This window comes from Delphinus delphis, chromosome 3 (genome assembly GCF_949987515.2).
Source record: "Delphinus delphis chromosome 3, mDelDel1.2, whole genome shotgun sequence".
NCBI classification, from domain to species: Eukaryota; Metazoa; Chordata; class Mammalia; order Artiodactyla; family Delphinidae; genus Delphinus; species Delphinus delphis.
In genome coordinates this window covers 148518265-148806622 of record NC_082685.1, presented here as the reverse complement: position 1 = coordinate 148806622, position 288358 = coordinate 148518265, and positions in this window count along the sequence as shown.

The following is a 288358-nucleotide window of genomic DNA, read 5'->3' as shown; positions in this document are numbered from 1 at the left end:
TTTTGAAAAACAGGGTAACCACAAATCAAAAACATGCAATAGGTTCACAGAAACCAAAAAAGAACACAAACATAATACAAAAGGAAGGCATGAAAGTACAAAAGAAAAAACAAAAAGAAACAAAGAAATACAAAATCAACTGGAAAGCAAGGTTTAAAATGGCAATAAATACATATCTATCAATAACTACCTAAGATGTCAATGGACTAAACACTCCAAAAGACATAGAGTAACAGATTGCATTAAAACAAATAAGAGCCTACAATAGTCTCCCTACAAGAGATCCACTTTAGGTCAAAGATCACACATAGATTGAAAATGAGGGGATGGAAAAAGATACTTCATGCAAATGGAAAGGATAAATTGAGGGTTGCAATACTTATATGATACAAAATAAACTTCAAAACAAAGGCCATTAAGAAAGAAAAAGAAGGACACTATATAATGATAAAAGGATCAGTACAAGAAGAGGATATTACACTTGTCAACATATATATATGCACCCAATATAGGAGCACCCAGATACATAAAACAAATACTAACTGATATAAAGGGAGAAATTGATGGGAATACAATAATAGTAGGAGACTTTACACCCCACTCACATCAGTGACAGAACTTCTAGACAGAAAATCAATATGGCAACAGAGATCCTAAATGATGCAATAGAACAATTAGACTTAATTGATATTTTTGGAACATTACATCCAGAAAAAAGCAGAATACACATTGTTTTCAAGTGCACATGGAACATTTTCTAGGACTGATCACATACTAGGGCACAGAAAAATTTAAGAGTATAGAAATTATTTCAAGCATTTTTTTTTTACCACAGTGGCATGAAACTAGAAATCAACCACAGAAAAGTAAATGAGAAAACAAAACAAAATGATTATGTGGAAACTAAACAACATGCTACTAAAAGACCAAAGGGCCAACGATGAAACCAAAGAATAAATTTAATAATACCTTGAGATAAATGACAGTGAATACACAACCATACAAAAATTTATGGAATGCAGCAAATGCAGTTCTTAGATGGATGTTCATAATGATACAGGTCTTCCTCAGAAAACAAGCAAAATCTTAAATAAACAACCTAACCTACTTCCTAAAATAATTAGAAAAAGAAGAACAAACAAAACCTAAATTTAGCAGAAAGAAGGAAATAATAAAAATCAGAGGAAATAAAAGATATTTAAAAAACAATAGAAAAAGAAATCAATAAAACCAATAGCTGTTTCTTTGAAAGGGTAAACAAAATTGACCAACTTCTGGGCAGGCTTACCAAGAAGAAAAGATAAGTAACCCAAATAAACAAAATAAAACATGAAAAAAGAGAAACAATAACCAATACCACAGAACTGCATAAACCATAAGAGAATACTATGAACAATTGTATGCCAACAATTGGAGAGCTTTGAAGAAATGGACAAGATTCTAAACATTTACAGTTCACCAAAACTGAATCAGGAAGAAATAGATTATTTGAACAGACTGATCACTAGAAGCGAAATAGAATCTGTAATTAAAAAAATTTAAAAACTCCCTACAAACAAAAGTCCAGGTCCAGATGGCTTCACAGGTGAATTTTACCAAACATACAAAGGAGAACTTATACCAAGCCTTCTCAAACTCTTCCAAAAGACTGAAGAGGAGGCAGCACTCCCAAAGACATTCTATGAAGCCACCATCGCCCTGATACCAAAGAAAATACAAAAAATAAAATTACAGGCCAATATCTTTGATGACTATAGATGCAAAAATTCTCAACAAATGTTAGCAAACTGACATACACCACCATCAAGTTTGATTGATCCCAGGGTAACAAGGACAGTTCAACCTACGTGAATCAATCAATGTGATACACTATGTCAACAAAAGACAAAAACCACATGATCATTTCAATAGATGCAGAAATAGCATTTGATAAAATTCAACATCCATTCACAATAAAAATTCTTATCCAAGTGAGTATAGAGAGAACATATCTCAACGTAATGAAATCTATTTGACAAACCCACAGCCAACATAATATTCAGCAGTGTAAAGCTGAACGCATTCCTGCTATAATCTGAAACAAGACGGGGATGCCCATTCTCACCACTTCTATTCAACACAGTTTTGGAAGTCCTAGCCCCAGCCATCGGACAAGAAAAAGAAAATGTATTGACATGGGAAGGGAAGAGGTAAAACTGTCATTATATGCAGATGACATGATACTCTATATAGAAAACCCTAAGGACTCCACACAAAAACTACTAGAATAAACAAATTCAGCAAGGTAGCAGGATACAAGATTAACATACAGAAATCAGTTGCATTTCTTTACAGTAACAATGAAACATTGGAAAGGGAAAGTTAAAAAAAAAAATCTCTTCTAAAGTTGCACCAAAAAAGGAATAAATCTGATCAAGGAGGTGAAAAACTTATGTGCTGAGAACTATAAAACAATAAAGAAACTGAAGATGATTCAAAGAAATGGAAAGATACCCCATGCTACTGGATTGGAAGAATTATTATTGTTAAAGTGGCCACAGTACCCAAAGCAATCTACAGATTTAATATGATCCCTATCAAATTACCCATGACATTTTTCACAGAACTAGAACAAATCCTAAAATTTATATGGAACCATAAAAGACCCAGAATTACCAAAGAAAGTCTGAGGAAAAATAACAAAGCAGGAGGCATAAGCCTCCCAGATTTCAGACAATACTACAAAAGCTACAGTAATCAAAACAACATGGTATTGGTACAAAACAGACTTACAGATCAAGGGAACAGAATAGAGAGCCCAAAAATAAACCCAAACACCTATGGTCAATTGATCTTCAACAAAGGAGGAAAGAATATACAGTGGGGAAAAGACAGTCTCTTCAGCAAGTGTGTTGGGAAAGCTGGACAGCTACATGTAAATCAATGAAGTTAGAACACACCCTCACACCATACACAAAAACAAAATTAAAATGACTTACAGACTTAAATGTAAGACATGACACCATAAAACTCCCAGAAGACAATATATGCAAAACATTCTCTGACATAAATCAGAGCAATTTTTTCTTAGGCCAGTCTCCTAAGGCAATAGAAATAAAAGCAAAACTAAACAAATGGGACCTAATCAAACTTACAAGCTTTTGTACAGCAAAGGAAATCATAAATAATACAAAAAGACAACCTATCATACAATACAAAAAGACTGGGAGAAAATATTTGCAAATGATGCAACCAACAAGGGCTTAATTTCCAAAATATACAAAGAGCTCATACAGCTAAATAACAAGAAAAACAAACCACTCAATTGAAAAATGGGCATAAACCTAAATAGACATTTCTCCAAATGAGATCACCAAGAGTCACATGGAAACATGCTCCACATCACTAATTATTAGAGAAATGTAAATCAAAACTATACCTCACACTAGTCAGAATGATCATCATTTGCACTGGTGGAAATGCAAATTGGTGCACCCACTATGGAAAACAGTATGGAGGTTCCTCAAAAAACTAAAAATAGAGTTGCCATATGATCCATCAATCCTACTCCTGGGCATATATCCTGACAAAACTATAATTCAAAATGTTACATGCACCCCTATATTCACAGCATCAGTATTCACAATAGCCAAGGCATGGAAACAATCTAAAGGTCCACTGACAGATCAATGGATGAAGAAGATGTGGTACATATATGCTATGGCATACTATTCAGCCATAAAATAAAAAATAATGCCATTTGCAGCAACATGGATGGACCTAGAAATTATCATAATTAGTGAAGTAAGTCAGAAAAAGTACCATATGATATCACTAATATGTGGAGTATAAAATATGACACAAATGAACTTATCTATGAAACAGAAACAGACTCACAGACATAGAAAACAGATTTGTGGTTTCCAAGCGGGGGGTGAGGTATGAATTGGGATTAGCAGATCAAACTATTATATATAGACTGGATAAGCAACAAGGTCCTACTGTATAGCACACAGAACTATATTCAATAGCCTGTGATAAACCATAATGGAAAAAAAATATGAAAAAGAATGTATATATACATATATAACTGAATCACTTTGCTGTACAGCAGAAATTAACACGTTGTAAATCAACTATACTTCAACAAAATAAATTTAAAAACAAACAACTCGATTTATAAAACAGGCAGAAGGCCTGAATAGACATTTTTTGAAAGAAGGTACACAGATAGCCAACAGGCACATGAAAATGTGATCAACATAGCTAATCATCAGAGAAATTCAAATCAAAACCACAATGATAAGTGACTTCACATCTGTCAAATGGCTATCATCAGAAAGTCTACAAATAACAAATGTTAAGAATGAGGAGAAAAGTGAACACTCCTACACTGTTGGTAGGAATGTAACCTGGTGCAGCCACAATGGAAAACACAGAGGTTCCTCAAAAAACTTAAAATAGAACTAACATATTATCCAGCAATTATTATCCTGGGTATATATCTGAAGAAAATGAAGACACTAATTTGAAAAGATACATGCAACCCAGTGTTCATAGCAGAATTATTTACTATAGCCAAGATATGGAAGCAACCTAAGTGTCCATCAACAGAAAATGAATAAACAAGATGGAATATTACTCAGCCATATAAAAGAATGAAATTCTGCCATTTGCAGTAATGTGGTTGGACATAGTGGGTATTATGCTTAGTGAAATATGTCAGAGAAAGACAAATACTCCATGTTATCACTTATATGTGGAATCTAAAAAATAAAGGAATGTATATAACCAAACAGAAACAGATATAGAGGATAAACTAGTGGTTACCAATGGGGATGGGCATGATAGGGATAGGGGATTGAGATACAAACTACTTAGTATAAAATAAATAAGAGACCAGGATATATTGTACAGCACAGGGAAATATAGTCATTATTTCTTTAAATGGAATATATTCTATAAAAATATTGAATCACTATGTTGTATACCCGAAACTAATATAATATGGTAAATCAACTATACTTCATTAAAATTAATTAAAAAATAAAATTTAAAATTATTGAAATAGACAAATCTTTAAGACCTCCAATATTTTTATAAGCATTTTTCCTTAATTTAGTTCATTTAATCCCATTCTTTTCAAAAACTATAGAAAGTTCTTGGTTTTTGACCTATGTTTAACTATGAGTTATCTAACTTATTTATCACTTTTGTTTTTGTCCTTCTAGGCATTGATAGAGGACAAGGACATGTGATGTCCCTTGTTAGGCAATTCCAAGTACTGTGCATTCAATGTCTTCCAGTGGCTCCTTTAATCAGAATTTTCTCCCTGGTTTCCTAAAGTCAATTTCTCAATGAGCATCACTCCCTGTTCACTTTCCTCTTTTCAGTTTATACAGCTATGAACAATTCCCTTTGACAAGTAACATGGTGTCAGTTCTTTGGACTGTAATATCAACTATAAGAGGCTGATTCTGAATATGTTTTTTGAAGTTTATCATTTTTCCATCTTTATGCTGTTGACACTTCATGAAGCTCAAAGCATAGTTTTCCAGTCTTATAAAGCAAATTTAATGATTCCTAAGTACATACTGATAGAATTTTACCAATGATGAAGGTATGGAAATATCTACAAATGTGGGCACCAACATATGGATACAGAAAAACAGCAGACAGTATAAAAGGAAAACAAAGCTCGTTGCTCTGATCCCAATAGCACCTGCCTCATTCATCCTTTTAGATGTTGCCATAAAGTAGCTCTTTCTGACAACGTGGTTAATCACTTTTCCATATTAAGTTGATGGGCTTCTATCTACTTGCAAAATACCAAAGGGTCTTTTTACTAAATGTATTCTATGCTATTGTTCTTTCCCCCTCCTGTTTTCTGTTTAAATGTGATTTTTTTTATAACTTACATTTTAAATGATACTGTACTATCTATTCAACATCAACACACTTCTACTCTGCTAAAATGAGAGTACTGAAGCTTAACATTATTCAATTTTCTTTATAAGTTTGTCACCCCTAGCATATGACAGAGTTCAACACGTTATAAGCAAGCATTTCTAACTGTCCAACACTGAGAAGATTAAATATAATTTCTTAAATAAATCTGCAGATTTCAATGTATGAGAGAAAAGATTCATGACCAGTCAACTACTTAATAAAAAAGTAAATAATTGAACAGAATAATTACTTGTTTAGAGGATTAAAACATTTTCAGTTACAAAATATGTATTCAAGCTATAAAGGCCTCCAAAACCAAAAACTAATAAACACAATTACTTTTTTTTCAAATGGCAAAGAGCAGTTATGGCATGTACCTATTACAGTGTTGGTCTAAGAGTCTTTGTAACACTCATTTGTGAACTCTGTACTTCATGCTTTAATTTGTAAATATCTATCTGGTTATTCTGATAGGAGGAAAACCCAAAACTTGCAATGTTTTGTTTCCTACTTTGAAAGGCATGCAATAAATTATGTAATATAAATTCTCCAATATGTTTCATAATTTTAGAGAGAAAGTATCTGAATTTTAGATTTGAGGACAGTATATAGATTATCTCCTATCCAATACTGGTGTTTATATTAAATTTCTTTCATTTATTAGTAATCCTCTATGCATAATGGAATACATTCTATTTTTTAAATACTTATATTAGCAAAATGCTTTTCATTAAAATGGAAATACTATGTGTGAAATACCTCTCTTGGCTCCTGGAATATAGTTGAAGCCAGCACAATTTTAAGATTAAATAAATTATGTTTAAAAAAGATAGTAAGAATTCCCAATAATAAGGTGAGGCATGAAAATCTAATGTAGTGGGCATTGTCAGTATCCCACCCAGATACCTTGGATTCTTTTTGTTACCTGTGGGCTCACATCCCAGCTCTGTATGCATTTCCTTCTAATGCCCTGTGCCTAATACTGTCTTTGGAGGACTGTCCTTGGCTACTGGACCTGCTTTACTTCTAAATGCAGAGATCTTGTAGCTCCTGGTAGTTTATGGTCTCCAACCCTCAATGGTGAGCCTTAGTCAATGCGGGAATATAAAAGCCTAAATTATTTTTCTGAATTTGGAACTAACCCTGAAGCTTAACTCATACTAGAGCTCTCCTGCCAGGCTCAGGCTAATGCTTTGCATGAAATCACCACCTACTTGGCTTCTACCCTTCCCAATCCTGCTTACTATGTTATTTGCCAGCTTCTCCTGAAACATATTGTTCATAAATCACTTGCACATGTGTTGGCATCTCAGGGTCTGCTTCTAGAGAACCCCATCTAAGACATCTTACTATTAGCTGGCCAGAAATTCAGAATAATATGGATAGAGAGAAAGCAGATGGAAATATATTAATGAAAAATGAATAGAAGACTTACAGAAGAAAACTCCAATAAAGTTAAGAGCATTTTCAGAGATCTTCCAAGTCTGGAAGGCCACATTACAGATTCATATGTGAGAGATGTATTTGAGTCAATAGTTGGAATAATTATCATAAGTACTATTTCAATAAATAAATACAGAAAAACTGGGCCTGACTTATCAAATCCTTTATCTCATAAATACTGAACGACTAAGTCACTTGGTTTAGCAATCAGATATGGATAGAGTGTGGGCCTGCACCAAAGACCCAGGGCAATATCGTGTTTAACATACTATCTGCAAGGAATCTGCGTACAACACCTCACAGCAGGTGTACTCCTCCCCAACTCCCCAAATAACTATAGCATAGCATTCCATTCATTATAGAAATAAAATAAGTACAATTTTAGTCAAGCTATGCCTCAAAAAGTTATTCTCAAAAGCCTAGGAATAGAAGGAAACTTCTGCAAAAACCTACATCTAACATCATTCTTGATGAAGGACTGCTTTTCCTCTATAATAATTATTTGTCTATAATAATTCTTCTCTAAAAATAATAATTATTATAAATCATTAAAATAGTCTCCATTGTTAAAGAAAAGCAAAACTTTCTTTACTCTCAGAAGACATGATGCTATTTGCAAATGTTATAAGAAATACACAAAGAAACACATTAATACTAGTGCTAAAAGCTAAAACTATGAGTCCAAGAAAAAATAAAATATTTGTAACATTGACATGGTCAAAAAGATCTCAGATATGACACCAAATGTATTAACTGGAAATTTTTAAAAATGATAAATTAGAATTAATTTTTAAAAAGACATTAAAGACATGAAAACACAAGCCCCACATTGGGAGGAAATATTTGCAAATTACATACTTGACAAGGGACTTGTATACAGAATATATTACTTACAACTCAATAATAAGAAACTCAATTGAAAATGGACAAAATGCCAAATGTACTTTTCACCAAGGAAGACATATACATGGCTAATAAACCCAAGAGAAGGTGAACAATCTCATTACTTGTTAAGGGATGCAAATTAAGCCCACAATGACAAACTCACTTTTATGGCTACAATGAAGACAGGCAATACCAAGTGCTGGTGGATGTGAGAAGAAACTGGATTCCTTAAAAGTTGCTGATGGAAATGTAAAATGCTAGAGACATTTTTGGTAAACAGTCTAACAATTTCTTTACAACTTAAACATAAACTTACCCAGTAATTCCAGTCTTAGGAATCTACCCATGAGAAATGAAAACATACATCCAAAGCAAGACTTAAATTCAGATTTCATAGCAGCATTATTCATAATAGCCCAAACTGTAAAAAAGTGCCCGTCAGGTTGTGAATGCACAAATATAATGTGATGTATCCATAAAATAGAATACTATATTGAAATAAAAAAATACTGATACATGCTACAACATGGATATATCTCAAAATACTCTTGCTAAAATAGTATTATTTAGACTAAGCCAGTTGCAAAAGAATGTATACTCTATGATTCCATTTTTGTGAACTTTTCACTGTTCAGAAAAAGGCAAATTTAAAGACAGAAGGCAGACTTGTGTTTTACTAGGGCTGTAGTAAAGAGTATAGATTGTTCGTAAACAGGCTCCATGGAAATACGGGGATGATGAAAAAGGTTTAAAACTGAATTGTTGTGATAATTGATTATTGAGCAACTTTATGCATTTATTACAAATCATTGAGTTGTTAAGAAATATCTAATGCAATCTCAAGAGAAGAAGCCAAGCCTAACACACAAAACCTCTTTATGATATCAGGACACAGTTAGCATGGCTGATAAACTATCTACATGTGGTGAACATTAAAAAAAAAATGGAGTTAGTGTTTCTAGCCCACTTCACAATAGACTATCACAAACCCTGAGCAAAATGGCACTACTTCCACTATGTAGTTAGTGGGCTCAGTGCACAAAATGCTGCTGGGACTACTTAAAACACTGTAAAGAAACTTTCTTGAACCATTGACTGTGGGGGTAATAGGGAATAGGAACTGGGTTATTCATGCCAGTTTTTGTTATTTTTAATGACTCAATGAAGCCTGGGTAGAACCAGGTTACACAGTATAGTGCATTAATATTTTATAGGTGAAGAACTTGAGTAAATGAAGTAATTCATCCACGAACATATATATGGTAAGTGACAGAACTAAAACTTGAACTCATGTAATTTTAACCTCAAATCTTAGGGCTCATTTTATTATGCTTACTTTTATAGTATTAAAACAGGAAAAGAAAAAGGCATGGCTTTTTAAAGTTCAGTTTAGAGCTCCACATATGATGGTGTGGGAAAGAAATCTCCAGTGGGTTTGACATCCATGTAAGCCTGGCCACTTGCCTTATGGAGCATACATTCCAGTAGAAGACAGAAACAAACAAGAGACAACCTGCACTTTAATATATATTTACAACCTTTCACAAGTGCTATGAAGTCAGATAAAATTACGTACTATAAAAGGAGGAAGTGACTCTCTAAAGAGGTGGCATTTTAGTGAACATCTGAATGATGAGAAGGAGCTGAAACTTTGAGTAGTGAGACTGACAGAGGAGCAGTGAGTCTTTCAATCAGAAGGAAGAGCATGTGCAAAAGCCCTGCATCCAGAAACATCACTAAAGGATGCTAACAAGGCTGGGCCAAGGGAAAGTGCAGCATGAGAGGAGGCTGCAGAAGTAGACAAGAGTCAGTTTGGCAGAGCTGCATGGAATATGGAAAAGAGTTTATAGTATAATATATGTAAAATAGTATGGAAAACATCTGAAAGTTTTATGCAGAGAAGACCCATAGTCTGATCTACATTAAAATATTCTATTAGGGCTTCCCTGCTGGCGCAGTGGTTGGGAGTCCACTTGCCGATGCAGGGGACATGGGTTCGTGCCCCGGTCTGGGAAGATCCCACATGCCGCGGAGCGGTTGGGCCCATGAGCCATGGCCGCTGAGCCTGCGCGTCTGGAGCCTGTGCTCCGCAACGGGAGAGGTCACAACAGTGAGAGGCCCGCGTACCGCAAAAAAAAAAAAAAAATTCTATTAAAGCTGAGTATATGCATATCCTATGACCCAGCATTCCCACACTCTACAAATATGCCAAAAAAAAACCTCTCCACACATGCACACACAAAAGGATATGCATTAAAATGTTTAGAGCGTTCTTATCTGTGATAGCCAAAAATTGAACCCCACCCAACTGTCCATCAACACTAAAGAACATGAATATACCATGTCATATTCATACAATGGAATACCATACAGCAATAAAAATGAAAAAACACAACACAAAAAACAATGGATAAATCTCACAAACAATACATTGAGTAAAAGAAGCTAGACACAGAAAAGTATATACTAAAGATAGTGACATAGGAAGATCCTGAACTCACTTCCTTCCATGGACACACTGAGTCTACAGCTACATATGGAACAATTTACTCCTACGAAAACCTAAAGCCTGGCTGAGTGACAACTACAAACTGGGCAAAAAAGAAGAAAACCACATCAAAGTGGGTAGAGGAGGCTGGGGCACAATCTCACCATAAACACCACTCCTGATACTGTGACCCACAATCAGGAAAAACCCCAAAACCCAGAGCTTCTCTCTGGGACATGAAGAGTTTGAGCCCCACATCAGGAACCTCTGTTTTTAAGACCTGCACTTGAGAGACAAGCCCCCAAAACATCTACCTTTGAAAACCAATGGGGCTCATGTCCTGAGATCCACAAGATTGTAGCAATCTGAGAAATGACTCTGAGGCAGCTGGTCTTACCCTGACTTAAAATGAAGGAAACTCACCTGCTTATATTATTGTCCTAGAGGAAGGCATATAATTTAACACACACATTAGGAGTCTGCCGGAATATTCTCTGGGGATGTAGAATGGCAGGCACCATGTTCATGATTTCCCTTTGCTATGTTCCAGATCAACAGTATCTCTGCCCCAATTATTGTGGCTTCTGTCAGGGGCACCTCTACATCACATCACATGGCTTTGGTGGCCAGTGGCTGTGGGTCCCCAGGATTGTAACCAACAGAAAAAAGTTCTTAAACAGCAACTACCTCCAGGGCACAGCAAGAAGCAACAGACCCAGGAGCTCTTTCTATAAAGGAGACCTATGAACTCATCATCATAGCTGTGGCCTGAGGGGCAGGCTCGTAACAAACATGCCTCTAGGGTCTGACTGCAATCCTTTCTAGAGACCTCAGGGTGTGGGTGCTATCTTTGCACTCTCCCTCTGTTTTGCCCCTGATCACTGATATTGCACAGAAAAGAGCTTATACACTTGTGTGGAGCTCCAATTTTTGTGACTGCCACCCAGGGTACACCACCAGATTGCCTAGCTCTGGAGACCATCAGGGCTTATACTTACAGTCCCACAGGACTGTCTCTATTTGCATGCTTTAATAAGCTGCTATGTGAGGGTCTGGCTTCCAATCAGCCTGAAGCTAGGTGCTAAGATCCTCCCCTTAAGGACGCTGACAGGTCTTGGCACATCCTCAACTACAGGGAGCTATTAAAAATAAAATAGACTGCTGAGACAAGCACAAAGGTTTGAGAGACAACAAAGAGCTGGGGCAGGATTGAACAAAGAGCTGGGGTAGGGCCTCATGTAGGTTCATCTCCTACCTAAGGCCACACCTCCAAGACTGGGAGAAGTGGTTGTTTCATCTACTGTATAGAAACCAACACAGAGAGTCAAGCAAAATAAACAAACAGGAGTATATTGCAAATGAAAAAACAAGATAGAACCTCAGGGAAAAAATGTTAATGAAACGGAGCTAGGTTATTTACCTCATAAAGAGTTCAAAATAATGGTCATAAAGATGCTCACCTAACTGGGGACAAGAATGGATGAAAACAGCGAGAACTTCAACAAAGAGTTGGAAAATATAAGAAAGTACCAAACAAAAGTCACAGAGCTGAAGAATACAATAACTGAACTAAAAAAACACTAGAGGGGTTCAATAGCAGACTTGATGAAGCATAAGAAAATGAGGGAGCTAGAGGGCCAGAAAGCAAGAAAGTAAAATGAGCTTGATATCTGTGCACAGAAAGAAATTTTAGGTGGCAGAAACCACCAGTTTAATGGTGGACCAGCAGTTAAGTTTTTCCAGATTTATCAAAGAAACCATTAGTTCACCCAGAAAAGACTAAATTTTCAAGAATTTTATAGGTTTTGGCCCCAACCTTCTTTTAGGAGGTGGTCTCCATTCCCCAGTTCAGATATGGCCAAGGAGAGTAATGAACAAGGAGTTCTCAGAGGTCAGAACAAGAGTTCACAAGGAACGTGGACAACAGGTTCCTTCCAGTGAGCAGAAGCAGAGTTTAATCAAGGTAATTCCTTCAGCCCCAGTGTGTGTATCTGGGAGCTTTATTACACTCTCTTCCTTACGGGATTTACATTGTTGATTATACTCTCTTCCTTATGGGATTTACATTGTTGATTTCCAGTTGATGTTGTATGCCTCCAGTTCTTTGCATTTCCAAATGGGAGTGATTGTTTTGTGTATCCTGTGCCTGCTCCATCATTACATTTTGGGTGTTTTTGCTGGAGAGAGGAAGATAATTTGCCTTTTAAATTTATAAGTCTGCAGACTAAAAGGAGTGATATCTAGATCTGGTGCCACCTGGAGGAATGAACTCTAAACAATAATCAGTGACCAGTTAGGACTTTACATTTTCTCTCTCAGGAAGGAGTGAGAATGTTCTGTGTGAAAGTAGAATAAAATGATCTGGTAACCAGAATGCTCTATAAAAGATAATAAGATGTATCCAAACCACTATCTCCTTGGGTATACAGAAGTCTGACCCTCCAAATCTTTCTTGTAGTTAGGTTGGGGGCCATATAATTGAATTCTGAGTAGGAAAATATAGGCATATGAGATATAAAACACTTCCTGATTCTGTCTAAAAGTGTTAGCCCACTGTGCAATATTTTCCTGCATCTTTTTGCCCTTCAATGGGAAGCAGAAGAAAGGATTAGGCAACCAAAAAGCAAGGAAGTAGAACTCACCCAACCAGCACAGTAAAAAGAAAAAAGAATAAAAACAAGTGAAGAGAGCTTAAAGGAATTATGGGACAAGTTTAGACAGACTACCATTTGCATTTTAGGGTTCCAGAATGAGAAGAGAGAAAGTTACAGAAATTTTATTTAAAGAAATAACGGCTGAAAAATTCCCTAATCTAGGGAAGGAAACAGACATCCAGATCCAGAAAACCCAGAGAGTTCCAAAAAGATGAATCCCAAAAGATCTATACCAAAATACATAATTGAAAAGTAAAAAGTTAAAGACAGGAGTATTAAAAGCAGCAAGAGAAAAACAACTTGTTATGTTGAAGAGAATCCCCATAAGATTATCAGCAGATTTTTTTAGCAAAACTTTGCAGGTCAGAAAGGAGTGGCACAACATGTTCAAAGGGCTGACAGAAAAATAAACCTCCAACCAAGAATACCCAGCAAAGTTAAATTTCAGAATTGAAGGAGAGATAAGAGTTTTCTGGACAAGCAAAAGCTAAAGAAGTTCATCACCACTCAACTAACCTTATAAGAAATGTGAAAGGGACTTCATTGGGCTGGAAATAAGGGGTATTAATTGGTAACAAGAAAACATATGAAAGAATAAATCTCAATTGTAGGTAAATATATACTAAAGGTAGTGGGTTACTCACTACAGTAATTAGTTAAGGGGCACACAAGACACTCATTTGAGATGTAAGAACATGGAAGACTGAAAGTGAAGGGACAGAAAAAGATATTCCATGTAAATGGATGGAGTTGCTGTACTTGTATCAGACAAAATAGACTTTAAGACTGTAATAAAAGAAAAAGATGGGCATTACATAATAATAAAGTGGTCAATCTAACAACAGGATATAACATTTCTAAATATATAGGCACTCAACATAGGCACCTAAATATATAATGCAGATGTTAGCAGACCTAAAGTGAGAAACAGAAATACAAAACTAGTATGACTTTAATACCCCACTTACATCAATGGATAGATCATCCAGACAGAAAAATCAAAAGGAAACATTGGGGCTCCCAGGAAGATGGCAGAAGAGTAAGATGCGGAGATCACCTTCCTCCCCACAGATACACCAGAAATACATCTACACGTGGAACAACTCCTACAGAACACCTACTGGACACTGGCAGAAGACCTCAGACCTCCCAAAAGGCAAGAAACCCCCCACGTACAAGGGTAGGGCAAAAGAAAAAAGAATAAACAGAGACAAAAGAATAGGGATGGGACCTGCAACAGTGGGAGGGAGCTGTGAAGGAGGAAAGGTTTCCACACACTAGGAAGCCCCTTCGCGGGCGGAGACTGAGGGTGGCGGAGGGGGGGAAGCTTTGGAACCCCAGAGGAGAGCGCAGCCACAGGGGTATGGAGGGCAAAGCGGAGAGATTCCCTCAGAGGATGAGGGCCAACCAGCACTCACCAGCCCAAGAGGCTTGTCTGCTCACCCACCAGGGTGGGCGGGCCTGGGAGCTGAGGCTCGGGCTTCAGTCGGAGAGCTGAGAGAGGACTGGGGTTGGCTGCGTGAACACATCCTAAAGGGGTTAGTGCGCCACGGCTAGCCGGGAGGGAGTCCGGGGAGAAGTCTGGAGCTGCCGAAGAAGCAAGAGACTTTCTTCCCTCTTTGTTTCCTGGTGCACGAGGAGAGGGGATTAAGAGCGCTGCTTAAAGGAGCTCCAGAGATGGGCACGAGCTGCGGATAACAGCACAGACCCCAGAGACGGGCATGAGATGCTAAGGCTGCTACTGCCACCACTAAGAAGCCTGTGTGCGAGCACAGGTCACTATCCACACACCCCTTCTGGGGAGCCTGTGCAGCCCGCCACTGCCAGGGTCCCAGGATCCAGGGACAACTTCCCTGGGAGAATGCACAGCCCACCTCAGGCTGGTGCAACGTCACGCCGGCCTCTGCCGCCACAGGCTCGCCTCGCACTCCGTGCCCCTGCCACCCCCCAGCCTGAGTGAGCCAGAGCCCCCGAATCAGCGGCTCCTTTAACCCCGTCCTGTCTGAACACAGAACAGATGCCCTCCAGCGACCTACATGCAGAGGTGGGGCCAAATCCAAAGCTGAGCCCCTGGGAGCTGTAAGAACAAAGAAGAGAAAGGGAAATCTCTCCCAGCAGCCTCAGAAGCAGCGGATTAAAGCTCCACAATCAACTTGATGTACACTGCATCTGTGGGATACCTGAATAGACAACGAATCATCCCAAATTGAGGAGGTGGACTTTGAGAGCAAGATTTATAATTTTTTCCCCTTTTTCCTCTTTTTGTGAGTGTGTATGTGTATGCTTCCATGAGAGATTTTGTCTGTATAGCTTTGCTTCCACCATTTGTCCTAGGGTTCTATCTGTCCGTTTTTTTTTGTTTGTTTTTTTTAATTTTTTATTTTTTTATTTGAATAACTTTATTATATCTTATCTTACTTTATTTTATTTTACTTTATCTCCTTTTTTTCCTTCCTTCCCTCCTTCATTCCTCCCTCCCTCCCTCCCTCCCTCCTTCCTTCCTTCCTTTCTTTCTTTCTTCTTCTACTAATTCTTTCTTTCTACTTTTACTCCCTTTTATTCTGAGCCGTGTGGATGAAAGGCTCTTGGTGCTCCAGCCAGGAGTCAATGCTGTGCCTCTGAGGAGGGAAAGCCAAGTTCAGGACACTGGTCCACAAGAGACCTCCCAGCTCCACATAATATCAAATGGCGAAAATCTCCCAGAGATCTCCATCTCAACACCAGTACCCAGCTTCACTAAACGACCAGCAGGCTACAGTGCTGGACATCCTATGCCAAACAACTAGCAAGACAGGAATACAACCCCACCCATTAGCAGAGATGCTGCCTAAAATCATAATAAGTCCACAGATACCCCAAAATACACCACCAGACGTGGAACTGCCCACCAGAAAGACAAGATCCAGCCTCATCCACCAGAACACAGGCACTAGTCACCTCCACAAGGAAGCCTACACAACCCACTGAACCAAACTTAGCCACTGGGGACAGACACCAAAAACAACGGGAACTACGAACCTGCAGCCTGCAAAAAGGAGACATCAAACACAGTAAGATAAGCAAAATGAGAAGACAGAAAAACACACAGCAGATGAAGAAGCATGATAAAAACGCACCAGACCTAACAAATGAAGAGGAAATACTCAGTCTACCTGAAAAAGAATTCAGAATAATGATAGTAAAGATGATCCAAAATCTTGGAAAGAGAATAGACAAAATGCAAGAAACCTTTAACAAAGACCTAGAAGAACTAAAGATGAAACAAACAATGATGAACAACACAATAAATGAAATTAAAAATACTCTAGATGGGATCAATAGCAAAATAACTGAGGCAGAAAAACGGATAAGTGACCTAGAAGATAAAATAGTGGAAATAACTACTGCAGAGCAGAATAAAGAAAAAAGAATTAAAGGAACTGAGGACACTCTCAGAGACCTCTGGGACAACATCAAATGCACCAACATTCGAATTATAGGGGTTCCAGAAGAAAAAGAGAAAAAGAAAGGGACTGAGAAAATATTTGAAGAGATTATAGTTGAAAACTTCCCTAATATGGGAAAGGAAATAGTCAATCAAGTCCAGGAAGCACAGAGAGTCCCATACAGGATAAATCCAAAGAGAAATACACCAAGACACATATTAATCAAACTGTCAAAAATTAAATATAAAGAAAACATATTAAAAGCAGCAAGGGGTCTTCCCTGGTGGCGCAGTGGTTGAGAGAGCGCCTGCCGATGCAGGGGACGTGGGTTCATGCCCCGGTCCGGGAAGATCCCCCATACCATGGAGCAACTAGGCCCATGAGCCATGGCCGCTGAGCCTGCGTGTCCGGAGCCTGTGCTCCGCAACGGGAGAGGCCACAACAGTGAGAGGCCTGTGTACCACCAAAAAAAAAAAAAAAGCAGCAAGGGAAAAACAACAAATAACACACAAGGAAATCCCCATAAGGTGAACAGCTGATCTTTCAGCAGAAACTCTGCAAGCCAGAAGGGACTGGCAGCACATATTTAAAGTGATGAAGGAGAAAAACCTGCAACCAAGATTACTCTACCCAGCAAGGATTTCATTCAAATTTGATAGAGAAATTAAAACCTTTACAGACAAGCAAAAGCTGAGAGAGTTCAGCACCACCAAATCAGCTTTACAATAACTGCTAAAGGAACTTTTCTAGGCAAGAAACACAAGACAAGGAAAAGAACTATAATAACAAACCCAAAACAATTAAGAAAATGGGAATAGGAACATACATATCGATAATTAACTTAAATGTAAACGGACTAAATGCTCCCAATGAAAGACCCAGATTGCCTGAATGGATACAAAAACAAGACCCATATATTTGCTGTCTACAAGAGACCCACTCCAGACCTAGAGACACATACAGACTGAAAGTGAGGGGATAGAAAAAGATATTTCATGCAAATGGAAACCAAAAGAAAGCTGGGGTAGCAATTCTCATATCAGACAAAATAGACTTTAAAATAAAGACTATTACAAGAGAAAAAGAAACACACTACATAACGATCAAGGGATCGATCCAAGAAGAAGATATAACAATTGTAAATACTTATGCACCCAACATAGGAGCACCTCAATACATAAGGCAAATGCTAACAGCCATAAAAGGGGAAATTGACAGTAACACATTCATAGTAGGGGACTTTAACACCCCACTTTCACCAATGGACAGATCATACAAAATGAAAATAAATAAGGAAACACAAGCTTTAAATGATACCTTAAACAAGATGGACTTAATTGATATTTATAAGACATTCCATCCAAAAACAACAGAATACACATATTTCTCAAGTGCTCATGGAACATTCTCCAGGACAGGTCATATCTCAGGTCACAAATCAAGCCTTGGTAAATTTAAGAAAATTGAAGTTGTATCAAGTATCTTTTCTGACCACAATGCTATGAGACTAGATATCAATTACAGGAAAATATCTGTAAAAAATACAAACACATGGAGGCTAAACAATACACTACTTAATAACGAAGTGATCACTGAAGAAATCAAAGAGGAAATAAAAAAATACCTAGAAACAAATGGCAATGGAGACACGATGACCCAAAACCTATGGGAAGCAGCAGAAGCAGTTCTAAGAGGGAAGTTTACAGCAATACAATCCTACCTTAAGAAACAGGAAACATCTTGAATAAACAACCTAACCTTGCATCTAAAGCAATCAGAGAAAGAAGAACAAAAAAACCCCGAAGGTTAGCAGAAGGAAAGAAATCATAAAAATCAGATCAGAAATAAATGAAAAAGAAATGAAGGAAACAATACCAAAGATCAATAAAACTAAAAGCTGGTTCTTGGAGAAGATACACAAAGTTGATAAACCATTAGCCAGACTTATCAAGAAAAAAAGAGAGAAGACTCAAATCAATAGAATTAAAAAGGAAAAAGGAGAAGTAACAACTGTCACTGCAGAAATACAAAAGTTCATGAGAGATTACTACAAGCAACTCTATGCCAATAAAATGGACAACCTGGAAGAAATGGACAAATTCTTAGAAATGCACAACCTGTCAAGACTGAATCAGGAAGAAATAGAAAATATGAACAGACCAATCACAAGCAATAAAATTGAAACTGTGATTAAAATCTTCCAACAAACAAAAGCCCAGGACCAGATGGCTTCAGGCGAATTCTATCAAACATTTAGAGAAGAGCTAACAACTATCCTTCTCAAACGCTTTCAAAATATAGCAGAGGGAAGAACACTCCCGAACTCATTTTACGAGGCCACCATCACCTTGATCCCAAAGCCAGAGAAGGATGTCACAAAGAAAGAAAACTACAGGCCAATATCACTGATGAACATAGATGCAAAAATCCTCAACAGAATACTAGCAAACAGAATCCAACAGCACATTAAATGGATCATACACCATGATCGCGTGGGGTTTATTCCAGGAATGCAAGGATTCTTCAATATATGCAAATCAATCAACGTGATACACCATATTAACAAATTGAAGGAGAAAAACCATATGATCATCTCAATAGATGCAGAAAAAGCTTTTGACAAACTTCAACACCCATTTATGATAAAAACCCTGCAGAAAGTAGGCATAGAGGGAACTTTCATCAACATAATAAAGGCCATATATGACAAACCCACAGCCAACATCATCCTCAATTGTGAAAACCTGAAAGCATTTCCACTAAGATCAGGAACAAGACAAGGTTGCCCACTCTCACCACTCTGATTCAACATAGTTTTGGAAGTTTTAGCCACAGCAATCAGAGAAGAAAAGGAAATAAAAGGAACCCAAATCAGAAAAGAAGAAGTAAAGCTGTCACTGTTTGCAGATGACATGATACTATACATAGAGAATCCTAAAGATGCTACCAGAAAACTCCTAGAGCTAATCAATGAATTTGGTAAAGTAGCAGGATACAAAATTAATGCACAGAAATCTCTGGCATTCCTATACACTAATGATGAAAAATCTGAAAGTGAAATCAAGAAAACACTCCCATTTACCATTGCAACAAAAGGAATAAAATATCTAGGAATAAACCTACCTAAGGAGACAAAAGACCTGAATGCAGAAAATTATAAGACACTGATGAAAGAAATTAAAGATGATACAAATAGATGGAGAGAGATACCATGTTCTTGGATTGGAAGAATCAACATTGTGAAAATGACTCTACTACTGAAAGCAATCTACAGATTCAATGCAATCCCTATCAAACTACCACTACCATTTTTCACAGAACTAGAAAAAAGACTTTCACAATTTGTATGGAAACACAAAAGACCCCGAATAGCCAAAGCAATCTTGAGAACGAAAAATGGAGCTGGCGGAATCAGGCTCCCTGACTTCAGACTATACTACAAGGCTACAGTAATCAAGACAGTATGGTACTGGCACAAAAACAGAAAGATAGATCAATGGAACAGGATAGAAAGCCCAGAGATAAACCCACACACATATGGTCACCTTATCTTTAATAAATGAGGCAGGAATATACAGTGGAGAAAGGACAACCTCTTCAATAAGTGGTGCTGGGAAAACTGGACAGGTACATGTAAAAGTATAAGATTAGATCACTCCCTAACACCATACACAAAAATAAGCTCAAAATGGATTAAAGACCTAAATGTAAGGCCAGACACTATCAAACTCTTAGAGGAAAACATAGGCAGAACACTCTATGACATAAATCACAGCAAGATCCTTTTTGACCCACCTCCTAGAGAAATGGAAATAAAAACAAAAGTAAACAAATGGGACCTAATGAAACTCAAAGTTTTTGCACATTAAAGGAAACCATAAACAAGACCAAAAGACAACCCTCAGAATGGGAGAAAATATTTGCAAATGAAGCAACTGACAAAGGATTAATCTCCAAAATTTATAAGCAGCTCATGCAGCTCAATAACAAAACACCAAACAACACAATCCAAAAATGGGCAGAAGACCTAAATGGACATTTCTCCAATGAAGATATACAGACTTCCAACAAACACATGAAAGAATGCTCAACATTATTAATCATTAGAGAAATGCAAATCAAAACTACAATGAGATATCATCTCATACCAGTCAGAATGGCCATCATCAAAAAATCTAGAAACAATAAATGCTGGAAAGGGTGTGGAGAAAAGGGAACACTCTTGCACTGTTGGTGGGAATGTAAATTGATATAGCCAATGTGGAGAACAGTATGGAGCTTCCTTTAAAAACTACAAATAGAACTACCACATGACCCAGCAATCCCACTACTGGGCATATACCCTGAGAAAACCAAAATTCAAAAAGAGACATGTACCAAAATGTTCATTGCAGCTCTATTTACAATAGCCCAGAGATGGATACAACCTAAGTGCCCATCATCGGATGAATGGATAAAGAAGATGTGGCACATATATACAATGGAATATTACTCAGCCATAAAAAGAAATGAAATTGAGCTATTTGTAATGAGGTGGATGGACCTAGAGTCTGTCATGCAGAGTGAAGTAAGTCAGAAAGAGAAAGCCATATACCGTATGCTAACACATAGATATGGAATTTAAGAAAAAAAAAATGTCATGAAGAACCTAGGGGTAAGACAGGAATAAAGACACAGACCTCTTAGAGAATGGACTTTAAGATATGGGGAGAGGGAAGGGTAAGCTGTGACAAAGTGAGAGAGAGGCATGGACATATATACACTACCAAACGTAAGGTAGATAGCTAGTGGGAAGCAGCCGCATAGCACAGGGAGATCAGCTCGGTACTTTGTGACTGCCTGGAGGGGTGGGATAGGGAGGGTGGGAGGGAGGGAGACACAAGAGGGAAGAGATATGGAAACATATGTATATGTATAACTGATTCACTTTGTTATAAAGCAGAAACTAACACACCATTGTAAAGCAATTATACTCCAATAAAGATGTAAAAAAAAAAAAAAAAGGAAACATTGTCCTTAAACAACATATTAGACCAGACAGATTTAACAAATACATACAGAACTTTCCATCCAGAAGCAACAGAATATACATTCCTCTCAAGTGCTCATGGAATGTTTTCTGAGATACCTTATATTTTAGGCCACAAAACAAATCTTAATAAATTTAAGAGAACTGAAATCATATCAGTCACCTTTTCTGACCATAATAATACAAAATTAGAAATTATTTACATAAGGAAAACTGGAAAATTCACGAATATGTGGAGATTGTTTAACAACATGCTACTGAACAAAAAATGTGTCAAAGAAGAAATCAAAAGAAAAACGCTTAAATACTTTGAGACCAAAAATAAATGGACATATATCAAAATTTGTGGGATGCAGCAAAAGGATTTCTAAGAGGGAAGTTCATAATTGTAAATGTCTACCTCAAAAAACAAGAAATGTTTCATATAAACAGCCTAACTTTACACGTTAAAGAGCTAGAAAAAGTATGAAGCCCAAAGTTAGTGAAAGGAAGGAATAACATAGATTAGAGAAGGAGTAAATGAAATAGAGTAAAAAGACAATAGAGAAGATCAATGAATCCAAGAGCTGTTCCTTTGAAAAGCTAAACAAAATTGACAAGCCTTTAGCTAGACTCACCAAGAAAAAAGAGAGGTCTCAAATAAATAAAGTCAGAAATGAAACAGGAGAGATTACAAATAATATCCCAGAAATACAATTAATCATAAGAGATTGCTATTAACAATTATATATCAACAAATTGGGCAATCTAAAATAGATGGATAAATTCCTAGAAATATACAACCTATGAAGATTGAATTATGATGGGCTAGAAAATATGAATAGATTGATTACTCATTAAGGAGACTGAATCACCAGGGAAGAAGCTCCTTACAAAGAAAAATCCAGGTCAAGACAGCTTCACTGGTGAATTCTACCAAAAATTCAACTAAGAATTAATACAATCAAACCCTTCCAAAACATAGAAGAGGGAACTCTTCCAAATTCATTTTATAAGGCCACCATTACCCTGATAACAAAACCAGACAAGGATGCCATAGAAAAATAAAATTACAAGTCAATATCCCTAATGAACAAACAGAGGTGTAAAAATCCTCAAACAAAATATTAGCAAACCAAATCCAAAAATACAGTAAAAAGATCATACAACATGATTAAGTAGGATTTATTCCAGAGACGTATGATGTTCAACATCCACAAATCAGTCAGTGTAATACACCACATTAACAAAATGAAGGATAAAATTCATATGATCACCTCAATATTTCCAGAGAAAACATTTGATAAAATTCAACATCCATTTATGGTAAAAAACTCTCAACACAGCATATACCTCAAAACAATAAAGGCCGAATATTCCAAGCCCATAGCTAACATCATACTCAACAGTAAAAAGCTGAAAGCTTTTCCTCTAAGATCAGAAACAGAATAAGAATGTCGACTGTTGTCACTTCTCTTCAACATAGTATTGGAAGGCCTTACCAGAGCAATTAGGCAAGAAAAATAAATAAAATACATCTAAATTGGAAAGGAATAAATAAAACTGTCACTATTTACAGATGACATATTATATATAGAAAAATCCTAAAGACTCCTTAAAAAATATTTAGAGCTAATAAGTGAATTCAGTAAAGTTACAGGATATAAAATCAATACACAAATATCTGTTGCATTTCTATACACTAATAATAAACTATCAGAAAGAAAAATGAAGAAAACAATCCATTTACAATTGCATCAAAAAAGTAGAATACCTGTGAATAAATTTAACCAAGGAGGTAAAAGACCTGTATATTGAAAAGTATGACATTAATGATACAAATTGAAGAAGATACAAATAAATGGAAAGATATTCCATGGTCATGGATTGGAAGAATCAATACTGTTAAAATGTCCACACTACCCAAAGCAATCTACAGATTCAATGCAATCCCTATCAAATTTCCAATGGCATTTTTCTCACAGAAATACAACAGGTAATCCTAAAATTTTTTATGGAAACACAAAAGACCCCAAGTAACCAACACAATACTGAAAAAGAACAACAAAGCTGGCAACATCATGTGCTCTGATTTCAAATTATATTACAAAGCTATGGTAATTAAAACAGTATGGTATTGGCATAAAAACAGACACATAGATCAATGGAACAGAATACAGAGCCCAGAATAAACCCATGCATATGTGGTGAATTAATTTATGACAAAGGAGGAAGAATATACAATAGGTAAAGGACAATCTCTTCAATAAATGATGTTGGAAAACTTGACAGCCACATGCAAAAGAATAAAACTTGACCACTATCTCATACTATACACAGAAATTAACTCAAATGAATTAAAAACTTGAACATAAGACCTGAAACCTTAAAGCTTCTAGAAGAAAACATGGGTAGTAAGCTCTTTGGCCTAGGTCTTGGCAAGGATTTTTGGATTTGACACCAAAAAAAAATGACAACAAAAGCAAAACTAAACAAGTGAGACTATGTCATACTAAAAAGCTTCTACACAGCAAAGGAAACCATTAACAAAATGAAAAGGCAACCCACTGAATGGGAGAAAATATTTGCAAATCATGTATCTGATAAGAGGCTAATATCCAAAATATATAAAGAACTCATACAATTCAATATCAAAAAAAAACACAAACAATTTGGCTGAAAAAATGGGCAGAAGATCTGAATAGATATTTTTACAAAGAAGATATAAGGATGGTCAGGAGGTATATGAAAAGATGCTCAACATCACTAATGACCAGGGAAATGCAAGTCAAAATGACAATGAGATATCACTTCATACTTGTTAGATGGCTCTTATTAGAAAGGCAAGAAATAACAAGTGTTGGTGAGATGTGCACAGATGGATGAGTGGATAAAGAAGACATGGCGTGTGTGTGTGTGTGTGTGTATGTATGCACACACACACGTATATGTATATAGTGGAATATTATTTAGCCATAAAAAGAATGAAGTCTTGCCATTTGCGAGCACACAGATGGACCTCAAGGCCATTATGCAAGGTGAAATAAATCAGAGAAAGACAAATACCATATTACCTCTCTTATATGAGGGATCTTTAAAAAAAATAATAAAAGCCCATAGATACAGAGAACAGATTGGCAGTTACCAGAGGCAGGGGGTAAGAGTGGATAAGATGGTATAAAGATAAGAAAAAGAGTATATACCATTATTGTTCCAGGCATATAACAATGAAAACAGGTAAAACTAGCCTATGTCATTAACGTCAGATTACTGTTTAATGACATAGGAGACTTCCAGGATGCTGTACTATTCAGTTTCTTGATCTAGGGGCTGTATATATGAGTGTATTAACTGAATATACCTCAAGCTCTATGATTATGGTATGTTAACTGAAACATATATTTCAATAAAAATGGGATAATTGTGAAAAATGAAAGCTTAAGACATTTTAAGTGGTGAATTATAGATAAATTTAAAAGAAATACTGAAACCACTAAAAAAAAGTATGAACAAGAGGGAATTATCTATAAATGAATAGTTAAATACATCTGTATGTAAATGATAGATGGACTCATAGCAAAATGGATAGATAGATAAATAGAGGCAAAGATTGATGTATAGAGAGACAGAAAGATACATATACACTGGATCATGAGTTAAGATGTATTTCTTAGTGTGAGTATGTGGGGTTTAGCCAAAAAAAATTCCATATAATCTTCATTTAAATTATTCCTCTTTAACCTTTATTATTTTCCTCCTCTTACTTGCTCTGGGTTTAGTTTGCACTTGTTTTTCTTACAATTTATTAAGGTGGTATGTTAGATTATTGATATATTTTATTTGTTCTTAACATAGGCATTTATGGCTATAAATTTTACACTGAGCAAAGGCTTTATCATCACCATGTAAATTTTTGTACATTTAAGCTGCAATGTTTACCACTATGTTACAAAGTGACATAGAAAGTGAATGAAAAGAATATGCATTAACTAAAATATTAATCATATTTAAATTATTGAATCATTATTATAAAAAAAAAGAAAAAAAAGCACACCATATGATAACAAACAAGAAAGATAAAGGAATAAATAAAAAAGATATACCAGTCAGATATTATTCATGAGGTTTCTGGATATATAAAAAGAGAGGAACAACAAAAGTGAATTCACACACACAAATACACACACACATAATCAATATCACACCAGTTCTAACATTTTTAAAAAGAGTATATATAGCTTGGCTAAACGAGTTAAGTCTTGACATATGACCAAAAAATACTATATCTCTGTATTTTACCTAAAAGAAACAATCTGATATAGTTTATTCTGACTTTAAAACTTTTAAAATGTGCCCAATCTTCTGAGATTTTAGAGTAAATCAAACGAATTCTCAGGACATTAGTTCTGTGATTGAAATTCTTATATCTCCACAGGCAGTGGATTTTCCCACTAAAAGTTCAAGAGGTAAATAATTTTTAATAACTGGTGGCTTAGTGTTTTTGACCCTTGATGTTTCTAATAGTTTTTCATTCTCCCTGAAGGAAGCATCATATTGTTGCTTTTTTTCCCTCAAAATACAGTACTGCTTTCTCTTTTCAATATTATATAAGTGTCTAGAGAGGTTTATGAGCTATTTTAGAAACAAATGAGTACATATTTGCTTCCATAATTTCTTGTATCAATAATGGATATATAATTATAATATACTTCAGAATGTGTTATTTCAAGCCACAGGTTGAAAACAAGATTATTATTCATTCAATAAAGTGAATTAAGCACATAACTATCGAAGAGATAGGAAAACACTTTTCCTCTGGCTTTTTGGGGCTCTCAATCCTCCTTTACTCAGTTCATCTTGGTTGAAGAAGAGTTTTCTCTTTAGTAAATTTGAGGTTAGGAACTTTGAACTTCTCTCTCCCTCCCTTTTGAATAAGTCAAGATGCAGAGAATAAGATGCAGTGCATCTGATCTCTCCTAAGCTTGATGGTAAAGGCAATTGCTTTCTCCAGTGAGTGAAGCAGGAAGTGTTCCAGTGTGGCCTACCAATGAGGGGTGTGTCTAATACAGGAGTTCCACATTAGACACCTCATTCTTGTCCTGCACCTAAGCCATAGTCTCTTCCACCTCTTCTGTGATAAAACTGATATTTTGGCTCCCATTGACTGACTCTTTTGGCTATACTCCAATTGATGTAGAACTGGGTTGAGAAAGAGAACTATAATTTGCTGAGAATATTTTCACAGCATCATCTGCTAAATTGACTGGGAATCTTGAGAAACAGGCAGTAAACTGAAGATGCAAATATAATTAACAGAACAAGTCTCTGGCACAACCAAGGTAGGTGTCTTTATTATTTTTTTTTTTTTTGAGCAGAATAAGAGGCTACTTTTTAAAAACTTGTGTTTTTTTGTTTTGTTTTGTTTTGTTTTGTTTGCAGTACGCAGGCCTCTCACTGTTGTGGCCTCTCCCGTTGCAGAGCACAGGCTCCGGACGCGCAGGCTCAGCTGCCATGGCTCACGGGCCCAGCCACTCTGCCGCAGGTGGGATCTTCCCAGACCGGGGCACGAACCCGTGTACCCTGCATTGGCAGGTGGACTCAACCACTGCGCCACCAGGGAAGCCCAAAAAACTTGTTTTTTTAATTGAAATATAGTTGATGTATAATATTATAAAATTACAAGTGTACAAAACAGTGATTCACATTTTATAAAGTTTATACTCCATTTATAGTTATAAAATATTTGCTATGTGATTTTAAATTTTAGTGCTGTTGTACTAAATCCAGCAGATTTGTTAGTTTATTGGTTTTAGTTTTGTTTCTTTTTACCTCCACAGTTTACAATGACTGAAACCATATATATCATTATGTGCCAAGTAGCACTACTTTGTACAGTTGTTGTCAGATTTTTAGATAATGTATATAAAGCACTTCATGTTTTCAAGCCCACAGACAGTTATTTACTTGTTTTATTCTTTTTTTATTAATTAATTTTTTTAACATCTTTATTGGAGTATAATTGCTTTACAATGGTGTGTTAGTTTCTGCTGTATAACAAAGTGAAACAGCTGTACATATACATATATCCCCTTACCTCCTCCCTCTTGCGTCTCCCTCCCACCCTCCCTATCCCACCCCTCTAGGTGGACACAAAGCACTGAGCTGATCTCCCTGTGCTATGTGGCTGCTTCCCACTAGCTATCTATTTTACATTTGGTAGTGTATACATGTCAATGCCACTGTCTCACTTCGTTCCAGCTTACCCTTCCCCCCCTCCCCGTGTCCTCAAGTCCATTCTCTACATTTTCGTCTTTGTTCCTGTCCTGCCCCTACGTTCTTCAGAACCAATTTTTTTTTTGATTCCATATATATGTGTTAGCATACGGTATTTGTTTTTTGCTTTCTGACTTACTTCACTCTGTATGACAGTCTCTTGGTCCATCCACCTCATCACAAATAACAATTTGATTTCTTTTTATGGCTGAGTAATATTCCATTGTATATATGTGCCACATTTTCTTTAGCCATTGATCTGTTGATGGACACTTAGATTGCTTCCATGTCCTTGTTATTGTAAATAGAGCTGCAATGAAGATTTTGGTACATGAATCTTTGAATTATGGTTTTCTCAGGGTATATGTCCAGGAGTGGGATGCCGGGTTGTATGGTAGTTCTATCTTTAGGTTTTTAAGGAACCTCCATACTGTTCTCCATAGTGGCTGTATCAATTTACATTCCCACCGAAGGTGCAAGAGGGTTTCCATTTCTACACACCCTCTCCAGCATTTATTTTTTGTAGGTCTTTTGATGATGGCCATTCTGACCGGTGTGAGGTGATACCTCAATGTAGCTTTGACTTGCATTTCTCTAATGATTAGTGATGTTGAGCATGCTTTCATGTGTTTGTTGGCAATCTATATCTTCTTTGAAGAAATGTCTATTTAGGTCTTCTGCACATTTATGGATTGGGTTTGTTTTTTTTGATACTGAGCTGCATGAGCTGCTTGTAAATTTTGGAGATTAATCCTTTGTCAGTTACTTCATTTGCAAATATTTTCTCCCATTCTGAGGGTTGTCTTTTCGTCTTCTTTATGGTTTCCTTTGCTCTGCAAAAGTTTTTAAGTTTCATTAGGTCCCATTGGTTTATTTTTGCTTTTATTTCCATTTCTCTAGGAGGTGGGTCAAAAAGGATCTTGCTGTGACTTATGTCATAGAGTGTTCTGCCTATGTTTTTTTCTAAGAGTTTTATAGTGTTTGGCCTTTATTTTTGTGTATGGTGTTAGGGAGTTTTCTAATTTCATTTTTTTACATGTAGCTGTCCAGTTTTACCAGCATCACTTATAGAAGATGCTGTCTTTTCTCCATTGTATATTCTTGCCTCCTTTATCAAAGATAAGGTGACCATCTGTGTGCGGGTTTACCTCTGGGCTTTCTATCCTGTTCCATTGATCTGTATTCGTTTTTGTACCAGTACCATACTGTCTTGATTACTGTAGCTTTGTAGTATAGTCTGAAGTCAGAGATTCTGAATCCTACAGCTCCCTTTTTGTTTCTCAAGATTGCATTGGCTATTTGGGGTCTTTTGTGTTTCCATACAAACTGTGCAATTTTTTTTCTAGTTCTGTGAAAAATACCTTTGGTAGTTTGATAGGGACTGCAATGAATCTGTAGATTTCTTTGGGTAGTATAGTCATTTTCATAACGTTGATTCTTCCAATCCAAGAACATGGTATATCTCTCCATCTGTTTGTATCATATTTAATTTCTTTCCTCAGTGTCTTATAGTTTTCTGCATTCTTATCATTACTTTCTCATTGCCTTTGAAAGAAGCAAATACATAACAAAAACTACACATAAATGAATGAACAAAAAATGAACTTGGGCTCTTTGACACTGAACTCCCATGTGAGTTTATAAAATCTTTACGAAAGAAGCACAAAAGATATTCACTGCGGAGAAGGGGGCAACAACATGGAGATATGACTATTATCTAATGTGACACTGTACACATGAAAGGAAATGAAAGAAACAAAAATATCTCACTTTCTCTTATAGATTTGGCCCATAAATTTAGCATCAATTTATTTCTGACAATTTAAGTATTTAATTTCTTTCTTTTCTTCTATTTTCTATTCAAAATGTACTGTCAGCATAACAGACATAAAATGAATAAAGGAGAGTGCTGTGGCAGAAAGAGTTAATTTTGTACATCTAATTTTACATGCTGGCTCTTTCATTTCTTGCATATATCAGGAGTCCCCAACCCCCAGGCTGTGGAGAGGTACCGCTCCATGGCCTGTTAGGAACTGGGCCACACAGCAGAAGGTGAGCGGCGGGAAAGCGAAGCTTCATCTGCTGCTCCCCAGCCCTCACATTACCACCTGAACCATCCCCCCATCACTCACCTTACTGCCTGAACCTTCTCCCCTGCCCCCCACCATCCATGGAAAAACCATCTTCCACAAAACCGGTCCCTGGTGTGAAAAAGTTGGGGACTGCTGGCCTATATGACATAGCAAGCCATATCAAATCTCATATATATTATATACTCTGAATGTATCTCTCTATTTGAGTATACAATATATGTATATTATTTATATTCTGAATTAATACTCTAATGGCTACTGTGTCTTTCACAAAAGAAAAAAGATAAAGAAGATGTGTGTGTGTGTGTGTGTGTGTGTGTGTGTGTGTGTGTGTGTTTCTGGCTAAGAGTGTTAATCACTTTTGGGCCAGTAATCCTTTTTAATGTATCAAGTTAGTTTTTCTAGAGCTATATGATTAGTACTCATATTTATTATATAATTACTACTCATGTAATTTATGCAATATTGTATTGATCAGAATTTAAAATTTTTTGTTTGTTTATAGTATTGCACTCCCCAATATTTTGATATATATTCATTATTATTATACAGTTGAAATTTCGTTTTAAGGCCTGTATAGGGTCCAATATTGGGTTATGTGTAGAAGGACATTCCAGGCAGAAGTACACCAAGGACCAATGAAGATTATGAAATAGGGACAAGAATTGGAAAATATGGGTTAGAAAAGCTAGACTGGGGCTAAAATCATGTAAATTTTATAGACAAGTTTTATCTTATTCTAGATCTAGCAGGAAGTCTTGAAAATAGTGCAAAATGGACTTTAAGGAAACAAAAAGGGAAGAAATGGCCATTTTGGAAGCTGTTAAGAGGTAAAGGCAAAAGGTAGAACTGGAAGTGGGTTGAAAAATATTCAAAACTATGGCCAAGGTTTTAGCAACTGGGAGGATGGTACTAACATTGAAAATCTAAGCCAAACCTATTTCAAAAATAAAGAGGTGAATTTTATTGGAATTGTCCTCCTGTGGAAAACACCTTCAAGGACTAAGAATATTAAATAATAATTTCCCATACTTTGGACAACAGGCAACACAAGATTGTGACCAGTGAGAGAAGAAAAAAAGTGAGGAGAGCACAGGAATTATCTCCAGTGCACTGCCTGAAGGCAGTTTCCAGACCACAGTACAGAGAGACCAAAACAGAGACTCATTGAGTTAAGGAAAGAGGCTGGAGTTCAGACTGGTGAAGGCACTTCCAGAAAAGAAAATGTTGCACATGAGTAGGACAAAGTGTCCTAAGATTTACTGCTGAGGAACTAACTACCTGAAAGCAGTAGACAAACAATGATCAGAATTCACAGAAGGCTTTGTATAGTTGTGTTGCACAATGGACCAAGTGAAGAGATGTTATATCTAATTAGAGTCTTCAGAATGGCTTAAGACAAAGAGAAATTAAATAAAAACTGTTTGGAACCTGCCAAAACAAAGCTTAATTCAAGCCACAAAGGTGTGAAAATTAACTTCCAGGCATAAAAAAATAATAATACAAATGGTTGGCAGAGTAGAAGGACATGCTCTCACTCCCTCTTCCGAGAGCACCAGAATCACAGCTAAGTACTCAACAATCATCGACAGGAAGACACTGGAACTCACCAAATAATATACCCCACATCCAAAGACAAAGGAGAAGCCACAATGAGATGGTAGGAGGGGGACAATCACAATAAAATCAAAGCCCGTAAGTGCTGGGTGGGTGACTCACAAACTGGAAAACACTTACACCACATAAGTCCACTCACTGGAGTGAAGGTTCTGAGCCCCAGGTCAGGTTTCTCAAACTGGGGGTCTGGCAACGGGAGGAGGAATTCCTAGAGAATCAGGCTTTGAAGGCTAGGAAAATTTATTTGCAGGACTTTGACAGGACTGGGGGAAACACAGACTCCACTCTTGGAGGACACACACAAAGTAGTGTGTGCTTCAGGACCCAGGAGAAGGAGCAATGACCCATAGGAGACTGAACCAGACCTACCTGCTACTGTTGGAGGGTCTCCTGCAGAGATGGGGGTTGGCTGTGGATCACCATGAGGATGAGGACAATGGCAGCAGAAGTTCTGGAAAATACTCCTTGGTGTGAGCCCTCCTGGAGTCCGCCATTAGCCCCACCAAAGAGCCTGGTAGACTCCAGTGTTGGGTCACCTCAGGACAACCAAACAACAGGGAGGGAACCCGGCCCCACCCATCAGCAGACAAGCAGATTAAAGTTTTACTGAGCTCTGCCAACAAGAGCAACACCCAGCTCAACCCACCACCAGTTCCTCCCATCAGGATACTGGGCACAAGCCTCTTAGATAGCCTCATCCACCAGAGGGCAGACAGCAAAAGCAAGCAGAACTACAATCCTGCAGCCTGTGGAACAAAAGCCACATTCACAGAAAGATAGACAAGATGAAAAGGCAGAGGGCTATGTACCAGATGAAGGAACAAGATAAAACCCCAGAAAAACAACTAAATGTAGTGGAGATAGGAAACCTTCCAGAAAAAGAATTCAGAATAATGATAGTGAAGATGATCCAGGATCTCGGAAAAAGAATGGAGGCAAAGAACAAGAAGATGCAAGAAATGTTTAACAAAGACCTAGAAGAATGAAAGAACAAAAACCTAGAAGAATTAAAGAACAAGTAAACAGAGATAAACAATACAATAAATGAAATGAAAAATACAGTAGAAGGAAACGATACCAGAATAACTGAGTCAGAAGAACAGATAAGTGACCTGGAAGACAGAATGGGGGAATTCACTGCCACAGAAGAATAAAGAAAAAAGAATGAAAAGAAATGAAGACAGCCTAAGAGACCTCTGGGACAACATTAAATACAACAACATTCATGTAATAGGGGTAACAGAAGGAGAAGAGAGAAAGGACCTGAGGAAATGTTTGAAGAGATTATAGTTGAAAACTTCCCTAACATGGGAAAGGAAATAGCCACCCAATTCCAGGAAGCACAGAGAGTCCCAGGCAGGATAAACACAAGGAGAAACATGCTGAGACACATAGCAATCAAATTGACAAAAATTAAAGACAAAGAAAGATTACTGAAAGCAACAAGGGAAAAATGAAAAATAACATGCAAGGGAACTGCCATAAGGTTAACAGCTGATTTCTCAGCAGAAATTCTACAAGGCAGAAGGGAGTGGCGTGATATATTAAAGTGATGAAAGGGAAGAAACTACAGCCAAGATTACTCTACTTGGCAAGGATCTGATTCAGATTTGATGGAGAAATCAAAACCTTTACAGACAAGCAAAAGCTAAGAGAACTCAGCACCATCAAACCAGCTCTACAACAAATGCTAAAGGAATTTCTCTAAGTGGGAAACACAAGAGAAGAAAAGGACCTATAAAAACATACACATAGCAATTAAGAATATGGTAATAGGAACATACATATTGATAATTACCTTAAATGTGAATGAATTAAATGCTCCAACAAAAAGACACAGGCTCAATGAATGGATACCAAAACAAGACCCATATATATGCTGACTACAAGAGATCCACTTCAGACCTAGGGACACATACAGGCTGAAAGTAAGAGGATGGAAAAAGATATTCCATGCAAATGGGAATCAGAAGAAAGCTGAAGTAACAAGATAAAATAGATTTTAAAATAAAGACTATTACAAGAGACAAAAAAGGACAATACATAATGATCAAGGGATCAATCCAAGAAGATATAACAACTGTAAATATTTATACATCTGACATAGGAGCACCTCAATACATAAGGCACCTGCTAACAGATATAAAAGAGGAAATTGACAGTAACAATAATAGTGGGGGACTTTAACACCTCACTTACACCAATGGACAGACCATCCAAACAGAAAAGTAATAAGGAAAGAGAAGCTTTAAATGACACAATAGAACAGATAGATTTAATTGATATTCATAGGACATTCCATCGAAAAACAGCAGATTACCCTTTCTTCTCAAGTGCACACAGAACATTCTCCAAGTTAGATCACATCTTGGGTCACAAATCAAGCCTCAGTAAATTTAAGGAAACTGAAATCATATCAAGCATCTTTTCTGTCCACAATGCTATGAGATTAGAAATCAATTAAAGGGGAAAAAATGTAAAAAACACAAACACATGGAGGCTAAACAATACACTGCTAAATAACCAAGAGATCACTGAAGAAATCAAAGAGGAAATCAAAAAATACCTGGAGACAAATGACAATGAAAACACGATGATCCAAAACCTATGGGATGCAGCAAAAGCAGTTCTAAGAGGGAAGTTTATAGCTATACAAGCCTACCTCAAGAAACAAGAAAAATCACAAAAAAACAATCTAACCTTACACCTAAAGGAACTAGAGAAAGAAGAACAAACAAAATCGAAAGTTAGTAGAAGGAAAGAAATCATAAAGATCAGAGCAGAAATAAATGAAACAGAAACAAAGAAAACAATAGCAAAGATCAATAAAACTAAAAGCTGGTTCTTTGAGAAGATAAACAAAATTGATAAACCATTAGCCAGACTCATCAAGAAAAAGAGGGAGAGGACTCAATAAAATTCAAATGAAAAAGGAGAAGTTACAACAGACACCGTAGAAATACAAAGCATCCTAAGAGACTATTATAAGCAATTCTATGCCAATAAAATTGACAGGCTGGAAGAAATGGACAAACTCTTAGAAAGGTATAACCTTCCAAGACTGAACCATGAAGAAATAGAAAATGTGAACAGACCAATTACAAGTAATGAAATTGAAACTGTGATTAAAATCTTCCAATAAACAAAAGTCCAGAACCAGACAGCTTCACAGGTAAATTCTATCAAACATTTAAATAAGAGCTAACACCCATCCTACTCAAACTCTTCCAAAAAACTGCAGAGGAAGGAACACTCCCAAACTCATCCTATGAGGCTACCATCACCCTGATACCAAAACCAGAAAAAGATACTACAAAAAAAGAGAGAAAATTACAGACCAATATCACTGATGAATATACATGCAAAAATCCTCAACAAAATCCTAGCGAACAGAATCAAACAACAGAATAAAAGGATCATACACCATGATCAAGTGGGATTTATCCCAGGGGTGCAAGGATTCTTCAATACACACAAATCAATCAATGGGATACACCATATTAATAAACTGAAGAATAAAAACCATATGATAATCTCAATAGATGTAGAAAAAGCTTTTGACAAAATTCAATACCAGTTTATTTTAAAAACTCTCCAGAAAGTGGGCACAGAAGGAACCTACCTCAACATAATAAAGGCCATATACAACAAACCCACAGCAAACACTATTCTCAATGGTGAAAAACTGAAAGCATTTCAGCAAAGATCAGGAACAAGACAAGAATGTCCACTCTTGCCACTATTATTCAACATAGTTTTGGAAGTCCTAGCCAGAGCAATCAGAGAAGAAAAAGAAATAAAAGGAATACAAATTGGAAAAGAAGAAGTAAAACTGTCACTGTTTGCAGATGACATGATAGTATCCATAGAGAATACTAAAATGCCACCAGAAAACTACTAGAGCTCATCAATGAATCTAGTCAAGTTGCAGGATACAAAATTAATGCACAGAGGTCTCTTGCATTCCCATACACTAACAATGAAATATCAGAAAGAGAAATTAAGAAAAGTCCCATTTACCTTTGCAACATAAAGAATAAAATACCTAGGAATAAACCTACCTAAGGAGACAAAGGACTTACATGCAGAAAACTATAAGACACTGATGAAAGAATTTAAATATGATACAAACAGATGGAGAGATATACCGTGTTCTTGGGTTGGAAGAATCAATACTGTGAGAATGACTATACAACCCAAAGCAATCTACAGATTCAATGCCATCCCTATCAAATTACCAGTGGCATTTTTTACAGAACTAGAACAAAAAATCTTAAAATTTGTGTGGAGACAAAAAACCCTGAACAGCCAAAGTAGTCTTGAGGGCAAAAAACGGAGCTGGAGGAATCAGACTCTCTGACTTCAGACTATACTACAAAGCTACAGTCATCAAGACAATATGGTACTGGCACAAAAACAGAAATATAGATCAACAGAACAGGATAGAAAGCCCGGGATAAACCCACACACCTATGGTCAACCAATCTATGACAAAGGAGGCAAGGATATACAATGGAGAAAAGACAGTATCTTCAATAAGTGGTGCTGGGAAAACTGGACAACTGCATGTAAAAGAATGAAATTAGAACACTCCCTAACACCATACACAAAAATAAACTCAAAGTGGATTAGACACCTAAATGTAAGACTGGGCACTATAAAACTCTTAGAGGAAAACATGGGAAGAACACTGTTTGACATAAATCACAACAAGATCTTTTTTGATCTGCCTCCTAGAGTAATGGAAATAAAACAAAAATAAACAAATGGGACCTAATGAAACTTAAAAGCTTTTGCACAGCAAAGGAAACCACAAACAAGAAGAAAAGACAACCTCAGTATGGGAGAAAATATTTGCCAACGAATCAGTGGACAAAGGATTAATCTCCAAAATATATAAATAACTCAAGTAGCTCTATGTTAAAAAAACAACCAATCCAATCCCAAAATGGGCAGAAGACCTAAATAGACATTTCTCCAAAGAAGACATACAGATGGCCAAGAAGCCCATGAAAAGCTGATCAACATCACTAATTATTAGAGAGATGCAAATCAAAACTACAATGAGGTATCACCTCACACTGCTCAGAATAGCCATCATCAAAAAATCTACAAAGAGGGCTTCCCTGGTGGCGCAGTTGTTGAGAGTCCGCCTGCTGATGCAGGGGACACGGGTTCGTGCCCCAGTCCGGGAAGATCCTACATGCCGCGGAGCGGCTGGGCCCATGAGCCATGGCTGCTTAGCCTGCGCATCCGGAGCCCGTGCTCCACAACGGGAGAAGCCACAACAGTGAGAGGCCCGCGTACCACAAAAAAAAAAAAAAAAAAAAAACTACAAAGAAAAAATGCTGGAGAAGGTGTGGGGAAAAGGGAACCCTCTTGCACTCTTGGTGGGAATGTAAGTTGATACAGCCACTATGGAGAACAGTATGGAGGTTCCTTAAAAAATCTAAAAATAGAACTACCATATGACCCAGCAGTCCCACTACTGGGCATATACCCAGAGAAAACCATAATTCAAAACGACACATGCAGCTCAACGTTCATTGCAGCACTATTTACAATATCCAGGTCATGGAAGCAACCTAAATGTCCATTAACAGATGAATGGATAAAGAAGTTGTGGTACATATATACAATGGAATATTACTCAGCCATAAAAAGGAATGAAATTGGGTCATTTGTAGAGACTTGGATGGATCTAGAGACTGTCATACAGAGTAAAGTAAGTCAGAAAGTGAAAAACAAAAAACATATATTAATACATATATGTGGAACCTAGAAAAATGGTACAGATGAACCAGTTTGCAGGGTAGAAATACAGACACAGATGTAGAGAAAAAATGTATGGACACCAAGGGGTGAAAGTGGTGGGGGGGCGTGGTGGTGTGATGAATTGGGAGATTGGGATTGATATATATACACTAATATGTATAAAATGGATAACTAATAAGAACTTGCTGTATAAAAAATAAAATAAAATTCAAAAAATATACATAATACAATTTGAAGAAATAAAGCAAAATCAAACATTAAGAATGTAAAACTTAGAATTTCTAGTGTCCAGTCAAAATTTATTCAGCATGTAAAAAAGCAGGAAAATGGGATTAGTAAGCAAGAAAATTAAGATAATGGAAAGAGAGAGAAATAAGAATCATTATGGAACTAGAACAGAAAGGAACCTTAAAACAATGATCTTTTAAATATGTTCTAAGATGCAGAGGAAATGATACACATAATGAGAAAAAATAGAAGATATATAAACTAAATATAAATTCTAGAGATTAAAAATACAATATCTGAAATTTTGAAATGTAGATAAATCTGATCAGATAAAAGAAGATTAGATACTGTGGAAAAAATGAATGAAAAATAGAAAAATAATGAAAATAATAAAAAAAATCCTTAGAGCACCCTTGGACAAAAGAGGGAGGTGGGCAGAAAAGTATCTAAAGAAATCTTGGCAGAAATTTTTTCAAATTAAATAAAATTTATACAGGCACAGATTCAAGAAACTTGATGAATCCCAAATGAAAGAAACATAAGGAAAATAGCATTATCCAATTACTGATATCCAGTCATAAACATAAAATTCATAAAGGCAGCCAGAGCAAAAATGATATACAGGGAGCATAGATAGTCATAACATATTTCTCATAAAAATCAAACTGATGAGAAAAAAATGAAATACCATCTTAAATTAATGAAAGAAAAAAAATTGTTAACCCAGAACACAATACTTACCAAAAATATTATTGAAAAATAAAGTTGAAGTAAGACCATTTGAGAGTAACAAAATCTGGGATAATTAATCATTACAGACATGCATTAAGAGAAGTTAAAGCAAATTCTTTAAAAAAGGAGACAAAATATCCCATATAAAATTTGTATTTCAATAAGTGAGAGCATAAAATATGTAAACAGGTAGGTGTATGTGGGCAAATATAAAAAATTTTTTCTCATTTTTAATCTCTTTAAAATATGATTGTTTAAAGGCAAACAATTATCATGTGTTTTTGAACTTATGACATACATAGTATTATCATCTTTTACTGTGATAAGTAAACCCTAGAGTAATAAAAATTAAAACAAGGAATAATAGCAAATAATGGAATAGAAAAAAAAAACAAATGGAGAAATAGACAATAGCAAGCAAGAATCTAGATTTAGGCTAATATCTAATATTTATATTAAATATAAATTGTCTAAAGACTCTAGTTAAAAATGTTTGTGAGACTGAATGAAAAAGTCAGATACAACTATATGCTATTTATATAAACGCATTTTAAATAAGGAAGACATTCTATTAAAAGTAATAGGATATAATAAGATAATCATAGATACAATCCAAGGAATGATGGAGAAGCTAAACTAACATCAGGCAAATAAAATTTCAGGACAGTAAATATTACCAGAAATACAGAGTGATATATCATAATGACAAAGGGTTTAGTTCAGCCAGAACAGGCAAAATCTTAAAATATACATGCACCTAAAATTTCAAAGTAAATGAAAAAAAAAAGTGGACTGAAAAGAGAAATAAAGCCATAATTATAATTAGAGACATTTAATACTCCTCTCACAATAATTGATAAAAACAAGTAGACAAAAAGATTTAAGGGCAAATGATGATTTGATCAATACCAACTAACTTTAATGGCATTTATACAACACTCCAGCAAACAACAGCTGATTACACATTTCTTTTATGTGTACATAGATCACAAAATAGACCATATTCTGAGCCATAACTATATTTCAGTAAATAAGAATGCATGAAAAAGAATATTCTTTTTACCACAGTGAAAATAAACCAGTAATCAACAAAAGATATTGAAAAATCCCCAAAGTTTTGGATATTAAATAGCATGCTTCTAAATAACAAATTGATGAATGATAGGATATTGGAATGCATTTTTAATAAAATCGAAAATGAAAACATAACATCAAAATGTGTGGGAAGAAGTTAATGTTCTATTTAGAAGAAAACATATAGCATTAAATACTTACTACTATATATAAAATAGATAACCAATTACTGTATAGCACAGAGAACTATACTCAATATTTTGTAATAAGTCATAAGGGAAAAGAATCTGAAAAAGAATATATATATACACACACACACACACACACATATATATATATATATATACACACACATATCTCCTATCCAAGAACATGGTATATCTTTCCATCTGTTTGTCTCATCTTCAATTTCTTTCATCAGTGTCAGACTATACTACATTAAGGCAATCTACAGATTCATTGCAATTTCCATCAAATTACCGATGGCATTTTTTGCAGATCTAGAACAAAAAAAATCTTAAAATTTGCATGAAAACACTAAAGACCCTGAATAGCCAAAGCAATCATGAGAAGCAAAAATGGAGCTGGAGGACTCAGGCTCCCTGACTTCAGACAATACTATAAATCTACAGTAATCAAAAGAGTAATGTACTGGCACAAAGACAGACTTATATATCAATGGAATAGGATAGAAATCCCAGAAATAAACCCACACACCTAAGGTCAATTAATTTACAACAAAGGAGGCAAGAATATACAGTGGAGAAAAGACAGTCTCTTCAATAAGTGATGCTGGGAAAACTCGAGAGCCACAAGTAAAAGATGAAATTATAACATTCTGTAACACCATACACAAAAATGAACTTAAAATGTATTAAAGACCTAAATAAGTTTGGATATTATAAAACTCTTAGAGGAAAATATACACAGAACACTGTTTGACATAAATTGCAGCAATATCTTTTTGGATCCACCTCCTAGAGTAATGAAAATAAAAACGAAAATAAGCAAATGGGACCTAGTTAAATTTTAAAGCTTTTGCACAGCAAAGGAAACCATGAACAAAGCAAAAAGACCACCCACAGAATGGGAGAAAACACTTGCAAATGAAACAACAAACAAGGGATTAATCTCCAAAATGTAAAAAAGCTCATGTGACTCAATATCAAAAAAAAAAAAAAAAACCCAATCAAAAAATGGGCAGAAGATCTAAATAGACATTTCTCCAAAGACACATACAGATGGACAAAAAGCACATGAAAAGATGCTCAACATCACTAATTATAAGAGAAATGCAAATCAAATCTACAATGAGGTATCACTTCACACCAGTCAGAATAGCCATCATCAAAAAATCTGCAAATAATAAATGATGGAGAGGGTGTAGAGGAAAAGGTTCTACACTGTTGATGGGAATGTAAATTGGTATAACCACTCTGGAGAACACTATGGAGGTTCCTTAAAAACTAAAAGTAGAGCCACCATATGATCAAGCAATCCCACTCCTGCGCATGTATCTGGAGAAAACCATACTTTGAAAAGATACATGCACCCCCATGTTCACAGCAGCACTATTTACAATAGCCAAGACATGGAAGCAACCTAAATGCACATCAATAGATGAATGGATAAAGAAGTTGTGGTACATATATAAAATGGAATATTACTCAACCATAAAAAGAATGAAATAATGACATTTGCAGCAACATGGATGGACCTAGAGAGTCTCATACTAAGTGAAGTAGGTCAGACTAAGTGAAGTAGGTCAGACAGACAAAGACAAATATTATATGATATCATGTATATGTGGAATCTAAAAAAATGATACAAATGAACTTATTTACAGAACAGAAATAGACCCACAGGCTCAGAAAACAAACTTATGGTTACCAAAGAGGAAAGGTGGGGGGGGAGGGATAAATTAGGAGGTTAGGATTAACATATGCACAACACTATACATAAAATAGATAATCAACAAGGACCTACTGTATACCACAGGGAACTCTACTCAATACTCTGTAAGAACCTATATGGGAAAAGAATCTGAAAAATAATAGATATATGTATAACTGAATCACTTTGCTGTACACCTGAAACTAACACAACATTGTAAATCAACTATACTTCAATTAAATAAGGAAAAGATAGGGCTTACCTGGTGGCGCAGTGGCTGAGAGTCCGCCTGCCAATGCAGGGGACACGGGTTCATGCCCCATTCTGGGAGGATCCCACATGCCGTGGAGCAGCTGGGCCTGTAACCCATGGCCACTGAGCCTGTGCATCCAGAGCCTGTGCTCTGCAACAGGAGAGGCCACAACAGTGAGAGGCCTGCATACCACAAAAAAAAAAAAAAAAGGGAAAAGATATATAAGATCAGTGTCTTAATCATCTACTTCAAGACACTAAAATATAATAATCTAAACAAAAATGTAGGAAAATAAAATGAAAACCAAAATATCAATGAAAGGTAAATAGAGAAAAGCTTGTGACAACAAATTAATACCCATTTGTGATAAAAATATTCAGCAAGGTAAGAATAAAAGGGAATATCCTCAACTTGGTTTACCTATAGTTAAAACCGTTTCTATTGGTGAAAGGTGAACTATCTCTCCACTAATATCAGTAACAAGCAAAGGATGTTTTTTTAACATTTATATTTAATATTGTATATCATTTTCTAACCAGTGCAATAAGAGAAGAAAAAGAAATAAAAAGTTTATAGCTGGAAGAAAGAAATTAAACTCTCTTTATTTGCAGAGGGTGTTATCTTTTATGGAGAATGACATCAAGAATCCTCAAAAATGTTATCTAAACTAATAAATAAATGCTGCAAGGTAGAAGTTTACTAAGGCAACAAAAAATACATTTTTATATACCCATAACAAAATATGTGAAATTGAAAAAAATACCATTTGTAATTGCATCAAAAACATGAAATACTCAGAGATAAATTTAAAATGTGGCAAAGTTTTGTATATAAAAATTATATAACATTGTTGAGGATGTTAAAGAGAACCTGAATGTGAAAATATATAATACATATCAGAAGATCCAATATTATTAAAATAACAATTATCAACAAATAATTCTATAGCTTCATTATAATTTCAATCAAAATTTCAGGAAATTCTTTTGTAAGGATTAGTAAGCTGATTCTACAATGTATATGGGTTATGCAAAGAACTTATTATAGCCAAACTCTTTTGAAAATAAAGATCAAATTTAGAGGTCTAATATCTAATTTCAAGACTTATAAAACTATAAAGATATAATTATACATCAAAATTGACAGAGTAGAGAGTTCAGAAACAGGCATACACATATGTGTTTAACTGGTTTTTTAACAAAACATATAATGTGGTTGAATCATGAAACATTTATTTTTTGCTTTGGAACTGTTGGATACCCATGTGGAAAAATGAACCTGAGCCAATCCTTTCTTCATATAACTACAAAGTTTATCCTTAAAAGGATCATAGAATCAATAAAATTTAAACTTCTAAAATATAGGAAATTATTTTTTAATTCAATGGTTTGGCAGAATTTTCTTAGGATACATAAAACTTTAACCATGAAAAGACAAAGTTTAAAGAGTTTTACTCTTCAGAAGATACTGGTAAGAAAATGAAAAGAGAAGCCAGAGGCTGGAGAAAATATTCATAAAACATAAATCTGATGAAGGACTTGTAAATATTTTAAACATATTTTTAGAAAAATGAATACCACTCTGATGCTTTTGTCTTCTCTATCAAAAAAAATTTTGTTTTCATTTCAATTGTAGAAATATCAGGATTTACATGCAAACTACTTCTCTCGTATTTCCAAGCATACACAGACATGTACCTACATGAAATATAGTTTAGAAACTTGTATTTCTGTGGCATTTCTTCATAAAGTGATTTGAACTCTAACCTTGTAAACAATGGCTATTGTGGTTTGGTTATAAATAAGTATAAATAATAGTTACTCCAATTAAAGTTTCCGGATATATGAATGCCAATGACACTTCAATAGAAATCTCCCTTTATTCTGAGGAATGCATTCAGAAGACTAGCAACACTTTTACTTGTACACATTACATAACATTTTATTGTGTTTGTCTTGCATATTTTCAGTTTTAAAATTCTTACTGGTGTGGTTTTATTTGGCAATTATCTATGTCTTCTAACTAACATAGTAATTCAACTATCAATACCTTTCCATGTATGTAATGGTGTAATGGGTACTGAAATCCTTCCATTTAAAGAACAAGAATGTGAATATTACATTGTCACTCATCAATATCAGAAGAATGACTTAAAAAAAAAGATTTTAGACAATTATGCAACATTTCCTTTGCTTGACAACAAATGAAATTTAAAAGTTATACTATATATACAAATATATATGTAGGAATTGATACATTTCAACTCTCAAGAAAGAAACATTTTGACAAGAGATAAAGGTATGCCTATAAAACTGTAGTAAGATCAGAATGTAATAAGAAGTATAAAATGTTTAAATGCTATGAGATACAAAAGAAACAAATTAACTTCTGATTAAAAAGAAAATTTCTTTTCCAGGAAAAGAACAATGAGAGGTATTTTCTGCCAGAGTTAATAAGCATGGACAAAAGCAGAGAACGGGATGAATAAAAAAATAAAGATGTTGACTTGGCTGAATAACACAATTTACATGAAGACACAATAAGAGCAAAAGGTGGAGAGGAAAGTTCAGTTAGATTTTAGAGAATCTTGAATTCCATGGCTACTTGCTGTTAATATATTCTATACACCAAGAGAAAAATTTCAGGTTTCTTATTACAGAGGAGTGCTTTTAGAAACGAATTTTATGAAAATATATTTGCCAGCATTCAATGAAGGAGATTGAAAGTTAGAAACAATGATTTAAAAAAAAATGCACTAGAACAGATGGAATGAGTAAAGACAAAACTAGAGCAATGCATTGGATATAGAAATGAGAAGCCAATAGTAAACTGATGATAAATTTTGACTATGCGTATGTGGAAGAAAGAGAGTGAATGTATAAGATTCTTTAAGATTTGCAACATGAGTGATCAACAATAGAAGATGAATTTACACAATTATAGAAACCAGTTTGACAATTTTATTTGGGATTTAGAAAGATTATGAATGAATTTTCAATGTGTTTAGCTTGTGAAAATAGAGTAAAAGTTATTTTAGCCAATTAAGTATAAGAGTATAAGATCTCTCAGCACTCCCTTTTGCGAGAGCACTGGAATCAAAACTAACTGCTGAACAATCATCAACAGGAAAACACTGGAACTCACCAAAAAAGATACCCCACATCCAAAGACAAAGGAGAAGCTGCAATGAGACAGTAGGAAGGGGGCAATCACAATCAAATCAAATCCCATAACTGCTGCGTGGGTGACTCACAAACTGGAGAACAATGATATCACAGAAGCCCACCCACTGGAGTGAAGGTTCTGAGCCCCACAACAGCTTCCCCAACCTGGGGGTCCAGCAATGGGAGGAGGAATTCCCAGAGAATCAGATTTTGCAGGCTAGCGAGATTTGACCACAGGACTTCGACATGACTGGGGGAAAGAGACTCCACTCTTGGAGGGCACACGCAAAGCAGTGTGTGCATCAGGACCCAAGGAGAAGGAGCAGTGACCACATAGGAGATTGAGCCAGACTTATCTGCTCATGTTGGAGGGTCTCCTGCAGAGGCAGGAGGAAGCTGAGGCTCACTGTGGGGACAAGGACACTGGCAGAAGAAGTTCTGAGAAGAAGTCCTTGGCATGAGCCCTCCTGGAGTCTGCCATTAGCCCCACCAAGAGCTTGTAGCCTCCAGTGCTGGGTCACTTCAGGCCAAAAAGCCAACAGGCTGAGGGAACTCAGCCCCACCGATTAGCAGACAAGCATATTAAAGGTTTACTAAGCTCTGCCAACAAGAGCAAAACCCAGCGCTACCCACCACCAGTCCGTACCATCAGGAAGCTTACACAAGCCTCTTAGATATCCTCATCCACCAGAGGGCAGACAGCAGAAGCAAAAAGAACTACAGTCCTGCAGCCTGTGGAATGAAAACCACATTGACAGAAAAATGAAAAGCAGAGGGCTATAAACCAGATGAAGGAACAAGAAAAAACCCCAGAAAGACAATTAAATGAAAAAGAATTCAGAATAATGATAGTGAAGATGACCCAGGACCTCAGAAAATAAATGAAGGCAAAGATCAAGAAGATGCAAGAAATGTTTAACAAAGACCTAGAAGAATTAAAGAACAAATAACTAGAAGAATTAAAAAACAAACAAACAGAGATGAACAATTCAATAACTGAAATGAAAAATACAATAGAAGGAATCATTAGCAGAATAACTGAGGCAGAAGAACAGATAAGTGATCTGGAAGACAGAATGTTTTAATTCACTGCCACAGAAGAAAAAAGAAAAATGAATGAAAAGAAATGAAGACAACCTAAGAGACCTCTGGGACAACATGAAACGCACCAACATTTGCATTATAGGGATCCCAGAAGGAGGACAGAGAGAGAGAGAGAGGATGCAAGAAAATATTTGAGGAGATTATAGTCAAAAACTTCCCTAATATGGGAAAGGATATAGCCATCCAGGTCCAGGAATTGCGGAGAATCCCAGGCAGGATAAATCCAAGGAGAAACACACAAAGCCATATATTAATCAAATTGACAAAAATTAAGGACAAAGAAAAATTATTAAAAGCAACAAGGGAAAAATGAAAAATAACATACAAGGGAGCTCCCATAAGGTTAACAGATGATTTCTCAGCAGAAACTCTACAAGCCAGGAGGAAGTGGCATGATATATTTAAAGCGATGAAAGGGAAGAACCTACAACCAAGATTGCTCTACCCGGCTAGGATACCATTCAGATTAGATGGAGAAGTTAAAAGCTTTACAGACAAGCAAAAGCCCAGAGAATTCAGCACCACCATACCAGCTCTACAACAAATGCTAAAGGAACTTTGCTAAGTGGGAAACACAAGAGAAGAAAAGGACCTACAAAAACAAACCCAAAACAATTAAGAAAATGGTAATAGGAACATGCATATCGATAATTACCTTAAATGTGAATGGATTAAATGCTCCAACCAAAAGACACAGGCCCGTTGAATGGATAGAAGAACAAGACCTATATATATATATATATATATACTGTCTGCAAGAGACCTACTTCAGACCTAGGGATATATACAGACTGAAAGTGAGGGGGGGATGGAAAAAGATATTCCATGCAAATGGAAATCAAAGGAAAGCTGGAGTAGCAATACTCATATCACATAAAATAGACTTTAAAATAAAGAATGTTACAAGAGACAAGGAAGGACACTACATAATGACCAAGGGATCAATCCAAGAAGAAGATAAACAATTATAAATATATATGCACCCAACATAGGAGCACCTCAGTATATTAGGCAAATGCTAACAGCTAAAAAAGAGGAAATTGACAGTAGCACAGTAATAGTGGGGAACTTTGAAACCTCACTTACACCAATGGACAGATCATCCAAACAGAAAATTAATAAGGAAACACAAGCTTTAAATGATACATTAGACCAGACAGATTGAATTGATATTTATAGGACATTGCATCTGAAAAAAGCAGATTACACTTTCTTCTCAAGTGCACGCAGAACATTCTCCAGGATAGATCACATCTTGGGTCACAAATCAAGCCTCAGTATATTTAAGAAAACTGAAATCATATCAAGCATTTTTTCTGACCACAATGCTGAGATTAGAAATAAATTACAGGGAAAAATATGTAAAAAACACAAACACATGGAGGCTAAACAATACACTACTAAATAACCAAGAGATCACTGATGAAATCAAAGAGGAAATCAAAAAATACCTAGAGACAAATGACAACCAAAACACGATGATCCAAAACGTATGGGATGCAGCAAAAGCAGTTCTAAGAGGGAAGTTTATAGCAACACAATCCTACCTCAAGAAACAAGAAATATCTCAAATAAACAATCTAACCTTACACCTAAAGCAATTAGAAAAGAACAAACAAAACCCAAAGTTAGTAGAAGGAAAGAAATCATAAAGATCAGAGCAGAAATAAATGAAATTAAACAAAGAAAACAATAGCAAAGATCAATAAAACTAAAAGCTGGTTCTTTGAGAAGATAAACAAAATTGATAAAACTTTAGCCAGACTCATCAAGATAAAGGAGGGAGAGGACTCAAATCAATAAAATTAGCAATGAAAAAGGAGAAGTTACAATAGACACTGCAGAAATACAAAGCATCCTAAGAGACTACTACAGTCAACTCTATGCCAATAAAATGGACAACCTGGAAGAAATGGACAAATTCTTAGAAAGGTATAACCTACCCACACTGAATCAGACAGAAATAGAAAATATGAGTGGACCAATCACAAGTAATGAAATTGAAACTGTGATTAAAAATCTTCTAACAAACAAAAGTCCAGGAACACCTGGCTTCACAGGTGAATTCTATCAAACATTTAGAGAAGCACTAACAGCCATCCTTCTCAAACTCTTCCAAAGTACAGCAGAGTAAGGAACACTTGTAACCTCATTCTTCAAGGTGACCATCACTCTGATACCAAAACCAAACAAAGATACTACAAAAAAAAAATAATCACAGACCACTATCATTGATGAATATAGATGCAAAAATCCTTAACAAAATACTAGCTAACAGAACACAACAACACATTAAAAGGATCATACACCATGATCAATTGGGATTTATCCCAGGGCTGCAAGGATCCTTCAATATATGTAAATCAATCAATGGGATACACCATATTAAAAAACTGAAGAATAAAAACCATATGATCATCTCAATAGATGAAGAAAAAGGTTTTGACAAAATCCAACACTAATTTTTGGTAAAAACTCTCCAGACACTGGGCATAGAAGGAACCTACCTCAACATAATAAAGGCCATATATGACAAACCCACAGTGAACATCATTCTCAATGGTGAAAACCTGAAAGCATTTCCTCTAAGATCAGGAACAAGACAAGGATGTCCACTCTTGCCACTATTATTCAACATAGTTTTGGAAGTCCTAGCTATGGCAATCAGAGAAGAAAAAGAAATCAAAGGAATAAAAATTGGAAAAGAAGAAGTAAAACTGTCACTGTTTGCAGATGACATGATACTAGATATATAGAGAATCCTAAAGATGCCACCAGAAAACTACTAGAGCTCATCAATGAATTTGGTAAAGTTGCAGGATACAAAATTAATGCACAGAAATCTCTTGCATTCCTATACACTAACAACGAAAGATCAGAAAGAGAAATTAAGGAAACAATCCCATTCACCTTTGTAACAAAAAGAATAAAATACCTAGGAACAAAACTGCCTAAGGAGTTAAAAGACCTGTACTCAGAAAACTATAAGACATGGATGAAAGAAATAAAAGATGACACAAACAGATGGAGAGATATATCATGTTCTTGGATTGGAAGATTCAATATTATCCAAATGACTCCACTACCCAAAGCAATCTACAGATTCAATGCAATCCCTATCAAATTACCAGTGGCATTTTTTACAGAACTAGAACAAAAAATCTTAAAATTTGTATGGAGACACAAAAGACCCTGAATAGCCAAAGCAATCTTGAGGGAAAAAAAACAGAGCTGGAGGAATCAAACTCCCTGATGTCAGACTATAGTACAAAGCTACAGTTATCAAGACAATATGGTACTGGCACAAAAACAGAAATATAGATCAATGGAACAGGATAGAAATCCCACAGATAAAATCACACACACGGTCACCTAATCTATGACAGAGGAGGCAAGGATATACAATGGAGAAGATACAGTCTCTTCAATAAGTGGTGCTGGGAAAACTGGACAGCTACATGTAAAAGAACGAAATTAGAACACTCCCTAACACCATACACAAAAATATACTCAGAATGGATTAAAGACCTAAATGTAAGACCAGACACTATAAAACCCTTAGAGGAAAACAAAGGAACAACACTCTTTGACAAAAATCACAGCAAGAGCTTTTTGACCCACCTCCTAGAGTAATGGAAATAAAACAAAAATAAACAAATGGGACCTAATGAAACTTAAAAGCTTTTGCACAGCAAAGGAAACTATAAACAAGGAGATATACAGTTTTAGAAATTGACTGAGTCCCATGACAGTTGGCCAAAGCCTAGTGAAATTATTCATTAACACTGTGGCACCACATAGGTCTTTATCACCTGGAACTATTTCATCAATGATAACCTAAGTATCCTTATATCTGAAAACAGCATCTCAACTAAGGAATCTAGTTTTTGCATTTGTGGGGAAATCTAAATCTCAGTCCCCTCCTATATTCTCAGACATCATTCAGATTCTAATTTCATGCCTTCCTCTAAGGAGTCAGGATTGTATGAATGTTCCTTTCTTTCTTTTTTTCACTTTCATTGAAGCATAATTGACATACAACACTGTATAAGTTTAACATTTACAGCATAATGACTTGAATACACATATTGCAAAGTGATTACCACAATAAGTTGATATCTATCACTTTATATATTCACAAATGTTTTTTTTCCTTGTGATGAGAACTTTTAGGTATACTCTCTTAACTTTCAAATATACCATACAGCAGTGTTAATTATAGCCATCATGTTGTGCATTATATCTCCAGTACTTCTTTATCTTATAACTGGAAGTTCGTACCTTTTGACAACTTTCACCCAATTCTTCCACCCCATGCCCCATCTCTGGCAACCACAAATCTGATCTCTTTTTCTGTAAGTTTAGTTATTTATAGATTTCATATACAAATGAGATCCTACAGTACTTGTCTTGCTCTGTCTGACTTATTTCACTTAGCCTAATGCCCTCAAGTTCCATCGATGTTGTTGCAAATGTCAGGATTTCCTTGCTTTTTTATGACTAAATAATATTTCATTCTCTGTGTGTATATGTATATATCTCACATTTACTTCATCCATTTATCTCTCAATGAACACTTAGGTTGTTTATGTGTTTTGGATATTGTAAATAATGGAACATGGGAGTGCAGGTATCTCCTTGACATAGTGATATTGTTTCTATCAGATATATACCCAGAAGTGGAATTGGTGAGTTATATGGTAGTTCTATTTTTAGTTTTTTGAGAAACCACCATACTGTTTTCTATAGTGGCTGCACCAATTTACATTCCTACCAACAGTGCACAAGGGCTCCTTTTTCTCCACATTCTTGCCAGCATTTGCTGTCTCGTCTATTTGGTGATAGCAGGAGCTAAGAATACTCAATGAAGAAAAGACAGTATATTCAATAAATGATGCTGGGAAAATCAGGAACTCACATGTAAAAGAATAAAACTAGACCTCTGTCTTACATACTCACAAAAATTAACTCTAATGGATTAAAGACTTAAATGTAAAACCTGACACCTTAAAAATCCTAGAAGAAAACACTGGGAAAAATCTCCTTGACAGGGTCTTGACAATGATTTTTTGTTTTATATGACATGTAAAGCACAATCAATGAAATAAAAAAGAAACCAGTGTAGGGGCTTCCCTGGTGGCACAGTGGTTGAGAGTCCGCCTGCCGATGCAGGGGACACGGGTTCATGCCCCAGTCTGGGAAGATCCCACATGCCACAGAGCGGCTAGGCCTGTGAGCCATGGCCACTGAGCTGCATGTCCAGAGCCTGTGCTCCACAACGGGAGAGGCCACAACAGTGACAGGCCCACGTACTGCAAAAAAATAAATAAATAAAAATAAACCAGTGTAATACATCAGACTAAAAAGCTTCCGCATAGCAAAGGAAATGATCAACAAAATGAAAAGGCAAAGCACAGGATGGGAGAAAATACTTGCAAATGATGTATCTGATAAGGGGTGAGTATCCAAAATATATAAATAACTCATACAACCTCAATAGCAAAATAATCCAATTTAAAAATTGTTGTTATTTTCAATGCTAATAGCACAACAGAATCACAAGCTCTCTGGAGAACCCCAGCAAAGCCAGTAAAAAAAGAAATACACCTGATTATGTGTCATCCATTCTGTTTGCTTTCAACATTCATGCTTTTAGGCTGTAGATTTTTTTTTGGCCACACTGCATGGCCTGTGGGATCTTAGTTCCCCAACCAGGGATCAAACCCATGCAGAGTCTTAAACACTGGACTGCCAGTGAAGTCCCTGCAGAACATTTTCTGAGAAACTAGTTTAAGTAAATCAAATACTTCATCTTTTCTTGTTTCACTGGTATCTTCCTCTTTCCTTTAATTTATATCTTGTAAAAATTGCATTGCATTTCACAGGAGTCCTTAATCCTCACTCTTGTTCATTCTCAATCAATGACCTAATCTAATCTTTCTTAAAGGCTGAAGCCGTTTTTTTGTTTTTTTTTTTTTAGCGGTACATGGGCCTCTCACTGATGTGGCCTCTCCCATTGCGGAGCACAGGCTCCGGATGCACTGAGCCGTGGCTCAGTGGCCACGGCTCACGGGCCCAGCCTCTGCGGCACACGGGATCCTCCCGGACTGGGGCACGAACCCGCGTCCCCTGCATCGGCAGGTGGACTCTCAACCACTGCACCACCAGGGAAGCCCAAGGCTGAAGCTTTGATCATTATATTTTCTGAGCTTTTCATGTCAAATGCTTTGAAGATACACTATCTTTTTGAAAACATCAATATATCCTCAGAATTAACATTAAATGTATTGGTTCTCAAAATTAAAGAAAAAATAGACGCACCTGGAAGGGCTTGTAAAAACACAGATTTCCAGGTACCCACCCCTCCACTTCTAGAGGTAAGTAGGAAAGCAGCCTTCTCTTAACCAGGTAAAAGGCTTACACCAAGAACTTGGTCATGCTAGCACCCTGATCTTGAACTTGTAGCCTCCAAAACTGTAAGAAAAAATATTTTTGGTCTAAGCCCTCTAGTCTATGGAAATTTGTTATTGCAAACCAAGCTAAGACAGAGCCTTAAGTGTTTGCATTTCAAACAAGTCCCCAGGTGACAGCTGCTGAGCAAGTGGTCATAGGTGAGAACCTCTGAGTTAGTGCCTTTCTGCCTCATAGAAAGCAACATCCCATACCCTTTCCAAAGATAGGCACCTTCGAGGTCCTTGATCTACAAATTATTCCCTTTCTCTTTTACATGTATTATTGTCTTTTTCTCCACCTCCTTGATACTTATTACTAAATATAATACAAATTTTATTACAATATTTTCTCCACTTTATTACTCTGTTTTGAGACACCTTATTCACTTTTTGTTCCTTGACTCTATATTCAACATTTCATTTCCTCACTGTCCACTGACATTTATCTCAATGACAGCAGAAATAATATGTTCTTACACAGAAGCCTTCTTCTAATCAAGTAACATTTTTTTCACCGTCTTTGAGTTTTTCATTACAAAATAGCTGAAATGTCTATACTCTTCCTTCCAATTAGATGAATTTAACCATTTTCACAACTTCTTCAACCTCTGCCTTGAAGTCTTCTTATAACATCCCAGTCTTCCTCTAACTGCAATGCATGTACTGGTGAAACTCTAATTCCTTGAGATTAAAAAAATGTGAGGAGGGAAACAGTGATTCTATAACAATTTGAATTGGAGGTATGGTGAATATTATATTAACTTCTAAGTGACATACATTTATGAGTTTGCATACTAAATGCTCTGAAAATTCCTGCAAGAGTTTTAAATGTGTTTAATTCAGTGTTTCCCAAATTTACTTAGATGTAGAATGCCTCTTTAAGGATATGTTGATAGCCTTAATGAATATTATCTTGGTGCAATGTGAAAATACCTTCTATGTAATTGGTTTGTTTTTAGCAAAAAGATAACTTTTATTTTTAATTTTCTGCAGAGTGCCCAGTACCTTCATTTTTTTGCCACATCTATTATGGGTATAGTCATTCTCTGTTTATCTAATGACAGTAAAAAGAATCAGTATAGATGCGCAGTGAATTTGTGCTGATGGAAATCACCTTCATTGACAGATGCATATCTAAATCATTTTGGATACACAATCATTATGTCATCTGGCAATGTTTACTGCAGGGAACTAAGTTATATTACACAGGGATTATAATAACATAGCTAGAATATGAGTTTGAATCTGTACACTAATCCTTGTATGATTTAAAGCAAATTATAAAAGTTGCAAGTCTCCTGAAAAGCATCAAAACACCAATTGTATGCTAACCCTTAGCACAGAGCATGGTAGATAATACATTCTCAACATATCACAGTTTAGCAATCAATTTTGTAATAGCTTCCAAAAGCATAAATAAGAAAAAAAAAGCTATTGTAACAATTATGAAGCCCATCCATTAATCTACAATCTACTTCTGTTAAAAAAAATAACCATCAGAATGCAGCGAAGATATTGCCATTAACTTCTATTTAGAAGTGTTATAAGAAACTGTTTGGAATCCTTCCATCTGTTTGCATAAAAATACCATTTAGTTCATGATTAACTACATTATACCATTTTATTTTTAGAATTTGCAAAAACTTTAAGTACAAGGACTTTTTGTGTTTAAGTAATTGTTCTGTTTTTCATGCTATATTTTTGTGACTCTCATACATTGTAATATAACCCTTTTGAAATACCTATTAGCAAGGAACATATGACCCAGCAATCCTACTACTGGGCATATATCCTGAGAAAACTATAATTCAAAAAGAGTCATGTACCACAATGTTCATTGCAGCACTATTTACAATAGCCAGGACATGGAAGCAATCTAAGTGTCCATTGACAGATGAATGGATAAAGAAGATGTGGCACATATATACAATGGAATAAAAATAAATAAAAATAAATGAAACTCAGCCATAAAAATAAATGAAATTGAGTTATTTGTAGTGAGGTGGATGGACCTAGAGTCTGTCATACAGAGTGAAGTCAGAAAGAGAAAAACAAATACCATATGCTAACACATATATATGGAATCTAAAAAAAAGGTTCTCATGAACCTAGGGGCAGGATAGGAATAAAGATGCAGATGTAGAGAATGGACTTGAGGACAAGGGGAGGGGGAAGGGTAAGCTGGGCCGAAATGAGACAGTAGCATTGACATATATGCACTACCAAATGTAAAATAGACAGCTAGTGGGAAGCAGCTGCATCACACAGGGAGATCAGCTCAGTGCTTTGTGACCACCTAGAGGGTTGGGATATGTAAGGTGGGAGGGAGATATAATTGGGAGGGGATATGGGGATATATGTATACATATAGCTCATTCACTTTGTTGTACAGCAGAAAGTAGCACAACATTGTAAAGCAATTATACTCCAATAAAGATGTTAAAAAATGTTAATATATTAAATGAACAAGTGATATTTTGTTGCTGATAAAATTTATTAACTTTAAAATATCAATATTCTCAGTATTGAATGGATATGGATACCTTAAAACAAAAGTAGTTTATAATCTTTAAAAAGTTTCAGCAAAAATCTTTATTAAAAACAAAAATCTCTGTTGCTACAGGCAAAATTTAACCTTCATCAATCACAAACACCTATTTTTGCTTACTTTATGAAAAGATTTCTGTGAATGGTGCTGTAGGAAGTCAGTTAGTTTTATGTCGGTTTTTGAAAGGAAAGGAACTTTTAAAGCAGGTAAATGAAAAAAGATACTAATCTAGAACAAAGATTCTAATCTATTCAAAGATTCAGGGGTAGGTTCTTTGTTCTGCTTCTATCTAGATATATTATGTATATTATATATATATATATAATATATATATATTATATATTATTCATTCCAGGAGTTATTTTAAAATACGCTCCAAAAAGACATTTAAGAAAAACTTAATCTGCTTCTATACTTACTTTTCCCTTTTTTAGCCTCATTTAAGTTTTTTTAAAAAACTATCATCCTTGAAAAGTGTTTGAGCTGATAATCTGACAACGTAAATACCACTGTTTTGTCTGGTTAAATTCTCCTGCAGTATAGTACAAATAGCAGTATCCAAAAATGAGACAATCAATTCACTCACACACAATGCATCTTAGAATAATATTTTCTTGTTAAAAGTCCAAATTCTGTAAAGGGTCTTAGTCCCAACATAAATTTTAGAGCAAAATCTGTGATGTAATAACTTCAAAGTAGAACAATGGGGCTCGAAGGAATCTTTGTTTCAATTCCTCTAAATTTCTTTAAGCTGTCAAGGAATGAGGCCTGTAGAAATTGCAATGTGTGTGATCTTTGACATCTAAAATAATCATTGTCTCTCATTTTCAGTTAAGATGAATTTATCCTTCCTGACTCTCTGAAAAGGCCCTATTTAAATCAAACTTGTTTTTATGCTGATTGTATTATCATTGTTACTCAGTACAGCAATAATTATGTATCAGTTTTTAAAGGGGAATTTTTCTTCCCTGTTATTGATATTTTTATATTGTGAACAGAGATACGTTAGTAACCCTAAGCCTCTTACTTTTTCCTCGCTCCACTACTGAGGAGGTATATCTTCTTGTCTGATTCCTAAATTTGGACAGAATGACTAGGTTTGTGTGTGTGTGAGGGGGGAGGTGGGTTATTATCCTGTTTTCTACTCTCTCCCTGTATTGGAATTATATGTTCACACTTTGCCATGTGAGGTTTTAATGCTCCACATGCTTTATTTTATGTACTTTTCAGTCCCACTGATTTGTCTGTATTCACATGACTTGCTTTGGGCAAGAAAATATGGGCAGACTTACAGGCCAGTTTTGAGCCAGGGCTTTAAGAAGCATTGTTTGTTTCCAGTCTGTGCTTTAATGATCTGTCATGAAAAAAGCATGCTTAGCTAGCTGCTGGTACAAAGAGAATGTAGAGACCCAGGAACAGACCTGAAACCTACTGCAGCCCAAAGCCAAACCAAGTTGGCCAGTACTCTGAAGCAGAGCCACTCTACTAATACATAGACCTGTAATAGAGAAAAACGTGTTATTTGAGACTACTGAGCTTGGGAGTGTTTGTTACAAAGCATTGCTGGAGCATTGGTGAAGCAATTGAAGCAATACAACATGATTGTCTAAGCTTTACCCTGGAATGATAAATAACAATGTTCCAGTTACAGGCATATTCACCTGGTAAGTAAACTGTGATCTCTGCATTAAGATATATCTTGCCTGGATTCAGAAAGCATATTTTTGTTGACTTTCATTTCTTACTTTTCTATTTTCTGATTTGAATAATAGAGCACCTAGTAAACAAATGGAGCTGGCCTGACATCAAGCTTAAATGTTAGGTACAGTTTACACCCAAACATATTTTGAAAATATTTTTACATTTATGCACTGCATTATTGAAGTACATATTATAATATGTAGTAAATCATTCTATTTTAATATTCATATTTAATAAACCATTGCATTCAACCCATTTATTTGATTTTTAAAGATTTTTTATTTTACACTGGAATATAGTTGACTAACAATGTTGTGTTAGTTTCACGTGTACAGCAAAGTGATTCAGGTATACATATATCATGTTTCAAATTCTTTCCCCATTTAGCTTATTATAAAATACTGAGTATAGTTCCCTTTGCTATATACAGTCAGTCCTTTTTATTTTGTATATAGTAGTGTGTATATGTTAATCACAAACTCCTAATTTATCCTTCCCCCACCTTTTCCATTTGGTAACCATAAGTTTGTTTTCTATGTCTGTGAGTCTGTTTCTGTTTTGTAAACAAATTCATTTGTATCATTTTTGTAAGATTCTACATACAAGTGATATCATATGATATTTGTCTTTCTCTGACTTACTTCATTTAGTATGATAATCTTTAGGTCCATCCATGTTGCTGCAAATGGCATTACTTCATTCTTTTTTATGGCTGAGTAGTATTCCATTGTGTATATGTATCACATCTTTTTTTTTTTGATGCTTACAAAATATTTTTTTAATTTTTTAATGAACTATAGTTGACTTTGTAGATTAATCCCCTGTCAGTTGTATCATTTGCAAATATTTTCTCCTGTTCTGTGGGTTGTATTTTTGTTTTGTTGATGGTTTCCTTTGCTGTGTAAAAGCTTTTAAGTTTAATTAGGTCCCATTTGTTTGTTTTTATTCTCCTACTCTAGAAAGTGGATCCAAAAAGATATTACTGTGATTTATGTCAAAGAGTGTTCTGCCTATGTTCTCTTCTAAAAGTTTTATAGTCTCTAGTCTTACCTTTAGGTCTTTGATACATTTTGAGTTTATTTTTGTATATGGTGTTAGAGAATGTTCTAATTTCATTCTTTCACATGTAGGTGTCCAGTTTCCCAGTACCACTTGTTGAAGAGACTGTCTTTTCTCCATTTTATATCCTTGCCTCCTTTGTCATAGATTAACTAACCATAGGTGCCTGGGTTTATCTCTGGGCTTTCTATCCTGTTCCATTGATCTATATTTCTGTTTTTGTGCCAGAACCTTACTGTCTTGATTACTGTAGCTTTGTAGTATAGTCTGAAGTCAGGGAGCCTGATTCTTCCAGCTCCATTTTTCTTTCTCAAGATTGCTTTGGCTATTCAGGGTCTTTAACTTATTTCAATCTTCTATAACATTAAACACAATTTATAGCAATTATATGATCATAAACATATGCCTCTCTTTAGAAGAAATTAAAAACTGATTGACATGAATTTTAAAACACATTGAGAATGACCATTATAGCTAAACAAGTATATATTACACATTATAGAATTAATATTAAGAAAATTATTCAAAGTGGCTCATAACTCTAAAATAGTATAAAATTAAGGTGCTATGTGTTGTATGTGATGAATAATGTAAAATATGATTCACTGAAAAATAAACTGTGGGCTTGATAATTTAACAAAGTTTAGGTAAACTTTCATTGACAATACAGTTTATTGCAATTTAACTAAAAAGGAAAAGTTTCTGTTCTACTGTCTAAAACTAAATTCCATGTTTCATTTTTTTAAACGTCATTCTTATGAAGTGTGCTTGAATCATGACGTAGGTAAATTAGGTAAATTTTGTATTTTTAAAACCCTAATGAGGAGACATAGTGATCTCATTCTGAACTTCTAGAATTTACCCAGGGAAAAACACTTCGTATAAAATTTGTTGGGTTCTGACATATTCATGTAGTACTTAGTTTCATAACACAATTGTGAGAAAATTCCTCATTAAAAATGGCGTTTATCAGGGCTTCCCTGGTGGCGCAGTGGTTGAGAGTCCACCTGCCGATGCAGGGGACGCGGGTTCAAGCCCCGGTCCAGGAAGATCCCACATGCCGCGGAGCGGCTGGGCCCGTGAGCCACGGCCACTGAGCCTATGTGTCTGGAGCCTATGCTCCACAATGGGAGACGCCACAACAGTGAGAGGCCCACGTACCGCAAAAAAAAAAAAAAAAATTGGTGTTTATCTTCCTAAACTTGTTTACAATACCAGTAAGTATTTAAGTTGGTTGCATAAAACTATGTTTCCATAATTTATTATAATAAAATATATCTCATTTTATGTGATATTTTTCTTTTTTCCATGAATTAACATAAAACATTGTATCAAATGACAGATGTTTCTAGAACTGGGAGCAAATTATATTAGAAGCCTTGAATGATGTTTGCAAAACTATTGATTTGCCTATAAATCTCTTCTAAATACTTGAAAATGTTTTAAAACAATTAAAAAATTGGAAAAAAACTAGGGAATGTAAAATGAGTAACAATTTTAGTAACTTACAAAATCTATCAAACTGACATACCATAAGACTGCTTAATCATACTGCTGTATGAGTGAATAATTCCAAGTCACAGCCTGAATTGAGTATCATGTCATGATACCTACTATGAGGTAGCTCAGGAAGAATTCAAATAAATTAGATGAATATATTCATAATCTGTATGAAGTAAATATGTGTACACACACACAAATATTGTGTCTTATACTTGTGTTATGTGTGTCTATGTGTGTGTGCTTTCATAATCACCCTTCAACCAGTCATGTACATACAGCTTGCAGCCACACACAGTGGGAAACATGAATTGGGTTTACAGTGAGGGTGAGGTGAGGTACATGCGAATAAAAGGAAGATATTGCAAAAACAATATTTTGATGGCTATAATTTATTTAAACAGTAGTTGATATTGACTTGTTTTCTTTACTAGTCCCTGTACTAAGCCCTTTGCATGAATTAAATCATTAAAACCTCAAAACAATCCTTGGGAAATGAAATAAATAATATTTCCTTTTTAAATATAAACACACAAATTTATAGTGCAATTAGCCCATAAGAAATTAGTAAGTGGTAGAGCTGAGCTTTAGACCCCCGTTCACCCCAAATCTTGTGCTAGTCAATCCTCTTTTCTAGATGTGTTTTCGTACCATGAACTTTTATGTGTGACTTCATGTATGCTAACTCTTTTAGTCTTCACAGTAATTCTATGAAAGATGGCCATTTATTATCATCATAGCTCCTATAATATAAATAAAAATACACAGATTTAGAAACTTAAGACATCTGCTTCAGTTCACATGGAGAATAAGTGGCAAAGCAAAAATTTAATCAGACATTTTGACTTGGAAACCTGTATCTTTAACCACTGGACCATACAAATGTCCATGTTGTAGATAATACTTGCATAGTCATAAATATAAAATTTGCTACATTAGGGAAATCAGTCAGAAAATGTGACCTCAAATTAAGTGTAATTTTTGATGTGGCTCACAGATGGATGACAGTAAGAATGAAAGACATCTGAGAGTTTTCTATTTTCACCAATTATTCTAAGCTCTTTTTAATTTCAAAACTGTGAAGTATGTTTTAAAAACCCCCACAATTTTAATTGCAGAATTTAGGATTAGTTGAGGTCAGTTAAATTTCAATGTCTTGGGGTCAATCCTAAGCTTTCTGTCATAAAATATACTAAGCTTTTTTTTGGTTTTATATTTGTTTGGTTTTGATTTGGTTTTATGATCATTATACATTACAGATTCCATCCAGGTTTGCTTCTGCTTCACACAATTTTTTAAAATTTATATTTTCTTGTCAAATCATCTACTTGATATTTTAGAATGTGCTTATATCAAATTAAATATACTATTTTATAATGTTTACATCTGCATTCATTTCTCCTTTATTATTTAATTTTATTTATATTTTTGGCTGCACTGCGTGGCATGCGGGAACTTAGTCCCCCAACCAGGGATCGAACCTGTGATTCCTGCAGTGGAAGCGTGGAGACTTAACCACTGGACGGCCAGGGAAGTCCATCCCCTTTATTACTCTAAGTGAATATGTTATTTTCTAATTCATTTTCATTATTTTTTCTGTTATCATGGTGATATTTTCAAAGATGCTATTCTTTGGTGTAAGGATCAATGTAATTTTTACTTTCAAATCCATGAATTTATGCTTTCATTTATATTAATTTAACCTATTAGTAATCCAATATTTTAGTACTTGAATATGTTTGTAGTGTTTATTTAATCACAATATATTTGAAGGGAAAAAAATGCAAGATAAAAGAAAATGAGTATATTACATTTCTTAGTGGCCCCTGAGTTTTGACCAAAAAAATTTTTTATTGCAGAATACGTTTACTACTTCTTTACAAAAAATGAATTAAATTGGTAACTGAGGAAAATATTTTCAGTTATATTTCATATTTATTTCATATTTCAGAAAATATGTATTCTCTTATATACCATTTACTATTTTCTTTGGAAAATTTAGTATTCCATTGTATTATAATAACCTTCGTGCAATTTAAATGTAGCTATATCATCATATTCTATTATTATATTAAAACACTATGCTCTCTCTCTATATATAACATAGATGTATATACACACATGTATATTCTATTCTACAAGAAAATTTTTGAAATGAAAACCAAGAGGACTGCCTATAACTGAATGACAAAAAATAAACGACCTGATTCAAAAATGGGCAAAACATTTCAATAAATTTCTATAAAGAAGATATACAAATGGCTAACAAACACATGGGAAGATGCTCAATATCATTAATCATTAGGGAATGCAAATAAAAACCACAATGAAATATTACCTCAAACCCTATAAAACAAAACAAAACAGCAAATAAGTACTGGTGAGGATGTGGAGAAACTGGAATCCTGTATAATATTGATGGGAATGTTAAATAGTGTAGCTGCTGTGGGAAATCGTATGGCACTTCCATAAAAACTTAAAAATAGAATTGCCATATGATTAAGCAATATCACCTCTGGGTATATACATCAAAAAATTGAAAGCAGGGTCTCAGAGATATCTGTACACCCATGGTCATAGCAGCATTATTCCCAGTATCCAAGAGGTAGAAGCAAGCCAAGTGTTCATCAACAGAGATGTGTATAAAGAAAATATGGTGTACAAATACAATGGAATATTATTCACTTTTAAAAAGGAAGAAAATTCCAACACACAGTTACTACATGAATGAACCTTGAGAACATTAAGCTAAATGAAATAAGCCACTCCCATAAAGACAAATACTACGTGGTTCAACTTATATGAGGTACCTTGAGTAGTTAAATTCAGTCAGAAAGTTGAGTGGTGGTTTTCAGGGGCAGGGGTAAGGGGAGAATGGGCAGGTATTTAGTATTTAATGGATACAGAGCTTGAGTTTTGCAAAACAAAAGAGTTTGGAGATGGTTGGTAGTAATGGTTACAGAAAAAAGTGAGTATAGTTAATACCCCTGAATTGTACAATTAAAACGGTTAAAGATGGTAAATTTTGTTATATTTCACCAAAATTTTAAAAAATTGTTAAGAAAAAGGACCTGTCAATCACTTATAACTATAGACATAAAATACTTTATGTAATAGATAAGCTGTCCACAAATTTAGTATAGATAAATCAGTAATGATCTCTATGTATTTGAAAATTCTGACTTTTTTTTTCTGAAGTAGTAATTCGTTATATAAATAAAACTCTAAACATCTCCCCATAGGAAACCCACAATGTTGAGCCTTAGAAAAAAGAAAAAAAGAAACAGAAATGCAGAATTAGATACATGACACAATGACAAAGAACTTGGTCACTACATTGCTTAGCTAAGTAAGTATTAACTTTAAACAAATAAATAATATCAATATGTATATCTATATTTATCTATGTACCTGGCAAATATTTCCAACTCTCAAAAAAGTTTGTATATCACTATCAACTGCAGCACAACATAACTGAGATAAAAATAAGTGAGAGTAAGAGTGAATATTTAACTAATGATTAAATGAATAAAATCCATAAAGATTTAATCACAAATTTTGTATGCACCAAATATACCTTAAATTGAAATACAAAAAGGAAATTCTGAGACAATTCAGTAGAGATGTGAAAAATTCACAAAACTATAAGTTTTAAAATTCCTTGCTTTGAAACAGTAAGAAAATGTATAATATGTTTGAAGAGCACAATTAAAAGCTTGCACACAAATAAATGTAGACAGAACATTATTTTCAAAAAACATTTACAAACCTAAATCACCTAAGTAGTCCTACCTCCTCAAATGTATTTGTCTGAAATTTAAAATAAAATGTCTAAATTTTATTGAATCAAAGAAAAAAATGAAATGGAAACACTACATCTAGTAAAAATAATATTCTAGGGAGGAGGGGTAGGGAGAGGACAAAGGACAATAAGGACCAAAGGGTATATTAACATGTTAGAGATTAAAAATACTCTGTATTCCTCCACCTCTTTAATATTTTAGTTTAACTCCTAAGTCCTTATTAAATATAATAAGGTTTAAAAAATAAGGCAGAAAGAGGAGGATAAGGAGAAGAATGGGGGAGAGAGGATGAGAGGACAACTAAAAAGCATGGAGAGTAGAAAGTAAAGACTAAAAAGTTGCAGTGATTTACAGATGATAAAGTTTTCAGCACAGTAAATTCAAGAGACTCCAACGACAGAATATTTGATTTAATAAGTAAGTTTATCAGTTGTGGCAGAAGTCAGACAAACATAAAAAAATCCATAACATTTCTACTTGCCAGCAATTAAAATCAGAAAATTTAATTTAAAAGGGATTATGTTAATGAAAGCACCAAAATAAATGATGCTTAGGAATATATCTAACAAAATATAAGATATTAACACACAGCGCAAATAAGAGCAAGATAAAAAATTTGTGTGAGATTGAAAGGTACAAGTTGTTTAGATGTCAATTTCTATCAAACTCATTTATAAACTTAACACAATTTTAATAAAATTTAACAAAAATGTATTTAATTAGGAATTTTAAATTTCATAAGGAATTATTATGTTGCATGACTACTCAAAATAACTCTAAAAGAACAAATTAACACATAGACATGCCCTATCTAATATCAAGACATATAAAGTGTGGTAATTTAGAAGAATGTATAATTAATAAAAATAGACACTGTCACCAGAAAAGAGTAAAAATCTTCACAGACTTAAACATATGCAATCTGTTCATATTTATACTAGGGAAATTAGATATTAATCTTTACATTTTATGTATTGGCTTTTATTGTGAAAAGCACAAAATACATACAAGACACATTAAAAGCCTAAAAGTGAAAAAAATAATCAGAAATAACATAGAATAGGGCAGAAGGCCTATATAGCTATTTCTCCAAAGAAGACATACAGATGGCCAACAGGCACATGAAAAGCTGCTCAACATCGCTAATTAGCAGAGAAATGAAAATCAAAACTACAATGCAGTACCACCTCACACTGGTCAGAATGGCCATCATTAAAAAGTCTACAAATAACAAATGCTGGCGAGGGTATGGAGAAAAGGGAACCCTCCTACACTGTTGGTGGGAATGTAAGTTGGTGTAGCGCTATGGAAAACAGTATGGAGGTTCCCCCCAAAATAAAAATATAGTTGCCATATGATCCAGCAATCCCACTCCTGGGCATATATCCAAGCAAAACTATAATTTTAAAAGATATATGCATCCCTATATTCATAGCAGCACTATTTACAATAGCCAAGACATGGAAACAACCTAAGCATTCAACGACTGATGAATGGATCAAGAAGATGTGGTACATATATGCAATGGAATACTACCCAGCCATAAAAAAAGAATGAAATAATGCCTTTGCAGCAATATGGATGGAACTAGAGATTATCATACTACGTGAAGTAAGTCAGAAAGACAAATACCATACATCACTTATATGTGAAATCTAAACTATGATACAAATGAACTTATCTATGAAACAGAAACAGACTCACAGGCATAGAGAACAGACTTTTGTAATTGCCAATGGGGAGGAGGGGTGGGGGAGGGATGTATTGGGAGTTTGGGGTTAGCAGGTGTAAAATATTATATACAGAAAGGATAAACAACAAGGTCCTACTGTATAGCACAGGGAACTATATTCAATATCCTCCTATAAAGCTTAATGGAAAAGAATATTAAAAAAGAATGTATATAGGTTTAACTGAATCACTTTGCTGTACACCCGAAACTAACACAATATTGTAAATCAACTACACTTCAATTTAAAAACAGATGAAAAAATAAATAACATGGAATATTAAATTTATGCCTAGTATAAGGATGAATTAAACAACACTCAATAATAACAGCATATACAAATATAAGTAGATTTTTCAAATTAAACAAAATTATGGGTTTAGTGATAAAACATACCCTATACGTTTAAATATATGATAGAAAATACATAAAACAGTAAAACATTGTCATCCAGTAATTATTTTAAAGTATGTATGTCAATATAAATGATAAACTGCAGATAAAAATTAACAAATGATTTTAAAAAATACATAAGAGAAACCAGAATGATAAAAGATATGAACATTTAATCTAAGAATTTTTTTTAAAAAGTAAATCTGAAACATAATACAATAGCACCATCTGAAGATGAATTGAATATTCATCAGAAGAGCAAACCCTTATATATGACTATATAAATCTGCACTGGTTTTGTAGATAGACATTTAGATATATAGATTATATATACAGAGATACAGATAGATGATACAAAAATTCATATACAGATAAATATATTTATATAAGATATATAGACACAGAGATAGATAATAGGGAGGATAGGTAGGTAGGTAGGTAGGTAGATAGATAGATACATAGGGATAGAGCAAGAGATGAAAAAGACTCAAGTCCAAGGCATATAAATGGTTGCCTATGGAAGTTAAGAAAATGATTGGGATAGGGGAATTCCTTGATTATCAGTAACGTGTTATACATTTTATGAAAACAACTGAAATATATATGAAATTATAAACTTTTAAAACATTTATTGACTTTGAATATCCGAAGTACTATTAACTTACTATATATACCTTTAAACATTTAATTATAATAACAATTGCATTAATAAATAATACTACCATTGGTCAAGGAGCAGAGAAATCAGTAGTAAAAACAAAATAAAACTTCCTAATAAGATTAGTCAGTGGGGACAGTCTTGAAATTTGGGAAAACCTTAACAAAACTAAAGAATGGGAGAATAACAATGGAGTCTAAATAAAACAAAACCTGGTAGAACTGAATTGGTAGCTTTACAAGTTGGCCTTCCTCTCTAGCTACATTTTTTCCTTATTAATTCATGTAAATTACTCATTTATACTTCAAAATTGAAAATATGTTTCCACACTCTATATAAGATATATCTGGTAAGTAGTTTTCTATTTAGAGAACTGAAAATATTCCGTAAAGTTTAAGAAAAAACTCAACCTAATGTTTTATTCTAATATTTACACATAGCCAGCAAATGTATCTTGGTTTATAAAGGCATGCAATTATAATTCAATTATTATTCTCTTCAGTTCAGTAAGATTTTCCTGAGCAAAGTATTTAAAACATTTTATGAAAATACACTTACAGTTTTAGTTACTTTCTTCACATGAACATTTTGAAAATATACTTAGTTCCAGGCTTCTTAAAGCATTTTGATACAATACCTCTCCTTTTTTCAGTACATTACATAGCATCAGATTCACAAAGTATACACAAACAGTAATTTTAGAAAATATAACCAGGAGTCATTACAAAATATGAAATCAAATATTTTAATTTGTAATATTTGCTTAAAAGTTTGGTATTTTTTCCCAACATGGACTGAATGAGAAATCTAGAGCTGTATTCTAATTCCACTCATTCAAAATATTTTAGCATTTTCATTTCATGTATTTCCTCCTCCAAAGCAGTGAGTCCAAGCTAAAATGAACTATAATAAATTTTATGTATTTGATTCTTGTACTAAATACTAATAAGTGGAATTCATTAGTTGCAATGCTTGTACAGTCTTCAGGAAATAGACAAAATATACATATGCATTAAGATTAGGTTTTTTAGAGAGAATGTTTGTGGATGACATCTGTATTCATCAGAGTTCTCCAGAGAAACAGGATATATTGATATATAAGAGGAGATTTATTATGGGAATTGGCTCATGTAATTTGGGACGTTGAGATATCTGACTACATGGGGTTTGCAAGTTGGAGATGTAGGAAAGTTGGTGGTATAATTCAGTCAAAGTCAAAAGGCATGAAAACCAGGAGTTCTGATGTCCAAGGGCAGAAAAATGGATGTTGCATCTTAAGAGAGTGAGAATTGCCCCTTCTCTGCCTTTTAGTTCTATTTGGGCCCTCAATGGAATGGATGATGTCCACATCCACCACCACATTGGTAAAGCAGATTTTCCTTATTCAATCTACTGATTTAAATGTTTATTTCTTCATGAGACTTCTTCATAGACACACCCAGAAAAAATGTTTTACCAGCTATCTGAGCATCCCTTAGACCATTCAAGTTGATACATTAAATTAACCATCACAGTACCTCATAACATGTGTGTACCACAGTATATTACACAAAGTTGGTGTAACTGGCAATCACTGGAACAATAATTTGCTTCTTATATCCATTGTTTTTAAACTGATAATTGATCATTACTTATATGCAAGCATTATGATAAAGTCAAGAGACACAGGTACAGATATTTTGAAAGACACAGCTCCATAAAACAAAGGCACCACAGGGTAAAGATCTTGGCACAGAAAACAGACATTTGACATGTTTTGTTAAGATGAAAATCATTCTTATGCATGTGACATCAGTGTAGCATGAGGATTTTAAATTCTAACACATTTTAAAATTATTTTTGAGGAAAATATTTCTAAAATGAGTACATCTTTCCTTTTTTCTTTTTTCATTATTATCAAAGTCATACACATCCATGTAAAATATCTAGAAAATACAGATCAATGAATTTTATAAATTTTATTAAAATGTTATTATAATAATTTGATAAACACAAATAAATAATGTATAACATTTTACTTCTGAACCTGTCATTTATGGTCTATGATGTGAATCCAATCTGGCTTTAACTTTAATCACACGTTGACCTCCAATTATGCATATTCTGTACTCAATATTGTTGATATATGTGATTTTTCATCCAACCTTGAGAGTGTCAGATAGGAAAATTCCAATGCAGCTATGTAAAGATGACAAATTGATGTGTGGGCACAACTATTTCTCTCATGCTTCATTAGTCCTAGGATGAAGTGAGCACAGTAATTGTGTCCCATACTGCCCTTCTTGCACTACATCTATAGATTTACTTTGGAGATTCAACAATCTCCACGTATGTGCTTATGTATTTGACCAGTTTAGGATTGTTTATTAAAGAAAAAGAAGAGACTTCTTCTCTACCAATGTATATTATTTTGTTTGGGATGATGAATTCCTGAAAGGGGTCCTTAACTTTTACTTAAAATAAATGTCTTCATAAGGCTTGTGATATAGCTCAGTATTTCACAAAGTGCATTCCTCAGACCACTAATTATCTTTGATATTAATAAATATTAAAGGGACTCCATATAGTCAGGATGTGCAAAACACTTAGAGTATTGTCTGCAGAACTCTTCATGGTTTTGGATATGATTCATGAATTTTGTCTTGTGAATCTGAGGGAGAGCTACATTTAAGATTTAATTTATTAATTTATACAGGTAAATTATGCAAATTGCATGTGAGAGTTAAAATGTTGAAAAAAAAAGCACAAAAACTCTTGTGAAATCCTGACACCAGTAGACTGTACAGAGGTTCTTCAATTTACTCTCTCTCATAATAGTAACCTGTTTTGTCTGCATGATATCAGTTATATATTGTTTAATGTTGAATATAAAAACACATAAGTGAGACAATGTATTCAAAGTAAATTTCCAAAAACAGAATTAATAGGGAAAGGGTATGTGTTCCAAAAGTATTGTACCAATTTAAATTCTCAACGCGAATATTTGGAAGAGCCTGAACTAACACTAGATTTTGTCTTGTTTTAATTTTTGTTAATCTCATCAGAGAAAACTATCTTTTCTTATTTTATGTCTTTAATAATATCTGAGAATTAAGTTCTTTGGATAGAATAGAGTGTTTCTTTCAATTCAGGGTGTTTGTTTCTTTTTTAAATTCACTATTCTTGTCTCTGCCAGTGTTCTTTGAATGTGTCCACAGTCAGATGCAAAGCAAACAGACTTCCCTATATTTTTGTACTTTTTTAGTTTTTTTTTCTTTTTTTTAATCCATTATCATTTCCATGCATTCCTTAAAGAATAAATATTGTTGACAGGAAGCCACTCTGGGCTTTAAGTGGCTTTTATTATAAATCTGTTATATTTATCTTTAGTGTTAGTAATCAGAATGATATCTCTTTAAATATATTCAAATTTTTTTTCTATCTTTCTATTTAAAAAAATATTATTGACAGAGAATAATATTCTTAACAGTGAAAGTTGTCAAAGTGCTGTCACTATTAATAATTTTTGTTTAGAGACTTATAAATGCTCACACTGTATATCATGCATTTTGTGTCTGCATTATGGACATGGACATTTTCCCTCTTTTATGTGAATCTCCTTACTCCTAGATAATTAATTCTATATTTTTATTCTCATGGTAAACTGTAATCATGTTCTAAATTCACGTTAGATGTCTCCACCACAAATGGATTTCTGACTTTTATCAAATACCAATAATTAGCCTCTTTTTTCTTAATATTACTGTTGCACCTTCCATAATTATTCTGCATGGCAAATAACACACTGTTTTCTTATCCATTTATCTGTCTGACTCTCCAATTATATAGAGAGCTCCCAGAGGAGAGGAGCTATATTTTATTCATTATTGAATTGAAAATTGCATTAAAAATACAAAATACATTTAAAATGTTATAATAAAAATGTAAAACTAATAAAAATTAGAAAATTCTTGAGAATCTTAAAATGTGCTAAAATTTAATTGGGTGAATTAATTATATTTTGATAAAAGTTGATACTTTTATGTTTTGATAATATATTATGTTTTACAAAGGTGAAATTTATACAAAGAAAATTTGCAGATGTTAAAGTTGGTATAAGAATATTAAAGTTGGACTTCCCTGGTGGCACAGTGGTTAAGAATCTGCCTGCCAATGCAGGGGACATGGGTTCGATCCCGGTCTGGGAAGATCTCATATACCTTGGAGCAACTAAGCCCATGTGCCACAACTACTGAGCCTGTGCTCTACAGCCCATGAGCCACAACTACTGAGCCCATGTGCCACAACTACTGAAGCCCGTGCACCTAGAGTCTGTGCTCTGCAACAAGAGAAGCCACCACAGTGAGAAGCCCACACACTGCAATAAAGAGTAGCCCTGCTCACTGCAACTAGAGAAAGCTGCATGCAGCAACGGAGACCCAATGCAGCCAAAAATAAATAAATAAAAATTTTAAGAAAAGAAAATTAAAGTTGATCCATTGTCTTAAAAGCACAGGTAAATACGATATTTGATGAGTCTTGACTTCTTTCTAAATCATCATTTAAATGTTTAAAAAGTGACATTTCCAGGTAATGGAACTACCTAGAAAAAAATTATATTTTAGCTTTAAGTATTATACTATATTCTATAAAATGAAACATTTTAATGAAAAATAAAGAATTCTATTTTAGGTCTTCCAAATGTCACATGATTTTTGATAGTTACTGATAGATCCCAATCCAAATTCCTACTGACTTTAGAAATAGTAGATTTTTTAAATGGGACAAATTTCTATTGATACTGGAAAGTAGTAGATAAAGCATGTTAACCATGAATTCAGGGAGCCTAGATTCAATTTTCAGATTAAGCAAGTATGAGAATGGAAATTTATAAATGTACATGATACACCAGTTGTTCAATTTCTTCTTCCATAAATGGAAATAAATGAAAGTACTCAACACAAATTAGTTATTTGATTATTAAATGTCTGAATCTCTTAAGTGATTAATCATACAAATAAAGATACCAAAACAATGGTTAATTTTGATAATGATAGAGATATTAGTGTTGCCTAGTGAAAAGTAATTAGAATTATTCAAATGACAGCAATATTAATACATGAATATTTGAAGTAGGAAATTCGAGATAATCAGTTCATGGAGCAGACTCATCAGAATTTTACTAGCACCCCGTGAGGACTGATGATGGATGTAATATCATATTTCCTTGTTCTCAGCACTTATACTTGGTTGGGCTGCCAAAATAGGAAAAGAGCAGAAGGTCTGTCCATCCCCTAGTAACCCTTATTAATACCAAAAAAAAAAAAAAAAAGCAGGTCATGATGGCAGAGTAGAAGGATGTAGAGCTCACCTCCCCCTATTAACACGTCAAAAATACAATACATGTAGGGCAACTCTCACTGAAAATAAACTGGAGAATGGCAGAAAGAATCTCTACAACCAAGGCTGTAGAGAAAGATCTACATGGAGTCAGGTAGGAAAAGAGAAGCAATCACGTCAGGACTTGTGCACCTAGGATAGGACACAGAAGGGATGCAGTGTATCACAAGCTTGGAGAACTTTTCAGAGGAGTGAGGGATTCCAACCACATGTGTACCCCAGCCATAGGGTCTGACTCCAGAAATATGAGTCCCCTTAGCTGGTTTAAAGCCAGTGGGACTTATAGAAAGGCTGTAAGAAACCAAGACTTCACTTGTGAAGAACATGCAAATGCTTACTTACTACTTATTCCCAGCAACAAGGTAGATGAAACAGACTGAAACTGTCTGGAAGTCTCACTGATGTGCCAGGATCATCCCAGCATGTGCTCTATCCATGCTGAGTGCCAGCTCTGCCCCTTTAGCTCCAGCACAGCTCCCCACTAGGGCAAATGCTGCCATTATGGAGGAGTGACCACTTGGGGGCACAGAGCCTCCTTGGACATGGCACTGCATCTGAAAGGGCAAGGGCAGCCATTGGTGACACTCGCAGAGATGGTGGATTGGGAGCTTTCTGGAGCTCTGAATGGTGAGCTGGAACTAGCCCAGTATGTGCCCAGGCTTGCACCAGGCACCCACTCCAGCCCCTCTTGCTTCAGTGCTGCTTCTGGGCAAAGGTGCTGTTGCCAGGGAGAGTACACACTTTGAGGGAACGGAGCCAGCTTGGACCTGACCCTCATGGTTCTGCTCCAGCAACTTGGGGCCTGCACCCATCCCTGATAGGTGGCTGATGGCCACTAAGTATAGAAGAAACCCAGGCTTACATCTGGCTCTGGGTCTAGACCATTCATCTCCAGCTCTACCTCCCACCCACCCATGATAAAAACTCTCATCAAAGTTGCTATAGAGGAAACATATCTCAACAGAATAAAGGCCATTTATGACAAACCCACAGCTAATATCATACTCAATGGGGAAAAGCTGAAAGTGTTTTTCTAAAATCAGGAGTAAGACAAGGATGCCCACTCTTGACACTTCTATTTAATACAGTATTGGAAGTCCTAGCCACAGCAATCAAAAAAGAAAAAGAAATAAAAAGCATCCATATTAGAAGGAAAGAAGTAAAACTCACTAATTGCAGATGACATGATACTGTATACAGAAAACCATAAAGTCTCTACTCAAAAATTATTAGAAGTAATAAATGAATTCAGTAAAGTTACAGAATATAAGATTAATACATAAGAATCTTTTGCTTTCCCATACATTAATAATGAACAATCAGGAGGATACAGCAAGAAAACAATCTCATTTAAAATCACATCAAAAAAAAAAAAAATAAAATACATGGGAATAAACTTAACCAAGGAGAGAAAAGACCTATACTCTGTAAACTAATAAATACTGATAAAGGAAATGACAGATGATGTAAAGAAATGGAAAGAGATACCTTGTTCATGGACTGCATGAATTAATATTGTTAAAATGTCCATATTACCCAACACAGTCTACAGATTTAATGCTATCCCTATCAAAATACCCATGACATTTTTCACCAAACTAGACCAAATAATCCTAAAACTTATATGGAACCACAAAAGACCCCAAATCACCAAACGAATTTTGAGAAAAATGTACAAAGCTCAAGTGGCCATGCTCCCTGACTTCAGACTATATTACAAAGCTACAGTAATCAAAGCAGCATGATACTAGCACAAAAATAGGCAAGTAAATCAAGGGAACAGAACAGAGAGCCAAGAAATAAACACATGCACTTCTGGTCAGTTAATTTATGACAAAGGAGGCAAAAATATACAATGGGGAAAGACAGTCTCTTCAATAAGTGGTGCTGGGAAAACTGGACAGCTACATGGAAAAGAAAGAATTTAGAATATTTTTTCACACCATGTACAAAAATAAACTCAAAATGGATTAAAAACGTAAATCTAAGACCAGACACCATAAAACTCCAAGAAGAAAACGTAGGCAGAACACTTTTGACATAAATTGTAGCAATATGTTTCTGAATCTGTCTTCTGGAACAAAGGAAACTAAAGTAAAAATAATCAATTGGGAACTAATTAAACTTAAAAGCATAGGAAAACATCAACAAAACAAAAAGACAAACTACTGAATAGGAGAAAGTATTTGCAAGTAATATGACTGATGAGTTAATATCAAAAATATATAAATACTACACACAAGTCAATAACAATAACAACAACAACAAAAAAGCCAACTAAGAAATGGGCAGAAGACCTGAATAGATATTTTTCCAAAGACTACATACAGGTGGCAGCAGGTACATGAAAAGATGCTCAACATTGCTAATCAGCAGAGAAATGCAATTGTAAACCACAATAAGATATCACCTCACACCTGTCAGAATGGCTATCATCAAAAAGTCTAGAAATAGCAAATATTGGTGAGGATGTGGAGAAAAGGGTACCCTTGTACCCTTTTGGTGGGCATGTAAATTGGTACAGCCACTATGAAAACAGTTTGGAGTTTCCTCGAAACACTAACAATAGAACTACCATGTGACCAGAAATTCCACTCCTAGGTATATATCCAAAGATAACAAAAACACTAATTTGAAAAGTTACATTCACCCTAATGTTCACAGCAGCATTATTTACAATAGCCAAGATATGAAAGCAACTTAAGTGTCCATTAACAGATGATTAGATAAATAAGAAGTGATAGACACACACACACACACAGTATGGAATAATAACCATAAATAAAATTTGCTGTTTGCAACAACATGCATGGACTTGGAGGGTGTTATGCTTAGTGAATTAAGACAGCAGAGAAAGACAAATACTGTTATCACTTGTATGTAGAATCTACAAAATGAAACCAATGAATGAGTATAAACAAACAGAAATAAATTTACAGGTATAGAGAATAAATTAGTGGTTACCAGTGGGCAGAGGGAAGGTTGGAGGGGACAAGATAGAGGTAGGAGATTAAGAGGTACAAACTATTAAGTATAAAATAAATAAGATACAAGGATATATTGTATAGCACAGGGAAAATAGCCAATATTTTATGATAACATTAAAAGGAGTATAATCTATAAAAATATTGGATCATTGTGCTGTACATCTAAAGCTATATATAATAAAGTATATCAACTATATTTCAATAAAAAAGGAGGTGTGTTTATGTTATATAGTAGATTTTTTAGCAGTTAGTTCCAGGTATGTGTTATAACTTTTTTGAGTTCAATAAATTTTATAAAGGACTTTATGTGCCCTGCTTTAAGATTTGGTTCTGCATATATTTCTCTCAGATATATAAATCTATAAACCCATGAAAGAAAACTATAGTTAATTTAAATCCTTCTTTTCCCTTCTAATTTTCTGAAAGAGTCAAGGGATGTTTTCTATCAATTTCCACCAAAGAAAAAATAAACTTGGATCTGTAAAAGTGCAGACAACTGGATAAGCATATAATTAAAAAATACTACAATTAAAGGGTGAATGAGAATAAGTCCTTAAAGATAGTTTACAATGAGATGGGACAATTATTGAAAAAAAAATGTGGGTTCTCAACATGATTTAAGATACTACAGCCATGAAATTAGAGCAAGAAGCATAAAGATGGAATATATCCAAAGGGTTTATGAAGATGGTAACATTATACAAAATTAATAAATTTCACCATAGCAGTAAAAAGAGAAGTATGAAGTGGGAGAAAATAACATCTGAAAGTAATGGAATGAAATCAGGTTTGACTTGACCTAGAACTACCTGGGACAATAACATCTGGGTCTGTTTTTCACAATAATCTTTTCAAAATAATGTTTGTTTGGAAATTCAAAAATTAAGATAAATATGAAATATCAAAACTGCCTTGCTTGCTGTAAAATCCCTGATCTATAGAAATGCATCTGGCCATGGGTTACTGTGAGCGAGCATGAGGCCATACAATGTGTGCATGTTAGAACCTCATAAAAAATAATCTGTTGGAAACTTAGACTGTGGTTTTTGTGTGTCAAGGTGATTTGCATACACCTTAACTCTCATGTCAGCAGAGGCATGTGCCCCATTTTAATGAAGAGTAAAGAAACCTATACACACAGGTAGCTCCAGGGTCAAGTGATGAGATGACGATGATGAGCATGCTGTATTTTCTGTCAGTTTCTTTTTACAAGCCACATAAACAAAGTATTATATTAAAAACCTATTGCTTCTTTCAAGTTTGATTGCCTGTTCAGCAATTGTGATACTTGAATATGGTGAAGTATATATGAGATCCCACTTAGATATAATCAGAACTACACTTGGAATAAACAGAGCTGACAGAGGACAAAAACAATGATAAAAGAAAAAATTAACTCTCATTAGCTGTAGACAAGAATTTGGTGAAAAGTTATTAAAACCTAGATATATTCTAGTTTTTAAAATGTTTAAGGGCTCAGGCCTCGGTTGGATCACAGGGAGAGGACTGGCGGCATGAACACAGCCTAAAAGGGGTTAGTGCACCAAGGCTAGCCGGGAGGGAGTCTGGGGAAAAGTCTGGACTTGCCGAAGAGGCAAGAGACTTTTTCTTCCCTCTTTGTTTCCTAGTGCGCGAGGAGAGGGGATTAAGAGCGCTGTTTAAAGGAGCTCCAGAGATGGGCGCGAACCGTGGCTAACAGCGCAGACCCAAGAGAGGGGCATGAGACACTAAGGTTGCTGCTGCCACCACCAAGAAGCCTGTGTGTGAACACAGGTCACTCTCCACACACCCTTTCCGGGGAGCCTGTGCAGCCCGCCACTGCCAGAGTCCCGGGATCCAGGGAACTTCCCCAGGAGAACGCACGGCGCGCCTCAGGCTGGCACAACATCCCACTGGCCTCTGCTGCCACAGACTCGCCCCACATTCTGTGCCCCTCCCTCCCCCGGCCTGAGTGAGCCAGAGCCCCTGAATCAGCTGCTCCTTTAACCCTGTCCTGTCTGAGCAAAGAACAGACGCCCTCCTCCCACCTACAGGCAGGGGCGGGCCCAAATCCAAAGCTGAGCCCCGGGAGCTGTGCAAACAAAGAAGAGAAAGGGAAATATCTCCCAGCAGCCTCAGAAGCAGTGGATTAAATCTCCACAATCAACTTGATGTACCCTGCATTGGAAGAATACCTGAATAGACTATGAATCAACCCAAATTGAGGAGGTGGACTTGGAGAGCAAGATTTATTATTTTTCCCCTTTTCTTCTTTTTGTGAGTGTGTATGTGTATGCTTCTGTGTGGGATTTTGTCTGTAGAGCTTTGCTTTCACCATTTCCCATAGGGTTCTGCCGTCCATTTTTGTTTGTTTCTTTTTGTTTTACTAAAAAATTTTTTTTCCTAATAATTAGTTTTTATTTTTTATTTTAATAACTTTATTTTATTTTATCTTACGTTATTTTACTTTATCCTATTTGTTTCTTTTTTCTTTCTACTTTTTCTCCCTTTTATTCTGAGCCATGTGGATGAAACGCTCTTGGTGCTGCAGCCAGGAGTGAGTGCTGTGCCTCTGATGTGGGAGAGCCAACTTCAGGACACTGGTCCACAAGAGACCTCACAGCTCCACATAATATCAAATGGTGAAAATCTCCCAGAGATCTCCATCTCACCACCAACATCCAGCTTCACTCAACAACCAGCGAGCTACAGTGCTGGACACCCTATGCCAAACAACTAGCAAGACAGGAACATAACACCACCCATTAGCAGAGAGGCTTCCTAAAATCATAATAAATCCACAGACACCCCAAAACACACCACCAGACGTGCCCCTGCCCACCAGAGAGACAAGATCCAGCGGCAGCCACCAGACCAAAGGCACTAGTCCCCTCCACCAGGAAGCCTACACATCCCACTGAACAAACTTTAGCCACCGGGGACAGACACCAAAAACAATGGGAACTATGAACCTGCAGCCTGTGAAAAGGAGACCCCAAACACAGTAAGATAAGCAAAATGAGAAGACAGAAAAACACACAGCAGAGGAAGGAGCAAGATAAAACCCCACCAGACCTAACAAATGAAGAGGAAATAGGCAGTCTACCTGAAAAATAATTCAGAATAATGATAGTAAAGATGATCCAAAATATTGGAAATAGAATAGACAAAATGCAAGAAACATTTAACAAGGACCCAGAAGAAATAAAGAGGAAACAAGCAACGATGATCAACACAATAAATGAAATTAAAAATAGGCTAGAAAGGATCAATAGCAGAATAACTGAGGCAGAAGAACGGATAAGTGACCTGGAAGATAAAATAGTGGAAATAACTACTGCAGAGCAGAATAAAGAAAAAAGAATGAAAAGAATTGAGGACAGTCTCAAAAACCTCTGGGACAATATTAAATGTACCAACATTCGAATTATAGGGGTCCCAGAGGAAGAAGAGAAAAAGAAAGGGACTGAGAAAATATTTGAAGAGATTATAGTTGAAAACTTCCCTAATATGGGAAAAGAAATAGTTAACCAAGCCCAGGAAGCACCTAGAATCCCATACAGGATAAATCCAAGGAGAAACATGCCAAGACACATATTAATCAAACTGTCAAAAATTAAATACAAAGAAAACATATTAAAAGCAACAAGGAAAAAACAACAAATAACACACAAGGGAATCCCCATAAGGTTAACAGCTGATCTTTCAGCAGAAACTCTGTAAGCCAGAAGGGACAGGCAGGACATATTTAAAGTGATGCAGGAGAAAAACCTACAACCAAGATTACTCTACCCAGCAAGGATCTCATTCAGATTTCATGGAGAAATTAAAAGCGTTACAGACAAGCAAAAGCTGAGACAGTCCAGCATGACCAAACCAGCTTTACAACAAACACTAAAGGAACTTCTCTAGGCAAGAAACACAAGAGAAGGAAAACACCTGCAATAACAAGCCAAAAACAATTAAGAAAATAGGAATAGGAACATACATATCGATAATTATCTTCAATGTAAATGGATTAAATGCTCCCACCAAAAGAAACAGATTGGCTGAATGGATACAAAAACAAGACCCATATATATGCTGTCTACAAGAGACCCACTTCAGACCTAGGGACACATACAGACTGAAAGTGAGGGGATGGAAAAAGACATTCCATGAAAATGGAAACCAAAAGAAAGATGGAGTAGCAATTCTCATATCAGACAAAATAGACTTTAAAATAAAGACTACTAAAAGAGACAAAGAAGAACACTACATAATGATCAAGGGATCATACCAAGAAGAAGATATATCAATTGTAAATATTTATGCACCCAACATAGGAGCACCTCAATACATAAGGCAAATATTAACAGCCATAAAAGGGGAAATCGACAGTAACATATTCATAGTAGGGGACTTAACACCCCACTTTCACCAATGGACAGATCATCCAAAATGAAAATAAATAAGGAAACACAAGCTTTAAATGACACATTAAACAAGATGAACTTAATTGATATTTATAGGACATTCCATCCAAAAACAACAGATTACACATTTTTCTCAAGTGCTCATGGAATATTCTCCAGGATAGATCATATCTTGGGTCACAAATCAAGCCTTGGTAAATTTAAGAAAATTGAAATTGTATCAAGTATCTTTTCTGACCACAACGCTATGAGACTAGATATCAATTACAGGAAAAGATCTGTAAAAAATACAAACACATGGAGGCTAAACAATACACTACTTAATAATGAATTGATCACTGAAGAAATCAAAGAGGAAATCAAAAAATACCTAGAAACAAATGACAATGGAGACACTACGACCCAAAACCTATGGGAGGCAGCAGAAGCAGTTCTAAGAGGGAACTTTATAGCAATACAATACTACCTTAAGAAACAGGAAACATTTCGAAGAAACTACCAAACCTTGCACCTAAAGCAATAAGAGAAAGAAGAAAAAAAACCCCAACGTTAGCAGAAGGAAAGAAATCATAAAGTTCAGAGCAGATATAAATGAAATAGAAACAAAGAAAACAATAGCAAAGATCAATAAAACAAAACCTGGTTCTTTGAAAGATAAAATTGATAAACCATTAGCCACACTCATCAAGAAAAAAGGGAGAAGACTCAAATCAATAGAATTATAAATGAAAAAGGAGAAGTAACAACTGACACTGCAGAAACACAAAAGATCATGAGGGATTAATCCAAGCAACTCTATGCCAATAAAATGGACAACCTGGAAGAAATGAACAAATTCTTTGAAATGCACAGTGTGCTGAGACTGAATCAGGAAGAAATAGAAAATATGAACAGACCGATCACAAGGACTGAAATTGAAACTGTGATTAAAAGTTTTCCAACAAACAAAAGCCCAGGATCAGATGGCTTCACGGGCGAATTCTGTCAAACATTTAGAGAAGAGCTAACAACTATCCTTCTCAAACTCTTCCAAAATAGAGCAGAGGGAGGAACACCCCCAAACTCATTCTATGAGGCCACCATCACCATGATACCAAAACCAGACAAAGATTTCACAAAGAGAGGAAACTACAGGCCAATATCACTGATGAACATACATGCAAAAATCCTCAACACAATACTAGTAAACAGAATCTAACAGCACATTAAAAGGATCATACACCACGATCAAGTGGGGTGTATTCCAGGAATGCAAGGATTCTTCAATATATGTAAATCAATCAACGTGATACACCATATTAACAAATTGAAGAAGAAAAACCATATGATCATCTCAAAAGATGCAGAGAAACTTTTGACAAAATTCAACACCCATTTATGATAAAAACCCTACAGAAAGTAGGCATAAAGCAAACTTTCCTCAACATAATAAAGGCCATATATGACAAACCCACAGCCAACATCATGCTCAATCGTGAAAAACTGAAAGCATTTCCACTAAGATCAGGAACAAGACAAGTTTGACCAGTCTCACCACTCTTATTCAACATAATGTTGGAAGGTTTAGCCACAGCAATCAGAGAAGAAAACAAAATAAAATGAATCCAAATCGGAAAAGAAGAAGTAAAGCTGTCACTGTTTGCAGATGACTTGATACTATACATAGGGAATCCTAAAGATGCTACCAAAAACTACTAGAGCTAATCAATGAATTTGGTAAAGTAGCAGGATACAAAATTAATGCACAGAAATCTCTGGCAGTCCTATACACTAATGATGAAAAATCTGAAAGTGAAATCAAGAAAACACTCCCATTTACCACTGCAACAAAAGGAATAAAATATCTAGGAATAAACCTACCTAAGGAGACAAAAGACCTGTATGCAAAAAATCATGACACTGATGAAAGAAATTAAAGATGATATGAATAGATGGAGAGATATACCATGTTCTTTCATTGGAAAAATCAACATTGTGAAAATGACTCTACTACTGAAAGCAATCTAGAGATTCAATGCAATCCCCATCAAACTACCACTGACATTTTTAACAGAACTAGAACAAAAAATTTCACAATGTGTATGGAAACACAAAAGACCTCAAATAGCCAAAGCAATCTTGAGAACGAATAACAGAGCTGGAGGAATCAGGCTCCCTGACTTCGGACTATACTACAAAGCTACAGTAATCAAGACAGCATGGCACTGGCACAAAAACAGAAATAGAGATCAATGGAAAAGGATACAAAGCCCAGAGATAAACCCACGCACATATGGTCACCTTATCTTTGATAAAGGAGGCAGGAATGTACAGTGGAGAAAGGACAGCCTCTTCAATAAGTGGTGCTGGGAAAACTGGACAGGTACATACAAAAGTGTGAGTTTAGAACACTCCCTAACACCATACACAAAAATAAACTCAAAATGGATTAAAGATCTAAATGTAAGGCCAGAAACTTTGAAACTCTCAGAGGAAAACATAGGCAGAACACTCCATGACATAAATCACAGCAAGGTCCTTTCTGACCCACCTCCTAGAGAAATGGAAATAAAAAGAAAAATAAACAAATGGGACCTAATGAAACTTCAAAGCTTTTGCACAGCAAAGGAAACCATAAACAAGACCAAAAGACAACCCTCAGAATGGGAGAAAATATTTGCAAATGAAAAAACTGACAAAGGATTAATCTCCAAAATTTACACGCAGCTCAGGCAGCTCAATGACAAAAAAATAAACAACCCAATCCAAAAACGGGCAGAAGACCTAAATAGACTTTTCTCCAAAGATATACAGATTTCCAACAAACACATGAAAGAATGCTCAACATCATTAATCATTAGAGAAATGCAAATCGAAACTACAATGAGATATCATCTTGTACCTGTCAGAATGGCCATCCTCAAAATATCCAGAAACAATAAATGCTGTAGACGGTGGGGAGAAAAGGGAACCCTCTTGCACTGCTGGTGGGAAGGGGAATTGGTACAGCCACTATGGAGAACAGTGTGGAGGTTCCTTAAAAAACTACAAATAGAACTACCATACGACCCAGCAATCCCACTACTGGGCATATACCCTGAGAAAACCAAAATTCAAAAAGAGTCATGTACCAAAATGTTCATTGCAGCTCTATTTACAATAGCCAGGAGATGGAAGCAACCTAAGTGTCCATCATCGGATGAATGGATAAAGATGATGTGGAACATATATACAATGGAATATTACTCAGCCATTAAAAAGAAACGAAAGTGAGTTATTTGTAGTGAGGTGGATGGAGCTACAGTCTGTCATACAGAGTGAAGTCAGTCAGAAAGAGAAAGACAAATACTGTATGCTGACACATATATATGAAATGAAGGAAAAAAAAGAAATGTCATGAAGAACCTAGGGGTAAGACAGGAATAAAGACACAGTCCTACTAGAGAATGGACTTGAGGATATGGGGAGGGGGAAGGGTAAGCTGTGACAAAGTGAGAGAGTGGCATGGACATATATACACTACCAAACGTAAAATAGATAGCTAGTAGGAAGCAGCCACAGAGCACAGGAAGATCAGCTTGGTGCTTTGTGACTACCTAGATGGGTGGGCTAGGGAAGATGAGAGGGAGGGAGACGCAAGAGGGAAGAGATATGGGAACATATGTATATGTATAACTGATTCACTTTTTTATAAAGCAGAAACTAACACACCATTGTAAAGCTATTATACTCCAATAAAGATGTAAAATAAATAAATAAAAGGAAAATATTGTTTAAGAGTAATGAAAAAACTAAACAAGCTAAGCAGATTAATAAGGAGAAAGAGACTGAAGTAACACTGAGGATTTCTACAAGATGCTCTCCATAAAAATGGACATCAACTGTGAATAAATGAAAATAATAAGATGAAAAAAACCTACATTAGTCATCAGGTATTCACGTGTGGATGCAATTAAAAGATATTTTCAAATGTACATTTGAAGTATCTTTTTACAAAAATCTCACAGAAACACCCTCCCAACCATGAAAATCATAAATATAAATTCCAGATGTGAAGAAGTTATTATATAAAAGATCTAACAATGAAAGGTAAAGATAGAAGAGATTAGAAATGCTTTTAAATAAATATAATAAATACAATTACAAAATTTATGTGACTCTCAAATTTGGGAGGGTAAAGTTATCCAATAAGAATAATTTAATAATCATTTTCCATTTCTAAAATTTCAATTTATGAAATTTATGGAAAACTTGAAATATGAACGTTTATCCAAAATCTAAAAAATTTCAAAAATAGTTGTATAATATTTTTAAACATTGTGTTATTATTATCACTATCATAATTTTTACAGTCATTAGCATACCCCTCATTGTTATTATTTAGTCTGTGTCTCTTAGCAGGAGGGTATATCGACCCATGCCAAAAAAGTCAGTTAAAACTGAAAAATATTCTTTAAAAAGCTCAGAAAACACTGACTAACTTATGAAAAACTAAGATAATGTTTCTTAAAAGCACTTAAAATATTTGATCATTATGCAATGTAAGTATAAATTGATAAGAAAATATTAAAATGTAATGATTAAAATTTGTTTTATACCATAGAAAAGAATATCATAAAGAAGACTACATATTTATGGCAATTAGCCAAGTTGTAGTTTTAATAAATCACACGCATATAAAGAACTTACTAAACAATAAACATAGAGCCCTAAAATTTGGTTGAGTTCCAGTAACAGAGATCAAAATTTGAGGAAGAAAAGTTGCTAAAATTCGCAAAGAAGGGTATTCAAATGAAGGAAGAGAGGAAGGGAAAGAGTTCCCAAAGTCTTTATGGAAGTCTTCTTGAATCTTCAGCTGAGTATTTATCTGAAGATGTATAATGTGAGTCACAGAAGCCAGGAAGGACAATTTTCAGCAAGTGAGAAATTAAATCTAGATATCACACAAAGCAAGAAATTGTTTTGAGTTCCCAGGATCTAGAGCAGAAAGATCTTATGAAATAAACAGGGCATTCAATGGTGAATCTATTAAGTACCACACCTTAGAGGTAGAGTATATTAGCTCAAAGTAAAGGGTACTCTAGACTTACAAGAAAAGTTCTTAGAAGCAAGCCTTCAGACAATCAATCTGTTTTGTAAATAAGTTAACAGCCAATCAGAAAAGAAGTCTACAACTCTTTGACGATACAACAAAATCCCATAATCAGTCATATAAATTGTTTGATAGCCAATAAAAAATTACTAGTCATGCATGAAGCAGGGAAATGTGACACATAACCAAGGTAAAAATCAGTGAATAGAAATAGCATAAATGATGGAATTAGCAGAGAAAGACTTTAAAATAGCATCATAAACATACTCCATATACGTAAGGATGTGAAGAAAATCAGGGACATAATGAAGAGAGAAATGGAAGAAATTAAAAGAACCAGAAGAAATTAAGAGTGATAAAAAATAAAATAAGTAAATTGAATTTTTAATGGGATGTCATTTTTATATGATTGAATGGTAGAAAAAATGATTAGTAAAGAGATATAACAAAAAAACTATTCTAATTGAAGCCTTGAAAGGCCAAAAAAAAAAAAAAAGCCTAACTGATCTGGGAAAATATGAAGCAGTATAACATACATATAACTGGAGACCAAGAAAAACAGTGGGAGGGGCATAAAAATTACAAACACATTTAAAGAAACAATGGTCTTTTTTTTCATATTTGAACAAAATTTCACTGCATCAAGATGTTTAGTTAAATCAGGAAAAAAAACCAATGAAAATTGTCAATTATAATTATAGTTATAAAGCAGAAAGTAACATACCATTGTAAAGCAATTATACTCCAATAAAGATGTTAAAAAAAATAAATAAATAATGGTTGACTAGTAATATATCAACAGTAATGTTTTGTAGCTTCTGTACAGAAAATTTTCTGTATCTGTATTTTGTTTTATAATAAAAGCTTAAAAAAATAAATAAAATTGCTGATTAGATTTACTGGATGGAAATCCCTGGTGTGGTCCCTGGGGCATTAACCATAAAATCCAGAATAGTTTGGAAATTAAAGGAGTTGAGAAAAAAACTTCACAGTTTGTCTATGAAAAAGTATGGAGAATTAGGACAATATTGATAAAAGGAGGTAAAATTCTCTTCAACTTTTTATTTTGAGAGAATTGTAGACTTAGAGAAGAGTTGCACAGAGACTACAGACGGTCACCATATATATTCTGAGGGTTTTTTGAAAAAACATGTTCTTTGTGAGAGATACATGAAGAGAATTTCTAAAAGCTGTTGAAAGTATGTAGCAGACAGGCAGGGTTAGGCAATTCATGTAAGATAGTAAGTAATGGATAGTATGAGCTTCCTGAAAATACTACCTCATTCAGGGCATTACTAGAGAAGATGGCCTTCAATATGTAATTATGGGAGAGGTGTAAAAATTATGATTCCTATGTGGGATTTAGTTAGTTAGTTCCTAAAATTATTTAGTTCCTATTTGGAAATTTAGTGCGATGAGTTTAAAGAGGTTATCTCCTAATGTATTCTATTTTTCTGTGTGAAGTAGGTGGAATAATCTTGTCACCTTGAAGTAAAGGGGAAATGAGAGACATTCAAGACGGTGGAGTAAGATGTGGAGATCACCTTCCACCCCACAAATACATCAGAAATACATCTACATGTGGCACAACTCCTACAGAACACTTACTGAATGCTGGCAAAAGACTTCAGACCTCCCAAAAGACAAGAAACTCCCCACGTACCTGGGTAGGGCAACAGAAAAAAACAGAGACAAAAGAATAGGGACAGGACCTGCAGCAGTGGGAGGAAGCTGTGAAGGAGGAAAGGTTTCCACACACTAGGAAGCCCCTTCACTGGTGGAGATGGGGGGTCGTGGTGGGGGGAAGCTTTGGAGCCACGGAGGACAGCAGAGCAACAGGGGTGAGGAGGGCAAAGCGGAGAGATTCCCGCACAGAGGATCAGTGTCAACTAGCACTCACCAGCCCGAGAAGCTTGTCTGCTCACCCGCCTGGGCAGGTGGGGGCTGGGAGCTGAGGCTTGGGCTTCGGAGGTCAGATCCCAAGGAAAAGACTGGGGTTGGCTGCGTGGACACAGCCTGAAGGGGGCTAGTGCCACACAGCTAGCTGGGACGGCGTCCAGGAAAAAGTCTGGACCTGGCAAAGAGGCAAGAGACCATTGTTTCAGGGTGCATGAAGAGAGGGGATTCAGAGCACCGCCTAAACGAGCTCGAGACGGGCATGATCTGCAGTTATCAGCGTGGACCCGAGAGACGGGCATGAAATGCTAAGGCTGCTGCTGCAGCCACCAAGAATCCTGTCTGCAAGCACAGGTCACTATCCACACCTTCCCTCCCGGGAGCCTGTGCAGCCTGCCAGTGCCAGGGGCCCATGATCCAGGGACAACTACTCTGGGAGAACAAACGGTGCACCTCAGGCTGTTGCAACGTTATGCCGTTATGCCAGCCTCTGCAGCTGCAGGCTCGCCCTGCATTCCGCACCCCTCCCTCCCCATGGCCTGAGTGAGCCAGAGACCCTTAATCAGCTGCTGCTTTAACCCATCCTGTCTAAGCGAAGAACAGACGCCCTCAGGCAACCGAAATGCAGAGGCAGGGCCAAATCCAAAGCTGAACCCCAGGAGCTGTGAGAACAAAGTAGAGAAAGGGAAATCTCTCCCAGCAACCTCAGGAGCAGCAGATTAAATCTCCACAGTCAACTTGATGTACCCAGCATCTCTAGAATACCTGAATAGACAAGGAATCATCCCCAAATAGGATGTGGACTTTGGAAGAACTGTAGACCTGGAGTTTGCTTTCTGCATCTATGTTTCTAGTCTTATGTTTATCTCAGTTTAGTATTTAGAGTTTATTATCATTGGTAGATTTGTTTATTGATTTGGTTGCTCTCTTCCATTTTTTTAAAATAGATATATATTTTTTATCTTTTTCTCTTTTTTTGATTGTGCATGTGTATGCTTCTTTCTGTGATTTTGTCTGTATAGCTTTGATTTTACCATTTATCCTGGAGTTCTGCCTGTCCGTTTTATTTTCTTTTCCTTTTTCTTTTGTTTATTGTATGGTTTTTAGCAATTGTTATCATTGGTGGATATGTGTTTTCATTTGGTTGCTCTCCGCATGCTTCTTTTTCTTTTTTTAATTACTTTTTAATTATTTTAATTTTTATTTTAGTAACTTTACTTCCTTGTTTCCTTTCTTCCTTCCATCCTTCCTTTTCTCTTTCTTTCTTTCCTCCTTTCTTTTCTCCTTTCCTTCTTTCCTTCTTTCTTTCTTTCCTCCTTTCCTCCTTTCCTTCTTTCCTTCTTTCTTTCTTTCCTCCTTTCCTCCTTTCCTTCTTTCCTTCTTTCTTTCTTTCTTCCTCACTTTCTTTCTCCCTTATTTTCTGAGCTGTGTGGCTTACAGGGTCTTCATGCTATGGCCAGGTATCAGGCCTGTGCTCTGAGTTGAGACAGCCAAGTTCAGGACCTTGGTCCACCAGAGACCTCCTAGCTCCACATAATATCAAAGAGTGAAAGCTCTCCCAGAGATCACCATCTCAATGCTAAGACCCAGCTCCACTCAACGATCAGCAAACTACAGTGCTGGACACCCTATGACAAACAACTAGCAAGACAGGAACACAACCCCACCCATTAGCAGAGAGGCTGCCTAAAATCATAATAAGGTCACAGACACACCAAAACACACCACTGGATGCAGTTCTGCCCACCAGAAACACAAGATCCAGACTCATCCACCAGAATACAGGCACCAGTCCCTTCCACCAGGAAGCCTACACAACCCACTGAACCACCCTTAGGTACTGGGAGCAGACACCAAAAACAATGGGAACTACAAGCCTGCAAAAAGGAGACCACAAACATAATAAGTTAAGCAAAATAAGAAGACAGAGAAACACACAGCAGATGAAGGAGCAAGGTAAAAACCCATGAGACCAAACAAATGAAGAGGAAATAAACAGTCTAGCTGTAAACGAATTCAGAGTAATGATAGTAAAGATGATCCAAAATCTTAGAAATAGAATGGAGAAAATACAAGAAACGTTTAACAAAGACCTAGAAGAACTAAAGAGCAAACAAACAATGATGAACAACACAAAAAATGAAATTAAAAATTCTCTACAAGGAAGCAATAGTAGAATAACTGAGGCAGAAGAATGGATAAGTGACCTGGAAGATAAAATAATGGAAATAACTACTGCAGAGCAGAATAAAGAAAAAAGAATGAAAAGAATTGAGGACAGTCTCAGAGACCTCTGGGACAACATTAAATGCACCAACATTTGAATTATAGGGGTCCCAGAAGAGGAAGAGAAAAAGAAAGGGACTGAGAAAATATTTGAAGAGATTATAGTTGAAAATTTCCCTAATATGGGAATGGAATTAGTCAATCAAGTCCAGGAATCACAGAGAGTCCCATACAGGATAAATCCAAGGAGAACCATGCCAAGATACATATTAATCAAACTATCAAAAAGTAAATACAAAGAAAAACTACTAAAAGCAGCAAGGGAAAAATGACAAATAACACACAAGGGAATCCCCATAAGGTTAACAGCTGATCTTTCAGCAGAAACTCTGCGAGCCAGAAGGGAGTGACAGGACATATTTAAAGTGACAAAAGGGAAAAACCTACAACCAAGATTACTCTACTCAGCAAAGATCTCACTCAGATTCAACGGAGAAATTAAAACCATTACAGACAAGCAAAACTAAGAGAATTCAGTACCACCTAACCAGCTTTACAACAAATGCTAAAGGAACTTCTCTAGGCAGGAAACACAAGAGAAGGAAAAGACTTACAATAACAAACCCAAAACAAGTAAGAAACTGGTAATAGGAACATACATATCAGTAACTACCTTAAAGGTAAATGGATTAAATGCTCCAACCAAAAGACATAGATTGGTTGAATATATACAAAAACAAGACCCATATATATGCTGTCTACAAGAGACCCACTTCAGACCTAGGGACACATACAGACTGAAAGTGAGGGGATGGAAAAAGACATTCCATGAAAATGGAAATCAAAAGAAAGCTGGAGTAGCAATTCTCATATCAGAAAAAATAGACTTTAAAATAAAAGCTATAAAGGGATCAATCCAAGAAGATGATATAGCAATTGTAAATATTTATGCACCCAACATAGGAGCACCTCAATACATAAGGCAAATGTTAACAGCCATAAAGAGGAAATGGACAGTAACACAATAATAGTAGGGGACATTAACACCCCACTTTCACCAATGGACAGATCATCCAAAATGAAAATACATAAGGAAACACATGCTTTAAATGATATATTAAATAAGATGGACTTAATTGATATTTAAATACATTAAACAAAATGGACTTAATTGACATTTATAGGGCATTGCATCCAAAAACAACAGAATACACTTTCTTCTCAAGTGCTCATGGAACATGCTCCAGGATAGATAATATCTTGGGTCATAAATCAAGCCTTGGTATATGTTAAGAAAATTGAAATTATATCAAGTATCTTTTCTGACTACAATGCTATGAGACTACATAAGAATTACAGGAAAAAGAACTAAAATATACAAACACAGGGGGGCTAAACAATACACTACAAAATAACCAAGAGATCACTGAAGAAATCAAAAAGGAAATCAAAAAATACCTAGAAACAAATGACAATGAAAACACAATGACCCAAAATTTATGGGATGCAGCAAAAGCAGTTCTAAGAGGGAAGTTTATAGAAATACAATCCTACCTCAAGAAACAAGAAACAACTCAAATAAACAACCTAAACTTACACCTAAAGCAATTAGAGAAAGAAGAACAAAAAACCCCAAAGTTAGCAGAAGGAAAGAAATCATAAAGAACAGATCAGAAATAAATGAAAAAGAAATGAAGGAAATGATAGCCAAGATCAATAAAACTAAAAGGTGGTTGTTTGAGAAGATAAACAAAATTGATAAACCATTAGCCAGAGTCAACAAAGAAAAAAGGGAGAAGACTCAAATCAAAAGAATTAGAAATGAAAAAGGTAAAGTAACAACTGACACTGCAGAAATACAAAGGATCATAAGAGATTACTATAAGCAACTATATGCCAATAAAATGGACAACCTGGAAGAAATGGACAAATTCTTAGAAAAGCACAACCTTCCGAAACTGAACCAGGAAGATATAGAAAATATAAACAGACCAAACTCAAGCACTGAAATTGAAACTGTGATTAAAAATCTTCCAACAAACAACAGACCAGGACCAGATGGCTTCACAGGTGAATTCTATCAAATATTTAGAGAAAACCTAACACCTATTCTTCTCAAACTACTCCAAAATATAGCAGAAGGAGGAATACTCCCGAACTCATTCTACAAGGCCACCGTTACCCTAATACCAAAACCAGACAAATATTTCACAAAAAAAGAAAACTACAGGCCAATAACACTGATGAACATAGATGCAAAAATCCTCAACACAATACTAGCAAACAGAATCTAACAGCATATTAAAAGGATCATACATCATAATCAAGTGGGGGTTAGCCCAGGAATGCAAGGATTCTTCAATATACTCAGTGTGATAAACATATTAACAAATTGAAGAATAAAAACCATATGATCATCTCAATAGATGCAGAAAAAGCTTTTGACAAAATTCAACACCCATTTATGATAAAATCTCTCCAGAAAGTAGGCATAGAGGGAACTTACCTCAAAATAATAAAGGCCATATATGACAAACCCACAGCCAACATCGTGCTCAATGGTGAAAAACAAACTATTTCCATGAAGATCAGGAACAAGAGAAGTTTGCCCATTCTCACCACTATTATTCAACATAGTTTTGGAAGTTTTAGCTAGAGCAATCAGAGAAGAAAAAGAAATAAAAGGAATCCAAATCAGAAAAGAAGCAGTAAAACTCTCACTGTTTGCAGATGACATTATACTATACATAGAGAATCCTAAAGATGCTACCAGAAAACTACTAGAGCTAATCAATGAATTTGGTAAAGTAGCAGGATACAAAATTAATGCACAGAAATCCCTTGCATTCCTATACACTAATGATGAAATATCTGAAAGATAAATTAAGGAAACACTCCCAATTACCACTGCAACAAAAAGAATAAAATACCTAGGAATAACCCTATGTAAGGAGACAAAAGACCTGTACACAAAAAAGTATAAGAGGGCTTCCGTGGTGGCGCAGTGGTTGAGAGTCCTCCTGCCGATGCAGGGGACACAGGTTCGTGCCCTGGTTCGGGAAGATACCACATGCCATGGAGCAGCTAGGCCCGTGAGCCATGGCCGCTGAGCCTGCGCGTCCGGTGCCTGTGCTCTGCAATGGGAGAGGTCACAACAGTGAGAGGTCCTCATACCACAAAAAAAAAAAAAAAAAAAAAGTATAAAACACTGATGAAAGAAATTAAAGATGATACAAACAGATGGAGAGATATACCATGTTCTTGGATTGGAAGAATCAACATTGTGAAAATAACTATACTACCCCAAGTACTCTACAAATTCAATGCAATCACTATCAAACGACCAGTGTCATTTTCCACAGAACTAGAACAAAAAATTTCACAATTTGTATGGAAACACAAAAGACGCCAAATAGCCAAAGCAATCCTGAGAAAGAAAAAGGGAGCTGGAGGAATCAGGGTCCCTGACTTCAGACTATACTACAAAGCTACAGTAATCAAGACAGTATGGTACTGGCACAAAAACAGAAATCAAGATCAATGGAACAGAATAGAAAGCCCAGAGATAAACCCACGCACATATGGTCACCTATTTTTGATAAAAGAGGCAAGAGTACACAATGGAGAAAAGACAGTCTCTTTGATAAATGGTGCTGGGAACACTGGACAGGTACACGTAAAAGAATGAAATTAGAATACTCCCTAATACCATACACAAAAATAAACTCAAAATGGATTAAAGACCTAAATGCAATGCCAGACACTGTAAAACTCTTAGAGGAAAACATAGACAGAACACTCTATGACATAAATCACAGCAAAATCCTTTTTGACCCACCTCATAGAGAAATGGAAACAAAAATAAACAAATGGGACCTGATGAAACTTCAAAGCTTTTCCACAGCAAAGGAAATCATAAAGAAGATGAAAAGACAACACTCAGAATGGGAGAAAATATTTGCTAATGAAGCAACTGACAAAGGATTAATCTCCAAAATGTGTAAGTAGCTCATGCAGCTCAATATCAAGAAATCAAACAACCCAGTCCAAATTGGGTAGAAGACCTAGATAGACATTTCTCCAAAGAAGATATACAGATTGCCAACAAACACATGATAGGATGCTCAACATCACTAATCATTAGAGAAATGCTACAATGAAGTATGAAAACTACAATGAAGTATCACCTCACACCAGTCAGAATGGCCATCATCAAAACATCTACAAACAATAAATGCTGGAGAGGGTGTGGAGAAAAGGGAACCCTCTTGCACTGTTGGTGGGAATGTAAATTGATACAGCCACTATGGAGAACAGTGTGGAGGTTCCTTAAAAAAGTAAAAATAGAACTACCATACGACCCAGCAATTCCACTGCTGGGTATATACGCTGAGAAAACCATAATTCAAAAAGATTCATGTACCACAATATTCATTGCAGCTCTATTTACAATAGCCAGGACATGGAAGCAACCTAAGTGTCCATCAACAGATGAATGGATAAGGAAGATGTGGCACATATACATAATGGAATATTACTCAGCCATAAAGAGAAATGAAATTGAGTTATTTGTAGTGAGGTAGGTGGACTTAGAGACTGTCAAACAGAGTGAAGTAAGTCAGACAGAGAAAAACAAATACCATATGCTAAAACGTATATATGGAATCTAAAAAAAAAAAAAAATTTGTTCTGAAGAACCTAAGGGTAGGACAGAAATAAAGATGCAGACGTAGAGAATGGACTTGAGGACATGGGGAGGGGGAAGTGATAAGCTGGGACAAAGTGAGAGAGTGGCATGGACATATATACACTACCAAATATAAAATAGATAGCTAGTGGGAAGCAGCCGCATAGCACAGGGACATCAGCTCTGTGCTTTGTGTCTACCCAGAGGGCTGGGATAGGCAGTGTGGGAGGGAAACTGAAGAGGGAGGATGGATATATATATATATATATATATATATATGTATAGCTGATTCACTTTTTTAAAAAGCAAAAACATACCATTGTAAAGCAATTATACTCCAATAAAAACGTTAAAAAAAAAAAAGGAGAAATGAGGCTTTGGAATGAAGGCCTGGAAGGATTAAAAAACTTAGATCTTTCCCCAGTGATTGTGAGGTTGAGTGAGCAGAAGGAGGCTGTGGTTTTGTCAAACAATTGGAGGCAGACAGTTCACAAGTGTAGCCACACACCTGGATGTTTGATTTTCTCTCTATAATCCTACAGCTGGCGTAGGCCTGGAGAAGTCAGTTTAAAGAATATGTCCAGAAGTAAGTGTAACTGGGCTGAGGCTGTGAAAGAAAAACAGGCAAAACAATTTCTCAAGCACTAGGAAAAGAGAGGTTGGAATCAGAAGCCAAGGGATTTAAAATATAGAAACAGAAATGAGAAGATGATGGAAGGAAGTCGAAATGTGAATGGACTGGAAATCCTAGTAAAGAAGAGCAGGCATGGTGGGGACTTGGACCACAAAAGGGGGAAGTATGGTAAATGATCCTAAACTTCCTCTCCAGACTAATTTTTAAATTATTTAATTAAGTTTCATAATACCCATTGAGATTTTTCATTAAATTTTATTATACGTATACATCCACAAGGGAAAAGTAATATATTTACATTGTTAGACATTCTCAGTCAAAAGCATGTTAAATATCTCAGTCCACGCAAACCTTATTTTATGTCACTTTGCCGTGTTTGGTTGTTGTCTACAATACAAATTGTAATTGCGTGCACAATTCTCATTCCACTGGGTGTTCACTCTTGTGTCTTTAGAAAATTAAACGTTTAAGTCACCAAATTGATGACTGTTTCTTTAGTATTGAGCAGCATTCAATAACAGGGACTCCCTGGTCTGTCAGTGAAAATGCTTTACCCTGCTTGTAGGGATGGATCTATTTGAGCCTATAATTAAATCTTACACGGGCTTATCCTGACATATTTACTTTTGACAATTTAAGAAGCCAATATTACCCATTATTATGTATACATTATTGATCTTTTGAATTTTAGTTTTCAACTCCATATCATGGATTAAAAAAATAGAATTTTATTCTAATAGAAAAGATATCTTCTTTATTTCCTTTCAGCCAGACTACTGTGAGGCTAAAAAATGGTCAAAATCAAATAAATATTACAGAATGTAAATTATCATGAAATGTAATAGATTACCACCAATATTTATCAATATTTACAATATCTATCAATATTTAATATATACACCAAATTTGGATTTAAATATGTGTGGGTTTAAATATTTATATGTTTAAATTTCAGTACCATTTATTTATGAACTGTGCCATCTAGAGCAACTACTCATATCTCTAAACTCTCTATTTCCTCATATGTAAATTGCATGTAATAATACAGGCCTCAGGGGCTTCTCTGGTGGTGCAGTGGATAAGACTCCATGCTCCCAATGCAGGGGGCCCGGGTTCAATCCCTGGTCAGGGAACTAGATCCCACATGCATGCCACAACTAAGAGTTCACATGCCACAACTAAGAAGCCCTCCTGCTGCAACTAAGGAGCCTATGTGCTGCAACAAAGGAGCCCACCTGCCACAACTAAGGAGGCTACCTGCTGCAACTAAGAACTGGTGCAACCAAATAAATATTTAAAAAATAATATAGACCTCAAAGAATAGTGGTATGTATTTATTTGTCAGTAATTAGTAATAAATTGATTATTATTGATGTGGAACTTCTTAGACAATATATTGTACAAGAAAGATTGATATATAATATCTTTATAAACGTTACATGATTGAGCTGAGAATTCTGAAGATATAATATACTATATTCATGTTTAGTTTGCATTTTTTATGTAACAATGTGCATAACTTATCTGAATCATTTTTTTTTCATGTTAAACTGAGAACTTCAAACAATGCCTAAGGAAAACCACTCTAAGAGCACAGTGATGGATTTCTTGAAGTGTTTTGTTCCCCATCAGAGGAAGAAACAAAGTGAGACCCAAGAAGATATAAGAAATAAGTAATCTGTTTAAGAACAAAAAAATGGCACTATGTTGGAACATAATGTGCCAGAAAAAATGGATTTGAAATGATCCAGAATCTAGGCAAACACAGTAAAGAGGGAAAAAAAATAGATGTGCCATAATGGAAGAGAAAGATTACAGAAAAGGCAGTTCAGGAAGCACATTTCTATGTTGTTATCCTATTTTCCTTTCCCTCTTTTAGAAGTAGTACCTCTCTCAATTAATTTCCATCTATGCACATATTCACTGTGTATTATTTAGAAGAGAATCAGTTCCATATTTTAAAAAGGGATGAGATTATAAAAGGAGGAAAGTGTAATGAGGTAGAAGACTGAAGGGAAAAAAACATGAATAAGATTAGATAAAGAAAATTGAAAAAGAAACCATATAGTTGTATTTTAATACGTTAACCAAATAATTTTGCTGCAAAAACCAAAAACTGGCTAGGCCAAAATTTAACAAAGGGCTGTTTTATGTACAATGTTTCTTCACAAGTAAAAGTTATGAAATTCTGAGATTGTTCAGTAGATTAGATATATCTGCAAATCACTATCAATCAAGCTGAAACCTCTACAGTATGTATTTTTATGAATATTATTTTTTAAAAAACAAATTCACCCCTATGAAACAAGAATAGCTCTTTTCTTCTCTTTGCTTAATAAAATTAACAAATAAATACACATATATAGAAAAAAAACATGTAAAGTGTGTTCACTGCATGACCCAGTTGTGCACACAGTTGAATGTCTTTGCTGAACATTCCTGTGTTTTCCTGGAGAAAATACTTCAGTGCTTCCTTTGTCTTGTTTTCTGTAACTATTTTTAAATTTTCCCCAAATGATCCAGAGATCTATTCTCCTTCTAGAATTAGACTTTTTCCCAACCATCATATTTTCTTGCAGATGGTTCTTCTGTTACACTTTGAACTGGTTGTTCTCCACTCATGCAGCAGTCTTCTTCCTTGAACTTCCATTCATCTTCAACTTAGGACTTCCTCCACTATGTCCCATCCCTTGTTTCCTGATCTTCATGCTTTCCTGTTTTTAACTCAGTAATATTGTCGGAGTCCATCCCTCAGTAATTATCTTGGGTCTTGGTGTTGAATCTTTCTTGGATTCTTTATCAAATTGACTGGGTAATGGCCAGGATGCCTTAAGCAGTCACTCTGGGTGGTAACTTCTCTGACCAGCTGTAACAGTTATTACTCTTTCATTGTATTTCTACTTCCTGAACATGTATTCAAACATATCATCTACCATTTTCTTCTCTTTCAAAGAGCTGGAGGGCTGGAGTTGGGTATTTCTCTTCTGCCAGTGAGGTTAGGCTTAGATAAATTCCAAACTGTTTGGCTCTGGTAAAAGTTTCCCTTGAGGGTGCACTTTGTTAAGAACAGGGACATGTGGGCATATTTCAGAATAGTGACTTTTCCCCTCCCCCTGCTAGAAGTATGAGAGAATTTTTCCTCTATTCTTCACAGTAAGAATCTAATGGGACTCCTAGAGGTAAGACGTATAAAAGATTGGGGCCACATGGAGATTTTAACTCTCAAGCTAGTGCACACTGAGCCTCTAGCACTCTGTCAATACAGTTTGTGTTCCTACTGGGATTGGCACCAGTGATGGGATTCTGTTCCACTTCTGGGTTTATACTCCCAATAAGCTGTGATTCTCTGTATTCTCCTATTTCTCCAGGTTTAGGGGCAGCAGTTTGCCTTGTGGCTTTAGTTCCCTGATGACTCTAAAAAGAGTTGCTGCTTTTCAGTTTATTCATCACTTTTCCTGTTGTGAGGAAGCAAGTAACAACTTTCAGGCTCATTACAATTTGGACTAAAAACCAGAAGTACAATCAACACAATATACAAAAATCCTTTTACGAATTTTTCTCTTAGATTGTCAGTTCATCTCTTAGATAGGTCAATCACAGTTATTTACTATGGGACTTTTAAATCTTTTCAGTGTTAAAATGCATGTTTCATTTTATCCTTTCCCCAAAAGGTATATCTAGATAATTGTTCAATTTTGCTGACTTTTCACCAAATCAGTATTCTTAATCATTGTATTTAGGAACTGGGTCCAGAATAATTCTCTCACTGATGGTGGCATTTATTAATCTATTTGGGAATTTTGTTCTAGACCTTGCTAAGTGCAAAGACTTGGGCGAGGTACTGAATTCTACACAAAGAGGAGTAAGATGTGATTTCCACTTTCAAGGTCGTAACAGTCTATCGATAAGTTGCCAAGATACACTTGGAATGCGCAAAGTGATAAAATGGCAATGCATTAGTTTCCTGTGGTTCCTATAAAAACATCAGAAACCGGTGCCTTAAATCTATAGAAATTTATTGTCTCATAGTTTTAGAGGCCAAAAGTCCTAAATCAAGGTGTTGGCAGGACTACATTCCCTCCCAAAGCTAGAGCAGAGCATCTATTTTTGCCACTTCCAACTTCTGGTGACTCCACGTGTTCCTTGGCTTGTGGCTATACTGCTCCAGTCTCTCTGGGTCACACAGCTTCCTCCTCCTGTGTTTGTGTTTCTCCTTTTCTGTCTGTCTCAAAACTGTTTCTCTCTCATGAAGATAAATGTGATTGCGTTTAGGGCCCTCCTGGTTAATCCAAGATAAGTTTTTCCTCTCAAGATTCTTAATTTAATCACATCTTTTGCCATACTAGGAATAATTCAGACATTCTGAATATAAGGGCATGGACCTATATTTTGGGGGCCATGATTCAATTCAGTATGGCCAATAAAACACCAAAATCTATAGAAATAGAGAAAGAAGTCAGGGAACCCCCTGCTTTTTAGGTAGGTATATTTAACCTGGCAGAGAGAAAGAGTTTTAATGTTTGTTTGTTTTTAAAGACAAAAAAAAATCCATGCTGAGTGATTACTTCTGTGCCTCTCATAATCCTAGTCATGAATACATATTATGTTATTTAAACATCACAAAATCTTAATCAGCATATGATTATACCAAGTGATTTGTAGCTGAGTTCAAGAATTTCAAGGACATTATAGTATTATTCTAATTTCTCTAGTCATAATGCTCATAGGTTATAAAGTCAGGACTTCCACCCACATTTTTCTGACCCAAAGCTCATGAGATTTTAAGAAAAAAGAATACGATAATAATATTCGTATAATCAGTGTTAACTAAAAGAGTATGTTTTCTTTTATCTTCAGAGTATGATGTGTTTACTCTAAGTTTGTTTTCTTTTTATTAACTCAGAATTTGAGGGCAGCACTTTTTGGATTATTCTACTAGCTCCCCAGTTATCATTAGAACTGCTACTACACTCAACTGGTGAGTCAGTAAAAGCCAGCTTTAAAAGCAAGAAGCTTTATGCCATGTGCCTATGGGGCTTGCTGTCAGAGCAGTCCTGACACATCCCATAGACGCAGAGAAAATGGAACCTCTGAGCCAGAGGTAACAGCAGAACTGATGAAATGAGCAGCTGTGCTCACAGGCTTCAGTAGCATCATCATTTCTTCCTATTTATTGTTATATTCTTACTGAGGATAAGAAAAGACTTTTTGAGGTAGGCTTGCCATCAATCAGTTCCAGAATGCTTGGAGGTGAGGGAAGCTTGGCTTATACATGAAGAGCGAAGAATCTACATTCCATAAAGCTGAGCATCACATAGGCTGTTTTGCCTTAAAGCATAAATGAAGATCAAAGTAGAGAAGAGATTTAGTGGCACAATTTGATAGATCCTTGTTTTTTGAAAAATAAATCATATGACAAACTAATAATATAAGACAGGAGACTTGAAAACTTAAAGAAAACTGGGCTGTTTATCTCCAGTTATAACATTGTTTGATGAAATTATTTTGAGGTTTTAGTAAGCTCTAGGCTTTGAGAGATCAAGCTATAATCCTGATAGATTGACCCTTTCTAATTTGTAGTTTTGTTTTCTTGTTCTTCATTTTGTGATGGCATGAGTACTTCTAAACCACTAGTTGATAAAATGAAAAGACAAATAAATAATTTTAATAAAGTGAACCTTGATCTAAATTGTGTACACTTTTTAAAAATAGAGAAAGTTTAATTTATGGCCCAAGAGCTATCAAAGAAGTCATTCTTTTCATGGCTTTGTTTATCCTCATTTTGTAGCTCTAGTGTTTGTAATATAATAATTCCTTAATAAAGAAAAATGTGGTGAGTCTAAATACATTGCATTTATAGGATCTTCAATGTTAACCGGCAGGCTCGAGATCTTTTATGTATTCTTGGCCTCTCCTATTCTCCAAATTTCAGCCTAAGCAGAGGCACAGCTTGTTAAAGGGAATTTATTTTATTTTGGCCGCCCCTGCTCACAGCTGATCCTCATTAGGGAAAACAAACCTCACTTTAAAAAGAACTATTGAGGGCTAAGGAAGAGGTCAATGTAAATTACTCCACAAAGTGAGACTTCAATTGTTACCTAGTAGAGGGGCAGGAAGTCAAATAAATAGAGACATCAATTTGAAAGAAAAGGCCTAAGGCCTGTTTTGTTCAAAGTTAAGCCTTTAAGTGAGTTTCTCTCTGTCTCTCCTGCTTTCTTTTTTCTCTCTCACAGATGTTTACCTGCCTGTGAAAGAGCACAGAGATCCTTTTTGAAATCTGTTTTCATGCAACATCTGTGAGAATTTTGGCTTTAGGTCTTACTTCAAAGCTTTTGTACCTAATGATACCACAGACAGATGATTCAACAGTAACAGCACACCCTCCCAGGAAGGCATTTTCATGTGATATAATTTTTGATGTTTAATAGCAGCATAAATTTTCAAAAGGCAAACAAGGTATGTTAGGTGCATGTGAGGAAAGAATCAACTTCCCTGTGCCAAAGAAATGATACCAAAATGGTAAAATGAGCTTCTGACACTATCTTTTCAGCAAATCTCTACTAGAATTTTTCTTAGCTCTAAAAAATAAAAGAGCTTTGAGTCCCATTTGGTAATTGTCTTGATCCTGGAAAGGAAAGCATAGCCAATGCCTGAACAAGCTCTGAAATGATTACTTATTGTGTGTTCTCCATGCACTTAGATTTGTTCTAATAATGTTATATATTCTACCATATTTAACCTTTACAATAATGCAGGAATTAAGTACTAGATTTACCTAATTTTATAGATTAAGAAGCTGATATTTTAAGAAGTCATGTGAATTTTCCAAGATGACACACCTAATAATGGGTGAAATCAAAATTTAAACTCAGTAGATTGACCCACATACATGGAACCACTGCTTTAAGAATATTCCTGGAGTAATGGATACTTTTATTTGTCTTATGTGTAGCCACTTTTATATTTTCAAGAAGTATAGAAGACTGAATATGAAACACTTATCAAGGACGTATAGGTTTATACTGTGTCAGTAGGATTCAGGTGTGCTATAATAACGATGTCCAATGAGGGCATTGTTAGCATTTAAACTGGATAAATGGGTTGATTTTTAATTTCTTCTAAAAGTAGATCCAGTTAACATAAACACATGTGTAAGTTACCATGCTTCCTATAGTAAAATAGTGAGAAATTGTTAGACCTTCTTTATGTACATAAAAATGAGATTCTTGGGCCCACAGCTATTCTATATAGATTTTTTTTCCAGTAAAACAATATTATTTGATATATACATTTACCATTATAGGTCCTAGATGACTTTTACCACTCTGTTCATAATACTTTTAACAAAATAAAAATCATTTGACTCAAAAATCATGTAAGTAAACTCTTAAATCGGCCAAATGAATATCACCCAAGCGATTTCCAGGAGGAATAATGAATATGGGATTTTGTGAGGGTGTTTTAGCATATTTGTTAGCTAGTCAATAGTGGTGTTGCTTTAAGATAAGAGTTGATTACTCTGAATTTATAAACCTAAATTTTGTTAAGTTGTTTGTCACTTTCAAGAGAATTTACAATATAAAGTTTGCTTTGTCAATAACCATCAAACCTTAATGACAAACAAGAAAATCTACTCCTGTTTCAAAGCATTTTATGATCTCCTAAAACTCAAAGCCAAACACCACAGGATCAAAAATGTTAGTTATTATATAATTATAACATGCTATGTATTTTCTAATAGTGATAGGTTCAAAAAAAGACCACAATATTAGAGAAATATATTGCAGATGCTTTATATACATTTAAGAAGCATTAAGTACTCATCTTAAACCATCAGAGAAAGCCCAGAAATTTCAATACTAGCAGTGGAAAATTGAGCAGATCGAATCTGAAGCAAGGGTATAATCATTAGACACATATATTTCTCTTGTGTACTATCGAGGAACAAAAACTAAGACACTGATGTGAAAGACAAACCATGAGACTCTACCAAAAAGACCAACTCAACAACAATCCTGAGTAGCAAAAACCTCTGATGTATTTCTATTATCAAGGCTGTCGTTACTAACAGATTTTATAGGTGGAATTGTTTGGAGAATTGATGCCATCTTCTTTTGCAAGTGCCCCATTGTAAATTCACTATTCTTAGTGTTTTAAATAGCAATATATTTTATTGCTCATTTATAATGATATATAAAATAAAAACCCACCAGGGAAGGTCACACAATACTTTGTGTTTACATTAAGGATGCTCAGTGCCTGTTCACAGACAGGTAAGCCTCTGTGAGAGAGATAAATGACAGAGAAAGACTCACACAGGCTTAGCTTTGAGCAAAATGGGCCCTAGGACTTTTCTTTTAAATTGATGTTTCTATATTACTTCTTACCTCTCTCTACTAAGTAACTATTGCTCTTCTTTCATTAGGATATATTTTGATATTGCCTGGACATTTAGGCATGCACAAAATGGAGAGAAAGAAAAGAAAAAACAAAGTTCCACAAATATAATTTGAAATAATTAACACCAGAGTACCAAAGATGATCTTCATCTGCCCAACAAATTTCACATATAGAAGCCAATGGCCATCCTTTTGGCCCCTGAAAGTTCATTCTCTTTCAAATACTTCTGTGAATTCTAGAATGGTTTGTGCAGTCACACAAAGCACAAACTCGATTAGGTAGAAGGAAGTCGAATGGAGGTTTGCATATGGACACTTACCGTCCTCTTCCTACGTGGATGGAACAATTTGTCAGAGAGTGTTTTCTTTACTGAGGCCTAGAGTCATTTCTCTCTGGTGACAGCACTGGAAAAAGAGCAAGGGGGCAGCTAACCAGGGAAATCTGTGCCACCTCTCAATTGACAATGTAGTCCTATTCACAGACTCTGCAGAAAAAGAGAAATTGACTGCTTGGAAAAAATAGGCAGTGAAAGTCAAATAAATTGCTGAAAATGTGCTAGGGTTTGTCCTCCAAGAATGGGAAAGACTTGTCTACAGATGTTTTTACCTGTAAATTTCAAAAGTACTTGTACTAAAAATTGCAAACATATTCAAGAAAGTTCTATTTATAAATGTTTCTTTCAAACTTTCTGGATTAGAATAATATGGTGTGATGCTGGAAAAAAATAGCTATCAGATAGTGGGGAACTACAGAAGTGGAAAGTCAAATCTGATATACACTTTCAAAGATGTGAAGGAACACATTAAAATGGTTATGTAAAGTATAATTTCCTCAGGAAAAAATTTAATATAGATTATAGGATTTAAGGGACTGATTTACCATATACACTGAGAAAAATATTAGTAATCAATTAGAAGAAAATATCAATTTTGTGTAAGATACAGGATGTTTTTTCTATCAAAATATCATCTTCCCCAAACTGCACTCCGTTAAGGAAGCTTCGGCTAATGTGTTACAAATTTACTGGGTGTAAGATGATATACAGGAAAATATTTCACTAAGTTAAACATTTATTTTCTACCACCACCACCCCCAAAATATATTTACTTTTATTATATTATATATATTTTTTGCAGTACGTGGGCCTCTCACTGTTTTGGCCTCTCCCATTGCGGAGCACAGGCTCTGGACGCGCAGGCTCAGTGGCCATGGCTCATGGGCCTAGCCGCTCTGTGGCATGTGGGATCTTCCTGGACTGGGGCACGAACCTGTGTTCCCTGCATCAGCAGACGAACTCTCAACCACTGCGCCACCAGGGAAGCCCCCAAAATATATTTAAAGTGAAATTTTGGAGAGAACAATGAGTGTCACAGTTCCTCTGCTACTGTATCTTAGCAAGTAAATATCTGTGCAAAAAATTGCTCTATGAAAGTTTAGATGTTTTGATCTCATATGCTATTTTAGAAATTCTTCAGAAAACTTTAGTCTTATATACAGGAGTGATTAAATATCATGGACATATATACAAAATCAATTCAACTATGGGGATTCATATGTGAAATCTGAATATTTATTTTTATGTAATATGTTTTGATGGTGTTCCCTGTAATTTTTTTTTTACTCATTTTTCCAGCACATGACTGTTGATTTATTCTTAGGTTTTAGGTTGACAGTTGAAAAATGTGATGTTTAAGTAATAAGATGTTCCAAATTTGAACTGTAACACTTTAAAAATTATATTTTAATTGCTAATACATACCAAGTATTGTTTTTAGTTACTTGTTATAAAGATTCATAAAATAAAATTTCAGTTCTCAAATGGCTTATGGCCTAATGAGGGAGTGCAGATATTAAATATATTACATTATTGTAAGGTCAATATAAAATTGTATAAAATGCTATTGGATATTATTAATCATATTTAAATTATTTAACACAGGTTGTGTTAAATTATTTAACATTTAACAAAATGTTGTATTATGAATGATGCATACTGTATAATACATAATTCATAACTAACATATGACAATTTATAAATATATGCCTAAGTTTATATATAATCTATATAAATATATAATACATTTCATGGATTTTCTAAAATGAATAACTTCAATATTATCAAAAGAGATCTACAATTATTTATAAGCCACTGACAACAGGACCATCACTGCAGCAATCTTTAAATCCCCCCAAACCTTTTTATAAAAGATCAAAAGAGACAGAAAAATAAGTAATTCACAGATGACACATTCCCTGAAGCTATATGGCCAGATCCTCTAAGAACCACTGGGGGTGAATGTCTGGCCAGACTGTTCCACAGCATCAGATCCCTGCTTGGTCAGCTGCTGCCCAATGGTAGCAGAGAAGAGATAGGTGAACACTGAGGGACCATACAGGTCATGGAACCCAGGATTAACCAAAAAAAAACTTGATTTCAGAAGAATCTAAAACAATCTTCAATACTGTAAGAAGAACTTGCAGGCTCCAGGTTTCTGACACATGTAAAAAAAAAAAAGACCCAGGGAAGCACACTGGGGCAAAGAGGAAATCAAACCATGACAGCCTAAATCCCCAGGCATCACTCAATGTACTACGAATAGTCTTTTTCAGAAAGACAAAGACCTACCCTGAAGGAAAGCTGCTGGGGACATAATCCATGCTGAGAAGATAGAGGCACTAGGAATCCCACAGAAAGATTGCTTAGATGCCAGGGGTAAATGGATCCAAAGTAAATAGACCTCAGAAAACAATATTCCAAAATAGCACAGTATTAAAAGTGAATCGTTACTTCAGAAGGCAAGGCCTATAGCATGCAGGACAACAGAGTTACAATCACACTAAACCTGAGATGTAGAGCCACGGCCACACAAAGAGGCCATGTTTTGAATACTAAACAGTAATGACAGACAAGGATATCCTTGAGCATGAAGTTCATCAAAACTCGTTCAGAAGAAGCTCCTACTACAAAAACCTACTGTATTATTCAGGGTTCTCCAGAGTAACAGAACCAATAGGAGATGGGTATCTCTCTCCCTCTCTCTCTCTCTCTTTCTCTCTCTCTCTCTCTCTCTCTCCCCCTCCCCCTCTCCCTCTCCCTCTCCTTCTCCCTCTCCCTCTCCTTCTCCCTCTCCCTCCCTTTTCTTCTGAGATGTGTGGCTGACAGGGTCTTGGTGCTCTGGCCGGGTGTCAGGCCTGAGCCTCTGAGGTGGAAGAGCCGAGTTCAGGACACTGGTCCACAAGAGACCTCCCAGCTCCATGTAATATCAAATGGCGAAAGCCGTCAGAGATCTCCATCTCTATGCTAAGACCTAGATCCATTCAACAACCAGCAAGCTACAGTGCTGGCCTCCCTATGACAAACAACTGGCAAGACAGAAACACAACCCCACCCATTAGCAGAGAGGCTACCTAAAATTATAATAAGGTCTTATATAAGATACCAAAACACACCACCGGATGTGGTCCTACCCACCCGAAAGATAAGATCCAGCCTCATACACCAGAACACAGTCACCAGTAACCTCTACCAGGAAGCCTATACAACCTACTGAACTAACCTTACCCACTGGGGGCAGACACCAAAAACAAAAGGAAATACGAACCTGCAGCCTGCGAAAAGGAGATCACAAACAGTAAGTTAAGCAAAATGAGAAGACACAGAAATACACAGAAGGTGAAGGAGCAAGGTAAAAACCCACCAGACCAAACAAAGGAAAAGGAAACAGGCAGTTTACCTGAAAAACAATTCAGAGTAATGACAGCAAAGATGATCCAAAATCTTGGAAATAGAATGCAGAAAACACAAGAAACACTTAACAAGGACCTGGAAAAACTAAAGAGCAAACAATGATGAACAACACAATAAATGAGAATAAAATTCTCTAGAAGGAATTCATAGTAGAATAACTGAGGAAGAAAAACAGATAAGTGACTCAGAAGATAAAACTGGAAATAACTACTGCAGAGCAGAAAAAAGAAAAAAAATGAAAAGAATTGAGGACAGTCTCAGAGACCTCTGGGACAACATTAAATGCCCCAACATTTGAATTATAGGAGTCCTGAAAGAAGAAGAGAAAAAGAAAGGGACTGAGAAAATATTTGAAGAGATTATAGTTTAAAATTTCCCTAATATGGGAAAGGAAATAGTCAAGTCCAGGAAGCACAGAGAGTCTGATAGTTTACTATTGGAGAAACATGCCAAGACACATATTAATTAAACTATCAAAAATTAAATACAAAGAAAATATATTAAAAGCAGGAAGGGAAAAGCAACAAATAAATACAAGGGAATCCCCATAAGGTTAACAGCTTATCTTTCAGCAGAAACTCTGCAAGCCAGATGGGAGTGGTATGACATATTTAAAGTGATGGAAGGGAAAAACATACAACCAAGATTACTCTAACCAGCAAGAATCTCATTCAGATTTGACGGAGAAATTAAAACCTTTACAGACAACCAAAATCTAAGAGAATCCAGCACCAACAAACCAGCTTTACAAAAAATGTGAAAGGAACTTCTCTAGGCAAGAAACACAAGAGGAGGAAAACACCTACAATAACAAACCCAAAACAATTAAGAAAATGGTAATAGGAACATACATATCAATAACTACCTTAAATGTAAATGGTTTAAATGCTCCAACCAAAAAACTTAGACTGGCTGAATGTATACAAAAACAGGACCCATATATATGCTGTCTACAAGAGACCCACTTCAGACTGAGGGACACGTACAGACTGAAAGTGAGGGGATGGAAAAAGATATTCCATGCAAATGGAAATCAAAAGAAAGCTGGAGTAGCAATTCTCATATCAGACAAAATAGACTTTAAAATAAAGACTATTACAAGAGACAAAGAAGGACACTACATAATGATCAAGGGATGAATCCAACAAGAAGATATAACAATTGTAAATATTTATGCACCCAACATAGGAGCACCTCAATACATAAGGCAAATGTTAACAGCCATAAGAGGGAAAATCGACAGTAACACAATAAAAGTAGGGCACTTTAACACCCCACTTTCACAAATGGACAGATGATCCAAAATGAAAATAAATAATGAATGAAACACAAGCCTTAAATGATACATTAAACAAGATGGACTTAATTGACATTTATAGGACATTCCATCCAGAAACCACAGAATACACTTTCTTCTCAAGTGCTCAGGGAACATTCTCCAAGATAGATCATATCTTGGGTCACAAATCAAGCGTTGGTAAATTTAAGAAAATTGAAATCATATCAAGTATGTGTTCTAACCACAATGCTATGAGACTAGATATCAATTACAGGAAAAAAATCTATAAAAAATACAAACACTTGGAGGCTAAACAATACACTACTAAATAAACAAGCGATCACTGAAGAAATCAAAGAGGAAATAAAAAAAATACCTAGAAACAAATGACAATGAAAACACGATGACCCAAAACCTATGGGATGTAGCAAAAGCAGTTCTAAGAGGGAAGCTTATAGCAATACAATCCTACCACAAGAAAGAAGAAACATCTCAAATAAGAAACCTAACCTTACACCTAAAGAAATTAGAGAAAGAAGAACAAAAAAAAAAAGCCCCCAAAGTTAGCAGAAGGAAAGAAATCATAAAGATCATATCAGAAGTAAATGAAAAAAAAAATGAAGGAAACAATAGATCATAAAAATGATCAATAAAACAAAAACCTTGTTCTTTGAGAAGATAAACAAAATTGATAAACAATAGCCAGACTCATGAAGAAAAAAAGGAAAAAGACTCAAATCAATAGAATTAGAAATGAAAAAGGAGAAGTAACAACTGACACTGCAGAAATATAAAGGATCATGAGAGAATACTAGAAGCTACTATATGCCAATAAAATGGACAACCTGGAAGAAATGGACAAATTCTTAGAAAAGCACAACGTTCTGAGACTGAACCAGGAAGAAATAGAAAATATAAACAGACCAATCACAAACACTGAAATTGAAACTGTGATTAAAAATCTTCCAACAAACAAAAGCCCAAGACCAAATGGCTTCAGAGGCAAATTCTATCAAACATTTAGAGAAGAATTAACACCTGTCTTTCTCAAACTCTTCCAAAATATAGCAGAAGGAGGAACACTCCTAAACTCATTCTATGAGGCCACCATCACCCTGATACCAAAACCAGACAAAGATTTCACAAAAAAAGAAAAATACAGGCCAATATCACTGATGAACATAGATGCAAAAATCCTCAACAAAATACTAGCAATCAGAATCCAACAGCACATTAAAAGGATCATAAAGCATGATCGAGTGGGGTGCAAGGATTCTTCAATGTATGCAAATCAATCAATGTGATAAATCATATTAACAAAATGAGGGAAAAAAAGTAGGATCATCTCAATAGACGCAGAAAAGCCTTTGACAAAATTCAACACCCATTTATGATAAAAACCCTGCAGAAAGCAGGCATAGAGGGAACTTACCTCAAAATATTAAAGGCCATATATGAAAAACCGACAGCCAACATCGTGCTCAATGGTGAAAAATTGAAATCATTTCCACTAAGATCAGGAAAAACACAAGGTTGCCCACTCTCACCAGTATTATTCAACATAGTTTCGGAAGTTTTAACCAGAGCAATCTAAGAAGAAAAAGAAATAAAAGGAATCCAAATTGGAAAAGAAGCAGTAAAACTGTCACTGTTTGCAGATGACATTATACTATACACAGAGAACCCTAAAGATGCTACCAGAAAACTACTAGAGCTAATCAATGAATTTGGTAAAGTAGCAGGACACAAAATTAACGCTCAGAAATCTCTTGAATTCCTATACACTAATGATAGAAAATCTGAAAGTGAAATTAAGGAAACACTCCCATTTACCACTGCAACAAAAAGAATAAAATACCTAGGAATAAACCTACCTAAGGAGCAAAAAACTGTATGCAGAACACTATAAGACACTGATGAAAGAAATTAAAGATGATACAAACTGTTGGAGAGATAAACCACGTTCTTAAATTGGAAGAATCAACATTGCAAAAATGACTCTACTACCCAAAGCAATCTACAGATTCAATGCAATCCCTATCAAACTACTAATGGTATTTTTCACAGAACTAGAACAAAAAATTTCACAATTTATATGGAAACACAAAAGACCCCAAATAGCCAAAGCAACCTTGAGAAAGAAAAATGGAGCTGGAGGAATCAGGCTCCCTTCTTCAGACTATACTCAAAGTTACAGTAGTCAAGACAGTATGGTACTGGCACAAAAACAGAAATCAAGATCAATGGAACAGGACAGAAAGCCCAGAGGTGACCCATGCACATATAGTCACCATATTTCTGATAAAGGAGGCAAGAATATACAATGGAGAAAAGACAGCCTCTTCAATAAGTAGTGCTGGGAAAACTGGACAGCTACATGTAAAAGAATGAAAGTAGAAAACTCCCTTACACCATACACAAAAATAAGCTCAAAATGGATTAAAGACCTAATATAAGGCCAGAAACTATAAAACTCTTAGAGGAGAACAGAGAGAGAACACTCTATGACATAAATCACAGCAAGATCCTTTTAGACCCACCTCCTAGAGTAAGGGAAATAAAAACAAAAATAAACAAATGGGACCTAATGAAACTTAAAATATTTTGCACAGCAAAAGAAACCATAAAGACGACAAAAAGACAACCCTGAAAATGGGAGAAAATATGTGCAATTGATGCAACTGACAAAGGAGTAGTCTCCAAAATTTACAAGCAGCTCATGCAGCTTAATACCAATTAAACAAACAACCCAACCCAAAAATGGGCAGAATACCTAAAGAGACATTTCTCCAAAGAAAATATACAGATTTCCAACAAACACATGAAAGAATGCTCAACGTCATTAATCATTAGAGAAATGCAAATCAAAACTACCATGAGATATCTTCTCACACCAGTCAGAATGGCCATCATCAAAAAATCTAGAAACAATAAATGCTGGAGAGGGTGTGGAGAAAAGGAACACTCTTGCACTGCTGGTGGGAATGTGAATTGGTTCAGCCACTATGGAGAACAGTATGGAGGTTCCTTAAAAAACTACAAATAGAACTACCATATGACCCAGCAATCCCACTACTGGGCATATACCCTGAGAAAACCAAAATTCAAAAAGAGTCATGTACCAAAATGTTCATTGCAGCTCTATTTACAATAGCCCGGAGATGGAAACAACCTAAGTGCCCATCATCGGATGAATGGATAAAGAAGATGTGGCACATATATACAATGGAATATTACTCAGCCATAAAAAGAAACAAAATTGAGCTATTTGTAATGAGGTGGATAGATCTAGAGTCTGTCATACAGAGTGAAGTAAGTCAGAAAGAGAAAGACAAATACTGTATGCTAACACATATATATGGAATTTAACAAAAAAAATGTCATAAAGAACCTAGGGGTAAGACAGGAATAAAGACACAGACCTACTGGAGAACGGACTTGAGGATATGGGGAGGGGGAAGGGCAAGCTGTGACAGGGCAAGAGAGAGGCATGGACATATATACACTAACAAATGTAAGGTAGATAGCTAGTGGGAAGCAGCTGCATGGCACAAGGATTTCGGCTCGGTGCTTTGTGACAGCCTGGAGGGGTGGGATAGGGAGGGTGGGAGGGAGGGAGACGCAAGAGGGAAGAGATATGGGAACATATGTAAATGTATAACTGATTCACTTTGTTATAAAGCAGAAAGTAACACACCATTGTAAAGAAATTATACCCCAATAAAGATGTTTAAAAAAAAAATCAAAGCGAAATAAAGACTTTCTCAAATGAACAAAAATGAGGAATTTTTCACCAGTAGATCTGATCTGCCTTTCAAAAAATGTTTAAAGAAGTTTAATTTTTTTAAAGTTTAGAGAAAGAAAATGATGCAGGTTAGAAACTGAGATCTGCGTAAAGAAATGAAGGGCATTAGAGAGGGAACACATAAAGGTAAAATAAACCCTTTTATTTTTCTTTTTCTTACTTGATTTAATATATAAGTGTTCAAACTAACAACAGCAACAATATATTGGGTGAGTATACCTTATTGATAAGTGAAATGAGTGACATCAATGTTAGAAGGGATGAATATGAAATATTTTAAGGTACCTACACACTCATAAAATAATATAGACCTATTTGGAAGTGGACTTATAAATACATGTTGTAAATACATGTTGCCATCCTTAGGGCAACCACTAAAATCATTTTTTAAAAAGAAGTATAACTGATTTGTTAAGAAATGAAAGAAAACAGAATCATCTAAAATGCCTAATTAAACCAGATAAGGCAGAAAAAGGGTAGAATATTAAAAAAAAAAGAAATAAGAAGTGCAATGAATAGAGAACAGTACAGAAAGGGGAGAGATTAATCCAACTATACACATAATCACTTTAAATGTGAATGGATTAAATGCAACTATAAAAAATGAAAACAGAAAATGACAGAGGGGATAAAAAAACAACTGACTATATGTTGTCTGCAAGAAACCCACTTTAAAAAGAAAGACATAGATTATAAGTAAAGTGATGAAGAAAAACTATACCACACTAACACTAATGAAGGGAAAGCTGGAGTTGCTATATCAATTTCAGGCAAAGCAGACTTCAAACAAGGAAAATTATCAGGGATAGAGAGAGTCATTACATAACGATAAAGGGGTCCATTTTTTAAGAAGACTTAATCCTTAATGTGTATGTGCATAACAGCAAAGTACCAAAATAAGTGAGGCAAAAACAGATAGAATAGCAAGATGAAATAAACGACTCTATTATTATAGTTGGAGACCTCAACAGACCTCTATCAGTGATTGACAGATTCTGCTTACAGAAAATCAGTGAGCATACAGTTGAACTGAACCACCATCATTATCAACTGTATCTAATTGACATTTATAAAATACTTACCCAACAGCAGAAGAATACAGTCATCCCTTGGTATCTGAGGGGGTTTGGTCCCAGGAGACCCTGCATATACCAAAATCTGCTGATGCTCAAGTCCCTCATATAAAATGTAGTAGTAAAATGAGTGGAAATTTCAATCCAAGTTGATTGAATCCACAGATGCGAAACCCAAGAATTTGAAGGGCTGACTATATATTTCTTAAAAACAATCCAGGTATAAGTGGACCTGCCCAGTTCAAACCCATGTTACTTAAGAGTCAACTGCACATTCCTCTCAAGCTCACATGGAACATTCACCAAGATACATCACATTCAGGGACATGAAACACACCTCAAACACATTTAAAAGAATTGAAATCCTCCAAAGTATGCTCTCAGAGCACAATGGAAATAAACTAGAAATCAATAACAGAAAGTGGCTAGAGAATCCCAAAGTATTTGGAGATTAAACAAACAACACATTTGTAAATAACACATGGGTCAAAAAAGAAATGCCAAGAGATATTAAAAATAATTTGAACTTAGTGAACATTAAAATAAAACCTATCAAAATTTATGAGATGCAGTGAAAGCAATGCTTAGAGGGAAATTTATAGCATTGAATGGATATTTTTTAGAAAAATAAAGACCTAAAACCAAAAATGTAAGCTTTCACCTTAGGATACTAGAGAAAGAAGAGCAGTATAAACCAAAAGAAAGAAGAAGTAACAAACTTAAAGCAGATATTAATGAATTTTAAAATAAGAAATAGAGAAATATCAATAGAGACAATGAGAAAATTAATGAAACAAAAAGGTGGTTCTTTGAAAACATTAATATAATCAATAAACTTCTAGCCAGGCTAAGAATAAATATAAAGACATAAGTTACCAACACCAGAAATGAAAGAGGGACCATCATTTAAAAATATAGTAGACTATTATGAAAAACTGTATGATCCCAAATTTGACAATTTGAATGAAATGGACTAATGCTTGAAAGACACATCATACCAAAACTGACACAAGGAGGAATAGGTCATCTTAATAGGCCCATATCTATTACAAAAATTCAAACAATAATTATCCTTCCAGAAGAGAAAGCACCAGGCCCAGATTTTTTCACTAGTGAACTCTACCAATCATTTAAGAAAGAAATGATCCCAAATCTCTTTAGTATCCTCCAGAAAAGAGAAACAGAGGGCACACTTCCTCACCCATTCTTTGAGACCAGAATTACCCCAATAACAAAACCAGAAAAAGACAAGAAAACTACAGTCCAATATACCTCATGGGTAGCTGCAAAAATCCTAACCAAAATTATAGCTCACTGCATCCAAAGATGTATAGAAAGAATGTACTCCATAACCAACTAGGATTATCCCAGGTATTCAAATCTAAACATTCAATAATCAGTGTAATCCATTGCATCAAAAGGCTAAAGAAGAAAATTTGCAGCAGTATTACCTCAGACATGTTACCTTGCATGCTTGCGTCTCATTTTTCACATTTGTAACATATGGTTTATAACAGGACACACCTCAAACAAGGCAGGCCGTGAGGAGTAACTGCTGATTCCCTTTTCTCATTCATTTTAGGAGGAGACCACCAAGCAATAGTCTGAGTCTAGCAGGGGAATCACACATGGCTGTCATAGAGTTCAGGAAATGATGGTACAGAGATACAAATACAGGCCTGGAATACAGTAGGTAATTGCTAAGTATTTGTTGAAGGAGTGACAAAATGAACACAATACTATGGGGACTCAGATGAGGGACAGCTAACTCTTTCTGGTAGTTTCATGAAAGACTTCTTGGTAAAAGTGATTTTTGAGTAGGTCTTGAAGGATGCATGGGAAGCTATCCAAAGGAGGAGATGTATGTACAACATTTCATAGTCAAAGAGCAAGGGGAGTCCCAAGTGACAGCAAGTGAGGTAGTGAGGCCAGGAAGAGCTGTAATGCCCCTCTCTCCCTCCTTCCTTCCTTCCTTTACGTTTATGGCTGGTATAGATTTAGGGCTTTATAGTTGTTGAGATTATCTGGTCTGGGAAACTTGCATTGTATCTGTTTTTGTAATATAATTTTCTTCCCATTGTGTAACATAGCAAGACTTCAGGTACTCAATCTAAACAGTTTGTCTTTGGGCTGAGCTGACATTCTGTTTTACAAATACCACTCTAATATTTAGGTGTTATATAGTTATGAGCACTGTTTACTACTGTCTGCTCTCATTTGCCAGGTCTAAGTTCTACCAGTTGTTACATATTTAGAAAATCACAAGATAAAAATACTAATTTTGATGCAAAATTTTGGCCAAGTGTAGACAACAGTATCCGTTTGATATGACTTTTAAAAATCTTCTGCTTTTACTTTTATTTTCTTTTGCCTTTATTTTGACTGCGTAAATATTTCCAAAATTTTGATATTTTTACAAAGAAAAATTACATGCATAGTTCCATCCGTTTTGTAAGACTTTTAATTTTGTGTTTATTTCCAAGACTTCTTCTTTGAACACCACCATTTTGTCATTGAACTATCCAAATTATGTGAATTAAAAAATTTTTTGATTATATATTTATTAGTAAACTTTATTTTTTAGAACAGTTTTACAGAAAAATTGTGAAGCTGGTACAGAAAGTTCCCAAACAGTTCATATTCAGTGGCCTCTATCAAAGCATCATACATTAATATGGTACACTTGTCACAATTAATGAACCCAAATTGTTAATTATTAAATAATTATTAACAAGTTCCAAACTTTATTCAGATTTGCTTAATTTTTACTTAATGTCTTTTCTCTCTTCCAGGAACTCACTGAGGATACCACATTACATTTAGTTGTAATGTCACCTTAGGCTCCTCTTAGCTGTGACAGATTATCATACTTCTATTGACTTCTGATGACACTGAAAGTTTATTTTTTAATTTTTAAAAATTTTATTGAAGTGTAGTTGATTTACAATGTCATGTTAGTTTCAGGTATACATAACAGTGATTCAGTTTATATATATACATAAATTGAAGCTTATATATATATATATATATATATATATATATATATTGTTTTTCGGATTCTTTGGCCATATAGGTTATTACAAAATATTGAGTATAGCTCCCTGTGCTATACACTAGGTCTTTGTTGGTTATCTATTTTATATATAAAATATATAACTATGTATATGTTAATCCCAACCTCCTAATTTATTCCTCTTCCTCACCTTTCCTCTTTGGTAACCATAAATTTGTTTTCTATGTCTATGGGTCTATTTCTTGTTTGTAAATAAGCTCAATTGTATCTTTGTTTTTCAGATTCCACATACAAGCAATATCATATGATAACTGTCTTTCTCTGTCTGGCTTACTTCACTAAGTATGATGATATTTAATCCATCCATGTTGCTGCAAATGGCGTTATTTCATTCTTTTTATGGCTGAGTAATATTCCATTGTATATACACCATATCTTCATTATCCATTCATCTGTCAGTGGACATTAGATTGCTCCCATGTCTTGATTACTGTAAATAGTTCTACAATGAACATCGGGGTGCTCGTTTCTTTTTGAATTATAGTTTTCTCTGGATATATGCCCAGGAGTGGGATTGCAGGCTCATATGGTAACTCTATTTTTAGTTTTTTAAGAAACCTCCATACTGTTCTCCATAGTGGCTGTACCAATTTACATTCCAAACAAGAATGTAGAATTGTTCCTTTTTCTCCATACCCTCTCGAGCATTTATTGTTTGTAAAATTTTTGATGATGGCCATCCTGACTGGTGTGAGGTGATACCTCATTGTAGTTTTGATTTGCATTTCTCTGATAATTAGCAATGTTGAACATTTTCTCATGCACTTTTTGGCCATCTGTATGTCTTCCTTGGAGAAATTTTTATTTAGGTCTTCTGCCCATTTTTTGATTTTTTTTTTCTTTTTTGATATTGAGCTATGTGAGCTGTTTGTATATTTTGGAGACCTTGACAGATTTGAAAACTGTTCAGGTATTTTGTAGAATGTTCCTAAATTGAGAGTTGACTGATGTTTTCTCATTAGACTGGAGTTTGGGATTTTTGGGGAGGAAAACTATAGAAGTAAAGTGACACTTTCATGTCATATCAAGGGTACATATTATGAACATGACTCAGCACTGTTGATGTTGACCTTGACCACCTGGCTGAGGTAGTGTTTGTCCAATTTTTCCACTATAAAGTTTTTACTATTTAAAAACTTTTAACTGCCTCCTTTCCTTGCTTATCTGTAAACTGCCACTCCAATTACATTCTTACTTTTCAAAAATAACACATATAAAACATGGAGAATACAAATGTATCAAGAAAACTTAAATTACTAAAAACCTCCCCACAAACAATACATCAAAATATTCTCAAGTTTTTTTTCTGAACATAAACAGCTAAGATTAAGTTATCAGTTTCTAGGGTGATTACTATCATAATAGTGGTCATGGGAAATTTCCCATATCTAATGGAATGTTTGATTTAAAAATAATTAATCCATGTTGTGAAATCTAAGAAATTTGCTCCAAATGGAAAAAAAAGCTCATCTTTTTGCCCCCTTCAACACATCTGCATTTTAGCAATAGTTATAGCTACCATGAATATCAATGAATCTTACATACCAGGTGTCATGTTAAGTACAATGCACATATTATCTTCTATAATACTCAGAGCCATCCTTTAATTATTTCTCTCATTTCACAAAGGAAACACCTGAGTTTTGTAGAGAGAGAATACATTGTCTCATATCATAGTAAGTATGCAGCAGAAAACGGAGTCAGAGCAAAAAACTAATTTCTTTACCACTCTTTTATATGACATCTTGCATTTTGGTCCTCTGTTCACCACTAGTACATTTAGAAACTACAACTGAACTGTATTGCTGATTATTTTAGTCATATAGAGTAGGTCGACATGATAGTGCCCTGAAATGTAGCAACTGTAGGTACAATTATTGTATGTAAACTTTACAGTTCAGACATTATAGATATACTTTTATACATTGAATACTTAAAAACTTCTGTCAGGGTCACTGGCTAGCTCTAAAGGGGAAACCCAAATTAAAGGAAGTGTTTGATCATTTTCTGTCTCTATGCTAGAATGAAGTTCTATGAAGGCAGGGAGTTTATTTTATTAAGAGATCTATTCCTAAATCCTAGAAAAGTTCCGGGCATGAAGAGTCAACGTTAAACATTGCCAAATATTTGTGGGGAAGTGTAAACTTAATATAGAGTTATTTTTCAATATAATGCTACCAGATTTTGCTCCTATTTGTATAGATGAACAAAACCACAGCAACGAAGTACTGCCTTCATAGAGCTCGAATTTCAGTAACTCATAATCATTCCTTCTCATTTCACTGAGGATCCTTTCAATTTATTCATTTCTAGTGATATTTTAATGGAATTGGTTGATCTCAATAAAGTATAGTCTTAATTATGTTGAGCTCTTAAGAATACAATGGCCACTTCATTTCGTAGTTGTGAATATCTTCACAACCGAAAAGAGTATTTAACATATTTTAATCCTGGTTGGAATAAATTAAATGAAATGTGCAATACAAAATCATTTACAAAGCTCTTTTAGGAACTAAAATTTTGTTTCCATTTTGGTTTTATTCAGCTAAGAAAGTTAATTTTCTGTTCTGAAGTGCTGTGTGAAACAGGTTATAAATGAACTGAATTTCATAAGCCAAACAAACCTGCAATTCTTGTCCAAGTTTAAATAAAAATGTGGTATATAATACACATGCAATTAAAATAGTGAAATCATGCAGGGCATATATTATTGGCTCTATATCTAAATACATATATCATACAAAATTGCAATCCAGAGGTAAAGTGTACTTATAGGCGGAATTGTGTCTCCCCTAAATCCACACATTGATGTCCTAACATCCAGTGTGCCTGCATTTGGAACTAGGGACTTTACGGAGGTAATTAAGGTTAAATGAGATCATAAGGATGGGGTCCTAATCCAATAAGACTGGTGTTCTTATTAGAAGAAGAGAAACCAAATAAAAGGTCATATGAAGACACAGAAGGCAGGAAGCCAAGGAGAGAGGTCTCAGGGAGAAGCCAAACTTGCCATCACCTTGACCTCTAGCCTCCAGAACTGTGAGAAAATACATTTCTGTTGTTTAAGTCATCCACTCTGTGGCATTTTGTTATGACATCCCTAGTTGCCTAATACCACTGCCTAAACCCTAAAGACACAAGGAAAAAATCCCCTAAGGAAAACTTGATAGTGTGTGTAGAAAGCTTTTTTCATATATTTAATAGTTTTAGGGTTTATGCGTGCATGTGTGTGTGTGTGCGTGTGCTTGAAAATACAGCTCATGCAATATATACATTTATATGTATACACACACGCATATACCCCAAGCAGCTTAAAATCGGCAATATGTATGCTTTTTTATTTTGTATATTTAAGAATGAATAGATATTACTTTATAGGTGTTATACAAATGAGCCAAAGATGTCCCCTGTTTATTGTGGCCCCCATGTTTTTACTTCATCACAGCAGTCTAGACTGTTAGCTCAAAAGCCTACTGGTGCTAAACTCAAATTCTTACACATCCAATTGCTTTAAATATAGCCCCAATAGGCCTATTTTTAGTCATTTAGAAGCCAGTCTTCTCTGCAAACCCCAAGAAACTGCACCCAACATCTACTAGCCATAAATAAGGGAAACCATGGCCCTTTAAAAATCCCAAGCCCCTGCTGGCTTTGAAAGCTCTCTGACCCAGGCGTCACCTAGACACTTAAGCCTCCTCTCCAGCTCTCTTCCCCAGTCATTTATTTGTCCTCTTCCCTTTATGGATGGTGGACCTAGGCTGCTGTGTCTAAGAGGTCTCCTGCTGTGAGGGATTTCCCCTCACATGCATCCTGTCCAAGTGCTGCCCACAATGCAGCTCCTTGTGGGCTACTGCCACCTCCTAGCATATGTCTTGTCCTTGATTAGCCACCCAAATCCTTTAATTCAGTGCAATGGGTATGAGTATCTTAAATATGGATAGGCTTGTAGTCAAACTTAGAAATACATATGAATCAAATAGAAAGCAAACATTTATCAGAAATGGCAAAGCTCTTATGAAGTACAACTATCTCATAAGGGTGTTGGGAGGAGTAATGAATGTAAAATAGAATAAAGCTTGAAACACAGCAAGTACCTAATGATATTAAGCAAATACTAATAATCTTGTCAATCGACTCAAAAATGTGGATTTAATTTATTCATCTTTATTTGCTCTGCTAACTTTTTATTATCATTTTATAACTTATTCAGCAAACATATTTGAGTACTTTCATTGTGCCAGGTCACTACGTGGTAGGAATTTTCCATAACTGTTCCTCTTAATTTAAACAGAGTATTTCACATGGAACTTTTTTATTATATAAAGAGAATTTCCTGTCCAGATTAGTCAATTTTAATCATAAATCATTTAAGAGATTGTTCTATAATCACTGAAAAAAGCTGACTAAATACATGTAGATTAAATGAGTTTAAAGTCATTAAAGTTATAATGTAAGAGAAGATGATTCTAGGACAACTTATAAAAGCCTATGCTTTCCTTCCATATTATTTCCTTTTGTGATCATGTTTACTATTTCCTTTTGGTTTGAGGTTTCTGGGTACTGAATACACGGGTTTCTTTGATTCTTCAATTTTTATCAAAATTTATCTATTATGTCTACTTATAATGTATTAAAAACTCAAAATGTATAAGAATTTTGGTATGTTAAATTCCTTTGGAAACGAGAGTCAATGTAAAAGACACATGGATTCCAAGTTGTGTCAGCACCTTGTGTCCAGGAATGTGTTAAACTTTATCTCAATTAACAGAGATGTTTATTAAAAAATTAATAGCAGTTAACACTGCTGTATGATATCTCAGAGAGTTGTTAAAAGAGTAAATTCTAAGAGTTCTTATCACAATGAGAATATTTTTTTATTTCTTTTCTTTTTTTTTTTTTTTTTACGGTACACGGGCCTCTCACTGTTGTGGCCTCTCCCGTTGCAGAGCACAGGCTCCGGATGCACAGGCTCAGCGGCCATGGCTCACGGGCCCAGCTGCTCCGCGGCATGTGGGATCTTCCCCGACCGGGGCACGAACCCGTCTCCCCTGCATCGACAGGCGGATGCTCAACCACAGCGCCACCAGGGAAGCCCGTTTTCTTTTCTTTTTATTGTAGTTATATGAGATGATGGATATCAGCTGAAACCACTGTGATAATCATTTCAGAATACATGTAACTCAGACCATCATGCTGTGTGCCTTAAACTTATACAGTAATATATGTCAATTATTTCTCAATAAAACTCGAAAAGAAAATAAGTGGTGGTTTTAAAAATTTACCAAAGTGAAATTTACTAATGGGAAACTAGAACAGCAAAATAATAAAATAAAAGTTCCCACATGGCAGTGTGAATTTTCTTTGCTACCTCTCTTCAAATATCAATATTTAAGCCTTTGAAGAGAAGCTTTATAAACAACTTAAGTGTGTTTAAAAACATAGAACTATTTTGGTAGAAAGTCCTTTATATTTTGATTACATCATGTTCAGACTGAAAAACCAATAATTAAAGATTAGATAATTAGGAGGTTAAAAATCTTCAGGTTTGGGGGCTTTTACTGAATCGCAATGCTTAAAAAGGAAGTTTGCAAATAAGAAGATGCTGAAGTGTACCAGTATGAAAGTAAAGTAAGGAACAATCTATGTGACCTTGAACTTGGTGACACATTTTTAGATGCAATACCAAAAGCGCATTCCATGAAAGAAAAACTTGGTAGGTTGGATTTTTAAAATTAAAAATTTCTAAGCTCTGAAGTAAACTTTTAAGGGAATAGAAAGACAAGCCATAGATTGGGATAAGCTATTTGGAAAACCCATGTCTGATAAAGGTATTGTAGGCAAAATACAGAAAGAAATTTTAAAACTCAACAATAAAAAAAAAAAAAAAATTAAGGCAAAATATCTGGATACCTCACCAAAAAGGACATTCAGATGGCAAATAAACAGGAATATGCTGAAAATTATTTGTCATTAGGGAACTGCAAATTAAAACAACAAAGAGATACCACTACACAACCATTAGAAAGATTTAAAATCCAAAATTTTAACAATACCAATTGCTGACATGGATGCAGAGCAACAGGAACTCTCATTCACTGACGGCGAGAATGCAAAAGGTTCAGCCACTTTGGAAGACAGTTGGCAATTACTTACAAAGCTAAACATACTCTTACCACACAATCCAGCAGTCATGCTCCTAGATATTTACTCAACTTATTTTAAAACATATTCACAAAACCCCTGCAGACTTCAGGTTTTTGATTTACATGAAAGAAGCTTGGAAGTCACCACCCTGTCCTAACAACCAGTAAAACGCTGAACAGACTGGAAAATCAACAACTCTTCTTGAATTCATAACAGAGGGGGAGGACACAGTGCAAACTGCTGTCTCCAGGACTGGAAAGTCATACAAGTGAATACAGAGAGTCATGACTCACCTGAGCAGAGTCTGGCGGGCAGAAACTGGCAAAGGAACCAGTGCCAGAGCAGGAAAACCTGAACTGGAATTGTCTAATTGCTGGAGGCTCAGTGTGGACAATCCTGACGGTTAAAAACCTCAGGGGAGCCCAGTCATAGTGGGGCTCCCACACTTTAGTGAGTTTTACCTCCAGGAGCTCAACTGGATTCTCACAGTAAGTATCAGAGGAAAATCCCCTTGTGCTGTCAGCAGCCGGAAGGGAAGAGGAGCCATTTTGAAATATGCCAGAGAGCAGGCTGTTCTACTTAACAAGGCCAGCGCTCAGGAGAAATTAATTAACCGTAGTCTAATTGGCTGCGATATTAGCAGAGCCTAGCTCACCTGGGAGAAGGGAAATACCCAACTCTAGTCAGCTGTAGCCTTCCACATAGGAGAGGGGGAATACACAGCTCTAGACCACTTGAGCCATCCTCATTCACCTAAGGAGAGAGACAAAAACTGAAAAACACTCGTGAAGTTCCAGAGGCACTGACCCACTAAACAACTGAGAGCTAGTTAGTAGAGATTATAGAATTATAGGTATAGAATTATAGAACACTTCCCCTCCCCCCACACCTTACCGCCACATTACTAACGGCCTGTTTACAGCAGTTCTTTGTTCAAATCTGGCTGTCAAGAAAAATTACAAAGCATAGTAAAAGGCAAAGAAAACACAAGAGATAGAAGGAACCACACATCGCAGGGAATGGGAATGATCATACCAGGATTTTGAAAGAACTATAATTAATATGTTAAGAGCTCTAATGGATAAACACATGCAGAAACAGATGGATAATGTCAGCAGAGAGATGGAAATCCTAAGAAAGAACCCAAAAGAAACACTAGAAATGCAAAACACTGCAACAGAGATGGGAAGAAAGCCTTTGATGGGATTATTAGTAGACTAGACATGACAGAAGAAAGAATCTCTAGAATATCCAAGGTCTGTGGGACAACTACAAAAGGTGTAACATACATGTATAAGAATACCACAAGGAGACAATAGAAAATAACAGAAGAAATATTTTAAACAATAATGACTGAGAATTTCCCCCAAATTAGCGTCAGTCACCAAATCACAGATCCAGGAAGCTCAGAGAACATCCAACAGAATAAATATCAAAAGATTACATGTAGGCGTATCATTTTCAAACTATAGAAAATCAAAGATAAAGATTCTAAAAGACACCTTCATGCAAATGTTTATAGCAGCTTTACTCATAATTGTCAAAAATCAGAAGCAACCAAGATCTCCTTTTAACAGGTGTGAATGAACAGGTGTGGTACATCCCAACAATGAGATGTCATTCCATGAGAAAAAGAAATGTGGTACCAAACATGAAAAGATATGGATAAATTATAAATGCATATTGCTAAGTGAAAGGAGCCAGTCTAAAAAGAATCATGAAAAATTGTATGACACTCTGGAAAAGGCAAATCTATAGAGATAATTTTAAAAAGTCAGTGGTTGCCAGGTGTTTGGGGACTGAGAAGTGTTAAATAGGTGAAGTACAGAGGATTGTTTAGGGTAGTGAAACTACCCTGTATGATACTGTAGTGGTGGATACATGATACTGTGCACCTGTTAAAACCCATAGAAATTTACAGCACGAAGAGTGAACCTTAATATGCATAATTAAAAAAAACATTCATTTAGATATTCTGGAGAATCCACAATGGAACACAGAATGTGACAAAACATCTAACTGTATTACAAGTATGAAATCACTTAAGAAGTTTTGGGGAAAATGGCGTTGACCTAAGTAACTGTGGAACTGAGTGGAGGCTGTAAAATTAAAGCCAAAGTAAACTATATAAAAGCTGAACAGATACTTTGCTAAGAAAAAATAACTCAGATAATATATTTACTTGAATTAAAGCATACCATCATTGATATTCCCAGTCTCTGACTAAATTGGCACTGAATGACTCACCCTGGATTGTCACATCTGTTGCCAGTGTCTCAAGCACATGTTTAAGACACCAGTGTCTCAAGCACATGTTTAAGGCTTTACTTGAGATTTCACATACACTGATCTCAGGGACAAGTTTACCTAAAATGGGATTTTAAACATGTATAAATGTATTAAAGCCATGTAGGATCTTTACTTTGGTGCTGCCTGCACTCAAGTTGCAGATTCCCTTAAGACTCTAAATGTACACTTACCACAGCTGATGGGTTCAAGCAGACGTGTTGGTTGCAGAAGCTCAGAGACGAGAGAAGTTGAAGAAACCTGCAGAAATTTCTTGGAACCCAGCTCCTATTCACTAACACCAATGACAAATGTAAAGCAAATAGGAGGTGACAAAGGTTGCAAAGACATTCATTGTTTATGTTTTCTCTGGTGTGTGCTGATTGCCAGGAGTCCGTTCCCTCTGTCATCCATTCCCCAATACGGCATGAGTTAGAAATTTTATCAGTAAATGTTTTCACTCTCAATATTCAAGCTGTTCTAATAGACCGTTAAAGACAGTTTTTAGATTCACAGCTTGTCATCATTTGTCTATACCTGTGGCAAGGAAAATGGAATAAGATGCTCTCAGTGCTTTTTGCACATTAAACTAAGGTGACAAATGCTGTGTATCAGAATGATCAGGTACATAAAATTCAGAGACCCAACTGGCATGCTGTAGATATTTGGATTTTGTTTTAAAAATGTTCATGATAAAGGGTTATAAGTTCAATATTATAAAGTCAGGTTTACATTCTAATGAAAGGAACTACATGAATTAGCAATATGCACAATACAACTTATTCTTTGATCCTGATTTTTAGAATTCATGTTATGTTTATCAATTTATACATTAGAGTTTTTCTATTTAAATACAGTTAAACAGAGCTATAATAAAAAGCATGATGTTTTATAATTGGGATGAGCTTTCTCAATAGGCAGAGGGAAGGAATGTGACTGACATCTTTATTTTCTTCTATGTGTAAAGGAAAATCACTTTATTTTGACATGCCTCAGTATTAAAATCAGCATTATCAAATATTCATTGTAATCCCTAATTTTCATACTGATAGTCAAGATTTAACAGAAGTTATAAGAATTGCACTGATATAGATTTATGGTACTCCAAATAAACATCAAATATGGGCTGTGAGCTAAAAGAGCCTATGTCATACTGCTTAGGTCAGCTTCAGAAAGACATAGTAGATTTCCAGAATTCTTCAGCACTATAAAATATGCATTGTAATCCCTAATTACAATGCAGATACAAGTCTGTTGATGCCCTTTCACATAAAACTCCTTTAATCACTGCTTCAGATATTGGCAAATCATGATTTACAATTAGTGAAAATTTAAAATTACACAATTATTAATCAAATAGTGTACTATCAAGCAGGATGGATTAAATTATGCTGTGATAATTTACAATCACAAAATCTCACTGGATTAACACAGTCACAATTTATTTCTTGCCAATTAAGCATATCTATTGTGGTACTGCAGGGGCTTTCTGCTTATAACTGTCACGCAGGAATCTAGGGTGATACAGACTCATTCTGGACACGTAATTCTACAACCACTGCAGTAGGCAAAAGGTTAGATGGCAAGTTGCACCTGTATTTCAATTTTTCCAATTGGAAATCCATATAATACTCTGTTCACATTTCACTGGCCAAAGCAAATCACATGGCAATTCTTAATTTAAAGATAATGGAAGAGGAATAAACCTGGGATGATTCCAACACCAAACATAAGTGCTACAATTATTGAGGAGGCCTCCCAGTGCACTTCACAGGCATACCTATGTTAAATTTATTCTAGCCATTAGCTTCAGCTGAGTGCCAAAAGAAAAGCTGGAGCTCTTGGCAATCAAACTACTACATGGTAAAGATTACAGTCAGCAAATTACCCAGGGCTGGCCCATGACTGTTCCTGTAGGTAAAGTTTTCTTGGAATCAGCCATGCCCACTCCTTTATGTATTGTTTATGGCTGCCTTTATACAACAACAGAAGAGTTATGTAGTTACAAAAAACTCTGTATGGTCTGAAAAGTCTAAAATATTTACTCTTTGGCGTTTTAAAGAAAAATTTGCTGGCTACCAGTGTAAGTGCATACATGACAGATGATAAAGATTTTATTTTTGTTTCTTCCTCATTTTTTCTTTCAGTAGTGCTTGTTTCTGATGTAATACTGTACATGTGAAAATTCAAGGAGGTCCCCACAGGAGTCCACATTATTGATTAATGAGTGTGAAAAGCATCAATCCATATTTACCACCAGAAATTACTGAGAAAGGTTGAGTTTGTAACTGTGAAAGGATAAATATGAAGTAATGCATGCCTTTTGGTAAACACAATATTTTTATATATCTTTTGTGTATTTTTAATTTAAAAATATTTCATTAATAGTTACTTTTTCATTTTTTTCTATTGTGGCAAAATCCACAATTCTTATCACTTCAGCTCTGTGGCATTAAGCGTACCCACATTGCTGCGCAACCATCAGCACCATCCATCTCTAGAACCTCTCCATGCTCCCCAACTGAAATTCTATACCCGTTAGATACCAACTCCCAATTTCCTCCTCCCCACAGCCCCAAGTAACAGTATCTGTCTCCATGAACCTAAGCACCCTAGCTATTCCCACACAAGTGGGATGTTGCAACATTTATCCTTCTGTGACTGGCCTACTTCTTCTAGCATAACATCTTCAAGGTTCATCCTTGCTGTAGCACATACCAGGATTTCCTTCTCTTTCAAGTCTGAACAATAGTCAACAGTATGCATAAACTACATTCTGTTTATCCTTTCTTCCTTGGATAGACACCTGGGTTACCCCCACCTCCTGGCTACTGTTAAAAATGCTGCCAGAACATAGGTGTACAAGTGGCTGTTCAAGTCCCTACTCCAACCTCTTTTGGGTATATACCCAGAAGTATAACTGCTGGATGACATGGCAATCGGTGTACAATTTTTGAGGACTAGACAGTCCTCCAGAGCCACTGTACCATTTCATATTCCCATCAGCAAAGCACAAGGACTCCAATTTCTGTGTATCTTTGCCAATACCTGCTATTGTGTTTTGTTTCAACAACAGCCATCCCAAGTGTGTGAGGTGACATGCCATCCTGCTCTCAGTCTGAATTTCCCTAAAGATTAGTGATATTTAATATCCTCTCATTTGCTCATGCACTACCCATACATCCTCTTTGGAGAAATGTCCACTCAATTCCCTTATATTTAATTGGACTGCCCTGTATTTTTATTACTGAGGTGTAGGACATCTTTTGGTATTCTGGGTATCAATCCCTTATGCAGTATATGATTTGCAAATATTTTCTCCCATTCTGTAGATTACATCTTCACTCTGTTGATAGTGTCCTTGGATGCACAAAAGTTTTAAATTTTGATGAAGTCCAACTTATCTATTTTTTCTCTTGCTGCCTGAGCTTTTGGTGTCATATCCAATAAAGCATGATCAAATCCAATGTCATGAAATTTTGCCATGTTTTCTTCTAAGAGTTTGATAGCTTTAGCTTTTACATTTAGGTCTTTGATCCATTTTCAGTTAACTTTTATATATGTTAAGAGCATAACTTCCTTTCTTAATGCATGCAGATCATCTACTTCTCCCAAAACCACTTGTTGAAAAGATGTTTCTTTCCCCATTGAATAGTCTTGGCATCCTTGTCAAAAGCCAGTTGACTACTTGAGGTCCCTTTAAATTCCATGTTAACATTAGGATGGGTTTTTCTATTTCTGCAAAAAAAAAAAAAAATCATTGTGATTTTAATCGGTATTGCATTGAATCTGTAGTTTACTCTGGGTAGTGCTGACATTTTAACAATATTGAATATCCCAATCAATGAATATGGGACATCTTGTCATTTATTTGTGTCTTTTCAAAATTTGTTTCTTTAATTTCAGTGTAAATATTTTTTCTACTTGGTTAAGTTTATTCCTAAGTATTTTATTCTTTTTGACACTATTGTAAATTGAATGGTTTTAATTTCCTTTTTGATTGTTCATCGTTAGCATACAGAAATGCAACTAATTTTCATTGTTGATTTTGTATCCTATAACTTTGCTGAGTTCATTTATTAGTTCCGTTTTTTCTCTTTTTGGGGGTGTAATTGTTTTGGTTTTCTACATATAATGTCATGTCATCTGTGAACAGAGATAAGATTAATTCTCCCTTTCTGATTTGGAATGTTTAAATTTCTTTTTCTTGTCTAACTGCCCAGGTTGACTTCCAGCACTATGTTGAATATTAGTGTTGAAAAAGAACATTCTTGTTTTGTTCTTGATATTAAGAGAAAAAGTTTTCAATCTTTTATCATTGAGTATGAAGTTAGCTATGAGTTTTTCATATACGGCCTTTATTATGTTGAGGTGATTTCCTTCCATTCCTAGTTTTTAGAGTGTTTTTATCATGAAATGTGTTAAATTTTGTCAAATGCTCTTTCTTAATCCATTGAGATGATCATGTGTTTTGTTCTGGTTTGGTTTGGTTTTTTCTGCTAATGTGATGTATCAGTATTACATTGATTGATTTTCATATGCTGAACCACCCTTGCATTCCAGGAATAAATCCCACTTGGTCATGGTGTAAGTAAACAGAATGTTTATGGGGAAATTTAACAAATATTTTTAAATTATAAAAATTTTCAAATATTTACCAAAGAAGAAAGGTCAATAAATCTTATGAATTCATCATCTAGCTTAAAAAAAAAACATGTTTTAAATCTATCCCCTAATATTTGTTCTTTAAACCAAACAACTTTAAAGTTAATATGAATCTCAAAAATAGTAATAAAAATATTTCTTACATAAACACAATCACATTAGTACTTGTTACAAATTTAATTATTTATTAATGTTATGTAATAATATTCAGTTCATAATCAATTTCCTTTACCTTCTAAAAAATGTATTTTCACAGTTTTTGATCACATCAGAATTTTTAAAAATCACGCAAAATCCTCCATTTTAATTTTTTGTTTTTCAATTCTATTAAAATTTTAAAGAAATGTAGGCAATTATTCTATAGTACACTCCAAATTTTGGATTTTATTGATTGCTTCCTTATGAGGTAGTTTAACTTTTTCCCTGTTCTCCATATTTTCTGAATATTTTAGTTAGATATAAAAGTTTGAATATATTAAACTTCAAAAATTTTGTCAAGAATACTGTGGAGGGCTTCCTTGGTAGCGCAGTGGTTGAGAATCTGCCTGCCAATGCAGGGGACACGGGTTCGAGCCCTGGTCTGGGAAGATCCCACATGCTGCGGAGCAACTAGGCCCATGAGCCACAACTACTGAGCCTGCGTGTCTGGAGCCTGTGCTCCACAACAAGAGAGGCCACGATAGTGAGAGGCGCACACACTGCAATGAAGAGTGGCCCCTGCTTGCCACAACTGGAGAATGCCCTCGCACAGAAACGAAGACTCAACACAGCCAAAAATAAATAAATAAATAAAGAATTATTAAAAAAAAAAGAATACTGTGTAGATAATTTTGGGTGATTCAATTGCATAACATGGAGAAGAATAGTATGTTTGTTTGTCTCAGGACTAGTGATTCTAATCAGGAATAAGTCTAGATTAGTTAAGGCCTGAAGCTTTTACAATTTGAAGTCTCTTCTTTAACAAAAAGGCTACAGAATTATAAAAAAAGTGACAAATATAAATGTTTAGTTAGAATAGTAAAGAAATTATAGACACAAAAATTAAAATTCATAAAACCTAACTAATTTCTTCAAACATCATACACTGTTCTGGCCCCTCCCAGAGCTTGGAAGTGACATATGCAAATAAGGGAACCTGAAGCTGAAGCTTAATTACCTTCATGGTAACCTGCTTCTGATACTAAGATTGATTACTGCATTCCAGTCATGACATAACTCCTTCTTTATAATTCTTCCCATTAGCATTCCACCTTAGTACAATGGTAACAGCCATCATGACTGTTGCCTACATCCATTATTTCAATATAGATTGCAAAATGTTATTTAAATTTGATCATTTCTTCTCCATTTTTGAGATAGAATTCATTTTTAAGAACAGTGACCCTCAGAGCTATTTGACTATCTAAAATACAGTTCCTACCATAAAGATAGTAAAATGTGTATTTCCTTACCATTATCTATTTTGAGAGTAATGAGTTGATGTTTAAGCAAACTCTAATGATTTTATCATTTTGATATGTTACTTTTTTCTTCTTTTTGTCACTATCTCTATGAACTCATTTTCTACATTTAGAGTTTTAATCAACTGTGAAGTCATTAAAAAATTTTTTTTTTAACTATCTTATCATTGGCTTAAAGATTCTATTCAAGCTGACTGACTCTTGGGTCCTCTTGACATGACCCCATTAGTTTCGAGTAGCCAATTTTTCTGGTGTTTTAATATGTGTTAGATTCATCTTATACATTTCCTGCCTCAAACACAGAACCAGTCATTTCCCCCAAGCAAATCCCAGGCCCCCTTAATTGGGTACATTATATTACAGACAACAATCTTGTCATTGGGTATTATATCACTGTAAAAAGTGGCATCTCCTGCTTCTTTACAAAAATTACATTTCAAATTATATCACACCAGACCAAGTAAAATGATTGCCTGCAGTCTACTCTGATATAATTGTATTAGTAAATATAATTTGGATGTATTTTTCTTTTGACTCTCAGAAAACTTGCATTTCTAACCAGATACCCAACTCACTATTTTTAAGAGCCAAGGATTACTACATTGGTTTAAAAACTAGTACATCTTCTATAATAGGGTTACAAACAGAAAAATACCTTCTGAGTTTACTAAATATAGACAAATCATATGTGGTGATATATACAAATTATGTGTGTCTAATATTTTATACATAATTTACTTATGGCTGAATAAATAGATATTATCATGGCTTAGCTGCAAGTTACAGTTTTCTTATTTCTAATGACAAGTCCTATAACAAGAGAAAGTCAAGGATATTTCTGTACATAAAACGTGTAGCATTTTTCCAAAACTCTTCCCCTCCAGGGCTGCCTTATTCAGAGTATCCCAGTATCCATTATCAAATGAGCTCCTCAATTATCAATTCAGAGAAACGTAAATTTCACTTTCACTTGGTAAAAATAGAAAAGGATTGTCATAATCTTTGCTGAGAATGCATTCAGTATTCCCCACCCTTCACTTCATACCCATGCCTATTACTCAACAAGTAAGTTGACTGTCATAGGAACCTGTGGTAGCAACATTGGTGCACAGCTTCTGCTTCATACACAGTAATTACTTCTACTTAGAATCTGCGGCATTGGAGAGTGAATGCCTGTCATGTCTGTCATCGAGCTTGCCCTTAATTGGAAAAAATGATGGATCGATGGATAGACAGGAGGCAGGAAGATGGACAGAAAGACGGAAGGCAGCAAATAATAACAGCACTGCACAGATTAAAATATGTTAAGCTTTGCAAGCACTGCAAGAGGCCCGACAGCTTGAAAGATGCTTATGTTCAGTTTACAGATTTATGACTTGCTCTCTCCAATATTCATGAACATGGAGAGTATTTGCCTAAGGCATGATACGGTGGCAAAGCATTAAAATTGACAATAATTGCCTAACACAATGAACAACATAATTATAGACTTTGGGCCATTTTATCCACAGAATTCAAGATACATTTACTAAACTTAAATGTATCTGCACATACATAAATGCATTCATCTGAAGCAGAGGTCAGTTGCCTACAAGATTTTAAAATCTTTTTCTCTTAACTAATGCTGCTTTTTCCCCTTTCATTTTGTTTACAGCATGTAAATTGCAGTTTTACTTAATTCAACAGATCCTTGACTAACTGGCCATCAGTTCCACTGTGAATGTTACATTCAATAAGCTACAATTATAAATCCTTAAGAGCCTTCTTATTATTGAAAGGAAGGTGAACACACAAAAAATAACATTATATTTTTACATTTAACCAAGATTATTGGTTCTTTGCAGCAAGGTTTTCAGACAATAAAAACTGATGTCATTTATCTCCAAATATCTTTTACAGAGCAGGGGAACTAATGTTCTTTTGTTCTACTGGCCAATTTCCTTGCTGTTGAGTAAACATTAGTTTACTTTTAAATAAAAAAAATTAAAAGAAAGAAGGAAACAATTCATATCGACTATATGTTCCTTTCCAGGTAGACTGTATTTTCTTCTACTCCACAGCCAAACTTATTGAAGGAACTATCTGCATATAATTTTTTTTTCAAAGGATCACCTAAACACTACTCAACTAATCAACTACAGTTTGACATCGCTCCTCTTACTCTATTAAAAGTGGTCTTTGGAGGACCCCACCAAACCCCACGTTGCCAAATCTAAGGATAACTTCATCATCAATGTCTTATCAGAAATGTCAGTACTTGATTTTTCTCAAACCCCACTCTGATTTCTAGTTCAACACAAGCCCTGGGCTGCCTTCTTCTTCCAATCCTTCACGATTGTAGTAATAAATACTTTTACGTCCTAATATTGGTAATCACGATCACCGTCTCTCCCTTTTCTTAAATAGTCATTCGGAGTCTATCAATTTTATTAACTTTTTTCAGGAAAAACAACTTTTGTTTCTATTAATTGTATTTATGTTGAGTAGTTTTTTTTATTTCACTGATTTCTTTTCTCACTATTTATAAATTTGTATTGCCTGGGACAGTTATACCATATACTGTAATTATTTTGGCTTAATACAGATAGTTGTTCTTCAACTAAATTAAGAGGAGGAAAAATGCTGTTTTTTTTTAAATAACAACAATTTCTGTTTTCATTTCATCTATACATGAGTTCCAATGGGTGGTGTTTCCCTTCAGCCTGAAAAACATCCTTTAGTATTTCCTTTAATACCATTCTACTGGCCAGAAATTCTCTCAGCTTCAGTTTTCCTGATTTTGTCTTTCTTTATCCTCATTATGATTGGATATTTTCTCTGTAGATTCTGAGTTTGGTTTGTTAGTTGTTTTAAGCTATATTACACATTAAAATCTAGAAGATTCTCACCTAACCATTCTCTGAATAATTTTGGTGGCTAGTTAAGGTGCTCTGACCCACCGCCAACATCCCGGGCTCAAAGACTGGAGGCCCCTTGTAATAAAATTACAGAGGGAGCTATGATTGAAAGTAGATCTCAGAGGGGGTTATGTCCCTACCACAGTGGATCAGACTCCACTGAAGGGACTCCACTGGAGTTAAACTTCTTGGCTTCTAGAACCAACCTTGTCTGCCTCCTTCCACATGGACTGTGTCCTGAAGCCTAGTTCCCATGAAGCATGTTTAGGAGTTGAGCTAGTTTTCAGAAAACTTCTCCTGATTCTTGGTGTATTGTCAGGTCCACTCTCCAGCCCCCACTACCTTTGCCAGCACTGGACAGTTTCCCCCTTCTCCTCATGCCTTGTTTGTACATAAGTTTCTCCTCACAATCAATAAATAGTTCCAAGTTTGTAAACAAACAAACAAGGAAAAACTTTCACATTGGCATAAAGGTCACAGCATAACTCTAAAAATTGATTTCAAATTGGAATCACATTGAATTTTAATATAATTTTGGAAAAATAGACGATTTCATAAATGTGTTATGTTTCCATCAAACAATATGGTACATTCCTTCCCTTTGTTCTGGTCTTGTTTTATGTCCTTCAATAAAACTGTATTACTTTCTTCATAAAAGTTGGGTACTTTCCCTTTAAGTTTATTCCAAAGTATCATAGCTTTTCTACTGTGTTGAATGGATTATTAGAAAATCCTATTACTATTTCTAATAGGAAAGACCTAGTTATAAATTATATTTTACATCCCTTCAGTTTTCCTAGATCCCTTAATAGTTTTTTTAAGAATTTACTTGTCTCTTAGTTTTGGTAGGTACAAAAATACATCATCAAAGAGATATATTTTATCTCTTCATTTTTAAAATTTATAAAGATTATTTCATGTTATCTTATTGGTTGTAACTGAAAATTTACAATAATATTGCATAATAATGTGGATGCTATCCCTCTCTGTCTTAATCCTGGTTTCTCCATGCTGAAGATTTAGAGACCTGTTATCTAAAGTGTTGCTTGCTATTAAAATTTGATAAATGATTTTGATTACAATTTCCATTTTGCTTGGAGATTTTATTAAAAACAAATTTCAAATGATACCAAGAAATTTGCCTGGATATTAGAGAAAATATTAATGTTTTATTTTATGGATATTATGAGATGTATTGATAGTATTACTGTTACTGAGCTAAATTTTCAGTCTTGCAATATATTCTAGTTTATCATAACATATTATGCTTTCAGTACACTGTTTATTATATTATTTATATTGTATATATAAACATATCAATTACATTTGATATAGAGCTGGGCTTTAACCTTAATCTTTTTATGTTGCTATATTTTTATTTTACAAAATGAATAAAAAAGTTTTACATTTTATTTCATGACTGAAATGGGTTCAATATCATTAAAGTTACTTACCATTTAAAGTTTGTAGACGGGGCTTCCCTAGTGGCGCAGTGGTTGAGAGTCCGCCTGCCGATGCAGGGGACACGGGTTCGTGCCCCGGTCCAGGAAGATCCCACATGCCGCGGAGCGGCTGGGCCCGTGAGCTGTGGCCACTGAGCCTGCGCGTCCAGAGCCTGCGCTCCACAAAGGGAGAGGCCACAACAGCGAGAGGCCTGCGTACAGCAAATAAAAAAAATAAATAAAGTTTGTAGACAAATTAACTGTCCAAATATCTTTACCTCATTTCCTTTTTCTGTTATTTTTTCCAGCTTTACTAAGGCATAACTGACAAATAAAAATTATTTATATTTAAAGTGTACAGCTTTGTTTTGATATATGTAAACATTGTGAAATAATCACTACACTTAAGCTAATTAACATATCTATCACCTTGCATAGTTATCATTTGCTTTTGTGTGTGTGCGCCTGGTATGAACCCTTAAGATTTACCCTCTCAGAAAATTTCAAGTATACAATATTGTTAACTATAGTCACACTGCTGTTCATTAGAAATTATTCATCTTACATGACTAAAACTATGTACCCCTTGACCAACATCTCCCCCTTTCCTCCTCCCACCCTGCCTCCTGGAACTCACCATTATACTCTCTGTTTCCATGAGTTCCATGACTATTTTAGATTCCACATATTAAGTGAGATCACACAGTACTCGTCTTTCTGAATCTGGATTATTTTATTTAGCATAATGTCCTCCAGGTTCCTCAATGTTGTCACAAGTGTCAGGATTTCATTCTTTTTTTTAAGGCTGAATAATCTATTATATATCTACATTTTCTTTACCCATTCATCCATTGATGAGCATAAGGTTGTTTCCTTATTTGGCTGTTGTGAATAATACTGCAACGAACATAGGGGTGCAGATCTTCTTGAGATACTGATTTCATTTCTTTTGGATGAAATGAAATCAGTGGGATTGCTAGATCATAAGGTACTTCCATTTTTAATCTTTTGAGGAACCTCCTTATTGTTTTCCATAATTGCTATATGAATTTACATTCCTACATACAGTGGACAAAGGTTCTTTTTCTCCATATCCTTCCAATACGTGTTATTCTTTGTCTTTTTTGATGACAGTCATTCTAACAGGTATGAGGTGATAACTCATTGAGGCTTAAATTTGAATTTCCTTGATTAGTGACATTGAGCATTTAATGTAACTTTCGGCCATTCTGATGTCTTCTTTTGACAAAGGTCTATTCAGGCCCTTGGTCCATTTTTTAAATTGGTTTGTGTTTTTGCTATTGATTTGTATGAGTTCCTTACCTATTTTGGATATTAGCTCCTTATCAGATATAAGATTTGCAATATTTTCTCCCATTCTTAGGTTGCCAGTTCATTCTGGTGATTCTTTTGCTGCGCCAAAGCTTTTTAGTTTGATGTAGTCCTGTTTGTCTATTTTGATTTAGTTGCCTGTGCTTTTGGTGTCATATCCCAAAACTCATTGCCAAGACCCATTTCAGGAAGCTTTTTCCTTATGTTTTATTATTGTAATTTTATAGATTCAGGTTTACATTTAATACTTTAATCTATTTTGAGTTGATTTTTATATGTGCTATGTGTCCAATTTTATTCTCCAGCATGTTAATATTCAGTTTTATTAGCATTATTTATTAAAGAAAACTATCATTTCCTCATTGTGGGTTTTTGGCAGCTTTGTTGAAGATCAGTTGTCCTTAGAAACCTGGATTTATTTCTGGCCTCTCTACTCTGTTCCTTTGTTCTACATATCTGTTTTTATGCTAGTTCCATACTGTTTTTATTACTGTAGCTTTGTAATGTATTTTGAAATCAGGAAGTGTCATTCTTCCAGCTTTACACTTCTTGCTCAAGACTGCTTTGGCTATTTGGGGTTTTTTGTAGTTCCATATGAATTTTGGTATTGTTTTTTCTATTTCTACAAAGAGCGTCATTGGGATTTTGATAGGGATTGCATTGAATCTGTAGATCTCTTTGGGTAGTACAAACATTTCAACAGTATTAATTCTTTCAATCTACAAACACTGGATATCTTTCCATTTGACTGTGTCTCACCTCTTTGGTTAAGTTTATCCTCAAGTATTTTATCCTTTTGGTTGTTACTGTGAATGGGAAATTTTTCTTAATTTTCTTTTTGAACAGTTTATTGTTTATGTGTAGAAATATGACTGATTTTTTTCAGTTATGATAGACATATAACACTATATTAGTTTCAGGTGTACAATGTAATAATTCGATATTTGTATATATTGCAGAAAGCTCATCACCATAAGTCTAGTTAACATCCATCACCATACAAAGTTAAAAAATTTTTTTCTTGTGAGTAGAACTTTTAAAATCTACTCTCTTAGCAACTTTTAAATATGCAATACATTATTATTGACTATGGAAAATGTGACTGATTTCTGTACAGTGATTTTGTACCCTGCAATTTACTGGATTTGTTTACTATACTAACAGATTTTTTTCTTGAATCCTTAGATTTTTCTACAGATATGATTGTATTATCTGAAAACAGAGATTATTTTATTTTTTCTTTCTTATTTGGATGATTTTTATTCCTTTTTCTTATCTACTTTCTCTGGCTAGAAATTCCAGTACTATGTTAAATAGAATTGGCAAGGGTGGGCATCCTTGCCATGTGCCAGATCTTAGAACAAAAGCTTTCCATTTTCCACCATTAATTATTATATTAGCTGTGGGCTTCTCATATACAACACTTATTGTGTTGAGGTAAGTTCCTTCTACACTTTGTTGAAAGGATTTATTATGAATGAATGTTGAAAAAAAGATGCAAAATCTTTTTCTGCATCTCTTTTCTAAGGTGATTGATCTATTCAAGTATCCTAATTAATTTAAAATAAAGATTGGTATTTTACACATAAATTATTATGTTTTCAAATTTATTGAAATAGAGTTCCAGATAACACTTCGTAATTAAATTTCAATCCATCTGTGGAGTTTTGTCTCATTCTTTTACCTAAAGACTATGCCTACATCAAATCTACAATGGTAGATTTCTAGAGTTGAGATAGAAACCATATGGCTTCAAAACCTAAAATATTTGTTTTCTGGCCCTTTATGAAAAATGTTTGCTGAGCTATTATAAAGAAATACATAGAAAATCTAATCATTATTACTTTATTGTATTTTAGTTTCTTCACTTGGAATTTTCCAGTAGACCATAACTGTATCAACACACAAGGCTCTTCTGTTTTTCTCTATACTAAATATTATACCAACATTTCATTTTCTTTCTTCAAAATCAAATGCTTAATTTCTTTCTTACAACCATTCCTCTGCTTTTCCTATCCAGTTATACACATCAGAAACCTGGGCTCCTTTTGGGTACATTCTCCCCCTACACACTGCAGCCAATCTATTATTTATAAATTTCTTAGACAAATGATGTTGAGTTACATTATGTCTTGGTAACTAAGAATAATACTGTGTAAAATTCTAATTCCCTACACCAGATATTTTTAAGTATGTAAAACAGTTATTATATTAAGCAATCTGTAATTGGTACACCAGTATATTCCTCACATAATCTGAGATTTGCATATTCTAGTTCCTTCCAATTCTTCACCTTTATCTTGTGTACTTTCTTGCCTCTTCAAGCACAGTATATTTCTTCAAGCTTCTCTAGTGCAGAAAGCTCTTTCCAACACTTAGACATCATTGAAAGATGTTTCTTATCCCTGAAAAGCCCACTCTCCTCAACAACGCACTCAAACTTCAGTAAAAACATTAGTCCCTCTCAAAGGATTTTTTTTGTTAATTTTTATTTCATTTTATTTAATTTTTTTTACACTTTTATTGAAGTATAATTGCTTTACAATGTTGTGTTAGTTTCTGCTGTATAACAAAGTGAATCAGCTATATGTATACATATATCCCCATATCCCCTCCCTCTTGCGCCTCCCTCCCAACCTCCCTATCCCAGCCCTCTAGGTGGTTACAAAGCACCGAGCTGATCTCCCTGTGCTATGCAGCTGCTTCCCACTAGCTATCTATTTTACATTTGGTAGTGTATATATGTCAAGGCCATTCTTTCACTTAATCCCAGCTTAACCTCCCCCCACCATGTCCTCAAGTCCATTCTCTATGTCTGCATCTTTATTCCTGTCCTGATCCTAGGTTCATCAGAGCCATTTTTTTTCTGATTCCATATATACGTGTTAGCATATGGTACTTGTTTTTCTATTTCTGACTTACTTCACTCTGTAGGACACACTCTAGTTGATCCATCTCGCTACAAATAACTCAATTTCATTTCTTTTTATGGCTGAGTAATATTCCATTGTATATATGTGCCACATCTTCTTTATCCATTCATCTGTCGATGGACACTTAGGTTGCTGCCATGTCCTGGCTATTGTAAACGGTGCTGCAATGAACACTGTGGTACATCTCTTTTTCTGAATTATGGGTTTTCAGGGTATATGCCTAGTAGTGGGATTGCTGGGTCATATGGTAGTTCTATTTTTAGTTTTTTAAAGAACCTCCATACTGTTCTCCATAGTGGCTGTATCAGTTTACATTCCCACCAACAGTGCAAAAGGGTTCCCTTTTCTCTACAGTCTCTCCAGGATTTGTTTGTAGATTTTTTGATGATGGCCATAGTGACGAGTGTGAGGTGTTATCTCATTGTGGTTTTGATTTACATTTCTCTGATGATTAGTGATATTGCACATCCTTTCATGTGTTTGTTGGCAATCTGTATATCTTCTTTGGAGAAATGTCTATTTAGGTCTTCTACCCATTTTTGGATTGGGTTGTTTATTTTGGTGATATAGAGCTGCATTAGCTGATTGTACATTTTGGAGATTAATCCTTTGTCAGTTGCTTCGACTGCAAATATTTTCTCCCATTCTGAGGGTTGACATTCCATCTTGTTTATGGTATCCTTTGCTGTGCAAAAGCTCTTAAGTTTCATTTGGGTCCCATTTGTTTTTATTGCTATTTCTCTAGGAGGTGGGTCCAAAAGGATCTTGCTGTGATTTATGTCACAGAGTGTTCTGCCTATGTTTTCCTCTAAGAGTTTTACAGTGTCTGGAATTACATTTAGGTATTTAATCCATTTTGAGTTTATTTTTGTGTATGGTGTTAAGAAGTGTTCTAATTTCATTCTTTTACATGTAGCTGTCCAGTTTTCCCAGCACCACTTATTGAAGAGGCTGTCTTTTCTTCATTGTCTATTCTTGCCTCCCTTATCAAAAATAAGGTGACCATATGTGAATGGGTTTATCTCTGGGCTTTCTATCCTGTTCCATTGGTCTATATTTCTGTTTTTGTTCCAGTATCATAATGTCTTGATTACTGTAGCTTTGTAGTATAGTCTGAAGTCAGGAAGCCTGATTCCTCCAGCTCTGTTTTTCTTTCTCAAGATTGCTTTGGCTATTCAGGGTTTTTGTGTTTCCATATAAATTGTAAAATTTTTGTTTCTACTTCTGTGAAAAATGCCATTGGTAGTTTCATAGGGATTGCATTGAATCTGTAGATTATTTTGGGTAGTAGAGTCATTTTCACAATGTTGATTCTTCCAATCCAAGAACATGGTATATCTCTCCATGTGTTTGTATCATCTTTAATTTCTTTCATCAGTGTCTTACAGTTTTCTGCAAACAGGTCTTTTGTCTCCTTAGGTAGGCTTATTCCTAGGTATTTTATTCTTTTTGTTGCAATGGTAAATGGGAGTGTTTCCTTAATTTCTCTTTCAGATTTTTCATCATTAGTGTATAGGAATGAAAGAGATTTCTGAGCATTAATTTTGTATCCTGCTACTTTACCAAATTCATTGATTAGCTCTAGTAGTTTTCTGGTAGCATCTTTAGGATTCTCTATGTATAGTATCATGTCATCTGCAAACAGTGACAGCTTTACTTCTTCTTTTCCAATTTGGATTCCTTTTATTTCTTTTTCTTTTTGGATTGCTGTGGCTAAAACTTCCAAAACTATGTTGAATAACAGTGGTGAGAGTGGGCAACCTTGTCTTGTTCCTGATCTTAGAGGAAATGTTTTCAGTTTCTCACCATTGAGGATGATGTTGACTGTGGGTTTGTCACATACGGTCTTTATTATGTTGAGGTAGGTTGCCTCTATGGCCACTTTCTAGAAAGTTTTTATCATAAATGGGTGTTGAATTTTGTCAAAAGCTTTTTCTGCATCTATTGAGATTATCATATGGTTTTTATGTTTCAATTTGTTAATATGATGCATCACATTGAGTGATTTGCATATATTGAAGAATCCTTGCATTCCTGGGATAAACCCCACCTGATCATGCTACATGATCCTTTTAATGTGCTGTTGGGGTCTGTTTGCTAGAATTTTGTTGAATATTTTTGCATCTATGTTCATCAGTGATATTGGCATGTAATTTTGTTTTTTTGTGACATCTTTTCTCGTTTTGGTAGCAGGCTGATGGTGGCCTCGTAGAATGAGTTTGGGAGTGCTCCTCCCTCTGCTATATTTTGGAAACGTTTGAGAGGGATATGTGTTTGATATGTGTTTGGTCCTGGGCTTTTGTTTGTTGGAGGATTTTTAATCACAGTTTCAATTTCAGAGCTTGTGATTGGTCTGTTCATATTTTCTATATCTTCCTGGTTCAGTCTTGGAAGGTTGTACTTTTCTAAGAATTTTGTCCTTTTCTTTCAGGTTGTCCATTTTATTGGCATAGAGTTGCTTGTAGTAGTCTCTCATGATCCTTTGTGTTTCTGCAGTGTCAGTTGTTATCTTTCCTTTTTCATTTCTAATTCTGTAGATTTGAGTCTTCTCCCTTTTTTTCCTGATGAGTCTGGCTAATAGTTTATCAATTTTGTTATCTTCTCAAAGAAGCAGCTTCTAGTTTTATTGATCTTTGCTATTGTTTCCTTCATTTCTTTTTCACTTCTTTCTTATCTGATCTTTATGATTTATTTCCTTCTGCTAATTTTGGGGTTTTTTTTTTCCTCTTTCTCTAATTGCTTTCGGTGTAAGGTTAGGTTGTTTGGATTTTTCTTGTTTCTTAAGGTAGGATTGTATTGTTATAAACTTCCCTCTTAGAATTGATTTTGTTGCATCCCATAGGTTTTCGGCCATTATGTTTTCATTTTCATTTGTCTCTAGGTATTTTTTTATTTCCTCTTTGATCTCTTTAGTGATTTCTTGGTTATTTAGTAGCGTATAATTTAGCTTCCATGCATTTGCATCTTTACAGATTTTTTTTCCTGTAGTAGATATCTAGTCTCATAGTGTTGTGATAAGGAAAGATATCTGATACAATTTCAATTTTCTTAAATTTACCAAGGCTTGATTTGTGACCCAAGGTATGATCTATCCTGGAGAATGTTCCATGCGCACTTCAGAGGAAAGTGTATTCTGTTGTTTTTGGTTGGAATGTCTTATAAATATCAATTAAGTGTATCTGGTCTAATTTGTTATTGAAAGCTTGTGTTTCCTTATTTATTTTCATTTTGGATGATCTGTCCATTGGTGAAAGTGGGGTGTTAAAGTCCCCTACTATTCCTGTGTTACTGTCGATTTCCCATTTTATGGCTGTTAGCATTTGCCTTATGTATTGAGGTGTTCCTATGTTGGGTGCATAAATATTTACAATTGTTATATCTTCTTCTTGGATTGATCCCTTGATAGTCTTTATTTTAAAGTCTATTTTATCTGATTTAAGAATTGCTACTCCAGTTTTGTTTTGATTTCTGTTTGCATGATGTATCTTTTTCCATCTCCTCACTTTCAGTCTGTATGTGTCCCTAGGTCTGAAGTGGGTCTCTTATAGACAGCACATATATTGGTCTTGTTTTTGTATCCATTCAGACAGTCTGTGTCTTTTGGTTGGAGCATTTAATCCATTTATATTTAAGGTAATTATTGATATGTATGTTCCTATTACCATTTTCTTAATTGTTTTGGGTTTGTTATTGCAGGTCTTTTCCTTTTCTTGTGTTTCCTGCCTAGAGAAGTTCCTTTAGCATTTCTTGTAAAGCTGGTTTGGTAATGCTGAATTTTCTTAACTTTTGCCTGTCTGTAAAGCTTTTAATTTCTCTGTCGAATCTCAATGAGATCCTTGCTGGGTAGAGGAATCTTGGTTGTAGGTTTTTCCCTTTCAGCACTTTAAATATGTCCTGTCACTCCCTTCTGCCTTGCAGTGTTTCTGCTGGAAGATCAGCTGTTAACCTTATGGGCATTCCCTTGTAGGTTATTTCTTGCTTTTCCCTTGCTGATTTTAATATTTTTTTCTTTGTATTTAATTTTTGATAGTTTGATTAATATGTGTCTTGACATGTTTTTCCTTGAATTTATCCTGTATGGGACTCTCTGTGCTTCCTGGACTTGATTATTTCCTTTCACATGTCAGGGAAATTTTCAGCTGTAATCTCGTCATATATTTTCTCAGACACTTTTTCTCTCCTTCTTCTGGGACCACTGTAATTTGAATGTTGGTGTGTTTAGTGTTGTCCCAGAGGTCTCTGAGACTGTCCTCAATTCTTTTCATTCTTTTTTTCTTTATTCTGCTCTGTGGTAGTTATTCCCACTATTTTATCTTCCAGGTCACTTATCCGTTCTTCTGCCTCAGTTATTCTGCTATTGATCCCTTCTAGAGAATTTTAATTTCATTTATTGTGCTGTTCATCATTGTTTGTTTGCTCTTTAGTTCTTCTACATCCTTGTTAAACGTTTCTTGTATTTCCTCCATTCTATTTCCGAGATTTTGGATCTTTACTATCATTACTCTGAATACTTTTTCAGGTAGACTGCCTATTTCCCTTTCATTTGCTTGGTCTGGTGGGTTTTTACCTTGCTTCTTCATCTGCTACATATTTCTCTGTCTTCTCGTTTTGTTTAAGTTACTCTGTTTGGGGTCTCCTTTGCGCAGGCTGCAGGTTCGTCATTCCTGCTATTTTTGTGTTTATCTCCAGTGGGTGAGGGTGGTTCAGTGGCTGTGTAGGCTTCCTGGTGGAGGGGACTGGAGCCTGTGTTTTGGTGGATGGGGCTGGATCTTGTCCTTCTGGTGGGCAGGGCTCCATCCAGTGGTGTGTTTTGTGGTGTCAGTGAACTTAGTATGACTTTAGGCAGCCTGTCTGTTAATGAGTGGGGTTGTATTCCTGTCTTGCTAGTTGTTTGGCATGGGGCATCCAGCACTGGAGCTTGCTGGCCATTGGGTGGAGTTAGGTCTTAGTGTTGAGATGGAGATCTCTGGGAGAGCTCTCGCCAATTAATACTACATGGGGCTGGGAGGTCTCTGGTTTTCCAATGTCCTGGACTCGGCTGTCCCTCCTCAGAAGCCCAGGCCCAACACCTGGCTGTATCACCAAGACCCTGCCATCCGCGTGCCTTGAAAGAAAAGGAAGAAAAAAACCAAACAAACAGATAGAACCCCAAAACAAATGGTAAAAGCAAAACTAAACAGATAAAATCAAAGAAATATACAGACACACACACTCATTAAAAGAGAAGACAAACAAGCAAACAAAAAACCAAAAATAACAGAAAAGCGAACAGACAGAACCTTAGGTAAAAGTAAATCTAAACAGACAAAATCACACAAAGAAACATACACACACACACACACACACACACACTCATTAAAAGAAAAAAAAAAAAAGAGAGAGCAACCAAACCCATAAACAAATCCACCAATGATAACAAGCACTAAAAATTAAACTAAGTTAAACATAAAACCAAAAACAAATCAGATGCAGAAAGCAAACCCCAAATCTACAGTTGCTCCCAAAGTCCACCATCTCAATTCTGGGAACATTCATTGTCTATTCAGGTATTCCACAGATGCAGGGTTTATCAGGTCGATTGCAGGGATTTAATCTGCTGCTCCTGAGGATGCACGGAGAAATTTCCCTTTCTAACCTCTACTTGCACAGCTCCTGGGGTTCAGCTTTGGTTTTGGCCCTGCCTCTGTGTGTAGGCCACCCTCAGACATCTGTTCCCCGCCCAGACAAGAAAGGATTAAAGTAGCAGCTTATTAGGGCTCTCTTGATCACTCAGGTCGGAGAGGAGGAAAGGTATGATAGTCATAATTGGAATGCGAGGTGAGCCTGCAGGGGGAGAAGCTGACGTGACAGTGCAACAGCCTGAGGCATGCCTTGTGTTCTCCTGGAGAAGTTGTCCCTGGATCATGGGACACTGGTAGTGGCGGGCTACACAGGCTCCTGGGGGAGTGTGGTAGTGTCCTGTGCTTGCACACAGGATTTTTGGTGGCAGTGGCGGCAGCATTAGTGGTCCGTGCCTGACTCTGGGGTCTGAGATGATAGCTGCGGCTCAGGCCCATCTCTGGAGCTTGCTTACGCTGTGCTCTGCCATCTGTGGACACACAGAGCAGGAAGCGCCTCTCCTTGCGCATCCTGAAACAACGGTTTCTGGCCTCTTAGGCAGGTCCAGACTTTTTCCTGGACTCCCTCCCGGCTAGCTGTGGTGCACCAACCCCTTCACGCTGTCTTCACGCTGCCAACCTCAGTCCTCTCCCTGGGATCTGACCTCGGAAGCCCGATCCTCAGCTCCCAGTCCCCAACCCCCCGGCGGGTGAGCAAAGCGTCTCAGGCTGGTGAGTGCTGGTCAGCACTGAGCCTCTTTGCAGGAATCTCTCCGCTTTGCTCTCTGCACCCATTGCTGCGCTCTCCTCCGTGGCTCTGAAGCTTCCCCCCCACACACTCCACCCCCGTCTCCGTCAGTGAAGTGTTTTCCTAGTGTGTGGAAACTTTTCCTCCTTCACAGCTCCCTCCCAGAGGTGCAGGTCCCGTTCCTATTCTTTTGTCTCTGTTTTTTCTTTGCCCTCCCCAGGTACATGGGGATTTTCTTGCCTTTTGGGAAGTCTGAGGTCTTCTGCCAGCATTCAGTAGGTGTTCTTAGGAGTTGTTCCACATGTAGAAGTACTTTTGATGTATTTGTGGGGAGGAAGGTGATCTTCACGTGTTACTCCTCTGCAATCTTGAAGGTCTCTCTCAGATTTTTTCTTAATGGAAAACACGTTTGTTCTTTCACTCTTAGTCTCATAAAATACTATACATTTTTTGGATAGTATTCATCACGGAAAAATATGTTATTGTGAGATTTTATTTCGCATCTCTCTCCTCAGTACTTTGTAAGCTCCATGATAACAAGAATCAAATTTCCTAATGAACACCTAGTACTAAATTTGAAATACATAAGCATCTTGCTCAAGATAGGAATTCAAAAATATTTCTATTGAATAATACTGATTTTGTATAAAAATACTTATAGAGGCATTACTTACAAAAGCAAAGGACAATAAAATATGTAAGTATAAAAACTGGGGAAAGATGGAGTAAATTAAAGTTTACACCTAGGATTGAATTCCAGTCATTCATTACACATAGTGTTTCAGAAGAAATATTTAACAGCATTAGTATTCTCAAGCATGAGAAAACATTATACTGTTTTGGTTATCATTTTCCTCTGGGCACACAACCCTCCCTATTGACAAAACTAAAATGAAATAGAATATTCTTATCATGAGCTGTCCAGACACTGAAATAAATACCCAGTGTAATTTTTTGCTCTTCAAGGAAACCTGAAGTCACATGGCTAAGTACCTGAATAGTCCAGAAATGGAGTACAGACATATATAGACCATTCTGTCTTACAGGGGGTTATCATAAAAGAGGACAGATGGAGTAAAAAGCACTTAGTTTTCTGTAAAACTAGGCCACAGAGATGCTTGATGTATGGAATTACTGTGGCTACCCCTGGAAAACTGTCCTATATAGAATCTCTTCACAAGCACCCTCTAGGTTTTCCAGAAGGAATAGATGGGGAATATTATATTATTTAGAATGCTTTTGGATTATTTAATAGGAATTTTTTATAAACTTGCTAAAACAATGAGATCATCTATTGTCTCATAAAACTGGAAGTTGGAGCAGATTTCTAAGCTCACTGAATACATGACTTAATGAGGTCATCAGAGTCATTGGTTTTATCTGTCTTTTATCTCTTTTGTCCTCAGCTTGGCTTTATGCTAAGACTGGTTGCCCTCAGGGTTACAAGGTGACTGCCAGTAGCAATCAGTTTTAGAGGCTTATTCCTGTTCCTGACTGAAGAGCAAAGAAGAACTTTCCCAGAAGCCCTTAGCTGACTTCCCAATTCTTTTAATTCTCAGTAAATTCCATGTCTATTTTCCAACCAATCACTGATAGGTGTAAAGATAAATATTGTGATTGGTTTAGACTAAACAGAGCCCACTCAGTCTCTACTAAGTTATATAAGCTTCATAGAATGAACTGGATACTTGGGGAAAATGAATTCAGTTTCTAGTAGGGAAATGAAGGGGGCATATGGAATATAAATGGATAAGCAACAGTTAAAATCCAATATTACAAGCTCTTTGGCTATCCAAGAACTTATTCCACATACATATTTTCATTCCACACATTCTACAATACATTAAAAAAAAATTCATGCCCACTTGAAATATGTCTTAATTCCTTCCCAAAGGGAGAAAATCCAAAGTCAATTACTGCATTTATTCTGAAGTACAAGATCTCTGGGTAGTGTCCAGTCCTCTGACATGGCTCCCAATGGTCCAGTGATAAAGTGATTTATCTTCCTTAACTGTACACAAAGTGGTAAAAAAGCATGATAATTACAATAAAAAACTCCCTTTTGTAAAGGTGGACAATGGGAAAATATGCAGTTGTCTATAATATACTTTACTTGTTGGACAGGGATACAAAAACTTCCTGTTCTGTCAGTGAAGTGATTTTCATAGCTTGTGAATCAGAGAGCTTTTATTCTCCTCTCTCAGAGTATAGCCATGTCTGTTGTCTCTGTGACCTTAGAGTGGACAGTGTAAAATTTCTTTTCTGGGTCTGCACCACTTTAGCAACGTACTTTCTGTAGGTGAAAATTCTTGGGACTAGTGTTTACTTTAGAAGGTTTAGCAATCATATACTCTAACCAGGCTCTTGGGGTCACTTTGGTATACATTTCTTTTAAAACTAGTTATACAGTCTACTTGTTTTCAATTAACTGCATGACTACTAATACACAATCAGCAATTATTTGGGCCTATGAATCTGGAAGTTTCTGGTTTATGATAACAAGCTCTGTGCTCTGTCTGTGCCATGAGACCTTAATGTAACACTTTCCTTTCCTCTTGGTCTCAGTTACCAGGTGATTTAACCAACTGCCTCTGGCACGAATATCGCTGCTTTAGACAGCTGTATCTTCACAATAATCAGACTGTGCCCTTCATCAGTCACACAATGCTTTACAGGAGGTGCTTGGAAGAGGTTTGGGGGGACAAGTGTTTTGTTCTAATCTTATTTTCTCTCAAATTCCCAAACGTTTAGAGTACCGTTCTTACAAGCCTTAGCTTTTCTAAATCATCCAGGCCCCTGATTACTAAACTTCCAATTGTTTTGATTATAATCCGTAAGTGAAGATGACCTCTCTTAGCAGAGACATATTTTTCTCACTCAGATTTCATATGAGTCACTTGCAGACAAAAGTTTTCTCATATTTTAAGGTGTTATGTAATGCCAAAGAAAAGATTCAACCTAGTTCAATCTCATAAATATTTCCTACTAGGATTCATGATGACTCAGCCATCATCAAAAGTTAATACATCTCAATATACAATAGGCAATAGTTAAACAGAACTTTTCTGTAGAATAACTAGTATTTTAAGATTCCTGTGACAGAAAAATATTATCCTTATTGCCTTGTATCAATTTTACTCAATTCCATATTTTAGAATGTTACTTTCAGATTTCCATTTCTAACACAAATATTTTATTCATTTAGGATGCTGACTCAAGGAACTCTGATTCAAACAGCTTAAATATGATTGCTATGAATAGGCTGATACAGAAGAAGTCTAGGAGAAAGACAATCTTCAGAATTTATCAATTTAGGAGCTCATTAGTATTATAAAGGCTCAAGTTTTACTATCTCTCAGCTCTCCTGGCCACAGTATTGATGCCACCCTAAAATTGGTTCTGTACATACTTGTAGAATTACTGCCAAGAATGATCATGATTACCTGCATTTTCCTTCACATCAGTGATAGAAGAAGAAATGTTTCTGGAAATCATTGCTAATTACAGAGAAATGATTTTTCCAAAAGCAAATTTCTTTATGATTCTCTGTGATCTGAATTTCACTGCATTTCTATTCCTGAAAAAAAAAAAAAAAAAGATCACTGACAAGTAGAATGACAGCTTAACCTGAATGTTTGACGAATGGCACATTATTGGTTTCCAATGTGTCATCCACAGCCTATGGATATCCAAGCTACCTGTGGGAAGGTTGATATCTAATCAAAATCAGAGTTGTAAGTAAAAGGAAGCAATGCTATGGCTTAAGCAAACAACCATATCTACTGTAAGGACGCTAGGAAATTACTGGATTTCTTGATAAAAAAATGTATTAAGGCTTAGGACATGAAGATTGATAGAACTGATGGAAATATAAGAGCAGTACTACCCCATAGGTAAGTACAGTAATCATAGGGACTCCATATATAGTTTTTCATGATTACAAGACATTAGGGAAATTCAACTAAATTTAGATGTATTTTCTTTGGAGAACTATGTTGTATTTCTTCCTGCATTGTTTTACTATATTATTAACAGATATTGTTCCCAAGAACACACATTAATAGCTCTACTACATACAAATCTCAGATTCTTAGAGTCTGTTTCCAAGGGAATTCTATCTGCTACAGAATCTGATTGGGTCAATTAGATGTTATGCCATTATCCAATACGTGGTGTTTCTAATAGGATGAGTTTCTGATGATGAATAAACTCCTGGTCTTCCTTATGTCTGTCTGTACATGGTAGATTTTACCAAGGTGCTAAAAAGAAAAAAAAAATATTAAGAATATAAACATACCTTTTACAAAATATATAAATAAGTGTATTAGTGTAGGCTTTAAAAAGAATACCAGTCCACAGTATTACTAGAGAGAGGATAAAATAACATAAAAGTTAATACATTGCTGAGATTGTAAGAAGATAAGGCAGGCAATTAGTTCTCCCACCAAAGAAATAAAACACAAAACAATAAAAACAACAAAAGATGACTTGTAATCAGAGAAGTGATTTTAGTCAAAGAAATCTGAGACTGTCTTAGAGGCAAATTCAATATCAGTTTAGGAAAAACTGACTAAATCATGGACTTTTGCTAAGCTGGCGATGAATCTTACACCTGTATATTACGTGCAGAGTCTCACTGGGGCTAAAACAGGAGGGTAGAAAAATGTGCCTATCACTAATGGAAGGCTGTAAGAAATCATATTTTTATGCTGTGGCTGGGGGTTAATAATAATATACCCCGCATGTTTGCAATTACAGATCTCACTTGGGTCTGAAGTTCAAATTAGAAGTAGATCTCTAATCATAAAAATCATATATTGATAAATTGAAGCTAAGTTCAAGATAGTTTCCCAGGTTAATAGTGTTCCTTGGAACCCAGAAGAAGCACATTTAAACCTATTGTAGATGAAATTATTCTGTACTTAAGCTCCCAGAATTTCAACAAACTAAATTGAAAAAAAAAAAAAAAAACGACCTCAATATCAAAGATGAACTATAGATGAAATGAAGTCAAACATAAATAAAAGTCAGCTAAAAAAAAAGAGGAACTGATAGACATACCATACCCTTCAATAAATCCAGTGATTTTTGAAAAATCAGTTCTAAATGTAAAGAAATTATATAAAATTATTTTATAAAATAAAGACAAAATCAAGAAAAAGTCTATATCTACTTGCAAAATATCCAATGCAGTTCTTGAGAAAGAAAAATGTTAAAATTAAAATCACGATAAATACATTAAACGTAAGATTCAATTTAGCTAAATAGACAATTATTATAATTTATTTATGACATACCCAATTTAACAGGACATAGAAAGCCTGAAGTATAAGTGACAGAAAGAATCTAAGGGGAGAATACTGATCAAAAAGAAATGGATTTAGTTAAAATAATATCAGAAAAAGAAGTCAAAAATACTATCAAGGATTAAAAGATATTTACTATGATAAAATGTATGAATCATTAAGAAGACCTAGTAACTCCAGCTTCTCAAGCTTCTATAAATATAGAAACTCAATCTTCACAAGGGAAAATTGAAAATCCACAAACTGGGAAATGTTCTCACACTTCTTTCACTTAATGCTATGTCAAAAAATATTTATAGATATAGATAGGTAGATGACAGATAGATGAATGAATGGATGTGTGTGTGTGTGTGTGTGCATGTGCACATGCATATGTGCATCTTATAAGAGTCTTGAATCAGCAACAGAATTATTGAATCTGACACTGACCTGGGGTAACATTCAGACACTTCAAAAACATCTAGATAAGTGGTCTGAGGTATCAATAACATCTATTAAACAGAAATGATACCCTCTCAAGTTGTTAGCATGAGAGATATGGAGGTCAGGTGATAAGCTGAGTTCTGACCCAAGCCCAACTCACAGTGTGCTCACTGGTTCATAATGAAATTTGTGGATATTTATCCCGTTCCTGATATATAAGTGGAAAAAACACAGTTAGTGATCGAACACCCCTTGTCTTGCTTTTCAAATTTGTGTAGGAAAGCCAAATGAAACTGAACTGAACTTGTCTCCCATTCCAACAAGCATGAAATCAACAGCAATACTGCATTTCTGGAATTATTGAAGAGATGTGTATTACTGTCAAAGATATGAAAAATGTAGTAGTTGTGATTCCTAGATATCGCCATTGAATTTGCTTCCATGGCTTTAGCACAACGGTGATGGATCATGGCACATAAACATGGACTCCTGTATATTTAACAGGTGGCAGCCTGATTTTGAATTGAAACTGCTATGTCTACATGTGATACCCTGACTAGAAAAGCTTATCATAGACATTATCATTGGAGATTTAGGTGTGCATCTATTGGTTTGGAAAATAATAAATAAGTAAATTTTCAATCTCCATTAAGTGTGTGTGTGTTTATATGGTAAGGACCAAGGATGAGAGTTCCACCTTCATGGTTTTATATAAGTATTACATCAACTCTCTTACCTTCTACATAATACTGTATAGAGGGCATTTATGATCTCAATAATCCATAGAAGATACCAGTAATTTGCTATATTGATTACATCAAGTTAAATTGATCTGTTGAGCTGGAAGTGTCAAGTTCCCTAGATGCCATGTAAGATACATATATATTCTCATTATATATTCACTATCCTTTTACATGGATAAGATCTTTATCCTTGTACCTCCAACCACTAAGTAAAAGACCCAGGTCTTGGTTGACAACTCTAGATTTTGAAAAACACTGACTACACTTGGAAAACTTTTCCAACCTATTCACTGGGTTACCTGAAAGTTTGCTAAATTAAAGTAAGTTCCAGAGGGAAAAAAGCCACCTTTCCAGGCTATGGTAAACTTTTTCTTTTTCTTGTGTTGTACACTGTAGCATATTCAGTGATATACCAAGAAAAGTAAGGATGCTAGATGATATATATCAAGCCCTAATATGAGAGTAGCAATAATTTCTAAGGTTTGGGGGAAAGAATATGCATTCTTTGTCATAGAACTACTCCTTATTTGTTTATAGCACCTGGGATGCTACCACGTCCTAGAAGTGAAAGATTTCCTAACCAGGACCACAAATTAATCGATACTTTTATGCTCACCATGAGCTATGTTTGATCTCATCAACTATGTTAATAAGTCATGTGTGTCCTGCAGCCATCCTTTAGTTAAACCAGACTTAATCAGGTCTAGAAAGCACAAGTAAATTACATGAACAGAGTTCCATGACAACTACCTCTGCCGTATTGTTGCTCATCCTTAATCCAAATCTGTGGCTTTATGAAAACCTTCCTACAGCCAACTGATAAAAAAGAAGGGACTTGGGACTGATTCACAGATGGGTTTCCACAATATATTGGCAGTAGTCAGATGAATAGTGGAGACACATAAGAGCCACATTTAAGGATGCCTCGAAGATATAATAGTGAAGGAAAATCTTCACAGTGAGGACAGCAGTGAGGAGTATACCTTTCTATCCACTTCCTGTGGATTAGAGGTAGTCTGGGGTTTTTACATACATGAATTTCTGGACTGTGGATAATTTCAGGGTCATTTCATCAGGACCTGAACTAAACAAGACAGGATCACTAAAAACAAGTTTCAGGGAAGAAATACATGATGGACCTATGGGAGGGACATGAACTATGAGGATTTTTCATGTCACAATAATACCTGCCCGAAATCACCATCTTCTACAGTATCATGTGTCAGGATCACCCATATTCTGCATGTCAGACAACTCCTCTATTGAGCGTCCCCAAATCCCATGAACAGAGGGATCATGGTGGCAGAGGTGGAATATATTCATATGTCCAATAACATGGAATTTCTCTCAGTGAGGCTGATTCAGCTACTGCCATTGCTGAATGTTTAAAATGATAGCAGAGACAGATACTGGGCCTCAAAATAGCACTATTATTTTGGCCACCTGAAGGCTGTCATTTATATTGGACTATTTCCAACTTGGAGGAAGCAGTAATTTGTCTTTACTGGGCTTGACATATACTCCAGATGAGGGTTTACCCTCCCTGTTCACAGTATCCATACCAGCATCAGAGTCTGTTGCCTTCAAACACCCATTGTATCAACGTGGTATCATACAAATATTGCCTGGAACCAATGCATAGCATTGAACCCTATCTCTTGGAAACAGTCAGCCTGATAGAATATTGGAACACAGTGGTGAAACCTCATCCAAGGCACAGGCTCTGGCACTGTCCTCTTTGACCTGGTATACACCTTGAACCAAAATCCAATGTATAAAATTGCTTGCTAAAGCTATAATACACACCTCTGGGAGCCAAGGGAATGTGTGAAGAGTAGAAATTATCTCCCTTAAAATAATACCCAGAGATTCATTTATAAAATTTGATTCTGTCCCCCCAATATTATATTCTTCTGGGTTAGAATTTCTGGTTCCTTCAAATCAGAAATGGGAAACATTTCTGCTAGAGGAATACAACAGGATCTTCTACTAAATTGGAAATTGTATTACCAATTAGGGACTTTAATTTCATGTCACTAGTCTTATAGGCCAAATAGGAATTATTATATTGGATAGGAAAATCAATCCAAAACATATGACTATAATTATAATTATATATTATATAACTATAACTATAATATGACATGAAACATAGTGTCATGTATGGTAATGACTATCAAGGTACAACTAAAACGACTGTCTAATAAGGACATAGCATTTAACAGATCAGACTCCTTGGGAATGACAACCTTGGTCCCTCTTCTAAACAAATAAGCCAGACTAGCCAAAGTGATAGCTAATGATGAGCCTCTTTTACTTCTAAGCAATGATATTGGGTTGGCCAAAAAGTTCCTTTGGTTTTTAAGTAATAATAAAAGACACATTCTTCATTTTCACCAAGAACTTTATTGAACAACATATTCACTCTTTTGTTCCACTATGTTCTGCCATTTTTCAGGCAACTTCATAATTCCATCTTCCCAAAACTTTATTTTTTGAGCAAAGAACTATTCCAAGTGCCTTTTACAGTATTCCATTAAGAGAATTTTGTTAAAACCAAAATAAATGGAAATCCGAAGGTGCAGTATCTGGTGAATACAGCTGATGAATCAGAACTTCCCAGCCAAGCTGTGACAGTTTTTGCCTGGTCATCAAAGAAACATGTGGTCTGGCATTATCCTGATGGAAGATTATGTGTTTTCTGTTGACTAATTCCTGGTGCTTTTCATCGAGTGCCGCTTCCAGTTGGTCTAACTGGGAGCAGTACTGGTTGGAATGAATCATTTGGTTTTCCAGAAGGAGCTCATAATAGAGGACTCCCTTCCAATCTCACCATATATGCAACATCACCTTCTTTGGATGAAGACCAGCCTTTGGTGTGGTTGGTGGTGGTTCATTTCACTTGCCCCACGATCTCCTCCGTTCCACATTATTGTACAGTATCCACTTTTCATCACCCATCACAATTTGTTTTAAAAACGGGACTTTTTGTTATGTTTCAATAGAGAATCGCATGTGGAAATACGGTCAAGAAGGTTTTTTTTGCTTAACTTATGTGGAACCCAAACATCAAAGTGATTAACATAAGCAAGCTGGTGCAAATGATTTTCAACGCTTGATTTGGATATTTTGAGTATGTCTGCTATCTCCCACGTGGTATAACGTTGATTGTTCTCAATTAATGTCTCCATTTGATCGCTACCAACTTCAACTGGTCTACCAACCGTGGAGCATTGTCCAGTGAGAAATTTCCATCATGAAACTTCGCAAACCACTTTTGACACTTTTGATCAGTCACAGCACCTTCTCCATATACTGCACGGATCTTTTTTTGCGTTTCAGTTGTGTTTTTACCCTTCTTGAAATAATAAAGTATAATATGCCGAAAATGTTGCTTTAATCTTCCATCTTCAATATTAAAATGGCTACACAAAAATTCACCAATTTTGATGTTTTTAAAAATGCACTGATATGACAGCTGTCACAATACAATCTAAGAAAATTGTTTCGAATGAAGTTAAAAACAACTAAGCACTACTAGAGCCCTCTTATGGAAAAAAATGAATGAACTGCTTGGCACACCCAATAATTAGCTGGTATTTTGGAGGAGACTGACTAATTAGACTCGTACTTCTCCTGGACTTATAAAGTAGGGATGATTTATTAACATGAGGGAAAAATGGAGAATATAGAACTAAGATAAAATGAGAAGTCATAAAATATTTAAGTGGCACAATGAATGGACTGAATTGGGCAAGGTTATGTGTGTCTCTTACTTCTTCAATTCCTCTGAATGTCGTCTTTGTTCTTTTCTTTGAGGTTGCATTTTCATGGGATCTCAAATCCATTCTTGGACAAAATACTACACTATAGGGCAGCAAATATGGCTTCCTGATTAGACATATATTGCAACCATAAAGTCCGGGGTTGTTGCATCCCTTTGTAATTAATATTGATGAATCAGTAATAAGAGAAAGAAAGCTAAGCATATCACTTCTCCCTTAATTCTCTCTTCCATGAATAATTCTAAGATAAGTTAGTCTCATGTGCCTAGTGCAACAAACATCTACTAAATAATTTGGTGTTTCTGTTTATGGATTACTGCTATGTATCTTTTCTAGCCTCATTTTCCTTTTATTCCCTTTTTTTCATCTTCATCACCCTGGATGTGTTTCCTTCAAAATCAAGCCCAGAATTGTAATCTTTGTGTTAGGCTTTAAAAGCAAACCACATTCTTTTCTTTCAAGGGGATAAAATAATAAATAGAATCACACCCCATGCAATCAATCAAAAATTTACAGCACAGATAAAAATTGTTAAAATAGAAAGAAGACATATGTATAAATCAGGGATCTCAAAGAAACACAACCAATAGAATTTGCGTGTATGTGTGTGTGTAGTTTTCTCTGTTTGCTGATGATATGATCTTGTATCTAGAAAATCCTAAAGGCTCCACCAAAACAATGTTAGCACTAATGAACAAATCCAGTATTCTCTTGTGAAATTAAGTGAGATTATCTATGTAGAGCCTTAGGACAGTGCCAGTCACAAATATGCATTCAATGATGTAGGCTATTACATGAACAGTGGTACACAGTTACTGATGATATGGAATTTATACTGCTGATGCATTTTATAGTGGAAATTTTAAACTATGAGTATCTTTCAAAAGAAATGCTGTCATTTCTCAATTGTTCTAAGCTGGAAACAATGGGAACCCTCAAATGATCCTTTTTCTGGCAAGGGTAGAGAAGCAGTCTCCAAGGTAACTAAATCCCAAACCATATCAGAATTTAGAAATAAAATCTATACTTTAAATTTCGCTAAGAATCAGAAGGGTAATTGGTAACACTTTGCAGCTCAGTAGCAAAAGGCCCTGTATAGTCAATTCTGTTCACCCAGTCTTTAAGGTTAATAACCAGTTATTACTGGTTTCATACTAACAGCAATTCTACTAAATTTAAGTAAAATTCAAGTCCTTCAGCATTGTTCTATGTTTATATTTAGAAGTTTTGGTGTCTTAACTATCCACCTCACTGAATTTTGCTTTCATTTTTTTATGAATAACCTTTAATTGACAATTATAAAATAGAACATTGTGCAGTACTATTTGATAATATTTACCACGACATTAAGACATAGGTTAATTAGAATAATGTTTAAACTATTCAGAATATAATTTTCAGTTGAATGAAACAGTAGTATTTGCTGTTCCTCTTATCTTAATTACTTGATAACATGTGTAGATGAGATGAATGCATAATTCTATCTATCAAGAATATGAAAGTAAGTGTTTCTTCTTTTTTATAATCTCTGAAAATAACGTTTTAATGCCAATGCATTGTTTCCACAGTTCCATCATGGGTTTTGGGCTATAAATGCTCATAGCATATTACAATGCAAAATACATTTTGTGTATTTCTCTGAAAGTTTCAAATCCACTACACCCAATGCTTTCTACATAGCTTCCAAATTAGTCATATAGTACTGAATTCATACTTTTTTAATTTCAAAGAAATGTCTTATTTTCTAAGTATTTTTTAAAAGGAAGTACATTCTTCAACTCAAAATTTGCACAAGCATATTTTCTGCTAGGAACCAACACACTAAGTGTGTTAAAATCAAGTGAGAAATATTACTTTTGCTTAAAATACAAAAATTCTGACGAAAAAATTAATGTTACTCAAGTATCATCAAGTTATACCACATTACTTATATATCATTGGCAATGGATGTTTCTAACAAAGATTCAAATATAATATCAGCTTTGGAAGACGAAGGAAGCAGAATTTTCTCTCTCACAGCATCTGTAGGCATGCACTGAGTGAAATACATATTGATACTTGCTTAAAATTACCTTCATAAAAAATTCAATAAAACCAATGGAGAAAAAAGGACACAGTGTTTTGACCTTTTATAAGACATAAAGGTTGCTAAAATCAGCTAAGCTATCAGTTTGGTCCTTGAGTATGAAATTCATTTTTTTTTTTAAAAAGGCTCCATTGTCTCTTTAATTACACTATTGGCAACAGTGAGAATGTGAAGACTTGTAGGAATTTCTCTATTGTCATGATAGATACTATGAAATTTATGAGGCCTTTATTAATTGCTCATAATGTTGCAGCACTGAACTTTCTTTACATTTGAAAACAGTGCATTTTATGGAAAGGAAATAATGAAGTAAACGTTCCACTTGATTGTAATGAAGTTTGGATGGTTTGATCAAAATGTCTTTCAGATTTAGTCCATGAGTACTCAACAATCCAGTATTTTTCATTAAATGAGAATGCATTCTTGAAAAAAAAGTCATGTCAAATTTTTATCTTCACTTACTTAGTACAAATAGATACAGACAGTCTCTGGGCCAATGAGAACCTGTCAGGCAATGATGGCTAGAGAACAGTAAGGCAGACCTGGACAACTAGTCATCTAAGTGACGAAAAGTGTAACTTCTGTTTATTTTAAAATACAAGTTAGTCCCCAGGTAAAAATGCCATCACTTACTAGTACCTTAAGCTAGATATATTTTTTAAATTATATTTTTCCTTTTATCATCTTCCTGTCAGGAAGGGTCAGGATGGCACATACGTGTGGGGTAGAAAGATTAAAGACAAAACAGAAAGCCAATCATTTCAGGACCAAAAGCCTCCTTTTTTCTTACCAGTTTACAGTAACTGTGATAAATGTTATTAAAATCATCATTCTTTAAAAATTTATATGTGAAATATTTTCAAAATAATCTTCAGGGAAAAAATAACTGCATGCCATATAAACTATTTTAGAATGTGGAAAATATAATATCTTTGCCAGTTCATTCTATGAGGATATTATTTGCATGCTATCCAAATAAGTCAGATACCAACACACACACACACACACACACACACACACACACACACACACACACACACACCACACACACACACATTGTGCAAGCCAATTTCACTTACAAAGACAGATTAAAAGTTTCCAGCTAAAACATTAGAAAATAAATTCCAGCAGTGTTTTAAAGAATTAATTCAACATAACCAAATAGGGTTAATCCAAGAATTTGAGGATAATTAACACATATATCAATACAATTCCACATATTAACAGATTAAAAAATAAAACAACAAGGCCATCTTGAAAGATAATCCAAAAGCACTTGCAAAATATGATAGCAATTCTTGACAAAAGAGATCAGTAAATAGGGCTAGAGGTAAACATATAGTGTAAAAAACTGAACAAAATGTTATATATATTTAGTGAGTAAACTAGATAAATGCATAGAAAATTTCAAGAATGACACACTCAGCAAACCTTGAAGACAGGTTACCACTGGGAAAGGGTATGGTATTCAGGGAAATGTTTATCAGTTTAAAAAGAAAATTCCAATTTCTAATTTATCTCCTTCTACATTATTGGCATATTTACAATAAAACAGTATTTATATACTAATTATGCTTTTAATAAATCTATCCCTGGATTAACTTTAACCATCAGTTAACTACATATTTGGACCTTGCTAGATTGGCCAAGCTTGTAATTGCTTTTGCTGAATTAAATTGGAAGATGATACCACACTATTTGGAACATTACTTTAAAAAATCACATGAAAATTGTCACTTTATGTAAAGATTTGCAAAGATGCAATTAATGAAATTACAGGGGAAGCTTTCTATGAGCTTCCTTAGGGAAAATCTTTTTCTAATTTCAACATGACTAATAGATGTGTTTTTCCTGAATAAAACACTATGAATGTGATTATTAAAGACTGGTTATTATTACTTATTTATATTAGCTTTTATGAAAGTTAAAGCCATGTGGAAAAATAATATTTAATAAGGATAAAACATATTTTAGCATGGAATTTTTTTATGCCCATGACTTTGTATGTGCATTAACTTTTAAGTATTTTACATAAGCAATTTTGATTGTTGTAGACAAATTATGTTTTGTCAAAAAAGTGGAAAAAAAGTTGAAAATATGTATAATCCCAACTCACAAAGACAAGTATGTTGATACATTGGTATGTTTTCTTTGCCTTTAATTTGGGTGGCATATATTCAATATTAAATTTATACACTCACAAACGGACAAAACACCATATAAATATGTTCCTATGTAATATATACACAAGCATATATAAAATATAACATAAAAACATATGTTTTTTGAAAATTGCCATCATTATATATATGTGTGTGTGTGTATATATATATATATATATATTTATATACCCTGAGTTTTTTTCACTTTGCAATTAACATTTTTTCCTGTTCCTGCTTATCATTACATATTTTATATTATAGCTTGGTGTAGTTTCTCATAAATTATTGTTTATGCAAATTGAATTGGATTTTTCACAATGTCAAGTAAGATGATAATAGGAATAATTTAAAATATATGGTTATGAAGTTTTGAAATCAATTAAAAATATCAATTAATTTGGTGTAAAAGTATTACATATCCTTCATGCTTATTGTTAAGTTAATTCCTAGGGGTTTTATGCTTTTGTTGGTTTTATAAATGGATTATGTTTATATGATATATTTTTTAACTGTCATGATTGTGTTAAAAAAAACAACAACTTTTGATTATGGTAAAAAGCAGTTAACTCTTCTATGTGTAAGAATAACTGCATTCCTCTCCCCTAACTTATCATCTTAAATTTTATAAAGATACCATCTACAAATTTAGAAAATAATATTTGACCCTTCTTTCCTTTACTTAGAATTTTAATTTCTATTCTCAGTACTTCCACGGCTTAAATGTTCAAACAAAGTTTAATGGAAGCAGAGCAATCACTGATCACACTTCTTTGTTTTTAACTCTAATGAGGAAACTCTTATTGCTATATTGTAGAAGCTAAAAAGTCTTCTGGAATTTTATACTCTCCACCATGCCAAAGATAACATTAAGAAGATATTTATTTATAAACTTACAGTGACTTTATCAAGAAATATTTTGCCACAGACTAACTGAAAAATTTTATTTTCTTACTGAATCAATTGTATATTTTAATACTGAACTACATTTGCATTCCTAAAACATATTTACTTGATCATGGGGTATAATTATATGAAAATGAAATTATTATTCTGAATTTAGTTTTAGCAGTGGGATTTGGCAAGAATTTTCCTTATGTGCATCACTTGTATCAAAATTATAATAGGTTATTAAAATAACGTGTAATGTTGCCTGGTTTTACAGTCTATGGATAATATTCATCATCAAATGATGAATCATTTGATTCTTGTTAGAAATGCAATAACAATATATGCACTACATTCCATTTCTAAATTCTCAAAAGTTCTGATATCAAAATACATCTGGGCTCACGGTTTTCAGTAAGAGACTGTGCTAATGTATTCACTTGAGTTCCTTTATCCTTGAATTCCTTTCCTCTTTTTGGGTCTCCCTCTCTTCCTCCTTCTTTCTTATTTTAACCTTTCTTGATTATATTTGCCAACAGTTTATCAGTTTTATTCTATATATTTTTAGATATATTGAGTAAGACCCTTGTTTTCTAATTCATTTGATTTACTTTTTAAATTGAAGTATAGTTGACTTACAATATTATATTAGTTTCAGGTGTACAGCATAGTGATTCAGTATTTTTGCAGATTATGCTCCACTATAAGTTATTACAAGATAATGGCTATAACTCCCTGTGCTATACAATATATCCTTGTTGCTTATCTATTTTATATATAGTAGTTTGTATCTATTAGTCCCATACCCCTAATTTGTCCCTCCCCTCCTTCCATCTCCTCTTTGGTAACAAGTTTGTTTTCTTTATCTCTGAATCTGCTTCTGTTTTGCATATACATTCATTTGTATTATTTTTTAGATTTCACATGTAATACCATACAGTATTTGTCTTTCTCTGTCTGACTTATTTCACTAAGCATATTATACTTACTTTTACTTTTGCATACTGTTTGTCCTTTTTTCCCTGGGGTTCTTTATCTATTCTTTTCAAAACTATAAAATGGATTTTGACAGGCTTTGTCAAAATTCTGGCACTGTATTCTGTCACTATTTTAAATTACCATTCTGAATTTCTATTCACTACATTCTTCTTGCATATCTAATGTATTATATCTTGCTAATTTTTGAAAACTTATGAGTTAGTGTAAATAACTTGTAATGGAAAGGGAGGTAAATGGAAAAACAAACGGATATAAATAATTTTACATGTATTTTGAGAATCTGAGATGTCATTCTACTTTACCATCATGTTATATTTTAGCATTTCCCCGAATAAATTGCAGTTAGTACCCTCACTGTATAATGTATACTTATTTTACAGAAAGTTTTATTTAAAACCTCTTCTTCATAATATAGCAACTATCATGTAGAGTAGATCAAATTATGTCCTCATACTCCGATGAAAACATTTGCTGTCTCTCTCAACCATGTAAGAATTAAAATACAGCCCTCATTATTATAAAACCCACTGAGTAATTAGCTTAATTAATGTGCAGTTTTACTTTATTTATAAAAGCTTATATGTAGCTAGATTTGTAAAATCTAAATGCCTTGACAATACTTACTTACTAAAGCTGGAGATTGGGAAAAATAATAAAAAATTATCCCCTAAGGAGACATAATAGGCCAGAGACCTCTTTAAATAAATATGTTTACCACAAGTTTTATTAAATAAGATCTAACTCACTTCTTTAAAAAATGACCTCATTTTAAATATAAAGTATTTAAAAGATAATATAATGTTTTAATTAAAATAATTTTTTCACAGAAAAATTTAACAATTTTTGCCTTTTTTTTTTCCAGTATATTTAGGAATACTAATCTCAGTAAATTTCTAAAAGGACTTATGTTATCTTTTGTTAATAAGACACTGAGGGGCTTCCCTGGTGGCGCAGTGGTTGAGAGTCCGCCTGCCGATGCAGGGGACACGGGTTCGTGCTCCGGTCCGGGAAGATCCCACATGCCGTGGAGTGGCTGGGCCCGTGAGCCATGGCCACTGAGCCTGCACGTCTGGAGCCTGTGCTCCGCGACAGGAGAGGCCACAACAGTGAGAGGCCTGCATACCGCAAAAAAATAAAAATAAAAAATAATAATAATAAGACACTGAATCCCAAGTATATTGACTTAATAAATACTATGTTATTTATCTGTGGACATGACACAGTTGAAGAGAGAAACTCTGAGCTTTTAATTTTAGCTGCAGCAATGGAAATAGAGGGTGTTTGACAATGGTGAAATGAAACAACTTATAACAATAAGAAATACAACAATAGAAAAAGAATAACAAAAATGCATGGTTCATGCCATTTTCGTTATGAGTCTATGGGTGTGTTATTTTTTCCCAAATGCCAGAAAGGTTCTTAAAACTATTTACATAATATATTCAAAAGAAATTTTGTAGAAGGTAATATCCCAATCCTTACAGACAGAAGATATTCTGAGGAATGCATTGATACTGAAGGTAAGTAGCAATAAAATTTCTCTCATGTTTTATAAAATAGTGAATATGAATAGAAATAGGTAGCTCAATAAACACAGATAATAAAGTGTGTACATTTGCAATAGAAAGCATCAGCCTTCAAAGTTTGACACTGGAGCAAATACAAATAAAGAGATTAAAGAATTCAGCAAAAATCAGTGTATCAACTTGGGACAACTGCATCAAAAATACTCTGGGCCATACTTGGCTACAGAACAGCAAGGGACTTAAAAGTACATGAAGAAGAACTATAAGACATGTTCTGAACCCAAAGAGTCTGCACCACAGTAAACTCAAAGTTTTATAGTTAATCATAAAGCCATAACATGAACATGTAAGCCTATTGTTCATTGTTTTGTCCTCAGTGCCTAGAATTTCATCAGTAACTTATCAATAAATGCTTGATTAATAAATAAAAAAACAAGCTATAGCTATACTTACACTTACCAAGGCATAAGGAAATTTTATGGATAAATCATAGATAATAGATTGATGACAGGTAGATGTTTGATAGGTAGGTGGATAGATAAAGACAATTTAGTGATTAATATATGTTCCAAACTTATCAAAACATATGTAGTTCTTTAAAAGTTCCACGTTGCAGGAGTATCTTCAAGTAGTTTCAAGAAAACTTATTGGAGTTGAACCGATTGAACAACATTTGCAGAGTCAAAAGGTAAGTAACATTCTTACTGAATTGTGTCTGTATAGGTATTATTTCTTTCTTTTTTTTTTAACATCTATATTGGAGTATAATTGCTTTACAATGGTGTGTTAGTTTCTGCTGTATAACAAAGTGAATCAGCTATATGTATACATATATCCCCATATCTCCTTCCTCTTGTGTCTCCCTCCCACCCTCCCTATCCCACCCCTCTAGGTGGATACAAAGCACCAAGCTGATCTCCCTGTGCTATGTGGCTGCTTCCCCCTAGCTATCTATTTTACATTTGATAGTGTATATATGTCCATGTCACTCTCTCACTTCGTCACAGCTTACCCTTCCCCCTCCCTATGAATAGGTATTATTTCAAATTAGGCAACACTCCAGGAGCATATGTTCTGAAATCATTACTACAGGCAATAGTTAATATATATTCCTGATGAGTAGGAAATATTAACAAACTTTAACTATTTAAGGTGCTCTGTGAAGAAAATCAAATAATAACTTTTAGTAAATTTTATGGTCTATCTACAAGTGATAGAAATTTTATACTAGTGGTTTATAACAGTGAGTGATCAGCACTCCCCACTCAATGAAAATAAAAAAAAGAAACAAATGAACAAAAATCTTCTCTTTCTACTTCCAAAATAAGAAGTTAAATACAGGAAATTATATAGTTTTGGCTTTGTCAATTTACTGATAATCATGTCAATCTTTGTCATTTATTTTGAGGCTGTGTGGCTAGACATATAAGATTACAGCTTTTATTTTTTTATTTGTATTTTTATTTATTTATTTTTTTTTGTGGTACGCGGGCCTCTCACTGTTGTGGCCTGCCCCCCCCCCCCCCACCGCGGAGCACAGGTTCCGGACGCACAGGCCCAGCGGCCACAGCTCATGGGCCCAGCCGCTCCGCGGCATGTGGGATCTTCCCGGACTGGGGCACAAACCCGCATCCCCTGCATCGGCAGGCAGACTCTCAACCACTGCGCCACCAGGGAAGCCCTACAGCTTTTATTTTAAATTTGGGATGAATTGCTCCTTTTATCAGGTCATGGTCTATTTTATCACTACTACTAATATTTGATTTTAAGTTTAATTTTTATGATAATAATTTTGGCAAACCTTTTTTTAAAAAAGTATTTGCCACATACCTCTTATTTAACTTTTAATTTTGAGATTATAGAATTGCAGGGTAGTGTTACCTACCAGAGACCATGATTGCAGAGGGAGACGGGAAGCACTTCTGTGTTTTTTTAAATTTTATTTATTTTTTTATATGGCAGGTTCTTATTAGTTATCTATTTTACACATATTAGTGTATGTATGTCAATCCCAATTTCCCAATTCATCCCACCACCACCACCACCACCACCCCACCCTGTTTCCCCCCACTGGTGTCCATACGCTTGTTCTCTACATCTGTGTCTCTATTTCTGCCATATTACTCAGCCTTAAAAAGGAACAAAATTGGGTCATTTGTAGGGATGCGGATGGACCTGGAGACTGTCATACAGAGTGAAGGAAGTCAGGAAGAGAAAAACAAATATCGTATATTAACACATATATGTTAAATCTAGAAAAATGGTACAAACTTCTCCAGTTTTTAATAATGCTTTATTTCTTAATTAACTGACCTGCACACTGACAATTTATGCGCCTCCATTAATTATCCTAAAACAAAAATTAAGTGTCCATCATTTCTTCTGATGTATATATGCCAACATATGACATTATTTCTGGTTGCTCTCCATGTTATGAAATAGTTGTCTAAATGCTCTTTAGCAGTGAGCTTTAGGTTGGAAGACACAGAGGCTTTGAGCTCAAGGCCCTGGAGAACTGCTATCATTTGCCTTCTCTTTCTGCCTCAAGAAACTGCCACAGTTATAACATCTCAGTGCCTTGGTCTGGCCCCCATTAAAAGCCCTCCTCTTTAGAAGTTCAGTAACACGCATCTAGAAAACAACTTGCAGTTACTGACATTATGTGGCTTCTGTCATGAGCTTGGTGCTTGCTGAACTGCCTTTACCAGAACATGAGTTTAGTTGTTGAGGCCTTAGATATCTATATATCTATAATAAGATAAGGACTACTGTTCAATCTAAGCATAGCTAGTCCCCTCAAAGTTACAGAGAAGGAAAAGGTTATTCCTAAATGATAAGTTATAGAGCCCTTGTCTAGAATTATCAAGAGAAATTTTGGTCATCTTCCTAGTTTAAATAACACATAAAATTGTATAGAATTAATTTTCATTCAAATCTTGTCCAGGGACAGACACTTTAATGCCTCTTACTATGTAACAGGCATGGGGATAAGCAGTCTAAATACATAATTTCACAACAAGCCTATGAATTACTACTACTATTATTAATATTATTATGAGCCTAATTTAACAGAAGAGGACTGAGGCACAAAGGTATTAGGTAACGTGCCCCAAGAATCAAAAATGCCTTGCCTCTTTTATTTCATTTTGGTATCACAAAGATCAGCTCTCACTACCTACAGTCCCATTCATCGAGCAACTGGTTCTTCTGAGGCTTCCCTCTTGGTTTTATTCAGGAATGCCAATGATGAGGTAAAAAAGTGAGTTTCATTCAGATTCCCAGCAACCTAAGGTAGGAATCAAAAAAGTTATTTAAGCTCTAAAAGACTTCAACAGTCTGTAAAACACATTGGAGGTGATTGTACATGATAAATGACAAGCCTCATTTTTCTAGTTCTTGTTCACATTTCCTAATACACAACTTCAGGGATCTCAATAAAGCTGTTGCTCCTAGTGTGTCTGGAAATTCTCATAAAATTTTCATAAAGCCTCAAACACGATTTTATTCTCCTAGGCTACAAACACTAATTATACACAGGCTAAGTGCATGGGGGATCATTCTCCCAGGCACTTGGATTTTCAAACTAAAGAAAGAGCTCAAGATGCTGTAGAAAATAATGATAATAACAATAACAACATCAGCAAGAACAATAATACAATAGCAATAGTGTGTCAGTGGGAGGAAGAAACTTTTCCTCTGTGTTAGGGAATCTGTTGGTGGGAATGTAAATCAGTGCAGTCACTGTGGAAAACAGTATGGAGGTTTCTCAAAAAACTAAAAATAGAACTATGATATGACCCAGGAATTCCACTCCTGTGTGTATATCCAAAAAAAACCAAAAACACTAATTCAAGAAGATACATGCACCCTAATGTTCACAGCAGCATTATTTACAATTGCCAAGATATGGAAGCAACCTAACTATCCATCAACAGATGAATGGATAAAGAAGATATGGTATACACACACACACATATGTGCATGCACACACACACAATGGAATACTACTCAGCCATAAAAAAGAACAAAATTTTGTCACTTGCAGCAACATGGATGGACTTGGAGGGCATTATGTTAAGTGAAATAAGTCAGACAGAGAAAGACAAATAATGTATGACATCACATATATGGAATCTAAAAAATACAACAAACTAGTGAATAAAACAAGAAGGAAGCAGACTCACAGATATAGAGAACAAACTAGTAGTTACCAGTTGAGAGAGGGAAGGGGGGAGGGCCAATATAGGGGTAGGGGAAAAATGCATTATTATGGGATTATATGAAATCATGTGTGTGAAACTTTTGAAAACTGTAAAGCACTAAAGAATTTAAAGAATTTTCATTCAATTAAAAAAATAAATGCTAGAACTGTTGGAAAAAAAAGAGGAGTAATAGCCTTTACAGAGGAGCCATAAGTATAAACAACTTCAAACTTCAAGTCAACCCTCTTTCTTATCTCCTTCTCCATCCAGATGTTATAATTTCTATAAAAATTTAGACTGATCAAAAATGACTGTAAGAATGCTATATTTTAAATATTAAATAATAACCAGAAACATAGGCACTATAGTACAAGTTTTCTAGATAAAATTGATGTTGATATCTATGTTCTGGTAAGGGCATGCTCTAGACTTTAAAAAGATAGAAGAATGAAAGAAATCAATAATAATAATAAAAGCATATAACTAGGTGTTGTTGAAGAATGTATTGAACCAGATCTCTGGTTCACCTGTATGGATCACTCTATTCATGCAATGTCACTGAGTCATTCATCTTTCTGTGAATCTACTTGTTCTACTGGTTCAATATTAACTGACTGCTTATTACACACAAAGCACAATCCCTGAAGGTAAGATAACACAGCTGCCTCAGAGTTAGCTCTACCTTTGTAAACTTACACCACAAACTCCAAGCAGGTAGGAGATGATACCAGTCAGTCCAGTAGTAGTGTGAGAGTAACCTTGATCTTGACCACTTACCAGATGAGATGAACTGTGAAGTGAGTTGTGCAGAAGAGGAAAAAGTTGCCAACAAATGAGAAAAGTTCCTTATATTAGTAAAAGAAATGTAGGGTAGAAGTAATAGGGTTAATCAAAGAGACTTAGTGTTAACACAGAGAAAATGGTGGTCCACTTGAACAGGGAGTTCCAGACTTCCCCTTCCTTGCTACTACATTACTTTACCCAGTGAGATACAGGGTCAGGCATTAACAAAGCCCTTCTGCCAAGGGTGGAATACTTAACATGATCAGGGAAGCATATGAGGCCCTACACTGTGCCCTCTGAGGGTCTGCTCTCTTTTTGACTCTTCCACTCTTGAGACTGACAATCAGTCCCCACCCTGAGCAGATCTGGATATTCTAGCTCTAGAGAGGATCTAGCTTAGATGTGGCTCTCCTGAGAAATGTTTTTTCCTTCTCATCTTAGCTGTTTTCTTCCTTGGGTCTTCCTTTCCATGCTGCCCCGTGTCATGAAACTAGGGAGCTACAGGGCAGAGCTAGAAAACAGGCACCAGAATTGTGTTGGGCCAACTGTTAAGAAAGCTCCTAGACCAGTCCGGAGCCCCCTCAGGAGAGAGAAGAATTTGTTCCTCAGTTGCTGAGAGGCTGACAGATGATCTTCAAGCATCATTGCCCTTTGAGGATTGCCTTAGCTAAGAAAGCTACCCTGCTCAAATTTATACCCCCTTCAGGGTCAGCTCACATTCACAGCTACGCATCCCTACTCAAGAAAACTCTGAAAGGCCATCCTAGCTCCAAAGCTCTTCATGGGGTCAGCAGAGGATGGCATTATAGTTCAATTTCTCCCTCTGCCCAATCCTACTTCCTTCTCATCCCTTTGGCAGCCCAATATCAATCCTCAATGAATGTCCTGCTCATTGTTTTTTAAGCAAAAACCATTCTTAGCTTGTAAGCTGTATGAAAGCAGGCAACAGGCTAGATTTGGCCCATGGCTGTAGCTTGCCAACCCTTGTTCTACAGCCACTTTCATGAATTATGTCAGCTCTGGGAGTCTTAGTACAAGCTTATGTTATGTGACACACATTTCTAAAGTTAATTTAAGCTAAACATGCTTACATTAAGTCATTGATGGACAAATCAATAATGCGACCAATTCAAAAACAGTAAGCAAAACCATTCACAAGAACAAAAACCCTCCTACTCTCCATGCTATATTTTCCCATGAAATAAAAGGAAGACTTTGTTGTGTTAGTTTGAGGGTCAAATATTCTTGAAGTGATGTATAAGTCACTTGGCAAAGAAAAACATTATCAGCAATTACATGTGAAAGTTTAGAGCTGCGATCAAGAGTGGTTTTCTACAATTTTCCCACTTTGAGTTTCACAGAATCTAGCAGTCTTCAGAAGGAAGGCACAATATCACATTCATTTCTGATTTACATTGGAAAGAAGCTACATGGAAATGATTCACTGAACCCATTCATCAAGAGACCTAGTATCTGCTCAGTGGCAATTGTGACCTCAGGCCAGCCATGCCACTGTCCTCTTCTTCAACCACTTTAGTGATGAAAATGGACATTACACCCCTGAGGGTCTCCACTTTCCATCTCAGAGTTGTAGAAGAATCAGCAACAGGGATTGTCACCTTAAGGGCTGGGTACTCAAGAATGTTCGTGAAATGAATTATTGTGAGTGAATGAATACATGAGGAGCTCAGAAACGGTCCTCCAGTGGAACTGTCATCCACTTTGATTTTGTTGTTTAACTACTGCTCAGGCTTCAGTAAAAACTATGGGCAGAAAATGTTTTCTTAATAGCTTATTTGATGTTAGTACCTAGTCAAAGTCAACCTTGTACGAAAATAGCCTCTTTCAGTTTTCAAATTCTAATTAACTTCATATTAAAAACTGATTTTATTTCATATTAAAAAAAGAAATAGCTCAGGATGCTGCAGAAAATAATAATAATAACAACATCAGCAAGAACAATAATACTATTGCAATAGTGGGTGGAGGGAGAAATTCTTCCTCTGTGTTAGACAATCTGCTAAGCCCTTTATATTCTTCATTATCTCATTATACTTTATAATAACATTAATGGAGGAGAACTATTCATATCTACTTTTAATGGATCCAGAAACAGTCTTAGGGAACTTTAGTAACTTGTTCAAAATCCCACATGGAATCAATTGCAGACTTGACATTTGAATGAATGCTTATTTAATATCAGGATCTATTTACTTAGAATACTTTATATTGTGCCATACATACTCAGGAGGTACCCAAAGTAGAGCTGCTTATGTGTTAATATTTATAGAGCTTTAGTGAGAATTTTTTTTCTTATGTATGAACTACTACTGCTCCAACAATTAGTATTCATCTGAAGCTATTAAAAAAAAACTTTATTGTAGCATCTAGAAATCTAGTGAAGACTTGTTACTTACAGCAAAGATCAGCATTGGTCTCCCCTGTTCTCATAATATTAGAACTCCTGATTTAAGTTTGGCTATTGCTGGCTAATTTTTGTTCTCTGAAAAGCAGATGACAAGATATATTTTCTGTGCAAAATATTTATTGGGGAAATGCCTGTGAATGATAAAGGGGAGAGGGAACCTAAGTAGCCAGAGAGCCTTGAGATGGAGATTTAGGTTTGACATTTATGAACTAAGAGAAAGAAGAAGGACTGAGTAGGAAGAACTTTGGACTGCAGTGCAGCTCTAAAAAATACCTCCCCAGGGTGACAGAAAGCCCCAGATAAAAGGCTGTCTTTTAGAGAAGTCTCATGTTGGGCAGGAATGCCAAGCTCTAGGATGCCCTTATTGCTAAGTCGTTAGCTACAAATAGCCCAGGAAAAGCTTGGCTTTTGTTTGGACACTGTGGTAGCCCCCAAATGTGTGGCAAGTGAGAACCACCAGACATTTCTCTCTTAAAGGGAAATACAAGTGGTGCATTCTCAAGGCTGGTACAATTACCCAGTCATCTGTAACTTTAAGTATGCCCATATAACTAATATTTAACTAAAGGGATATGAAGTAAAGTCATGACTGCAATGCTTGCCCCTACCCTTAAACCCTTTCTCCATCCTCAGTTTGCATCATGTTCACAGTAGCAAATCACCTCCAATAATGTAAGGGAGAGTGGAGAAAGAAGATAGGAGGAGGAAAGGTCCAAGGATAACTGAGAAAATGTCATCACACCACACCACTATAAAGAGAAACTTCTATATCCATTAAAAAATATTATAGGGTTCTGTGACACAAAGCTGAATTTCAACCTTAACTAATACAGTTATATTTACAGATGAAATAGAAAAATTTTGCTAAGGCATCAATGTTAAGGGTAGATTAGAAAAAGGGATGTTTCAAAATAAGTTGTTCTATAAGAAAATACTGGGACAATATAAACACGTTTTAACATTGGTCCAGACATTGCTGTTTTGATGGAAAAAGAAAGTTAAATACTTTGTCAAGATCAAACCAATGGGATTTGCTGACATGATGAGAAAGAAGGAAAATTAATGAAGAGTTCAAGATCTTGAAATTGTTGATTGGGTGAGTGATGATACCATTAAACAAAACAGGAAGCATGAAGATGGATCAGGACTACTGGGAAGATGATGATGAATTTAGTTCTTGTTGAATTACACTGAATTGCTGATGAAACATTTAAACTTGGTTGTCCCATGTAAGGAGAAGATTGAGTCTGTTCAGCAAGTGAAACAGATTCTTTATGAGCATAATATCTTTCCTCTGAAAATTTCCTAAATGATTAGAGAAAGTTATGCATGTGAAATGAAGTCATAAGGCAGTATTTAACATTCCCATTTGTAATGGATGGTGGTTTTCTGTTTTGTTTTGTTATTTTTCATTTACCACATATAGAAGATATCTTTGGGTAGTCAAATGATACTTCGTTTCCTGTACATTTTCTAGCTTAACCATTATAAACAAAGTATCTTAGTGACTTGGCACTCTTTAATATAGCATCATCAGAGATGACTAAACCCTTTATACATCATCCTCATATACTTACCTGTTAGAAATATTAAAATATATAAAGGTTAGACATAAATTCCATGTTCTCTCTTGATTCTTTTTTTTTTAACATCTTTATTGGAGTATAATTGCTTTACAATGGTGTGTTAGTTTCTGCTTTATAACAAAGTGAATCAGCTATACATATACATACATTCCCATATCTCTTCCCTCTTGCGTCTCCCTCCCTCCCATCCTCCCTATCCTACCCCTCTAGGTGGTCACAAAGCACCAAGCTGATCTCCCTGTGCCATGTGGCTGCTTCCCACTAGCTATCTATTTTACGTTTGGTAGTGTATATATGTCCATGCCACTCTCTCACTTTGTCACAGCTCACCCTTCCCCCTCTCCATATCCTCAAGTCCATTCTCTAGTAGGTCTGTGTCTTTATTCCCGTCTTACCCCTAGATTCCTCATGACCTTTTTTTTTTTCCCCTTAGATTCCATATATATGTGTTAGCACACAGTATTTGTTTTTCTCTTTCTGACTTACTTCACTCTGTATGACAGACTCTGGGTCCATCCACCTCATTACAAATAGCTCAATCTCCTTTCTTTTTATGGCTGAAATATTCCATTGTATATATGTGCCACATCTTCTTTACCCATTCATCTGATGATGGACACTTAGGTTGTTTCCATCTCCTGGCTATTGTAAATAGAGCTGCAATGAACATTTTGGTACATGACTATTTTCGAATTATGGTTTTCTCAGGGTATATGCTCAGTAGTGGGATTGCTGGGTCGTATGGTAGTTCTATTTGTAGTTTTTTAAGGAACTTCCATACTGTTCTCCATAGTGGCTGTATCAATTTATATTCCCATCAACAGTGCAAGAGGGTTCCCTTTTCTCCACACCCTCTCCAGCATTTATTGTTTCTAGATTTTTTGATGATGGCCATTCTGACTGGTGTGAGATGATATCTCATTGTAGTTTTGATTTGCATTTCTCTAACGATTAATGATGTTGAGCATTCTTCCATGTGTTTGTTGGCAATCTGTATATATTCTTTGAAGAAACGACTATTTAGGTCTTCTGTCCATTTTTGGATTGGGCTATTTGTTTCTTTGTTATTGAGCTGCATGAGCTACTTGTAAATTTTGGAGATTAATCCTTTGTCAGTTGCTTCATTTGCAAATATTTTCTCCCATTCTGAGGGTTGGCTTTTGGTCTTGTTTATGGTTTCCTTTGCTGTGCTAAAGCTTTTAAGTTTCATTAGGTCCCATTTGTTTATTTTTGTTTTTATTTCCATTTCTCTAGGAGGTGGGTCAAAAAGGATCTTGCTGTGATTTATGTCATAGAGTGTTCTGCCTATGTTTTTCTCTAAGAGTTTGATAGTTTCTGGCCTTATATTTAGGTCTTTAATCCAATTTGAGCTTATTTTTGTGTATGGTATTAGGGAGTGTTCTAATCTCATACTTTTACATGTACCTGTCCAGTTTTCCCAGCACCACTTATTGAAGAGGCTGTCTTTTATCCACTGTATATTCTTGCCTCCTTTATCAAAGGCAAGGTGACCATATGTGTGTGGGTTTATCTCTGGGCTTTCTATCCCATTCCATTAATCTGCATTTCTGTTTTTGTGCCAGTACCATACTGTCTTGATTACTGTAGCTTTGTAGTATAGTCTGAAGTCAGGGAGCCTGATTCCTCCAGCTCCATTTTTCGTTCTCAAGATTGCTTTAGCTATTTGGGGTCTTTAGTATTTTCATACAAATTGTGAAATTTTTTGTTCTACTTCTGTGAAAAATACCTTTGGTAGTTTGATAGGGATTGCATTGTATCTATAGATTGCTTTGGGTAGTAGAGTCATTTTCACAATGTTGATTCTTCCAATCCAAGAACATGGTATAGCTCTCCATCTATTTGTGTCATCTTTAATTTCTTTCATCAGTGTCTTATTATTTTCTGCATAGAGGTCATTAGTCTCCTTAGGTAGGTTTATTCCTAGATATTTTATTCTTTTGTTGAAATGGTAAATGGGAATGTTTTCTTAATTTCATTATCAGATTTTTCATCATTAGTGTATATGAATGCCAGAGATTTCTATGCATTAATTTTGTATCCTGCTACTTTACCAAATTCATTGATTAGCTCTAGTAGTTTTCTGGTAGCATCTTTGGGATTCTCTATGTATAGTATCATGTCATCTGCAAACAGTGACAGCTTTACTTCTTCTTTTCCAATGTGGATTACTTTTATTTCTTTTTCTTCTCTGATTGCTGTGGCTAAAACTTCCAAAACTATGTTGAATAAGAGTGGTGAGAGTGGGCAAGCTTGTCTTGTTCCTGATCTAAGTGGAAATGGCTTCAGTTTTTCACCATTGAGGATGATGCTGGCTGTGGGTCTGTCATATATGGCCTTCATTATGTTGAGGAAAGTTCCCTCTATGCCTACTTTATGCAGGGTTTTTATCATAAATGGGTGTTGAACTTTGTCGAAAGTTTTCTCTGCATCTATTGAAATGATCATATGGTTCTTCTCCTTCAATTTTTTAATATGGTGTATCACTTGATTGATTTCATATCAAGTGATCATGGATCACTTGATCAAGGATCAAGGTTCATGGTGTATGATCCTTTTAATGTGCTGTTGGAGTCTGTTTGCTAGTATTTTGTTGAGGATTTTTGCATCTATGTTCATTAGTGATACTGGCTTGTAGTTTTCTTTCTTTGTGACATCTTTGTTTGGTTTTGGTATCAGGGTGATGGTGGCCTCGCAGAATGAGTGTGGGAGTGTTCCTCCCCCTGCTATATTTTGGAAGAGTTTGAGAAGGATAGGTGTTAGCTCTTCTGTAAATGTTTGATAGAATTCGCCTGTGAAGCCATCTGGTCCTGGGCTTTTGTTTGTTGGAAGACTGTTAATCACAGTCTCAATTTCAGTGCTTGTGATTTGTCTGTTCATATTTTCTATTTCTTCCTGGTTCAGACTCGGCAGGTTGTGCAGCATTTCTAAGAATTTCTTCCAGGTTGTCCATTTTATTGTCATAGAGTTGCTTGTAGTAATCTCTCATGACCTTTTTTATTTCTGCCATGTCAGCTGTTACTTCTCCTTTTTCATTTCTAATTCTACTGAGTTGAGTCTTCTCCCTTTTTTTCTTGATGAGCCTGGCTAATGGTTTATCAATTTTGTTTATCTTAGCAAAGAACCAGCTTTTAGTTTTACTGATCTTTGCTATCGTTTCCTTCATTTCTTTTTCATTTATTTCTAATCTGATCTTTATGATTTCTTTCCTTCTGCTAACTTTGGGGTTTTTGTGTTCTTCTTTCTCTAATTGCTTTAGGTGCAAGGTTAGGTTGTTTATTTGGGATGTTTCCTGTTTCTTAAGGTAGGATTGTTTTGCTATAAACTTCCCTCTTAGAACTTCTTCTGCTGCATCCCATAGGTTTTGGTTTGTCGTGTCTCCATTGTCATTTGTTTCTAGGTATTTTTTGATTTCCTCTTTGATTTCTTCAGTGATCACTTCGTTATTAAGTATTGTTTAGCTTCCATGAGCTTGTATTTTTACAGATCTCTTCCTGTAATTGATATTTAGTCTCATAGTGTTGTGGTCAGACAAGATACTTGATACAATTTCAATTTTCTTAAATTTACCAAGGCTTGATTTGTAACCCAAGACATGATCTATCCTGGAGAATGTTCCATGAGCACTTGAGAAAAATGTGTATTCTGTTGTTTTTGGATGGAATGTCCTACAAATATCAATTAAGTCCATCTTGTTTAATGTATTATTTAAAGCTTGTGTTTCCTTATTTATTTTCATTTTGGATGATCTGTCCATTGGTGAAAGTGGGGTGTCAACGTCCCCTACTATGAATGTGTTACTGTCGATTTCCCCTTTTATGGCTGTTAGTATTTGCCTTATGTATTGAGGTGCTCCTATGTTGGGTGCATAAATATTTACAATTGTTATATCTTCTTCTTGGATCGATCCCTTGATCATTATGTAGTGTCCCTCTTTGTCTCTTCTAATAGTCTTTATTTTAAAGTCTATTTGGTCTGATATGAGAATTGTTACTCCAGCTTTCTTTTGGTTTCCATTTTCATGGAATATCTTTTTCCATCCCCTCACTTTCAGTCTGTATGTGCCCCTAGGTCTGAAATGGGTCTCTTGTAGACAGCATATATATGGGTCTTGTTTCTGTATCCATTCAGCCAATCTGTGTCTTTTTGTGGGAGCATTTAGTCCATTTACACTTAAGGTAATTATCCATGTGTATGTTCCTATTCTCATTTTCTTAATTGTTTTGTGTGCGTTATTGTAGGTCTTTTCATTCTCTTGTGTTTCTTGTCTAGAGAAGTTCCTTTAGCAGTTGTTGTAAAGCTGGTTTGGTGGTGCTGAACACTCTCAGCTTTTACTTGTCTGTAAAGGTTTTAATTTCTCCATCAAATCTGAATGAGAGCCTTGCTGGGTAGAGTAATCTTGGTTGCAGGTTTTTCTCCTTCATCACTTTAAATATGTCCTGTCACTCCCTTCTGGCTTGCAGAGTTTCTGCTGAAAGATCAGCTGTTAACCTATTGGGATTTCCCTTGTGTGTTATTTGTTGTTGTTCCCTTACTGCTTTTAATATGTTTTCTTTGTATTTAATTTTAGACAGTTTGATTAATATGTGTCTTCACGTGTTTCTCCTTGGATTTATCCTGTATGGGACTCTCTGTGCTTCCTGGACTTGATTAACTATTTCCTTTCCCATATTAGGGAAGTTTTCCACTATAATCTCTTCCAATATTTTCTCAGTCCCTTTCTTTTTCTCTTCTTCTTCTGGAACCCCTATAATTCGAATGTTGGTGCATTTAATGTTGTCCTAGAGGTCGCTGAGACTGTCGTCAGTTCTTTTCATTCTTTTTTCTTTATTCTGCTCTGCAGTAGTTATTTCCACTATTTTATCTTCCAGGTCACTTATCCGTTCTTCTGCCTCAGTTATTCTCCTATTGATCCCTTCTAGAGTATTTTTAATTTCATTTATTGTGCTGTTCATTGTTGCTTGTTTCCTCTTTAGTTCTTCTAGGTCCTTGTTAAATGTTTCTTGCATTTTCTCTATTCTATTTCCAAGACTTTGGATCATCTTTACTATCATTATTCTGAATTCTTTTTCAGGTAGACTGCCTATATCCTCTTTATTTCTTAGGTCTAGTGGTTTTTATCTTGCTCCTTCATCTGCTGTGTGTTTTTCTGTCTTCTCATTTTGCTTATCTTACTGTGTTTGGGGTCTCCTTTTTGCAGGCTGCAGGTTCATAGGTCCCTTGGTTTTTGGTGTCTGTCCCCAGTGGCTGAAATTGGTTCAGTGGGTTGTGTAGGCTTCCTGGTGGAGGGGACTAGTGCCTGTGTTCTGGTGGATGAGGGTGGATCTTGTCTTTCTGGTGGGCAGGTCCACATCTGGTGGTGTATTTTGGGGTGTCTGTGGACTTATGATTTTAGGCAGCCTCTCTGCTAATGGGTTGGGTTGTGCTCCTGTTTTGCTCGTTGTTTGGCATAGGGTGTCCAGCACTGTAGCTTGCTGGTCGTTGAGTGAAGCTGGGTGTTGGTGCTGAGATGGAGATCTCTGGGAGATATTCGCCGTTTGATATTATGTGGAGCTGTGAGGTCTCTTGTGGACCAGTGTCCTGAAGTTGGCTCTCCCACCTCAGAGGCATAGCACTGACTCCTGGCTGCAGCACAAAGAGCCTTTCATACACACGGCTCGGAATAAAAAGGAGAAAAAGTAGAAAGGAAGAAAGATAAAATAAAATAAGATAAAATAAAATAAAGTTATTAAAATAAAAATAATTATTAAGAAAAAAAAATTTTAAGTAAAACAAATAAAGAAACAAAAAACGGACGGATATAACCCTAGGACAAATGGTGAAAGCAAAGCTATACAGACAAAATCTCACAGAAGCATACACATACACACTGACAAAAAGAGGAAAAGGGAAAAAATTATATATCTTGCTCTCAAAGTCCACCTCCTCAATTTGGGATGATTCATTATCTATTCAGGTATTCCAGTGATGCAGGGTACATCAAGTTGATTGTGGAGATTTAATCCGCTGTTCCTGAGGCTGCTGGGAGAGAGTTCCCTTTCTCTTCTTTGTTTGCACAGCTCCCGGGGTTCAGCTTTGGATTTGGCCCCACCTCTGCGTGTAGGTGCCAGAGGGCATCTGTTCTTCTCTCAGACAGGACGGGGTTAAAGGCGCAGCTGATTTGGGGGCTCTGGCTCACTCAGGCCAGGGGGAGGGAGGGGTACGGATGTGGGGTGAACCTGCGGCAGCAGAGGCCGGCGTGACGTCGCACCAGCCTGAGGCGCGCCGTGCATTCTACCCGGGAAGTGTCCGTGGATCACGGGACCCTGGCAGTGGCGGGCTGCACAGGCTCCCCGGAAGGGAGGTGTGGATAGTGACCTGTGCTCACACACAGGCTTCTTGGTTGCGCCAGCAGTGGCCTTAGCGTCTCATGCCCATCTCTGGGGTCTGCACTGATAGCCGCGCCTTGCGCCCATCTCTGGAGCTCCTCAAGCAGCACTCTTAATCCCCTCTTCTTTTGGGAGGTCTGAGGTCTTATGCCAGCGTTCAATGGGTTTTCTGTAGGAGTTGTTCCATGTGTAGATGTATTTCTGATGTATCTGTGGGGAGGAACGTGATCTCCGCATCTTACTCTTCTGCCATTGTGTAGCACAGGGAACTCTACTGAATAGTCTGTGATAACCAACATCAGGAAAGAATCTGCTAGTGTTGGTGGGTCTCCTGCAGAGTTGGGCGGTAGCTCTGTCTCACTGTGAGGACAAGGACACTGGCAGCAGTTCTGGGAAGTACTCCTTGGCGTGAGCCCTCCCAGAGTCTGCAATTAGCCCCACCAAAGAGCCCCTCTCTTGATTCTTATATTTGACATTATCTATTAAGTAACTTCTTAAAAAAAAGTTAAAATCCAGACTAATTTGCATCAAAAGTATAAAAACTTTTGATTCAAATTAATTTGTATATTAAATTATAAAAACAGCGTTCATATTTTTTACATTCTTATTTTATGCCATAGGGTTATAGAAAAATAAACCTCACAATGATTTTTGTTTATATTTATGAATTTGAACATTTTTCTGGTTAAATGCCAGAAATTGAGCATCTATATTCATTATTCAACCTCCCTTCTTTTCTTTTTTATTATTTTTTAACCTTTGTTATTCTTGTTTTTGTGAATTTTACCCCAGGTTCAAATAAATACATGTGGATCCAGCCAAGCCTTTGGGTGACTGATCTCTTGATTTCCTGACAGCTGACAATGTATACAGTAATTAAGCCACTCGGACATGGAGATTGCATTATCTCAAATTGCCTGGAATGATAACAATTTATCAAACTTGCTGCAAGAAGTTTATCTTCACCTTAAAGTGATCACTTTTCTCCCTGTTAAGTTGCTTTATCTAATAGAATGAGTCCAGAGGGCCTTCATTTACTTCTGTTCCTACTCCTCTCATTTTTATTCTCTTTGGTCATTAAGCAGCTGAAAGAAGACTCTAGACAATGTTTTGTGTCTGTATTGTTTATCTTACTATTTGTCAGTGCAGTAGAGATTCAGACTTTATAATCTGACACAAAAGCACAAGACAAGTTAAGTTATAGGATTTCAGAGTACCTCAGTCAAACTTATACCTGTCCTATACCATTCAGTTTGCAAGACACATTTAATTATAAAAGTAATATTATAAAAATAAAAATACTACCAATCAGAGAACTTAGTTTTCAATCGTATATTATCCTGAGTCTTTAAGAATAAGATCAAGATTATATATTTCTCATATCTAGGAAAACGAGGAAAACCCAAATTACAAATTACTACCATGATTTGTATGAACAGATTCTTGCTTCTCAATGGTAAGTGACTTTACTTCTTTTAGTGCCAATATAATTGACAGTGATGATATGCACAAATAACTTCACACTGAATATTGGGATGATGGAAGACAGAAAACAAGTGGTCAAGGCATTGGAATATCATGATCTAGAAAGACAGGTTACAGTTTGTCATGAACCTCCTTTTACAGATCAAGGAATCATTGTCACATGACAAATGACTTAGCGTTTGGTTCTGTAAGGCAGAGTGTGAATGCTTAATTTTATGTGTCAACTTGACTGGGCTAAGAGATGCCCAGATAGCTGGTAAAACATTATTTCTAAGTGTGTCTGTGAGGGTTTTCCAGAGGAGATTAGCATTTAAATCAGTAGACTAAGTCAAGATCACCTTGACCAACACAGTGGACATAATTTGATCTGTTGAGGGCCTGAATAGAACAAAAAGGCACAGTGAGGAAGAATTGGCTCTTTTTACTTGAGCTGGGACATCCATCTTTTCCTGCCCTCAGACAACAGCATTCCTGGTTCTCGGGTCTCCGGACTTGGACCAGGACTTACACTATCGACCCTCCGCATAATTTTCAGATGAGGACTTATACCAAGGGTTACTTTGGTTCTTAGGCCTTTGGACTGGGACTGAATTACACCACTGACTTTCCTGATTCTCCAGCTTTCAGACAGATCTTGGAACTCAGCTTCCATAATCACAGGAACCAATTCTTATAGTACATCCCTTCTTATATATCTACATAGAGGCATACCTCATTTTGTCATGCTTCACAGATACTGTGTTTTTTAACAAATTGAAGATTTGTGGAAACCTTGCAAGTCTTTCAGCACCATTTTTCCATTAGCATTTGCTCACTTCATGTGTCTGTGTCAGAGTTTGGTAACTCTAGCAATATTTCAAACTTTTTCATTATTATGTTTGCTATGGTGATCTGTGATTAGTGATCTTTGAAGTTACAACTGTAATTGTTTTATATTTTTTAATGTATGGATATTTTTTATACATCATGCTATCACACACTTCAGAAACTACAGTTTAGTGTAAAAATTACTTTTATATGCCCTAGAAACGAAAATAATTGTGTAACTCACTTTATTGTGATATTCACTTTATTTTGGTCATCTGGAACCAGATCTGCAATATCTCTGAGGTATGCCTGTACGGTATATATCCTATTGGTTCTGTTTCTCTGGAGAACCCTGACTAATACACAGGGATTTTCAAGAGTATCTTAAAACAGATGTGTTAAGGTAACAAGAGCTTTTTAACATCAAAAAGCTATGAAAGGAAGATGAAGGCAGCAAAGAATATTGAGAAGGTATATATGATATTAGAGGGAGGATCGGAACATGTGCTATCAGAAGAAACAACTGAAAAACTGCAAGTCTTTGCTGGGGAGAGAGGCTTGAATGTGGGGAAGCCAGTGAACATAGGACTGATGTTTTAAACTGTGTATCACTAATGCTTTATTTAAAATTATACAAATTCATTACTTTCATTTAAAATTACTTTTAAATTCACTTAATATATTTGAAATATATTTGCTTTTCTTGCTATTTTCTACCCAAAAAAGTGAAATTACACATAAATTATATGATCAGTATTGCCTAAAGGATCCATAAGAAAATATGATGTTTTTCATGTTTGATATTGGCAGATCTGGCTTACAATAAATTGTTGCTGTTTATACACATACACTAATTAAACACCATTACGTTTAAAATAATCTCATAGCACCATTTTTCTTCCATTATGACAAGGATCACTTTACTGTATGGCTTTTTCTATATATATTTTTCCTTGGTTTCAGATTTTAGTCTTGGTTCCCATTTCTTGTCCTGACATTGCATTAATTGTTTTTTCCTTTAGTCATACTCCCCATGAGATGTCAACAGTTAACAAGTGATGTGGTCCTACCAACTAAACTCAATAGAGAGACAAAACAAAATAAAACATAAAATAACCAGCTGCTGTCATCACATCTCTTCTGCCCACTTTCTAGGCCCAAGCTGCCTTATTTATTACAAAAAAAAATTACTTGGAAACTTCCCCAATTGCTGTAGAATAGAATAAGAACTATATTAGATAATAAAAAGGTAGTGGAATTTCGTACAGCACAAAGTATTGTTAGAATCTGTATCACAAGAGTCAATAATTAAAATGTACAACCAATTAAAGTATAAAACAGATCATGGTATAGTATCTCCATAACTTCAGGAACACAGAACTGATTGAATTGAAATTAAACATGCCTACTTTTCTAGTTGTCTTTCTGAAGAGGGTTTAAACCCAGACCTCCTCAAGGGTTCTAGGAGGTAAGCAGGTTATGAAAGGCTCCCCTTGGTGCCTTCAGTGTCACTGGTTTTCTATACTCTGGCAGTTGGACTTGGGAGCATGCTGTTCCACAGCAGGTGGAAGTTTTAATGCTCAGTCAGCTTGTGACAGTGGATGGACCAGCAAAACAGTCCCTCTGAGGTTTACTTAGTGTGAGACAAGCTGTGGTTGTAAGAACTGTAATTGTTGTAGGTGAGGGAGATAAAGTCAATTTACAGAGTTAAATCAAAGTGAGTTTGAATAGTGGGCTGAAGCACTCATACTGAAGTTATTTACACTTTTTCAATTTTGTTTGTGTTTAAACTTTACATATAATCTTACTCTATCACACATGCACTTTTACCTATCATTCTGCCTCCAAAGAATATAGAATGCCATATCATCAGTCATCAAAATAGACTTGGAAGACACAAAAAGTTACTGCCATTCTCCTTTTGCAGATAAAAAAGAAGACTGAAGGGAAGGTTCAGTGATTTTTCTCCCTAGATCACTCCAAGAAGTCACTGACAAAACCAAGGTTCTAAAGTCTCTTGAGACCCATTTCCACAAGTATGAGCTGGAACCATGGGAAAACAACATAAACAGAATCTAAAAAGCTGTCAGTGAAGCCCAAATTTCTCTTGCTCTTATTCCAGCAAAAAAGAAAAAAAAAAAAAAAAAAGCAGACACTATTTGTCAAAATGTGCTTTTATACTAATGTGTGTTTATACTAATAATTTTTTGAAATAGCAAGAGCTAGAAATAAGTACATTTTTATCTATGGTTTCTCATAACCATATTTTTAAATACTTATTCTCAAATATACTATTTTCCCCTAAAAACCTCCATTCTAATTCCTCTTCTTTAATATTCACTACACTGTATTCATAATCCTATAATTTTAATAATATTTTTCTGATTATGATAATTATAGGGAAATTTTACTATATTGTAGAAAGGCTCAATATGTGAACCTACATTTTATAAACAGATATTGTTATCTTTGAAGTAAACTGACTTTTTCTTTTATCTATGTTCAAAACAAAATTACCGAACTTCTGGTTTTAGGTGAGAGATGTAGAGTTGGAGCGACTGTTGTTCCTATCCTTATAAGAAAAAAAAAAGTGCTAAGAAAATTGTAAATTATCTTTTTTTGAAGCCATGGGTGAACTGACATAACAGGGCAAACAACTAACTCTAAATCTGGTGAGAGACAGGAGTTTGTTGAGAGAAACAAAACCCCAGGATTTGCTTCCTTGGGGCAAATACTGTGGAATGCCATATAAGTAAAATGATTAAGCTAGAAATGTTTAACAAAGTGCTAAAAGCCAAGTGTTGGATAGTGAAATAGTGTGAAGCCTCCGAGGTCTGCAGGCATATGGAGTTGTAACCTGTTACAGGTTTTCCCTGCATGATTACCACAGAGAAGATGGGGATAAATTATTTAGCCAGAAAGAGTAAAATTTAGTCAAAACATGAATCTCTATAAAGAGATGATGAGCTTCAGAAATGAAATTAATGAAAATAAAATGTTTTAATTTTGCTCTAAAAGAAGACTAACTTTTGTAGCAAAAGTTAGAACGTATTATGTTCATAGCATGAGAAAAAATGAAAGGTTTGACTACAACAGCACAAAGGATGGGAGGGATTAATTGGGAAAATAATAAAATTCTTACACTGTAAGCCAAGCCACATAATATTATTAAAAGTGGATTTAGATTACTTCAGAATGTATGTTGTAAACCCAAAATAATCACTGAAAACCTGGGGAAAACAAGATGGATATATTGTTAGGGTTGAAGAGAGTCATTGCCTGATGCTCAATTTTCAAGAGTGTAACAATCCTAATTATGTATGTAATATACAATAGAACTTTAAAACACATGAGATAAAAATAGATAAGTATGAAAAGAGAAATAGATAAATCCACAATTATAACTGGAGACTTCAACACTCCTCTCACAGCAACTGAGAGACCAATCAGGCAGAAAATCAGTTCAGACATAGATGACCTGCAAAACACTAATGACCAACTTATTCTAATTGACATTTGTATAACAGTCTACCCAACAACAGAATATACATTCTTCTTTAGTGCAAATGGAATATTCAGAAAGAAAGGCCATAATTCACACTTGAACAAATTTAAAATAATGTACATTATACAATATATGTTCCTAAAATGTAATATAATTAAACCTGAACACAATAATAGAAAGATATCTGGAAAATTCCCAAATATTTGAAAATTTAAAAACAATCCTTCTAAATAACCCATAGACTAAAAAGATAATCTACAGGAAATTCTAAAATATTTTGAAGTAAAAATATAATAGAATACAACATATCACAATTTGTGGGGTACAGGTAAATCAGTGATTAGAAGAAAATTTATAGCATTAAATTTTTATATTTGAAAAAAGATCTAAAATCTGTAACAAAAGTTGCTTGTGTTACTGAGAAACTTAAGAAAGAAAAGCATATTAAACATAAAGCAAGCAAAAGTAAGAAATAATGAAGTTTAGAACAGAAATCAGTGAAATTAAAAACAGAAAAATAGGGGAAATCAATGAAAACAAAAGCTAGTTCTTTTAAAAGGCCAGTAATATTGATTCATTTTTAGCCAGAATGATCTTGAATAAAGATACAGTTGACTTTACTGGTGAGAGGCTGATTGCTTTTTCCAAGAGAAGGAACAGAACCAAAATGTTCTTACTTATGACTCCTATTCAACATGACAAAGGTAGAGCGAGCCAGTGCAAAAGGAAAGAAAACACAATGCATATAGATTGAAAAGAAAAGAGTAAAATAAAATTTAATCTTAACAAATCTAAGAAGAATTGCTAGAATTAACGAACAAGTTGAATAAGATTACAGGATTCAAGATCAACATACAAATCTCAATCATATTCCTATATGCCAGAAGAGTACAATTAGAATTTGAAATAAAAAGATTCAGTTCATACAAAAATATGCACATGAATGTTTATAGCAGCTTCATTCATAATTGCTAAGACTTTGAAGCAACCAAAATGCTCTTCAGGAGATGAATGGATAAACAAACAATGGTATACCCATACAATATTATTCAACATTGAAAAGAAATGAGCTATTAAGTTGATAAAAGATATAAAAGATATGGAATGTATACTGCTAAGTGAAAAAAGGGCAATTTGCAAAGGCTTCATACCATATGATCCTAAGTAAATGATATTCTGGAAAAGGCAAAACTATTGTGACAGTAAAATCAATGGTTGCCAGGGGTTCAGAGGTAGGCAGAGATGAACAGGCAGAGCACAGAGGAATTTTAGGTCAGTGAAACTATTATGCATGATATGAAAATTTTGGATATATGTCATTATACATTTGTCAAAACCTACAGAATGTACAATATCAAGAATGAACCCAAATGTAAACCATGGGCTTTGGTTGATAATGATACGCCAATGTTGGTTCATCGACTGTAATAAGTGTACCACTGCGGCACAGGATGTTGATAGTAGAGACAGCTGTGTGTTTGTGAAGGCAGAGGGTAATGTGAATTGTGTACTTTCTGCTCAACCTTGCTGGGAACCTAAAAGTGCTAATAAAGTAGTGTCTATTAACAGACACACTCACACAAACAGCAACAACAATGCGTTTAAAATAGCACTTCCCAAACAGAATATGAATACTTAGGTATAAATCTACCAAAATATGTACAGAATCTGTATGTTCATAACTACAAAACACTAATGCAAGAAATCAATAAAACCTAATGGACTGGAAGACAATAGTGTTAAGATGTTCACTCTCTGCAATTGGATCTATAGATACTGTGCAATCCAAATCCAAATCCCAGCAAACTCTTTTATAGATACCAGATTTTTTAACAAGCTGATTCTAAAATTAAGATGAAAAAGGCAAAGGAATTAGAATAGCCAAAATTATTCTTGAAACACACACACAAATTTGGAGGACTCACACTTCTTGATTTCAAGACTTACTATATAAAGCTTTAGTAATTAAGATTGTTGTACTGGCTAAGGGATAGGCAGACAGCTCATTGGAACAGACTAGAGAGCGCAGATAAAGACTACACAGATATAGACTGATCATTTAAAAACTTTTAAAGAAAATTCAGTGGAGAATAGACAGTATTGTTAAGAAGGATACCAGAACAATTTAGACGTCCATATAGGAAAAACAAAAGTAACTTGAATATATATCTCACATCTTACATTAGAATTAACTAAAATGGATCATTATCCTAAATTTAACAAGTAAAACTATAAAACTTAAGAAGAAAACACTGGAGAAAATCTTCATGACTGTGAGTTGGGCGACATATTTTTATATATGACACTACAATGATAATTTGTAGAAGAGAAAATGATAAATTGGACTTTATCAGAAATTTAAAAAAACCTTTATCCTTTAAAAGACAACATTAAGGGAAGGAAAATGCAAGCCACAGACTAGAAGGAAATATTTGTGATTCAAATATCTGGTAAAGGACTTATATCTGAGATATATAAAGAACACTGAAAACTCAACAAAATTAAAACTGAAAACAACCTAATTGAAAAATGAGCAGAGAAATATCTGAACAGATACTTCACCAAACATGATAAAACATACTTAATGATATTAGTCTTTAGGGAAATAGAAGTTAAACCTACAAAGATAGACCACTACCTACCTATTAAAAGGGCAATGAAGGGGGGTGCTGGGAAGATGGCGGAAGAGTAAGACGCGGAGATCACCTTCCTCTCCACAGATACACCAGAAATACATCTACACGTGGAACAACTCCTACAGAACACCTACTGAAGGCTGGCAGAAGACCTCAGACCTCCCAAAAGGCAAGAAACTACCCACGTACCTGGGAAGGGCAAAAGAAAAAAAGAATAAACAGAGACAAAAGAATACAGACGGCACCTGCACCAGTGGGAGGGAGCTGTGAAGGAGGAAAAGTTTCCACACACTAGGAAGCCCCTTCGTGGGCGGAGACTGCGGGAGGCGGAGGGGGGAGCTTCGGTGCCGCGAAGGAGAGCACAGCAACAGCGGGTCGGAGGGCAAAGCGGGGAGATTCCTGCACAAAGGATCGGTGCCGACCGGCACTCACCAGTCCGAGAGGCTTGCCTGCTCACCCGCCGGGGCGGGCAGGGCTGCGAGCTGAGGCTCGGTTTTGGTCAGAGCGCAGGGAGAGGACTGGCGTTGGCGGCTTGAACATAGCCTGAAGGAGTTAGTGCGCCACGGCTAGCCGGGAGGGAGTCCGTGGAAAAGTCTGCACCTGCCGAAGAGGCAAGAGACTTTTTCTTCCCTCTTTGTTTCCTGGTGCGAGAGGAGAGGGATTTAAGAGCGCTGCTTAAAAGAACTCCAGAGATGGGCGCGAGCCACGGCTAAAGGCGCGAACCCCAGAGACGGGCGCGAGCCGCGGCTAAAAGCGCAGATACCAGAGACGGGCGGGAGACGCTAAAGCTGCTGCTGCCGCCACCAAGGGGCCTGTGTGTGAGCACAGGTCACTATCCACACCCTTCTTCCGGGGAGCCTGTGCAGCCCGCCACTGCCAGGTTCCCGGGATCCAGGGACAACTTCCTCGGGAGAACGCACGGCCCGCCTCAAGCTGGTGCAACGTCACGCTGGCCTCTGCCGCCACAGGCCCGCCCCGCATGCCGTGCCCCTCCCTCCCGCTGGCCTGAGTGTGCCAGAGCCCCCGAATCAGCGGTTCCTTTAACCCCGTCCTGTCTGAGCAAAAAACAGACGCTCTCCAGCGACCTACACGCAGAGGCAGGGCCAAATCCAAAGCGGAGCCCCTGGGAGGTGTGAGAACAAAGAAGAGAAAGGGACATCTCTCCCAGCAGCCTCAGAAGCAGCGGATTAAAGCTCCACAATCAACTTGATGTACCCTGCATCTGTGGAATACATGAATAGACAACGAATCATCCCAAATTGAGGAGGTGGACTTTGAGAGCAATATCTATGATTTCTTCCCCTTTTCCTCTTTTTGTGAATGTGTATGTGTATGCTTCTGTGTGAGATCTTGTCTGTATAGCTTTGCTTCCACCATTTGCCCTAGGGCTCTATCCGTCTATTGTTTTTTTTTTAACTTTTTTTCTTAATAATTAATTTTAATAACTTTATTATACTTTACCTTCTTTCTTTCTTTCCTTCCTCCCTCCCTCCCTTTCTTCCTTCCCTCCTTTAGACAATGTATCATCCCAAACTGAGAAGGTGGACTTTGAGAGCAAGATTTATGATTTTTTCCCCTTTACCTCTTTTTGTGAGGGTGTATGTGTATGCTTCTGTGTAAGATTTTGTCTGTATAGCTTTGCTCCCAACATTTGTCCTAAGGTTCTATCCGTCCCTTTTTTTCCCTAAATAATTATTTTTTAATTAAATAACTTTATTATACTTTATTTTATTTTACTGTATCTCCTTTCTTTCCGTCTTTTTTCCTTCCTTCCCTCCTTCCTTCCTTCCTCCCTCCCTTCCTCCCTCCTTTTTCCTTCTTTTCTTCTTTCTTTCTTTCTTCCTTCCTTCCTTCCCTCCTTTCTTTGTCTCTTTCTTCCTTTCCTTCTTCATACTTCTACCAATTCTCTCTACTTTTTCTCCCTTTTATTCTGAGCCGTGTGGATGAAAGGCTCTTGGTGCTCCAGCCATGAGTCAGGGCTCTGCCTCTGAGGTGGGAGAGCCAACTTCAGGACACTGGTCAACAAGAGACCTCCCAGCTCCACATAATATCAAATGGTGAAAATCTCCCAGAGACCTCCATCTTAACACCAGCACCCAGCTTCACTCAACGACCAGCAAGCTACAGTGCTGGACAACCTATGCCAAACAATGAGCAAAAAGGAACACAACCCCACCCATTAGCAGAGAGGCTGCCTAAAATCATAATAAGTCTACGGACACCCCAAAACACACCACCAGACATGGACCTGCCCACCAGAAAGACAAGATCCAGCCTCATCCACCACAACACAAGCACTAGTCGCCTCCACCAGGAACCCTACACAACCCACTGAACCAACCTTAGCCACTGGAGACAGACAGCAAAAACAACGGGAACTACGAACCTGCAGCCTGCAAAAAGGAGACCCCAAACACAGTAAGATAAGCAAAATGAGAAGACAGAAAAACACACAGCAGATAAGGGGCAAGATAAAAATGCACCAGACCTAACAAATGAAGCAAAAATAGGCAGTCTAACTGAAAAAGAATTCAGAATAATGATAGTAAAGATGATCCAAAATCTTGGAAATAGAATGGACAAAATGCAAGAAACAGTTAACAAGGACCTAGAAGAAATAAAGATGAAACAAGCAACGATGAACAACACAATAAATGAAATTAAAAGTACTCTAGAAGGGATCAATAGCAGAATAACTGAGGCAGAAGAACGGATAAGTGACCTGGAAGATAAAATAGTGGAAATAACTACTGCAGAGCAGAATAAAGAAAAAAGAATGAAAAGAACTGAGGACAGTCTCAGAGACCTCTGGGACAACATTAAACGCACCAACATTCGAATTATAGGGGTTCCAGAAGAAGAAGAGAAAAAGAAAGGGACTGAGAAAATATTGGAAGAGATTATAGTGGAAAACTTCCCTAATATGGGAAAGGAAATAGTTAATCAAGTCCAGGAAGCACAGAGTCCCATACAGGATAAATCCAAGGAGAAACATGCCAAGACACATATTAATCAAACTGTCAAAAATTAAATACAAAGAAAACATATTAAAAGCAGCAAGGGAAAAACAACAAATAACACACAAGGGAAATCCCAATAGGTTAACAGCTGATCTTTCAGCAGAAACCCTACAAGCCAGAAGGTAGTGGCAGGACATACTGAAAGTGATGAAGGAGAAAAACCTGCAACCAAGATTACTCTACCCCGCAAGGATCTCATTCAGATTTGATGCAGAAATTAAAACCTTTACAGACAAGCAAAAGCTGAGAGAGTTCAGCACCACCAAACCAGCTTTACAACAAATGCTAAAGAACTTCTTTAGATAAGAAACACAAGAGAAGGAAAAGAACTATAATAACAAACCCAAAACAATTTAGAAAATGGGAATAGGAACATACATATCAGTAAGTACCTTAAATGTAAATGGACTAAATGCTCCCACCAAAGGACACAGACTGGCTGAATGGATACAAAAACAAAACCGTTATATATGCTGTCTACAAAAGACCCACTTCAGACCTAGAGACACATACAGACTGAAAGTAAGGGGATGGAAAAAGATATTCCATGCAAATGTAAACCAAAAGAAAGCTGGAGATGCAATTCTCATATCAGACCAAATAGACTTTAAAATAAAGACTATTAGAAGAGACAAAGAAGGACACTACATAATGATCAAGGGATCGATCCAAGAAGAAGATATAACAATTGTAAATATTTATGCACCCAACAGAGGAGCACCTCAATACATAAGGCAAATACTAACAGCCATAAAAGAGGAAATCGACAGTAACACATTCATAGCAGGGGACGTTGACACCCCACTTTCACCAATGGACAGATCATCCAAAATGAAAATAAATAAGGAAACACAAGCTTTAAATGACACATTAAACAAGATGAACTTAATTGATATTTATAGGACATTCCATCCAAAAACAACAGAATACAGATTTTTCTCAAGTGCTCATGGAACATTCTCCAGGATAGATCATATCCTGGGTCACAAATCAAGCCTTGGTAAATTTAAGAAAACTGAAATTGTATTAAGTATCTTTTCCAACCACAACGCCATGGGACTAGATATCAATTACAGGAAAAGAGCTATAAAAAAATACAAACACATGGCGGCTAAACAATATACTACTTAATAACGAAGTGATCACTGAAGAAATCAAAGAGGAAATAAAAAAATACCTAGAAACAAATGACAATGGAGACACAACGACCCAAAACCTATGGGATGCAGCAAAAGCAGTTCTAAGGGGGAAGTTTATAGCAATACAAGCCCACCTTAAGAAGCAGGAAACATCTCGAATAAACAACCTAACCTTGCACCTCAAGCAATTAGAGAAAGAAGAACAAAAAAACCCCAAAGTTAGCAGAAGGAAAGAAATCATAAAAATCAGATCAGAAATAAATGAAAAAGAAATGAAGGAAACAATACCAAAGATCAATAAAACTAAAAGCTGGTTCTTTGAGAAGATAAACAAAATAGATAAACCATTAGCCAGACTCATCAAGAAAAAAAGGGAGAAGACTCAAATCAATAGAATTAGAAATGAAAAAGGAGAAGTAACAACTGACACTGCAGAAATACAAAAAGTCATGAGAGATTACTACAAGCAACTCTATACCAATAAAATGGACAATCTGGAAGAAATGGACAAATTCTTAGAAATGCACAACCTGCCAAGACTGAATCAGGAAGAAATAGAAAATATGAACAGACAAATCACAAGCACTGAAATTGAGACTGTGATTAACAATCTTCCAACAAACAAAAGCCCAGGACCAGATGGCTTCACAGGCGAATTCTATCAAACATTTAGGGAAGAGCTAACACCTCTCCTTCTCAAACTCTTCCAAAATATAGCAGAGGGAGGAACACTCCCAAATTCCTTCTACGAGGCCACCATCACCTTCATACCAAAACCAGACAAGGATGTCACAAAGAAAGAAAACTACAGGCCAATATCACTGATGAACATAGATGCAAAAATCCTCAACAAAATACTAGCAAACAGAATCGAACAGCACATTAAAAGGATTATACACCATGAGCAAGTCGGGTTTATTCCAGGAATGTAAGGATTCTTCAATATACGCAAATCTATCAATGTGGTAAAGCATATTAACAAACTGAAGGAGAAAAAACATATGATCATCTCAATAGATGCAGAGAAAGCTTTTGACAAAATTCAACACCCATTTATGATAAAAACCCTGTAGAAAGTAGGCATAGAGGGAACTTTCCTCAACATAATAAAGGCCATATATGACAAGCCCACAACCAACATCATCCTCAATGGTGAAAAACTGAAAGCATTTCCACTAAGATCAGGAACAAGACAAGTTTGCCCACTCTTACCACTCTTATTCAACATAGTTTTGTAAGTTTTGGCCACAGCAATCAGAAAAGAAAAGGAAATAAAAGGAATCCAAATCGGAAAAGAAGTAAAGCTGTCACTGTTTGCAGATGACATGATACTATACATAGAGAATCCCAAAGATGCTATCAGAAAACTACTAGAGCTAATCAATGAATTTGGTAAAGTAGCAGGATACAAAATTAATGCACAGAAATCTCTGGCATTCCTATACACTAATGATGAAAAATCTGAAAGTGAAATCAAGAGAACACTCCCATTTACCATTGCAACAAAAAGAATAAAATATCTAGGAATAAACCTACCTAAGGAGATAAAAGACCTGTATGCAGAAAATTATGACACTGATGAAAGAAATTAAAGATGATACAAATAGATGGAGAGATATACCATGTTCTTGGATTGGAAGAATCAACATTGTGAAAATGACTCTACTATCCAAAGCAATCTATAGATTCAATGCAATCCGTATCAAACTACCACTGGCATTTTTCACAGAAGTAGAACAAAAAATTTCACAATTTGTATGGAAACACAAAAGACCCCGAATAGCCAAAGCAATCCTGAGAAAGAAAAACGGAGCTGGAGGAATCAGGCTCCCTGACTTCACACTATACTACAAAGCTACAGTAATCAAGACAGTATGGTACTGGCACAAAAACAGAAAGATAGATCAATGGAACAGGATAGAAAGCCCAGAGATAAACCCACGCACATATGGACACCTTATCTTTGATAAAGGAGGCAGGAATGTACAGTGGAGAAAGGACAGCCTCTTCAATAAGTGGTGGTGGGAAAACTGGACAGGTACATGTAAAAGTATGAGATTAGATCACTCCCTAACACCATACACAAAAATAAGCTCAAATTGGATTAAAGACCTAAATGTAAGGCCAGAAACTATCAAACTCTTAGAGGAAAATATAGGCAGAACACTCTATGACATAAATCACAGCAAGATCCTTTCTGACCCACCTCCTAGAGAAATGGAAATAAAAACAAAAATAAAGAAATGAGAGCTAATGAAACTTAAAAGCTTTAGCACAGCAAAGGAAACCATAAACAAGACCAAAAGCCAACCCTCAGAATGGGAGAAAATATTTGCAAATGAAGCAACTGACAAAGGATTAATCTCCAAAATTTACAAGTAGCTCATGCAGCTCAATAACAAAAAAACAAACCACCCAATCCAAATATGGGCAGAAGACCTAAATAGACATTTCTCCAAAGAAGATATACAGACTGCCAACAAACACATGAAAGAATGCTCAACATCATTAATCATTAGAGAAATGTAAATCAAAACTACAATGAGATATCATCTCACACCAGTCAGAATGGCCACCATTAAAAAATCTAGAAACAATAAATGCTGGAGAGGGTGTGGAGAAAAGGGAACACTCTTGCACTGCTGGTGGGAATGTGAATTGGTTCAGCCACTATGGAGAACAGTACGGAGGTTCCTTAAAAAACTACAAATAGAACTATCATATGAACTAGCAATCCCACTACTGGGCATATACCGTGAGAAAACCAAAATTCAAAAAGAGTCATGTACCAAAATGTTCATTGTAGCTCTATTTACAATAGCCCGGAGATGGAAACAATCTAAGTGCCCATCATCGGATGAATGGATAAAGAAGATGTGGCACATATATACAATGGAATATTACTCATCCATAAAAAAGAAACGAAAACGAGCTATTTGTAATGAGGTGGACAGACCTAGAGTCTGTCATACAGAGTGAAGTAAGTCAGAAAGAAAAAGACAAATGCCGTATGCTAACACATATACATGGAATTTAAGAAGAAAAAAATGTCATGAAGAATCTAGGGGTAAGACAGGAATAAAGACACAGACCTACTGGAGAACGGACCTGAGGATATGGGGCGGGGGAAGGGTGAGCTGTGACAGGGCGAGAGAGAGGCATGGACATATATACACTAACAAACGTAAGGTAGATAGCTAGTGGGAAGCAGCCACACGGCACAGGGATATCGGCTTGGTGGTTTGTGACCGCCTGGAGGGGTTGGATAGGGAGGGTGGGAGGGAGGGAGATGGAAGAGTGAAGAGATATGGGAACATATGTATATGTATAACTGATTCACTTTGCTATAAAGCAGAAACTAACACACCATTGTAAAGCAATTATAACCCATAAAGATGTTAAAAAAAAAGGGCAATGAAGAAAAAATATTTTTAAAAAGATAAAACGATAAAAGCATGAATTCCTGAGAGTAGGCAGAGCAAGAGGAACTCTCAGCCATTTCTGGTGAAAATGAAATTTCCACACTTTGTAAAAGAGTTTGATATTTTCTCATAAACATAGACTTACCATATGACCTAGAATTCCTACTTTTAGATACTTACCCAAGTTGAAAACATATTCACACCAAAATCTATGTTAGAATGTGTACAGACAATGTTTTTCATAATTGCCTCAAACTGATAGCAAAAAGTTATACAGTCACATGGCCAACATGTCAACAGATTATGGTAAGCCATACAATGTACTGCAATGTAGTACAGTCAGCCCTCTGTGTCTGTGGGTTCAACCAATTGTGGATTGAAAATATTCAAAAAAAATTCCAGAAAGTTCCAAAGAGTAAAACTTGAAACTGCTGTATGCCAGGAACTATTTATATAGCATCTGCATTGTATTAGGTATTATAAGTATACTAGAGAGGAATTAAAATGGGAAGATGTGGGTAGACTATATGCAAATACCATGCTATTTATATATGAGACTTGAGTATTTGTGGATTTTGGTACCAATCCATGGTGCTGAAACCAATCCCCCACTTGGATACTGAGGGACAACTGTAATTAAAATTAAAAGAACCACTGATTCACACAACCTATGCATGAATACATTTAGCTATGTGAAAGAAGCCAGAACCTCAAGGCTAACATATTGTACACTTCCATTTATATGGAATTCTGGAAAAAGCAAAAGTACAGTTGTAAAAGAGACTATAATTAAGATGGGAGGAAGGTTAAGAGGTGTTTGCTAAAAAGAAGCTGCACAATTAGATTTTTAGGGTGATGGAAACGTCTCTGTGGTACTGTATGCATGATTGTATGCATTTTTCAAAACCTGTATGATTTTACACCACAAAGAGTGAATGTAATATTTCAAATAAAAAATCAACCAGAATATCAAGGGATCCCAGAATTGAATGCAGATGGTGACAAATTATATTTGTCTTACAAATGCATTAGGCAACCTCACTGAAAGAGGTGGGGGAAAAGGAATTCACAGAAGTTACTTTGGAAGCAGTGTTTTAACTGGATTTTTTTAAAGGCTAAAGACAAAAGGAATTGTATATAAACACTGTACTCTAGTTGGCCAATCTGTTCCTCACTGGATTATGGTTTAGTCATTCTGAAACATCTCTAGAGGTATACCAGCGTTGAATAAGTAAATCAATTTTAAATAAATGATGGGAGCCAGGCTATTCACTACAAGAGAAAAAGGTTACAAATAAGCAAAGGGGAAAGGCCTATAATAAAACATTTTGTGCAGGATTAGAGTCAGAGAAAGGAGTATAAACAAATATGATATGTACCACAATGTTCACTGCACCTCTATTTACAATAGCCAGGACATGGAAGCAACCTAAGTGTCCATCGACAGATGAATGGGTAAAGAAGATGTGGCACATATATACAATGGAATATTACTCAGCCATAAAAAGAAGCGAAATTGAGTTATTTGTAGTGAGGTGGATGGACCTAGAGTCTGTCATACAGAGTGAAATAAGTCAGAAAGAGGAAAACAAATACCGTATGCTAACAAATATATATAGGATCTAAAAAGAAACCAAAAATGGTTCTGAAGAACCTAGGGGCAGGACAAGAATAAAGAAACAGATGTAGAGAATGGACTTGAGGACGCAGGGAGGGGAAGGGTAAGCTGGGACAAAGTGAGAGTGGCATGGACATATATACACTACCAAATGTAAAATAGATAGCTAGTGGGAAGCAGCCACATAGCACAGGGAGATCAGCTCAGTGCTTTGTGAGCACGTAGAGGGATGGGACAAGGAGGGTGGGAGGGAGAAGCAAGAGGGAGGAGATAAGGGGATATATGTACACGTATAGCTGATTCACTTTATTATACAGCAGAAACTAACACACCATGGTAGAGCAATTATACTCCAATAAATATGTTAAAAAAACACATATGATAAATAAACAGGCTAACATATTTATATATATGCATGTGCATATATATAAACTCATACAGATGCTGAAATAAATACAGATATGTGTGTATATATGAGCTAATAAACATACTATATTTTTTCTAGCTTGGACAATAGAGAGGGCCTAGAAGTAGTAAACCCCAGTAGCAACAAGCATATCTAGCACTGAGATCTTAGTTGGTTTTTTTGTTGTTGTTGTTGTTTTTGCGGTACGCGGGCCTCTCACCGTTGTGGCCTCTCCCGTTGCGGAGCACAGGCTCTGGACGCACAGGCTCAGCAGCCATAGCTCACGGGCCTAGCCGCTCCGTGGCATGTGGGCTCTTCCTGTACCGGGGCACAAACCCGTGTCTCCCACATCGGCAGGCGGACTCTCAACCACTGCGCCACCTGGGAAGCCCCTGTTTTTTTTTTTTTACATTTTTATTTAAGTATCCCTTTCCACTTGCATCTCCCTCCCACCCTCCGTATCCCACCCCTCTAGGTGGTCACAAAGCACTGAGCTGATCTCCCTGTACTATGCAGCTGCTTCCCACTAGCTATCTATTTTATATTTGGTAGTGTATATATATCACTGCTACTTTCTCACTTCATCCCAGCTTACCCTTCCCCTTCCCCATGTCCATAAGTCCATTTTCTACGTCTGTGTCTTTATACCTGTCCTGCCCCTAGGTTCATCAGAACCATTTTTTTTTTTTAGATTCCATATATATGTGTTAGCATATGATATTTCTTTTTCTCTTTCCGACTTACTTCACTCTATATGACATACTCTAGGTCCATCCACCTCACTACAAATAACTCAATTTCGTTTCTTTTTATGGCTGAGTGATATTCCATTGTATTTATGAGCCACATCTTCTTTATCCATTCATCTGTCGATGGACACTTAGGTTGTTTCCATGTCCTGGCTATTGTAAATAGTGCTGCGATGAACATTGTGGTACATGACTCTTTTTGAATTATGGTTTTCTCAGGGTATATGCCCAGTAGTGGGATTGCTGGGTCATATGGTAATTCTACTTCTACTTTTTAAGGAACCTCCATACTGTTCTCCATAGTGGCTGTATCAATTTACATTCCCACCAACAGTGCAAGAGTGTTCCCTTTTCTCCACACCCTCTCCAGCATTTGTTTGTAGATTTTCTGATGATGCCCATTCTAACTGGCAAGAGGTGATCCCTCATTGTAGTTTTGATTTGCATTTCTGTAATAATTAGTAATGTTGAGCAGCTTTTCATGTGCTTCCTGGGCATCTGCATGTCTTCTTTGGAAAAATGTCTACTTAGGTCATCTGCCCATTTTTGGATTGGTTTTTTAAAAAATATATTGGTTTTTTTTTACAGCCATGTAAAAATACATGGGCTGTTTATATATTTTGGAGATTAATGTACTGTACATTGATTCGTTTGCAAATATTTTCTCCCATTCTAAGGGTTGTCTTTTGGTCTTGTTTATGGTTTCCTTTCCTGTGCAAAAGCTTTTAAGTTTCATTAGGTCTCATTTGTTTATGTTTGTTTTTATTTCCATTTCTCTAGGAGGTGGGTCAAAAAGGACCTTGCTGTGATTTATGTAATAGAGTTTTCTGCCTATGTTTTCCTCTAAGAGTTTTACAGTGTCTGGCATTACATTTAGGTCTCTAATCCATTTTGAGTTTATTTTTGTGTATGGTGTTAGGGTGTTCTAATTTTATTCTTTTACATGTAATTGTCCAGTTTTCCCAACACCACTTATTGAACTTATTGAAGAGGCTGTCTATTCTCCATTGTATACTCTTGCCTCCTTTATCAAAGATAAGATGTCCATATGTGCGTGGGTTTATCTCTGGGCTTTCTATCCTGTCCATTGATCTATATTTCTGTTTTTGTGCCAGTACCATACTGTATACATTACTGTAGGTTTGTAGTACAGTCTGAAGTCCGGAAGTCTGATTCCTCCAGCTCTGTTTTTCTTTCACACGATTGTTTTGGCTATTGGGGGTCTTTTGTGTTTCCATACAAGTTGTGAAATTTTTTGTTCTAGTTCTGTGAAAAATGCCATTGGTAGTTTGATAGGGATTGCACTGAATCTGTAGATTGCTTTGGGTAGTATAGTTATTTTCACAATGTTGATTCTTCTAATCCAACAACATGGTATATCTCTCCATCTGTTTTTATCATCTTTAATTTCTTTCATCAGTGTCTTATAGTTTTCTGCATACAGTTCTTTTGTCTCTTTAGGTACGTTTACTCCTAGGTGTTTTATTCTCTTTGTTGCAGTGGTAAATGGGAGTGTTTCCTCAATTTCTCTTTCACATTTTTCAACATTAGTGTAAAGGAATGCAAGAGATTTCTGTGCATTAATTTTGTATCCTGCTACTCTACCAAATTCATTGATTGGCTCTAGTAGTTTTCTGGTAGCATCTTTTAGGACCTTTATGTATAGTATCATGTCATTTGCTAACAGTGACAGTTCTACTTCTTCTTTTCCAATTTGGATTCCTTTTATTTCTTTTCCTTCTCTGATTGCTGTGGCTAAAACTTCCAAAACTATGTTGAATAATAGTGGTGAGAGTGGGCAACCTGGTCTTGTTCCCGATCTTAGAGGAAATGGTTTCAGTTTCTCACCATGAGAATAATGTTGGCTCTGGGTTTGTCATTTATGGCCTTTATTATGTTGAGGTAGGTTCCCTCTGTGCCTACTTTCTGGAGAGATTTTTTTTATCATAAATGGGTGTTGAAAATTGTCAAAAGCTTTTTTGGCATCTATTGAGATTATCATATGGTTTTTACCCTTCAATCTGTTAATATGGTGTATCACATTGATTGATTTGCCTATATTGAAGAATCCTTGCATTCCTAGGATAAACCCCACTTGATCATCGTGTATGATCCTTTTAATGTGCTGTTGGGTTCTGTTTGCTAGTATTTTGTTGAGGCTTTTTGCATATATGTTCATCAGTGATATTGGCCTATAGTTTTCTTTCTTTGTGATATCTTTGTCTGGTTTTGGTATCAGGGTGACGGTGGCCTCACAGAATGAATTTGGAAGTGTTCCTCCCTCTGCTGTATTTTGGAAGAGTTTGAGAAGGATAGGTGTTAGCTCTTCTCTAAATGATAGAATTCATCTGTGAAGCCATCTGGTCCTGGGCTTTTGTGTTGGAAGATTTTTAATCACAGTTTCAATTTCAGTGCTTGTGAAGGGTCGGTTTATATTTTCTATATCTTCCTGGTTCAGTCTCAGAAGGTTGTGCTTTTCTAAGAATTGTTCATTTCTTCCAGGTTGTCCATTTTATTGGTGTATATAGTTGCTTGTAGTAATCTCTCATGATCCTTTGTATTTCTGCAGTGTCAGTTGTTACTTCTTATTTGTTCATTTCTAATTCTGTTGATTTGAGTTTTCTTCTTTTTTCTTGATGAGTCTGGCTAATCATTTATCAATTTTGTTTATCTTCTCAAAGAATCAGCTTTCAGTTTTATTGACCTTTGCTATTTTTTTCATTTCTTTTTCATTTATTTCTGATCTGATCTTTATGATTTCTTTCCTTCTGCTAACTTTGGGTTTTTTTTTTTCTTTGTCTAACTGCTTTAGGTGTGGGGTTAGGTTGTTTTTTGAGTTTTTTCCTTGTTTCTTAAGGTAGGATTGTATTGTTACAAACCTCCCTTTTAGAACTGCTTTTGCTGCATCCCATAGGTTTCAGGTCATCATGGTTTCATTGTCATTTGTTTCTAGGTATTTTTTGATTTCCTCTTTGATTTCTTCAGTGATCTCTTGGTTATTTAGCAGCATATTGTTTAGTCTCCATGTGTTTGTATTTTTTACAGTTTTTTTCCTGTAACTGATATCTAGTCTCATAGCATTGTGGTCAGAAAAAATACTTGATATGATTTCAGTTTTCTTAAATTTACCAAGGCTTGATTTGTGACCCAAACTATGGACTATACTGGAGAATCTTCCATAAGCACTTGAGAAAAAACTGTATTCTGTTGTTTTTCGTTGGAATGTCCTATAAATATCAGTTAAGTACATCCTGTTTAATGTGTCATTTAAAGCTTGTGTTTCCTTATTTATTTTCATTTTGGATGATCTGTCCATTGGTGAAAGTGGGGTGTTTAAAGTCCCCTACTATATTGTGTAACTGTTGATTTTCCTTTCTATGGCTGTTTGCATTTGCCTTATGTATTGAGGTGCTCCTATGTTGGGTGCATAAATATTTACAATTGTTGTTATCTTCTTCTTGGATTGATTCCTTGGTCATTATGCAGTGTCCTTCTTTGTCTTTTGTAATAGTCTCTAGTTTAAAGTCTATTTTGTCTGATATGAGAATTGCTACTCCAGCTTTCTTTTGATTTCCACTTGCATGGAATATCTTTTTCCATGCCCTCACTTTCAGTCTGTATGTGTCCCTAGGTCTGAAGTGGGTCTCTTGTAGACAGCATATATATGGGTCTTGCTTTTGTATTCCTTCTGCCAATCTATGTCTTTTGGTGGGAGCATTTAATCCATTTACATTTAAGGTAATTATTATTATGTATGTTCCTATTACAGTTTTCTTAATTGTTTTGGGTTTGTTTTTGTCAGTCTTTTCCTTCTCTTGTGTTTCTTGCCTAGAGAAGTTCCTTTAGCATTTGCTGTAAAGGTGGTTTGGTGGTGCTGAATTCTCTTAACTTTTGCTTATCTGTAAAGGTTTTAAGTACTCCATCAAGATCCTTGCTGGGTAGATTAATCTTGGTTGTAGGTTTTTTTCCTTCTGCACTTTAAATATGTTCTGCCACTCCCTTCTGGCTTGCAGAGTTTCTGCTGAAAAATCAGCTGTTAACCTTATGGGGATTCCCTTGTATGTTATTTGTTGCTTCTCCCTTGTTGCTTTTAATATTTTTTCTTTGTATTTAATTTTTGACAGTTTGATTAATATGTGTTTCAGCATGTTTTTCTTTGGGTTTATCCTTTATGGTACTCTCTGTGCTTCCTGGACTTGATTGACTATTTCCTTTCCCATGTTAGGGAAGTTTTCGACTATAATTTCTTCAAATATTTTCTCAGACCCTTTCTTTTTCTCTTCTTCTTCTGCAACCCCTATCATTTGAATGTTGGTGCATCTAATGTTGTCTCAGAGGTCTCTGAGATTGTCCTCAATTCTTTTCATTCTTTTTTCTTTCTTTCTTTCTTTTTTTTAAATAAATTTTGCCAGGCAGCAGCTGATCATGCAGGAGGGGTATTATCTTTTTTTGTTTGTTTGTTTTTTATTGCGGTACGTGGACCTCTCACTGTTGCGGCCTCTCCCGTTGCGGAGCACAGGCTCTGGACCCGCAGGCTCAGCAGCCATGGCTCACAGGCTCAGCTGCTCCACGGCATGTGGGATCCTCCCGGACCGGGGCACAAACCCGTGTACCCTACATCGGCAGTCAGACTCTCAACCACTGCGCCACCAGGGAAGCCCTATTCTTTTTTCTTTATTCTGCTCTGTGGTAGTTATTTCCACCATTCTATCTTTCAGGTCAATTATCCGTTCTTCTGCCTCAGTTATTCTGCTACTGATTCCTTCTAGAGTATTTTTAGTTTCATTTATTGTGTTGTTCATCATTGTTTGTTTGCTCTTTAGTTCTTCTAGATCCTTGTTAAACGTTTCTTGTATTTTCTCCATTCTATTTCCAAGATTTTGGATCATCTTTACTATCATTATTCTGAATTCTTTTTCAGGTAGGTTGACTATTTCGTCTTCATTTATGTGGTCTTGTAGGTTTTACCTTGCTCTTTCGTCTGTAACATATATTTTTGTCATTTCTTTTTTTTGTTGTTGTTGTTGGGTGGTGCTGCATTCCTGTCTTACTGATTGTTTGGTCTGAGATGTCCAGCTTCTGGAGTTTGCAGGCAGTTGGACAGAGCCGGGTCTTGGTGCTGAGATGAGGAACTCCAGGAGACCTCACTCTGATTGATATTCCCTGGGGTCTGAGGTTCTCTGTTAGTCCAGCAATTTTGACTCGGAGCTGCCACCAACAGAGCTTGGGCCCAACCACTGGCCTGGGTACCAAGACCCCAAAAACCAGTTGCTGGTGCTTCCTCCCATCCCATTAGGTGTCCATGGTTCCCCACCAGTGCCTGGCAGGTGCCTTAGTTGTGAGGAGACGTGAATTCCGTGTCCTCCTAGTATGACATCTTGACTCTGCCCTCTCCAGATCTTAGTTTTAAAATACGATTCTCAACAAAAGGAACCAGGGCTTCCTGATAAATGGCTGATCCTAGGATGGAGGAAGATAAATATAAATCTGGACCACATTATAGCACCAGATAACAAGAGATCATCCAAATAAACAGACATACAAATAAACAACTTAAAAAAGATAAAAAAGAAAAGAGTGAGACATATTCACAAGGAAGCATGTGCTAACTGGATAGAACTCCCAATGGCCAAGGCTGGCACAATTCAAGGAACAAAATAAATAGCAACTGTGTTGGATTATAGCTTTCCAAATAAAATATATCCATAAGACCATACTGATAAAAATAAATAATTACAGTAATAAATTATTGGTGAAGAAAAAATTCTTCTTTACCAACTTCTAATGAGGATAATTGAAAATCACCAGTAGAACACCACAGTGACCATTGCTGCAGGCAAGATCCGTGGATGAATGCTAACGTGGGAGAAACTTAAAGAAAAACAGGATATTTGTATAGCCTGAACATATATTCTTTTTTTTTTGTGGTACGTGGGCCTCTCACTTTTGTGGCCTCTCCCGTTGTGGAGCACAGGTTCCGGACACGCAGCATCAGTGGCCATGGCTCACAGGCCCAGCCGCTCTGCAGCATGTGGGATCCTCCCAGACTGGGGCATGAACCCATGTCCCCTGCATTGGCAGGCGGACTCTCAACCACTGTGCCACCAGGGAAGCCCCTGAATATATATTCTTAAAAATATTGGTCCATTGTTGTGGATGTTTTAACTTTGCTCACAAATTCTTTTATACTTGTCCCACCAAGATAACCTACATTCTTGAGTATGGGCTAAAATTAGTCAGTCATTCTTGATAAATAGAAAGGTAAAAACTGTAACTGTAGAATGCAGAAATCTGTGAGACACCACTCTACCCAAGTGTTCAAAGTCAGCATCACCTGTAAATCCAACTGACATCCTACCCCCTGATATGATGTGATGAGAAGGGCAGTTAACTTCTGTGTTAGTCTTTCTAAACAGCCATAGCTGTACTGCTCATGAGAAAACATCAGACACACCCAGTCTGTGAAACATTCTATACAATACTTGCCCAGTAGTATTCAAAAGTGTCAAGGCTGTGACAAACAAGGAAGCATGAAAAATTATAATGGATTGGAGAAGACTTAGGAGACATGATGGCTAAATGCAAACTGGTCTCCTGGATTGGATGCAGAAAAATAAAAAGAATATTAGTGTGAAAAAAACAGTGAAATCAAAGTTTTCTTTATTTTCTAACTTGGTAGAATGTTTAAATGATAATTTGTTAGTTTTCATAATTGTACCATGGTTATGTAAGATGCAGTATAAGTTGTGGGAAAGGCATATAGAACTCTCAACTATTTTTCAACTCTTTTGTAAATCTAAAACTATTTCAAAATACCTATTTTTTAAAAATGAAATCATTGTGTTCTTGCTCCTTTATAGCTCACTTTATTCTTCATCACTATATTGTTACCATTTTCCATGCTATTAAATATTCTACAAAATGTATTTTTTGAAGCATAGAATTACCTATCATATGGAGTTAACATAGCCTATTAAACAATTCCTGTGTTAAAACATGCGTATTTCCATTCTTTACTCTTATAGTTTTATGGTGACTGTTTTGTTTTATAATTCAGTTACTATTGCATTTCTACAAAAAATATAGTATAATGTTGTTTTTTAATTTCCTGTTATTTTATGTCCTAAAGACCAAGGCCAAGGAGGAAAACAAGCAAAATATCAAATATGTATCAATAGATTCTGGTACTTAATTTCAACAAGCTAACAAAAGAACCCACAGTATTAGCAGAGAAAACTTGGATAAAGAAATTAGGTGCCAGAATTAAATGAGAAGATTCTAAAAGCAGAGATTTCATAGTCATACAATTAATAAGCACATGTTCTGAGTTCCTCTGGGTAAGGACTTGTTGAAAAGAATAAACACTGAAGAGGGGCACAAGTACGTGAGTGAAAGAATTTCTGTTTCCATTCCATGTGCATGATACTTCAGTGAAATTAAGCCATAATTAAAAGGTAGATCATAAAGAAACTGATAAATGCAAAGAAAATAATACATAGTAAGCTGAGAATGAACCCCCTGAAGATATCCATGTCTTAATCCCTGGAACTGTTACCTTATATTGCTTTCTTTAAAGGGGGGCCGCCTTTGCAGATGTGATTAATTTAAGAATATTGAGATAGAGTTTTTCCTGGATTACCTGGGTGGGCTCTAACTGCCAACGCATGTATACTTCTTATAAGAGGGAAGCAGAGGGCTTCCCTGGTGGTGCAGTGGTTGAGAGTCTGCCTGCCAATGCAGGGGACACGGGTTCGAGCCCTGGTCTGGGAAGATCCCACGTGCCGCGGAGCAACTGGGCCCGTGAGCCACAAATACTGAGCTCTGTGCGTCTGGAACCTGTGCTCCGCAGCAAGAGAGGCCGCGACAGTGAGAGGCCCGCGCACCGCGATGAAGAGTAGCCCCCGCTTGCCACAACTGGAGAAAGCCCTCGCACAGAAACGGAGACCCAACACAGCCAAAAATAAATAAATGAATAAATTAAAAAAAAAAAAAAAAGAGGGAAGCAGAGGGAGATCTGACACACAGAGAGAAGACAAAGTGAAGATGGAGCAGAAAGAGATTTGAAATGCTAGCTTTGAAGACTGGACTGATACAGCTATGAATCAACATATTCTGTAGGCACCAGAAGCTGGAAGAGGTAAGGAACAGATTTTTCCCTAGAGCTTCTAGAGTGAGCATGGCCCTGCTGACATCTTAATTTCATCACAGTGGTATAATTTCAGACTTTTGCCCAAAAGAACTGTAAGAGAATAAATTTCTGTTGTATTAAGCCAAGCTTTTGTCATTTGTTACAGCCGCTATAGGAAACTAATACAGTATCGTAAAGCAAAAAGGGTTGAAATATATTTTTAAATTATTAATTAGAATGAACACTAAAATCTGCTTTATCAAAAAAATCAATTTTTGGTTCTAAGCATAAGAATTTTTAAAGAACCAATTCATTGAATAAATAAATCAATAACTGAAAATGCTAAAAGTAAATGAAGGTAAATAATAAAGATATAATTAAGTAATCATGAATTACTAAAAAATCATTATAACCAATACATTGCTAAATCTGAGCTTCTTAACTGAAAAAGCCAAAAATCTACTAATATATAAAATATACATATGTTATTACAGATATATATAGAAATATTACATCAATAGAGTATATATAGTCAATATATCATATAAGAAACAAAATGTAAACAAAATAGAATGGCAGGTACAGAGGAATAGATAATAAAACTACAAAAGAGCAATCAAGCAATAAAGTGGCAAGGTAAATTCACTGAGACCATTAAGGAGAAAATTACTTGGATCACATTAAAATTTTCCAGAGATTAGAAAATTCTGTGTTTGTATTTGTATTAATCAAAACATTTTTTTTGATGTGTGTGTGTAACTGTGTATGGGTGTTTGTATTCATCATTAATAGACATTAAAACCTGTCAGAAATAATGAGAAAAATAAAAATTCATGCAGATTATACCTGTAATTAGTGAGTCAAAAGCCTAAATAACAAAGGATTAATCTCCAAAATATACAAGCAGCTCATGCAGCTCAATATAAAAAAACAAACAACCCAATCCAAAAATGGGTGGAAGACCTAAGTAGACATTTCTCCAAGAAGACACACAGATGGCCAAGAGGCAAATGAAAAGATGCTCGACATTACTAATCATTAGAGAAATGCAAATCAAAACCCCTGTGATGTATCACCTCACACTGGCCAGAATGGCCATCATCAAAAATTCTACAAACAATAAATGCTGGAGAGGGTGTGGAGAAAAGGGAACCCTCTTGCACTGTTGGTGGGAATGTAAATTGATACAGCCACTATGGAGAACAGTATGGAGGTTCCTTAAAAAACTAAAAATAGGGGCTTCCCTGGTGACACAGTGGTTGAGAGTCCGCCTGCCGATGCAGGGGACACGGGTTCGTGCCCCGGTCCGGGAAGATCCCACATGCCGCGGAGCGGCTGGGCCCGTGAGCCATGGCCGCTGAGCCTGCACGTCCGGAGCCTGTGCTCCGCAACGGGAGAGGCCATAACGGTGAGAGGCCCGCATACCGCAAAAAAAAAAGAAAAAAACAACTAAAAATAGAACTATCATATGACCCAGAAATTCCACTACTGGGCATATACCCTAAGGAAACCATAATTCAAAAAGATACATGTACCACAATGTTCACTGCAGCACTATTTACAATAGCCTGGACATGGAAACAACCTAAATGTCCATCGACAGATGAATGGATAAAGAAGATGTAGTACATATATACAGTGAAATATAACTCAGCCATAAAAAGGAATGAAATTGAGTCATTTGTAGTGAGGTAGATGGACCTAGAGTCTGTCATACAGTGTGAAATAAGGTAGAAAGAGAAAAACCAATACTGTATACTAACACATATATATGGAATCTAGAAAAAATGGTACTGATGAACCTAGTGGCAGGGCAGGAATAGAGACGCAGACATAGAGAATGGACTTGAGGACGTGGGGGGGAAGGGGAGGCTGGGAAGAAGTGAGAGAGTAGCACTGACATATATACACTACCATGTGTAAAACAGATAGCTAGTGGGAAGCAGCTGCATAGCACAGGGAGATCAGCTCGGTGCTTTGTGACCACCTAGAGGGGTAGGATGGGGAGGGTGGGAGGGAGGCTCTAGAGGGAGGGGATATACGTATACATATAGCTGATTCAGTTTGTTGTACAGCAGAAACTAACACAATATTTTAAAGCAATTATAATCCAATAAAGATGTAAAAAAACCCCTAAATGTAATGTTGCTAAATATTATTTGGCAGTGTATTAAAATAATAGCAATACTGGACCAAAAGATACTCATGAAGAGAAGGACTCAATTATTCGATATTCGTTAAAATACCCTACAAGATATTATAATAGTCCTTAAGACTTTGACAAAAAGTTTGCCCAAGATTAATATTGGTCACTCCTAACAGAATAAGTCACTTGTAAGTCACAGAAGTGAATTATTTTATAGAGGATGGGTGTAACACAGTCCTTTGAAGGCACAAATAGGAGTGTTAAACAGATCGTTTTTCAGGAGATTTACGGAAAGGAAAAGAAGATGTCAGAATTTGACAGAAACTCTGGAGAAAATGGCATGTTTCCTTTCTACAGTATATCCAAATGCAAACAGTAGATTTAGAAACAACCAGGATTGTTTAAACAATAGCAGAAGAAGTTAAATGAGGCTATTAATGGTACACACACACACACACACACACACACACACACACACAACACCCCACTCAACTTAATCTGGTCAAAAGACAGAATTTCATAGTTAGTTTGACACGCAGAAGCAAACTGCGCTTCGGAAAATAAATCATAGGTTGGAGATAATATTTTTCATTTGACTTTGAATCTTGAAAACCATTACCCTCTGTCATAATGTATCTGTGTTTTAAAAAATATACAAAGTAAATAAACGGATATTTATTCAATTATTGATGGCATTATTTCAATTCTTGTGTCAGTTTCAGTTGTACCTAGTTTTAGAGGCTGAAACTAGGAAGTTAAACACTAATTCAAAAATAAGTGGTAAAGAGTTTTAACATTTAACACTTTATATATTTTATTCCAAAAGTGTCTTTTTTGTTAAGTGTACACTTTTATTGCCTGGTAGGAAAAAAGAGAACTAAGCAGTTAGTTGCAAAATCAGTTTAGATGAAGATTTGGAAAAGCAGCTGGTTGAAATAAAATGTATGCAGAGTAAACACTGTGAAGAATATCCATATTTTTTTCCAGAGAAGGAAATGTCTCTTGTCATGTCTGTTACATTTCATTGCACTACATTATGTGGTTTGAAATGACTCAACTTATACAAAAATAAGACATTTTAGAAAACAAACACAAAGCATAATATTCAAGAACACATTTTCCTCAGATTGTTCTTATTTGAGAAATAAATGGATAAACACAGATTTTTATCATTCCAATGATCCAACCTGCATGATATATTTTGAAATATATCCACAAACATGAATTTAAAGGATAACATATAGTAAGCGTAATATTAAAAATGTATTAGATATTGCTAATATATTCTGAGCATTTTTCTTTATAAAGTGACATACTTTAAAGAAATAAATTTTAACTCAACAGAAAAATTATATTTGTTAATTTTTATAATAATGATTAGAAACAATGTGACCAGTTTGAAAAAAGAAGAGAATGAGCTTCAATATTCAGTATGTATATATGTATTTTTGTTATTTTATTGAAGTATAGTTGATTTACAATATTATACTAATTTCAGGTGTACAGCATAGTGATTCAGTATTTTTACAGATTATACTCCATTAAAAGTTATTACATGATAATAACTACAATTCCCTGTGCTACAAAATACATCCTTTTTGCTTATCTCCTTTACACACAGTAGTTTGTATCTCTTAATCCCATACTCCTAATTTGTCCCTCCTCCATTCCCTCTCCCCATTGGTAACCACTACTTAGTTTTCTATATCTGAGTCTGTTTTCATTTTGCATATATCAATATTCAATTGTGTTACTTTCTAGATTCTACGTATAAGTGATATCATACAGTATTTGTCTTTCTCTGATTTATTTCACTAAACACAATATTCTCTAGGTGCATCCATGTTGCTACAAAGGGGAGAATTTCATTCTCTTTATTTTATAGCTGAGTAACATTCCATCATATATATATATATATATATATATATATATATATATATATATATATACCCCACATATTTATCCATTTGTCTGTTGATGGTCACTTGGGTTGCTTTCATATCTTTGATATTGTAAATAGTACTGCTATGTATCTTTTGGAATGCATGTATCTTTTGGAATTAGTGTTTTCATTTCTTTCCAGATATATACCCAAGAGTAGAACTTCTGGATCATATGGTAGTTATATTTTCAGTTTTTTAAGGAACTTCCATACTGACTGCACCAATTCATGTGCCTTTTAGTCATATGTGTATCTTCTATTTTTTCTAAATTTTTAATTGTATTTAAAATACATACTGGAAGATCTCAATAGATATTTTTCCAGAGAAGACTTTCAGTATGTATTTTAAATACAATTTAAAAGGTAGAAAAAAAGTGTAAGTGCAAACAATGAGGGCATTATAATGTATATAATCAAAAAAGGGTCATTCCCTGCATATATAAAGTAGTCCTAAATGTGAATAATGAAACAAAAAGACAAGTGTGCAATTAAAAATGTGAAAATAATGTAAATAGGTAATTCACAGTAAAGGAACAGAAATAAGCAACATGCATAAGAGGAGGACTGATTATGCCACCTGTAATCAGAAAAATTAAAATTAAAACAAAAAAATGGGATTTTGGTTTTCTCAGATTGGTAACAAAACTAATGTTGGAAAATATTAAATGTACATTATTTAGTGGGAAGGTAGAAGTAAACCCACATTACTAGAGGGAGAAAAATGATATATCAAAATTGTGTGGCAATTTTGAACACCTGGTAAAATTTTAAATGTGCCTGTTCTACAATCCAATCACTCTGAGTCTAGGAATACACATAGGGAAACTCATAAAAGGCCTAATGTCCAAGTCCCTAATGCCAGAATATCAATGACATGACATAAATATTCTAATAGAGTGAAATTAATAAACAAAATGCAGCAATGAATACAAGGGAAAATATCAAATAAGAATGAGAAAGGGCTTCCCTGGTGGCGCAGTGGTTGAGAGTCCGCCTGCCAATGCAGGGGACACGGGTTCATGCCCCAGTCCAGGAGGATCCCACATGCCGCGGAGCGGCTGGGCCCGTGAGCCATGGCCGCTGGGCCTGCGCATCCGGAGCCTGTGCTCCGCAGCGGGAGAGGCCACAACAGTGAGAGGCCTGCGTACCGCAAAAAAAAAAAAAAAGAATGAGAAACCTTGCCATTTATCAATGAAGCTGACACTCTAAGACTTTTTATTTAGTAAAAAAAAAAAAAAAAAAAAACGGTGAAGAATAAAACAACTGATATAACAATTTTAAAGCACAAAGTAAATTATACATGTAATGTATGAATACAAATGTAGAGTATTGGACTGAAGAGTTCACTGCAAGAACATGATGATGAGAGGGAAATGGAGGTGATGAGAGGGGAGTTCAAATGTATCTGTACTTCATTATTTCTTATAATGAAAACCAATGAAATAAATCCAAATAAATATTAGCAAGTATTAATTCCAGGATGTAAGAACATGTGTCTCATCTTCATTTCTGTGCTTTTCCACATTTTAAAATACTCTCCAAATAACAAATTTTATAAAATTCAAACAATAATACCCAAGAATAAAAAAGAAATTCTTACAAGAGTTGAGCATTGAAATTGTTTTAAAAACCCTTTATGATTTGGTTTTAATAGAAAATGAGCCTAATTTAAATCATGTTAAGGTAAATAAAAACTTCAACTTAGAAAAGAATTTTCAAAATACCAATAAAATAAGCACAATTTAAAATAACGTAAACTTAGCTAAATTGTTTCAAGAGTAATTAAAAACTTGCATAGACTTAAAATGACTAAAGAAATTGAGAACATTATCTGAACACAACATTCCCTCGAATGTACCCATTCAGGCCCACCTTAATAATCTCCCTTTCTTAAAGTCTACTGTGCCATGTAATATATCTTAATCATGAGAGTGACATGCATCATAACCACAGTAATGGGGAACAAGGTGTGGACACCAGAGAGTGGAAAATCCTGGGAGCCACTTTAGAATTCTTCCTATCACACTTACTAAATTGTACAAGGAAGAGAGTAACCTAGTCAAAGGTTTGGCTTAGTACTTGATGTTCTCCATACATTCCTGATACTATTAATTTAAAAATAAGAGGCAAATAATACATTCTTAAAACTCTCTCATTTCAACAGATCTAATTTTTAAAATAAAACAACAGAAATAGTTGCATAAATGTCAGTAATAAAGATCATTCTCATCATCTTTCATTGTCATTTTTTGGAGATTATTTGAGAAGCTCTGGTCAATGCAAATACATGAAAAAGATATAATGATTATCAATATTTGAAGAAAGGAGAAAATACAATTATATGCAATAATGTAGCTATCTGGAAAAGTGAGCAAATGAGCTAAAAATATTAAAATCAAATAATTTAGAAGCATTGGTATTTACAAACTTCTTATGCAAAATTAATGTTATCTATATACAAACAGTGATTAACTTAAGAAAATAAGGAGAACATACCTTATTCATAGATACAACAACACAAAAATAAAAATGAGTAGTTAGGAATAAGCTTTAAAAATGAAGTACCTATGAAAAGCACAAAATTCACCTAAATAATAAAAAGCTAAAGTAGATATAACATTTAATGATATACAACTATTATGCCATTTCAAATTTATCTGTAGATAGTTTTTTCCATAACACGTTTTGGAAAAACCCAAACTTTTTGGCCAAGCCAATAAATCAGTTAAATTCAAATGCTAATAGTATTAGAGCATTGAGATATTCACAAAGTGAACTTACTGGGTTAATATGGATGCCAAACTCTACAAAACATTTTTTCAAGATGAATAACAAAGATGTACTTTCTCCTGTTTACTAAAATGAATGAGAATATCACTGCAAACAGTAATGTTGTTGGCCAAGGATCAGAATGAAAAACACAGAAAATAAAATTAAGCTAATAAATAAATCTACACCCTTTATCTTAACTTTACCCACACATTCACAAAAACAGAGTAATACAAACAACGGATTATATATTGAAAGATCAAATGCAGTACAGTAAGAACATATGTTTGTATATCTGTATGTTTGTAGTTAAGAACTTAGCTGTATTATATCCTTCAAATTTCAACTAATTGAAGAAAGTTCTAAGAGCTGCAAAATAAAACTAATAATGTACTTTGAGCCAGAAATAATTCTGCTTTTAGGATTTATTATAACAATATCAGATACCTGGAAAACAAACTATGTACAAGTCTTTTCTTAATAGTTGTATTTGAAACATTTCTAAAAACACAAGCTATTTACATAGAATTTATTACTCATTTACACCTGTAAGTTTGGAAATACTACAAACAATAAAAATCAAATTTAGAGGACTAAATCACTAGGAAAATATTAAAAATACATAAATTTAAAAAGCATGTTTTATAAAATAAATATGATTTTAGGTAAAATATATATGTAGCCATATATGTATAGAAAAAGTAATTTGGAGTAATTTTGAAATAAAACTTTTTTCAGATTCTTCTTTGTAATATTTTTGTAGTCTCTAAACTTTTTACAAGAACTTGTTAGTTTAAACATCAACCTAAATACAAAATAAGTAGAATAATTAAAAAAATAGAGTGAAGAAATTCTATCATTAATCCAACTAGATTTCACAGTAATTACTACTCTTCACTCTTTAGGAAGTCAAGTACTTAACGCAGCCTAGAAAGAAATCTATGCAATTATCAAACAGTTATTTTTAAAAGCTAAGTAAAACCTTCATCTCCTTCAATTGCAGTCACAACCTCTGTACTTTTCCACTTCTTTTTGAGAAACTCAAGTAATAATTCTAATTATAGTCCTCTGTGTTTTGCTTTTATGTATTTCTTATGGATCTCTATTTTCCATTTGGTCTCTGGTCATTCTTTTTTTTTTTTTGGCCAGGAAAATATATTATAACATCTTCCCAGTGAAAAATAGATATTTAAAATAATATTTCATCTTAATTTCCCTTTGTCCTTCATTTGGAATTTATTCCTACAACTTTAGTTTACATTTCTCAGTCTCCATCACCCTATGCATTATTATATCTTCAAAAAAGGTAAAATATGAACACAAGATATTAAAACACAGATGATATGCTATTTAAAGAATATCAACAAAAACTTTTAAATAATATTTCCTTCCTTTGATGAAACAAAAAATAAAATTCCAATTTTATATTTTTCCTAAATAACTCACATTGAACAAGATTCATTAGGTCATTATGCAATTGAAATAGTCGCTAGCACTTCTTAAATACCTAAGTTTTATAAATTGTATAATAAATAAGTAATACACCAAAGAGAAGAAAATAAATAAAGGTAGAGGACCAAAAATATTTTTGAAGAAGGTTTATTTTGGAGAGCGAAAATTCTTTTTTCCTCAAAATGACAAAAATTCCTGAAACCAAAATTAAACCACTGATTTGAATTCCCAATCTGTCCCATTTAGTTTTTTCTATTTTATTTCATGCTGAAAAAATACATTACACTTATGCTCTAGCTGTTAACATCACACTCAGAAATGTTTCCATGAAGTTATATTACATTTGTCTATCAGAACTTTTTAGCTCTTTAATATCCATAGGTCTATCCAACCTCTGATGAGTTTTCCAATTTCCTACCAATTATATGATTATTAGTTTCCAAAGAAAAGTTTAGAAACATAATTTCTCAGTTATTTCATTTCAAGTAGTTTCGAGATCAAAAAGAAACAAACAAAAACTAGTCACTAATATAAATCCTAATTCAGTGGCAACAGAGATTGGTCATGTTAACAGTGTAAATTTCAGATACCAATGTAACCACATTCATATAATGCACTCGACATAACTGCAGCCTTCTGTGGAAACCAGCCAATTTAAGACACATTGGGTCTTCAAATTCACCCCAAAGACATTCTCATTCATATAAGCCCCTTCTAAACTATTTTGCACAGCTGGGAGGATCTTGCACCTTCAGTCTTTTGAGGGAATGAGGTTCCACAACCGACTTAAGATAGGGTCTGTGAAGAGTTAGAAGGGGAAGCTGGGATGAAGTGAGAGACTAGCATTGACATATCCACACTACCAAATGTAAAATAGATAGCTAGTGGGAAGCAGCTGCATAGCACAGGGAGATCAGCTCGGTGCTTTGTGTCTGTCCACCTAGAGGGGTGGGATAGGGAGGATGGGAGGGAGACGCAAGAGGGAGGGGATATGCGGATATATGTATACATATAGCTGATTCACTTTGTTATACAGCAGAAACTAACACAACATTGTAGAGCAATTATACTCCAATAGAGATGTAAAAAAAAAGTTAATTCTTCAAGCTAACAAATGGGTTCTAGCTCTAACTATACAACTAACATGTTTATATTCTTGGACAAATAATGTATTTTTTCCAATATCTTGGTTTCCTCATCTGATATATGAGGGAGTTGGACTTAAGTTCTTTTCTACTATAAGACTCTGGTACAGAAAAATAATTCCTCTATTCTAGAAAGTGCAATAGGTGTCAGAGAAAAAGGAAAATTTGGAGATGGTATTAATAGTAAAATTTATCTAATTCATTTCTTACATTGAAAAAAGGAAGCAAGTCCTAAAGATGCTAAGTATTTAATTTTTAATAGATCACAAGTTCAATTTATGCCCAAATTTCTAAGATCCACATAAATGCTATATCCATAGTTTGATGATATATATAATGTGAGCTTACACTTCTTATATGCCAAATACGTTTCTAAATATGGAGCAGAAGTAGGCAGGTCTGATGCCAGTGAAAGGAGAGAAGAGGGAAGGAATGATTGGGTAGGAAGAGCTTCAGACCCCGGTATTAGTCTTCCAGGGCTGCCATAACGAAATGTCACAGACTGGGGATTTAAATAACAGAAATTAATTTTATCATAGTTCTGGAGGTCGGAAGTCCAAGATCAACGTTTTGGCAGGTTTGGTTTTTCCTGAAGCCTTGCTTCTTGGCCACCTTCTCACTGCATCCTCATCAGACCTTTCCTCTGTGTGTACTCATCCTTGCTGTCTCTTCTTCTTATACAGACACTGGTCATATTGGATTAGGGCTTTACACTTATGACCTCATTTTTAAGGTCATAAGTCATTACCTCCTTAAAGGCTCTCTCACTCTGAATATAGTCATATTGGAGGTTTGGCCTTCAACATAAATTTGAGAGGGTACACTATTTTATCCATAACAAACGCTAGTGCAGTCATGAGAAAGTATCAGCCAGGCTGACATGGAGCCCCTCAGCAAAATTGCAGGTTACAGGAGCCCCATGTTAGACAGCATTGGCCTGGATCTAATTCCCCTGCAGAGCTCACCCACTAGCCGACATTAGCCTGGAGCAAGTGTGGCTTCAATGGACCCAAACTATGTCTGATTGAAGCTTGCAGTCAACTCTGCTATCCTGTTGCAGGTTCTCGGTGGTTCTGCCTCATCAGGTCATGGTCTTCCTCTGAGAAAAGTGGACACTATCACCATTATAAGCCACAGGGACAGAGTGATAATGAATGTTGAGATTCACAGGAATCTGTGCAAGTAGCTAATTGATTGTGGTATACCTATTAAGGGCTTTCTACAGCTATATTGGCAGGAAAAGAGTGAAGGTAAATCTAATTCAAGACATCATAGAGGATATTCACAATCTCTTACCCAGTTCCTAGACCTAAGTCACTTTTCAAACCTATATCCCCTTGATTGAGGACAACTTCCTCTGAGCAATGACCCTGCAATGTGACCTTGTAACCTTGGAGAAAGATTTTGAATATACACTGTAAGAAAGACTCTATAGCCATTTTCTAGGTACTATGTGCTGAAGAAGGAAATATACACAAACCTTCTGAGAGTTTTTGAATACCTGGTCTAAATTTCTTCTAATCTGTGGAAATCCAACAGAATGAGATGAAAACCCAAGCCCTTTCTATATATCAATATATACAGATCTTTCTCGATTTATGATGGGATTATATCCCAATAAACCCATCATAAGTTGAAAATATCTCAAGTCGAAGACATTTAATACACCTAACCTACCAAATATCACAGCTAAGCCTAGCCTACTTAAACATGCTCAGAACACTTCCATTAGCCCATGGTTGGACAAATTTATCTAACACAAAGCCTGTTTTACAACAGTGTTGAATATCTCATGTACTTTATTGAATATTGTACTGAAAGTGAAAAATTGAATGGTCCTGTGGGTACAGAATGGTTGAAAGTGTATTGGTTGTCTACCCCCATGATTTTGAGACTGATTGGGAGCTTTGGCTCACTGCCGCTGCCCAGTATCACCAGAGAGTATTGTACTGCATATCCGTAGCCTGAGAAAATTTGAAAATTCAAAATTTGAAGTATGGTTTCTACAGAATTCATAACACTTTTGTACCGTCAAAAAGTAAAAAAATATTGTAAGGCCAAAAAATCTTAAGTTGAACCATCCTAAGTCAGTACCTGGTACCAGAATGTATAGAAAGAATTGACTCACCATTCTAGCACTTGCCTCCAATTGTTAATCCCCACATATTTTCCTAACTAGGACACTAAGCACTATTACAGTAGAAAAAGGCAAGAGGAAGCTGGTGGAAATACTCAACTACTCACTCACTGGACAGAACCAAATAAAAGACAATAACATATCCTGGGGGAATTATGGGGGCAAATATTACCATCAGTGTCTTGAAGTTGTGATTATAATCATTTGAGTTGTGATTGTAACACATTCCCTTTACTCACATTTTTGACTGATGCAGAAAGAAGTCAGATTTATACTGGAGAAACTAGATTGATGCCACGATAGAATACTGATGCCAATGGCAGCTACTGGTCTGTATGTGGTATCCTACTTGAAATCAAGCCAGTTCCTATTGCATGGCAGGCAGCAATTAACCTAGGACTTTTTTCTAGCCTAATGAGTAAAGATAGCCAGGAACAGGGAGAGCAGTGCAGATTTGCTCTCTGGTACACAATAGTCTAGAAAGACTTGACTGTCTTGGTTTCACATAGAAAAACACCCAGCCCATCACATTAATGAAATTATGCCAACTGTATCTGAAATACAGAAAACAGCAAAAACCGCAGATGCATTAGTCAAATGCATGCAGGTCCAAGGGTGGGAGTTAAACTCCAAAAATGTTGAGGGTCCTGCCAATTCTTTCTTGGGATCCTTTGGTGTGATGTGTGTTGAGCTCCCTCCTCTAAGTTGAGAAACAGTTTGCTGCTCCTTGCACAATGCTTGTGGGAAACCTGATTTTCGAAGCAACACATGTCACATCCGAGTGTGCCGCTCAATCCATTAGTGAATAACTCAAAATACTGCCAGTTTTGAATGGTGTCCAGATATAAGAAGGACTTTTAGTAGCACAAGGCTGACACTCATGCTTCTCTGTCATTTGAACCTTTATGACCCAAGAGATCCCATTATTTTTTTAACATCTTTATTGGAGTATAATTGCTTTACAATGGTGTGTTAGTTTCTGCTTTATAACAAAGTGAATCAGTTATACATATACATATGTTCCCATATCTCTTCCCTCTTGCGTCTCCCTCCCTCCCACCCTCCCTATCCCACCCCTCTAGATGGTGAGGTATTTTTGTCTGATAGGTATGCTGCAAGGAGCCTCTGGTAAGAGGAACAAGAGAATTCTGATGATTATTCTCTACCTTAAAAGCAGTCTGGGTCCTGTTAGAGACTAAATATCTGATCTTGGGACACCAAGTGTCCATGTAATCCAAACTTCCTTTTGTTAAGTTGGTGTTGTCCGACCCATTAGATCATACACTTCTACATATAATAGCATACACTTCTTAACTGGAATTGGTATGTATTGGTTCTGGCGCAAGCACATATTACTTGCTTTAAAGTTGTCTCAGATTCCCATGGTATATATTTTTCCTGACTCACCAATTCTCTCTCGACTCACAACTTTCATATAATGGAGAGTAAAATCACCAGATTAAAGAAGAGGAAAAAGTACAGATCTAGTTTACAGATGATTATGACATGCAGGCCATAGCTGGTAATAGTAATCATTGCACTAAAGCTTCCCTTGGAGACATCCCAAAAGACAATGGTGAAAAAAAAAATCTTTCCAACTGGAATAACTTTGGCAACACGCATAATTTTCCGTTTTGTGTAAACAGTGAAATACCCTGAGTTATAAATTAATTCATAGGCAGTAGCTAATGCATTGGTCAAACGGTCAGAAACTTAGAAAGGATGAAACTGGAAGACTGATGATAAGGAAGCCTGATGGAGAGGTGTATTGATGAGTCTATAAGAAAGGGTACAGAAGGTGAAGATTTCTGCATCATACATTAATGCCCTCCATGGGACATTCATAGCAAAGAATGATATAAAACAATGTATATGAAGATATGTCTCCTGCATGTCAACTTCTATTCCTAGTCAACTTGGTATTTACTGAGTGGGTCTATGTACAAAATTTCTGTGATGGAGCCTACGAATAGTTTTAATGTAGTGAACTTTCCTTCACCAAAGCAGATCTAGCTACTAAAACTACTGATTATTCATTCTTTGCCAACAGCAAAGCCCAAAGCTAGACCCAGATAGGACACCATGTTCTGGGTTACCAGTCAGCTTCTTGGTGAAGCTGGATCCCTGCCATCATGAAGAGGGCAACCATGAGTTTTATGAGGAAGTGATTGGCAGAAGCCAGCTATACAAACCAATATATATGAGACCACTAAGAGATGGATCCTGTGGGAATCAAAATTTGTGTAATCTTCCAACCTAGCTGATAACAGTGGATAAGGGAACTCTGAAGGTTAGTGGAAGAAGGAAAGGTGTGAATATCAGCTCAGATATCATTATTAGATACAGAAATAAGATCTGAAGTACCTATATTTTATAGTGATTGTTTCTTTATTTGCTGTTTATATGATAAGTAATGGTGGATGTTAATATTTACTTACAGGTTCCAGGTTTGTAGGATTGAATCTATATGACCTGTGGCAATATGACAGTGAAACTTTAAGTTTCTCATGCACTAGGGGTATGTTCCTGCTTACATCTCCTGCATCTTCTCCATAGTACTTTGTGACTATATCCCTTAAAGTATCCTAGATAAACTTGTTCAGGTATCTTACTTGCTCTGTTAAAGTGTACATCATTAATAGCGGAGGTTTTCCTACTCTACTTGTTTTCATCTGCAACACTCATAGGTGTTTTGAACATAGTAAATGCTCAACAAATATTAATTGCATTGAAATATTATAGATGACGATATTGCAGATAAATATTTGCTCATGGAAAAATTCTGGCTTAAGGGGGAAGTTATCTTTTCTGAAAAGTGGTACTATATTCTTAAAATTTTAAAATTAATTTCTATCACTTAAAAAATGTCTGATCATATGTTTAGCATTTGATAGCATTTCGCAGTATCCTAATATCTTTATAAAGGTGATAAAATGAATTAAAATATAAATCTCATTGCATATATACAAGCTACATGTATCAAGTCAGTTTCACCTTCAATGAAGTTTTCAGTTTTGGTTACCTCATCTCTAGATAAACCTAACAGAAATACAAAAAGCTCAGTGAAGGACAATGAAAAGGACTGTAATCATGAGTAATACTATAGGAGGGGACTCCAAATGAAGGGGATATTAAAAAGAGTAGGCTGAATTGCTCTGAGAAGGCAAAAGGGAAAAGGTGATAAAGTAGAAGCATATTAAGTAAAGAACAGAATAAAATAGATACACAGAAATTCTTCTCTTTTACCCTTCCTTACAATTCAAGGACAGTGGATAAAACCCAAGTGCCTAAAAGATGAACATAAAGGTCTTCTTCCTTGTAAATAATTGTCAAGAAATAGTTTCAATGTTCCTGTCTGCTCCATACCTAATTGGGAAAATAAATGAACACCTCTATGCCTCCATTTTCCAATATTTGTATGACAGAATGTTAGATAATAAAAGGACTAAAGAAATCCTAAGTTAGACTAGACTAAAGGAAATTGAGGCCCAGACAGTTTGTTACTCATATGCATCCACAAACCTAATCAGCTGGGGAGCTGTTTCCCGGGTTCTTATATCAGGGGTCTTCAAGCACTCCATGGTTACCTCCAGAGTAGTCACTGTGTACACTGTAGATGTCTCACAGCTCATTTACTTGTATACATCAATACACAAAAATACACTATGTGCACTGTACATTGTATATACAGTGTACATTGTATATTTGATGCACCAGAAATTTATTTTAATGCTTTTTACTATTTATCTCTTTATTTCAAGGTACTTAAGTGAATGTACTATCCAGTTGTCATCAATCCACATGCAAAATGATTTCTATCAATTCACATATGAATTGATAAGTATCCTGAATATTTATAATGTAGAGTACTGGTAGAAAATATGTTAATATCACAAAACCAAATATTATTTTTTTTCTGGAATGAGTTGAACAATTAATTGACGCCATGTAGAATTTAAAATTTTTCATATCTGTTATTTTTGACATTTTCCCTCATATTCTTAGTCCAATATTAAATTTAAATTGTTGCCATCATTAAGCATACATCAGCATCTTGATTTTCCTAAGTCAGTGGTTGGCATAAAAAACTTTCTATTATTTTGAAATAACAAAGGAGGAACATATTTACAGTAAAATCCAAATTGAAGAAATTAAAAACTGGCCTAAATTCAAATATTTTACACAGTCGGTCTCAGAGACAATATTAAGATTCAGTGCCAAAGCTCCTGTCAACAGATCCTCCAAAAAATGCTTCTTATAGTGTTTTTGCCTTTCCGACTTACCTACTCCCAGTCTACTCTAGGTACATGTCATGACTCCCCCAAGTGCAGATCAAGCTTTTGCTACATATGTGGGTCTAGGCACTTTCCACATGCTTCTAGAATAGCATACACTTAGCCCTTCATAGCAGTTATAACACTGTATCAAAACTTCTTGTTACCTACTTCCTGTATACCCGCTATGTGAAATTACATTATTTCAGTGATGTCTATTTAAGTCTGTGTAACTAAAACCAAATGAAATGGCTTACACTAAATAATTGTCCAATAAACATTTACTACAAACTAGAAAGTTGAGAAATGAATGATGAATTACTGCTGCTTTTCAAAACTATTCTATTATAGTACTTTCAGGCCAACTGAAACTTGGGTTATGCCTCCATATCTTAAAGTCTGTATAGACTATACAGTAGGATGGATTGTCTTACTGATTTCAACTATCCCTTCTCCTTTATAGAAGAGCATTACACATTCCTGCTCATTGCCTTACAGTACCTCATGTAAGGCATGCGCTTCTCCACCCACTCATGTTGGGCTTGATCATATGACTTATTTTGGCCAGTAGAATGTTCGCAGAAGTGACACTGTGCCAGTTCACTGCAGAAGCCATTAAGAGACATCAGCTACTGCTATCAACTGTCCTGCTCTTTTCCCTCTACCATGGAAATAAATAACTCTTATAAATAAAAGTGTTGCTCCTTTCAAATAGATTATAAAATGAAGATGATAAAGCAGAGCTGAATCTCACTCCTGGGCATATACCTGGAGAAAACCATATTTCAAAAAGATACATGCACCCCAACGTTCACTGCAGCTCTATTTACAATAGCCAAGACATGGAAGCAACCTAAATGTCCATCAATAGAGGAATGGATAAAGAAGATGTGGTACATATATAGCATGGAATATTACTCAGCCATAAAAAAGAACAAAATAATGCCACTTACAGCAACATGGATGGACCTAGAGATCGTCATACTGAGTGAAGTAAGTCAGATACAGAAAGACAAATATCATATAATATCACTTATGTATAGAATCTAAAAAAATGGGTACAAATGAACTTGTTTACAAAACGGAAGTAGAGTCACGGATGTAGAAAACAAACTTATGGTTACCATGAGATAAGGGGGAGAGGGATGAACTGAGAGATTGGGACTGACATATACACACTAATATATATAAAATAGTTAACTAATAAGAATATGCTGTATAGCACTGGGAACTCTACTCAATACTCTGTAATGGCCTATATGGGAAAAGAATCTTAAAAAAAAAAAGAGTGGCTATATGTATATGTATAACTGATTCACTTTGCTGTACACCTGAAACTAACACAACATTGTAAATCAACTACACCCCAATAAAAATTAAAAAAAAAAAAGCAGAGCTGAGCAAAGCTTCAACAGCTAAAGCCAATAGCTGACAAAATATATTAAAATCAACAAATTACAATCTACAGATAAGTAAATGTCTATTATTTTAAGTCACTGATTTTTCATTATTACATCAAATCTAACTTAAACACAGATTTTAGTGCCTAGACATTTGGGTGTTACTGCAACAAAACTGTCAAAAGATCAACCAATTATATTAAAAAACAAGCCTAAGATTATTACGTTTTCAGTCATTTTTAAAAGTATCTGGATAGAATCAGACTGAGAAAACTGGTCAGCCATCAAGGCAGATACATTCTCAGATTATTCTTCAAGTGGGTCCAAGGAGGAATTTGGGAAAAAAAAGACCTCCAAAGACTCAAAGAAAAATTCAGGGAGATGAGAGGGCTGGAAAGCAATACAAGAGAGGAGTTGAACTAGGACCCTACTCTCAGGATGAAAAGTGCCTGTTATGTTTGCATATTAGGATTTCAGAATTGCTACAGGTCAGAGACCGATGTGTACTTCCGTTTTTCCCACTTCCAAGTCAAGGGGTTTACTGAGGTTTATTGTCTCTGTGTCATCTTTATATGTTCTTTGTGGCTATGTGTCCTCTATGGCCATGATGGATACTCACTGTTTTAGCTCATAAGTCTCTGAATCAAGAGATACTAAATACAGTAGAATATATCATGAAATTCTGGTATTGAGTCGATGCTATAATGGATGAAAATGTTGAGAGCTCCTTAGAGAGAATGGCAGTCTATTCTGTGTATAAGAAGCAAAGTGAATATATGTGACCAAGAATAAAAACTATGTTACTTTACATTATTATTTCTCATTATTTACTCTCGCTTCCTTAATATTAGATAGCATGTGTGTATATATGTTTATAAATATATGTGTGTGTGGTGTGTGTGTGTGTGTGTGTGTATATATATATATATATATATATATATATATATATATATATATATATGTATATGTATCCCCATCTATTGTCCTGTTACTTACTGCTCCTCCTGTGGGAGGAGTTACATCCTCAACTCATTACTCATTGGTCAAGTCATTTAAGGTAACAGAATGTGGGCCAAAGTGACCATATGCCACATACGAACTGAAACTTTAAAATGCATGTTTTTCTACCAGTAATCTTGCTCTGCCACAAGAGAAGCATGTTCCAAGTAGAAACTGCCCTTTATCCTAGGTTCTAGAATGGGAAAATGGGAAAACATGTGAAGTAGAGTGGTCACAGGCTGACAGAGCTCAGTGGAGCTGCAGCAGCCAAAGCTGACTGATAGCCACCCAAATACTACGTGAATGAAAAATAAATTCTGCTGTTGTAAGCTATTAATAAGATTTGTGTGCTCTATTGTTCTTGCAGCAAAATTAACTGATACGCAAGACAATCAAATTCTTGGTTCAACTGATATACTATCCTCTGTGAACTCAAAAAATATTTACTTAGTAGCCCCAGTGTTGTAAGCACAAGTATAAATTTGTGGACATAAAGATTTTTTTAAGATATTCATTTTAATTGCTCATCGTAAAATGAATATTGCTGTAGTAGAGAAACAATTACAATAGAATGTGCTAAATGCTATAATTATATTCTGGTTTACATCTGTGTGGAGTCAGAAGATCACCTAAATTCACCTGAGACAGAAATACAGAATTTGGGGAAGGATGTGCAAAGCAAGTAATAACTAACCTGAATCTTGAAAGTAATCAAGGGTTCACTGAAAGGACAAATTGAGGAAATATATTACAGACATAAGGAAACATAAGAATGAGGAGAAAAAGAGATATATACGGTGTTTGTAAATCTGTCATAGAAGCCTGGGTTGTTGGTAGGTACTGTACCAAAAAGTCAGTCAGTGCCAAATTAAAATAGACCTTTCTCATTGCACTAATGAGCTTGTGATTCACCTAGTAGAATGAATGATAGCAGGATGAAAAATGGCTTATAGATCTAGGGAGAAAGAGAAAAGCAGATTGTGAAAGTGCATGCAAGAAACTGAACTAAGACGCTGTCACGGGCAGTTAGACAGAGAAGTTTCCCGTTTGCTTTGGAGGAAAAAGACCAGCAGGAATTTAGTTTCACTCTGATGCCCACATGTTAGAATTAGCCAAAGAGCAAAGCTGACACTGATGTCGTTGCATCTACCCTGTGAGGATAACCGGAGGCCCAGCCTCCTTCTCTTGCTCATGCTAAGACACAAAATTTAGAAATCTGCACAGCTGAGCCAAGGTCAAGGTTCAGGGAAAAAGAGTAACACTGCAGCCTCTCGAAGCCACATTGTGCCTAACGGTAACACTGCCCCTCTGTCTACATCCTGTGATCAGGATAAAGAGGAAGTGGCAGATAACTGTCAGGGACCAGGGTGGGTAGAAGGAGGTTAGGAGAAAAGGAACGTTTCTTACTCTGGATATTGACATCATTTTTATTTTTATATTGTTTTATCCACATATCCAGTGACTTTTCTTCATAATCTTTTAAGTCTCCAAGGTTCATTCTAAACTTGTTTGACCCCAACAGACAATGTGAGGAAGATTCATTATGTCTTGTTTTGGAAGTATGGAATTAGCCAGAAGGCTTGTGCAATCTCAATCATAAGGAAATAAAACATTGTATCTGTTCTGTGTAAACAAGTTTGAGGAAAGGAGATAGGACATCTATAAGAAATGGGGGTAAATACTTTGCCAAAAGTTGTAGTGGTGGGGTGGAAAGTTTATCACATAAGGAGATAGCCTTAAGCCCTTTTTAGCAGATAGATATATTCAAAAGTAAGGTGTGTATGTTTATATATATATATATATATATATATCTTTTTTATTTTCTATGTCACAGAAAAGTCAAAAGGAAGATAGCATCATGAAACTGTAACAGTCAGAGAACAGTGAAGTAACTGTGTCATCTCAAGAAGAACTCAGAGCAACATTTAAAACAGTCTAGAAGACTTTCTGAGAACAGAAATTCTATGAGTTCAGCCTTTAAAATGTAACAAGATTTTCCCAGACACTAGGGCTGCTTACAAGAAGCAGCACAAGGGTACGTCCTCATTTCTTTTTTCTGCCACCATCACAGAAGGAAATCTGTTACTGCCATTAATGATAAATATGGATCTGTCGACAGATCCACCTTTATTTTTCAGTCTAACATTTATTTATTTACCTTTTTTTGCAACTATAAATTACAATCACTAGTACACCTGTAATTCTTTATAGGGTGTTCAACTAAAGAATAAGCAAACACAGCATAAGTCAGTGGATCTGTACACATATCCATGTTTATAATAATGGTAGTAATAACAATACTTACAATGTTAATTTTTTCACAATAGGACTTTTATTACTGCTTCAACTTTCAAGTAAAAATTAAAAAAATAAATATCACATTCTTTGTTTCCAAAGGACAAATTAATCCTTGTTTCTGTCTGTGGAAATGAAGGAATTCTTTAACTTTTCTAACACTTAGTTCCTTACAGTGAGTGGAAAGAGAACTTAAAGAGAAGGTCTTAAAATCAGGAAGACAGAAGAGATAGAAGAGGGAAGACTTGAGAATTCTCGAAGCATAAGGTTATCTTAGGAGGAAAACCAACAAAAGAATTAGAACATAATAAAAAGGACCAAGGAAGTAAGCAAAGCTTTGATGAAGAGACATCTAACTCCCTTTGTGAGCAGGAGGTCTGAGCTCCCCAAAGAGAGTAGTGATAAAGACAGGAACAGATCGATGAAAGATTTGAGACCTGGGGAATGGCTAGCACTTTGATTTGGGGGATGATTTTAACTCAGAAAGTTTGTGAGATGAATGCAGTATTATCTGCATAAAGCATAGTGTGTGGAAGAAAACAGAGCCCTGTGACAAAGACTGGTATTGAAAACCTGAAAATTTCTGAGGATAAAACTGCAGGATGTTCATAGATGATCACCAGAACCTCAGAATAAGAACCAAAGGAACGAGGCTTCCCTGGTGGCGCAGTGGTTGAGAGTCCGCCTGCTGATGCAGGGGACATGGGTTCGTGCCCCGGTCCGGGAAGATCCCACATGCCGCGGAGCAGCTGGGCCCGTGAGCCATAGCTGCTGAGCCTGCGCGTCTGGAGCCTGTGGTCCGTAACGGGAGAGGCCACAACAGTGAGAGGCCCGCGTACCGCAAAAAAAAAAAAAAAAAAAAAAAAAGAAAAGAACCAAAGGAAGTATTTAATTTGCACACATTTTATAGAGGAGCAGGGGGTAAACTCTGCATAGCTGACCCAGGTTTGCCTGTATAAACAGAATGTGGAATTCTTAAAAATCAGATTTCATTTTTAGAAATCAAATGAGATTAAGGAAATGACAGAAAATGGATGGAAGGATCTGATAAAAGATAAACAAGTCTGTTGTAACTAGTTTTCTTTTTTGAGTACATGTCTCATTTTCTGCTTCACATCCAGGGCTCTATGATAGTGAACACTTTCTGAACTGAGTCCTTTTTTTGGTTTTGTCTGTCAATTACTTTCTATAGCAGTTACATGTTCTCTTAGCTTCCACAGTAATGTTTACGATTCATGTGTCTGGAGGTTAAGGAAGCAAGTGCTGGTCTGCATGCCATAAATTAATGCTGTCTGTATAAAATTCATTACTCTGCTTTCACATACTGGAAAGGAATAATAATAATAATAAAAAAAATTGCTTTCATTATCTGTGTCCTTTGCCGACTGAGGCTGATGTGTAACAGCAGGTGCTTTAGAAAGAAATGCTGTTGGCGCTTGTAAAGGCTGGCAAGCCACAGCTCCATCCCTTTTGCTTAAGGAAACAACATTGTTTCCTTTGATGTTGGACTGTCGGGAGGGATTTTTGAAGAACAGCTCAGACAAATGAAGTGGCACAACATGAAAACGATTGCAGAACCAGGAGTGACTACAGAATGTGAGAACATCACTGGTCAACGATCACATGAGAAGGGTCTTTTTAATGATCTGTCCTTAAGTAAACTTGCTAATCATAAAAACCTCTGCCTTAGTCAGTTCCACTTGTTAGAGATATGACTGGATATATTTAAACAGCCGAAAGCTCTGCATATGTGTAAATCAAAGCACGTCTCTGGACATTACATTGAAATATCCAGGATTAAGTGCAGGGTTTTGTTTAACCAGATGGTCATTTAAAAATGTTACTGTCATTTACAAAGCCATTTCCAGAACTTATAGTCATAACTGACATTTCTTTAGGTCCTTACAGATTTCAAAGTGCTTTTACTCAAGTTATTTTATTTGATCCTCAAACAGACATAAGGAACAATATCACAATTCCAGTGTTCCCTAGGAACAAAATGAGGCTCAGAGAGGCTGAGTTCTGCCCAAAGTCATATATTCAGTAAGGAGCAGCCCTGTCACAAGAATCCTGATCTCAGCCCAGCCCTAAGACAGTTTTCTATACTTCAATATGTTATGTCCAAGTGTTTTGAGATATTTCCAAGAGAATCTATGATTATTTGTAGGGGGTGGGGAGAGAAGCTGATATCTGTTGCATCAACAGAAGTACCTGTGTCTGCACCCATCCTTACCTCGTGCTTTATGTCTCAGAAGATCTTAAAGCAGCTGCATTCACTCACCATTTCATCCCTAGAACACGGAGAAATCTCCTGTACCCAGAAGTTGAACAAGCAGACTTCCGGTTTCCAGTTCTGCACATAAGAAGCTTGCATGTCACCACTCCGTCCTAACAAGTGAAAAGCTGAAGAGACTGAAAAATCAACAACTCTTCTTGGATACTAACAGAGGGGCAGACACAGAACAAACTGCTGCCCCCAAGACTAGAGAGGCCAACAGGCAAACGCAGGAAGTCATGGCTTCCTTGAGGAGAGACATCTGAGCAGATGCCACAGGTGGAAACCAGTGCAGAAGTAGGAAAACCTGACCTGTAATTGAGGAAGTGCTTGAGGCAATGTGTGGGCAAGTCTGAGAGTTAAAAGCTTCAAGGAGACTCAGTCATAGGGGCGCCCAAAAAGCCGTGAGATTTACCTCCAGGAGCTCAGCCAGGTTCCCAGTGTGCATATCTGAGAAAAATTCCCTCATGGTTTCTAACAGGGGAAGGGTAAAGAAAACATTGTAAAATAAGTCAGAGTGCTATGTTCTTCTTAACAAGGCTGCCTTCAGGGGAAACTAGTTAACCAAAGCCTAACCTGCTGGGTAGTTATCTGAGCCTAAGCGACCTGGGGAGGGGAAACACCCAACTCCAGCCCATTCTAGCCATCCTATTCCAACTAAGGGAGGAGAAAAAACTGGGAAACACTTGTGAAGTTCACAGTCCAGAGGCATATGATTACTAAAAGACTGAATTAATCATTGGCTATATAGAAGGCTTCACCTCCCCAGAAACCTCACCATCAGATTACTAAAGGCCTATTCAAAACAGTTCCTTTTAACTCAGTACATCATGTCTGGCTATCAAGAAAAAATTACAAAGCATGCTAAAAGGCAAAAATCACAATTTGAAGACAGAAAGCATCAGAACCAGACATGGCAGAGATGTGGGAATGATCAGACCAGGAATTTTAAACAACTATGATTAAATACGCTAAGGGCTGTATTTAAGTCAAATAGACAATATGCAAGAGCAGATGAACAGTGTAAGCAGACGGAAGGAAACCCTAAGAAAGAACCAAAACAAAATGTTAGAGATTAAACAACAACAACAACAACACTGTAACAGAAATGTAAAATGTCTTTGATGGACTTATTAGTAGACTAGACATGGCTGAAAAAAAAAGCTCTGAGCTTTAGGGTATCTCAATACAAATCTCCCAAATTGAAAAGGAAAGGGAACAAAGACTGAAAAAGAAAAGAACAGAATATCCAAGGACTGAGGGACAACTACAAAAGGTGTAACATACACATAATGGGAATAACAGAAAGAGAAGAGAGAGAGAAAGGGATAGAAGAAATATTTGAGATAATAATGGCTGAGAATTTCCCCCCAATTAAGGTCAGACACCAAAACCACAGATTCAGGAAGCTCAGAGAACAACAACAGGATGAACGTCAAAAAAACTACACCTAGGCATATCATTTTCAAACTAGAGACAATCAAAGATAAAAATCCTGACAGAACCCCTAGGGGAAAAACATGTACAGATGAACAAAGATAAGGATTCCATGTGACTTCTCTTCAGAAACCATGCAAGCAGAAAGAGAGTGGGGTGAAATAGTTAACGTGTTGAGGGAAAAGAAGCCTTAAAGTTGTACGATATATGTTTGCTAAGATAATTTAACTGAACAGGTCTGTAAATAGGATTTATTTAAAACTAACGCTTCTCCCAAAAGTGAAATTCTATATATCTCAGGGAACTACTGAATCATTGTTCATTCCCCAGGCTCCAGTCCCAACCCACCTTCTACCCCACCAACATCCACCAATGATAGTAAAAATTCAAAGAAAACATATTCAAAGTCAAGTCACCAATTTGGGACAGGACTTTGTGTAGTCTGAAAAATTACTGACTCAGTAATCCTTGCTTCCTAAATGCTAAAAACATGTTAGGAAAACATATGTAAAGGGAATACAGGGGCTATGGGAAGGAAAAATATCTTAGCTTTCATTAGATTTGCAAATGAGGTCTCTGACTTCAAAAAATGTTTGAGTGTCTTCTCTGTTCATAAATAAAGCAACTATGGAAGGAGCTTCAAGACGGCGTAAGAATAAGACGTGGACATCACCTTCCTCCCACAAATACATCAGAAATACATCTACATGTGGAACCACCCCTACAGAACACCTACTGAACACTGGCAGAAGACCTCAGACCTCCCAAAAGGCAAGAAACTCCCTACGTACCTGGGTAGGGAAAAAGAAAAAAGAAAAAACAGAGACAAAAGAATAGGGACGGCACCTGCACCAGTGGGAGGGAGCCGTGAAGGAGGAAAGTCTCCACACACTAGGAAGCCCCGTCGAGGGCAGAGACTGTGGGTGGCGGAGGTGGGGAGCTTCGGAGCCGCAGAGGAGAGCACAGTAACAGGGGTGTGGAGGGCAAAGCAAGGAGATTCCCACACAGAAGATCGGTGCCGACCGGCATTCACCAGCCCGAGAGGCTTGTCTGCTCACCCGCCAGGGCGGGCGGGGCTGGGAGCTGAGGCTCGGGCTTCGGAGGTCAGATCCCAGGGAGAGGACTGGGGTTGGCTGCGTGAACACAGCCTGAAGGGGTTACTGCACCATGGCTAGCCGGGAGGGAGTCCGGGAAAAAGTCTGCACCTGCCGAAGAGGCAAGAGACTTTTTCTTCCCTCTGTTTCCTGGTGCACGAGGAGAGGGGATTAAGAGCTCAGCTTAAAGGAGCTCCAGAGATGGGCGCGAGCCGCGGCTAACAGCGCGGACCCCAGAGACGGTCATGAGAGGCTAAGGGTGCTGCTGCCGCCACCAAGAAGCCTGTGTGCGAGCACAGGTTACTATCCACAACCCCCTTCCAGGGAGCCTGTGCAGTCCGCCACTGCCAGGGTCCCGGGATCCAGGGACAACTTCCCTGGGAGAACACATGGTACGCCTCAGGCTGGTGCAACGTCACAACAGCCTCTGCCACCGCAGCTCAATATCAAAAAAACAAACAACCCAATCCAAAAATGGGCAGAAGACCTAAAGAGACATTTCTCCAAAGAAGATATACAGATTGCCAACAAGCACATGAAAGAATGTTCAACATCATTAATCATTAGAGAAATGAAAATCAAAACTAAAATGAGGTATCACCTCACACCAGTCAGAATAGCCATCATCAAAGAATCTACAAAGAATAAATGCTGGAGAGTGTGGAGAAAAGGGAACCCTCTTGCACTGTTGGTGGGAATGTAAATTGATACAGCCACTATGGAGAACAGTATGGAGGTTCCTTAAAAAGCTAAAAATAGGGCTGCCCTGGTGGCGCAGTGGTTGAGAGTCCGCCTGCCGATGCAGGGGACGCGGGTTCGTGCCCCGGACTGGGAAGATCCCACATGCCACGGAGTGGCTGGGCCCGTGAGCCATGGCCGCTGAGCCTGTGCGTCCGGAGCCTGTGCTCCGCAACGGGAGAGGCCACAACAGTGAGAGGCATGCGTACCGCAAAAAAAAAAAAAAAAAAAGAAAAAGAAAACTAAAAATTGAACTACCATACGACCCAGCAATCCCAGTACTAGGCATATACCCTGAGAAAACCATAATTCAAAAAGAGTCATGTACCAAAATGTTCATCGCAGCTATATTTACAATAGCTAGGACATGTAAGCAACCTAAGTGTCCATCAACCTATGAATGGATAAAGAAGATGTGGCACGTATATACAATGGAATATTAGCCATAAAAAGAAACAAAATTGAGTTTTTTGTAGTGAGGTGGATGGACCTAGGATTTGTCATACAAAGTAAAGTCAGAAAGAGAAAAACTAATACCGTATGCTAACACATATATATGGAATCTAAAAAAAAAAAAAAATGGTCATGAGGAACCTAGGGGCAAGATGGGAAGAAAGACACAGACCTACTAGAGAATGGACTTGAGGATACGGGGAGGGGGAAGGGTAAGCTGGGATAAAATGAGAGAGTGGTATGGACATATATACACTCCCAAGTGTAAAATAGATAGCTAGTGGGAAGCAGCCACAGAGCCCAGGAAGATCAGCTCAGTGCTTTGTGACCACCTAGCAGGGTTGGGTAGGGAGGGTGGGAGAGAGGGAGACGCAAGAGGGAAGAGATATGGGAACATATGTATATGTATAACTGATTCACTTTGTTATAAAGAAGAAAGTAATACACGATTGTAAAGCAATTATACTTCAATAAAGATGTTAAAAATAAATAAATAAATAAAGCAACTATGTTTTCTAATATCATGTGAAAATAAAGTTTTACATCTGGGTGAAACCTGTGTGTCCTCACTTGTATTCCAATTTTGTTTTTGTTACACAAGTTGGGTAGTGATAAATAACTTTAGTGCTAAGTAAGTTTAATGATAACTTTTTTCCCTTTAAAAAATCACAAAGAAGTGACAATTTCCATGTCATTATTAGGACTAGGCACCTAATAATATAGGAATCCTAATAACATCAGCTTGGAACGGATTTTTATTTATTTGGCTGTGTTGGGTCTTAGTTGTGGCACGCAGGATCTTTGTTTTGGCATGTGGGATTTTTTTTTTGTAGTGTGCAGGCTCTTTGTTGCAGCATGTAGGCTTCTCTCTAGTTGTGGCCCACGTGCCCTAGAGCGCGAGGGCTCAGTAGTTGTGGCATGTGGACTTAGTTGCCCCGAGGCATGTGGGATTTTAGTTCCCCAACCAGGGATCGAACCTGCATCCCCTGCACTGGAAGGCAGATTCTTGACCACTGGACCACCAGGTAAGTCCCAAGAATGGATTATTTAAAATGTTTATATTTATGGTCTCAAACCCCCAAATCTTATGTTTCACACTTTAGCCTAGATTAGGTCCCTCTATATTCCCTTGGTGTTTATGAAGTATGTGCATGTGTGTACGTGTGTGTGTGTGTGTGTTTGTGTAGGGATAAAGGACCATGCATAATGAATTTGTTAAAATTAGTATTCTCTTAATTATCATTAATGATTTGTCTTAAAATTTCTATTTCACATTACAAAAGATGAGTACTTTAATACAGTGTGTTAAGCCGTCAAATATATCTTATGCAGTCCATGGTAATTATTTTTCCTGAAAGCCTAAGTTTTCATTAAATCTTATAACCACATAGGGAGTGCAGTTAAATAGAATATTTGTAAGTTTATAGCACATTAATTCAACATCCCATCACTGCGGAAATATATAAATGTGAAAATGTGACCAAAATGTCAATACATTCCCAATATAACAAATCTGAAAATATCTTATGATTTATAAATAATCAAATGGGAGCATAAATGAAATGAATAAACTTCTTTTTTCATCTTTAAACTTGTTTTGGTAGTTCCCTCTTACTGAAATAATCTTTGGCATTCTCTTTCAAAAATTTCCAATCAAATTCTAAGACCCATTTTAAATGTCATTTCCCCCAGAAAGCATTTCTCAATTGTGTTACACAAAATTAATCCTCCCCTTAGTTCTTGTGAACACCAGCTAATAGTATGTCAAAACACACAGCATGGGGCTTCCCTGGTGGCGCAGTGGTTGAGAGTCTGCCTGCCGATGCAGGGGACACGGGTTCGTGCCCCGGTCCAGGAAGATCCCACCTGCCGCGGAGCGGCTGGGCCCGTGAGCCATGGCCGCTGAGCCTGCTCATCCGGAGCCTGTGCTCCGCAACGGGAGAGGCCACAGCGGTGAGAGGCCCGCGTCCCGCAAAAAAAAAAACCCACAATAAAACCCACACAGCAGCCAATAGAGTGATGTGTTTAAGAGGAAAATCTGCATCCTACTTATCTTTCCATATCTTTCACCTAACATATCTCCAGATACTTAGTCAATGCTAAATGAACATTTGTTGAATAAATATAAGGAAGAAAGTGAAAGAATTCTCCCTTTTTTAAGCATGAATTATGTATCATGCACCATGTTAGGCATCAAGGATATACAGATGTTGCCCTCATAGCTGGCAGGCTGTTAGCAGGATTCTTATTATGCAGGAGCCCCTGGTTATAACTTTCTATGCCTTAAAAATCTGTCTTAAAAGTTTGGAGAAGAGTTGAAAAATATTGTTTATTGAGTTTCTTTTTTTAGGCCAAACACCATATATGTTACTTCCGTAATCCTGTAAGTAACTGTGATTACTACATACGCTGACTTCTCTTTTTTGTACCCTACTCTCTCCCTAATCATAAGCAATATGGCCCAATTGCACTATAATATTCTCCATCTTCATCTTCCCTTCCTACTCTTTCATTCAACAGCTACCATCATCAATAACCTTTCTGATCATGGGAGCTCTAATTGCCAAGTATAAACAATATTTTTTCACTCTATCTTCTTCAACATCTCTATTGCTCATTACCCCTGCTTACCTCTACTATGTTACCTCATTTTATAAGTCACCTATGTTACCTCATTTTATAAGCCACAACATAACTATTTTTTGTATTTATTTAGCTGAACTTTTCTGACCACTTCTTACAACCTGAACACTTTGCTACAAGTTACATACATTGTACTAATTTAATCTAACAAAATTTTATTAAGGACATTTGCTTTTATTCTAAAAATTGTCTCTATATTGTATTGAGAGGAAACTGAGGCTCAGAAAAGTTAAGGAATTTTCCCAAACTCAAACAGCTGGTGACCAGAGTAACTGAGATTCCAACTTAAATCTACTATCTGATCCCAACCCCTCTATGTATATATCCTTAACGACTGGATTACATACCCACAGACCACTCCTTCTCTTGTCTCTGATTAGAGTCATCCTCTTCTGTGAATTTGCTTGGTGTATCCTCGAGTTCATTATAATAATAATGCTTTATATGCTCTCCCCACATTCTCGTCACACTGCCTCTCACACTTATGCTAAAATTTGGGGACACCTCTCCATCACCTGAGGTTTCAGCTGAAAGGATGGACATGGCCTCCATCTAAATACAGATGGCTCTGCCTTTTTACCAACAGATGGTTTGATAAAGGATGAACAGCTGACCTAGTCCTTGTAAATGAGTTATCATCCAATAATTTGTCTCTATAACATAGGTGAGTAGGACATAACAGTGAGATACAGCCAAGAGCCATGCTGTGTCAAACAGACAGAGAGTAACCTCAATTCCTGAATTATCAGATCGTAAATCAGGTCATTTAATAGGGTTGGGTGATACATATTCCTTGGCTGCTAAGAGGTAAACCTATGAATTTCTTTTTAGGTTTCATCTGGTTTTTGTCCTCTGCAGGTAACAATCACTATGAGAGAAAGAATTTAGTTGTAAGCATTAAACACTTGGAAGTGAGACTACATAGAGCAGAGTGAGGTTTTCCCAGTCCTGGGGCATAAATATATCACCACTAAGTAATTAATAAGCACCAATCAACTAATTAACCTGTCCCCTGAGATTTTTAGGATCACAGACCTTGTGTCACATGAAGTTGATGCTTAAGGGGAATCAAATACAACTGTAGCTTAATTCATAAGAAAAAGAGAAAAAATCTAGTCTAAGATTGGGCAGCTTAAAACAGAAATGAGAATGAGAAATGAATTCATACCCTAATGGAAAAAAAAATACTGTGGGGCTCAAATTGATGCCTTGCTAGAAAGCAATCATTTCTCATTCTAACTTACTGGGTGTCTTATTGTTTGACCTATATTTATAAGGTCTACTGATTCCCCAGTAGGATCATCCTAGCAAATTAAACATGGACATATGAGAGGACTTTAGGAACTGTAGAAACACATCCACCTGGATTCTTCTAACGTGCATCCTGCGTGAAAGCTTCCTGTAGCTATATCCCTTGGAAAAGCTTAATTAGTGTTGCTCTGTGACAGGGGACATGCAGTGATAAGCTAAAGCATATTATGGAAGAAAAGTCCCTGCAGCCCCACTCCCACAGAACACTGTAAGTCACCAGTGCCCTCGGACTAGAAGAGGCGTGGGGAAGGCCACATGTTCACTAAGCAATGAAGCTTTTCATTTTGGTCATTCTAGAACAGTTACTTGCAAGGTAGCCAAGTTGGAGAGTGATTCATGGGTAGATCTGATCAGGAAAACAAAACAAAACAAAACTGGAATTGATATAGAGTTCATGGAATGTTCAACAGGGAAATTTTAGGTAGAACAAAACCATGTAAACACACACACACACACAGACCTAAGTTTAGCAGACACAAGCATGTGCTTCATGTTATCCAAACGAAGCGAAGTATCTCATCTCTTTAGGTAACAAAAAAGTCTGAAAACAATGATAATTCAGTGAGACTTCATAATTACACAGCCCCTCTCCAGCACTTCCTTCAGAGGAGTTTGGAAGCACAGAGACCAGGTCAGCCTTCCTTATATCAGCAACCCACTAGGCAGTCAGATTTGCTAAACAAGAACATTCTCCCTTGCAGGTTTCAGTTCTCTGATCTGATGCTCTGGCAAGTTGCTGCCCCAGAGAGCTCTTCCTGGCCCTACCAAATTTTACTTCTGTGACTGAGAAAGTCACCTTGTCCTTCTGTCATTCATATTCCATAAGGATACGAGCATCATCTCCCACAGAGATATTTGTAAAGATTAAATGAGTTAACAGATATACAGTGTTTTGAAGAGTCCTGGGTATATTATAAGCACATGGAATCAAGTTAACTCCTATGGACTCTCTCTTATAAATGAGGAAACAAAGCACAGAGTTGTGAAATAACAGACACACAGTTATACCACTAGTAAATGCTAAGGTTAGAAATTAAATGCAGGCATATCTGATTCCAAAAATTATTTTCTTAATAACTTTTCATAACCATACTGTGTTTCTTTGTCCAAAATTGTGTACCTGTAGCTTTGGGGGGTGATTATTTTTTTCTCATTTAGCTCAAATTTTGCAGGATAATGAGAAGAAGCACCTGGTCTGTTCTTGAGGGCCAGAGAAGGAATAACAGCTGAGATAACATCACTTTGCAAATGGGATGCAGTATGTGATGTGGCCATACATAATCTTCCACTGTGGACAGAATGAGTATAGTTGTAGTTGAAATGGTAACAGCTAGATCATATCAAGTGAAGGCCAATTTAAATTTTAGTCATGGGAAAAATACTTTCTAGACAAATAGTAGAATATAGTAAAACATTTGGAAGTGTCTTCATCTTTTTCTTCCATTGCATTTCTCTAGTTAAAAATAAGGGAGGATGTATAATCCAGTTATATCCATTTCTCACCATACAAATGAGAGAAACATGACACACAAAGGCATAAAAATAAAAGTATTCAAACAAAGAAATGAAGATAAGCATCATTGTTTTGTTGTCCCAAAGAGTAAAATAATCATACTCAAAATGTCTGAAGCTAACTCTATTCCTTGTTCTTGGAATCTATTGTATTCACTTTATCTTGTCCAATAAACTCTGTGTTTTATTTAATCTAACTCTTTGCCCACCATCCACTCCCCTGATGACGATCTTACGAAAATCCCAAGCTCACCCTGAAGTATCAAGTGTATTAGCCTCCTTCTCACCTCCTCAGTCCCCTTCTGTATCACGCAGGCAACTTCAACTCAGCATGATCAAAGCTGAATCTGTTGCACTTTAGATAACAGTTCAAAGAGTAGGTCCTGGAGTCAGACTGCCTAGGATGCTGCATACTGGCTGTACTATGGTGTGACTTTCAAACTGTGTGACTTTGGTGTTTCTTAGACTCTCTGTGCCTCAGTCTCATAGCTCTAAAACACACTTCAGCAGTACGTATTTCAGCTCGTTTGTGTAGGGTTTAAATGAGATAATACATAGAACAGTGGCTGGTACATGGTAGGAGCAAAATAAATGTCAGCTATTAGTTATCACCTATCTCCCTCCTGCATCCTCTATTTATATTGTAGATCTAGTAACTCAAAGTAGAAACCTAAAAATTATCTATTTGTATTTCCTCATTTTGACTCACTAATCTCTTCATGAATATCTGTTTTAATTGTTACAACTTTATGGTACATTTCATGTATGGAAGAATAAGCTCTCTCATCGCTCTTCCTTTTCAAAATTTTATTAGCTACCGTTAAAGGTTTTCTAAATATCTTATATTAATATTTTTCCTTGGAAATTTTTGTTGAAAGTACATATAATTTATAGCTCAATATAAGAAGAAATGACATGTTGAATCTATTAAAGATTCTATCAGGAACATGGCATCTGTCTCTCATTCTTAGTAATTAGATAGTAATTAGATAATATAAATAAGTAAATAATTAGTCAAATATGTATAGCCTTCATTATATGGGTTGTGTACATTTTATATAAATTTAATTTAAAATAAACTCATTAAAATTGTACATTTCTATGACTGACTTGTGCCCCTCCCCAAATTCATATGTTGAAATTCTAACCCCCCAACGTGACTGCCTTTGGAGATAGAGCCTGTAAGGAGGAAATTAAATTTGAATGAATTAGTAAGGGAGGGGTCCTGATCCAAAGTACCATTGCCCTTGTAAGAAGAGACACCTGAGCGCTCAAGCGGTCTCCCCACCTCATTTTCTCTCATTCTCTCACTCCCCACTCGCCCCACACACAAAGAAGAATCACGTGAGCACTGAGTCAGAAGGCAGCTAGCTGCAAGCCAAGAGAAGAGGACTCAGAATGAAACCAACTTTGCCTACCACTGATCTAGGACTTGCTAGCCTCCAGAATTGTGAGAAATAAATTTTTACTGTTTAAGCTGCCTAGTCTACGGTATTTTGTATGGCAGCCCTAGCGTCATACATATATTCACTATCCTGCTCATACATCATTCAGCAGCCCTTCATTTGTTCCCTGCCCCATTCTTTTTACTTCAGCAATCTGAATTTCTCAGTTCTCTGTCCTCACTTCCTTTCAGTGGTGTCTTTTAGGTCTAGAATGCACTTCTCCTTTGTTGGCATTTCATCCCAAAAGTCTCCTAGAGTTTCTTTATTATCTTACAAAATATATTTTATTCTTCCACATTATTTTACCATGGTATACTATAATGATATCTTTGTTTCCCTTTCAAATTGTGTTGCATGAGTTTCTTGAAAGGATGGTCTGCGCTTTATTCATCTTCACATTATTTTTGTATAAAACAATTGCTTATATGGAAGTGGCTGCATTAATTAATTAATACATTAAGGAATACATTTCCTCCACCAAAGGTAACATTGCTTTAAATATTCTAAAACTTATCAGCTATGTCTGAATGATTTTGAAGAACAGTCCTATATATCAGCCTGCTTCTTAATAGTTATCTATTTTCTCTTTATTTTCTCTTTACTGGAGTTTAAGGAAACAATTTTATTATATTTTTAGTTTCAATAATGTTTTATTTAATGCAACATGTCCAACATATCATTTTGACATTGTAATCAATATGAAAAACAATTTATTTCTTTTACTTAACAGAAATTTCTTTTCACACAGTTCTGAAGGCTGGAAAGTCCAAGATCAAGGTTCTGGCAGGATTGGGTTTCTGGTAAGAGTTCTCTTCCTGGTTTGCAAATATCTTTCTTCTCAATATGTCCTCATATGGTAGAGAGAGGGAGAGAGGGAGAGAGAGGCAGGGTGGGAGGAAGAGAGATCTGGTGTCTTTTCCTCTTTTATAAGGATACCAGTTCTACTGGATCAGAGCTCCACCTCTATGACCTCATTTAATCTTTATCACCTCCTTAAATATTGTCACACAGCTGGGTTAGGGTTTTATCACATAAATTTTGGAGGACATAATTTGGTCAGAATGGCCATCATCAAAAAGTCTACAAACAATAAATGCTGGAGAGGGTGTGGAGAAAAGGGAATCCTCCTACACTGTTGGTGGGAATATAAACTGGTACAACCACTATGGAGAAGAGTACGGAGGTTCCTTAAAAAACTGAAAATAGAACTACCATATGATCCAGCAATCCCACTCCTGGGCATATATCCAGAGAAAACAGTAATTCAAGAAGATACATGAACCTCGATATTCATTGCAGCACTATTTACAATAACCAAGACATGGAAGCAACCTAAATGTCCATTGACAGATGAATGGATAAAGAAGATGTGATGGGCTTCCCTGGTGGCGCAGTGGTTGAGAGTCCACCTGCCGATACAGGGGACACGGGTTCGTGCCCTGGTCCGGGAGGATCCCACATGCCACAGAGCGGCTGGGCCCGTGAGCCATGGCCACTGAGCCTGCGCAGCCGGAGCCTGTGCTCCGCAACGGGAGAGGCCACAACAGTGAGAGGCCCGCGTACCGCAAAAAAAAAAAAGAAAAAAAAGAAGATGTGGTATATATACACAGTGGAATATTACTTAGCTATAAAAAGGAATGAAATAATGCCATTTGCAGCAACATGGATAGACCTAGAGATTATCATACTAAGTGAAGTATGTCAGACTGAGAAAGACAAACATCATAGGATATCACTTAAATGTGGAATCTAAAAAGATGATACAAATGAACTTAATTACAAAATAGAAACTGACTCACTGACTTCAAAAACAAACACATGGTTACCAAAGGGGAAAGGTGAGGAGGAGGGATAAATTAGGAGTTTGGGATTAACATACACACACTACTATATAAAAAATAGATAATCAACAAGGATCTACTGCATAGCACATGGAACTTTACTCAATATTCTGTAATAACCTATATGCGAAAAGAATCTGAAAAAGAATGGATATATGTATAATATAACTGAATCACTTTGCTGCACACCTGAAACAAACATAACATTGTAAATCAACTATACCTCAATATAAAATAAATTTAAAAAAATACTAATCATTAGAAACCTGGAGAAAAACAGCCAAAAAACATATGAAAAGATGCTCAACATCACCAGTCATTAGAGAAATGCAAAAAGAATCAAATAAGTGGAGAGTATTCCATGTTCATATATAGTAAGATTCAATATTGTCAAGATATGAGTTCTTTCCAAATTGACCTATAGATTCAGTGCAATCCCAATAGAAATTCTAGCAAGTTAAATTACGGATATCAAAAACTTGATTCTAAAGTTTATTTAAGAAATAAATAATATCACTTCTATATTATCTAATTCTTTGAGAAAATAGTATCTATTTAATAATAGCATTTCCCTGATTCAAAAATCAGACAAATATATTACCAGAAAAGAAAATTCAACAGATCAATATCCTTCATTGCTAAGGAAACAATTTAGAAACACTTCTGGATATCCAGTGACATCAGTTATGTGAGAGAAAGAGTTAGTGTTAAGGTATTAATCCAGATGATCAGGAAATGATGCTATGATGATTTCTCTAGTGCTGACATTAAAAACGACAAAACAACTGTGTATCAGACGAATATACATATAAAAAGGTACATTCATCATAAGGTTTAGTTTCATGAAATATCATAAAGTGTGTTCCCCCATGTAATTAATACATAAAGCAAGAAATAGAAGCTCACATGTTCTGCCTCCAATCCTGCTCTCTCCTTTTTCCCAAAGTTACCTACTATTCTGACCACTAACAACTTAGTGCGGTTCTGCTTTCTTTCAAACTTACTGTAAATGGAATAGTATATACTATGTGTTTTCTTTGCCTGGCTTCTCTTCCGTTGCCCAGTATTGGTTTGGTAAGTCACTTAAGCTTCTTTTGTCAATCTATTGGTGATATACTGTCACCCAATAATACATCCAATGTATTATTCCATTTTATGAACCTGCTATTATTAATTTATTCACTTGCTTGATGACAGGCATTTGGGTTGTTTCCAGTTTGAGACCATAATGATTAGTGCTATTATCAACATTATTGTATGTGTACCTGAATGTATGTGTGAATGAGTGTGCAACCTACATGCATTTATGTTGAGTATATACCTGGATGGGTATGTTTCCAAGTACACCTCAAGAAATACGTACAATCTACTTTAAAAAATAATGCCAAACAGTTTTAGAAAGTAATTTTTCCAATTTATACTCCCACCTGCTATATCTGGCATTTCCAGTTGTCCCACATCCTCATCAATATTTGGTACTGTCTGTCTCTTTAATTTTGCTGCTCCTTTTAGCACTACTTTACTGCTGCTGCTTTCTAGGTATCAATCTGCACCAATGAAAAGAATTTAAGTTGCCTTATATGAATAAGACCACAATGGAAAAAGAGAACTAATTCTTTTTCCTTGTTATGCTTGAACGTCTGTCTGTCTCTCTGCTTGTTTTATATATCAAAGCAAATAATCTTTCAAAATCTTCAAAAATTACACTGTAAAGGAAATAAAGGAAACATTATATATTTGACACCACTTAGTACAGCTGTTGCTGTATTTTGAATACAAGAACTGATTTTGACAGAACAAATTTTTACTCTTAGTTCTGAGAGGAGTTATTTTTTCATGTGATGAATTATAGATTTAGAGTTTCTGACTTACTGCTCTTGAAATATTTTTGGCATTATATTTATATTCCCAGCTTTCCTCATTCTCTCTTGTGGAATAGCTGTAGTGCTTATTAAAAAAGCATGCACTCACACCAACACTTTAATTGGTTTACTTGAATATTAGAGGTCTGTTTTTATGGACAATTGAATTATTTTGAATTAGTAAACATTTACTGCATTTACAAGACCTCTTCCGCTTACAAAAACAAAACCAACTAATAAATAAAAATTAAAAATCTAAGCTATTTCTCTTTCATATGTATGTGTATTTTATATATATATATATATATATCTGATGAAAATTTGATGACCTGAACAACAAAAATACAATAACACACATTAAATCTCTGTCATTGTTTTTTATATATATATATATATATGTCAGTGTTATTTTTATATATATATATATATATATATATAAAATGTGTGTGCATTTTAAGCTAATTGCAATGTTAAGTATAATATAATTTTAGCGTGTATTTTGCAACATCACCAAGGAATTCTCCAATTCTCAGTGGACACTGACTCACCATGTCCTACAAATTTAACTCAATTCTGACACTATGTAACTGGAGACACCATCTGATCCCACAGGTTAAGTGAACTGGCTATAAATTGGAGACTCTCACAAGCCCTTGCTCAGGTTCTATTAATTTGCTACAGCAGTTCATAGAACTCAGAGAAACATTTCATTACGGTTTACCAGTTTATTATAAAGTATATTATAAAGGCTACATGTGAAGAGCCAGATGAGAAGGTTTAGAGCAAGGTTAGAGCAAGGTATAGAGCAAAGTTTGGAGGGTCCCAAGTGCATAAGCCTCTGTACCCCAGGAACTGGGGTGTACCACCTTCCCAGCATATGTGTGTGTTCATCAACCTGAAATCTCATCAACTCTTGTTATTCAAGAGTTTTTATAGAGCTTAATCTGTAGCCCCACCCCCCCTTTCCCAGAAATCCATGCATTGGGCTAATATTTCCAACCCTTTAATCACTTGATCTTTCTGGTGACCAGCCCCAATCCTGAGCTATCTAGGGGCCCCATTTTAAGTCACCTTATTAGCATAAACTCAGAGGTGCTCAAAAAGGGGGTCCTTAGGAGTAAAAAAATATCACTCAGGAAATTCTGAGGATTTTAGGGGCTTTGTGCTAGGCCCTGGGACAAAGGCCATATACATATATTTTATACCACATAAAATATTTTTATTATTTTATTATATTGCACTCAGCACTCAATGTCAACAGCCAGCCACTTGTATTAATTTCAAAAAACTGAAAGAATTCTGAAGGAACTTCATATTTTCCTAGCAAAATACGTTTTCTTTCCTAATTTATGTGTTAAATTCACACTTGGACCCCAATGCTCACTACCTTTCTGGATTTGTCCAATGATTCTTTAATTTTCTTTGATATTCTGCAAATAGTATGCAACTTTCTATTCTTCTCCAACAGGAATCTTTCCCATATAGTTACCTTATATGTGACATATCCAGTCCTCAATAATCTTTCTTAGTCAGACTCTTTAAGCAATGTCAGTGACCTGGTCTGTCTAATTGGGGCACTTATCATTTTTTAACTGCAAAAAAGTTACAGCATATATGAAAAAAGTGTTTGAAGGTGTATTTGTTAATTTTAAACAGCAGTATAAAATTATAAATGCATGTACTTAGCAACCAGGTGACAATTTATGCCATATCTTACAAACACACTGTTTTTCTTATGAGCACCACCTTTCCTCTCACCCACAGAAATAATCACGCTCCTATTTTTATTAATTATCCTATTTTTCTTTATAATTTTTGTCACTTATGTATATTTACCACACATCGTGTATGTGTGTGTGTGTGTGTGTGTGTATGTGAGTGTGTTTGTATAGAAGCATACGAATGGGCAATGGAAGAATTGTTGGAAGCTGGAAAGATAAAAATCCATGTAACACAGTGGTAAAATATTTGATGAAAATAATTTAAAAGACAGATGATATACACATGAATATCTAGCATTGGCAGGAGAGTCTGGAAAGCAGAATTTTAGTGGTATGGTATGCATTGCTTTCACCTGGCTACATCTGACAACATTTTACCAGAAAGGGATGAGCACAGAAAAGACCTGGCTGGTGTGAATGATGAAATGAAAGAGAATAAAGAAGGCCCAGTGATTCAAGGATGTGTATGCTGGGAATAAGTAACTACGAAAAGACACAAATCAGAAAGCCTTTGAGCTATAAATGCCATTAGAACTAAGCTTTGAAATAAGTATCAAATCTAGTGCACATTTTTTACAACCTTGTTCAAAACTCTGTGTGGAATCACATGGTGTCTAATAAATCCTTTCATCTGAAAGAAGAAAATCCTCAAGGAAAAATGAACTTAGAGTGAGCACCCACCCTTGTAAATATATCTTGGTATATATCTTGGGGTGTGTGTGTATATATATTTTTGTAAACATATGTGTAATTTCTGATTATTTTTCCAATCTCATGAATATAAAGATAAATGTCATTTAAGTTTTGATTTGCATTCCCATGATGGAGGGTGATCATCCTTTCATATATTTATAAGGCATTTATTCTATATTTTTTTTGAAATTTTGATTAATTTTTTATACATTTTTGTGTGTTCTATTTCTGAATGCTTTTGCGTAATTCCGTTTATATTTAGGTTAATGTCCTTTGTCAGGTCATATGAGTTACAAACATCTATCATGTGTTGTTTATCATGTGCCAATAATTATGATGTCTAATTATTAATTTAGAACAAAAACTCTAAAGTTTTATTTTGTTTCCCCCCTAAGGAATTATCAATTGTCCCAACACAGTTAATTGAAAAGACCATTACTTCCCCAGTGATGCACGACAGCCAGTATGATATTGAAGTAGACAGTGTTTGCAGATTGGCTGTAGTAGTACCTCCCATTCCACATGGTTTTCTGTCATGTGACTTTGCCACTCCCGCATCAAGAAGAGAGTCTATTTTCTCTCCCCTTGAATCTTAGCTGATCCTGTGAGTTATTCTAACAACAAAATGAGGTGGGATGTCACACTGTTTAATTCTAAAACTGTACCTTAAGTGATCTGCAGATTCCATCTTCATTTGGGAATAGCCCTTCTTGGAACCCAGCCCCCCAGCTTACTGCAATGAAACCCAAGTGTCTATGCTGACAGGCTCATATGAAGGCAAACCAGGCTCTCTACTGACTGCCTCAGCTGAGATATTAGCCAACAAGTTGGTACAGTATCAACTCCAGTCCATTTGAGTGAGAATATTTTGGACTTTCCAGATATCCCTGCACCCCCATCCATACCATGTGAACCAGAAGAATGAGATCAGCCTAGAGACTGATGAGCAAATAAAGTCAATATTTGTTTAAAATGCTAAATATTGCAGTAGATTTTAATGCAGTAATAAATAACCAGAACGGACTCTAATCAAATTTAAATATTTGTCTCAGTTTCTCTCTGGCCTCTTGATTCTGTGCCATTGTTCAAATTTTCAATCCCTGTTTCAATACCATATTTTAACTTCTTTACCTTCACTAATCTTGATACATTTTTAGACATACTTACGCTTCTTCTTCAGGAATAAATATTTTTGATGTTTGCTCCTTGATATAAATCTAGTGAGATTATTAAGTCACTTAAAACAAATGAAATTTTTATAGGGACTGCATGTTAATGCTATATCCATAGATAAATCTGAAGACTGACATTTCTCCATTTAAGATTTTGTTCATATTTTAAAATAGAATTTTATAATTTTTTCCATAAATGCCTTATCAATCTTTTTTATTTAGATTTACTCCTAGACACTATATTATCAATGCTATTTCAAGTGTGTTTTGTGTTTTTTTTTCTAACTGTTGTTGAAGAAGATACATGCAATTGATTGTTTTTTGGGTTTCTTTTTTTTTTTTTGTATATGTATTCTGAATTTATACTTACTCTCTAAATAACCTAATATTTTATTTCTAGATTTTGGGGATTTTACACTAAAATTATGCCATTAAAATCATTTATTTTCTTTGTCTTAATGAAATGAATAGGACCATCCCTACAGTGGTGAGAAGTGGGAACAACAAGCACCCTCCTCTTGTTCTCCATCACAAGAGGAATGCTTTCATAGTTTCACCATAAACTACGATGATGTTTGCTGCAGGCGTTTTTGCAGATACTTTTGATACCTTATACTTGACTTTATTAACAAGTCCCATAATTTCCCTCTATAAATATTTCTGCCATGGTTTTGGATTTGAGATAAAACCACACACCATTTCAACTATATTAATAAATACTTAATAAAAGTAAATGTGTTTTATAATCAATAAAACAAAATTAAATAAGAATGTCTTCCTTTCAAGATTGTGGATCCAAATATACGCATTTCTGAATTGAATCTAATTATTGAAATTACAATAAAAATTTAGAAACATATATACAGACATTGATAAGAGTAATGACAAAATAATATAGGGTGGAGTATCAACTCCAATCCAGAAAGTTTGGTGAATATGTTTTTTATACTAAAAAATATAAATTGGCTAGTGTTATATAATAAAGAGATAAGCCCAAGAATAGGGAGCCACATCCATAAATATGCAAATGAAATGCATATTCATAGTTTCTCTGAGTTACAGAAAAGAAAGGTGGACTATAAGATATTAATTACAGTAATTAATTGAAGCACTATTTTAATCAATTATTAAATTAATTATAGAGTTACTATTATTATTATTATTATTGAGGTGAACTAAGCCAGTCTGCCCTTACCTTATCCCTCTACAAACGGAAAGGTCTTGAAGGAGAAGTATCTGTCCCTAAGTATTTTTTCCCAGGACAAAACTAGAAAACTTAGCTTCATAAAATTTAAATACCTTGATATGGGCTCAGGATCACTGTATATGAGAAAACTGCAAAAACTGTTATAACTTTAATCCTCCACAATAAAATGGTGGAGAAGGGGCACGTGCATGCACACATGCACACATGCACAAACACACCCCCGAAATCCAATAAAGGCAATACTTTTCCAAAGGGAAATATAGTAAATTGTTCACATGGGGAAAAGTCATAATTACTTGATATAGATTTCCGAAGTCTTCCAAGCCAGGAAACTTGTACTTTATTCACAAATCCATAGTGATTCCCAAGCTAGCTATGCACTAGAATCATTGGGATAACCATAAAATATGCCAATACCTGAATCTACCGCTAGGGATTATGAATCAAATGGTCCCAGAGAGTCCTGGGAATCAATCCTTTGAAATAGTTTTTCAGACGATTTCAAGGTACAGCCAAGATTGAGAATCACTGCATAGTAACTATTCAGAAGACTTTTCTTTTTTCTGAGAACTTTGCTTCATATTTGCTGGTACAGTTGTGCTGCCTAAAGACAAACCACAGATCATTTTATTCAGTTCACTGACCATGCTTCTGAAACTCAAGAAATAAATCTGAGGCTACTTAGATTTGGCAAATGCCTTCCTCTGTTTATTACCACACTGCAGTGGCCTTTCTCAGTGGTAATTAACAACACCATGCAGCTCTCAGCAAACTGAGCTCATAACACTGTGTGAAATACAGTATTACTGCTGAGTTTAAGGGCCCTGAGATTTACCTAAAGGGCTGACTCAGAAGAGGTCCTGGAGGGGAACCTGTTTTGAGCACCATGGAAAATTATAAAATTTAGGCATTATTGACTCCTCTCTCTTCATCCATCAACCTCCAAATGTTCATCATGAAGCTACATCACATCTTGCCCTAAATCTTATCAGTGCCGGATGGTGGATTTGAATGGATCAGAGACTTGTAAGCAGCTGGGGTCTGATTTTAAACCTGCAGTTAAGGTAAATTCTGGCTCATATGCTCAACTCTTTTAATCAGAGCCTGATATTTTATAAACTCCATTCATTTGTGTCTCTCTGCAGCCAGCCTTCTATTTCAGAGAATAATTTGTATGAGCCAAGTAACTTCAAAATGCACATCTTAAAGCTCATGTGCTACTATCTAAACTGATTCAACTAATTATTTATTCATTAGTATAAAGGACAATGTCAAAAACACTCACCAATAAGAACAGCCAAAAAAGATAAATCTCAAAGAAAACTAAAAATTTAAAGAAAAAAAGAACATTTAAAAAATTACAATTATAGTAAAAATTCCACATTTCTCTTACTGTCCTAGAGAAATATCTGCAGAGAGAGACAGAGTCAGATAAAAGCTTTCATTTAACTTTGCTTATAAATGTAAATATATGAAAACAACCTAAATGACCACCAAATTTGAAAGGATTAGATAAATTATAATACAGCAAATTACAAAATACTGTGCAGCAATTAGAAAGAATGAGAAATATATATATGTAGTGGCATGAAAAATATTAAAAATAGTTTAAACGTGGGGAAAAAAATCCTAAGCAAAACATACAAAAGAAGCCTACTTATGCAAAACAAAACAAAATATACAGCCATCTCCACAAAGCTGAACTACATCTTTTTGTATGTTTTGATGCTATTTAGTAAAATAATAGTCAAGATATGCTTAACTGAATTACTATAAATAGGTTTCTGAAAATTAAATAGTATATTTACTATATATGTTTAATCATTATAAATTAAATATCAAATTACAAATTTGAAATACTCGCTCTAGAAGCCATTGAATAGGTATTGGGCTACTGTTGTTTTTTTTTTTTTAAATGTCAATTTAACATCTCCCTGTATGTATATTAACAGTTTTAACCATGATTGTTTTCATCTTTCACACATACATCCATAATGCTTGGCTCATGTTCAACCTCATCAGGTTGTTCCATTAAATTTCTGCATGTTTGCATCTGTCCCCTCACTTGTGTCACGAATACATTGAGAGTATGTCTATATTCCTCTTGGGGACTGGCCCGGTGAAGTGCACACTGTACAATAAATACTTATTGACGGATTGTATGAAAGTGTTCAGTAAACAAATTTGTGTGTGTATGTGTGTGTGTGTGAGAGAGAGACCTGCACTGCTTAAATTCTGTACAAAACATTCTGTAATCTTAAATTTAGAAGTTAATTATGGGCATCCTTATCAGTAACATACATAGAAAAACTAATGTTATTTACATCTCTACCTCAATCTATTGATATATATTTCCAAGCACATTAACACACTAAAATTAATTAAAACTACTATGAGCCCATAGTTGATATATTATTTTATAGAAATAAATATATGTGAATAGATTTTTTTAAATGTCATCTTAGTAGGGTCTCTAGTTATTATTTTCAAGTCAAATAAGCTTCATCTGCCTTTACAATGTCTTTATTTGTTTTAAACAGTAAAATGGATCAACTTGGGCCTTAAAGAATCTCCTGGGGTTTTTACTATTTAATTTTATTTATATTTTTAATTCAGCTTTATTGAGATACAACTAACAAAACTGTAAGATATATAAGTGAATTTTCTTGTCTTCTTTTTAATTTTTCTCCAACAATATCACGCAGAGCTTTGTTATCTTTTTTTTGAGTTTTCATCATATTTAGTATGTCACATTTGAATTTGTGGTGTAAATCTTAACATTAAGGTGCAATATTATGCACTGTTTTCTCATCTTGAGAAACCAGGAGAAGCTGGAATGGCCTAACCACAATCCCTCTCCCTGCTCCATTCCCACAGAGCAGGTCCCTTAGCCAAACAAGCCTTCTTGTTGAGGAAACCAGGCCAGTCCTGCTTATACCCAAGTAGCATGTTTCCAGACCCTGTCAGCCAGTGGAATTATTCAAAAAAGTCAATCAACCCTTCCAGGGATACCAGGGGCCACCTCTTCCTCTCATTACTACTATGACTGCCTCCCAGAGCCCCTGGTTGTTCACTCTGTCTCCAAGTGCAGCTCCCCTGGGTCCCACCATGTGCTATGTCCTCCTCTCCCAGTCTGTGAGTGTATGTTACTGAAAGGCTGCTGTCAATCTTGTCTGTCTGGTAGCAAGTGTCATGTACCAGCCACCTCTATAACCATATAACTCCAGGGTAAGAAGCCCTCCCTCACCAGTGGGGTGAATGGGAGGTCATTAAAACAGAATTTCCTTTTTAAAGGCAGGTATTAGCTAAATAAATCTTGTCATTATCTATTCTCAGCATCAGACAAGTAAACTAGTTGTGGTGAGTACATTAAAATAATCTAATTAGTATCTGTAAATTAAGGATGTTACTTCTATAAAAGAAAAAAATTCTCAATGTAAAGAAGCAGACTCCTAGAAATTAGCAACATGAAAATATCCAATAAAATACTGAGTAGTTGAAGAGCAACTGCTGAGGATCTGAAAGTCATCTAGAAAATGTCTGAGGACAGAGAACAAAAAACAAAATGGCAAAAAAGAGAGGAACTAGAGAGGGTCAAATCAAGCAGAAATCAATATTCCCCATAAGTTTTCAAAAAAAGAAAATCGAGAAAATAAAGAAGTGAAAATATGAAGTGAATAAAAGATCTTTTCTTTATGAAGACAACAAAGTAGAAGTCCATTAGTAGAGAAATGTCTGAAAAACAAATGTGCTACATCTATTCTTTGAAACAGTATACATAAGTTAGAACTATAGCCAAGTATTTGAAGATTTGAAATTATTTCCTTCATGGTTATTAAGAGAGGATAAGATTCAAAATACTGTAAATAAAATGATCCTAGCTTTGTAAAACTGCGAGAAAAATCTCTATGAATGCATATTAATATTGTATGCATTTGTATATGGTAATATGAGCGTGGAGAAAAATATGGTGATATACACACCAGGACACTAGGTTTGGTTAACAGAAGGGTGAAGAGGGAGGGTTGCAAACTCAATTGACTACCTATTTATTCCAGGCAGGAATAAAGGAGGAAACCAAATTGGTTGGAAGAAGATAAAAATAAAATATATGGGTATGTCACATTTTCTTTATCCATTCATCCATAGGTGGACATTTAGGTTGCTTCCACATCTTGGGTATTGTGAATAAGGCTGCAATGAATATGAGAGTTCAAGTATCTCTTCAAGATCTGATTTTAATTCTCTTGGATAAATACCCAGAAGTGAGATTGCTGTATCATATGGTAATTTTATTTTTAATTTTTAAGGAAGCTCTATACTGCTGTCCATAGCAGCTGTACTGTTTTAAATTATGCTAAATGAAATAAGCTACAAACATGCTAAGTGAAATAAGGACAAATACTGCATGATTCCACTTATATGACAGATTCAGAGTAGTCAACTCATAGAAAGTAGAATCACGGTTGCCAGGGGCTGGGGAAGAGGGAAGTCGTTATTCAGTGGGTAACAAGTTTCAATTATGCATGATGAAAAAGTTCTAGAGATTTGCTGTATAACACTGTGCTTATAGTGAAAAACATTTTCCTGTCCACTTAAATTCTGTTGAGACTAGATCTCATGTTATGTGTGTTTTACAGCAATAAAATAAACAAATAAAACGTGTTGACTCTTCACAGGTGAGAACTTAACCTTGCCTAAAGCTATTCACACATATGTTTTAAAATTCTGGGATGATCACACAAAACCTCCCAGGAAGGCAATTCAACCAGCATGGCCAGTTGGAGATCCCTTAGGGATAAGTTTTTGAAAAGATTTCCCATCAACAGAAATTTTGCTTTTAATAGCTACTGTTATTAGGAAACATAAGGAAATCTGATAACCTTTGATCTGCAAATTGCCTGCCACCTGTTCTCAAAATGTGGCTTCAGTTCCATGATATGTTCTAAATCCCTTTAGTATAGACCTCCTCATTTATCCAAGTTTTTAAGTTCTCACACTGATCTAAACAACTTTTTTTGTGTGTTCTGAAAATCAAAGTCCCTATCTAAGCATGGTTGTGGATAAGGAAGGCATATAGTCTTCCTTTCTTGTCTTGTCCTCGTTTAATTTGGATATCAAAATTTGTTAGATTTATAAAATGAACTGGAAACCATCCCCTCTCTTTCTATTTTCTGGAAGATTTTAATTATCTGTCCTTGAATTAATTTATTGACATATAGATACTTATGATATTCTTATAATCCTTTTTAATACCTGTAGTTGTATGACTTTTGTTGAGGCTCAGGGCAGGCTGCCCCAAAATATGCCTCAATGGCATACTGATTATTTCGAATGAACATTTCTCACAAAATGACCAATGCAAGAAACACTTTGACCCACTTCTCTGTCTCCCTGAAAGCAGGAAATAAATGTCTCCTGTGAAAGGTGCACTCCTTGCATCTGAAGGTAGAAAGACACCTATATCACCAGAGATAAGAAATTCGGGGCTTCCCTGGTGGCGCAGTGGTTGAGAGTCCGCCTGCCGATGCAGGGGATACGGGTTTGTGCCCCGGTCCGGGAAGATCCCACATGCCGCAGAGCGGCTGGGCCCGTGAGCCATGGCCACTGAGCCTGCGCGTCCGGAGCCTGTGCTCCGCAAGGGGAGAGGCCACAACAGTGAGAGGCCCACGTACCGCAAAAAAAAAAAAAAAAAAAAAAAAAAAAAAAAAAGAAATTCGGACAAGAAACCTGTATAAACAAACTTTGTTACTTCCTTAATTTACCATCCCAAGCCCAAATTCTGTTTAGATTCTTTACTAATTAAGCATCTAAGCCTAAGATTTTTATGTCCTGTCAATTCCTCACAAGTGTATTGTTTCTTTGTCCAAAAAGTATAAAAGCTGCCTTCTTTGGCCACTTCTCAGGCCCTATTTCTATGAGACCCCCTTGCACACAAATTAAAATTTTCCTTTTTTTCCTGTTAGTTTGTTCTGTGTCAATTTTATTGCTAGTCCAGCCACAAGAACTCATGAGCACAAGAGGGGGAAATTTCGCCCTCCCCTACAGCTGGTGAACCAGCCAGGAGACTGGCTGGACCCCACTTTCTGCCCCAAGGCTGCCCAGCTGAGAGATCCTGGGACATCCGACAAACATCAGTAGAAGGTAAGATTTCTTACCATATCAGCCTTCTGGATCTCTGCCTGCAAGGTCTGGTGGAAAGGAAAGTGGTTAAGAGCCCCTTTTCTCTCTCTCTCTCAATTTAAATTAGCAGGAGAAAATATTTGTAGCTAGTTTCTTGCCACATAACAACTCTGGTATTTGTTAGATGAGCACTCTTGGTCTTTATTCAGGCTTTCGTCTCAAAGACAGTCACTGTTTTTCTTTGTCTCTGTCAGTTGTGCTATTTGTCATAAGGAGAAAGAACCATAGGGCAGAAGAATAGGCAAAGCTCCTTCGTAAGCCCACTGTCAATCTGGCCTCACAGACTGGTGAGTTATCAGTTCTCACAGACCTGTGTCTATTTTGACAAACATTTCTGTGGGTCCGCTATGTAAAAACCGGATGAGGTTTTTCCTTCCACCTCGTTCAGTGTCCTAAGAGACTGGTTTTGTGTCCAGTGAGAATATTCGCTCCACTCAGCACCATCTAGAAGGTGCATTTACTAGGGTGCATCTGGTGGCCAGTTGAATAACATGGGTTTGAAGTCAACAACAGCATACTCTTTGTCTGGCCATGCCAGCTCTTGGAGGAATTTGTCATGAGGGATCCCAATCCATAAGACGCCTTTGTCATCTCAGTGATCACTGCCTTGTTAGTTCTGGAAAAGTCCAATTTCAATAGCACCTGCCCAGTGTCACAGATTAGCAGATTGATAACGGGAGGCACCTCATACTTCCATGAGACTGGAAACATTTTCACTATACCATCCTTACCACCTGTGCAACGAAGGCCTTTGCTTTCTTACACTCTCCTTGGGAGTGAATTTTTTGATCACGGGGGCTGCATCATCTGTGCCCTCTCCAGGGACACTGCTTGGGTCCATGGTAAGGATTTATTCTGGGCCTAGAAAGTTACCTCATGGTCTCTCTGTTAAAAGGCTTATTGGCTTGAGTTGCTATTTGAAATTAATGTTAAGATCCTACTCATCAATGGCCAGAGGGTGGGTCCCTTAAATTGGCTGTATTTAAAAGGAATATACTTGAGGGCTCTCATATATATATATTTTTATATATATATATATATGTTCTCATATATACTTGAGCAGCTGTCATATTGGTACTTATGAGAGTATCAAATTAAAAGGGAAAAAAAAAGTATAACAGCTAGCCTTAGGGAATCCCTTATTAAGATTCCCTAAGATTAATAAGATACTGAAAGAACAGTAATTAGACTTAAAACAAAAATCCAACATAAATTTCCCTTCTTAAAAACTGCCCCATATCCTCAGCAATTCCCCAGGCCTTCCTGCAAAAAATCAGAAAATTAATCAGTTGGAAGCCAATATTCAAGGGCTAATAGAAAACTGTTGTCTTCGTCTTACAAATCTCTGCAAAACTGGAAGTACAACTCTAGAAGCAAGTCAAAACCCAACTAACTTTACTAGTCCCAAGGCTTCACCTATTACTCTCCAAATGCTTGTAGATATCATAAAAGATCAGACTACTGGAGCAAAATTGTCCTGTACTTAAGGAAAAAATAATAATAATTATCCTAAGACTTATGGTAATAGACAAATGTATTCCAAAACTCCCTGGAGAAATTTACATTTTCTTTCTCTGTCCCTTAAAGTTATAAATCTTATCACATCTTTGAAATGTAACATAGCCCACATTGCCTGAGACTAAGCCCAGATTAGCTCAATCAGTAGAACCTGAAATTAAAAGAAAAGAAGGGAAATCGGCCTTTTTAAACGCAAACTGCTAAAAGAACTCTCTTGCCCAATCAGCCTCCTTAAAATTGCTTATCAAGACCGATTACAGATCTTAAAAGTCTTCTACACAAATAATAAAAGACTTTAGCCATCTGCGCTAGTGAACTTAATTTATTACAACTGTTATTTATAAACTAGTGAGTTTTGTACTGTACCTGATTCATAACTAAAGTTTTAAAATGAAAACTATGAGAGCTCAGTCTGTGTCTGTATGTATGTATAGATGTGATTTTTTTCTACCTCTAAATGATATTGCCAAAATTAATTTTTAAAGGAGCACCTTTTAACTGACTTAAACAAACAAGCATCTTTTAACTGTCCTAAACAAACAAGCACTATATAAACCTTATCTAAAATATAATAAAAACTAGCCCAAATATTTTTCAAGTTCAGGTGATCGAGGAAAACTTTGGTAAATAAAGGATAGTTTTAAGTTTGTTGGTTTAATTAATATACACATGTCTTTAGGGTTATCAGAATTAAGTATAATATTTTTAACTAGGTTTACTAAAAGTCAAATAAGCTCATATTATCTCTATTACACAACTTGTCAGCCAAAGAAAAAAACAATTAAGATAATGATTAATTGCTTTAATGTCTCATCTAAACATTATGAGTAGTCTAAGTATGATTGCTAAAAACAAATGAATGTAAAAACAAACGATTGTTAAAAACAAATGAATGCATGTAAATAAGATAAGAGTTTTTAGGTGAACTTTTTAACAATAATTATTTTATGACATCTCTACTTGAATAGTTTCCTGAATCTCTTTGTTAATTTACACCCTTGAGTTTTGCTAGGTTAAATTAAATGCTGGGAATTCATTGAATGTCTAGATCATTACCAAGTAAAATAAAACAATGAAACATTAATTGCTGAACAACTTTAAGTTTACAGACTTTTGACCTCTTATTACACAGACTAAACTTGTTTGGGTCTCTTAGTAAATACGTAGCATATGTTCCTAGAAATTATAAAACGTATTTATAAGTTCACCAAGCTACAAAATGTTAATAAAGCTCACAATTGCTTACTTCTTATTTTCACTAAAAAGTAATATTTCAAAGGGTTAAGAATTCCAATTAATATATGTAGTTAAAGCTACCAGCTATAATAATAGAAGTAGAATGTGTCTCAGTGTAAGAAAATGTGTAAGGTATGGAGATGGTTTTGTTAAGGAAAAAGCAAGTGTTTTTGTTCTAAAGCTGGTTATTTCTAAATGGAAAACAAAACAAAGGAGAAACTAAAATGGACACAGAGTTCTTAAGGTTTGTGAGAAAAGGAATCTTTAGAAAGGAATTTTATGTGTGGTCACGATTGGATAAGATTGGAATGAACTGAATTAAGTAAATAAGTTTTAATATTAAAAGTAAACTGGTACAAAATTGGAATTTGGTTTTCTCTTTGTTAAAATGACAGTGCTTTCCCCCCCCCCATTGGTCTCATCTTGATAATAAGAGATTATGAGGGTTTTTTTCTTTATCCTTAAGTAATCAGCCTAGAAAAAAACAAAGATCTTATATCTTGTCAAAATAACTTATGTTCTATGTTGTCTTTATCAGGCCTTTGATTACTTAAGTGAACATAGTCCTCTTGATATTAAGGGAGCTTAGTTTTTCTCAGAACTATATAGCCTTCTGTGTTTCTGTTTTGTAAATACATTCATTTATATCATTTTTTTAGATCTCACATGACTGATATCATATGGCATTTGTCTTTCTATCTGACTTACTTCACTTAGTATGATAATCTCCAGGTCCAGTCATGTTGCTGCAAATGGCATTATTTCATTGTTTTTATGGCTGAGTTTTATACACATACACACACACACACACACACACACACACACGCACATATATACATACACACATACATGCCACATCTTTATCCATTCATCTGTCGATGGATACTTAGGTTGCTTCCATGTCTTGGCCATTGTAAATACTGCAAATAGTGTTGCTGTGAACACTGGGGTGCATGTATCTTTTCAGAGTTTGCTCTGGATATGTGCACAGAAGTAGGATTGCTGGGTCATTGGTAACTCTATTTTTAGTTTCTTAAGGTAATTCCATACTGTTCTCCATAGTGACTACCAATTTACATTTCCACCAACGGTGTAGGAGGGTTTTCTCTTCTCTACCCTCTCCAGCAGTTGTTATTTGTAGACTTTTTTATAATGGCCATTCTGACTGGTGTGAGGTGATCCCTTATTGTAGTTTTGATTTGCATTTCTATAATAATTAGTGACGTGGAGCATCTGTTCATGTGCCTGTTGTCTATTTCGGTCTTCTGCCCATTTTTTGATTGGGTTGTTTGTTCTTTTGATATTGTATGGACTGTTTGTATATTTTGGAAATTAAGCCCTTACTGGTCACATCGTTTGCAAATATTTTCTCCCATTCCATAGGTTGTCTTTTCATTTTCTTTATGGTTTCCTTTGCTGTGCAGAAGCTTATAAGTTTGATTAGGTCCCATTTGTTTATTTTTGCTTTTATTTCTTTTGCCTTGGGAGACTGACCTAAGAAAACATTGCTACAATTTATGTCAGAGAATGTTTTGCCTATGTTCTCTTCTAGGAGTTTTATGGTGTCATGTCTTGTATTTAAGTCTTTAGGCCATTTCTGAGTTTATTTTTGTGCATAGTGTCAGGGAATGTTCTAACTTCGCTGATTTACATGCAGCTGTCCAGCCCTCCCAACACCACTTGCTGAAGAGACTGGCTTTCCTCCATTGTATGTTCTTGCCTCCTTTGTTCTTGCCTCCTTTGTTGAAAATTAAATGACCGTAGGCGTTTGGGTTTATTTCTTGGCTCTCTAATCTGTTCCGTTTATCCTAGCCACAGCAGTCAGACAAGAAAAATAAATAAAAGGTATACAAACTGAAAGGGAAGAGGTAAAACTGTCATTATATGCAGATGACAGGATACTATATATAGAAAACCCTAAAGATTCCACACATAAACTACTAGAACTGATAAACAAATTCAGCAAGGTAGCAGGATACAAGATTAACAGAAATCTTTTGCATTTCTTTAGACTAACAATGAAATATCAGAATGAGAAAGTTAAAAAAAATCCCTTTAAAACTGCATCCAAAAAAAAAACTTAGGAATAAACCTGACCAAGGAGGAGAAGACTTATATGCTGAGAATTATAAAACACTGATAAAGGAAACTGAAGATGATTCAAAGAAATGAATAGATATCCCATGCTCTTGGACTGGAAGAATTAATATTGTTAAAATCATGGGTCCCCAACCCCCAGGCCACGGACCAGTATCTGTCCGTGGCCTGTTAGGAACCGGGCCGCACAGCAGGAGGTGAGTGGCGGGCAGCGAGCAAAGCTTCATCTGTATTTACAACCACTCCCCATTGCTTGCATTACCACCTGAGCTCCGCCTCCTGTCGGATTAGCAGCAGCATTAGATTCTCATAGGAGCGCGAGCCCTACTGTGAACTGCGCATGCGAGGGATCTAGGTTGCACGCTCCTTATGAGACTCTAATGCCTGATGATCTGAGGTGCAGCTGAGGCAGTGATGCTAGTGCTGGGGAGTGGCTGCAAATACAGATTATCATTAGCAGAGAGGTTTGACTGCACAGAGACCATAATAAATGAATTGCTTGCAGACTCATATCAAAACCCTATCAGTGAGTGGCAAGTGAAAACAAGCTCAGGGATCCCACTGATTCTGCATTATGGTGAGTTGTATAATTATTTCATTATATACTACAATGTAATAATAATAGAAATAAAGTGCACATAAACATAATGCACTTGAATCATCCCGAAACCATCACCCCCACTGTCCCACCCCCACCCCCCCATGGAAAAACTGTCTCCCACAAAACCAGTCCCTGGTACCAAAAAGGCTGGGGACCTCTGGTTAAAATGATCATACTACTCAAAGCAGTCTACAGAGTTAACGTGATCCCTATCAAATGACCATGAGATTTTTCACAGAACTAGAACAAATAATCCTAAAATTTATATGGAACCACAAAAGACCTAGAATTGCCAAAGCAATCCTGAAGAAAAAGAACACACCTGGAGGCATAACCCTCTCAGACTTCTCTCTCTTTTTTTCTGTATGCTCTTATTTGGGGTTGTTTTGTTTTGTTTTTATTCCCTTGTTCCATTTTTTCACTCTACCATTTGGAAATTATTCTATGCTAATTCTTTTAAAAATACCCTATCTTCATTATAATGGATAGTTACTTAACAAAGTCCAAAGTTAATTAAGGTATTAATTCTTCATCAGAACATTAACTGCCTTAGAATATTTTTCCTTATTAAACCACTTATAAGGCATCAAATAAATTCTGTGTTTTAGTTTCAACCTAATTTTCTGTTTCAAATTAACATTACAATTACTATTATATTAAATGTTTATTAATACTTATCTATAAATACTTCCAGTATTTTTGATTCTCATTTTATCTTGCATTTCAGATTTTCTGTCTTGGATTTTTGTTTATATGCTTGTTTGTTCTTCTGAGTAAAATACATTCTTTGTAATTTTATTTGGTGTAGGACCTTTTGTGGTAACATCTCTGTGCTTATATATACAGAAATGTTTTTATGTCAGCTTGTTTCTTTAAAGAGAGCAGGTTGAAAGTTTCCCTCAATACATTAATAATGCCTTTCTACTATATTTTTGCAGCTGATAGGTTAGCAAGCAGTCTAATTTTCATTGGTTAGTAGGTGATCTATCTTTCCCTTTGGCTTTTCTAAAGATCGTGTCTTTTACTTTGGTGTTCTATTGAATTACTAGTATGAGTGTAAGGTTTTCTTCTTTTATTTTTCTTGCTAATCATTCATAGGACTTCCTGAATTTGAGGTTGCTGCTTTTCAAATATTCCAGACAATTATCACCTACTCTTTGGATTTTCCTATGCCACATTTTCTTGATGATTTAATGCTTCCTAATAAGTGTCTACTCTCTATCTCCATCCTTTCTCTTATCCTTTCACTTAAGAACACTACCTATCTGCATTAAATTTTGACCAAAAACAATCACTTTTTTCTGTTATGTTTAACATATCCTTTTCTTAGCTAGGTTTTGATACATGTAGCATTAACATGCATTAAGTATCATCCTTGTGGATCTGTGCATATTATTTTTCATGTTTGTGTTTTGTGTGATTTAGTCTGAATTTGATTGACCAGCTGCACTCAAGCCTTGGTTAGGTTCAGGCCTCCTCCACCTGTTTTTATTCTGGAGTCCAGAAAGAAGTGACAATTATTTAGGATATGCTTTTCTTATGTGAAGCTGGATTCTGCACATATCTTTAAAACTTCTTTTGCATCACATCTGCTAACATTCATTAACCAAGACAAGTCACACAGACAAGGTGACATTAACGGGGCAAGGAAGGCAGAACACAGGGTTAATAAATGGAAAAAATAATCCAATTCATAACACTTGTTAGTCCTTCAACTGAATTTTTATTTTAATGTTTATATTTTTCACTGCTAGATACTGTATTTGGTTGTTTTTCATATCAACTTGATCATTCTTCATCGTTTCTTATTCCCTGCTAATATTTTCAAGCTTCTTTTTAATTTCTTCAAAGCTATTAAACAAATTTGCTTTTATTTTGTATGTCATAATTTCCATACCTGAATCTGTGTGAATGTTCTTCTGTTTTCTCTTGTTTCTGATAATTCTCAGTAATAATTTTTTTCTTTGTGCTGCTTTTTTCAAGAATGTTTTTTCTGTGAATGATTTCTTCTCCTTGGGATATTTAGCTCCATTTAAGGCTGGGATTGAATTTAATTTCCTCTAGAGAAAATATATATTTGATACTGACTCTTGTCAGGAGGATTTTCACAGAATTAGTGTGAATTTGGGCTGTAAACCCACAGGAGGGCTCATTTATGATTCCAGTTCTCTGGGGAGAATTTTTCTTTCCATCCTGTCTTTGATCACCTCAAGGCAGACAAATCTTACCATCCCCTTTTGCATGGCAGGGATAATTTCTTGTTCACCTCTTCACAGGGGATGTAGTCCTTTGTGGCCCCAGCTTTATGCAAAGATAGCCTATTAAATGTTTCATCTCCTTCAGTCCTGAGTTTCATCTCCCGTCCTACAACCCTGTGCTGTCATCAAATGGTAGTTCCTGGTCCAGGAACTGCTTTCAGTTTAGCTTTGTTCCCTCTAATTCTCTACATTTATGATTTATGCCAAGCGAAGTGAAGTATTGTGTGTGTATGTGTTTATATATTTAAATATGTATACTTTTACATATATATGTAAAAATCTGGCAACTTAGTGGTTTCAGTTGAGAGTACTGTATATTATCCACAATAGAGGTACAGTCTCTCTTCCACAATCTAGCCTTGGCACCAATTTCTCAAATGTTAAACTTGCCTCTTCTCACAAAGATATACTAACTTTCTACCATTAGGAAGTGTGCACATGGGACTGGCTTCACTTAGGAAAGCTATGCCATTGCTTTTAACTTGAGAGTTCTGTATTTGCCCATTTTGTCTGGGAATCGATTCAGTTTTATAATTATCATGTTACGATATAATGATCCTAGCATTCTCGCCCACTCTCTAGGCTTCAATAAGAGTTCAGACTATTTTCTGCCTTTCTGTTGGCATATGAGTGCAGCCACCTCTCTGCATGGAGCACAGAAGAGCGGGAAGCCTGGACTCCATTCAATTCATATCTGTGCTGCCTACCAGTCAAGCAGTATGCAATCACACATAGTGCTAAATATTGTGTTTTTATTAGCATATAATTTATAAGTGTTGACCTTTGTCTAGTTTCCTGCCCCTCTCTCTCCCTCTCCCTCTCCTTCTCTCTCTCTCTCCTTCTCATTCAGGCAAACTGTGATGAAACTATAATTTTAAAAAACTTTCTCCAACCCCTTTAAATAAGTTATAAACCAGACTGTGATGCATATCACAGGCAATCTGCTAAGATATTGCAAAGGCAAAAATAAAGTATAGCCTTTTATACAGCCAAGTAGGTACAACCCATTACATACATCTTCTCAAGGTAAATCGTGATTAGTTCTCAAGTAAGAGGACTTGAAAGCACCACATTTCATCCATACCGCACACAGAGTACATCTTAGATTCACCAGGTAATTGAAACCTAGGACAGTATGACTCAATGACTATATACATTTATACTTAGATTCCACGATGAACCACCTCCATCTGGTATATAAAAACTAAAATGTTTGGATGCAAGGAGGACCAGATTTCACTGTCTGTAACTATGTTTTTAACTAAATATAGCACACCAGTTCCTTTTAACCTGGAATCACTGCTGTTCCCAAAAGAATTCCTCTCAATTTTCATAGATCTTCCAGATTTTTTTTTATTTTAGTGAAATAATATTTTATTGTTTTTATTTAGATTATTCGCTTAATTAAGAAAAATAAAATTTACCATAGAAAACTTAGAAATTGCCCATTTATACATAGAAATAAATGAAATTACACTATATAAGATGGTTTAAGTTATTTTTTTCCATCAGCACGGCCCTGTGTTAATTAGAAAAAAATGTACATCAGTTTTTAATTACCCACATAATATTGCTTGAAAGTAACAAGATTAATCCATACAATTTCCCATGGCATGCACATATATGTATGTATATATATAAACATGTATGCACATGTATGTATATATGTATATAAATATAAATTTTTGCCACTTTTAAATAGTACCTGTGTGGCTGTGCAATTTTGAGCTCTTTCAATTTTATTGTTATAATCTAAACTCTAGCTCCTTCTCTACTTTCCCTTTCCCATCTCCTTTCTGTAAACAGTGTGAACAGTTCAATATGTCTCCTTCCAAATCCACCTTCATAGTTATAAAATTATATACGTTTGGGGCCTATGTAATTTCATTATTATATGATTTTTATTACTATATAATTTATAATTATATAATTTTATTATTATTCATTTGTGATTTACCTTGATATAATACTGTATATACATTTCACTGCAACTTACTCTTGTTATTTAAATCAGCATGGAAGCCTCTCCCAGTCAGTAAATTCAGAAGAAACTCATTATTTTTAAAAAGGTATATTATTCCATGATACAATACAGCTCATTTTTTTCAGTCATCTCTCTATTGATGCACATTCACTTTGAATGGAGTTTTCTGATTCTCTAGATCATATTGCACTGCACAACTTGTACATATAGAGTTGTAAAGTTGTGCCGGTACTTCCAAAGGATTGAATCCTATAGACCTAGGATGCTTTTTCACCACAGTTGGGCAGGAAGGTGAAGTGAAGATGAGTTCACATATTTTTAATTTTAAAAGATACTAACAAACTGCTAAATCAAATGTAAAAATGGATACGGCCACTGTCCTAGTTAGATTGGTCTGCTATAACAAATTACCATAGACCGGGTGGCTTAAAGAGCAAACATATACCTCTCAGTTCTGGAGGCTGGGAAGCCTAAGATCAAGGTGCTGGCAGACCTGGTGCCTGGGGAGAGCCTGCTTCCTGGTTTGCAGGAGGCTGCCTTCTTGTTGTAACCTCACAAGGTAGAGAGCAGACTGAGAAGTAAGTTCTCTTCTCATAAGGACACTAATCCCATCATGAGGGCTCCACTCTTATGACCTAATTAAGTTTCTAACGGCCTATCTCCTAATACCAACAAACTGAGGATTAGGGTTTTCAACACATAAATTTTGGGTGACACAAACATTCAGTCTGTAGCAGCCATCAGTGTTTATGAGAGAATAAACATTGTTCAAGTTAAGATTTTTAACTGTGTGTTGCCAAGCATTTTTTTCCCCAGCCCTTTTACAAAATACTCTTGTGTCCAGAGGACAAAAGATGGGCCTTATCTGAAACCTTGAGAGACAGACTGCAGAGCCTGTTGTACAGAGTGGAATTTCAGGGATATTAAAGCCTTCAGGGACAACCCCCAACCAACACATATACTTTTCAGAGGGAGGGAGAGAATCAAATGTCTTCTGCCTTAACACAGACCTCAATGGTACAGTCTATATACTTAAGGGCAGGTGGTAGAGGGAAGGAGCCACAGAGAGAAATAGAGAGAGAAAGACTAAAGGTGTATACATTTCCATTTGCAATTCCACTCAGTGGACAGATACCTGTGGGAGCTCTTGAGATAGAAAAAATGATTCCTTTCCTTCATGACTCCTTTCACTCTCATTTCACCAATCTAGACATAGTCATATTGTGTAAAGATATCTTATTTTTTTAAATAAAACTAGACTCCAAAATTCTAATACTTTATTTGATATTCAGCGGAGAAAATAATGATCCGTTCCTGCACTCAATAAACAATAGGCTGGGGTTAGCAGATGCAAACCGCTACATATAGAATGGATAAACACCAAGGTCCTACTGAATAGCACAGGGAACTGCATTCAATATCCCGTGATAAACCATAATGGAAAATAATTTGAAAATAATGTATATATTGATAAATATACATAACTGAATCACTTTGCTGTAGAGCAGAGGTTAACACAACATTGTAAATCAACTGAACTTCAATTTAAAAAAAGAAAAAAAAGTATTAACTTAAAAAAAAGAAATAATAGGCTGGGCTGGACTTATTATGATGGTATAAGTATTTCTTAAATATAGTATCAAATTAAGGGGTTTTTAAAGCTAATTTGGACTCAAACTGATTATTGACTTTTGGAAAGACTTTAGATAGCTTAGGTGTTTTCACCTTGGGAAATATCTTGATTAAAAAGTTGGCCTTTCATCTAAATACAACCTCTAGAGAAAGTAAAGAAGGGTGTGTGTTATCTGCTGAACATCATAGAAGATTATAACAGAAAGCTTTACAAAACTTAAAATTAAAAAAATCAGGTACATAAATTCTGAAATACAACTCACATTTCTACACGGTAAGGGTAAAACAGCAATAGGGTGATGTATTTTTTTAAATGTGGAAACTAAATTATGTACATTGGCATAAAGCAATAGAAGTAATAGGTCACTTATACTCTCTCTAACTTGGTGTATTCTTTCTACATGCTAACAGAAGGAAATTATTCTTGTTGATATTTATTTTTCTTCAGCTCTCCAAAACTGTTCTGGGGTCCATATGGTTCACATAAGGTCTTTTCCGTTAACTTTGATTCTTTCAAAAGTGTATCAAAATATAAATCTGCAGTCATTTTTAATACAAAATTTCGAATGTGCCACTTAATGAGTCTAGGATTTCACTGATTCCTTCATTTATTCCTAAATTGATTCATTCATTTAACTTATACATATTCGTCCCTTACTATATGTTGGGGCCTCTTCTAGGAGCATGGGACACGTCAGTAAACACAATAGATTATTCTTGCCTTCTGGAGTACAATATAGATAGGTACTAAGTAAATAACTTACATGTTATGATAACTGACGGTAATGCTATGGTAAAAATAAATTCATATTTCCAAGTAAGGTGACTTGGGAGGGTCAGGCTTGGCGGAAGATGGAAAAGGTACAGGGACCAATTTTAAGTAGGGCTAATATAGACGTTTTTGGTGAGACTGATATTTGAGCAAAGACTTGAATGAAGTAAAAGATTTTGCTTGACAGATAATATGAGGAAAACATTTCAGGGAGAAAGGCAACCGGTGCAAAGATGCCAAATTTGGAGTGCATGTTTGAGAAACAAGGATAATATTGGTTAGAGTAATGTGGAGGAACTAATTGTATTACCAATAGTAAGTTATCCAGCTATATACGGCATCAGTACAGTGGCAAAGAGAGCTAAAATTTCGATTCAAAAACATGCATGCTGTTTGAATTTTGGGCAAATATAATGAAAGAAAATTTAAAATAGTTAATTTCATGACTAATATCAAAGGATGTGACAGTCTTCAAATATTTGATGATTAGAATATAATATGGTATAGTTTTGAAAATAGGAGTTCAGTTTGAAAATGAATCACTCAAAAGATGTCTATTTTTAAAAGAAAATTCTTTGCAAAGAAAGACCCAAATAGCAAGATATCATAACAGGGATCAGTAATTACTCAGATTATCCAATGTCTTGGTCAATACAGAATGCTGTAACACATTTACCATAGACTGGGTGGCTTAAACAACCAACACTTATTTCGAACAGTTCTGGAGGCAGGAAATCCAAGACCAGGGTGCCGGCATGGTTGGGTTACCACTGTGGTGAGAACCCTCAACCAGGTTGCAGACAGCCCACTTCTTACATCCTCACATGGTGGAAAGACTGAGAGAGCTCCCAGGGGTCTCTTTTATAAAGACACTAATCCCACTCATGAGAGTTTCACCTTCATGACTAATCTGCTCCCAAAGGCCCTGCTTCCTAATACCATTACCTTTGAGGATCAGGATTTCAAGATAGGAGTTTTGGTGGGGTGCAAAGATTGATTTCAGAACATCATAACTGTGTCCATAAATTGAAGTAATGTCTCTCACTGTGCTATGATACCCAGAAAGTGCATCTTAAACGTTTCCTGGTTTCCAACTGATACTGAAGATGTTGTGTATAATTTAAAAAGTTTAAAAAAAAACCCCAGGGGGCTTCCCTGGTGGTGCAGTGGTTGAGAGTCCGCCTGCCAATGCAGGGGACACGGGTTCATGCCCCGGTCCGGGGAAGATCCCACATGCCGTGGAGCTGCTGGGCCCGTAAGCCATGGCCGCTGAGCCTGCGCATCCGGAGCCTCTGCTCCGCAACGGGAGAGACCACAACAGTGAGAGGCCCGCGTACCGCAAAAAACAAAACAAAACAAAACAAAAAAAACCTTCAGTATAGTCGCCATTATTTGAAGAAAATGTGTTGTCAGGCCTATGATAGCATTGCTATCATGTGTGAAAGCTTTAATGGAACTGCAGAAATATTTAATGAGAAAGTGACAAGAACTTTACACATATTTAAAAGAATATATTTGGCTTAAGAGGATTTGAAATGTGAAATATTAAATGATTTCCAGACACCTTTGAGTCTGCCAATTATTGGTATGATGCTACTCATGCATATGCAATGATAATAGATTGACAAATTTTCAAAAGTTCTTAATAGGAAAAAAAGTTTAATAAGGTGGAATTTATGTATTCTGTCAAGAGACACTTTTCTAGCTAGAAGCAAAGAATTTCTGGAGAGAAGTGAAAAATTTAAGTGCCACTGATTAAGTTTACAAACACTTAAGCCAGTAGTTAGCTAATATCTATTTTGAATCTAAAGTGATATTTTGAATAATTTTACTTGCGTCAATTATGTATAAAATGTAGTTAATTTATTACTTTTATTCATGTTAAGAAATTTTAAAAATCTTGATTAATATCTAAAACAAACACAATTTGTTTTTACATTCTAGAATATCATAAATGTTTGAAAGTTGAAAAATATTTTATAAAAGGAAGAAAAGTGGGAGCCAGGAAGAGGCTACAAAAGGAGTTCTTAACAATCCAATAATTCCCATAGTGCATATTCCTAACATTTTTCAAAATAACAGCAAAATGTTAATAATGATTTCTAAAAATTGAAAACAATAAATCATATTTAAATTTATGCTTTTATAAACATGTTGCAGCAAAAAATTCACAACCTTTATTTAGAGTAACTAATTAAATTAAGCAAGAATCATCTATTCACAAGAAAGACACAGATTTGAAATCAATATATTTTCAGAGCTCCCAATTTTACATGAACAAGTCAAAGCTCTACATCTATGTCGATTATGACACTAAAAATGTTCTTTGGAATTTTTTTCTAACACGTTCTTCCCTGTATTGCTCCTTGTATCTCAGAGGTACTAAATGCAGCTTTGTCTTGACCAAAGACCACATATAGCAGAAAAAAAAAAAAAAAAATCTCCTTTTATTTTTGTTTTTTTGCAATGAATTTTCACAGCAACATGTGGTAAGGGAGTTATTGGCCTGGCCTTGGGGTCTATGCAATTGTTGTCCATACGTCTAACACCTTTGAAGATTAAAAATATGGCACAGATAGAAGATAAAAATGCTTTATTAATTACATCTGCACCATAACATTTTATTCTTTGGCTGGAAAGTAATTACATTTTACATTTTAAAATGTTTTGCTCTGACCACCAACATATATGCTATTGACATCATTTGTATTAACTGTAATTATTTTTCATTAGACCATTATTTATAATGGTTTAATGGAAACTGGGTTCCTAATTTTGAAATATCCCTGCCTTTCATAAATAACCCGTTTGAATCTATTATATTGGGAAAATATTTTTAACATCTTAATTATAGATAGTGTTGATAAGTGTATGGGGGAAAAACTGCATTAGATGTACATTCTCATAAAGTATTGGTGATACAATACATTTGGTGACACCTTAATTTTTTAAAAAGGAAAAAGCAATTTTGTCACCAAAAAAGGGGGCGGGGAAGAAAGACATTAAGCTTACATTCTCCCTTACGGCTTAACTTTTCATTTGTTTGTGGAGAAAGATAATTTATTACAGTGATGTGTAAAACTAAACTAAACTTGCAGTCCATCATTTATTCATTCCTTCAGTGACGATTTATGGATAAACTATGGCATTACAAAACCCTCACCAGGAAAGTGTTAGGAAGGATAAGTTGCTCAGAAAATTGAATGTCACTGTTACTGGCCTGAAATTTGACTTAAAAATTGTATTTTTATTGTTTCTGTAGTTCAGTGGAAGGATTCTAGATTGTCCCCCACAATCTCCTCTCCAAGTTTTCATTTCTTCTTGTATCCTCTCCCTTGAGTGTGGGCAGAACCTGTGACTTTATTCTTATTTTTTTTATTTTTTTATTTTTTGTTTTGCCATATGCGGGGCTCTCACTGTTGTGGCCTCTCCCATTGCGGAGCACAGGCTCCGGACGCGCAGGCTCAGTGGCCACGGCTCACGGGCCCAGCCGCTCCGCGGCATGTGGGATCTTCCCGGACGGGGGCACGAACCCGTGTCCCCTGAATCGGCAGGCGGACTCTCAACCACTGCGCCACCAGGGAAGCCAACTTTCTTCTTATTAACAGAACACAGCAGCGATAAGATGTTAGTCCCATGATTGTGTTTACACTATATAAAACGGTATCTTGCTAGTAGGCTTACTCTAAAACCTCCCCTTGCTGGACTGATAAAGTCAAGGGCCATGATGGGGAAGTTCAGATGACAAAAAAATGCTAGTAGCCTCTAAAAATGGAAGGCTGCCATTAGGAGCTGAGAGTAGCTTTTAGGCAACAGCCAATGAGAAGCCAGGGCCTCAGTCCTATAGAAGCAAGGAACTGAATTCTGCCAAGAACCTGAGTAAGAAGGAAGCAGATTTGTCACTGTTTAAGTCTCCCCACCAGAGCCCTGACATGGTAAAACCTTGATAGCAACCATACATAGGACCAAGGTAAGCTATACCAAGACTCCTAGATTACAGAAACTGTGAGATAATTACTGTGTTATTTTATGCCACTGAGTTTGTGGTAATTTGTTACACAGCATGAGATAACTAATACATGTAGTATCTTAGGTTTTTTTTGTTTTCTATGCATGTATTATTGAGCTAACTGATGTTAAATTTATAAAAGAATCTGTAAAATATTTTATATAATATTTGAGGACAGAACAATCTCTCCTCTATATGATATTCTATTCTTTCTGATACATTTTTTAGAGCTATGTGTTGACTTTAAAAAGATTATTGAAAATGCTAGTAGAAAATATATTTTCTTGAAATCTAAGACAGCTGGCTGCATTGACAATTGGAATGAAGTTGATTTAAGTAAGATTTGAGAGATTCTCAAAAGCCTCTAAAATTCTATTGATTAATAATTAAAATTTTCTTCAGTTTTATAATTAAGCTTGACATTTAGAAAGGTTTATCATAAGTGGTACCCTTGAGTACATATGAATTTAAATATATGTAACATTTAATTTACATTATGTATGTTCTAGCTTCTTTTGCCTTCTTCTCACCCCCAAAATTTCCAGAATAAGAAATCTGGATTCCTAAATTATAGTAAATGTCTTATCTTTATTTAATAATGCTTCATATCTCATTATCATCTAATTTTTAAAGCCAAAATGTTTTATGAATCTAATGCTTTGCTATTTTCATTAATACAAACTTCAATTTAGCAATATTTTATGAATGGATACTAGTATTTATCTGATATACACACGGCCAAATTTCTGAATTGATTAATCAACTTCCAGTAAATGTATACAAACTATTAAATATATAAACATTTAATAATCATATAAATGAGCATACAAACATATAGTAAGATATATTTCTATAACATTTCTATAGATTTCATAAAATACTTTTAAATCAGCAAAATATTAAGGCCTTTGTGAGATAAATTTATTTATAATAATTTTACTTCAACTATGTGGAGACAGGTGAAGTAGGAGAAGGAAAAGAAAAAAAATATAGTAAGCATCTGTTAGCAGCTAGGTACAATGCTGTACACTATACACCCTGAATAAACAGAAAAGTGGAGAGAGTTGTCCAAGTCACATGAATAGTAAGTGGTTAATTAATTCTAAGCATCTTAAATGTGTGTTTTTGCCATCCCTTCCTTGAACAGTTCTGACCATCCTGCCTCATGCTATTCACCCCTCTGTGATCTACTGACCCACAGAACCCATCAATACTGTAATTAGCTGACATGTATAAATTATCTATTACATGTACTAGGGAATTCTGAAAAAGTAGAGGGCCATGAGGCATACTCATGTTCTTCTAGAAACATATGAGTAATCTGGAGAGAAGAAGACATTAAATAAATTAATTAATAAATAAATTAATTAATTAATGAGCCTTTCAGGTTTTCTCCAAGTCTAGATTTACATTACAGCCTTCTGCCACACCATGGTACAAATCGTTTCTTTCACACTGTACAAAATCCGTTCCATCTTTCTGAACAATTCTGGACAGTATTATGGCTAAGGAGTAAAACTTTAAATATCATTCTAGAACAGCTTTCTCAAGAAGATTAAACAAGACAGGCATTCAGAACATTTACTTAAAAAATAAATATGTAATCACCAACAAATTCCATTTAATTTTTTTATATTAATAGATGTGGATTACAGGAGTGTGCATGAGGAAGTACTGAATTCTAGAATGCATAATTAAGGTTAGTAGCATGATTTTCAGTCAAGAATACAAAGAGAGAGAAATCTGAATTTATTGGGGGGCTAGAAATGCAAAAATAAATTCAGTTAAAAATGTACTGAGTATTTAAATATATTATTGTTTAGATAATATAAGAGGTATTATGGAACAGGCTAAGTAGCCATCCTAGAGATCTGGGAAAAGTTTAAGAAGTAATTGAGTATTCAGGCTTTAAAGATACATAAGATTTATTCAGGCAAATTAGGTGGGAACAGGTGTCTGATAAGAGTGTCAATAAGGAAAGGGCACAGAGAAGGGAAAGCACTTCTTGTATATGGGGAACTCTGAGAAATTTCATTATCAGAGTACACATTTCTAGGGGGAATAAAAAAGTTATGATGTTGAAGAGACAGAGGGCTTAACCATGGAAAACATATATTTGGTTTGCTTAATTCTATAAAAATATACAGAATCATTGAGAGTATTTAAATAAAGGATTGACTTAGTCAAATTTGGCTTTCATAATTATTATTCTAAGTGTTGAATGTGAAGCATATTAAACACAGGCAAAACTAGATAATAAGAATATTAGCTACTATTCACATACATTATTTTACTTAATTATCATAAAAATCTTTCCTTTTTCTGTTATTATTAACTCCATTTTACAAATCAAACAATGTAGGCCATCAACTTTTCCACGGTCATTAGCACAGGCAGGATTCATATCCAGGTATATTCTCTAAACCCTCTGCTAGCCTCTCCCCATGAAGTCAGGAAACATGTGGGAAATTATTGTAATACCCTGGAGAAATGATAACAACCTGAATGTGGGCAAAAATACTATGGATGGAAACAGAGGGACACAACTGAGAAATACTGAGGAGTTAAAAGGCTAATAGGAATGAGAAGATTCTGGGATGATTCTAGTTAATGGGGGAAATCTCTGGGAGATGCTAAGTAATGACATTAATGGAAATGAGAAACAAGGGGAGAGGAGGAGATGGAGTGGGAGTGATGAGTAATGCTGTGGTCATTCTGAAGCTTATCCTAACACCAAGGAGATGTATGCAGTAGGCTGTAGAACATGAAAAGCATGCTCCATTATAAAAAACAAATAACAGGGCTTCCCTGGTGGCGCAGTGGTTGAGAGTCCGCCTGCCGATGCAGGGGACGCGGATTCGTGCGCCGGTCCGGGAGGATCCCACATGCCGCGGAGCGGCTGGGCCCGTGAGCCATGGCCGCTGAGCCTGCGCGTCCGGAGCCTGTGCTCCGCAACGGGACAGGCCACAACAGTGGGAGGCCTGCGTACCGCAAAAAAAAAAAAAAAAAAAAAAAAAAAAAAAAAAAAAACCCAAAACATAAACCGTTCAGTGTACCTTTATCTTGTAATTTAATATTCCCTGAACTTCCTGGCATCAAGCTGGGTCTGTGGTAAAATTATCTTTACTCCTCACTGTCACTTTAAGAACATTTTTCTGCTATTCCCTTGGGGCACCCAGAGTCCTGTTATCCCACCACAATCCATTCATAGAGACTTTAATATATGGCTCATGACTTTCCCATTACCCAACCTTCCCAGGTCTCCTTCATCCTAGATGATTTCACTTTCCATTCAACTTTAATTATTTAAAAATTGAATAACTTTAAAATTTATTTAAATGTTAATTACTGATAAGCTAAAATCGATCAGGAACTGTTTTTGTTTTTTGGGTTTTTTTTTTGCAGTACGCGGGCCTCTCACTGTTGTGGCCTCTCCCATTGCGGAGCACAGGCTCCGGACGCACAGGCTCAGCGGCCATGGCTCACGGGCGCAGCCTTTCTGCGGCATGTGGGATCTTCCCAGACCGGTGCACGAACCCGTATTCCCTGCATCGGCAGGCGGACTCTCAACCACTGCACCACCAGGGAAGCCCAGGTACTGTTTTTCTAGAAGTTTGGAATAAAGCAGTCATGAAGATAGAAAGTTAGACTTTGCCCTAAGGGTAACTGGTGGCAATTAAATGCCTTTGAAGAGAAGTTACTTGAACACTTGATCAGACCTGTGTTTAAATACAATCACTCCTCCTGAGTTGTAGAGGGTGGATGAGAGGAAGCTGTAGGAGGAAAGAAAGAGTTCTAGGAAAGGCTGAATGGATTGGTGATCTCTGGATATGGGGAAAATCACCCTGCTAGGAGGAATCATTGAGGAAAGGGGCCCTAGACTACTGTCTTCTTCTTGTTTTTGGTATTAATAGAAAACCTACTCATTTTCTCAATTTAGAAAAATTCTCTATTTACTCCTTATCACACAAGATGGTACCAATAGATGGTACCATCTCCTACTTAACAGAGATACATCAAAAATAAACATGATGTAAGTTCTGTAGATGAGCAGCACAAAGAAACACTACTAGTAGCTGTCTAGTCAAGTAAGTTATCCTTGCTTGATAACCTGCACCACCCAAACTCATGCCCTCAGATTAACACTCAATGACTTTAATAAAACAAAGTGGAATTTCGGCAGGGGGAAGGGGAGGGGATTTTTCTCTACCCTTCTAAGTTCTTCTGGCTGGCCTAAGAATTAAATTGACGTGAGACAGATTAACAGGAAAAAAAATCAAACAAAAGTTTAATAACATGTGTACATGGGAGAGATCCATGTATACATGGCTGAAACACTCATCTTAAATACCATCTTCAACAAAAGAGGATATCGGGGTAGTGGTGTGGAACTTCAAAGGGGAGAAAGGCAATTCACAGAGATATGGAAAAGGAAATGTTTGCTGGGCCTTGCAGAGACAACGGGACAGAGACAATGGGACACATAGTGGACTCTGAACTCCAGGCCCTGACAATTTCCCCCACCACACCTAGCCCATATTCTTTACAGATATCTCTGGTGATAGTTCTAGTCCTGCAACAGGCCCTTTATCTGAATTCTTTTAGGTAGTTAAGAGGAAAGTAACAAGGAAAACTTCCTGAGTCTCTATTTCTTAAAAATAATCAGACCAAATTAATCCTTATGCCAAAGAGACACATTTCGGGGTGGCAAATTTTGTTTCCCTAAAGAATCATGGAGAATTCCAGTGCAAGAGAGAAGATAAGAACAAAGACCCGTAGTATGCAACGTGTAAGAAAACAGTAATAATATTTTTCTTTTTACAAAGCCAAGTAGTTCTAAAAGAGTTATAAACAGTGCCACATAGCAGTTGCAGCTTGCAAATTAAAGAACAGCTTCTAAAATATGTATGTACTTTACAAATGCCTACTGGTTATAAATCAGTGTCTTCAGAAACACCCATGTTCCTGGTGAGAGATCACAGTCAGAAGGATCCTGCTGTATCTGTGCTTATTTATCATCACACACATCCACACACACAGAGCATTCTATGCAGTACAGAGAAATTGGGATTTTAAATCCTATGACTTGAATTCAAGAATTCCTTCTTCCATTTCCCAAGTTTGAGAATTCAGACAAGTTATTTAACTAACTTAATGACTTGGAGAGGGCTAACTTTAACAACAAATAGAAACAAAAAAAAATGTGTAACTCAAGCACAGTAGAGCTTTAATTATTACTTATGAAGAGTGAGTGAACATTTACAGGATTAAGCGTCCTCCATGCAGTCATTCAGATAGCCAGGCAAAGAGCTGCTGTCATTTTCTAAATATGGATTCCTTGATTTCCTAATCTCTATTCCATCTAGAAGGAAAAAAAAAATCACAGAAAAAGCCTTGTGGGATACTTATGTGAACCAGGACTGCAAATGGCACACATCACCTCTACAGCCGTATGTAAATTCCATTGATCCAACTTAGTCATGTGGACACAATGAACTTTATAGGAAACTAAGAAAATTAGAAAACCAAACAAAACAATCAAACAAAACTTGAATTTTAGTTAACGGCTACTAGTCTCTGCCACACTACCCAGATTCATTTTTCTCACATGCAAATTTGGGAAATTAAATCCCCATGGGAATGTTGTAAGCATTAAACTCAGTTAATCTACCTAAGAGTTTGGTATTTTGTAGGTGCCAAATTGTAGTTATTTTGTTGCTGGTGTGTTCTCAAATATATAAATGAAGACGCACCATATTTTGAGGGCTGTCCCCAATTTTCTTTCCACTTCTATATCATAGAAGCTGCAAAAACAGGTTTGCAATTGCTACAAACATATCTTCTGACAAAAATGACACAAATGCCTACAAAATTGTGGTTGTAATTATGCACAATCCTCAGGTTGTTTTCTAAGCATATTCTTGCTTTTCTTACAATAGAAGTGCTTTGGGGAAAGATACATAAATTGGGGCTTGGTTTATGTAGTCTCTACACTAGATGATCTTACGTAGGAGAACAAGGGAAGAGGAGTTTGTGGATAGAATAAACTCATTCTTCCAAATTTCAGGAGAAATAGGGGTTATGTTTCACATTAGTTTTGTCTTTATGAGGATCTTAAGTTTTCAGACTCATTCCTTTTGGTCCTAAAGAATCTCATCATCTTGTTGAATACTGGGATATTTTACACTTACAAAGAAGCATCTCCACATGGATGACTGATAACTAGTCATATGTGATACAGCCCAAGCCAATGAAAATTAGGCTTACTATTCCATGAGTTTGGTAGACTTGACCAAAGTATATCCTCTAAATCATAACAGTTAGGGTTATTGCCTAGTAATTATTCTAAAGTATAGTAGCGCCAATGCAATCATTTACTTATTTATGAAAAATGATCATTAATAAAGATTTATAATAAAATATGGCAAAAACTTCTCTAAAGATTAAGAAGTATATGATTCAGCAGCTAAAACAAAATTTCTCTGCAGAATTCATAGAACGTCTAAAAATAAACCTTAATTTTTGAACAAACAGAATTCTGCAATCATTAGGTAACAATACATTTTAGGAAGGAAAACACTAGGGCTATTTTGCTTCCCTTTATTTTATCATCAGATTTATGTTTTATGAGAAAGTAGTATTAAGATCTGAAGAGGACATAAAATTTGGTAGGCCAATTTTGACAGGATAATCCAAGTTTTTATACAGTGAGATGTATTCAACAGACACGTGAAATTGCTTTGGCTCGTAATTTGTTCAGACAGTTGTATCACTGAACACTTTCAGGTATCTAATATCCAAAATTAAATCACAGACCATTGAGCAAATAGATTTAAGTCAGAATTTGATGAAAATCAAGTGAATACATCGTTTCATAAAAAAAATCATAAGTTAGACAAAAATGTATTTTTATAATTTCCTTGGAAATGACATTTCATTTCAAACTGTTGAATGCACTCCCACACCTCAATTCAAACCTTACATACAAATAATAATCATTGTATTAGTCAGTTTCGGTCAGGAAAATAGAAAGGAATCTAGATATTCCAGCCAAGCAACTTTTAATACATAGAGTTAGATGCAAATAAAACTGCTGGAAGGGTTGGAAGAATGAGGACAAGGAATGGCTTCTGCTAGATACCTAGGAGTCAGGGTGTAGCATTAAACCCAAGATACTGCTGGTGATGATCACAGCTCCCTCTAAACTGAAGGAGAGTTTTAGGTAAAACACCCTGGAGCCCCAGAAGATTTTCCTGTCTGCTGAATCCCAATACTACCAAAGTGCAATATTATGGTTACTGCTTTCCTTGCACCTTTCAAAAAACAATTACTTTTGCATAATATGACTCAGAAATCCTGTAGTATTAGATAAGTATACAACCACACTTTTATTTTTGCGGTACGCGGGCCTCTCAGTGTTGTGGCCTCTCCCATTGCGGAGCACAGGCTCCGGACGCGCAGGCTCAGCGGCCATGGCTCACAGGCCCAGCAGCTCCATGGCATGTGGGATCTTCCCGGACCAGGTCACGAACCCATGTCCCCTGCATCGGCAGGCAGACCCTCAACCACTGCACCACCAGGGAAGCCCCACACTTTTATTCTTTAAAAAATGTTTACTCCACCTGAGAATTTGCCCATAAATGCTAGGCTACACTGATATTTCCTCTTCTGAACAACAGCAAATTTTCCACACATAATATATTTAATAATCAGTTCCCTCCCAAATATTTATAATGCATTCTTTTTGAGATGTAAAGTTGTTTTTTAAATTTTGTAATTGGATATATTTCTGATCTGTTTTTTTCAGGTCCATTATTAAATCTCTTTAAGAGGTGTTTCATCTCCATTTCTCCTGTTTTATATTTCATGGAGAGACATTTTTAAACATTCATTTGAACTATAATAAATGTGTGCTAATTTTAATAGCTTCTCAGTTGCTTCTCTTTATTTACATAGAGAAACTTGTGTATATTCTTTTACAATGGTCATATCTCAGTTTAACATCTTATTGTATTTTCTAGAACTTTACATAATTGCTATATTGAATATAAAAGTAAAAATACTCAAGGAGCATAATTTACATTAGAAGTACAAATGTTTGGTTTAAAAACACTTAAAATGTTTCATTTTACTTCTGTCTATACTAAGGAAAAATAAACTATGTACTACAATTCAGTAGAAATTGTGTTTATTTTCTTTAATATTTTATAATTTATGGTTAAAAATACATTTTAATTTAAATTATCAAAAAAGTCTCAGATAAATTTTTTTGAGAGACTCAACTCAATAACAAAAAATGGGCAGAAGACCTCAATAGACCTTTCTCCAAAGAAGATACACAGATGGCCAACAGGCACATGAAAAGCTGCTCATGTTGGCTAATTATTAGAGAAATGCAAATCAAAACTACAGTGAAGTACCACCTCACAGCAGTCAGAATGGCCATGATTAAAAAGTCTACAAATAATAGATGCTGGACAGGGTGTGGAGAAAACAGTGAACCCTCCTACACTGTTGGTGGGAATGTAAATTGGTGCAGCCACTATGGAGAACAATATGGAGGTTCCTTAAAAAACTGAAAATAGAGTTACCATATCACCCAGCAATCCCACTCCTGGGCATATACCCAGACAAAACTACAATTTAAGAAGACACATGATCCCAATGTCATAGCAGCATTATTTACAATAGCCAAGACACGGAGGCAACCTAAGTGTCCATCCACAGATGAATGGATAGAGAAGATGTGGTATATATACACAACAGAATATTTATTACTCAGCCATAAAAAGAATGAAATAATGCCATTTGCAGCAACATGGATGGACCTAGAGATTATCATGTTAAGGGAAGTAAGTCAGAAAAAGAAGGACAAATACCATATGATATCACTTACATGTGGAATCGAAAATATGACACAAATGAACATATGCATGAAACAGAAACAGACTCATGGAGAACAGACTTGTGGTTGTCTGGGGTGGGGGGGTAGAGGAGGGAAGGATTGGGAGTTTGAGATTAGAAGATGCAAACTAGTATATACAGGATGATAGGATGGATAAACAACAAGGTCCTACTGTATAGCACAGGGAACTACATTCAATATCTTGTGATAAACCATAATGGAAAAGAATAAGAAAAAGAATATAAATATGCATAACTAAGTCACTTTGCTGTACGGCAGAAATTAACACAACATTGTAAATCAAATATACTTTAATAAAACGTTTTAAAAAGACTCTCAGCACAGAAAGTGATGTAATATCAAGAAGTCCATTTTAAAATGCAATATTAATTATTTATCAAGAGTTAAACAGGAGGGAAGGGGAAGATGGCGGAAGAGTAAGACGCGGAGATCAACTTCCTCCCCACAGATACACCAGAAATACATCCACACATGGAACAACTCCTACAGAACACCTACTGAACGCTGGCAGAAGACCTCAGACCTCCCAAAAGGCAAGAAACTACCCACGTACATGGGTAGGGCAAAAGAAAAAAGAATAAACAGAGACAAAAGAATAAGGACGGTACCTGCACCAGTGGGAGGGAGGTGTGAAGGAGGAAAGGTTTCCACACACTAGGAAGCCCCTTCGCGGTCGAAGACTGCGGGTGGCGGAGGGGGAAAGCTTCGGGGCTACGGAGGAGAGCACAGCAACAAGGGTGCGTAGGACAAAGCGGAGAGATTCCCGCACAGAGGATTGGTGCTGACCAGCACTCACCAGCCCGAGAGGCTTGTCTGCTCACCCGCCGGGTCGGGCGGGGCTGGGAGCTGAGGCTCGGGCTTCGGTCGGAGTGCAGGGAGAGGACTGGGGTTGGCGGCGTGAACACAGCCTGCAGGGGGTTAGTGCACCACGGCTAGCCGGGAGGGAGTCCGGGGAAAAGTCTGGACCTGCCGAAGAGGCAAGAGACTTTTTCTTCCCTCTTTGTTTCCTGGTGCGTGAGGAGGGGATTAAGAGCGCTGCTAAGAGGAGCTCCAGAGATGGGCGTGAGCCATGGCTAACAGCACAGACCCCAGAGACGGGCAGGAGATTCTAAGGCTGCTGCTGCTGCCACCAAGAAGCCTGTGTGCAAGCACAGGTCACTGTCCACACCTCCCTTCCGGGGAGCCTGTGCAGCCCGCCACGGCCAGGGTCCCGGGATCCAGGGATAACTCCCCCGGGAGAACACACGGCGCGCCTCAGGCTGGCAACGTCACACAGGCCTCTGCCGCCGCAGGCTCGCCCTGCATCCGCACCCCTCCCTTCCCCCGGCCTGAGTGAGCCAGAGCCCCCGAATCAGCAGCTCCTTTAACCCCTTCCTGTCTGAGCGAAGAACAGACGCCCTCCGGCGACCTACACGCAGAGGCAGGGCCAAATCCAAAGCTGAGCCTCGGGAGCTGTGAGAACAAAGAAGAGAAAGGGAAATCTCTCCCAACAGCCTCAGAAGCAGCGGATTAAAGCTCCACAATCAACTTGATGTACCCTGCATCTGTGGAATACATGAATAGACAACGACTCATCCCAAATTGAGGAGGTGGACTTTGAGAGCAAGATTTATAATGTTTTCCCCTTTTCCTCTTTTTGTGAGTGTGTATGTGTATGCCTCTGTGTAGGATTTTGTCTGTATAGCTTTGCTTTCACCATTTGTCCTGGGGTTCTACCTGTCCGTTTTGTTTTTGTTTTCTTTTAAAAAAATTTTTTTCTTAATAATTACTTTTTATTTTAATAACTTTATTTTATTTTATCTTTATTTTATTTTATCGTCTTTCTTTCTTTCTTTCCCTTTCTTTCTTCCTTTCTTCCTTTCTCCTTTGTTTGTTTCTCTTTCTTTCTTTCTTTTCTACTTTTTCTCCGTTTTATTCTGAGCTGTGTGGATGAAAGGCTCTTGGTGCTGCAGCCAGGAGTCAGTGCTGTCACCCTGAGGTGGGAGAGCCAACTTCAGGACACTGGTCCACAAGAGACCTCCCAGCTCCACATAATATCAAATGGAGAAAATCTCCCAGAGATCTCCATCTCAACACCAGCACCCAGCTCCACTCAACGACCAGCAAGCTACAGTGCTGGACATCCTATGCCAAACAACTAGCAAGCAGGAACACAGCCCCACCCATTAGCAGAGAGGCTGCCTAAAATCATAATAAGTCCACAGACACCCCCAAAACACACCACCAGACGTAGACCTGCCCACCACAAAGACAAGATCCAGCCTCATCCACCAGACCACAGGCACTAGTCCCCTCCACCAGGAAGCCTACACAACCCACTGAACCAACCTTAGCCACTGGGGACAGACACCAAAAACAACGGGAACTACGAACCTGCGGCCTATAAAAAGGAGACCCCAAACACAATAAGATAAGCAAAATGAGAAGACAGAAAAACACACAGCAGATAAAGGAGCAAGATAAAAACCCACCAGACCTAACAAATGAAGTGGAAATAGGCAGTCTACCTGAAAAAGAATTCAGAATAATGATAGTAAAGATGATCCAAAATCTTGGAAAGAGAATAGACAAAATGCAAGAAACATTTAAGAAGGACCTAGAAGAACTAAAGATGAAACAAGCAATGATGAACAACACAATAAATGAAATTAAAAATACTCTAGATGAGATCAATAGCAGAATAACAGAGGCAGAAAAACGGATAAGTGACCTGGAAGATAAAATAGTGGAAATAACTACCGAAGAGCAGAATAAAGAAAACAGAAAGAAAAGAACTGAGGACAGTCTCAGAGACCTCTAGGACAACATTAAATGCACCAACATTCGAATTATAGGGGTCCCAGAAGAAGAAGAGAAAAAGAAAGGGACTGAGAAAATATTTGAAGAGATTATAGTTGAAAACTTCCCTAATATGGGAAAGGAAATAGTTAATCAAGTCCAGGAAGCACAGAGAGTCCCATACAGGAAAAATCCAATGAGAAACACACCAAGACACATATTAATCAAACTGTCAAAAATTAAATACAAAGAAAACATATTAAAAGCAGCAAGGGAAAAACAACAAATAACACACAAGGGAATCCCAATAAGTTTAACAGCTGATCTTTCAGCAGAAACTCTGCAAGCCAGAAGGGACAGGCAGGACATATTTAAACTGATGAAAGAGAGAACCTACAACCAAGATTACTCTACCCAGCAAGGATCTCATTCAGATTTGATGGAGAAATTAAAACCTTTACAGAAACGCAAAAGCTAAGAGAGTTCAGCACCACCAAACCAGCTTTACAACAACTGCTAAAGGAACTTCTCTAGGCAAGAAACACAAGAGAAGGAAAAGACCTACAATAACAAACCCAAAACAATTAAGAAAATGGGAATAGGAACATACATATCGATAATTACCTTAAATGCAAATGGATTAAATGCTCCCACCAAAAGACACAGACTGGCTGAATGGATACAAAAACAAGACCCATATATATCATGTCTACAAGAGACCCACTTCAGACCTAGAGACACATACAGACTGAAAGTAAGGGGATGGAAAAAGATATTCCGTGCAAATGGAAACCAAAAGAAGGCTGGAGAAGCAATTCTCATATCAGACAAAATAGACCTTAAAATAAAGACTATTAGAAGAGACAAAGAAGGACACTACATAATGATCAAGGGATCAATCCTAGAAGAAGATATAACAGTTGTAAATATTTATGCACCCAACATAGGAGAACCTCAATACATCAGGCAAATACTAACAGCCATAAAAGGGGAAATCGACAGTAACACATTCATAGTAGGGGATGTTAACACCCCACTTTCACCAATTGACAGATCATCCAAAATGAAAATAAATAAGAAAACACAAGCTTTAAATGATACATTAAACAAGATGGACTTAATTGATATTTGTAGGACATTCCATCCAAAAACAACAGAATACACATTTTTCTCAAGTGCTCATGGAACATTCTCCAGGATAGATCATATCTTGGGTCACACATCAAGCCTCGGTAAATTTAGGAAAACTGAAATTGTATCAAGTATCTTTTCTGACCACAACACTATGAGACTAGATATCAATTAAAGGAAAAGATCTGTAAACAATACAAACACATGGAGGCTAAACAATACACTACTTAATAACGAAGTGATCACTGAAGACATCGAAGAGGAAATACAAAAATACCTAGAAACAAATGACAATGGAGACACAATGACCCAAAACCTATGGGATGCAGCAAAACCAGTTTTAAGAGGGAAGTTTATAACAATACAATCCTACCTTAAGAAACAGGAAACATCTCAAATAAACAACCTAACTTTACACCTAAAGCAATTAGAGAAAGAAGAACAAAAAACCCCAAAGTTAGCAGAAGGAAAGAAATCATAATAATCAGATCAGAAGTAAATGAAAAAGAAATGAAGGAAATGATAGCAAAGATCAATAAAACTAAAAGCTGGTTCTTTGAGAAGATAAACAAAATTGATAAACCATTAGCCAGACTCATCAAGAAAAAAAGGGAGAAGAATCAAATCAATAGAATTAGAAATAAAAAAGGAGAAGTAACAACTGACACTGCAGAAATACAAAAGACCATGAGAAATTACTGCAAGCAACTATGTCAATAAAATGGACAACCTGGAAGAAATGGACAAATTCTTAGAAATGCACAACCTGCCAAGACTGAATCAGGATGAAATAGAAAATATGAACAGACCAATCACAAGATCTGAAATTGAAAATGTGATTAAAAATCTTCCAACAGGGGCTTCCCTGGTGGCGCAGTGCTTGAGCATCTGCCTGCCGATGCAGGTGACCCAGGTTCGTGCCCCGGTACGGGAAGATCCCACAAGCCGCAGAGTGGCTGGGCCCATGAACCATGGCCGCTGAGCCTGTGTGTCCAGAGCCTGTGCATCCGGAGCCTGTGCTCCGCAATGGGAGAGGCCACAACAGTGAGAGGCCCGCGTACCGCAAAAAAAAAAAAAAAATCTTCCAACAAACAAAAGCCCAGGAAAAGATGGATTCACAGGCAAATTCTATCAAACATTTAGAGAAGAGCTAACACCTATCCTTCTCAATCTCTTCCAAAATATAGCAGAGGGAGGAACACTCCCAAAGTCATTCTACGAGGCCACTATACCCTGATACCAAAACCAGACAAGGATGTCACAAAGAAAAAAAACTACAGGTCATATATCACTGATGAACATAGATGCAAAAATCCTCAACAAAATACTAGCAAACAGAATCCAACAGCACATTAAAAGGATCATACACCATGATCAAGTGGGGTTTATTCCAGGAATGCAAGGATTCTTCAATATACGCAAATCAATCAACGTAATATACCATATTAACAAATTGAAGGAGAAAAACCATATGATCACCTCAATAGATGCAGAGAAAGCTTTTGACAATATTCAACACCACTTTATGATAAAAACCCTGCAGAAAGTAGGCATAGAGGGAACTTTCCTCAACATAATCAAGGCCATATATGACAAACCCACAGCCAACATCGTCCACAATGGTGAAAAACTGAAAGCATTTCCACTAAGATCAGGAAGAAGACAAGGTTGCCGATTCTCACCACTCTTATTCAACATAGTTTTGGAAGTTTTAGCCACAGCAATCAGAGAAGAAAAGGAAATAAAAGGAATCCAAATCAGAAAAGAAGAAGTAAAGCTGTCAGTGTTTGCAGATGACATGATACTATACATAGAGAATCCTAAAGATGCTACCAGAAAACTACTAGAACTAATCAATGAATTTGGTAAAGTAGCAGGATACAAAATTAATGCACAGAAATCTCTGGCATTCCTATACACTAATGATGAAATATCTGAAAGTGAAATCAAGAAAACACTCCCATTTACCACTGCAACAAAAAGAATAAAATATCTAGGAATAAACCTACCTACGGAGACAAAAGACTTGTATGCAGAAAATTATAAGACACTGATGAATGAAATTAAAGATGATACAAATAGATGGAGAGATATACCATGTTCTTGGATTGGAAGAATCAACATTGTGAAAATGACTCTACTACCCAAAGCAATCTACAGATTCAATGCAATCCGTATCAAACTACCACTGGCATTTTTCACAGAACTAGAACAAAAAATTTCACAATTTGTATGGACACACAAAAGACCCCGAACAGCCAAAGCAACCTTGAGAAACAGAAACGGAGCTGGAGGAATCAGGCTCCCTGACTTCAGACTATACTACAAAGCTACAGTAATGAAGACAGTATGGTACTGGCACAAAAACAGAAATATAGATCCATGGAACAGGATAGAAAGCCCAGAGGTAAACCCACGTTCATGTGGTCACCTTGTCTTTGATAAAGGAGGCAGGAATGTACAGTGGAGAAAGGACAGCCTCTTCAATAAGTGGTGGTGGGAAAACTGGACAGGTACATGTAAAAGTATGAGATTAGATCACTCCCTAACACCATAAACAAAAATAAGCTCAAATTGGATTAAAGACCTAAATGTAAGGCCAGACACTCTCAAACTCTTAGAGGAACACATAGGCAGAACACTCTATGACATAAATCACAGCAAGATTCTTTTTGACCCACCTCCTAGAGTAATGGAAATAAAAACAAAAATAAACAAATGGGACCTAATGAAACTTCAAAGCTTTTGCACAGCAAAGGAATCCATAAACAATACCAAAAGCCAACCCTCAGAATGGGAGAAAATATTTGCAAATGAAGCAACTGACAAAGGATTAATCTCCAAAATTTACAAGCAGCTCATGCAGCTCAGTAATAAAAAAACAAACAACCCAATCCAAAAATGGTCAGAAGACCTAAATAGACATTTCTCCAAAGAAGATATACAGACTGCCAACAAACACATGAAAGAATGCTCAACATCATTAATCATTAGAGAAATGCAAATCAAAACTACAATGAGATATCATCTCACACCAGTCAGAATGGCCATCATCAAAAAATCTAGAAACAATAAATGCTGGAGAGGGTGTGGAGAAAAGGGAACACTCTTGCACTGCTGGTGGGAATGTGAATTGGTTCAGCCACTATGGAGAACAGTATGGAGGTTCCTTAAAAAGCTACAAATAGAACTACCATATGACCCAGCAATCCCACTACTGGGCATATACCCTGAGAAAACCAAAGTTCAAAAAGATTCATGTACCAAAATGTTCATTGCAGGTCTATTTACAATAGCCCGGAGATGGAAGCAACCTAAGTGCCCATCATCGGATGAATGGATAAAGAAGATGTGGCACATATATACAATGGAGTATTACTCAGCCATAAAAAGAAACGAAATTGAGCTATTTGTAATGAGGTGGATAGACCCAGAGTCTGTCATACAGAGTGAAGTAAGTCAGAAAGAAAAAGACAAATACCGTATGCTAACACATATATATTGAATTTAAGAAAAAAAAAGGTCATGAAGAACCTAGGGGTAAGACAGGAATAAAGACACACATCTACTGGAGAACAGACTTGAGGATATGGGGAGGGGGAAGGGTGAGCTGTGAAAGGGAGAGAGAGAGGCATGGACATATATACACTAACAAATGTAAGGTAGATAGCTAGTGGGAAGCAGCCGCATGGCACAGGGATATTGGCTGTGTGCTTTGTGACCACCTGGAGGGGCGGGATAGGGAGGGTGGGAGGGAGGGAGACGCAAGAGGGAAGAGATATGGGAACATATGTATATGTATAACTGATTCACTTTGTTATAAAGCAGAAACTAACACACCATTGTAAAGCAATTATACCCCAATAAAGATGTTAAAAAAAAAAAAAGTGCTTAAAGACAAAAGAAAAAAAAAAAAGTCATGTACCAAAATGTTCACTGCATCTCTATTTACAATAGCCAGGAGATGGAAACAACCTAAGTGTCCATCATCGGATTAATGGATAAAGAAGATGTGGCACATATATACAATGGAATATTACTCAGCCATAAAAAGAAACGAAATTGAGTTATTTGTTGTGAGGTCGATGGACCTAGAGTCTGTCATACAGAGTGAAGTAAGTAAGAAAGAGAAAGACAAATACCATATGCTAACAGATATATATGGAATATAAGAAAAAAAAATATCATGAAGAACCTAGGAGTAAGACGGGAATAAAGACACCAATCTATTAGAGAATGGACTTGAGGATATGGGGAGGGGGAAGGGTAAGCTGTGACAAAGTGAGAGAGTGGCATGGATATATATACACTACCAAATGTAAAAACAGATAGCTAGTGGGAAGCAGCCGCATAGCACAGGAACAGCAGCTCGGTGCTTTGTGACCACCTGGATGGGTGGGATAGGGAGGGTGGAAGGGAGACCCAAGAGGGAGGAGATATGGGAACATATGTATATGTATAACTGATTCACTTTGTTATAAAGCAGAAACTAACAGAGCATTGTAAAGCAATTATACTTCACTAAAGATGTAAAAAAAAAAGAGTTAAACAACTATGTTTGTCTTTATATGTTGTGATAATTTTCAAGAATACTATAGACATGCTAATTTAAAAAACAAACAAAAACATGGAGAAAAAATATACTGTTGTAGTTCCATCTCCATATTTCTATGTTTTAAATAGTTTACTGTTCTGTAACATGATGTCTGGCTACTAAATGAATTCTTGAATATTGATGGGGGGTTTGTACGTCTTTGGTTTTGATGCTATAATAACAGAAAAAGATACAGTAACATTAAAAGTATACAACCTTGAAGAATAATACCTTTAATTCATTTGCATAAGACTTTGACAGTTAATGTAATTTATAATTTAAAGACAGACTTTCATCATTTCATTAAAGTAATATAAAAGTGACATAAATAAGTTAATGCTATTAAATTCAGTGCTCTCATTTATAATATATCAACCTCAAAGTGTATGTAATTTTATTAAATTATATATTTGTCATTTACTTAAATTATTATTTTATTGTTAGTTTAATTTTCCTTGAACTTTTGGTAAGTATGGGCTCCATATAGTCCTAGAAAGAATGGAAAACATGGTATTAAAAATGTCTACTCTGACTGCAATCCATTTAATAATTAATTTGTTTAACTTTTAAATTTTCTATCTTGAAATACTTATAGACTCATTGGAATTGGAAACATAGTCCAGAGCAATACTGCGTACTCTTCACCCAACTTCCCACAACCATAACACATTACTGTAGGTACAATGTCAAAACCAGTAACTTGACATTGGCTAACTGAAATAATCTAGAGGCCTTATTTGGAGTTCACCAATTTTTACATGCACTCATGTGTGTGTGTGTGTGTACAGTTTTATGCAATTTTACCACATTTATAATTTACAGATTAATGCAACCACCTCCTCAATCAAGATAGAAAACTCTTCCATCATTACAAAGGAATTCCCTAGTGCTATCGTTTTAATACCTACTCTGACCATGACTTAAGTCCCTGGCAACCATTAATCTGTTCTTGATCTCTATAGTTTACTCATTTTGAGAATGTTACATAAACGGAATCCAGCAATATGTAAACTTTTGAGGTTTTAAAAAATTAACATTTATTTTTCATTTAGTATAATGCCCTAAGGTGATTCATCCAAGCAAGTTTCTGAGTATAACAATAGTTTGTTCCTTCCATGGAGGACCTAGGATATAATTAAAAAAAAAAAAAAAAAGCTAAAACCATGTTGTAATTCAAATACCACCAGGTAGCTTTTGAATGCAAAAATATTTTATTTTAAAATTTTATTAGCTAGTTTATAAATTATGAAGTATATACCTTTTTATTTAAATACAATGAATAACACTATCTTCAGTGCTTTAAAACCAAAATATTTGGTTCCTATCCAGACCTGTACACATGGCAGGGTTTATGTCAGTTTTCTCTTAAAGTGCTTACTTCGTTGGAAAACAAAATTGTTCTCATAAAAATGGCAGCTACTTTTAAAAAGCTATGCCTCATGAAGTCTAAAGCAAACCCCTGGGGAACATCTAAATGCATATGACCAGGAGGAAAATAAGCCTGTATTTAATATTTATACTGAATGCCAGTTCACATTATCATTGACTCATATAAAAACTGATGCAGAAATTCTATTTCTAAAACATCTTGGCTTTGTTGATAGGTGCCATATATTTTATTCTTAAATTAAACAGTGTTCTGAAAATAAACTTATCATTAAAAAAAAAATCTGTCCATTAAATTCAATAACCCATAAAATGAGTCATTGTAGTTCACGGGCTATCTGCAGTGCTAGACTCTTCTGCCACAAGAGAAATTGCAGTTAGTGTCAGAAGGCTTCCTGCTTCGAAGTAGTCACCTGTTTACCAAGAAAACCTCTGGGTTTGCTGCATAAGATTTAAGAGGAGCTTAGTTTTACTCAGTGTGATAGGCAGCCTACAAGATGTCCCCCAATGATCCCCTGGTCCTAATGTTCACATCTTCCACATCCTACCAAGATTGTTGGTCTCTTGTCCAGATAGCATAAAACAGAAGTGGTAGTATGTCACATGTCACTTTGGAGGTTAGATAATAAAAGCCTGAAAGTTTTTGCTTGGTCTCCCTCTCTCTTTCTCTCTCTCTGTCATCGGTCACTCTTGGGGAAGCCAGCTGACATATCATGAGTACATTCAGGGAGTCTATGGAGAAGCTTATATGGTGAAAAAGCTGAAGTCTCCAGCCAAGAGCTAGTGAGAACGGAAGCCTGCCAACAACCACATGAGGGAGCTTGAAGAAGCTTTTCTAAGGCCTGGCTGACCACCTGAATGCAACTTCATGAGGGGCCCTGAGCCAGAACCATCCAGCTAGCTGCCCCCAGGTTCATGATCCACAGGGATTATGATGTAATAAACGTTTATAGTTTTGTTTTTTTTTTGCGGTACGCGGGCCTCTCACTGTTGTGGCCTCTCCCGTTGCGGAGCACAGGCTCCGGACGCGCAGGCTCAG